Genomic DNA, 261,971 nt, shown 5'->3' on the forward strand with positions numbered 1-261,971 from the left:
TCTGATGAACATAAAGTTCTAGAAAATGTGTACTGTGCTGGAATGGTGACTCAGTCACCCTCATGTGGGGGCATAGCTCGGTGTTACACATGCCAATCTATAAGCTACCATTCACCCCAGGACCAGAAGGAGGGCGGCAGGGAAACTGTAAAATCACGGTTCTCCAGAGTCGGTCTTTGCAACCAACCTCACTTGTGGCAGTCGCTAACTCTGCCATAGTAGACGCTTATCTCAGAGTAGGTTAGTCAACAATCTGGGCCACTGAGATAGCTCGGCAGGTAAAACCACTTGCCACATAAGCCTGGCAACCTGAGTTTGACCCCAGAACCCACACCAAGGTGGCAGGAGAGAACCGATTCACACGAGTTGTCCCCTGACCTCTGCATGCACATGCATGTATAGTATGGATTCCCCTGTCATATACATGCACACAAAATAGTAAGTAAATTCTTAAAAAAATTAAATGATGTAATGAGAGTTATGGCGTAATCAACCCAAAGGGGCTGGTAAAAGGAAAAAATTAAATCCTGGGTTAGCTGATTGAAAATACATGTTTTAATTACCTTTATGTTTAAAAACAATTGACAAAACTGTTGATAGACTGTTGAAAACATTAAAGGAAATTTATTTGATCCTTTAAGTGTACAATGGCCTTTTCTGAACTAGACATTGGAACATAAAATCAGTAACTTTATTATTCCCACCAATTCATGCTTCCCTCATTCAGTATTTGGTATCTATCAGTATTTGTAAATCATACAAATACAAAAATAGTTAAGATGTATCTGTTCACCAGGAGCGCACAGAAACTGTAATACAGTTAAATAGCTAAATACCAGACCTGTTTCCTGACATGCTCAACTGTAATAAAAGTGAAGTAAAAGATCTGAAGTACTTTTCCCTGGCCTCCAGGGGCACCTGTACACAGTAGGAACACAAAGACACACACAAACACATAAAAGATGATCTTCACTTCAAAATCTAGCTAGTTAGCTGCTTTTAAAAACCAGAAGATATGACAACCCTAGACCTTGGTAACAAACATTCAGTTACCCGTCGACTGGTCCAGTGAGTCCACTGGGGCACCTGTTCTTGAGTCACCAGCCTGGTGTCACCAGCCTGAGTAGTGGACACGACTCTGCAGCACAAGACACAGAAACCCAAGATCTTCCTAACGCTAAGAAAAGCCAGACTGCCTACTAAGAAGCAGCAAATGACAGACACTTCTGCGATAGATTTTAAAGGGAACCTCTGATGTAAGCACACCTTAGTGACATTCTTGATCCAGTGCCCATCTCAAAACAGTCTTGAGAGACTTGACCAATTTGGAAACCATGTCAAGGCCGCTCTCTTAAGTCCTTGTGCTTGCTTATGAATTCCCAAGGCAGTTCCAGTCCTAGGAAGTGATTCTCAGAATTATTTTGGGACTCTTCGGAGTTCATTCATGAGCCAAAGGGCACCACTGAGCAGAGCCAGGGAGCCTGACTGGTGTGTGGCAGCCAGAGGAGTTGGAACATACATAAGCAGAGTGCTAATGCCCAAGGCCACCTGTTGTAGAAGGAGAAGAAAGGTAGAAATACTGAAAGTGACTGCACGTGACCAGACACACACCTCCACAGTCTCGTCAGAACATTAGGAAGCATGTGTCTGACCTAAGTAAACAGAAAACAGTGAAACTCAAACAGAAATGGTAGACCTCAATTCCCCTTAGTGTCCTCTAACCACTCTTTATTTTCCTTTGGGAATGTGTCTTACTCTAGGCCATGCTGGCCTGGAACGCATGGTTCTAGCAATCCTCTTCCTTGGTCTCCTGAGTGCTAGAATTATAGGCAGGAGCTACCATACCCAGCTTCTACCTGTCTTATTCCACACTGGTAGTTAGCATTACCAGTTTCTATATGCCTTACTTTCATATATATTGAGATACATATTTGAGATATGTATGTTGAGAGATACATGTTTTTTGTTTTTGTTGGAGGTAGTTTCTCTGTGTAGCCCTGGCTAGCCTAGAACTCACTATGTAGACCAGGCTAGTCTGGAACTCACCTGCCTCTGTCTTCCAAGTGCTGGAATACACAGATACATAGAGTTCTGTGTTGTTAAAAATGTTCTGTCCCTTGAGTTTCCTTAAACTGCTGTGCAGTATTCCATAGCAAAGACACCATGCATGGTTGTTTGTTTCCAATTTTAATCAGCACAATTCCAAGTTTCCTCACACTAAGTTCTTACTATATTAGGTATTTCTAAGGCATATACAACCGTCAGTTTTCTGGACCAAAGCATTATATATTATATATATCACATATATTATATTGTCTAATTGCCCTCTGAAGAAAGCTAGTATAGAGTCATGGTCTCACCAAGAATATTAAAACATCCATTTTCCTATACTTATGCTAATAACATTATCTCTTTGCCTGCTTCCCGCACATTCAAACTTGAGCTCTTCAGAGTCATAAGCACAAAATGATATCAGTTGCTCCTCTCTGATATTAAGAAGCTGTTGTGTTTAATAGCCATTTGTCGTTCTTCTTATGACAAAGTGTACTTACACCTTTTTCATGATTAATCTACCATTAACATTAACTTGGGGGATGGCATGAGATCAAGAAGGGCTCTGTACCTGTGCATATGCCAGAGCGAGCAGAGTCACTGCTGCTGTCTTGGTCCTTCGAGGAAGGGGGATTCTCCGGGACAGGAAATAGAGCACTGTAATGGCAGTGACGGACGTGATTCCCTAGGGAAAGAAGATTATCATCATGCATGCTAGGCTTTCCGCCACACTGACTCCCGTTCAACTCCTACCTCTCAGGAACCCTGAGCAACCAGGGAGACCTGTACTGGGCACAAAGAACACTGTTCCACCCCTGTTGTACCTCATTAGCATCACCCACAGTCCTCTTCTGCTTGAACTGAGGTGGTACTGTCCACCCAGGGTACCCTCTGAGTTTGTGTTTACTACTTTATACACATTTACCTTCCCTCGGGTAAGAGCCTTGCCTTTTAAATCAGACCACGTATCTTTAGCTGTAATTTTGTATCTAATTTTAAATTCCTTTTTTCAAAGGTTTATCTTACGTGCATGGGTGTTTTGCATGCATGCATTTCTGTGCACTATGTACATGCGGTGTCTGAAGCACTACCATCTCTACTCACAGAAAAGGATGTTGGAGCCTCTGGAACCAGAGTTAGTGTGAGCCCCCATGTGGGTGCTGGGAACTGAACTTGGGTCTTCTGCAAGAGCAACAAGTACTCTTAACCACTATTCTTAAAGCAGGGCTGACCTTAGCACATAAAGGGTTTAACTTTCCTGGGTTGTGAGTAGAGATGGTAGTGCTTCCAGCTGGTAAAAACAATGAAAATCTTGGTTTTAATTATACCAGGACAAGGGTCTATGGTTGGCAATAAGGTTTCTTTTCCATCCATGCCAGAGAGAATGTTTTCTGTCATATTTTTATATGTTTCAAAACAAGCCATGGGGCAGATTCAACCATACTTTATTTATGCTAAAATACTGTGTAGGGGTGGGGACTAAGACTACCTGGGAATGTCAGCCCTGGCCCATGGATTTGCGTCCTCTCTGCATCTCCTCATCTATCATCTCACACTCAGCATGCCTCCATCTGATGTCTTCCTGACTTTAGCTTAACACTCACTCTAGAAGTTCCATTTCTGCTGGACATGTTTTATGAATGCTTCAGGAGAAACTCTGGGGTCTCCTTTGATCTCTTTTTACATGTATTCCTAACAGCTAATCTTAACTCCATGTTCCTTTAAAGCTCCGCTGAGATCCTCCAGCTATCAAGGTTTTCCACTTATGTCTTGTTCCCTGTGACCATATTCTGCTTTCTCTAACAACACTGGGGTTTCCTGGGTACACCGGTTCACCACACTCAGGCTGCCAGGTCAGTCTTAGTACTGTTCTCACACTGTCAGTACCTATGGGCTTAAATAAATGGAAACGTATTAATGAAGCACCTCCGGGGCTCTTCCAAGCTGTGTGCTCAGCCAAAGACTATAGTCTGTTCTCTAGTCAACCGCATCTCGCTGAAATGACATTCAGGCGTATTCAGGATGAGGGGGTTAGTATTAACTTGCCTATCTGATTTTAAGCTAGAATTTGGGTGTAATGACAAAAATGTCAGATTATTAGACATCCGGTCAGTCCTAGAATTGCTTCCAAAGAACAAGCAGCTACTGCTGTGCTAACTGCAGCTGCCAGTGCCTCACTGGCACCCCCGAAACGTGTGTGAGGGTTCAATGCCCAGTGCCTCACTGGCACCCCCGAAACGTGTGTGAGGGTCCCGATGCCCAGTGCCTCACGTCTCACTGGCACCCCTGAAACGTGTGTGAGGGTCCCGATGCCCAGTGCCTCACTGACACCCCCAAAACGTGTGTGAGGGTCCAATGCCCAGTGCCTCACTGGCACCCCCAAAACGTGTGTGAGGGTCCAATACCCAGGGCCTCACATCTCACTGGCATTCCCAAACGTGTGTGAGGGTCCTTATGCCTCACACCTCACTGGCATTCCCATGTATATTAGGGTCCCAATGCCTCACGTCTCACTGGCACCCCCGAAACGTGTGAAGGTCCCGATGCCTCACGTCTCACTGGCACCCCCGAAACGTGTGTGAGGGTCCCGATGCCCAGTGCCTCACACCTCACTGGCACTCCCAATGTGTATTAGGGTCCCTATGCCCAGCAGTACAGACCAACACACTTACCAGAAGCCGGTGATCAAACTGTACCATGGTGGGGTTCTCAAAAACATTCTTCAGAATGGGAGAGAAGGTAAGGAGGTCCTCTGGGATCCAAGAATCTCCCATTTTGGGGAAGGAGTTGTAAACAAGCCCAGCATCCAGCCCTGCTACAAAAGCCCCTGCATGCCAAGATACACAGGACTTCTCAAAATAAAGACCAAATATTAGCTCTGAACACAGAAGTCTCCTAGCCCAGAGCTAGACAAAGGAACTATTTGGAGGATAATAGAAAAATAGGCAATTGGGCTTCTCGGGTAGAGAACATACATCACACTCTCCACAGGAACTCAGCAACACCTCGAACCCTTACCTGCTCCAATCCCAAGACTGTAGTGTGTCTCTGCTAGAGAGCAGAAGCTCTGGAGGAGATGTCTAGTCATTGGAAAAGTCCTTGTTTTGGATTCTGTGTCCTTCCTGTCCCTAACTTCTGCTGATCGAGCTTGGAACTGTACCCCTGACTTCCTCAGTCTGCCCCATGCTCTGACGTGGGAATCTTCTGCCCGTTCCTCCCCCTTCATCCTGCTTGATTTTCCGAACAGCACTGAACGTTACCGGACGTGCTTTGGTTGTACTTTTCTGTCTTTCTTCCAAGGATTCAATAAATATTGGTTGAAGGAACAAAGAAGATAGAAAAATTTTTTTACAAACTTACAAACTAAACCCTGGATGAGCACAAAAAGAAGGCAGGTGTGAATGGATGGATGATCGATCCATTATTACCAACAGAGTCAAAGAAATGTGAATCATTTTTGTAAACATGACTTACAAGATCAAAATACACATTATATAGGAAAGAAATGGAGAGCAGAGAATCAGGGGTGGGTGCTCTTGGTTTGAGTTAATGTCATTTTCATGACCAAGCAGTGCTGTCCAGTGAAGCTTTCTGTTATAATGGAAGTGTTCCATGTCTGTCTCCTACAATGCATTAGCCATAAGGTACATGTGCCTGTTGATGACTCAGTGTGGCTAGTGTAACCAAATGAAAGCTAAATGCTATTTAACCTTAAGTTCAACCATACGGGGTTCTGATTCCTGTGTTAGACTCAGCATTCCACAGTGAGAAAGGTGAAGGTGAACATATGATTTAAGGAAGAGAAGTCCAGGGCTGGAGCGATGGCTCAATGGCTGCAGCTCTTCCAGAAGACCTGAGTTCGATTCCCAGCACCCACGTTGGGTGGCTCCCAATGTAACTCCAGCTACAGAGGATTCAATGCCCTCTTCTGGCCTCTGTGTACCTGTGCACACCCATGGCATATACTCACACAGACACACACATGTACACATAAATAAAAAAAGCTCAAACTCTTAGGAGGAAAGACCTACCCTGGTCCCAGCTCCAATGAACTTGAACATCTTTGACCACTGAGGACAGGCCATCTGTCTGACCCATTCTGTGCAATGTGTAACATAATGTTTATATAACACATAACACAGCTTCTGCTACATGCCAGGCACCGTTCTAAGCATTTCTTGTACGTGACTTACAGTCATCATCTCATCATCTGTTTCACACACAGCTTGCAGTTCCCACGTGAGGCTAGTAATCGATTTGAACTTGGGCAGTATGCATTTAAGTAAATGAAATGCTCAATAGTTTTGTTCAACTGAGTGGACAGTAGGAGCCGAAAACAGAGGGTAGATGGTGGGAGTGAAGGAAAAGAGAAAGAGGCAGCAGGAATAACAGAGTGCTCAGCAGGAAGGGCCACTGCAAACTAATGGGACGAAGCCTACCTGAGAGAGCCGTGAGGAACACCAGGCCGGCTGTTCCGCCAGCAAAGCGTCTCAACCACAGGAGCTGTCGGGTTTCAGGTAACTGAAAAGGATAATCAGGGAATCTCTTTGGTAGGAACTATGGAGGCAGCGAGATCTCCAAATCCAAACGCAGACAATTTAAGGTCAGGTTGTCTCTGTCTGCTAATGACACTGTTCTAATGTAGGATAAAGACTCGGCAGATAGTGTTCTAACATAGGATAAGTACCCCAGCAGGTACTGTTCCAACATACATCAATTTCATTGTTAGACATTTATCATGTATCTTCCCAGACATCTCAATTAATTAAATTTCAATAGTTCCCAGTAGCTAGTGGCTCCTGGGCTAGAGAACGTGACACTATATCACTTAACTAGCTATCATCTCAAATTCTTTCTATAATTGGGTAGAATATAAACAAAGAAAAGGAAAAATTGATAAAAGTTATCAGTAAGCTACCACAGTTCAATTCCTTGTTTGGGTATGTGTGTGAATGTGTGGGCGTATGTTTAGGGGTTGAAAAGGAAGAATAGGTTATCAGCAAATAGCTGTAGATGCAGGCAATTTATTTTATATATTTGTCTTGGAAGTCAGAGGAAGAACAATTTTTCAGATGAGGAATATTTACTATGAAAATGCTTTTATGTGGCTTTCCTGTGAACATCTCCAGTCCTTACTGGGATCCAAGCCCTTAGCTGTAAATATCTACTAGATAATTCTGAACATCAAAATGTTCTCCATGAACAGCTTATCCAGGCCGACTCACGAATTAATAATATTTATTTGATTATCACTTTTTATTTTATTTTATTTTATTTTATTTTTATTTTTTTTTTTTTTGGTTTTTCGAGACAGGGTTTCTCTGTGTAGCTTTGCGCCTTTCCTGGGACTCACTTGGTAGTCCAGGCTGACCTCAAACTCACAGAGATCCGCCTGCCTCTGCCTCCCGAGTGCTGGGATTAAAGGCGTGCGCCACCACCGCCCGGCCCGATTATCACTTTTTAAATTAAACATTTTAAATGTTTATTCATTATTAGTGTGTATGTATGTGTGTATGCATGCTTGTGCCCTAGCACAAGTGTGGATATCAAAATAGAATTTTGTGTAATTGATTCTCCTCATCCACTTCATGTGGGTTAGAGGATTGAACTCAGGTTTCCAGGCTTGTTGAGCCATTTTACCAAGCCAACATTCACTCTTGTAAATATCAGGAAAAAAGTGAGCTGGGTGTGGTGGTGTACACCCTTAATCCTAGCACTCAGGAGGCAGAGGCAGGCAGATCTCTGTGAGTTTGAGGCCAGCCTGGGCTACTGAGCAAGTTCCAGGACAGCCAGGGCTACATAGAGAAACCCCTGTCTCAAAAAACCAAAAGTGAAAAAAGTAAAAGAGAAAAGACAGAAAGACAGAAAACAGTGTCCTAAACAAGTCTGGCAACTCAAGACTTCTATTATAAATGAAGCCGCACCCCCCCCCCCCCCCCCCCGCACCCCTCCTAAAAGAAAACAAAAGTTTTATTTTGAGTCAAAGCATAAAATATAAAAGTTGACATTTTCCTGAGGGAAAACTAGCACACAGAAAAGTACCTTTTAGACACAAATCACTATGGTTTAATAAACAGTGTTAGACTGAATGCTATGTCCCCACTTAATGACACACTGGGCTGCTGTTCACCAGCACAAGTTCAGCCACAGCTCTTGTTCAGGTCCTCCTGTCTTGTCTCCATTCAAAGCGGTTGGGTTACATCTTACATTCAGTTCACCTTGCCTTTTTCCTAAAATGTGTGTTTTCACATTCCTCATTAGACAGCGCTGACAATTCTATATTACCGAGCAATTCCACTTCGGGATATCTATATGTATATATCCCAAAGACCTGAAAGCGGCGTCTCAAAGAGCTAGCTGCGCACCCACACTCACAGATACTTTCTTTACAACAGCCAGAGAGAGCAGCAGCTGTTAGAGGGATCTGAAGTCTGACTTAGTAACTTTGCATCAGAACCAGATTCCCACTTCCCTGCCCTGTGGGCAGGCACCTGTGCAGCTGTGCTAACAGTGACATTTACCTTGTGCTGAGGGAGGAGCAGGGACAGTGAGGTCCACAGGCTGGCACAGTAAAGAACAAGTGCGGATCCCAGGTGTGCTGCCAGGCGGTACTGACTGACCCGAGGGATGTCATAGGACTCCGGCTTTTCCTCTAGTCCACTTTTCACCATGTACCAGCCCAAGAGCCCCTGGAATTCAAGCAGAGAGGGGCAAATCACACAAGGTTTGACCTGTTAGGTTCTACTGAGAAAGCACATTATCAGAAAGAACACCCTTCCTACCCGTTTCCACACCTGCCTAGTGTTCATAGCCAGTGTTCAGGAAGTGTGAACAGGAAGTATTAGTGCTTGGTCACTGTTTAGACTTATGTTTTGTTGAAGTATAGTTCAGGTATATGAAATCATACAAAAGTTTACACTCAAAACTTTATAAATACTCGATATAATTTAACATGTAAACCAGTGAAACAGAATAGTTTATTCTATGAAAACTAGATTGTATTTGGAAAAATCTTAATAAAGATTAACTGTTTAAAAATAATTACTGTAAAGACAGGTGGGTATAAGACAAACACAAAAGTGGGGGGGGGAGTCATACAAATATGTAAGATTTTGCGTGTAGATTGCTTTGCAAAAATATATTTCTACTCTAAGAAAAATGAAACTAGAAACTGTAATTTATGGAGATGAAGAAATTTAAAGTTGAACTTTAAATTCCAAATTCAGTCAAAGACTTCAGCTCTTGGGAAGGAAGGAAGAAAGGAAAGGGGAGGGTGGAAGGAGATTAAAAAAAAAAAGTGCATGTTTAAACCAGATGTGGTGGCACAGACTTGTAATTCCAGCCCTTGGGAAGTAGAGGCACCAGGATCAGCAATTTGAGGTCATACTTGGCTACATAGCAAGTTGTAGGTCATAACAAGATTTGGCTACACAAGACTGTCTCATAAATCCAAACCAACCAAACAAACAATAACAACAGAACCCCACCATTCCCCAACAAAATGCAGGTTTACGGTTAGAAAGCTCACAGGATGCATCACACTCCACGGTCCTCTGCTTTAACCAGCAAATAACCCAACTACCTCCATTCAATCTTAGCAGATAAGACACAGTCATTTCACCCACTGCCTCCCACCCCCGGAATCAGGTCAAAGGAGAGTTTCTACTATTCTTCAGGCAATTCTTCGGGGTATTTCCTTCCGCTTTCAAGATTAGCGTGGCTATTCTAATTACCTTTCATCTACAGGGACACTGGAGAACTGAGGCACGTACAGTGTGAATTCTCCAGCCTAACTTGCTTCCTGCCACAACCCTATCTGACATCTTAAACGTCTACCTTCATTTCTAATGTTTAACTATAAAATTAAACTTACACTATTCCATCTAATTTGCTTAGTTACTAAAATATAATAAAAGTTAACTTTTATAACAAATTTCTATCAAATAACTTTTATTAGTCTTTGATTCTTGACTATAGTTTGTATTGCCTCGTTAATTGCTTCTTAATTAGCTCATCTCCTTACCACTTCTGAGTTAAATTAACCACCTCGTCTCCTACTGGTCAAATGTTGATGTTTCTTTGATGCCGTGACATCATCAGGACCTTTACATTTTGACCCAAATACTTGTAGGTGTCTTCTCTAGTTCCTTTTCTTGGTTCTTAGCTTTAACTGTGAGAATCTCCCAAAGCTCTTTTCTTTAAGATAAGTCAGCTTACAGGATTTTAAATACCACTTATACTTGAACATCGGCTACATCTGTATCCCAACAACAGTTTCACCCCCAAACTGTTTCTTTTGGAGTTCTCCTCTGTAGTCACTCTACAATAGGGATCAGTCCTTCTAAGACAGCAGAAGAGTTAGAGAAATGGAAGAGAACCATGATGGGGCACGAGCTCTACTGCTAGTGCCATAGAAAATGTTCTTATTGAGTGCTCACTGACCTGAGACACCCAGCCAACTGCTTAATAGCTGTTATCTCATTTAATATCTATACTCCCTAAGCGGCCCTAGAGCTATCTCTACCTACAGGAAGGAGATCGTATATGACAAAAGCCAGGCAGCTTGCCCTACGTGGCAGAAGTGAGGTTAGAGCCAGGCCTATGGCACTAAATGCTCATTCTTACCTTCTCTCTTTCAGTGCTTCAGACCTGACTCCCTTAAATACTGCCGACTAGGCAGCTCTCTGGAGCATCTCTGGTTTCCCAATCTTGAATAAATCTTACCTGGAAACAGACTAAGCCACAGAGGGCAAGAACGCGTCCTTTCATGCCACGGCTGAGCCAACCCTTTCTCCAAAAGTAGGCAGCAGGCAGGATGTACGCAAGGCCTACAGCTCGACCCCACATTCGGTGCGAGTATTCCATGTACCAGATAAACTTGAATTCCGCCAGTGTCATGTCATGATTCAGGCTAGGTGAAATGGGAGTCAAAAATGAAGAGAGAGGAACCTCTATGGGGTTTATTTACTTATTCTGTGTGCATGGACACATAGGTGCCACAGCGTGTGTGTGTGTGGGGGGGGCGGTCAGAGACAACTTTTTGGGAATCAGTTTTCTGTTCTCTCCTTCCACCTTGTGTTTGAGGCAGGGTCTCTCTTGTATCTGCCGGCCCTTGAATTTCTGGCTAATTTTCCTGCTTCCCCCTCCCATCTCACAACAGTGCTGGGGTTATAGATGTATACCATCACATTTGGCTTGTCCCACGGGTCCCGGGGCTGAATTTAAGTCATGAAGGTAATGGGCAAGCACTTTCACTGCAAAGCCATCTCCTCAGTCCCTCCGCTCGTTTGTTTACCTATGGGATGCAGAACTATTCTGTCTTGCAGCCTCACAGACCTGCACTCTTCCTCGTCAGTAACTTTAACGTGATTCTGAACTTACAGTTTAGAGTAAGCAGCTCACTACGTTCACGTGAACCTAAGATCAAGAAATCAATCTAACCACTGTAAAGGATTTAAAGAAGCAAAAAATGCACAGGATACGTGCTAGCTAATGTTATGTACTTGACACAGGCTAGAGTCATTTGAGAGGAGGGAACCCGCTGAGACAAAGCCTCCTGAGACTGAGCTGTAGACAAGTCTATAGAGCATTTTCTTCCCTGTTTTTTTTTTTTTTTTTTGAGACAGGGTTTCTCTGTGTAGCCCTGGCTATTCTAGAACTTGCTTTGTAGACCAGACTGTCCTCAAACTCAGAGAGATCCACCTGCCTTTACCTCCCGAGTGCTGGGATTAAAGGCCTATGCCACCACTGCCCAACATACAGAGCATTTTTTTAATTAGTGATTGATAGATGAGGGCCCAGCCCATTGTGGGTGGGATCATCCCTGAGCAGGTGGTCCTGGGTTCTATAAGAAAGCAGGCTGAGGGCTGGAGAGATGGCTCAGCGGTTAAGAACACTGACTGCTCTTCCAGAGGACCTGAGTTCAATTCCCAGCAACCACATGGTGGCTCACAACCACCTGTAATAAGATCTGGTGCCCTCTTCTGGCTTGCAGGGACACATGCATGCAGAATACTGTATACATAATAAATAAAATTAAAAAAAAAAAAAAAAAAAAAAAAGCAGACTGAACAAGCCATGGGGAGCAAGCCAGTAAGCAGCACCCTTCTGTCGGAACACAATCCAAGAATGGAGTCATATGAGAATTTGGAGTGCTTGTGAGAAAACTTCAAGAAAAAAGGTAAGAGTCTTGTAACCTCAGTTTCTTCAAAGCACAGACTTGTTCTTGGAATGTGTTTTCACGATCCTCCCAGGTGTAGCAGACAGGAGTGAGTGTACTTCAGCTGTTGTTACTCCTATGCCTCTATGGAAAAGCATGTTTTTGCCGTGTGTGGCTCTCCTTGTGACTGAACACCTTTCTCATGTGATCCTTCTTAGCCCTCAGAGTATAAGTTTCCCGATGCTCTGAATGAAGTTGGCTATTGCATGAGACTTTAGTCTGCTTCATTTTTAGGCTCCATTCTCCCAGGTTCCACTGCCTTTAGGTGGTAAACATCCTCCATGGCCTCTGCATCAGCTTCTGCCTCCTGGTTCCTGCCCTCACTGCTTTTAATGATGGACTGTTATATGGAACTGTGAGTGAAATAAACCCTTTCCTCCCACGTTGCCTTTGGTCATGGCACTTCATCACAGCAATAATGACCCTAACTAAGACAGGATATTTACTTGAGGGGCTTCAGAGATGGCTCAGTGCGTAAGAATGCTCGCTGCACAAGCATGAAGTTGAGTTCAAATCCCCAGCACCCATATCAAAACCCACCCATGGTCATGTGTTCCTGTAACTCTAGTGCTGTGGGGTCAGACAGGAAAATCACTGAGACTCGCCAGCAGTGAGCTTAGCACTAGGTTCAGTGAGAAATCATGTCTCCAAGCAGGCTGCGCACAAACAAATAAAGACATTTCCCTGATTGTTTCTAACACTTACATTTTAAATTCTGGAAATTGCTGATATTTTTGGAATTCAGCTTCCCATTCTTCTCGGCTTGTGGGTGGCTTCATCTCCTTTATTAAATGCCAGTCTACCATTGAGAGGCCAGACTCTGTCAGCCTTAGGATAGAACAGTTGTAAGTGTATGATTTAGGTTATTCATAAATAGTTTACAGCAACAAGCAGATGTGAACTTAACCCTTGGGTAGGGATTCCTTTCCTCTTCCTTTTCTGTTTGCAATGTTGGAAATGGAATCCAGGTTCCTGCACAAACCAGGCCCTGCATGCCAGCTCTTATTTCTTTACACTTTTAGTTTATTCTCTCAATTCTTTTACTCAGCCCCACCCCACACCCCATTTATTGTTTGTTGATTTTTTCTTTCTTTCCTGAAACAGGGTCTCCGAGGTAGCCTCAGTTGCCTCTGAACACTTCCTAAGTGTTGAGATTACAGGCATGTGCCACATGACTGGGTCCCACTTTATTCTTTCACTAGCGTTTCTTTACAGGCAAAAACAATGTTCAGATTAAATAAATGTGTAATAAATACATAAACAACATCCTTATTACTTTGGTGCTAAGGACTGAACCCAGGGGCTTGCATACACTAAGTATTCATTGAACCATTGAATTATGTATAATACCAGCTAAAACTAACATTCTCTACATCAGGAAAAGAGACTTATTACAGAAGTACAAGTTCAAGATAACAATATTTAAATTTGCTGCAATTTCCCATAGCAGCCAATGTTTAACAACATAGTACTTTGAAACAGGAGTGCAAGGAATATGAAGATAAACACACACACTTCATTATGTTAAAAAGTCGGGGCTGGAGGGGCAGCTCATCCAATAAAGTGCTGGCCTGAACAAAGCCCCAGAGCCTACGTTTAAAAAAACAAAAAATAAACACACACTTGTAATCCCACTTATGGACAGACAGAGATAAACAGATTCTGGAAACTCCATGGTCTATTTTGCAAGTTCAAGGTCAGTGATAGGCCTTGTCTCAAAAAACAAAACAAACAAACAAACAAACACAAAATGGTGGGCAGCACCTAGGAATGAAACCAGAAGTCATCTTCTGACCTCTACATGCATACAGATGCACATGCACACACACAAACTAAAAAGTACTTTCAATAAAAAGGAATCAGGGTTCCTAATCTAAAGGCCAAGGCAAGAAATACAAAATAAGCCTGGAAAACCTATTGTAGCAGAAAGCAAAGATGCTATCGAAGGGCCTTGTCAAAGGATGCTGGGACCAATCTTAAGAGATTAAGATGGGGGAATTTAAGGAAGCTATCAACACAATCCTCACAGCAGACTAAGACATATCCAATGTTTTTAAATGTATAAACTCATAACAAAACTTTAAAACCCAAATCCTTTATTTGTAACCTTTGGAGGGTCTTGGGAACAGATTTGTCATTTTGAAAATTAGTAAATGAAGAGAATGAATCAAGTCTTGCCTTTCCTATAAAGACTGGATCCCAGATAATGAAACTGCTAATGAGGTAAAGCTTCACTTTACAGTTGAACTAATAAAAATATTACTATTTTGGAATGCTAATGAAATGAATATATGCAATTGTTGTGGAATATTAGTTCAAGATGTATTACACTCATTTATGTTGTGGAACATTTGTTTAATGATGCAAAGATGTGTTGCATTCTTTTACATTGCATTTGTTTAACTCTGTAAAGCTTTGTTACTTTGCCTACCTACAACACTTGATTGGTCTAATAAAGAGCTGAAGGCCAATAGGTAGGCAGGAGAAAGGATAGGCATGCAGCGAGAATAAATAAGAGGAGAAATCTAGGCTCAAGAGAAGAGCAAGGAGTGAGAAAAGGAGGAGAGGAGGACGCCAGGGGTCAGCCACCCAGCTACACAGCCAGCCACGGAGTAAAAAGGAAAGAAAGATATATAGAATAAAGAAAGGCGAAAACCCCAGAGGCAAAATATAGTTATAGAGAAATGAGATAATTTAAGTTAGAAAAGCTGGCTAGAAACAAGCCAAGCTAAGATCTGGCATTCATAAGTAAGACTAAGTCTCTGTACTTCTTTGGGAGCTGGGTGGAGGGCCCCCAAAGAGTAAAAAAGCCAACTATAGGCAATAGTAATCAAGACAGTTGAAGTCCGTCCGCAATAGATACAAGAATGAATGCTCCAATCACCTATGCAGTATTTTGTCCCCTCATTACCAACCTGAATCTAATAAGCAACAGGACAGACAGGGACAAAGGATATGTTAGACATCACCAGACAGTCAGACTGTGGGAAACCAAAGGACAAATGACTTGGCCTTCTTCAGTAACAACAAAACTTTGAAGACGAGGGAGGAGGGAGAGCCTAAATTCATAAAGTCTGTTTACAGATATAAAGAGAACCTAGGAGACATATGAAGCAATGGTGACACTTGAACTTACGTGTTTAATCTAAGCAAACAAACTGCAGGGGGAAAAGATAAATCTCAACACTGGAGAGGTAAACTCTACAGAAATAATGCCCAGCTATCAGGGAAGACTGAAACCTGTCCTTATGATAGGCTCCTACTAATAAAACACTACTCTGTTCTAAGATACAGGAAGCTATTAAGTTTCTCCATCTGTAAGTTGAGAGCGCTAAGCCAGATGATGCCCAAAGCCCGGTGTTCCCACCGATAACCTGGTTCACCGAGAGCAAATGACTCACCTAGTCACTCCTCCAAGAATAACTGCTCCAGCCACTGTCCCGCTGCACACCAGGAGCCACCGGCCCACTGCCTGCTCAGCCGCCTTCGAAGGAAGGGGCACTGTGCCTTTTCCGTGTTGCAAAGCCACTTCAGCCACGGTGCCATATTGCCCTGGCCTCAGAGGACGCCTGCTGCCAAAGCCGCAACCACACTGAGGAGCAAGAAAGAACAATGTAACTGGAAGAATCGGGGAAAGACTGCTACCCACACTCAGCCTCAACCCCATAAGGCCGCATTTTCACAGCTACCTCTCTGGCTGACCGTCGTCTCTCATCTGGATTCCTGGAACCCTTTCCCTAATGGGTTTCTCCTTCCAGTCTCTAAATGTGCTGTCCCCTCCCATCCACTTGCCTGATACTCCCCACTGTGGATCCGGGCTTGCATTGGTACTCCCCAAACTTTCCCGGGTCTTACAACAGGCCACTCTCACAGCACAAGGACCTCCCCTACCACGACTCTTAACACACTGTCATGTATCGTCAGGTGATCTGTCGTGTCTCACTAATCTGGGAGGTCTGCAGGTTCTGATCAATCTTGCTCTCCCTCTCTCTCTCACCTTCTACTAATAATCGTCAGATAAGAGAATGCATGTCCTCTTTGGGTTCTAACCCTACAAGTAGGATGTATGTTCAGTTTCCTACTTCCAGTTAACTGAGTAGCTTAGACAAGCAACTTAAAATAAGCCTCAATTCCCTTCTCTGTAGAATGGGGTTATACAGTAGTTCTGCTACTTGTAGCAAAAACTCATGTGCAAAAATACCGAGCTCTTTTTTTTTTTTATCATGTGCTAAATGTCTGATGTATATTAAAAAAAAATGTAATCCTCACCAACACCTTGTGAAATAGTAGTTACCCCATTCTACAGATTAGGAAACTGAAACCTAAAAGCTAAATAAATTGGCCAGTGATACACAAACAGGGGACAGTATTTCCGGGTCCGCATTCAGGGGGCTGTCTGGACACAAGGAAATGTATCATGAAATGGTAAGGAGATAACCACTGGCCGGGCGGCCCGTTGACTTCATTCTAGCCCTTTTCACCCCGGCCGGGCTTCCGTGATCGGCGCCAGCTGCAGTGGGTACCTGTGCTCTGGACGCCGCCCTAGGGACGAGGAGCCCGACACTGTGGCTCCCCGTGAAGAACCTGAGGGGCGGAAGGAGCAACCGCTGCATACTGGCAGTGCACCGCCTCCGCCAGAGTGGCCCAACAGCCGGCAGTCCTCTTCTCCCCTCCGGAAAGGGGAAGCCCTTCCGGGTCAGACGCCACGCGCGCCCCCCGCGCCGGAGGCTGGCCACTGCGCTTGCGCCCGCGACTCCGCTCCGCTGGGCCCGCGGGGCGCGGGCGCCGGGAGCGCGCCTGCCCGGGCGCTCGCGCAGCCGCGGGACTCAGTGGAAACCGAAGGCGAGCGAGGGCGGAGCGCGGGAAGCATGAGGAAAGGGGCTTCCTGCGAGCGGAAACCGGCGTGGATGCCGACGGGGAAGGCGGGTGCGGAAGGTGGCGGGGCCGGGGGTGGTGGTCGGCCGGTGGACCCCGGGGTGGGGCCGGCCTGCGGTCGAGTGTCCTCCGCTCCGCGTGGGTCCCGGGCAGTCACGCGTCCCCGGGGTCGCTCGGGCCCCCCGAGGGCGGCATCCCCGCCCACCCCGCTGTCGCTGGGGTAGAGAATACATGTGTGGCTGTGCGGGACTTGGGCTGGCTGGCGAGGCAGACAGAACTCGGCAAATTTCTTCTCTTCCTACTCAGTGAAGGTTCTCTGGTTCTCCCAAGCAGCGGCTCTCACATTGCTGTCCTCAGGACTCACGGTCCCGAAAATACTGTAACTGTTATATGTTAACGCAACTCACTTTTATGAAGGATAAATATCCCTCAACAAGATAGTGTAAGTGGCAGTGCTCTGTGTTTTGCAAATCTCTTTAATAATGGACGATAGCTGGAGTCTCCTCACACCTACACCTGCATTCCATCTGGCACGTTTAGTAGTGTCCTGAAAACTACAGTCCACTGATGAGAGGCTAAGAGGAAAAAAAAAAAAAAAAGGAAGAAAAGCCACAGACTCAAGAGTCCCCGAAGCTACCTGGAGTATCTTACTGAGAGCATTATTATTATTATTATTATTATTATTATTATTATTATTATTATTATTATTATTTTGGTCCCTACAAAAATCTTTGTTGCTCAGGCTCCTGTTGTAGCCATTCCTATCTTGTAGGAAGCTACTGATAGTCCCTCAGCATTGTCAGGCTCACTTGTGTGAGTGTTGATGTGGCTATCGGATTTGTGGAGTTAGTGCATTGTTGTTTAAGACCATAGGCCAACACTGGAATCCCAGTCTATGGGACCAATAGTCTTTTACTAATGACAATTTCACCTTCATATTAAGAGGTGACAGATTTTTGTTTCTCGAAGTAATTTTCCATCATAAAAGCAATATTGGGTAGAAAAAGTCAAACAATATAGAAAAGTAAAATTAATTACAAATTCACTGCCCATTAGTAATTCTTACAGAGATCAGTACATGAAGTATGAATTAAACATTTTTAAATTGTGTTGATCATTATTGTGTCAGTGTGGGTCCATGTGGCATAGTGAGTGTGTGGAGGTCAGAGGACAACTTTGTGATGTTAGCTCTTTGCTTCCAATTTTAAATACATTCAGGGCATGAACTCAAGTTACCCACTGAACCATTTCCTGGGCTCCAACGTTCAAATCTTTAATTAAAAATAAGTTACACATTTAACTTGCAGGAACAACCCAAAGCTGCTTATACCCTACTTTTTAGTATTAACACGTGAATTTGTAATTCAGGTTTTAGTCTATATTTGAATGACTTGTTAGCATGGTAGTTCCCGTGCTAGTTGAGAGGTGAAGATAAAGAATTTGTAAATAAAAATCTCTAACTTCATGTCAACCAATAGAGATCAGATATTATCTCAGAAGTAAGAGGTGAAGCTAGGGTTTTAATGGAAATATATAACTCAAGTTATTGGAGTTCAAAAGGAGATAAACTTTTCTACTTTGGGGGAAAAAACGTGGAAATGTGACTTGGTCCAATCCTTGGGAAAGTTTAGCATTTGAAGATGCAACTAGAAGGATTTTGTCAATTAGCTAGTATAACTATTGGCAAAGATGGAGACTGAGGAGAACTGGAGTCATAAAGAGGAAATAATAAGTAGTTTGGTAATGATAATGAATACTTAGTGGGTGTACCCTTTATGTAAATTACCTCAGTGTTCATTACTCTGAGGGCAGGAATTAAAACTTCTGTTTTATAGAAAAGTAACTTGTCTAGGGTCACACAGTGAATAAAATGGTGGGACCAGGATTTGAAATCTAATCTTTGTTTTTAAATATGTAGTCCTTGTAACTGCTAGCATTGAGAAACATTCCAAGAGTCTGAGCCAGGACATGATGATGAGATCTGTGTTTTAGGAAGATTAATTTCACATTCACTATGTACTAAAGATTGTTTCAGTTTGGTTTCTTTTACAGATGTCTGTATATCTGTTTCACAGTCTGGAGACACTGGTTTTCATTTTACCACGTGGGTGGGTCTTAGTACATCTGTTTGTTTCTCTATTGCACATTGGGATTCAGGCAGCAAAAACTGAAGTATTAGTGGAAGATTGGTAGAACTTGCTAGTTCCTTCAAGCATTTTTGTTGTTCGTATATTTTAGGAGCACCAAATGGATTTCTTATGGAAATATGTGTAGATTCAGTGGAGTCAGCTGTGAATGCAGAGAGAGGAGGTAAGGGAAACTAGATAATGAATCTCGGCTGACAACCTTTTTAAAGTGTCTGACAATGAATCCTATGGTCTAACCTCAAAAAACCCTTGCCAAGCTGGGCACTTGGGAGGCTGTGGCAGAAGGGTCACTGTGAAGTCAGTTTGGGCTATAGAGTGAGAATCCATTAAAAGAAAAAAAAAAAAGCCCTTGTCATCTCTTGGATAGTAATAGTCTTCTCAGAAACAACTAACTAGAAAACCTCCTGAAGAGCTTGGCATGGTGGCACATGCTTATAATCCCAGCTTTGGGGAGCTTGAGGCCTGGGGGTTCAAAGTTTGAGGCCAGCTGGAGCTAGATAGGGAGATCTTGCTTTAGAAAGTAAAGCAAAACATTTTTTTTTTTTTTTTGGAAAATTACTGTCTAATCCCCCCTTTCCCCAGCAGGTCACATTTTAAGTCAAGTGTCTATAATCCTGCTTGCTCATTAACATGATTATTTTATTGAACTTGACACAAATTTAAGAATTTCAAACAGTTGAGAGATATCTTTAGGGGACTGAGCATGTAGCTCGGAGGTAAAGCACTTGTGGTGTGTGCAATCCCCAGTATTGAATAAGAATTAAAATTAAAGATGGTTCTAGACTTCTTATCTTTTTACCGTAGATGCTGTTTTGTTTTGTGTTCTAAATTTGTTTTTGTGAGAAGCATAGACATTTCCATCATCTCAAGATCAGAAAAATAATTTTAACTCATTTTTTTCGGTGTTACTAGGGGTAGAACCCAGGATCTTGTGCGTGTTGGACAAGCATTCTACTAAGCTATGTCTCCAAACCTTTATTTTTATTTAAGGAACATTTTCAAACAAATGAATTGGGCGTAACATGTGAATTCCCATGTGCTGGCTAGTTTTATCATTGGGAAGAAGGAACCTCAGAATATAAACTATCCCCCCAGTTTGGCCTATGAGCACATTTTCTTGATTAATGATTGATATAGGAGGACCCACCTCACTGTGGGTAATACCACCCATGGGCTGGTGGTCCTGGGTGCTATAAGAAAACAGGTTGAGCAAGCCAGTAAACAGCACTCCTCCATGGCTTCTCTAGTTCCTGCCCTGGCTTCCCTTAATGATGGACTTACAAGGTGAAGTAAACTCTTCCCTGAGTTGCTTTTGGTCATAATGTTTCCCATCTACTCATCCCTCAATTTTGTATTAGTTACTTTTCTGTGACAGATTTCCGAACAAAAGAAACTTGCAGGAGGAAGTGTTTATTTTGGCCCACGGTTTGAGGGACACAGTCCATCATGTCACTGAAGGCATGGTGGAGAGCTTGAGGTCACTGATGACTTTGTGTCTGCAGTCAGGAAGCAGACAGAAGTGGATGCTGATGCTCAGTTGGCTTCTGTGTTCTTTTTTTGGTTGTGGGACTTCAACCCATACAACAGTGCCACCCACATTCAATGTGGATCTTTCCTCCTCAGTTAAACTTCTCTGAAAACGCCCTCAAAGATGCACTCAGAGTCTCCTGTGTGATTCCAAATCTGATCAAATTGACAATGAAAAGTGATCATTACAAATTCAACCATTTTTAAGTCACGGTCAGTCGTTTTCAGCAGATTTTTTGGTGGGGAACAATTGACATGTTTTCAGTTTTGCTGAACACATTTGATTATTGTCACTCAATCTCTTTGTGGCAATAAAAAGGAATAAAAGATTGATGGTTGCTGTAACAGATGGTTTGTTCCCCTGGTGCCCTGTGGGGATTGAACCCGGGCCTTTGTACATGCTGGGTGCTGTATTATTGAGCTACTTCCCTTATTCTAGGTTGTTTTGAGAGAGTCTTGCTATAACCCAGGGCCACCTAACACTGTGATGCTCTCGCCTAAGCCTTTCAAGTGGTATGATTGCAGACATGTACTACCATACTTTATGGTTTCCTCGTTTTTTTTTTTTTTTAAAAAAAAAAGGTTTATTTTTCTCTTTTTTCGTAGTTGATTTGTTACATGCACTATGATGTTCATCATTCAGAGCACCACAGTGTCAATTTTGCTGATTATGTAAGTGGTGCCATATGATATTCTTTTCTAATCACTTCATTTCCTGTTGAGTTGTTAACCCAGCAGTTTAAAATCCAATTCAGAATTCAGTTTTAATAAAATTGTTTCATAGGGCTGGAGAGATGGCTCATTGGTTGCACATACTGGGTGTTTTCCCAGAAGATATGGGTTCAATTCCTAGCACCTTCATGGTGGGTCACAACTGTCTTTAACTGCAATTCCAGGGAAACTGATACCCTCTTCTGGCCTCTATAGGAAGTAGGCATACACAGACATGCAGGTAAAACACCCATACTTATAAAATTAAATGAATAAGCTGGGCAAGGTTGTGCATATCTTTAAAACCAACACTCAGGAGGTGGAAGCAGGCAGATCTCTGAGTCTGAGGCCAGCCTGGTCTATGCAGCCAGTTCTAGAACAGCCAGGGCTATAGAAAGAGAGACCCTGTCTCAAAACACCAAAATTTAAGTAAAAATTTAGAAATAAAAAATAATTTTTAAAAAATGCTTTATAGGCAACATTATGTTGTATTATATTAGGAGATCATCTTGTGTTTTTGTGTGTGTGTCTATCTGTATGTCTGTCTGTTTGTGTGTGTGTGTCTGTGTAATGTTAAGATTATTTAGTGGATTCAGGTGTTACCAACCTGATCTTTTATAAGTTTTCCAGTCATTTGTTAATCTAATAATTTTAGTATATAACACACATACACACACACACCACACACACACACACACACACACACACACATGAGTTTTTTTTGTTCTTTTGATTTTGAAGGGACATAGGGTATCACTATGTAGTTGACACTGGCCTTGAACTCATGACAATCTACCTCAGCATTCCATGTGCTAGAATTACAGGTATATACCACCATGCCCTGCTTTATATTTATTTATTAACTAGTATACAACTGGAAAGAACATCTTTCTCACCATTTGGTCATGTTGAAATTTGGTTTGTATGAGAGGGGAAGGGAGAAAGGCTGGCTTCTTGGTTCACTGATTTTCAAAGTAACACATCTGTTTGCTGTCTTCCAATGAGTTGTTTCCACATTATAAAACTAGATTTAGACATAGGTGTTTTCATCTATCATAGTTATTTTATTGATGCTTTAAATATGCTATCTTTGGCTAATGGGAGCCTTGTCCATGAGACCTTTTAACATGACCCCAACAGTTTGATTGTTCTTTTGCTATCAGTATTCACTGCATCTTGAAATTTTCTTGATAGCTACTCCAAAGTAACTGTTAGGTTTTGTTTTAAAGCTTAGAGTAATGAGGAATGTTTTGAAAAGTTGATATTACTTTCTTATTGTTTGACAGTTAACATTTACTATTTTCTATCCAATAATGTCTTTATTCCCTATGCATGGCAACTCTAATACAAATTTTAAGAGAACTGGCTTAACTTGCATTAACTCTTAATTTGGCTATCAGTAATACAATGAGGGTTGTATAATACAATTGAGATTTAAAATATTTTTACTCTAATTTTATAATTTGATTTCTTTCAATTAAGTTCTCAGGTTCATTTTATGTTTAGATAAACAGTTTGCTTTGTCATAGGAACTTTTAAAAAAACGTGTGTTTTTAAAAAGGTGCTGGTCGGATTGAATTATGTGCTGGTTTACTAGAGGGAGGAATCACACCCAGCATGGGTAAGTATCTTTTTTGTCACCAAATTTCTCATACAGAGATTGGGACAACTGATTATTTAATGTTATATTAAGTATATGATGACTATGGTAGCAATTAGAATTGCTTATGGTTGTAAATAACATCATCAAAAGATTTAATTAAACATATTTTTGTCCTCAAACATCAAAAAATTGGAAGGTAAATAGTTTTTATTGTATCAACTGACAAGTGCTTTTAAGTATCTTCAGTCTTTGTAAATTGCTCTTCTTCACCCCATGATTTTCCTATGACTTACCTTCTATTATAAACACTTTTGGCCTCCACTGCATCCTGCATGGCTTGGTCCTGGAAACTTGACTCAGGCAATGAAGAAATGAGGCAAAGACACACACACACACCCACACACATACAGAGAAGCTGGGATGTAATGGATCTGCTTACTCTGATGGAGTGGCGCCAGCTATGAAACAGCCTGGGGCCTCAGCATGTTTACTGTGTACAGCAGGGCCGAGGAGTAAGCTAGTCTCAGTATGTGGTCTCTGTAGGGGAGCAGTCTTAGGTTGCAATCATCTGGGAGGAGGAAGCTGCAGTTGCTAGTTTTTACACACTGGTCAGTCATTTGTAAATGCTCATACTTGGACCAGAGGAAGGCTTTGCCCATTTCTATGAGTCTGAGGCATTAGTCTTTGTTAATAGTACACATTCACTAAGAACTTCATCCATTCTTTACACATTCACTCAAGGTTTCCTCTGTTCCCCACAGGCCTCCTTCCCTGTATATCAGCATTCTCTGATTTGTCCTGTTCACACTTTTCCTTTGGAAATAATACATAAGAATAACTATATATGACCAATGATATTTTAATAACGTCTCCAGATCTTTTAGCTCACAGTTGAACTTGAGTCTGCTTCTGTTCTTAAAGGTATTCTTCAAGTAGTAAAACAAAGTGTCCAGATTCCAGTTTTTGTGATGATTCGACCACGGGGAGGTGATTTTTTATATTCAGATCGTGAAGTTGAAGTGATGAAGGCTGACATTCGTCTTGCCAAGCTTTATGGTGCTGATGGTTTGGTATTTGGGGCATTGACTGAAGACGGACACGTTGACAAAGAGCTATGCATGTCTCTTTTGGGTAAGAGTTTATAGCTGAGGTGTAAGAGCCTCTAAAACACACACACACACACACACACACACACACACACACACTCCTGATGCAGAAAAAAAAAATCACAAAATTGATTTTTCAGCCATACCTACAGACACTTAAATTAACCCATCTTAAAAAGAAGTTGTGTGTAGCCGGGCGTGGTGGCGCACGCCTTTAATCCCAGCACTCAGGAGGCAGAGGCAGGCGGATCTTTGTGAGTTCGAGGCCAGCCTGGGCTACCAAGTGAGCTCCAGGAAAGGCGCAAAGCTACACAGAGAAACCCTGTCTCGAAAAAAAACCAAAAAAAAAAAAAAAAGAAGTTGTGTAAGTATTTGGGGTAGAGGGCATATGTGGCAAAGGCCTCTCAACATTCCTTTGTTGTTGTAGATCAGGTACTGCGTGTAGCTAGAGTTTCCCTGCCTTGCCCACAGTCTGGACAAATCTTTGTCACCCGCCAGTCCCACAGCTGCTCAGACCCTACCAAGTAAACACAGAGACTTATATTGCTTACAGACTGTATGGCCATGGCAGGCTTCTTGCTAACTGTTCTTATATCTTAAATTAATCCATTTCCACATATCTATATGCTGCCACATGGCTCGTGGCTTACTGCCATCTTCACATGCTGTTTGTCATGGCGGCGGCTGGCAGTGACTCCTTCTGCCTTCCTGTTCTTTCTTTTCTCATCTCTGTTAGTCCCGCTTATACTTCCTGCCTAGCCACTGGCCAGTGTTTTATTTATTGACCAATCAGAGTAATTTGACATACAGACCACCCCACAGCAACTGTGCTTGCAGAATTTAAATGTACATTGATTGCATTAACCAATGCACCAGAACTTGAGAAGTTATTCTAGTCAATAAAGAGGAGAGGAGGTGGAGAGGATAGACGCAAGCTACCTACATTATAAGGTCAAAGTTCTTCTTGAAGATCCGCAGAGTAGCCAAATAATCGATGTAGTGTTGTCTTTACAGTTGATGTAATTTTTGTTTGGTGCCCCTAAGGTATAGATAGCTATATTTTATGTAAGAGTCAGAGCTTAGTGGAAAGGTGGGACTTTTGACTCTATAAGACTGCCAAAGCTGCCATTTTGTTACTATTTTAGTTCACTGTCCTAGCAGAAGAGAGTATAAAGGAGAATTCTGCATATAGTCATCAGCCTCTTCATGTGTTGTATGACTTTCTTTTTATAGCTCTTTGCCGTCCTCTGCCAGTCACTTTTCACCGAGGTGAGTCATTTCTGTTTTTAATAGGTTTGTTCAATGGTGTCAGTTTTTAAATTTTACCAGCTGGCACAGCCCTTCTAATGAACACTGTTATATAGTGTTACAGTGATACTAGTTAATATCTTAGTTCTTGGGAAGAAGAGTTACAGATTTAGAGATGGTGTTCAGTGCCTATAAAACTTGAAAGCTTTGTTATGAAATTTTAAGAAGGTGGTGGTAGCATGTACTTGAGAAGAGAGTAAACATTGCCTGTAAGTGTACGTGTCCATCCAAGTAGCAATCTGAAGATTCATCGTTTATTAGATTGCCTTAGATCGTATACAGCCCTACAATGAATAAATCATCATGGTCATTGAAATGAAATGTACCTCCTGGCTTATGCCAGGCAAAACCATTCCTAGAGCTCACAGTGAGGTCAGCTTTATCAAATGTAGACTTCTTAAGAAAGAAAGTAGATGTTTGAACAAGAATCAGACATTTTTACCAAGAAGTAGATGCTAATAGTTGTAGTTCCCATGTACATTGGCTAAGTCTTATTAAGCCTTGGGAAAATGGAGAGACATGTGTCACTTGTATTCAGTAGGCACTGCCATTGCAGATGGAAAGAAAGAAACCTTTAGTCTAAACAGTGATATACTTGAGAAAGGGTGAAATGTTTTCTTCTTCTTTTTTTTTTTTTTTTTGGTTTTTTCGAGACAGGGTTTCTCTGTGTAGCTTTGCGCCTTTCCTGGAACTTCACTTTGGAGACCAGGCTGGCCTCGAACTCACAGAGATCTGCCTGCCTCTGCCTCCCAAGTGCTGGGATTAAAGGCGTGCGCCACCACCGCCCGGCTATGTTTTCTTCTTTTTAAATAGGCCCAGAGTGAATTGCCGGTATCTGTCTCCATGTACAGCAATTAAGATAAAGTATTTGTTACCCTTTGAAATGTGTGACCCTACCAGAAACAATTGTCTTATTTGATATTAGCAATGTTTGCTATAAAACGACAATAACTAAGAGAGTTAGTCTGTCAGCATCTTGATGACAGACACACCAACAAATTTTAAACATGAAAAGTATTTTTAAATTAGTGAACATTTATCTGAAAAAGTAGTTTAAATTTTGTCATTCTTAATAGTTTAAAAAAAAATAAACCAGTCACACAGAATATATTTTTAAAATTTTAAACTAAAAGATTACTTCAAATTTCTATTCCTTTCTCTTTCTCTGATAAGTCTAACAAAAATATCTTCATAATTTATAGAAACATTGGTAGTGTTCTTGGTTTCACGTTTTCCCACGTGTTAATTTAATAAGGCAGGATAAGCACTGTTGAGAAAGCGATGGCACTGAACCAGGAAAGCTTCTGTAGGACGTTAAAGGTGGAGAAGTCTGTCCCCGAGGACCCATAGTGGCTCATCACCATACATCAGAATTCTATATCGTACGATAGTGTTGAGAACCAAAGCAGAAGTAGTTTTTCTTAAGATTCCTAGGCCACTTTCCTTTCTTAGTGTTCTGAAGAGAGAAGTCCCGTCCCTTTCCTTTCCACTTAACCTCCTTTCCTCGCCTTTGCTCCCTTCCCTTGAATTTGGGGTCCTCCTGAGTGCTAGAATTATAAGCCTGGGCTTCCATGCCTGACTTGAGAAAGGAGGTATCTTAGTAGAATGGAACTGAAAGCTCATGTTGTCTGTTAAAAAACAGCCACCTTACACTATGAGTCTTGACTGTATCAGGTAAATGATTTAGTACAAACTAAATGTGAATGGGAGGCTAGGTTTCTCCTAGGACAGGTGGGTGTCATGTGTCATTTTATGCAGTGTAGTTTGTCTGAAGCCTTCGAGCACTTTTCCGGATGTGATCATTCACATGTCACATTTACAACATTGTCATATCTAAATGCTACTGTATAAATGTATTAATACTTTTTAAAAAAGATTTATTTATTTATTATGTATACAGTGTTCTGCCTACATGCCAGAAGAGGGCACTAGATCAAATTATAGATGGATGTGAGCCACCATGTGGTTGCTGGGAATTGAACTCAGGACCTCTGGAAGAGTGCTTAACTTCTGAGCCATCTCTCCAGCCCCTTATTAGTACTTTTTTAAGATAAATTTTAAGTAAGTTTATTTTAAAGAGAAACACTTATGATTACTGAAAATGACCATGGTGGTATGCAAACTTTTGTACTGGCAAACTCTGACTCTTAGAAAATAAAAAGAACCCTTAGGAATAAAAAAGAACTCTTAGAGCAGGCATGGTGGCACACACCTTTCATCCTGGAACCCTAGAGACAGAGCCAAGTGGTTCTCTATGAGTTTGAGGCCTGCCTTGCTTACATAGTGAGTACCAGGCTAATTATAGCTACATGATGAGACCCTGTCTCAAAAACAAAAGAAGAAACTCTGATTTGTAACTTTTCCTTGTTTCTGTGGTTTAAATGCTTTATCTTGACTAATTTTGAATGCCAGTCTGACTTAAAAAATCATGAATTTTTCATAATTGTCTATTGTAAGCCAGTATAAATCTAGCATACTATTATATATGATGTATATTATAATATATATACACACACAATACATTTGGAAACTATTGAATTTAGAGGATATTTCTGTTCAAAATTCAAATCAGTTTTACCTTTTTTAGCCTTTGATATGGTTTGTGATCCAATGGCAGCTCTGGAGACCCTCTTAACCCTGGGATTTGAACGCGTTTTGACCAGTGGATGTGACAGTTCAGCTCTGGAAGGACTGCCTCTGATAAAGCAGCTCATAGATGAGGTACAGGATGGCTGTGGTTCCTCTGAACATTCTGTTATTCCGCTGGTTTAGAGAAATGAGTATTACTGACTTGGTGATGATGGAAGAAAAGCAGAGCCAGTGACATGTTTATTTGATTTTTATTTATTGCATGGGTGTTTTAAATAACCAAGGAACTTTAGATCAAATTACAGACAGCAAATTTTGCCTTTTCTCTGTCGTTAGTCTTGTCTAGTTTTACACCACTGTCAACCCGTGTATGTGCAGGGAACCCCTTTAAAATTTATAGGTTAAGTATTTTCTTGCACTGACTTTTTACGTCTTGGGTAACAATCTACTACTATAATATACTATACAGAGCATAGACTTTTGGGTTAGAATCCAGTCTTAAATCTTGGTTTTTCCATGGACAAATTACCTAAGCATTCTATAGTTAGTTTGCTTTTCTGCAAAAGTGAAGTAATAAGAATATCTACCTCCCCAAATGGTTAGAAGGTTGTTAGTCGGATTTTGATGGCTTTGATGTAATACCTGACATGTATAACTTAAAGGGAAGAATGTTTTACTTTGGCTCCTTGCTTCCAAGGTTATAGTCTGGAGTCCATGACTGCTGCTTGTGAGTCTAGAACAGTTGAGAACGTAATGGTAGCAGGAGCATGTGGCGGACGCTGCTCACTCCATGGTGCACAGGAAGCAGAGAAAGTAGGAATGAGAAGGGCCAGAGCAAGATACAGTCCTCAAGGGGAGGTTCCCAGCAAACTGCCACCTCCAGGGCCTCACCTTCCACACAGTTCTACCACCTGCCAATAGTCAATCCAGATTTGTTTTTCAAACACAGCCTAATCTAATTTATTCCACTTAAAATTCATTATCAGTGAATACAACTTCATTTTACCAGGATTTATTGTATTTGGAATTCTATAACCTATTCCTTTTTTTTTTTTTTTTTTTTTTTTTTCCACATCCTGGCCACAATTTCCCCTCCTTCCTCTCTTCCCAATCACTCTCACCCCAACCGCAATCCATTCCTCCTCAGTTTCTGTTCAGGAAAGGCAGATCTCCCATGGATAACAAGAAAGCATGACGTATCAAGTTGCCATAAGACTAAGCACCTCCCATGTATTAAGGCTGGACAAGGTGATTCAGTATGATGAATAGGGTCCTAAAAGCCAGCAAAAGAGTCAGAGATGGCCCCTGCTCCCACTGTTAGGAGTTCCACAAGAAGACTAAGCTACACAACTGTAACATATATGCAGAGGGCCTAGGTCAGTCCCTTGCAGGCTCCCTGGTTATCAGTTCAGTCTCCATGACCTCCGGTGAACCCAGGTTAGCTGATTCTGTGGGTTTTCTTGTGGTGTCCTTGACCCCTCTGACTCCTACAATCCTTATCCCTCTCTTCTGCAGATTCCCTGAGCTCTACCTAACGTTTGGCTGTGGGTCTGCATCTGTTTCCATCAGTTGCTGGGTGAAGCCTCTCTGATGACAATTAGGCTAGGCACCAGTCCATGAGTATAGCAGAATATCATTAGGCGTCATTACACGGACTTTTTTTTCTCCAGTTGTGTCTGGTTCTATCCTAGGTCTCTGGGCCATCCAGCCTCTGGGTCCTGGTGCTCCGGGCAATGTCAGGGGTGGGCTTACTCTCCTGGCATGGGTTTTAGGCTAGACTGGTCATTGAGGGAGCCTCAATCTCTAGGTCACCCTTACCCCAGCACGTCCCACTGGCAGGACAGACTGTAGGTCGAAGGTTATGTGGCTGGGTTGGTTTCCCACTCCTTCCACTCACAGAATCTCTTCTATTTCCCCTTCCGAGGTAGATCAGCATGTCCCCTCTTGAACCATTCTTGTTACCTAATCTCTCTGGGTCCATGGATTAAAGCATAGTTATCTTTTAATTTTATAGATCTATGGAGTATAGCATAGTTATCCTTTAATTTTATAGATAATATCTACTTATGAGTGAGTACATTCCATATTTGTCTTTCTTTAGGTCTGGATTACCTCACTCAGGATGATTTTTTTTTCTGGTTCCAGAAAATTTGCCTGCAAATTTTATGATGTCATTGTTTTTAACAGCTGAGTAATACTCCATTGTATAAATGTACCACTTTTTTTTTTTTTTTATCTATTCCTTGGTTGAGGGACATCTAGGTTATTTCCAGGTTCTAGCTATTACAGATAAAGCTGCTAGAAACATAGTTGAACAAATGTCCTCATGGTATGGCGAGGTGATCTTTGGTTATATGCCCAAGAGTAGTATAGTTGGGTCTTGTGGTAGATTGATTTCCAGTGTTCTGAGAAACTGCCATATTGATTTCTAAAGTGCTGTACAAGTTTGCACTCCCACCGCAATGGAGGAGTGTTCCCTTTGGTCCACATCCTCTCCAACATTAGCTGTCACTTGTGTTTTTGATCTTAGCCATTCTGACAGGTGTAAGATGGAATCTCAGAGTCATTTTGATTTGCATTTCCCTGATGGCTAAGGATGTTGAACTTTGTTTCTTGGCCATTTGAGATTTTTCTGTTGAGAATTATCTGTTTAGATCTGTACCCCATTTTTAATTAAATTATTTGGTTTTTTTGATGTCTAGTTTCTTGAGTTCTTTATATAATTTGGAAATTAGCCCTCTGTCAGATGTGAGATTGATAAAGATCATTTCTCATTCTATAGGCTGCTGTTTTGTCCTATTGACAGTGTCTTTTGCCTTACAGAAGCTTTTCAATTTCATGAGGTGCAATTTATTAATTGTTGATCTTAATGTTTGCACTATTGGTGTTCTGTTCAGAAAGTTGTCTCCTGTGCTAATGTGTTTACAGCTATTTCCCACTTTTTCTTCTTTCAGGTTTAATGTGTCTGGATTTATGTTAAGCTCTTTTATCCACTTGGACTTAAGTTTTGTGCAAGGTGATAATTATGGATGTATTTGTATTTTTCTGCATGCCAACATCCAGTTATACCAGCACCCTTTGTTGAAGATGTTTTCTATTTTTCCATTGTATAATTTTGGCTTCTTTGTGGAAAATCAGGTGTCCAAAGATATATGAATTTATGACTGGGTCTTTGATTCTATTACATTTTTCCACCTGTCTGTTTTTATGCCAGTAACATGCTGTTCTTATTACTATAGCTCTGTACTAAAGCTTGAAGTCAAGGGTAGTGATACCTTGGGAGTTCTTTTATTGTATAGGATTGTTTTAGCTATTATGTTTTTTTTTTCATATGAAGTTGAGTATTGTTCTTTAAAGGTCTGTAAAGAATTATGTTGAAATTTTGATGGGGGTTGCATTGAATCTGTAGATTGCTTTTGGCAAGATGGACATTTTTATTATGTTATTCCTACCAATCCATGAGCATGGGAGATCTTTTCATCTTCAGGTATCTTCTCCAGTTTCTTTCTTCAAAGACTTAAAGTTCTTGTCATACAGGTCTTTCACTTGCTTGTTTAGAGTTAAACTAAGATATTTTATATTATTTGAGGCTATTGTGAAGGATATTGATTCCCTGATTTCTTTCTCAGACTATTTATCATTTGAATATAGGAGGGCTACTAATTTTTTGGAGTTAATCTTGAAACCAGCCACTTGACTAAAGGTGTTTATCAGTTGTAGGAGTTCCCTGGTAGAGTTTTTGGAGTTGCTTATGTATACTATCATATCATCTATGAATAATGATACTTTGATTTCTTCCTTTCCGGTATCCCCTTGATGTCCTTTAGTTGTCTTATTGCTCTAGCTAGAACTTCAAGTACTGTATTGAATAGAGAGAGAGAGAGTGGACAACCCTGTCTTGTTCCTGATTTTTGTGGAATTGCTTTGAGTTTCTCTTCATCTGATTTGATGTTGGCTATCAGCTTTTGTATATTGTTTTTATTATGTTTAGGTATGTCCCTTATATCCCTGATCTCTCTAAGACTTTTATTATGAAGGAATGTTGGATTTTGTTAAAGGCTTTTTCAGTATCTAATGAAATGATCATGTGGGGTTTTTTTTCTTTCAGTTTTTTTATATAATGGATTACATCGACAGATTTTCATATGTTGAACCATCCCTGCATTTCTGAGATGAAGCCTACTTGATCATGGTAGATAATCTTTTTGATGTATTCTTGGATTCAATTTGTCAGTATTTTATTATTTTTATTCATTAATGTTCATGAATGAAATTGGTTCATAATTCTCTTTCTTTGTTGAGTCTTTGGGTGAATTGGGTACCGGGGTGACTGTGGCCTCATAGAAAGAATTTGGCAATGTTCCTTCTGTTTCTATTTTGTAGAATAGTTCGAGGAGTATTAATATTAGCTCTTCTTTGAAAGTCTGGTAGAATTCTGTGTTAAAACCATCTGGCCTTGGGCTTTTTTTGCTTGGGAGACTTAATGACTGCTTCTACTTCCTTAGGGGTTATAACAAATTGTTACATGATCTTGATTTAATTTTGGTATGTGGTCTCTATCAAGACATTTTTTTTTTTTTAGGTTTTCCAATTTTGTGGAGTATAGGTTTTAAAGTATGACCTGATGATTCTCTGGATTTCATTAGTGTCTGTTGTTCCATTCCCCTTTTCATTTCTGATTTTGGTAATTTGGATATTCTCTCTGTGTTTTTTAGTTAGTTTGGATAAGAGTTTATCTTGTTGACTTTCTCAAAGAACCAACTCTTTGGTTTCCTTGATTCTTTGTATTGTTCTTTGTGTTTCTATTTTGTTGATTTCAGCCCTCAGTTTGATTATTTCCTGCCATCTACTCCTCCTGGGTGTGTTTGCTTCTTTCTGTTCTAAAGTTTTCAGGTATGCTGTTAAGCTGCTAGTATGTGATCTTTTCAAATTCTTTATGCAGGCAGTTAGTGCTATGAACTTCCTCTTAGCTTTCATTGTGTTCCATAAGTTTGAGTATGTTGTGCATTCATCTTCATTGAATTGTAGGAAGTCTTTAATTTCTTTCTTTATTGCTTCCTTAACCCAGTGATACTCAGTAGAGACTTGTTCAGTTTCCACGAGTTTGTAGGCTTTCTATTGTTCCTGTTGCTGAATTTCAGCTTTAATCCATGGTGGTCTGATAACATACAGAGGTTATTTCAAAATCTGAAATTTCAGATTTTGGTATCTCTGTTGAGACTTGCTTTGTGGCCAAGTCTATGATCAGTTTTGGAGGAAGTTCCATGAGGTGTTGAAAAGAAGGTATATTCTTTTGTGTTTGGGTGAAATGTTCTGTAAATATCAGTTAGGTCATTTGAATCAATAACGTCTGTTAGTTCTGTTATTTCTCTGTTTAGTTTCTGTCTGGATGACTTGTCCATTGATGAGAGTTGGATATTGATGTCTCCCACTATTTTTTTTTTTTTTTTTTTTTTTTTTTTGAGCTGAGGACTGAACCCAGGGTCTTGTGCTTGCTAGGCAAGTGCTCTACCACTGAGCTAAATCCCCAACCCGAAGTCTCCCACTATTAATGCATTGGGTTCAATGTGTGATTTAGGCTTTAGTAATGTTTCTTTTACAAATGTGGTTGCCCTTGCATTTGGGGCATAGATGTTCAGAATTGAGATATCATCTTGGTAGATTTTTTCATTTGATGAGTATGAAATGCCCTTCTCCATCTCTTTTGATTAATTTTGGTTTGAAGTCTATTTTGTTAGGTATTAGGGTAGCTATACCACCTGACTTCTTAGGTCCATTTGATTGGAAAAATCTTTTTCCAACCCTTTACTCTGAGGTAATATCTATCTGTGATGTTGAGGTGTGTTCCTTCCTTCCTCCCTCCCTCCCTCCCTCCCTCCCTCCCTCCCTCTCTCTTTCTTTCTTTCTTTTTTCTTTTTTTTGGTTTTTTGAGACAGGGTTTCTCTGTGTAGCTTTGCACTTTTCCTGGAACTCGCTTTGGAGACCAGGCTGGCCTCGAACTCACAGAGATCCACCTGCCTCTGCCTCCCGAGTGCTGGGATTAAAGGTGTGCGCCACCACTGCCCCGGTGAGGTGTATTTCTTGTATGCAGCAGAAGGATGGATCCTGTTTTTGTATCTGTTCTATAAGTTTGTGTCTTTTTAATTGGCGAATTGAGTCCATTGAGATTGAGGGTTACTAATGACCATTGATTGTTAATTCTTGTTATTTTTGTTGTTGTTGTTTTTGGTAGTGGTGGTGTGTGTTTCCCTTTGTTGTTTTTTGTTGGTGTGAGATTATTTATTGCCTGTGTTGTCATGGGTGTAGTTAACTTCCTTGAGTTGGAGTTTTCCTTCTAGTACTTTCTGTAGGGTTGGATTTGTGGATAGATATTGTTTAAATTTGACTTTGTCATGAAATACCTTGTTTTCTCTATCTGATTGAAAGTTTTGCTTGATATAGTAGTCTGGGTTGGCATCTGTGGTCTCTTAGGGTCTGCAAGATATCTGTCCAGGCCCTTCTTGATTTTAGGGTCTCTGTTGAGAAGTTGGGTGTGATTCTAATAGATCTGCCTTTATATGTTACTTTGCCTTTTCCTTTTACCACTTTTAATATTCTTTCTTTATTCTGTATGTTTAGTGTTTTGATTATAATGTGGTATAGGTATTTTCTTTTCTGATCCAATCTATGTGGTGTCCTGTAAGCTTCTTGGACCTTGACAGGCATGTCCTTCTTTAGATTGAGAAAATTTTCTTCTATGATTTTGTTAAATATATTCTCTGGGTTTTTGAGCTGGGATTCTTCTCTTCCTGTTTTTCTTAGGTTTGCTCTTTTCTTAGTGTCCCAGATTTCCTGGATGTTTTGTGTTAGGAATTTTTTAGTTTTAACATTTTCTTTGACCAATTAATCTTTTTCCTCTATTTTGTGTCTTCAACACCTGAGATTCTCTTATTTTCTATTGGTAATGCTTGCACCTACAGTTCTTGTTCCCTTACCCAGATTTTCCATTTCCAAAATTCCCTTAGTTTGTGTTTTCTTTATTGCTTCTATTTCCATTTTCAGGTCTTGAACTGTTTCCTTCACCTGTTTGTTTTTTCTTGACAATCTTTAAGGGATTTATTGATTTCTTCTTAATTTTTTTGTTTGTCTTTTCCTCAATTTTTTTTTTTCGAGACAGGGTTTCTCTGTGTAGTTTTGGTGCCTGTCCTGGATCTCACTCTGTAGCCCAGGCTGGCTTTGAACTCACAGATATCCACCTGCCTCTGCCTCTCAAGTACTGGGATTAAAGGCGTGCGACACCACCACCCGACTTTCCTCGATTTCTTTAAGGGATTGTTTTCATTTCCTCTTTAAGGACCGCTATCATCTTTATAAAGTTGTTTTTAAGGTTGTTTTCTTGTGCTTCAGCTGCATTGGATTGTTCAGGTCTTGCTGTCATAGGAGAGCTGGACTCTGGTGTGCCATGTTGCCCTTTCTGTTACTGACTGCATTCTTACACTGGTGTTTAGGCATCTGGGTTTGGGATGATTATAGGTCTAGGTGTTGATTCCTGTGTTTGTCTTTATTGGATGGGTGTTTTGTCCCGTGGTTTGTGTTTCTTCTCTTGTCTTCTGGCCTAAGTGTCTGAGGAGTCTAGTGAGTCTTGAGGTCCAGTAGGGTGTCTCCACTGGTGGTTTGGGGGCCTACAAAACCTCTGAGGTTTTGGGTGCCAGTGTTGCCTTTTCCATTCCAAGTGCCTGTGTGGCCTCTGGAGTTCTGGGTAACTGCTTGGCACCTGGGATTCCTAGTACAGCAAGACTTCTAGTACAGCACAAGTTTTCTGCTGGGGCTGGGGTCCCTGGATCCAGCCTGGCCTTCAGTAAAGCCAGTCTTCTTCCAGAGCTGTAGGCCAGAATATGGAGCCCAGGGGACGGGGTGCAGTCTGGGCTTGTTGGGTGGCCTTAAAGGGGTATTAACGGGCTGTGGGTGGTGTCTTACCTGGGGTCCCTAAATCCAACCTGGCCTCCAGTAAAGCTGAAGTTGTATGCGTGTGTGTGTGTGTGTGTGTGTGTGTGTGTGTGTGTGTGTGTGTGTGTGTGTTTGTTTTGATTTTTTGAGACAGGGTTTCTCTGTGCAGTAGTCCTATCTGTCCAGTACTGTCCTGGAACTTGTTTTTTTTTTTTGGGTTTTTAGAGACAGGGTTTCTCTGTGTAGCTTTGCGCCTTTCCTGGGACTCACTTGGTAGTAAACCAGGCTGGCCTTGAACTCACAGAGATCCACCTGCCTCTGCCTCCCAATGGCTGGGATTAAAGGTGTGCGGGAGGGGGGGCAGGCAGCAAAGCCAAAGTCTTTTTCTGAAGTTGTAGGCCAGAATATGGAGCTGCGTGTCTATCCAGATTTTTAATCCATCAGTGGATTATTCCATTCATGAAGTCAGAGTCCTCATGATACAGTTATTTCCCCCAAAGTCTGTCAGGGGGCAACCAAGCCTGTGAGGGTCATTTCACATTCAAACCATACATAAGGTTTGTCTTTCAGATAATTACTGATGCTCAATATTTTGTATTTTTAAATCACTTCTGATAATGTTAGGTAAATATATTATTCTAAGTAATCTTTTATAGAAGGCCAAAAAGCAGGATAATATTTCTCTTTAAAATATTATTTGTCTTTATTTTAGAAAGCTTTCATTTGGAAGAAACAAATAAATGTGACTTTCCCCTTTCTAAAATCATTTCAACTTCTTAGATAGTGAATGTTTTATGGGTGCTTCACCTTTACACATTTGAGACACAGATAAATCTTTGATCCAGTTAATTTTTCTAACAATTATTAATTTTGTGAAATAGCCCCCTTCCTCTCAGTCTGTATTTCATTACCTGACCGTACTATATTTTACCTTCATTGTACGTACTATCTGAAATTTATTATATAAATATTGTTTGTCTGTTATAGTCTTCTTTTCATGTTTAAGTTCCATGCAAGTAGGAACTTTCTCTTGTTCACCATGTCAAAGGGATGGAGTTTTCTCTTCCCTCTTATGTTTAGTTCCTGGGACATATAAACCAACAAAAGAATCTATGCATAACTGTATATTCTTGTGTGTATGTTAGCAAAGAAATATAACTCAACGAGATGCTTAGAATAGAGCTTACATACGATCTTAATGGGTGGGGAGGAGGGTTGAGAAGGGCAACTGTGGGAGAAAAAGGGTTTTCCAGAAGATAAATAGAATCTTAGGAGAATGGATAGGCCGTATGAGAATTTTATAATTCGTCCCTACCTTCCAAAATTATCAGAAATTAAATTGATTCTTACATTCTCAGTTAAATGAATGTATGGCTATATTTTGCTGATATTTAGTTGAGGAGCCAATATTTGAGTAGATTCCCATCTTCCCGTTCCCCTCACCATAATTTACAATTATGTTAGATTGTCTTTTCTACTAAAATTTTACTTACGTGCACCTGTTTTCATTCACTGCATACTGAAAACTCAAAATTTCTGTGATTTTCCAGTAATATTTTTCTTAAGATGATGTGATTACAAAGTATATTTTTCCACCAACTTTTTGTGTTTATAATATACATTCATAAGGCAATATAATAAAAAATCTTTCTGTAAAAAAATTATGATGCTGAACATCTTTCCTGCTCAATACCCTTTCCCTCAGAGAGAGAGAGAGAGAGAGAGAGAGAGAGAGAGAGCTGTTGAAAAATTAAACATTAGCAGTAACTTAAATTTTTTAGTATACTTATTAATCTCAGTTGAGAGAAAGATACTAAAATTTCCTTTTTCTTCCCCTTTTTCAGGCCAAAGGCAGGATTGTGGTGATGCCAGGTATGTATCTCTGTTTTTTCTCATAACACTGAAATAAAGTGTTGGAAGAGCAAATGAGTCAGAAAAACAAAGGAAAAAGTGCCAGAATATGGTACTTAGAGATAAAAATATATAGTTTGATTAAGATGTTTTAAGATTAGGTGGTCTCTGCTGAGATTTAGAAATAAAGAGCCCTCTAAGAGAAGCTGGCTCAAAGAGGAGCGATAAGGGATTTTCTCCGTGTTTGCATCTCGCCGTGTAGAGTACTGTGAACTTGAATATTCACCTTGGTGAGGCAAGGCAGTTCAGTGTTGCTGTCCTGTGATAAAGCCAAATGCTAGGCAACATGCCTGAATAAAGGGACTAGTCTGTCAGCTCAGACAGTTGTACCAACAAACTTTAGGACATAAGTCACATCTCAAAACCCAACTTCTTCATGATAAGTCAGAAGAAAGTGGGGCTAGAAGGAACATATCTCAACATAAAAAGGCTGTATATGACAAACCTACATTTGCAAAGCTCAAAGTATTTCCACTAAAATCAGTTGAGACTCAGTACTTTCAGTGAGATCACACAGCTTTTTACAGTTACCATGGGAAAGCCCAGAATTCTTCTCTAAGTCTGACTTGTCAGCCTGTGTTCTTTCTGTTTTGTCTCATTCTGTTCTGCATTTTGTGTTGTGTTGGATTGTGTTTTGTTGTTGTTGTTCATTGTTTTATTGTTTTGTTTTGTGAGACAGGGTCTTGTTATGTAGCCCAGGCTGGTCAAACTTGAGATCATCCTGCCTCAGCCTCATGTGCTGTGGTTAAAGACATTCAGCACTGTGCCTGGCTTGTCCTTTCCACTCTGAAGAGTTCAGCAGTGTGACTGTAGCACTAACAACAACCGTAACAACAAAAGCCAAGTTAATGAGTCTGAAGAAGTATATGAAAAACAGCTTAAAGTACAAAGTACATAACTAATACTATCTTAAAATAGTTGAATATATTTTCTATATCAGAATATGATACTGAATAATTTCATATTTATAATTACTGGTATCAGTTCAGAGTATGACTGTCATAAATATTTGGCTATGTAGTTTAAACTAAATGAAATTAGGCTCGTCAGTGAAATGAAACAAGCAGTTATTCTTCGGATGAACAAGCTGGAAAGAGTTTGCTTCCTCTCGTTGCCAGTACAGTCAGTACGCTCTTCAAATCCTAGGCCAGAGCAAAACGTTACAGGTTCTCTGTTGAGGAAAAGTTTCTGATGCTTTTGTAGCTTTTTCCTCGAACCTTTCTTGAACTTTCCATATATAAGTTAAGGGGAAGGCAATGATGAAGTCCTTGTCCAGAATAGTCTTTTTAAATCCAAAGTTAGTAATGCATAGCATCATGACATAAACCAATGGAGTTTCCTTTATAAGCTCTGTCCTTAAAAATTCTCCAGAGTCTGTAGCATAGGTCTTATATGTTTTCTGATCCCATTTTAGCTTAGAGACAAAAATTCTTGAATCACTGAAAATTTTTAGAATGGAGATTTTATCTAGAAGAATGATTTATCTATATTTAAATTTTATGTGATATTCTGTCCCACTTAATGTATTACTTTTTCTTTGTAACAGGAGGTGGCATAACAGATAAAAATCTGCAAAGGATCCTTGAGGGTTCAGGTGCTACAGAATTCCACTGTTCTGCTCGGTCTTCTAGAGACTCAGGAATGAAGTTTCGGTACAAATACATTCTTTATATACAGGAATTAAATATTAATGAAATTAATCTTTGCTTGCTTAAATAAGAAAACTTGCCGGGTGGCGGTGGCGCATGCCTTTAATCCCAGCACTGGGGAGGCAGAGCCAGGTGGATCTCTGTGAGTTTGAGGCCAGCCTGGGCTACCAAGTGAGTTCCAGGAAAGGTGCAAAGCTACACAGAGAAACCCTGTCTTGAAAAACAAAAAACAAACAAACAAAAAAGAAAAAAAGAAAACTTTAGTTAATGTCATTATTAAATAATGGAATGCTGTGATTAGTAAGTATTGTGATTGGTTTTTCAGTTGAAAAATATTCCTAAAATGATTGTTGTTCTTCCCGAAATAAGCAGTAACTTCAGAATATGAGTTAACCTTTATCTGGCCTTTGCTTAGTTTTGCTAGTTATAACCTTTTTTAATGGTTATGTCTAGTCTGGGTCTACTAAGAGAAAGACTTAATTTAGTGGGAATGATTTCCTAATTCAAGCACTGCTGAATATAAGCACTTAATAAATTAATTCAGCAGTAAAGGATCCAGTGAGTCAGATACTCACATGTACTCATCCTGTATGCCTTCCTTTTACAAAGTTAATAATTGGTATAAGGCAGCCTCAGTACCATTTTTATCTCTCCTGCTGTAAATAGTCTTCCTTTACCTTTGCTCTCTACTTGCAGTTGTTTTGAAATTTTATCACTGTTAAGGACTTTAAACCACTGTGTTTTTCAACATCCTAGAGGATTCCTACAACTTAATTGAATCATCTCATTTACTGGTGGGGGAGAGTTCAACATAAAAAAAGGAAGACTTTATCATGTACATTTTCAGATACAAAATCCAATTTCCTGCCTGGTAGATTTAGCTACTAGATTTTTCAAGTAATTAATCAATTAAAATTGTGAGTATAGTAGTCCAGCATCTTTGACCTTCCTTTATTCTTGAGGCATGAATTAGTCTATAAAGTGAAGGAGAGTGTATTTAACAACTGATATGATTATCTATCTGTTCTTTGTTATTTCTATTGCAGAAATTCCTCTGTTGCAATGGGAGCTTCACTTGCTCATTCAGAATATTCTCTGAAGGTAACAGATGTGACAAAAGTCAGGACTTTGAATGCTATTGCAAAGGATGTCCTCGTTTAGTTAAGGCTCCTCGGAGAGACATGGATATCAGAGTGTGCAGGCAGAATTAGGACCTTCAGTTCTCCACGTGGCCATGGAGTACGTTTCTAAGAAGAAAAAGAAATTGGACCGGCAATGCACTCATTTTCTTTGCTAGTCATTTCTGTCATCGTGGCTACATTTGGTCTGTGCTTCTTCCATGGAGAGAGGCTTAGTCAGTTTTCAGTGGAATTAACTGATAAACTGGCAAAGTTCAACTACAAGGTATGAAATCAGAGTTTGGGTTAGGATCAATTAGTACCACTTTTTTGCCTTTCATTTGTAAAATAAAAATTCTTATTCTATTGTGTTATAGTCTCCTATTCTTTCACTTAATATTTTCAGTAGCTTACTATGAAAGGAGATTGTTTGTTTTGCTTTTCTGTTTCTTTTAGTTTTTCTTTCTATCATGTACTCATTGGATTTGTTGCTCAGGGCAGGATGTAAAGGTTACAGTAAAATAGTCTAGTATAAAAATTCCCAGACTTGGACTTTTTTTCTTTCTTTTACATTCTGACATCCAAGTTGAGGCAGGGAGATGACGTGTCTTTCAATGTGAATTTTTGGATTTCTCTGGGCCTCCCAGTAGCCACAGTGAAAACGTGCTGAGAACAACGTAGGAACCAGAAATCTGCATCTCTGCTGTAGGGGTCACGGTGCTGGGTGGCACAGTGATGGCCACAGTTAAAGGCAACCAGAGCTGGAAAGAAAGTACAGCCGGCAATGGGAACTGGAGGGAAGTCACACTGGAGCCAGGTGCAGTGGTGCATGCCTGTAATTCCAACTCTAGAGAGGCTGAAGCAGGAGGATGGCTTGAATCAGGAGTTCTGGGCTGTAGTGTACTTTGCGACCATCAGGTTGCTATAGAGGGATGAACCAGTGAAGGTCAGACAGTCATATTACTTTAAAGATAACTCAGGGATCATGGTAAATTGTTCACAATAAAGGTGAGATGAAAGGTTCTGCCATTCAGGATCAGTTGCAAGGAGTTTGCAGATTTGTGATTTAGGGTTGCAGACTGTACAGGTAGAATTGCATGATTCTGGGCATTTTGTTAAATCCCCAGACCTGGAAAGCAGGATTTAAAAGTCCCTAGAGTTAGTCAGTAATCCCAGCACTTAGGAGACCAAGGTAGAGGAATTGCCATGAGTTTGAGACCAGCCCCAGCTACAAACTGAGACCTTGTCTCAAAGATCAAATAGCAGGGCTGGAGAAATCACAGCAATTTAGAGTACTAGGTGCTCTTCCAGAGGACCCAGATTTAATTCCCAGCACCCACATGATGGCTCACAGTCATCTTTCACTAGAGTTCCAAGAGATCCAAAGCCTTCCTGTGGCCTCTTTGGACACCAGGCATGCATGTGGCACACAGACTTTCATGCAGGCAAAACACCATACACATAAAATACACACAAAAAAGCAAAAACAAGTTTTAAGACTCAGTACCATATGTGCTTTCAAAGAAATATAATTTAGTGTTTTAGCCTGACCCTCTCCCATGCTTGGACTGTCTAATCCTCAGAGATAAGAATTGTTCTGTAGCCTCTGTTTTATTTAAATAATTTAACAAAGGATCTAAGAGGTGAGGTGAATTCCTTGAAATTTAATAACAAATCCAGGTTGTTTATAAGACCTGAATATTGGGCTCCTAACCTCCCAAGTCAAGTTGTCATCTTTAAGATGCTTTGGGTTTGTGGATTTTGTACAAAGGACAATACTCCTGGGCAAATCAGGTGTACAAGGGATCATATCTTATCTCACAATGTCATCAGAAGACAGCTAACTTTTTAAGCCTTAATTCCTTCATTCCTAAATATCCTAAGGAATAAATAAAGCATGGTTTCTGGCTAAATGATACATTAAAGCACCAGACACTCGTTGTTTCTTCTTTTCTGCCATGTTAGCTTTCTAGTATCGGTCTTTGATAGTTGAAAGCTCTTTTGGGAGGCGTAGAGTTTTGAAACCAGCACTTACTCTGTGTACTCCACGATATGAGTATAAAAAAGAAAATAATATAAGGTAACCCTTTCCTTGGTTTTTCTACATTTTAGTCCTGTTTTAAAATACTTTTTGCCATCAGGCAGTCTGGCACAGGCCTTTAATCCCAGCACTTGGAGGCAGAGACAGGCAGATCTCTGTGAGTTCCCAGACAGCCAGGGCTACACAGAGAGACCCTGTCTTGAAAATAAATAAATAAATAAATAAAATACTTTTTGCCTTGGTCATTATGTTTTGTCACAGCAATGGAAAAGTAACTAGTACAATAGGCTTCTAAGACAGGTCACTGGGAAATCTGTTTGTTTACAATAGTCTCAACAAATGATACTGGAAAAACTGAATATCCACATGCAAAAGGTTGGAGCTAAGGCTTTATACCATGTACAAAGACAAAAGGAGTCCTAAACCTAAATATAAGGCCAATAGCACAAACCATTCAGAAGAGAGCAGTAGTGAGTCTATGGCCATGGATTAGGCAAAGAGCACATGTGGCAAATGTAAAATAGGAACAAGTTGATCTATATCAGAATAAAAACCTTATACTCCCAAGGATAACATCGATAACAAACTAGAAGGACAGCCAGCACAGAGTGGGAGGGAATCTTGACAGTTGCGTCTGATAGTGCATAGTAGCTAGAATATATAAAAACATTAAAACTCAGTCAGGAAAACCAACCTAATTTTAAAATAGCAAATGATAAAGTTACAAATAGTTTCCATCCTTTTTAGTCACTAGGGAACTGCAAATCAAAACCACAATAAATTCCCTTTTTCTATGTACAAGGATGACTGTATTCCAAGTGCTGGCAAAGATGTGGGGCAGCTAGAACCTTCAGATTCTGATAATGGGAGTGTAAAATGGTGCAGCTATTTTTGTACAACCGTCTGGGAATCATCAGAGTGTTAAACACAGATGCAGTATGACTCAGCAATTATATACCCAAAGAACTAAAAGTATATGAGTGTCTATATAAAAACTTGATACATGAATATTCATGATAATATTATCCTTTAGAGACTAATCATTTTGCAGCTCCTAATGAAATAGGAGTTAAGGATGATCTGTGTTAATGTTGATTGGGAGATAAATTTTCTGCATGGTGCTGAAATGTTGATTTACAGATTACTAGTTATTAAAACGGGAACTTGATCTTATATTTCACTATTTGGTTATAAACCACCATAACTCATCTGTCAAACTTAAGTTACAAATAGTGGAAGACCATGGAAGGAACAACTACACAGGTTGGCAAATACCTGGATTGAACCAAGGAAGACCTTCTGAAGGATAGGATTTGAGGAGTTAGACACCTGGAAAACAACTATAACAAAGTATGTAGTGGTGGCCATTGGCCAAACAGAACTGGATTATGTATTTCATTATTTTATACAAATATGCACACTAACAAAATAAAGATGAATTGCAGATTCAGCTCGTAGGGTGATAACCATCTCATTTTAGAGTTTTTTTCAGTGTTAGCCTCGACAAACGGAAAAATGACAATAGGAATGCCACCTTGTTCCCCTTGGTTCTGGAAAGGAGGAGTGCTGAATTGGATATGAGGTTTATTTTTTTCTTTGGGGGTTTTATTTTATTTTGTTTTAGGAGATGATAGAAATGGTTCCCAAATTGATTGTGATGATGGTTATTGTATACTTCTAAATAGGCTGAAAAATAATTTTCTCATAAAGTGATTGAATTGTATATTTCAATAAAGTTGATTTTTTTAAAGAAATATGTGAGGAAGGTTTTTTTAATTACATTGGTCTAGAACATTTCATATCTAAAACACCAAAAAGTGATAGTATCTGTCTGAAATGGAGTAAGGAATAGATAATATGTGTGAATACACCAGTGAAAGCAAAATACTGTTTCTCATTCTCTTAATTTGTATCTCTCAGTAGTATGTTTTTGCTAAAACACAAAGAATATCCACTCCATCCTTCCCCTTGGAATGATTAAATTTAACCTTGGGTAATATCACAAATAGTTGAACCTAGACCCGCTTTCATCCCAGGCAAGCACTCTCATCACTGAGATGCGCACCAGTGTTCATCTGCTTTGTGTGGGTGTTGTATAGTTTTTCACATATTTATATATAACTTATTTTCTTCTTTGACAACTTCATACATGCATATAATGTATCTGGTTACTCCCCTCTCCTCATCTCCTTCCCACAGTCATTTAACCTTCACCTCTTTGTAGATCTTACTTAATCTTGTCTTGGCTTTGTCTTGTGACTCACTGAGCTTAACCAGGAATATCTATGTGGTCATAGATTTCAAACTATCCACTGGAGCCTGGTGGGCTCAACTTGTGGGTATGTGACTGAAGAAGATATTGCCTTTCCTCCAGAATCTACCCAGTTGTTCACCAGATGTATGGTCCTGTGAATACTTCCTCTATCCATGATTGACTGATGACAGCCCAGTTTTGTGAAGGCCCAATAGAATCAACTTCAGTTACTGTGAGATGATTGCAATAGCTGTGTGATGCCCAGAAGGTAGCATTTTATAGGCCTTCTTCGTATCTTCCAGATCTTACATTCTTTCTGCTTTCTCTACTGTGATGTTCCTTGAGGCTCAGAAAAGGTGGTATGAATTTCCTGCTTCAGACTGAGCTCCCAGCCATCACTTAATACCCAATGCCTTGAGCAGCCATGAGTCTGCCTCAGTGCAGTTCATTGCCAGGCATCATAGTGGTCTAAGGGTATAAACATAAAATAGAAGTCAGTTTGATGACATGTCACTTTAGCTAAATAGTAGTTAAGTTTCCTCTTAAAGCCTAAGAGCTCATCAGCTGGTTTTGTTTTGTTTTGTTTTTTTTTTTTGGGGGGGGTCTTGTTTTCTTTTGTTTTGACTGAGTTTACAGTACCAGGCATGAATTCCCTCAAATCAAAGCAGAGAAGTTAACTACTGCTCTAACAGCCGTGCCAGTTTTGTGCCTGTGGTACTTCTTGCCTGACAAGTTAGTGTAATAACTAGGGTTCACAGCTAGGTAGGATCCATTGATGCCTGTTTTTGCCCCAACAGCAGCCTACATAGCAACTTTCAAGAGTCTTGGAACTTAACAATCCCAAGTCACCTGAGTAACAGTGACTACAGGCCTACGTCACCAAATTTGGCAGGGACCATATTTAAATAACAACTGCAAATGTAATACATTCAGTAACATACAACATTTCATTTGTGTTGTAGATCTTTTGGACTTCATCTTGGGACCGCCAGCTTCCAAATAATTACACAGAGGCTATTAGTTATGAAAGCTTGGCCTTAGCATAGGCTTGTTTCTAGCTAGCTCTTACAACTTAAATTAACCAGTTTCTGTTTATCTATATTTTCCCAAATGTCTCTTTACCTCTCCTCTATTCTGTACATCTGACTTCATCAGTGTCTCTCTGGCATTTCCCAAGAGCCTAAATTCTAGACCTGAGTTTCTCTCTCCCCAAAAGTTCCACCTATTCTCTCCTGCCTAGCTATTGGCTGTTCAGCTCTTTATTAAACCAATCAGATGCCTTAGCCAGGCAAGGTAAAACATAGACATATCTTCATGCAGTGTAAACAAATATCCTGCAACACATTTGTATGAAATCTGGAATGTTTTTGTCTCTGAAGCTGCCCTTGTATAATGATTTTTTTTTTTTTGGTAACATTGTCAGCCATATAACTTCATTTCCCTTGCCTATAGGAGAGACCACATGACCCAAACCAGTCAGCCAGAATTCCTCATTTGTTTGTCTACATTTATTGGCCCAGAGATAGGAACATAGTACAAAAACAATCCTACCAAAGATCCTTTTCTGGGACTATCAAAAAAGATTCCATCACCCACCCCCACCACCAAATGCCTTGCCCTATAGAATTAGTGACTATGAGACTTATGGTCTCATAGCCATAAATGTATTGCCATCTTTACTAGCAAATGAGAAAAGCACACAGAATCAAACTGGAAGAAACAAATATTGTGAAGACATTGTTTGAGCCTCTTGACCTGTCTCTAAATCCAGATCCATTCGTCAACTTTTCTATTAGATTTAGATTTATTAGATTAAAAAAAAACATCCCAGTTTGATTTGGATCTCTGTTACTTGAAACCAAACAAAGCTTGACTAAATTACTAAGTTTCCCTCTCTTCATTGACCAATGAGAGGAGCAGAGTCAAATTTGCAGCATTTGTGGAGATGGAAGCAGAAGGAGTGAATGCTGCACAAGCGACTTGTCTTCTGTTCCGTCTGTTCGTTCTTCCTTCATTTGCATTTCTGTCATATTTTATGTAGTTTTAAAAACTGTTTTAAGTCCCTTTCTGATATGAAACTGAATAGAGTTTGTTCCTGTATTACCTCGAGTCTGTACTAGAACAAAACTTTGCTCAATCCTTTTCATGATGCATCAGTGCCTTAGAGAAGGCCATCTTCAGCCGCAGATTCAAGGATGAGCCTTTTAAAGGAGGAACTTGTATCATTCAACATGCCAGAAAAGTTGCTTCCACCTCTGGAAGCCCTTCTGAAAGCAGTCCTTTCTCTTAATATATGTTATATCTAGAGATGAGTCCTGAAGATACTGCAGTCATCTTACACCTGTTTAAGAGTAGAGCTGGGGGGCTGGAGAGATGGCTCAGCAGTTAAGAGCACTGGCAGCCCTTCCAGAGGACCTGAGTTCAATTCCCAGCAACCACATGGTGGCTCACAACCATCTGTAATGGGATCCAATGCCCTCTTCTGTCATGCAGGCATACATGCAAGTAGAACACTCATATATAAAAAATACATTTAAAAAAAAGAAGCTTAAAATCAGAGAGAGGGGTATGAAATAGAGTCACTGGAATTAATTCTGTGAACTGTAATTTCTCAGGGTTTTAGTTACTTAGTTATATAAAACAAATTATTCAAGCCACTTGGATTTAGTCATAACCTATGCAAGGGGTCCTGAATTACTGTAAAAAACAAAAACAAAAACAAAAAACAGTCAGATTCCAGTCTGGCTGCTGCTACGGGCTGGGAAAACTAAAGCTATGTAGTGTGTCAATAATTTGCAAGAGATAGCTTATCTTTGGAAATGCAGTCTTACTAGTAAGGTAAGTCTCTTGGTTGACTTGAGTTCAAAGGCCTCAAAAGTTCGATGGAGTTTGTTGAAGCCACTCTGAGTTTAAATCTTCTTCTCAGAGAATGTGTTTTATACCTGAGATTGCTCAGAAGTCATGTTTCCATGAAGATAGGACACCATAAATCATCATGTTTGCTTATTTTGTAATTCATTCTCAAGGGTCTAATCACAAGATACTGAGGAGGTAGTCCTTTTGTCTTTAGAGGCCACAGGGAAAACAGTCTCTTAAGGAAATGATAACACAGCACAGTTGTCTTTCATGTCAAAGTTACGATTTTGAGAACATTTTTTAGCCCGAATTTGTATGCCCACAGTGTACCTGCTGCTCTTTAGATGCGTCCTCCATAGTAAAAGATTTAAAAATTAAATTATAAATTTTAAGGTATTATTTAAATAAAATATAGGCCTCATTTCAAATTCCTTAAAATTACTGATTGATAGACCTTCAAAGGTGTCTTCAAACAAATAAAAGCTAACTACTAACAAAAGTACTTGCAGATTTTTTTTTTCCAGATTTTCTACATACACACAAGTATTTTATAGTCTTGGCAGGAGGCTTAAAGATATTAATCTAGCAAATTTTTTGAGCCATTTGAGCGTAATTTGGCCATTTTTATGTTGTCAATTTGCATTACTGTCTATAATAAGTCTAGTCCTCACCTATAAGAATGCATTTGATATTTAGAGATTAAACAAGTTCATACGCATATGTCAAGGTAGTGCTTTTTGCTGGGATTTAACTTTGTCTAACAAGTATTTTACTCACCAGGTCACATTGATTATGACTTGAGGAGCTAATATTCTAAAGTATTCAAATCTTATAGGCAGTATCATGCCATTTCCTTCGGTTGTCTAGTTCCCCTGAAAGCAATGGCTATTAATTTCTTGCTAAGCAGTGGCTCATGCCTGTATTCCCATATACTTTGGAAACAGGCAGGAGGGTTGCTTGGACCAGGAGTTTGAGGCTAGTCTTGGCAATATAGTGAGACCTTTTCTCAAGAAAAATCATACAATTTACTTGCACTTACAGCTAGTAAACTTACATGTTTCTCCATGATGTTATAGCTTAAAGTGCCCTCTCTGTATATAATTTATGTCAGATAAATTTTCCATCTGGCTACTTCTTATCAGTATTTGTTTTAGAAATTCCCTTTTGGAAAATGATAAACTGTGTTTTCCCATTTCCTATATCACCTTCTGTTTTTCAGAACACCGAAGAGCATCTTCCTTTCTCCTGAATATCTTTTCATGTTCATCTGTCTGCTTCTGCTGTCAAAAATATTTTATAGGATGGTGTGAAGGATCTAAAAAATTGTTGCTTTTCTATATCGATATCTTTCTGTCCAAAGAACACTGTATGGGACATTCCATTCTGTCTTGTGTGTCAAAGGTTAAAAGCTGCTTGTAATCTTAGCACTTACAGGAGGCTGAAGCTTGAAGATTGAAAGCCCAGCCAGCCTGGGTTTGCAGTAAGGCCTTACCTCAAACACACAACAGCCCCTCTCCCCAAAACCCACAATCTCTAAACAAAAGTGTACTCTTTGAATCTAGTAGGAATATGACTCTATGCCATTGATAACGTTTATAATTTTATTGTCTTAATTTTGTGTGTGTGCCAGGGTGTGCCTCTACAGATCAGAGGACAGCTGTGGAGTTGGTTCTCACCTTTCACCATTCTGTGGGCTCCAGGGAAGGAACTCGGGCTTCCAGACTCTTGTGGCCAGCATCTCTGTCCACTTGCTGGACCAACTTTTATGATTTTTAAAAGTATGAACTTAAAGACCACATAAGCTTTCGTTTATTAATTATCCTATTTGGGATGGGCTTTAAGTGTGATGAGTTCATTTATTATTTAAATACGTTCTCTGCAATTTTATCCCTTAGAAAGAATTTCACTATACTCTAGGTTTTCATAACTGAAAGGAAAATCATTTCACAGTAAAATATTAAAGTGATGTTAATTATTACTTGTATATCTTTCTTTGATCCTTGGATTTGCTTGTTGTTTTAAGTGCTGGACTTAAAACTCGAGGTCTTGCACATTGATACGTGCTCTACCACTGACCTACACCCTAGCCCTTGGTTCCTGGATATTCTAAAGCAAACAACAACAAAAATCATTGTCACTTAAGCAGTATGAGAATAGCCATATTACCTTTGATGGGAGGGATTATTTTGCTATTTCATAGTCATTTTTTGATAGTCAAAAATTTTAACTTTTATCTAGGTACAAAATTACTATGGTAAATTTTAAACTATGAAGGTAAAAATAATCTTTTTACTGTTGCCATTTTACTCTGGGTGTCTAAGTATTACACAAGAAAGAAAACCTTCCTTAAATATATCTCTAATCATTAACCAAAGTGTACAATTCTTTTAGTTATCTTAGTCATTGAACTTCTGTAAATTTTTAAAGAGTTCTTTACCAACTTATTCAATTAATAACTTATTAATCAGACTTTGCTTGCTAAGTATAAATATTATAGTACATTTTTCTCCTGAGTCATTATGATTAAACATTCCCTGTCACTTAATTATATCTGTGTGATTAGTTATAGTAGTGCATCACTAAACAGGATGAAAAATGTGGTCATAATGAAACTGCATTCTGCAGAAGTCACACAAACTAGTATAGCTCTGTCAGTGAGCTATAGAACCTTAGGAGACTACTATTGCTGTGAACATCACTGTGTTGACTGACACATCATGCTGTGAAGGTTTTCTATATGCACACACTGAGCTGTTAAAAGGCTTTTTTGGAGACACATAAGGGAAGATTTGGTGGCTTGGGTTATAGCTGGATGGTAGAGAGCTCTGGCCTAGCCTGAATAAAGTCCTAGGTTGCACCTCTACAATTAAGGAAGGAAAGAAATTAAGAAAATCCTCTTACATAAGACTAGTTTTCTGACTCCTTTATTATGTCTTACAGCCTTTGTAGTACAGACTTTAAGTATGAGTGGTAGCTCTTAAAAGGGGGAAATTCACTAAGGAAATAAAAAGCCTCACTGATAGACTAGGAGCATTCCTAAAATTTTGCATATATTGGACTTAGACCACACCTTCAAGGTCTAGGAGAGTTTGTAATTTAAAGAAAGCCTGCGCCGGGCGGTGGTGGCGCACGCCTTTAATCCCAGCACTCGGGAGGCAGAGGCAGGCGGATCTTTGTGAGTTCGAGGCCAGCCTGGGCTACCAAGTGAGTTCCAGGAGAGGCGCAAAGCTACACAGAGAAACCCTGTCTCGAAAAACCAAAAAAAAAAAAAAAAAAAACCAAAAAAAAAAAAATAAATAAAATAAAGAAAGCCTGCTGTTTGTCATTAGGTAAAAGAAATTGTCACACTATTTTTGTCTTTTGTGTAAATTTTATATTCATTGAATCATAAAAACTTACAGATTTTTTAGTTGAAACTTCTCCCCAAAGTAGATATCCTTTCTTGTGTCTCCTACCTCATTTGGGAGTGGAAGACTTGTTGGTATTTCTGCCACATAGATATGTGTAGCTGAAGTTTTCTGTGGTCCTGCCCAGCCTCACAGACCCCACAGCCACTTATAAAATAATCACTCAGAAGCTTATATTAATTAAAACTGCTCGGCCATTAGCTCAGGCTAACTACTGACCAGCTCTTACACTTAAACTCAGCTCATTTCTGTTCATCTATATGTCACCACGTGTTTTGTGGCTTTACCTGTGTGCCATTACATGCTGCTCCCTGGACAGCGGGCTGGTGTCTACCCTGACTCAGCCTTCTTCTTTCCACAATTCTCCTTGTCTGCTTATCCTGCCTATACTTCCTGCCTGGCTACTGGCCAATCAGCATTTTATTTATTAACCAATCAGAGCAACACATTCACAGAATACAGAGTGATATCCACAGCAGATATGAAACATTATTCTTTGTAACTTGTTGGATGCAGAATAATTCTCTTAAGCTTTCTGGATCCCAGATTCCTAATTGGTAAAAGAAGAATAAAAATATCTACCTTTTAGAATTGTTGAAAGAAATAAATGAAATAAAAAGGAGTGCCTAATGTAAAAATGTATTTATTGTTTAAGAAATCTCTAATGGCCAGACATGATGGTGCATACCTGTTATGTCAGCACTTAGAAGGCTGAGGCAGGGGGCCATTTCTAGCTACATAGAGAGACTGTCCAAAAATCCTAGAAAAGAACATTGTAATGGTGATGACATGTTATAGATATCCATTAAATGCAAGTTCTCTTAATGCCTGCCAGCCATTGATGAAAACAACGAAGATGGGCTGGAAAGATGACTCAGAGGGTAAAAGTGCCACACAAGCCTCATGGCCTGAGTTCGAGCCCCAGAACTCCTAAAAGTTGTCCTCTGACCTCTGCTACGTGTGTGCAGTGGCATACATATGCCCACACTCACACACACAACACACATCTCACATATGCACAGTGCACATCCCTCACAAACAATAATACTAATTACAAAAGGTTTTAAAATGATGGTGACGAGAGCTTCTAAGAGCCTCGTAGAATACCTGTTACTTCATTCTGTTAATTTCTTTGAATATGTAATTGTTCAACTAAAGATCCATGTTATCCAATCTTAAACTATTCAGAAAAGTCATGATATATTTTGTCAAATGCCTTACTGAGCTCTTGATACATGCCTGCTGGTCATTTAAATGCTCTAGAGGGTCAATGACCAGCACTAAAAAAAAAAAAAAAAAAAAAAAAAAAAAAAAAAAAAAAAAAAAAAAAAACCCTATAATAAGATATTTAAGATATCAGTGCAGAAAAGCCGTTTAATTATTTGGTGGTTTAAAACAACAGTTCACTTTTCTTCATAATTATGTGTTCTGATTGGATGATTCTTCTGGTTCTCTTTCCTGGGATTACCGCTGGGTCAGCATCTGCCTGGAAAGTCAGCTGAGAGGTGGATTGTAGATGGAGTTTCTGTCCCGCCTGGTCCTGCAGCTGTTCAGTCCCAGATAGACATACAAAGGCTTATATTAATTATAAAGTCTTTGGCCTATTGCTCAGGCTTATAACTAATTAGCTCTTACACTTAAGTTAACCCAAGTTCTTGGAAATTGCCAGTCTTGGTGCCCAGCCAGATTATGAATGACCTAATCTCTCTCAATTTGACCTGTTTTCCATGGAGTAGCTAATCTTTTAGTTAGGTCTTTGTCATAGTATAACATTTGAAGAAATGAAGAGAAAGCGAAAGAAATTAATGAGTTCTTGGGCTTGGGCTTCATAACTTACCCAGCATCCTCCCTGCCACCTTGTCCTGATCAAAGCAAACTCAGTCACTCAAAAAGTGGGAACGCAAGTTCTTCTTGCTGGAAGGGTTGTGAAAATTTCATGGCCATAATTTATCACAGCCACTCAGGCATCTCTTGACATACTCAGCTTTTTTTTATCCAAATGCCATCCTTTTCATCAGAAACCAGCACCTTCTAAAGTCTAGTAGCTATTGTTCTCACTTCAGTGGGACTGTCTCTGGATACCCACTTGGGTCCTTGTTGGATGTCACAATGTCTGTTGAGCTTAACTGCTTCTGTTGATTACCACTGTTGTTTCCTGCTCAGGACTATGGTAAATGTAGCAAAGCCCCCAGTTTAGAAAAAAATGTATTTCCATTTTTGTGTTGTATTTCACTAGGAGAAAATGAAAATGTGATATATGCTGAATATCTTCTAAAATTTTAGGCATTTTGTTTTGAAAACATTTACTATATACAAAGATGTCATTTTAATACAGAACATCCTAAATCAAGAATACCAAGACATAGCTACTGACAAGGTAAACACCATACTTTAGAGGATTGTGTAGAACTATTTTTGTTATCAATACAAGTGCAAACATAGTTCTGAAGTTAAATAGCAGAACTCATTTATAATGTCTTACTTCAATAAACAAGAATATAAGGTAGGTGTAGTGGTACTCAGGAGGCAGAGGCAGGCAGATCTCTGTGAGTTCTAGGCCAGCCTGGGCTACAGAGTGAGTTCCAGGTCAGCCAAGGCTACACAGTGAGACACTATCCCCAAAACAAAACAAAAACCAAGATATATTAAGGAATATATTAACTTGTTTTTATTATCATCAAAACAGCATGTGCTTTACATGGAGAGGGGACAATACAGAGTTGGCATAGAATTTTGGTTTTGCAAGGTAAAAAGTTCTAGAAATTGGTTAACCATGAGTCCACTTAGCACTGTTGAAGTACATACTTAGAACTGGTCATGTTGATAAATTTTGTTATGTACTTTTAAATGTTATTACACAAATAATACTTAATAATTATGGAAAAATACAAACAAATAGAAAAGAAAAATTACCTATAATCCTATCAGCTAAGATTAATATTTTATTGCCTAAATTATATGTCTTGTTTCATAATGCTTTTTGCTCTTTTATATATCTTGACCTTTTCAAATAAGTTAACTTATTTAAACCATATTTTATGTTTATTATATGTTCTTATTTGAACATTCAGAGGAATGTATATTTAACATTTCTGTGAATTCTTAACAGTTCAAACAGAAGTGAAGCTCCACGTGTAGAGATGTCTGTCCCTCTGTTGACGTTTTTTGTAAGTAACTAAACTTGTAGTAGAATATTTTAAGGGGTGTTACTTTTGTTCATATTGCATTTGTTTAACTCTGTGAAGCTGTGTTACTGTGCCTGTATAAAACACCTGATGGTCTAATAAAGAGCTGGTCAATAGCAAGGCAGGAGAAAGGATAGGCGGGATTGGCAGGCAGAGAGAATAAATAGAAGGAGAACTCTGGGAAGAGGGATTGGAGATCTAAGATCAAGGAGCCAGAGGAAGAGGATGACTCCAAGGGCCAGCCACCCAGCTACACAGCAAGCCAGGGAGCAAGAGTAAGATTTACAGAAGTTAGGAAAACAGGAAAAGCCCAGAGGCAAAAGACAGATGGGATAATATAAGATAAGGAATGCTGGCTAGAAACTAAGCCAAGCTAAGGCCAGGCATTCATTAGTAAGAATAAGCCTCCGTGTGTGATTTATTTGGGAGCTGGGTGGTGGGCCCCCCAAAAGAGCCAAAACGACAACAACATAAACCCAGGAGAAGGACAGCATGCTGGGCTCCTGACTTGCCAGCTGCACTAACACCTTTGGTTGGTTCCTTCTGTAGATGGCCCCACTCCAGGGGCTTTGGGGAACCGGTAAGCCTCCCTGTACCTGTCCATGTACCTGCCATCCCAGCCACATGTTTATCCACTGGGATGACATCAGCAGACTTTCAGCAGAGTTAACTATTAAGTGGTTAGGATGAAAGGTCAGGAGCCCTGCCTTTAATTGAGACATGAGAATGGGAAAAGCGCATTGCCCCTTAACATCTGCTTTCCTCCAGGAAAGGGTAAAGAAGAACCAACACAATCGCAGAAAAGTCGTCATTGCCGGAGTGCTCTGGAAGTCATTATGGAAGAGTACTGCAACTCTACTTTTTGGGTGAGAAATTACATTTATTCTCACGTTTCCTCTTCTCAAACTCATGGGCATCAGTATGAATCAGTAAATTTAGAAGTGTATTTGGCCTAAAGTTTAGTTTAAGAAAAAAAATCCTAATTTCTCTACATGATTGAACCATCTGGGAAAGATATTACAGTTTATTCTTAAGCTGTTCGTTTGCAGGTGATTTTCTTGAACTGTCTAGCTACAGAAGCACCTTCTATCAGAGAAATGGTGAACAATGCAGTATCTTCAGTGCTAGGAATGGAATTGTTATATTTCCATTTTTGTTTGCAGGGTAGGAGGAAAAGGAGAAGGTGCATGTCTGGGCCCTTTTGGAATGTACTGATGTTGATTGAGATGATAATTATGTGTTCTAGGGGTGCTGTCAGCTGAGGTTATAGACTATGAATTGAGGCCAGAATCATAAATTTGGGCATTATGAGCATTGAAATAACTTTTGTCTTTTTTGAGACAAGGTCTCTCTATGTGGCTCTGGCTAGCCTGGAGTGCTCTATGTAGACCAGGTTGGCCTTGAACTCACAGAGAATCCACCTGCCTCTGGAGTGCTGGGCTTAAAGGTGTGTGCCACCATCCCTGGCCCGGGATCATTTTCTAACTATTAGAAGTGCGTAGCACTGGCTTTAGAGAAGGAAGGAGCACTGGAGAAGGCCCGGCGTTTTGGAGGGGGGAGGATTAAATAAGGACAGCACATTGCAGAGCCATGGAGAGCTGGGGCTTCCAGGACAGAGCACATGGCCAAATGGCTTGGTGGCTGCAGAGTGAGATTCTAAGTGTTGTCTGCAAACCCTTAACGCCATGTTCAAATATGTTAGGTGAGTTTTCTAAATTCTAAAGTCTGGGGACCTTCCATAGTGATGAGAGGAGCAGGAATGATATTACAGACAACCCTGAATGTATAAGGAAGAACTTAAGCCGCCAGGCCTCCATGGCCAGCACATGAAGACTACCAGAAGGGAGCAAACCATCTTTTGAGAACCCCCTCTGAGAATTAGTCAACAAATCATCTTGGCAGGCTCTTTAACCTTTCCTTTAAAGCATCAGTACCAAGAGAGCTACAAAACCGTTTGAAAGAATTTATGGAAAAAGAGAAATCTACCTTCTCCTGATTCTAATACAGGGACCTCCACCCAACTCCATCCCCAAAGACTCTTTCATTTATTACATGCAGAGTATAAAACATGCTTCCTGTCCAAGAGTGCACTGTCACTCCTGCACCAAAATGTCCCAGGTCCCCTTGGCTTTGATAGAAGCCTTCTCAGCCATCATAGCCTATGTCATAGTACGACTAAATGTCCTGTCTGTCTGCCACCTGCAGCTTAGATTATCTGCCACCAGGTGACATGCTCTTACACCTGGGAAACTCTTCTCCCCTTTGCATAGAGGAATAGTCTTTCTTCTTCCTATACTTCGCTAAATATTTTAACAAGTTTTACATGGACTAGTAAGTGTAGAAATCACTTAAAACTGCATGAAGGTACATTTTTAGAGGTGGGATTGCCAGAAAAGGCCCTAAATGTTATTAAATGGTGACTTTGTATTAATGTAGCATATTATATTAAATGATGAGCACAAAAATACAGGTAGTTAAAAGGTAAAGCTTGCTGTAGACACGGAGTTGAATTCCAGTTGTTAGGAAGCATGTGGAGAACGCTGAGAGGATGGACATCTTTTTAAAACTATGAATACAGTTTTTTCCTTTCGGTCCCCCAGAATTCCTCATTACTGGACAGACCGGATGCAGACCTGCCACTTTGTTTTGAACAAACTGTCCTCGTGTGGATTCCCCTGGGCTTTCTTTGGCTCTTGGCTCCTTGGCAGCTTTTCAGTGTCTACAGATCCAGAACCAAGAGGTCATCTCTAAGTAAATTCTACCTTGCTAAGCAGGTACAATAGCTCCACTATTTTCAAACTCCATTTCCTTGGTGTTCAGGTGAGGCATTTTGAGGAGGGGGGGTAGTGTCTTTGTCCAGTCTCTGAACAGTTTGCTGGGTAATAAATACTGTTTCTAGCCGAGCCACGCTGGAGTTCCATCTATGCCTCATCCTCCATGCATTTGAGACGTGAACAATGGGTCACCCATCTTTATGCTGCTCTGATAAACCAGGGGGCTGTAGTTCAGTTGGCACCTAACATGAGATGCAGATGAACTGTATAATGTATCTTTTACACCCATCTAACAATCACTTATTTCCCAAAACTTAGATCTGACATGGGTTTTTACATTTTTCTCAAGTAGTTCCCTAGTCAGGATGACCAGGCATGGTGGGAAAAAGCGGGCTAGTATGCATGGTGACAAGTCAGGGCACAGAGTAATGGGAGGGACATAGGCTCTACAGAGATCCCGGGAGGAAGGAGAGAAGGAGATCAGCCTGCTCCAGCAGCCAACTCAGTGAGTGGCTTGTGAGGCTGTGAAGTTTCCTAGAAAATCTACCGGCTCCTTCTTTGACAGCTTCTCTTCTCTGTCTTCTGTCTGTCCTCATTTCCAAAGAGGATTTTAGGAAAGCGAATTAGACTCCCTTGTTTAGTGAACTTCTATGCCTGTGGCCTATTGGAGCCTGGGGCTTAAAGGCAAAGGAAGCTGGATTCATACTCTGTTTAAACATTCTGTTTAACTCGAATGTGCACATCTCTACAGAGAAAACACACACTCTCCTAGTCTACCCATCCGTCTTAATCCAGTCTCTGGAGACCCATTTAAAATTTGTATTCTGGTTTTGGTCCCTATTCCAAGGGTGGCAGGCATAGCTTTAACTTCTTAAAAACGTCGGAATTGGTTCCTCCTCTCATCCTAAAGTAAGAATTCACGTTTTCTGTGAAAATCTGCCTTCTGACTTCAACTTGCTTTTCTTCTCAGCCTCTCTTCTCCCCGCCTTTGGACTGTTTTGTTCTTTGACTTCCTGAGTTGGTGCTGCTCTAGCTGTTTAGTCACTAGTGTGGTGCTATCTCACCTGGCCTTAGTCAGTCTGCCTGGTGCTATCTCATTTGGACTTAGTCAGTCCCCTTGAGCAACATGAGACCTGCTGACTCCCTGGGTTGGTTTGTTTAAAGATTCACTTCAGTGAAGAGCAAACTGAATTTTAAAACAAACAGTAATAGCTGTGGAAATGCTGAGTTGGATCCAGAGGTACAGCAAAAACAAACGGGTTTGAACCAGTAAGATATGGGGATAATTACAGAAGTATAAACTAAAAACATTGCCCAACTTGTCATGAAAGGTTCCAGCAAGCAAGACCAAGATAAGAGAATGGAGTTATTCCAAGGGGGGGGGGAGGGTTTAGCTAAGTAAACAGAAAAAAAAATCTAGTAAAAATGGCTAACTCATAATAGACAGGACTTCAGGGGGATGTAATCCCTGACAGTGTCGACACTGAAATGAGATGTTCCATCTGTTCATGAAGCAGTAGACGTAGACATCCTTAGTAATCGGTAGATTTAGCTGGAGTGCCTCATCATTCATAAAGCACTGAGAAAAAGTGGATCTTGCCTTGGGAGCTGTATTAAATAAGAGTGAATAATATTCTCTTCTTTAATACCAATGAGATACATTGCTTTATAGAAAGTTGCATCTTACATACATACAAGTAATATTATATGGACTCAACAGGTTATGTTTAGGAATATAAATGTATATACAGATACATATATGCACACAATAGTAATTAATGGAAAAAGAGGCCTTGACTTTGAAGAAGAGTTGAGAACGGTATATGGGAGAGTTTAGAGGGAAGAAAGGGAAGGGAAAAACATTGTAATTAAATTATAATCTCAAAAATAGACAATAACAAAAAAGGAAGTTGAGTTTTAGAAAGTTTTAAAGTCTGTCCTTGTCTGAATTCTGACAAATCAGAGATCAGGATACAAAAATATTAGGTATTTAGTGAACCATTAAACCACCATGTGTTTTCCTTTGCAAACTGAAGTGTGTGCATGTTTCTTTGATAAGAAGGAATATGTGGTTAATGTAGGAAGTGTGGGAACTCCAGAAAAACAGCAAGAAAATGAAATATATTGATAATTATATCACTCTGATACATTCCAGATTAATGCTGTCATATATTATCATCTATCTTTTAATGTTTTTTTAAATTTATTTTTATTTTGTATACATTGGTGTTTTGCCTGCATGTATGTCTGTGTGAGGTATTGAATCCTGGGAGTTACAGACAGTTGTAAGCTGCCATGTGGGGGCTGGGAATTAAACCCAGGTCCTCTAGAAGAGCAGTCAGTATTCTTTTTTGTTCTAATTAAGAATTTTTTTTAATTTATTTTACATACCTATCACAGATACCCCTCTTCCCTCCTCCCACCCCACCAGCCTTCCCTGCTCCAACCCACCCCACTCCCCATTCCCTCCCACAGTAAGGTAAGGCCTCCCATGGGGAGTCAGCAGAATCTGATACATTCAGTAGAGGCATGTCCAAGCCCCTCCCCCTGCCTCAAGGCTCTGTGAGGTGTCCCACCATAGGTAATGGGCCCCCAAAAGCCAGTTCATGCACCAGGGATGGATCCTGATCCTACAGCCAGGGGCCCCTTAAGCAGATCAAGCTACACAACTGTGTTGCTTATGCAGAGGGCCTAGTCCAGTCCCGTGGAGGCTCCACAGCTGTTGGTCTAAAGTTCATGAGTTCCCACTAGCTTGGTTTGGTGGTCTCTGTAGGCTTCCCCATCATGATCTTGATGCCCCTTGCTCATAGCATCCCTCTTCTCTCTCTTGGAGTGGACTCCCGGAGCCAGCCTGATGTTTGGCTGTGGATCTCTGCATTTGCCTCCATCAGTTGCGGCCAGTGCTCTTAACCGCTGAGCCATCTCTCCAACCCTATTCTTTTTTTTCAAGAGGTAAAAATATACAAATCAAAAGCAAAAATTTCTTCTTCATCCTCCTACTTTGAAGTCCTGTTCTGTAGAGGCCTCAGTTATAATGATTTTGATGGTTATATCTGTATCTGCCAGTGATGTATTTACATGTATATTTTTCATCTATCAAGTAATAAACGATGTACTTCTGCCCAGGAATTGGACATGGTGCTGTGGCAGGGCCTGGGGAGAAAGAAATAACTGGCAGAGCTGCTATCTTCCCATGGGCATGCAACACACACACACACACACACATACACACACACACACACATGCTGAACACCAAGGTTCAGTTAGTCAAGTCTTCCAGCTCTGTCCTGTCCTGTTTCTTCTCACATTTCTGGTCTTTTTATTTTGGATTTTTTTTCCCAAGTATTTCTTCTACTTGTTACCTTCATACTTAAATTTAAATTCTACCTCCTGATGCACTTTTGGAAAACATTGGATGATTCGTGCTCTCAAATTTCTTAGATCCCTCATTGTCAAATGAGGCTTTTAGAAAGGCCAGCCGTAAATCTCTAAATCTTTGCATCTCTAAGGTGCTGCACATATGCTTAGGAAATTCTAGCTTCACATTTTTGTTCAGCTCTGAAGAGTTTGCTATATTTTCCCTTAGAGTCTTGTGTTACTAAGAATTCTTATTCCTGTGATCCTCGCTAGGTGCTTTTTATTCTTTGAAATCTCATGAATCTGACTTCACACATCTTTACCTGTTCAGTGAGTCTTTCACCCTAAAGACTCGCAGCTTTCTTACCGCTGAGAAATTCCTATTACTCTTTTACTTCCTTCCTTCCAACTTGGAAATTCTGTGTCTTCAGAGTTTCTTTTAGATAGATGTTGAATTCTCTGATGGATTTTCCTCCCCAATTTCTCTCTCTCTCTCTCTCTCTCTCTCTCTCTCTCTCTCTCTCTCTCTCTCTCTCTCTCTCACACACACACACACACACACACACACACACACACACACACACTCATACTTTTTTCTCTTTTCCTCTATATGCTACGAGATTTTTTCAATGATTTCTTCCAGTTGTCCTAAGAATCTTTATTTTAATATTCAGCAATTGTTAAGAAATTTTCTTAATTTCTAAATATATCTTTTCTTAAAAAGCCACCTGTTTAAAAGATAGAGTGTCTTCTCAAATCTGTCTTAGAATATTAGTTTTAAAATTCTCTGCACTTGCTGTTTTCTGTCTGACCCCAGAATCAGTTGTTCTGTTTAATGACCTTGTCCGTCTTCTTTGCTTCCATTGTTTTCCACAATTTCCTAGCATCTCCTAACTTCATTTGCATTTATATGTGAAAGTCTAAGTTAACACAGACAGCTGGGTAGACCTCTTCTTTTTGTGTGTTAACCTCCACAGCTGGCCTCTCCCTGATGGGAGGCCTGATATTGAGCTCTGAGCCCTTGACAACTGTCTGGGTCCCCTCACCAGCTCCCCTGGGGGAGAAACAGCCTAGGCTGTGCCTGTCTGCCCCATGTAGAGGATGTGAGATGAGTTTATCTGGGTACCAGGAGTCCCACTCTGTTCCAGGCCTCCCCACGACAGCACTCACGTTCTTTAGAGAGCACTCAGCTTGCTTTAGTGATTGACGTGTTCAGTGGGATCTAAGCCATGGAGTGGGCGTGTGGGAGGAAGGGAGCAGCTAGCATAACAGAACCAGTTGTGAACATGGAATGTCGGTTAAACATTTACCTTGTGTCCTGTTATCTGTCCTTTCTGGGGTAGTTTTTATCTTGAGTGTCTCCCAAAGGCCCATGTGTTAAAGGCTGAGTCATCAACGTGTGGTGTTATTGTGAGTTGGCAGAACCATTGGGGGTAATGTAAGGAGATCTGATCTTTAAAGACATGCCCTTGAAGGAGAACAGGGGTGCTGGTCCTTCCCTAGCTTTCCTCTTTGCTTCTTAGCTGTCACGATGTGATCAAACCTCTTCCACCAGGTGCTTCTATGGCACGTTCTCTGCTGCTACCAGCCCAAGTGACCACAAGCTGAAACCATGAGTTAAGATAAACTTTTCATTGTATAAGATGTTTGTCTTAGGTATTTTATTCATGGTGATGAAAAGCTGACCAACAGAGGAGACTACAAAGAATATATTTGTATCAGTTAGGGCTTTCACCACAGCATTTCTGTTTAATTAGTCATTAAGTCCAGAAACATCAACAGATGGCTGATTGTTTTTATCAGTTTTCTTGTAATCTCGGTGTATCAAACCTCTTAAGCTAGTGTATGATTGTAAGATGGCTGCAATATCTCCATGCAAACCATCAAGTCAGTATCCAGAGGCTAATGAAGGTGTCAGGCAACTTTTGTGCATCATTTAAAAAATATTACTGAGATTATAGTTCATGGGCTATAAAACTAACTAAGGTGTGAAATTTGATGGCTTTTAGAATATTTCCAAAATTATATGACCATTGTTACTGTCTAATTCCAGGATGATTCATCACTCTAAAACCAACCCTGAACCCAAGCTGTAACTCTTCACTTCCTCCTCATTCCCATCCCCCCCCCCCCCCCCCCCCCGTCCCCTGGTAACTGCTAACCTGTTTGCTGTTTATAGAATTTCTCTACTCAGGACATTTCCTGTATAAAAAATTATATAATATATAGTCTTTACTCTCTAATATTTTACTTAACAAAGTATTTTTAGGTTTATCTATGTTGCAGCATGAATTAGTATTTCACTTCTTTGTAGATTTATTTTTATTATAGTAAGTACAAGGTTGCTATTCGTTATTACTAGCTACTCTAGAACCTTTTCACCACCTCCAAGTAGAAACTCAAGCGGTTTCTTCTTGCTGGCGATCTCCTGTCTGAGCCCCTGACGACAACAAACCTACTTCTGGTCTCTAAATGTACTTGATTTGTCTATTTCCTATAGAAATGTAATTACATACCTATGTGACTTAGAATGTGTGCCCTTCTGTTGATGACTTCTTTCACACAGCATAACATTTTAAAGATGTATCCATGTTATAATGTACATCAACACATCATTCTTACGACTGAAAAATATTATATGGCTAGACCACATTTTTTAACCCATTCATCAGTTGATAGACATTTGAGTTGTTTTCACTTTTGTCTATATTAAATGATACTGTTAGGAACATTTATTTATTAGATTTTTTAGAGGACAGAGCTTTCCAATTCCTTAGGTACATACTTAGAAATAGAATTACTGAGTCATCTTTTGAGGAACTTAACAAAATTCCAAAGCACCCATACCCTTTTATGTTCCACTAGCAATGTTGGGTGTTTATGATACTAATTTTCATCAGGACTTATTACTGTCCATCTTTTTCATTTTAGTTAGATGAAGTGATGTTTTGCTTTTTATTAATTCTGTGTGGGTGAAAGAGAAAGTGAGTGTGTATGTACATGTGTATGCAAGTACAGAGGCCAGAGGAGTATGTTGGGGTCTCTGCTCTGTGACTCTTTACCTCACTCCCTTGAGACAGGGTCTCTAACTCTAGCTGGAGCTAGACTGGCAGCCAGAAGTCCCCACCAATCCTCCAGCTTCTCCCTTCCATCCCCACCATCAGGGATGGGGTTACAGGCCCACAATGTAGCCATGGGATTTAGCATCTGTCAGCTGTGGCCACACTGTAGGCTGGAAGAAAAGAGGTGTAAGGTGGATGCTGTAGGACAGGCCGAAACACCAGCATAGCGGCAGTGAGGTCAGCTCACATTCAATGCTGCCTTTTGAAGGTGCATTTTAAGCTTTAGTTTCTCTGCTATTTGTAGCCAGACTTTCCTGACAGCCTCCAGCCCCCAAATAATGATACGGGGACTTCTTATTAATTATGAAAGCTTGGCCTTTAGCTTAGTTTTGTTCCCAACTAGTTCTTTTTTTTTTTTAAGATTTGTTTATTATGTATAGTGTTCTGCCATTTATGTATGCCTGCAGGCCACCAGATCTCATTACAGATGGTTGTGAGCCACCATGTGCTTGCTGGGAATTGAACTCAGGACCTCTGGAAGAACAGCCAGTGCTCTTAACCTCTGAGCCATCTCTCCAGTCCCCAACTAGTTCTTATAACTTAAACTAACCCGCTTTTGTTAGCCTATGTTCTGCTACATGGCTTTTTTTTTTTTTCAACCTTTCCTCCATTCTGTATGTCCAACTTGGTCTGCATCTTGCTGGTGTCTTGGTGAGCCTCATCTCCTTGAGTTCCTTTTTTTCCCTGGAAGTCCCACCTATTTTCTCCTGCCTACATATTGGTCATTCAGCTCTTTATTAAAACAAACAGAAAGTGCCTTAGGCAGGGACACATCTTTCCAGTTTATCTCACAAGAGCTACTGTATCTGCCACTATTAATAGTTTGGTTTTTTTCTTCTAAAGCATACCTGACCTGCTGATGTCTTAGTTACATTTACTATTGTTTCCATAAAATAGCCTGAAAAAGTAACTTAAGGAAGAAAGAGTGTATTTTGTTTTCAAGGGTAAAATTGACCATGGCAGGGAACTCCTGGTCTCAGGAGCGTCAGGCTGCTGGTCACAGCAAATCTACAGTCACAAAGCAGAGAGTGATGATGCATGCATCTGGATCATTTGTATAAATACACATCGTATACACAGACACTTCATGGTCAAAGCTAAGGCCACAGTTCACTTTTTCCTGTATTTGTGGGCGGTGGGAGCAGAAAGGGACGTGGAAGGAGGGGGTATGAGAGTAGAAAAGGTCCTTGTTTGGAGACGGAGACACTCGTATAACTTCTCAAAACAAGCAGTAACCCCCATCGGTGCTGGGTGGGTCTTTAGGACAGTGTGAATAATGTTTTAGGAGCTCATGGACAAAAACACTGGGTGGGGCGTGAGGGCACCTGAGATGAAGTAATTGCAGTCTTTTGCAACATTAACTTCAAAGGTTTTGTGAGGCCAAGACCAAAGGACCGTGACCAAAGGCAAGAGTGTCAGAAAGGTTGCAATGTTGAAATGGGTTTTTTAAAGATGGAATCTGGTACTCACTCTGTAGCCTAGGCTGCCCTGACTCGGTCTTCCTTCCTCAGTTTCTGAGTGCTGAGATTACAGGGTCCTTCTAGGTTTGAATTCTCCTTTCATACTTAGTACATAACTTTCTGTTTCTGTGCAGCAAGTGACCTCCCAGATTAAGAGCTTAGAGAATAGGGTGCGTGCGCGCGTGCACACATAAGCATGTATGAGTGTGCGTGTGGAGGTCAGAGGTCAACCTCTAGTGGTGTTCCTTGAGCTGTCCACCTTGTTTCTTTTCTTTCAGAAACAGTCTCTCACTGGGACCTGGGGCTTACCAACTGGGCTAAGCTGGCTGTCTGAAAAGCCCCAGGATCCTCCTGTTTCTGCCTTCTCAGAGCTGAGATTACAAGTGTGTAATATCAAGCGTTTTTTTTTTTTTTGTTTTTTTTTTTTTGTTTTTTTTAGACAGGGTCTCATTATGAATTCCTGGCTGTCCTGGAACTCACTATGTAAACCAGGCTGGCCTCGAACTCACAGAGATCCGCCTGCCTCTGCCTCCTTAGTGCTGGGATTAAAGGTGTGCACCGCCATGACTGCCCATGCCCTATGCCTAGCTTTTCTTCATGACTACTGAGTATCAAACTCAGGTCCTCATGAATGGGTAGCAAGAACATTACTGACTGAGCTCTCTCCCCAGCTCTCGCTCCATTTTTCTTTGACATATATATTTGTCTTCTATTTTTTAAATAAAAAAGTATTGTATGTTGAACACATTCCTCCCAAGAATAAACATTTTTACCTTATATTTTCTATGGATCAGGAATTTATGAGCCACTTGCTTGACTCTATTTTAAGGTCCCTCATGAGGTTCTTGGCCAGAGGATCTGCTTCTAAGATGTTCATCCACTTGAGTGTTAGCAGAAGTCCTCAGTTTCTCACTGGCTGTTACAAAGCAGTCTCATTTCCTAATCAAGTGGACCTTTCCCTGGAGCACTTTGAACATCTTCATGACAGGGCGAGCAGGCTTCTTGAGAACTATTGCCCTGGGAATGCCAAGACAGAGGGAAACCAAGACAGAACAGCTGTGTGGCTTTCTGTGACTTTTACCACTTGCTTTCTTAAGACTTTTTAAAATGTGTACAAGTGTCTCTGCACACAACTGCAGGTATCTGCGGAGGCCAGATGAGGGCATCAAATCCAATGGAACTGGAGCTGCCTTTTTTAATAGTCGTGAGCCATCTGTTGTGAAGAAAGGAGTACTAACAACAATAATCATTGACACATTTAAAAAATCATCACATCATAATACTTATCATGGCTTCTTTTGTTTTAAAACATGTCCTCACTACCTAGCCCAGTCTGGCTTTGAACTCATGATCTTTCTTCCTCAACTTCCCATGTGCTGGGGTTACAGTTATTGTGGCATACTTTTAATGTGGTTCCTACTTGAATTATGTATGGGTAGTTACACTAGAAATATTTATTTAGTGTGTTATTTGAATCACTGTGTACTCTTGTCCATCACTACAAACCGTTCCATTGCATGAAGTTCCCAGAGCCTCAACAGTAACGCGTCTTGTCTCTCCTCAGGTGCTCGTCCTGTTTCTTCTCATTGTAGCAGCCATAGACCTGGCTCTTGCACTCACAGAAGATTCTGGACAAGCCACAATTCCTCCTGTTAGATATACTAATCCAATCCTCTACATATGCACATGGGTAAGATCCAGGACCACTTCCACCCTGTTTATCTTCTCTTAACCCGGAAACAGCTGAAATGTACTCTTTGGTATTGAATTAAGTCCACTTTCACCTGTCTGTTACAAGAATTTACAGAGAAATATTGCTTAATTTTAAAGGAGTGAAACAAACTTCTTCTTGTTTTGAATTCCAATCTATAGAACCTTCTCCAATTTTACTCCCACATTTCTTGCCATCTAAGGACCACAGATGAAATCACTGAGTCTAAAGCTGTATATAAGTTTGATAACAGAAACCGCTAAACCAGGTGATACACTCCTGCAATCCCAGCCGGCGGTGTGTTCCAAGCCAGCCTATCTCAAAACAGAGAGAAGGAAAAGAAAAGAAAGAAGGAAACTACTATCTCTCCGGCAGGCATATTTTATTTGGAGAGAGGAGCACATAGTATTTAAAAGAAACTATTGAATAGTTGCTATCATATTAAAAGAAGAAACTGACACAAAGCTATTTGGATTGACAAACTTTCTCAAAAACTGAGAAGCTTAGATTTTTCTGTGTTCAGTACAGCCGTGGAGTCCCCTTGCCCTGCCTTCATTCAGGAACGTGATCTGGCAGTTCTCCCCAGGAATCCTGTGATCACTGCGCAGACAGTGGTGTTCTGGAGCTGGCTAATACAGCGCTGACTGGGTTGACACCCCCCCCCCAACTCTTCATTTGGAAATCAAGTCTACCACAGCAGCACTCTTTACACCAGGACCATAGACCGTTGCTACAGATCATGGTTTCTTTCCCTCCAGAGCAGTAGTTTGCTAGCACAGTACTAGGTATAGGAACCAACATGTTTGTGTGAAATGATACAGGCAAGGCTTAGGGATTTTAAAGGAAAGTGAGTTTCTTAGACCAATATTACAGAATCAAGATATAGTCGACCAGTACCTATTCACCAGAATCTGCCTCCTCAGCCTGACTACTGCCTGTTGCCAGTTTCCTGGTGTCCTGAAAAGGTTTTCATAACTCTTAAAGTAACTGCACTGAAGTTCAGTTGTAACACTCTGCTTTCTCGCTAACTTCTCACCAGCGTGTAGAGATGAAGCACTAGAAAGAGGGTCCAATAGCATCAAGGAAGAAATGTAAATCTGACATTCATGTATCCTCTGCCTGGCTAAATTAGCCTCAGGTCCCCTCTTCCGTGTTCCCTGACACCCTCCTCCTCTATCCTTGGTGGTGACACTGCTTCAGAGTCCCGTGCACGTTTCCCTCTAGCTCCTGGTTCTGGTGATCCAGCACAGCAGGCTGTGGTGCATACAGAAGAACTCGTGGTTCCTGTCCCTGTTCTGGATTCTCTCAGTATTCTGTGGAACATTCCAATTTCAGACTCTGATACGAGCACTCCTGCAGGTAAGGAGAAAGGGAGGTGACGATAAGGAACTTCTGGGCAGCTTCTGAGTCAAAGAAAATGGCCTCAGGTAATCTGAGTTCCAGGATAGAATTGTCTCAAAGAGTTTAATCATAAGCACTGGTGCACATGGATTGTTAGACTGTGATTTAAAAAAAAAACAACTCATTTTTTTCCTCCTACCCTTAGGACAGCAAGTCTAACATGGCCTACTCCTGCCTGTTCTTCATCTCCTATGGGTTCCAGATCGTCATCCTTATCCTCTCAGCCTTTTCAGAACCAAGTGACTTATCACACGTGAGATAACTATATTCATTTCATATATTATTTAACTGGAGGATACCCGAGCATAAGTAGTTTGGAGATGTCTGAGTTTCATGGAGTTCTCATGAGCCCACAATAAGGGACAGATTGAATATCACTGATCCAAAAGTCTAATATCCAAAATTCCCCAAGTTTGAAGCTTTCAAAAAGATTTTTCAAAATGAAAAATCTTCAAAACTTGAAACACGATTGGTCCTAAATTTTAGAAAGTAGTATAGAATGTTTTCTATATATGAAGAAACAAAATGCTAAGTATGTGGAAACACCGAATTCCATGTTCATCTGGAAATGTTCCACGCAGACAGCTAACTCACATATCTATGCCAGAAAATCTGGTCTTTCAAGCCTCCAAATGCATGCTGACCAACCAACATCAGCATAACAGCTAGACTCTAAAGCCATGTCTAGAAAAGCAGTTTCTGATTTTAGAGCCCCATAGAGTTCCTATTTCCAATTGATTCACTTTTCAACGTTTTATATTTTTCAGAATCCATCATCCACGGCTTCATTTCTGAGTAGCATTACGTTTAGTTGGTTTGACAGGTAGGCAGTGCCTGGATTATGGGTTATCTGTATCTTTATATGCTCAATTCTCTGAAAGTGAAGAAAAACTCAGTTTTTTAAAAGGGCCTCCTGTGGCCTCCATTTTTCTTCTCTTAGAGAGTTTAGGTTAGTTCAGCCCCTTCGTTGGGTTGATTAGGATAAGGAGGAGAAACTGGGAGGTAATCATTTTTGGTAGCCTGAGAGTTCCATGGGAAACACAGAAGGAGACAGCAAGACAGGAAAGGGGGGAGGTGGAGGCAGGTGGTGTGGTACAGACTTGCTGGGAAAGGAAAACGCAGCAACCTGTGCTACCAGAGGGTCTAGAACAGGTATCTTTGGTCTTTGTAGTTTGTAGACCCTCTGAAAGGCTGGTGAGGTCCATAAATGTTTTATGTACATTGGACACTGACTATAAACATAGAATATTTAAAAAGCAAGTTTGTGGGGGTGGAGAGATGGCCCAACAGCTCAGATTCTTGCTATTCTTTCAGAGGACCTGGATTCAGTTCCCTGCACTCATATCAAGTGGCTCACTTACTACCTGTAACTCCGGCTCCAGCAGGATCTCATGCCTCCAGCATGTACAGGCATCTGCACACATGCACACATACTTTCATACAGATACATACACATAATTAAAATAAAAAGACACATTTGTGATATAGTAATGAATATACTTTAAAATCAATTCATTGAATTTAAACATCTAGTGATAGATCTCATAAGGATCATAATTTGAAAGTAGCGATGAGTCTAGGTTAGCCATGAAAGCATCTATGGTTTCTCTTGGAAACAAAGACACCATATTCTGCTCAGATTAGGAGAAAAGGCTGGATTTCAGCTATGAGTTGTTACAAATAAAGATGTAATTAATGTTCCACTCATGTTCTCAAGCCCTGAGTTGGAGAGTCACAATCTAGAAATACAGTATGAAGGCAGCTTGAGATTGGCTAAATTTCCTAAGGGCATCAGGGAGGTCCCTCAAGGAGATGCCAGAGTGTAGAGAGAAGGAGCGAGAGCAGGAGGAGGTGACACCTTTGACTTTTGACCCAGTAGGGCCTCTTCCCTTCTCTTTTCCATGTTCTCTCCTAACACATTCTGTTGTCTCTGTGTCCTCTCCACCCTTCTGTTAGATTAAAGGGCCAGGAGATGGAGATAGCGGAACAGTAGAGAAGTCCAAAACGTCACCCCCCTCTCTCAGATCTGCAGGCCAGGTTCTGATAGAGGCGGGCTGATACAGCACATAGGGTCTCAGCCTGTGGGTCATTCTTGTTCCAGCACTGTTCTGAAAGGTTACAAGCATCCGTTGACACTAGAAGATATCTTGGATGTGGATGAAGGGCTTCAAACAAAGTCAGTCATAAGCAAGTTTGAAGTGTTCATGACAAAGGACCTGCAGAAAGCCAAGCAGGCTCTTCAGAGGCGGCGGCAGAAGAAGTCCCAGCGGAGCCCTGATGCCACACTGCACAGTTTGGACAAGAACCAGAGTCAAAGCCAAGATGTTCTTGTCCTGGTAACTTTAACACAAGTGTCTGTGTGAATGTGCTGTATGCCTCAGGCAAGAAGCAGTGTCATTTCTGACATTTTTTCACATTTTCATACTATTCTATACTTTTCACTGCACTTTATATTAGTGATGTGCACAGTTCTCATAATGCCTGAGTGATGGATGTGTGGATGTATAATAGACTGTTGTTTCTCCTTTGGCATATATTTGAAAATTTTCACAGTATAACAATGAAAATAATAATAATAATAACAATAACATTACTAGGGCTAGGGAGATGGATGGCCCAGTGGGTAAGAGCACTTTCCACGTGAGCCTGGGGGTCTGACTTTGAAGACCTAAAACCTACATAAAAGCTGGACACAGTAGAACGTGCATCTGCAGTTCTGGGTGCCTACAGGAAATGGGGAGTGGAGACAGGAAAATATGCAGAAACTCTCAGGCCAGCCAGCCAGATTTAAGCAGCAGGGAAGGGACCCTGTCTCAAACAAGGTAAGGCCAAGGCCAAGACCAACACATGAAGGTTGTCCTGACACCCAGGTGTACACTTTGGTACACCTACAACCTGTACTCCCACACACAAACATTCTCTCTCTCTCTCTCTCTCTCTCTCTCTCTCTCTCTCTCTCTCTCTCTCTCCACACACACACACACACACACACACACACACACACACACACACACACACCACATACACACACAAAATCATTACTAGAAACTGCTCTGTTAGAAGTCAGCATTAGTAGCTAACATGTTGTCTCATTTACTCAAACATATTTACTGAGCACAGATGTGTGTCTATTTGGGGTAATGGGTACAACAAACAAGTCTGATAGAAAGCTCATCTTTAGAGAACCAGGGAAAAAAGCAATAAGACAATCAATATGCTGAGGGAAATAAATGCGATTAATAAACTAAAAACAAGCATGGCACAGTGATGACTCAGGACGCCCAGCAGGAGCATCAGGAGTTTGAGAACAGCTGGGGTAGGATGGTGAGAGGAAGGGAAGGACTGGGGGGCAGAGGAGAGGAGGAAGGAAAATGGAGTGCTGGTTCACACGTTGATGACCCTGGCTCTGATTCCCAGGACCACAGACACACTGAGAAAGAGGAAGGTGCTGTGTCGGAGTGGGAAGAGGAGGGGGGAAATGTATCATCCCCACGCACTGGAAGCTAGTCATCTGAGTTGAGGTCACCGGAGGGTCATTTTCTCCCTGAAACATGGAGGGAAGAATGATTTCTGCCTTTCCTACTTCTGTTTTAGGCTAGAAATCCTAAGCATTCCTTGGCTAGTGGGTGCATCATCCCATTCACTGTCTCAATTTTGTCACATAGCCATCTTATCCCTGTCTCTTTTCCTCTTATAAGGACACCAGCCATGCTGGATTACAGTCTAAGGACCAGTTTGCTCACACAGATCCTATTTCCAAAGAAGGGCACATTCTAAGACCCTGAGAGTGGGACTTGGTTTTACTTAGGGTTCTCTAGAGTATGAATCTCTCTCTACATATCTATCTAAATATCGTGATCCCATTGTAGCACTGAGCCTTCCTCAGGGTGAGCTTTTAAGCACAAAAACCATGTTCTGGGTTGACATACTTCAGTTAACAAGAACAGTTAGCCAGAAGTGGAACTACAAAGGCTAAAATGTACATTTTAGAGACTTTCCCAGAACTATGGACTTGGATGAATTAGGTCTTTGTTTCTGTTTTGGCAGGTGGTACTGCATGCACACTGAGTTTTAGGGACTGTATGGTATTTCCATCATAGAGACAGTTGTGCTAAGGTCTGGGGCCCTGTTACATACTGAGCTACAACTTCAGACCTTGAGTTTTTGAAATAGTCTTTTTATGGAGTTAAGGCTGGGCTTAAACTCACTGTGTAGCTCAGGCTGGCCTCAAATTAATAATCCGTAATCCTTCTACTTTAGCCTCCTGAGTATGGGGATTCCCAGTGTCTGTCTGGGCTTATCTTTGTGATGTGTTCTCTCTGGTTTGGTTGTCTGCTTTTCAACCCAAAGGCTATTATGGTATGAGTTAGGTGGGAGAGAAAGAGGCCGGAAGGTGGGCAGCAATAAGAAGGTGAAGAGAGATTTCAACTGTCCACAGAGGGCGGGGAGGGGTAGGGGGGTGGTGGTGGGGGGCTCCTAGGCCCTGCTGGAGCCTGGAGCCGTTCAGAGCATGGTCTTATGAGGCTTACACCGCACAATTTTGTGGACATGGTTGTCTTTGGTTTTGTACCTAGGAAGAAGCTAAAAAGAAGAAGAAAAAGAAGTCTGAAACCACAAAAGACTATCCCAAATCCTGGCTGATCAAGGCCCTCTTCAAAACTTTCTATGTGGTGATCTTGAAATCATTTATATTGAAATTCATCCATGATATTCTTCTGTTTCTGAATCCTCAGATACTGAAGTGAGTGCCCAGGACTTGCTGTCCTGTCTGGCTGCCCCTGCTGCCCTCCCTGCCCTGTGTCTATGTAGGCAAGAGTGGTCATTGCGTGCCCATGTTTGAAAAGCACTCCTGCGTTTCTTCCACCTTCCAGCCTTGTGTACACGAAGAACACAATGCCATTTTCAAGATAAGATGACACGTTAGCCCCGCTCTTTTCCATGTCCCTCTCCTAAGAGGAGGGCACAGACGCGTTAGACTTCTTTGTTGTTAACCTGAACTAGTATGGACTGAGCCACATTTCAGAGATGGGCAGCATGCTTCAGGAGAGTGAATAAACTCATCTCTTCATAGCCAGCACCTTTTTTAGAGGTCCAGGGTGCTCACGATGGGGGTTGAATCTGCCACTGTATGGACCAGCTAGAGAGCCCTTTGCCTTGTCTGGGTACGAGCTTGCCTTGTCTAAAAATGAATTGACTGTTGCCATGTCCTGTGACAGGACTGAAACATTACAGTAGCAGGTGTGTGTGTGTGTGTGTGTGTGTGTGTGTGTGTGTGTGTGTGTGTGTGTGTGTGTGTATGTGTGTGTGTGAGAGAGAGAGAGAGACAGAGACAGAGACAGACAGAGACAGAGACAGAGAGAGACAGAGAGACAAAGACAGAGACAGGCAGAAAGAGATTTCTCTAAAGATCTTTTTTTTTTTTTTTTTTTTCATTTTTGGCGTCTCTCTATGTAGCCCAGGCTGACTGACATTAAATTCTTGGTTCTCCCTTAGTCCCTGAGTACTGGAATTGCATATCTTAGGGTTACTATTATTTTGATGAAATGCCATGACCAAAAGCAAGTTGGGGACGAAAGAGTTTATTTGGCTTACGCTTCTACATCGTACTCCAGCAGTGAAGGAAGTTGAGGCAAGAATTCAAACAGGGCAGGGATGATGAGGCAGGAGCTGATGCAGAGGCCATCAAGGGGTGCTGCTTACTGGCTTGTTCCCCATGGCTTACTTTCCTATAGAACCCAGGACCACCAGCCCAGGGATGATACCACCCACAACTGGCTGGGCCCTTCCCTATCAATCACTAATTAAGAAAAATTCCCAGTCAGGCGTAGTGGCGCATGCCTTTAATCCCAGCACTCGGGAGGCAGAGGCAGGCGGGTGGATCTCTGTGAGTTCAAGCCAGCCTGGTCTACAGAGTGAGTTCCAGGATAGCCATGGCTGTCACACAGAGAAACCCTGTCTCAAAAAACCAAAAAATAAAAAAATAAATTCATAAGGCCCACCTACAGCCTGATCTCATGGAGGCATTTTCTTCATTAAGGTTCGCTCCTGTCGGGTGACTTTAGCTTGTGTTGGGGACAGTTTTGGTTGTTTTGTTCCCTATAGAGCAAGTGAGGCTTCGGCTGTGCGTAAGCAGGAGGAGGAGCCCGGGGACTAATGAGTGAGTGTCACCTGGTTTGGTTTTGTCCCCGCAGATTCCTCATCACCTTTGTGAGCGATCCCGACACATATGCGTGGCTTGGATATGTCTCTGCGATCCTAATGTTTGCTGTGACAGTCATCCAGTCCTTCTGCCTCCAGTATTATTTCCAGTTGTGCTTCATATTGGGAATGAGTGTACGGACAACGCTCATGGCTTCCGTATATAAGAAGGTAAGCAATTACGTCAGGGATAGCCCAAAAGGAGAAAAGAATCAAACCAAAGAAAAAAATACTTAATAAATGTGAGCATTTATTCCAAGATTGAGGAAACTTTAATAGAAATGAAAATTAATGTCAACACTTAGTTTTGATTAGTTATAAGGTTTCCTTAAATCCTTCTTTGGAAATTAAAAAATTTCCAAAATTCTGTGGAGAAGCTAGCAAGCTGCCCAGGGTCTGCCTTCAGCCCTGAAGGCTCAGACACCATTCTCCTGCCTCTGCTGACAAAATGGAGAGCCTCAGAAAATAAGATAAAGTCGGAGAAGAAGGCGCTGAGGGTCACACTCTCAGAACCATCAACATTTAATTTTTTTAATATTTTTGTTTTATTTTCTGTGCATGGGTGTTTTATCTGTATGCATGTATGTTCACCATATGTGTGTCTGGTGCCCATGGAGGCCAGAAGAGGGCATCAGATCCCCTGGAACTGGAGACATTTGTGAGCCTCCATATGGATGGTGAGAATTGAACCCACATCCTTAGGAAGAACAGCCAGTGCCCTTAACCACTGAGCCATCTGTCTCTCCAGCCCCTGACCATCAACATTTAATTCAAATACTTATTAGCATGGGTTTAAAGACCTGGTATATTTGTCCTAAATTATAATCTTAACAGTGGATTAAATTGCTGTGTGAGTCATGGCCCCATCACCCAAGAATATATTTTTCCCAGAAACTTATTTTTCTGGTTCCTCCTTCTCTTTGTGTTTGTTGTTTTGTTTTGGGGAAGCTGCTGATCTGACTGAGACCTTCTGTGTGCTACACAAATGTGCTACCACTGAGCTACATCCCCAGCCTAGCCATCCCCTTTTCTGTCTTAGCAGCTACCAAACCTTCCTCTGCCTATTTATTCACTTACCTATTTCAACTACATTCTCTCATTACTGATCAGGTTCTGCAGGTTTGGGAGATGTTCTATTTGCTTGAGATGGTTTACATTTTTAAATTACATTTATTTGTGTGCATGTGTATGTATGTGTATATGTATGTATATGTGTGTAAATGTGTGTGTAGATGTGTGTAAAGTGTGTGTGTGTGTAGACATGTGTGTATAGGCATGTGTGTAGACGTGTGTGTGTGTGTGTGTGTGTGTGTGTGTGTGTGTGTGTGCATGTGTGTATAGGCATGTGTGTAGACATGTGTGTGTGTAGGTAGGTGAAGCTGAGAGAACAATTTGCAGGGGCTGGTTCTCTCCTCCCACCATGTGGGTTCTGAGGATCAAGCCCAGGTTGACAGACGTGGCAGCAAGTGTTTTTACCTCCTCAGTCATCTCCCTGGATCTGATATCAATCAATTAAAGCAACCAGGACAGTTCTCCAGGACAGGCTCTCTACCTTTTTAAAAATTCTAATTTGTGGCAAGTTGACACTAAAACCAACCACTATATTGCATCTCACACTGTAGTTCAGGATGGCTTAGAACTTAGTATGTAGCCCAGTCTGGCTATTAGCTTTCCAGCAATCCTCCTGCCTCAGTCTCCTGAGGACTGAGATTACAGGTGTAAGCTACTCTAGCCAGTTTTGTAAGGCATAGTAAGGGGCAGAGGTGTGAGTATCAGTCACCTGATCTCCCTACATGAAGGCAGAAAGTCTGTATTGTGAGATTCAGGCATGTAGAACTTGCCTGTGAACAGCAGAGAAAGCACGTTACTTCACATGTGTGACCTCTGCAGCTTTCCTCTCTATTCTGCTTGCACTCTGTAAGACTGTGGCTGAATATAAGTTAGCTATATCAAAAGCAAAAGGGGGCTGGTGAGGTGACTCAGCAGGTAAAGATGCCTGCCACCAAGCTGATGACTGAGGGACCCTTCCATTACACACACACACAATAAATAAATAAAACATAATAAAAATGTTAAGTCTACAAGGCAACAATCTAGAATGCTGACTTAACCCTTCTCTTCTTCCATCTTTAGTTTCCTCATTTTCTCCCATTCTCCAGGATTGAATTGTCCATGATACAATAGTGAAATGGGTAAATGTAGACCTTGTCCTCACAGTTTTCATCTGATAAATAAATAGAAAAATAAAATAACTATGATTCTTTATAATTAAGGGAAAGAAAGAGTTAACTACAGAATGGTATAGGGTACACAAAAGAGGTAACGCTTGTAAATTTGGGAGTCTGGGTAGTCATTTCAAAAGTTGCATTTAAGTTGATACCAAGGGATAGATGGGAATTTTCTGGGCAAAGCAGTGTATAGGTGGGTGGGATTTAATGAAAATGAAAATGAGAGGCACAAGTGGTCAAAAATGAGCTAACACTGTTGGGCTAAGGTTTGGTCCCATAGAGCAGTTATGTCCATATGGAGCCCGTTCTGTTGTTTTCTCATTTCCTGAGGTCCTCTTCTGCTCCCCACTGTCTTTTGTTTTATCTGCTGACCCCCAATCCTAATCTTTATCATTAGGCACTGAGCCTGTCTAACTTGGCCAGGAGGCAGTACACCATTGGAGAAACCGTGAACTTGATGTCTGTGGATTCCCAGAAGCTAATGGATGTGACCAACTACATGCACTTGGTGTGGTCAAGTGTTTTACAGATCACCTTATCCATCTTCTTCCTGTGGAGAGAGTTGGGACCTTCAGTCTTAGCAGGTGTTGGGGTAATGGTTCTCCTAATCCCAGTGAATGCGCTGCTGGCTACCAAGAACAGGAAGATTCAGGTAAAGGGATGGTCACCTGTGTGCATGCGCCTCTTTAACATCTAAACTCTGCCTATGCTACTAATTCTTAGAGGGAATTTGGGGAGGGAAAAGCTTACGGGAGACTTTCTACCACCCGAAATGTACTTAGCTTTTTCTAACTTCCCTTTTGGCCTCCGACCACCCAGAATATAATTTTCCCCCGGCTCTGCTGAGCTTCCTTCAGAAGTGATTTTTAAAACCTTGTTCTCCATCATAGCAAAATAAAGCAACCACACTAGCCATCACGTGGGTAACCCCAACTTTCGGCTTTTGTCCTGACAGTCACTCTGCCATTACCAGGTGGTACCTCCAAGCAGAGAGTCGTGCCAGGAATCGCGGATTCATTTAGTAGCAAATATTGTCTTAAAACTCTATTGCATGTCTTGCCAAGAGCACAGCAAGAAGTCAGACAAGGACCCTCCTCTCATGATACTGTGTTCTGCTTCCAGGGTAGAAACAGACAAAAATAATCAACCCCTGCTGAGAACTACACAGAGAACTGAGTGGAAAGTGGTAGTGGGTGGGTCGATGTTTTCAATAGGAGGTCAGAGGAGTCCTCTGAGGTGCCATCTAAAGCCGAACTCGGAGTGACACGTCCTGACAATGAAGGCGTGAGCCTGGGGAAGAGCAGGGGAGAACAACCCGAGGATAGAACACAGTCAGGCAAAGGCTGAAGGGAGGCAGGTAGGACAAGTCTGGCAGCTTCCAGGATTAGAAAGAGGACAGGGACAGAAGGAACAGAACGGGAAACAGGAAGCGTTGGAGAGAAATCAATGACGTCACTGGGCACCTCAAGTTCTGATAAAATGGCAGCCACTTCTTCCCCTAGGGCCTGCCATTAGCAGCAAACCTGGGCCTTCTCTCATTGTTTTTTGCCTTTCTTTTTCTTGGCAGGTCCAAAATATGAAGTATAAAGACAGGCGGTTAAAAACCATGAATGAGATTCTCAATGGAATTAAGGTAAAAAAGAAAAAAAGCCAAGCAGAGGAAACCCTCTGGGTGCAGAGACAGAGCAAGGGACTGACTCAGCTGCTGAGTGTCACATGACTGCTGATTCCTTTACCCACAAGGTTCTGTTTCCTCTTCTATCCCTGCCCCTTCCAGATACTCTTGAACCTTGATTTCTATTTATTTACCCTAAATGATTTGCCTTTACATTTTACTGTAGAAATACTTTAAAATAAATTTTTTATCTACCAATTTTATAAATAACAAAATTTGATCACACACACACACACACACACACACACACACACACACACACACCATCCCCTCACTTATCCCCTACTACTCCCTCTGAACCTTTTCTTCTTCTAGACACACACCCCTCTAATTTCCTCTTATTAAAAAATATATAACCCACTGAGTTTAGCTAGGATTATTTATATGTATGTGAGTGTAGAGTTATTTACTCAACGATGGAAATTTACCACAGGAAGAAAAATGATTCCCCTCCCCCAGGAGCCATTAACTACCTATAGCTCCTCCCCTACCGGTGGTGAGATGTTGCTGGGCTCAGTCGTAGATCATGACAGCTGTGTGAGTTCCTGAGCATGAGCACAGCATCGGCGTCAGTGTTTTACGGCACCCTTCCCATCCTCTGGCTCTGCCGCTGTTCTGGCCCATCTTCGTGATGTTCCCTGGGCCTTGGGGTTGAGGGGCAGGGATTGGAACCACTGTTTAGGGCTGAGCAGCACTCAGTGGTCACTTTTTCTTAGCTCTCTGCAGTAACTGCTGCCTCCTGCAAAGAGAAGCTTCACTGGCCAAGGCTGCGACAGTGCCAGTGTGTGGGTGTGAATGCAGTACTAAGAAGGGGTAGACATGTCCATTAGAAACAGCGGTAGTCAGTTCCCTGAGGCATGGCCTCCACGGCCACTGGTTTTTTGTTTTTGTTTTGTTTGTTTTAAGAAAATATTTATTTTTATTTCTCTCTCCTTCCCTCTGTTCCTCCCTCTCTCTCCCTCTGTGTGGGTGTCTGTGTCTTGTCTGTATGTGTGTGTGTGTGTGTGGGGGGGGTGTCTGTCTGTTTGTGTGCATGTGATTGCAGGTGCCCATGGAGTCCAGTGGTGTCAGACCCATTGAAACTCTTCCAGTTTCTTCAAGATCAGACATTCTATCACCTCCTTGATCCATTCTGTTAGTGAAACCTTCCACAGAGCTTCTTTCTACCTGTTTTTTTTTTTTTATTGCCTGAATGGAAACAATACTCTACAAAAGTGGGATGACTAGTTCACCTTGATTTGCTCAGAAATTTCCCAGCTTTAATATGGGAAGTTCTGTGTCTTAGCAAATTTATTTAGAAAGGCAAGCTAGGACAGTTTGTCAAAAAAAAAAAAAATTAAGTGAAGTATGTGTGTGAAATGCTTTACATATAGCATGTTGTCAATAAACACAAGCTACCTCTCTATAATGCAGATTTCTAGATTTACCCAAAATTTTGGTAACTTACCCTAAAATTAGGGTAGACCATATGTACTTGGTGCCCTTTCAGGCAACAATGTGAATTTTGCTGTTCTCTGACCCATTAGATCCTGAAGTATTTTGCCTGGGAACCTTCATTCAGAGACCAAGTCCATGGCCTTCGGAAGAAAGAACTCAAGAATTTGCTATTATTCGGCCAGTTTCAGACTATGATGGTATTCTTCTTGCAATTAACGCCAATCCTGGTGAGTAGAAGAGGCGTATGGACTGAGGTCACATTCTGAAAGGGAAGTCTATTCCTAATAGATTCCAAGCACCTATCGAGTTGATCCCTAGATTCGGGGAATTTATTCCCCTTTCTCAAACTCCTATATCCCTCCAACCCCAACTCCAGTTCTGCCCTTTATGTACTGCTGGGTGATCTGGTAGCCACTAGCGCGGTTTCAGAACATTCGTTATGAATATGGTCTCCAAGAATGACTTCCATGGAAGGACTTGTCTTCATGGGGAAGCAATGTGGGTGTGGTCAAAGAGACAGAAGGCCCACGCTCTGACCTCAGCAAACCATTAATTGACTGTCACCTTGGAAGAGATAGCTCTTTCTCTAATAGGATCAGTTTTCTTATGGGTAGTCTGAAGAGATTGAGATAATCCCTAACATTCCTTCAACTCTTATACACAGTGTTCTGAAACAGCACAAAGGTGTTTGGACCATTTCAGTAGTGAATTTCTCCCGGCCTTACTCTTCCTAGGTGTCTGTGGTTACCTTTTCTGTTTATGTCCTGGTGGACAGCAACAACGTCTTGAATGCAGAGAAGGCTTTCACCTCCATCACGCTCTTCAATGTCCTGCGCTTTCCTCTCACCATGCTCCCCATGGTGATCTCTGCAATGCTCCAGGTAAGGAAGGGCTTCACTGCCACCTGCTCACTTGCATTGTAGTGCAGATTACTAGCCTGCTGTATCTCATGTCCACCCTCTGGTAATTGGTAAACTGAAAGTTCGGCTGGTTTCTGGAGACCAGTGCATTGATCTTAGTAAAATCACCAGCTCTCTGAGCCCCAGTTTATTTGGCTCTCTTATTAAAATGTGGATAGTCATACTAACCTCATCCACTTTACAGGGAGACAGTCTTACAAAGGCATTCAGTGAGACTGTTATGATTATGCCTGGCCAGAGCCATTTTCCCAGACTAGCTTCTCTCTTGTTTTCCTACAGCTCTTGAGGTATTGACATAGTATTAGGTAAATATGGCATCAAAGAAAAGACCCTGTCTTTGCATGAACCTATGTAGTAATAAGTTTGGGAGCCTCACGCTAACTTCAGTAAACCTGGGCCGGAGGCAATGTTTTATGCTCTGAAAACTGGACATAGTCACTGAGAACATAGTCACCATGGACTAGACCTCAGGAGGAAGTCCAGAGGGCAGATGGCAGACTGATGACAGTCCCAGAGTGTTGGGGTGTGGAGCCAACCTGCATTCACTTGAGAGGTAGCCGGGTTCAGACACCCCTGGCCATAAGAAGGACTGAGTGCGAAGAGAAGGCCTTCTGTGTTAGAGGGAATAAAGAAGCCAGTGAGGAAACAGCACTCTCGTTTTAGATATAGTTTATTGCATCCACAGCAAAAGTAAAGGTGCTCACTCCCTTCGGCTCCTTGTCACACAACGTTAACACCCAGCCAAAGGGGACTGACGGTGTTGCGGCATGGGCAGTGGGACGTTCTGTTTCTGGGGTGCTGATCCGTGAAGCAGCTGGATCCACAGTTGAGGTTTCATATCTCCTCAGAGGCTGGCTATCTGTGAGAACCAATCTCATGACAGCTCTCCTAGAAGACAGGAAGGACAATGAAAAACACCCAAGTGGGTGCTCCTTGAAAACCTCCCAAGTCCTTATGTTCTAGCAGTTTCAGAGTGTTCTGCCAGAACTTAGACCAGCTGAAGTTTAATCTTTGGCCAGTTCCTCTCTAGAGGACACTGTAGTAGACCAGCTATAACATTGGATGGATGATTCATCACGGCATAGACTCAAGCAAATAGGGGCAAGACTGGGCCCTGTTACCAGAAGTAGGTAGAAGTTAGTGTTCTGTCCTAGAAGAAGGTGGTAGTTTCTGGAAATAAGAGCAAAGTTTGGAGAAAAATAGTCATATAGTTGAAAGCTGAGTCTATGAAGCTGAAATACTATCTTTATATACTTCTGTCTCATGTGGGATGGCTGGCAGGGCTGAGGTGTGGTGGCATGGCTGGCAGGGCTGAGGTGTGGTGGCATGGCTGGCAGGGCTGAGGTGTGGTGGGATGGCTGGCAGGGCTGAGGTGTGGTGGGATGGCTGGCAGGGCTGAGGTGTGGTGGGATGGCTGGCAGGGCTGAGGTGTGGTGGGATGGCTGGCAGGGCTGAGGTGTGGTGGGATGGCTGGCAGGGCTGAGGTGTGGTGGGATGGCTGGCAGGGCTGAGGTGTGGTGGGATGGCTGGCAGGGCTGAGGTGTGGTGGCATGGCTGGCAGGGCTGAGGTGTGGTGGCATGGCTGGCAGGGCTGAGGTGTGGTGGCATGGCTGGCAGGGCTGAGGTGTGGTGGGATGGCTGGCAGGGCTGAGGTGTGGTGGGATGGCTGGCAGGGCTGAGGTGTGGTGGGATGGCTGGCAGGGCTGAGGTGTGGTGGGATGGCTGGCAGGGCTGAGGTGTGGTTGAGTTTACAGTAGTGGTCAGGAGGTTCCAACTGTAGCAAAGTCGTGGCTAATAACAACGTCAGAATCACTTTCCTGCTTGTGTTTTGTTAGTGAATTCTTTTACTTCCCCTTAGTTTTATTTCCATAAGGCCAACTCTTTTTCTTAATGATGTTATTATTTATTCTTTGAGAATTTCATTCAGTAGATTTTGAGTACATCCTTTTCCTTTCCTCAACTCCTTCCTGATTCTCGCCCATCTCCTTACCTACCCAACTTCATATTCTTCAAATTTCTGTTTAAAACAAAAACAAAACAAACAAAAAGCCAAAACAAAGCAAAACAATGTGGGGCAGTGGTTCCACAAGCTTTAGTCCCAGCACTTAGGAGGCAGAGGCAGGCAGATCTCTGAGTTCAAGGCCAGCCTGATCTACACAGTGAGTTCCAGGACTGCCGGGACTACACAGAGAAACTCTATCTTAAAAAACCAAACCAAACCAAATGAACCAACAAAACAACAAACAAACAAAAACTCTGGAGTCCAATTTGTGTGGGCTGTGTTACTGAGTGTTTTATTCTTAGAATCTCTTGTGTCTGTCCTTCTTCTCTAGGCCAGTGTTTCTGTGGACCGGTTAGAGAAGTACTTGGGAGGGGATGACTTGGACACGTCTGCCATTCATCATGTCCACAATTCTGGTAAACAAATTTTGAAATTATTTCCATAAATTATTCATAGTGCTGACACCAGACTACTTATAGGCAGGAGCTTAACCACAGCAACTACTGAAAAGGAAGAGCTAAGGAATCCATCTTAAATTAATTAGGCTTGCAGGGTGGTGGTGGCTCACACCTTTAATCCCAGCCCTTGGGAGGCAGAGCCAGGCAGATCTCTGTGAGTTCTTTGAGGCCAGCCTGGTTTACAGAGCGAGATCCAGGACAGGAACCAAAACTACACAAAGAAACACTGTCTCAAAACAAAAAAATTGATTAGGCTTGTATAACAAGCAATACAAACTATGTTCTCACCTAAAGAAAAGTACTTAGCCAGATTTCAAAGGAAAACACAGTTAGCTATTCTGAGATAAGCAGGGACTCCTGCAAGTGACCCGGAAAACAGAAGTCGGGCTGGAGTAGGGATTGGGAAGGTAGCTTGGGGGTGAAAGAACTCTTGGGTTCTGAATCGGAAGCATCCATAGCCAGACGGAACAGCAGATCTGGAGTCCAAAATGGGGAGGGCTTAGATAAGAAAGTAGAACTCACACAGAGGACTAGGTAACAGAGGGCCAAGGGTGTATGTGTGGAGTAAGGGTGCCAGGGCATCTGGAGGTCCAAGGAATCGGAGATCAGGTTTGGGTCCCAATAGGCAGGCCACTTCCAATCTCATCCTGGGAACTTTCCTTGCCTCCTGCTGGTGTAAGCTCAGCACCTAACCGAGGTGGTCTGGGCTGATAGAAGAGACAGAGACACTGAGGGAAGGCTGACTGGCCTGCCACGTGAGGACCTCCATGTAACTAAAAGAGGGCTTTTTCTCCACCTCTCAACAGATAAAGCTGTGCAGTTCTCAGACGCCTCTTTTACTTGGGACCGGGATTTGGACGCCACAATCCGGGAGTGAGTGTGTTCCCTTCCTTTTTTCTAGCTTTCTTAGGACCCTCCTGCCCTGCCTCATTGTCAGAAGATCCTGTGCAGAGGCACACCAGAAAAGACTTTATGTTGTATTCACTTGGATGCTGGGTTGGAATATGCCCTGCAGGGATGAGCCTTTTCCCATGGTCATATTTTCCATCTTCTTTCATGCTGCGATTCTGTGTCCCTTTAGCTGAGAATCCATGAAGATATTTGTTCCCCCCAGATAATAGTGGAGAAAGTGCAGGTCCTGAACTTTTAGAGTCTAGCTTTTCTCCCCAGACTAGATGATGGAAACTATTGCTATAGATTTCAGAGCTGCGTATGGCAGTACACACTGGCAGTCTTAGCCCCCTGGAGGTTCAAGCAAGAGGATCATGAGTTTGAGACCAGTCTGGGCCATCCGGTGAGACTCTGTCTCAGGAAAAAAAAGAGGTACTGTAGACTACTCCTGACCATCTAGTGCACTGTCGCATGTACAGTGCCTGTTAAGGCCGCCCCATTATGGACTCCAGATCCTCTGTTCACGCTGGCTATGAATGTCTTCAGCTCATTCAGAACCTGTGTGTTCTTTCACCCCAAACAAAGAACTCCATGACCCCTCATCCTTCTCTCCTATCCTATAGCCTTGAAATGCACTCTGAGGTCGGCACCAGGATTAGTCAGAGCAGAGGCCATCACTCTAAACCTCCCAGCCAGAGGCTTTCCTTTGTAGAGAGGAAACTGGACATGTTCACTGATGTAGTCCAGAGCAGATTTGGAAAGACAATGTGGAAGGTTCCTGATGTCCCAAGTGCTTTAGGAACTCAGTCAAACCGGTACAAAGATTTCCTGGGATTCTAGCCCAGTGTAGACCTCTCTCCATCCAGAGAAGTCAGGCCTTCAAGGTTAGGTTAGGGTTAGGTAAGAGAATTTGCTGTCAGCGAGTATCACTCATAGAATAAAGAAATCTGAGAAACATTAAGTAACAAGTTTAATTTAGAAGCAAAATCCAACTCAGTCCAGAGGAAGTGACCTTTCAGAATCACCCAACCTATCAGTGTCAGAGTTGAGACCTGAACCAAATCAGGTGTCTAGGCTCCTGAGAGGGTGGTGTTGTTCAACCTTTGGTCCTAAGAGAACCCCCTCCCCCTCCCCAGGAGAACTTTTACTGTTTCAAACGCACCTTTGACACTGGCTGGTTGGATGAGTTTGATAACTAGAATTCATTCTTCAGTATCTTAGAACTTAACAATAATAATGAAGTACTCTGGGGTCTTATATATCCACGGCAAAATTTCTAGTCTTGAGGCGGAAATGACCTAAAAACAGATTTCATGTAGAAGTCAGAGAAGTGACTTAAGCTACTACGCCCACCCACCCATTTCCTTCAGAAACATTTCTCTCTTTCAGTGTGAACCTGGATATAAAGCCAGGCCAACTGGTGGCCGTGGTGGGCACTGTAGGCTCTGGGAAATCCTCTTTGATAGCAGCCATGCTGGGAGAAATGGAAAATGTCCACGGGCACATCACTATCCAGGTGAGTGGAAATGTAGTGGAGAAGACTTCTGACCCCAACATGGGCCTTAGTGCTCTTTCCTCATTTGGGACAGTACACTAGTACACGAGGTCCTGGAGACATCTGGTGTAATCATGGACTATGGACTCTCTGCCTCTCCCATCTTATACAATCAGACTCTGGGTGTAGAACCTGAGAATCTGAAGTTTTAATGAGCTGTCCATGTGACTCCTATATGTTCACCAAATTATTGAAACTGTTGACTAAAGATGTCTTCCTTAACAGTATAGGCATTTCTGCTGTAAATTTCTGTGTGTGTCTGAACCCCCCCCCATCTGCAAAATTGTACAATAAAAGTAAAAGGACCTAGGAAAAGGTTTTAATAGGTTACTAAAAGCTTGACTTTGTAGGACTGGAGAGATGGCTCAGCAGTTAAGAGCCCTGGCTGCTCTTGCAGGGGACTGGGTTTGACTCCCAGAACCCACAGGGTGGCTCTCAACTGTAGCGAATTTCTAAACAGTCTTATTAAATAAGAAACACAGAGCCAAACACAGAGGTACAAGCTGTAGAGATCAGAGCAATAGCTGCCAACTAACCTTAGCTCACCACGTCACCGTAGCTTCCCAAGAGAGCTTCTTCCTGTCTAACCTGTGTCTTTATTGCCTTCCTGTTCTGCCTTCTCATTGGCTCTAAGCCCAGCCACATCACTTCCTCATCACTGCCTGTCTATATAGACCTCTGGGTCTCTGTGGTTGGTACTGGGATTAAAGGCGTGTATCACCACGCTTGGCTGTGTCCTTGAACACACACACACACTGCCTGCCATGTGATCGGATTAAGGGCATGTGCCACCACCGCCTGACTTCTGTTTATGGCTCACTATGACCTCTGATCTCCAGGCAAACTTTTTTATTAACATACAAATAAAATATCACATTTCAGCACAAATAAAATATCACCACACACAACTATCTGTAACTCCAGTTCAAGGGGATCCAATACTCTCTTCTGGCTCTCTGGACATAAGACATACATGTGGTATACATACACACATGCAGGCAAAACACTTAAACACATAAAATAAAAATAAAATAAATCTTTAAACAACAACAAACTTAACCAGAGTACCAACAATGAACAATAATCAAATCAGTAGTGGCTATAAAATCAATACTGGCATTTGTACCTAACATCATGATTAGTCTTGCGCCCTCACCATCCTCTGTCCCAAGAAATGGGAACTAAAGCTTATACAGACTAGGCAGATCCTCTACCCTGCATATTCCTGCTGTCTCTCTGCTTCAATCCTCAACCCCCACTCTGTGTGTGTGTGTGTGTGTGTGTGTGTGTGTGTGTGTGTGTGTGTGTGTGTGTACTTGTGCCACAGTGTGCATGTCACGGTCAGAGATGACCTCAGATGTCTTTGTTGTTGTTTACTATGTACACCAGTTTAGCCGACCTACACATTTCCAGAAGGGCTTCTACTGCCTCTGCTTCCCAGTTCCCCTTAGGAGCACTGATGTCACAGACACACACTACTGTGTCCAGCTTTACTTGGGTTCCTGGGATTAACCATCTCCACCATCCCCTTTTCTTGCTTTTTACTTTGAAATAGGTTGTAGCCTGTCTCAGTGTGCAGCCAAAGCAGGCCTTGCCTTTGTGATCTACTGCCTCAGCTCCTAAATAGCTTGTATTACAGGCTTGTGTCACAATGCCCAGCTCACCTCTTTCTGTGAGAGCTAGATATCTTTAAATATATTCCCTCAAATACAATATTAATTAAGTATGGTTTGTTAGTTTATCTGTTTGAAAACAGAGGAAAGTGATTTCATGGCGTTTTCATCAACTCTCTGAACTTCTCAGGGTTAAATTTACAGGAAATTATAAGCAATTTTCAATCATTAAACCAGCCTATATGGACCACAAAGAACTTTTCAGCCTCTTCTAAGGCTTTCTTTTTAATTATGAGAAAGTTTGTGCCTGATGGCTTTACATTAACCTGTTTGGAAACATTGAAGAAACATTTCTTCTTCTACAGTACGCTGAGATTACTCCCTTATTTATCAGTCTCCAATGAGTCAATATATATTTTTCAAAAACCATGATCCATATGTAGTAGAGACAACTTCAGATGTGACTGTCTCCTAATTCCTTTTGGGAGACGTTTTATTGCTGACTCACAGCTCAGTCTCTGTCCCTTTGGTGTGTTAACTTCAGCCACAGGGGTTTTCCTTCCTAAGGTGGCATCTATGCCATTTGAAAGTGTTAACATTGTATTAGTTCTAATCAAGTCATTGGATTGAACTAAACCCTCTTCCTAGCAGCATGTACATTCCTTCTGATTTTCAGAACCAAGGGACGAAAACGATGCTATAAAAAGGTATACAGGGAAGAAGATGGTTGAATGGTAGAACACTGGGTCTTACTCTCGGGTCAGCACATTAGTAAATACCAGATGCTTAGGGAGCCGGTTGTACAGCTCTTCAAAACTAAGTTCTGCTTGTTCCTTGCCACTCATGGCCCCATCCCCCGTCCCTGTAAGCGTGACTGTCACATGGTTTGATCCTGTCCCGTTTAGGGCACCACGGCCTATGTCCCTCAGCAGTCCTGGATTCAGAATGGGACCATCAAAGACAACATCCTTTTTGGATCAGAATTCAATGAGAAGAAGTACCAGCAAGTTCTTGAAGCTTGTGCTCTCCTCCCAGACTTGGAAATATTGCCTGGAGGAGACATGGCTGAGATTGGAGAGAAGGTACTGGGGACAAGGCACCTTGAAGGGTGCAGAAATAATTGAGAAAAACAGTGGGGATGGTAGTGAAAAAGTATGTGGACAGATCACGTTAGTCACAAACACGTATGTACAGCTGCACACTTCATATCAATCATTCCAGGTTTTGTTTGGTTTTTTGAGTCATGGTCTAACTGTGTAGCCTTGACTGACCTGGAGCTTGCTATGTACTTCAGGCTAGCCTCAAACTCACAGTGATCCACCTGTCTCTGCTACCCAGGTTCTAGGATTAAAGGCCTACGCCACCAGAACCAGCCTCCAACTTTTTAAACTTTGTACCTGAAAGCAAATACAAGAATTTATAATCTGAATCAAAGGTAATAAGGCAAAGGAACCAAGAAGTTAAGTTTATTATAATGGCCCAGAGTTAACTCATACCAGTAAATATCTTTAATAAGGCCGGGCGGTGGTGGCGCACGCCTTTAATCCCAGCACTCGGGAGGCAGAGGCAGGTGGATCTTTGTGAGTTCGAGGCCAGCCTGGTCTAGAGAGCGAGATCCAGGAAAGGCACAAAGCTACACAGAGAAACCCTGTCTCGAAAAATCAGAAAAAAAAAAAAAAAAAAAACTATACTAAATCATTTAGGCCGGGCGGTGGTGGCGCACGCCTTTAATCCCAGCACTCGGGAGGCAGAGCCAGGCGGATCTCTGTGAGTTCGAGGCCAGCCTGGGCTACCAAGTGAGCTCCAGGAAAGGCGCAAAGCTACACAGAGAAACCCTGTCTCGAAAAAACCAAAAAAAAAAAAAAAAAAAAAAATATCTTTAATAAAAATTCATTTTACCCAGCGTGGTGCCACACACCCTTAATCCCAGCACTTGGGAGGCAGAAGCTGGCAAATCTCTGAGTTTGGGGCCAGCCTGGTCTACAGAGTGAGTTTCAGACAGCCGGGGTTATACAGAGAAATCATATTTCAAAAACAACAACAAAAACAACCTATTAAAGAAAAAGAAAAAGTTGATTTGAATAAATATATTATATCCATTGAATAGATATGCCATAATTTATTTAGAAAATTTTGATTGCTACATGTTTAAAATATTTTAATCCTTTCTCCAGTTTTAAAAATGAGCGTAACAGTCTTCTGGGGGCAAGAATCTTGAGACACTAGGAGATGAGTGAAAAAAACAGCTCTAGAGTTATTTTTTCCTTTAAGTCAGAATCCATTGATTGAGCAACTAATAAGGGACAGAAACTCTGCCCTGGTGTTAGCTCTACTTTCTCACAGAGTGCAAAGTGTCAGAAGTATTAAATAAGTAGACTGCATGGTAAAAAATGGTAAGTTGGGCATGACTAGTTATTTTGGGCTAAAGTTATTTGTTTGAATAGAAATTACTTATTTATATAAAGAAACATAGCTTTTGAAAGCCCTTAATACCTTATTGAGGCAAATGTCTCTCTTTTCCCCTCCTTATCAGACTGTGCAAAGGGGGACTAGGGCATGTTGCTTAATGGAAATTGTTTTCTTCTTCAGGGTATAAATCTCAGTGGTGGTCAGAAGCAGCGAGTCAGCCTGGCCAGAGCTACCTATCAAAACTCAGACATCTATATTCTGGACGACCCCCTGTCGGCTGTGGATGCTCACGTGGGGAAACACATTTTCAATAAGGTCGTGGGCCCCAATGGCCTGTTGCGTGGCAAGGTGAGAGGTTAATCAATGATGAAGGCAAAGGCCGGGGGTGGGGGAGCTGGAGGCCTGGGGGTGTTACCATACACATCTCTCAGAACAGTATTGTCCTAAAGAAGACTTCATTTATCATCTTCCTGTCAGACTGGTCTCATTAAAGTATGTCTCTTGAAGGCTCCTATTATGAAGTCATGACCTATCCTAAAATTGGCTAATATGAGGCTTACTCTGTTGTTCTGATATTGAGTCTCTTAGTCTAATTGGGGAAAAATTTAGGCTCGTAGATATATATATGTATATTCTATGGGCAGTTTGTTGAAAAAGCAAAGAAGTGCTTTATTGGTAGAATTATTAAGGCCACTCCACTTAGTTAAAAGGAAGATTTATTTAGTGGGCAACTTACAAATGAAGGGATAGGTAGGTCACGGGGTCTGGGGAAGGTGTATCGCAGTCCAGTGGGGTTCTCTGGAGCTCTGCTCGGTCCACCTTCACCATTCAGCGTCCCGGCACAGAGAGAACACACAGAGAGAGCGCTGGCCCATCCAGCTCTCAGGTCTCCAGGCACCTCCCCTGGCCCCGCCTTGTAGGCGTGACAGTTGCCAGAGTCTCAATGGGGGTTGGAACTTCCAGATCCAAGCTGGAATGGCTACCCACTACAGTGCTGAGAGTCTTTCATCTTTCAGGCAACAGGAAGTGGCCTAGGACACTGGGCATGGCTTGAGCATATATGAGGCCTCAAAGCCTGCCTTTATAATGACACACTTCAACAAGAACACATAGCCGGGAGGTGGTGGCGCACGCCTTTAATCCCAGCACTCAGGAGGCAGAGCCAGGCGGATCTCTGTGAGTTCGAGGCCAGCCTGGACTACTAAGTGAGTCCCAGGAAAGGCACAAAGCTACACAGAGAAACCCTGTCTCGAAAAAAAAAAAAAAAAAAAAAAGAACACACCTACTCCAACAAAGCCACACCTCCCAATAGTGCCACTCCCTTTGGGGGCCATTTTCTTTTAAACCACCACAGTAATCAATATAGGAATACAGGGTGTGTCAAGTCTCTACTGCCAGGGATGCCTGCGTAAAAATAATGTTTCTTGTCCTATAGTATCCCTAACTTACTGAAAGATCTGGGCAGTTCTTTTTTATACAGTTGATTAGCTGGTAAGTGAAAGTCTAGTAAGTGAAAAGAGACCATTAGCCAGTTCTCTTTCTGTAAGGACAGGCACTGGTCCTAGGGATTCTCTTAGCTCAGTGTTGTTATTCAGGAACATGGAGGAGAGCATGTGTCAGGCAAACCTCACCGACACTATAGGAAAATAACTGAGAGTGGATCCATGACTCCAGGAGTCTCCTCGTTTCACGTGTAGGGTAATGTTTAAAGATGAAATGCTGGGAAGAGAACATGGAGTAAAAGGAGCCAGGTAGTAGGCACTGCACTCGGAAGCAACGCCCCAGCATGAATTGACGTCTGCTCGTCTCTTTACAAAGCCATCCAGGGAAGATGGTGGGCATGGACTCGTCTAAATAATTTACTATTATTTTTACAGACTCGAATCTTGGTTACTCATAGCATTCACTTCCTTCCCCAAGTGGATGAGATTGTAGTTCTGGGGAACGGCACCATCTTAGAGAAAGGATCCTATCAGGATCTGCTGAGCAAGAAAGGAGTGTTTGCTAAGAATCTGAAAACATTCATGAAGCATTCAGGGCCAGAAGGAGAGGCCACAGGTATGTGAGCAAGGTTGGAACAGGATGGAACTTGGGGTCCTCGATGGAACCAGTGTCTAGACCCTGAACTATTTAGTATCCAGTGAAGTACCTTAGGAGCATTGTTGGAGCCCACTAGGTTTCCTGGTGGTTGTACTCGGCAGGTCTGGATAAAGAGGTTGATTGGACCACGAGCCTGAGTATCAGGTGTTGATAAGGGTCTACACTTGGCTGTCACTAGCTAGAGGGAGGTCCTTTGCCCCTCTTCTTGGCATTGTTATAAACAGACCTTTGGAATAAAGTTCTGGGCTGGGGGATAAACATTTTCAGAGGTTTAGTCCGTTATCATCATGGTGGGACCTGGTGGTGTGTGGGCAGACAGGTGTCACAGGAGCTGAGTCTTACATCTTGACCTTCAGGCAACAGGAAGTGGTCTGTCTCACTGGGTGTAGCTTGAGCATAGGAGACCTTAAAGCCCACCCCACAGTGACACACTTCCTCCAACAAGGCCATGCCTACTCCAACAAGGCCACGCCTCCCATTAGTGCCAGTCCCTTTGGGGGCCATTTTCTTTTAAGCCACTACAACCCCCGTTGCTTTCTTTCAAATTCCTGGCCTCTTTTTAACTCTTGTTACACATATATATATATTCCTAAATACATAAATAAAGCCTGTCTGCTCTGTATAATATACATGTATGTCTATAATCTCAGGTCTGACCACTTAGTATTAGCTGATTGAATGGGGAGCTGTGGAAGACTGTTTCTCCTGTTCTCAGCAGTGCCTATCATTCTTTGTCTAGAGTTGAGGACCAACATCCACTGGTGGTGGTGGTGTGCAGGTATTGTGTAGGCAGCCATGTTCAAGAGACTTCAGGGGTGTTTAGAGAAAGAGCTTGCAATCTTTCTACTCCCTCTTCTGCAATAATCCTTGAGCCTTAGTTTCAGGAGTTGTGTTACAGATGTGTCAGTTGGAATGGGCACCACACAATCTTTTTTGTTCTCTACATTTTGATCGGTTGTGGTTTTCTCTAATGGTCTCTATCTATTACAAAGAAAAGTTTCTATGATAAGGGATAAGAACTATATTTATCTGTGGGTATAAAGATAAATATTTAGAATGCAGTTAGAGATTATGCTGGTTTAATAAAATTATGGTTGTAGGTTCTCCTGAAAGATCCATGACTTCACTAGCCCCAGGTGGATAGGTTTCCAGTACCCTCTTCTAGTTCCCTCTTATTGAATGGGCCTTAAGGCCAGTAAGAGAGTTGTTGGTGACCGCCAAAGGTATACAAGCCACTGCTGCACCCTTAGGGTTATCATGCTGTGCTGATCATTGGTATGTTTCATAGTCATCATAGCTGGGTAGGACTATTGATTGCTTCCCTCCCTCGGAAGCTCCCACGATGCCTTCTGCTATCATGAAAGCCAGTCTTCGGGCAATTATCCTGGGATGGGGCTTTAGGGAGAATGCTAAACCCACTTTGTCTCCTTAAGTGGCTGCTTGGCTACTAGTTTTCTTATCTATCATGATTCCTATGATTGGTTTAGGAGCTATATCAGGAGAGAGAGAGTTGGAAATGGAGCACATTAAAATACTGCAAGGTTTTCAATTACCAAGATTCAGTCATTTAAAAAAAAAAAGAGTTTTGAATCATAATTGTTGCCAACCTCTGGTTGATTTCAGAGTCTTGAAAAGAGTTGTGTTTGGCAACTCCTCCCCACCCCCACCCCCGCCCTCGCCCCCGCCCTCGCCCCCGCCCCTAGCATTCTCATCATCAGAGAGGAGCAGATTTCTGGAGATCTTTGCGTCACTATTTCCACTGATGCCCATGCTGTATTTTTTATCTTATTTCATTTCACTTTCAAGTCTTTTGTAAGTCTTTCAGTTAATAAAAGTATGTTGAATTACTTGAATTTTAAGATTAGCGTTTATATTTATAATTCATATTACTCTCTTTAGTTGATTCTGTGGATGGTGACTGCTGTTTATTCCTGTATCTCTAGAGGGTTTTTTTCTCCTAAGGAACTTAGAAAGCTCGGGAGGTTTCCTTCTCCTTTAGACCATTCTCTTCCAGTGGGTTATTAACCCATCCCTTTTTTAGCCTAGCATTCTCAATGAGAATATGTACTAATAACTGGTACTTATGGGGTTAAATATTCTAACCTGTGAATACATCTGAGCTCCCTTGATCAACAAGATACAGGAGGGCTTTTCTCTCCTTCTTCATAGTGTTAGGAGTCCTGTGTTATTCCCTAACGTCTAACATGTCTCCTTAGTCAATGATGACAGTGAGGAAGATGATGATGAGTGTGGGCTGATGCCAACTATGGAGGAAGTCCCTGAGGATGCAGCTTCCTTGACCATGAAAAGAGAAAACAGCCTTCGCCGAACACTGAGCCGCAGGTAGCCCGTGTATTCTGTTGGCAACTCTTACGGCTTCTTTAGTCCTATTTGGTCTTTCTTTTTCTGTGTGGACCTTTCCCGAGAGAATCTGTCTCATGAACACTCTCAGCTCTTTGTGGTTGGGGTGGGGGAAGGGCTATGGCTGTGGCAGGTCACGAGGTGCACTTTGATGCCTGCAGAGTGATCGTGACACCTGCTGCAAGTCCATGTCTACATGCTCAGGGTGTTTTGTCTTCTCTACCTCAGCTCCAGGTCCAGTGGCAGGCACAGGAAGTCCCTCAAAAACTCCTTGAAAATTAAGAATGTGAATGCCTTGAAGGGGAAGGAAGAACTAGTAAAAGGACAAAAACTAATTAAGAAGGAATTTATGGAAACCGGGAAGGTAAACACCACACAGAAAGCTCTGCTTGAAGCAAAAGAGGGCTTGGAACTAAAGCACGCATCTACTGGGGCAGCGTGTTCCGTTCCTTTGCAAATCTCCAGATTCATTATTTAAATGAGAACAGAGCAAAGGCTTTCTAGATATCATGTCTCAGGGTGGGAGAGATGGCTTAGCAGTCAAGAGCACTGGCTGTTCTTCCAAAGGTCCTGAGTTCAGTTCCAAGCACCCATGTGGCAGCTCACAATCTGATGCCCCCTTCTGGTGTGCCAGCATACATCCAGAGAAAGCACCTGTATACATAAAGAATAAATCTTCAGAAGGAAGGGAGGGAGGGAGGAAGAAATAGAGAGAGAGAGAGAGAGAGAGAGAGAGAGAGAGAGAGAGAGAGAGAAAAGCCATCTCTGTGAAGGATGAATGTCTGATTCTACTCTGACGTGTGGAGAACAATGAAACTGCTTTGAAGGGCAGTTGTAGGCACTAGGAGGCACTAATATATCAAACCCAAGCACACAACTCAAATTAACGAAACTTAAAACCACAAATCCCAAGGTCAATAAATTCTGGCCTTTCTCGTCTGTTTTATGTATTTTGTTTATCACATTTAAATGCTTATTAATAACCTGGTGACTGTTTACCTTGTGTCATACTTAGCATTGACATATTCTGGCCAAGTGCAGAAAGGGTGATCACAGACTATTAAATTTTGCCACCCACTTTTCCAGAAGATACCACTTCTTGACTGAGTTAGCCAAAACACCATAACCAAAAGCAACTTGTCGGGGAAAGAGTTCATTTTACCTTGCACTCCCAGGTAATAGTCCGTCACTGAGGGAAGTCAGGGCAGGAACTCAAGCAGAAGCCATGGAGGAAGTTTGCTGACTGACTTGTGCTTCATGGCTTGCTCAGTCTGCTTTCTTATAGCACTCAACACTATCAGCCCAGTGGTAGCACCACCCACAATGACCTGAGCCCTCCTACATCAATGGTCAACCAAAAAAGATACACAACAAGCTTTCTGCAGGCCAGTCTGGTAGCGGCATTTTCTCAATTGAGGTCCCCTTTCCAGAATGATTCTAGCTTTGTGTCAAGTTAAAAAAGGGGGGGGGGGGAGCTGGAGAGATGGCTCAGAGGTTAAGAGCACTGACTGCTCTTCCAGAGGTCCTGAGTTCAATTCCCAACAACGGCATGGTGGCTCACAACCATCTGTAATGAGATCTGGCGCCCTCTTCTGTGTACATAATAAATAAATAAATCTTAAAAAAAAAAAAACCTAGCCAGCAGAGTCCTCCTTATGGTTAGTTTTCTATCATTTCTTACCCAAAGACCTGAGGAGTATTGTTGATGCGGTCTTTGCAGGTAAAGTTCTCCGTCTACTTGAAATATCTACAATCAGTAGGATGGTGTTCAATAGCCTTCATCATCTTTTCCTATGGATTAAATTCTGTTGCTTTTATTGGATCTAATCTCTGGCTGAGTGCTTGGACCAGTGACTCTAAAAACTTCAATGGCACCAACTACCCAGCTTCTCAGAGAGACATGAGAATTGGAGTCTTTGGAGCTCTGGGATTGGCACAAGGTATGTCTGTCTGATGGCTAGGATAGACATCTTTATGGCCCTTGTACATTTCCTACAACTGAGAAGAGAATTTGCTATTGTCTCCTAGGCACGTAACTTCAAGAGTCTGTAACACGGTACTGACAATACTGGTTCTATTTCTAGGTATCTTCGTGCTCTTTGCCACTCTCTGGAGTGTGTATGCTTGCAACCATTCATCAAAAACTTTGCATAAGCAACTGTTAACCAACATCCTTCGAGCACCCATGAGTTTTTTTGACACGACTCCCACAGGCCGGATTGTGAACAGGTTTGCTGGTGTAAGTATCTCAACACACCGGGTGCTTAGATACTGAGGGTCTTTCTGATTTTGATAAGAGAGAGTCCTCACCCAACCCAACTCTGCAGTTTGGGCTCTTTGTCTACTTAGCATGCAAATATTTCTGGGGTACCTCCTGTGAGGTCTCAAGAATCCTAGAGGTGAACATCTCTGGCCTTTCAGGAGCTCACCATCTAGTGTGTTGTTGTTGTTGTTGTTTGAGACAGGGTTTCTCTGTGTAGTCCTGGCTGTCCTGGATCTCGCTCTGTAGACCAAGCTAGCCTCGAACTCACAGAGATCCTCCTGTCTCTGCCTCCTGAGTGCTGGGATTAAAGGTGTGTGCCCTCACTGCCTGGCAGCTCACCATCTAGTGAAGGAGAAAATCAAAGAAAAGAAGGATCATGATGTGGTTAAAAAGAGCAATAGCATGTACGGAGATGTTCTGGGGGTACAAAGGAATGACAGAAACAGAGTACTAATTCAACCTGGATGGCCAGGATGGGAAATGTCAGAAAAGGTGAGACTTGAGTTAAATCACTGAAGTAAGAGAAATGGGATGGTAGTGGGGGAGGGGTGGGCAGTAGAAGCAGGATGAGGAGGATTACTCTACCAAAAAGCATAAGTAAAAACATATTCACTGCCCTTAACAGTTAATAACAGGAACTGCAGGAAAAATCTTTCCTTAACCTGTCTCCATTCCTACAACTTCTGCCTGTGATGCTTTGAGAAGCACTGAGATAGGTCTGAATTTTGGACTGGGACATCTGTGTGGTAAAAGGTCTTCAAACATTGTTTCCATCTGCCTAGGCTCTGGGACCATGTGCATTCGGTCATTCATTTCCTACCATCAGTTGAGTACTTTCAGTGAGCCTAGTACCATTAGATGGGAAGATGGTTCCTTCCATGGGCTAGACCTCACTCACTGGTTCTTTTAAATGCATCAGAAATGGAAGTTCTGGGAATAGAGGCAGAAGTCAGGCAATTCTGAGTGATTCTGAGTTCTGTCAGCACGGCTTTCAGCTCTCTGCGTATGGAGGAAAAACCGCATTTTATAAGCTATACAAATAGCTCTGGGTTATTGTTTGATCTTGCATCAGATATATACAGGGTGCATCATCGCCTACAGTGAGGATCTGGGGACAGCACAATTGCTTTGAAAGTAGACAGGTAGCTGTTCCCATTTCTCCTCTTCCCAAAGGGTAGAAATAAGAACCTGTCATTGGAGACACAGGCTGTCTGCTAGTTAGTTGAAAGTATAGAATGCATACTTTTAGATTCAGATATTTCTCAGAAGAATTTTATAACCGTTGTAGTCTTTCTAATGTCATTATATGTATGGTCCATCTTCTGGGAAAGGACACAGAGGTCTTCTTGGGAGTTAGTTGGGCTACAATCAGACTTGCTGACTGCTTCTACATGGAAGATAAAACTCATAATCATATTGTAAATTTTGTTGGAGAGGTGGCTCATGCCTGAGGAAGTTTGGTGTAGGGTCTTCTAGAAATGTGACTGAGTCCTTAAGACAAGAGAGAGTAGATGAGGGGGAAAAAGGGTGTGCTAGGTAGGGATCAAAAGTGATCTTCACAGAACTGACAGCTAGTGAGCATTTGGTTTTCCTGCCAGCCCTGGGTGTAGTTCACATCTGCATGTTGACGTAACTTGGGAGAGGTAGATTAGACTCAGAAATCATGCTCAATTCAGAACTCTGCTGGGAGGCATCCTTGGTCAGATTTGGGGAATTTCTGAAATAATTTGGACTTGTCTTAGTGCTCACATATTACTAACATATAGAATTAACATAATCCTCCAGGAAGGTTGGGTGGGCAAGGGCAACCCAAGATATGAGCTAGGCTTTCTGAGTGTGTTCCAAACCATCTACCCATCTGTTAATTTTCCCAGTTTATTTCACATGACATAAGACAGTGTGGCAGTTAAACTCATCTTTCACCTTGAGTTCCTTGGTTGGGACAATGACAAGGCAGGAGACACATCCAGTCCCTTTTTCCTCTCCCCTTGAAACAACTTCCCAGTACATGATGGTTCCTTAAGTAACAGTGGAGGCAAAGCTTGGGGGCCAGGGTTTAAGTAACTGTATTCAAGGCCTGTTAATGTGCTGGACTCTCTCCTGGGTGCTTACTAGAACCACAGCTGTAACCAGTTGATTTGGTTGTGGGGCTTTCTCTGAATAGCTCTAGTAGTTTACAATGCATGGTTTAATGAAGATGAAGGAGAAGAGTGAAAATCCACCAAATCTACCGAAAAAGCTGAAGATTATTGCCACGTGTATTTGGAAGAACTGGAAAGATAAGGAATTCACAGAAGTGTGATTAATTATTGGGCTGATCAGTATAATCTGTGGATGGCTTGAGGAGGTTAAATAACAAAGGCCTGAATAACAACACCACCAAAGTCACACATTCCAGGCTGGAAGCAGGAAGAGGAGCCATGTCTTAGGAATCCATCGGCTCACCTTCTCTCCTTCTATCACCAGGACATTTCTACTGTGGATGACTTACTCCCCCAGACTCTGCGGAGCTGGGTTATGTGCTTTTTTGGCATAATTAGCACTCTGGTGATGATCTGCATGCCCACTCCAATCTTTGCTGTTATCATCATTCCTCTTGGCATTATTTATGTGTCTGTTCAGGTAAGTCTGCATATGGTTAAGTCTCCCTTCCTCTCTGCTTTTGAGATCTCTGAGACTCTTCTTTCGGGTTCACTCTTGGTCGCTCTTCTCCGACATCCTTGCTATGCCCAGGAAAGCACAGGGACTATCCAAAGTTCAATTGTCAGTATCAGTTGGTGTGTGGGTCACAGCATATGTCACCCTATACTGCACTCCAGAGAGCATGAGTAGAAGACGTGTTTGGATTCAAGACCACTTTGAGGGGTAGGAATATAGCTCAGTGGCAGAGCACTTGCCTAGCACTGAGAAGGAGGAGGGAAGGAGAAAGTGAGGGAGGGGGGATGGGTTCAGGAGAGGGAGAAGAGGGAGAGGGAGAGGGAGGGAGAGAGAGAAGGAGGGAGGGAGGGAGAGAGAGAGAGAGAGAGAGAGAGAGAGAGAGAGAGAGAGAGAGAGAGAGAGAGAGAGAGATTACTCTGTAAATTTTCACAGTTCCATTAGGTCCCCTGTCTTAGGGTTGTATTGCTATGATAAACCATGACCAAAACAACTTGGAGAGGAAAGAGTTTATTTCAGCTTACACTTCTCAGGTCACATCCATCACACTGAGGGAAGTCAGGACAGGAAATAAAACAAATGGGGCAGGAACCTGGAGGAGGGGACTGAAGCAGCCCTCCTGGCTTCTCCTCGGGGCCTGCTCCCCCGGGCCTGCTCCCCGAGGCCTGCTCCCCGAGGCCTGCTCCCCGGGGCCTGCTCCCCGGGGCCTGCTCCCCGGGGCCTGCTCCCCGGGGCCTGCTCCCCGGGGCCTGCTCCCCGGGGCCTGCTCCCCGAGGCCCGCTCCCCGAGGCCCGCTCCCCGGGGCTTGCTCCCCGAGGCCCGCTCCCCGAGGCTTGCTCCCCGAGGCCTGCTCCCCGGGGCCTGCTCCCCGAGGCTTGCTCCCCGAGGCCCGCTCCCCGAGGCTTGCTCCCCGAGGCTTGCTCCCCGAGGCCTGCTCCCCGGGGCTTGCTCCCCGAGGCCTGCTCCCCGAGGCCTGCTCCCCGAGGCCTGCTCCCCAGGCCTGCTCCCCGAGGCCTGCTCCCCGGGGCCTGCTCCCCGGGGCTTGCTCCCCGAGGCTTGCTCCCCGAGGCTTGCTCCCCGAGGCTTGCTCCCCGGGGCCTGCTCCCCGGGGCTTGCTCCCCGAGGCTTGCTCCCCGAGGCCTGCTCCCCGAGGCTTGTTCCTCCTGGCTTGCTCCTCGGGGCTTGCTTGTTCCCCGAGGCTTGCTCCCCGAGGCTTGCTCCCCGAGGCTTGCTCCCCGAGGCTTGCTCCCCGAGGCTTGCTCCTCGAGGCTTGCTCAGCTGCTTTCTTAGACTGTCCAGGACCACCTGCCTAGGAGTGGTGCCAGCCACAGTAGGTAGGGCCCTTCTACATCAATCATAAATCAGGAAAATGCCCTGCTGACTTGCCCACAGGATAATCTTATGGAGACATTTTCACAATTAAGATTCCCTCTTCCCAGATATGTTCGGGTTTGTGTCAAGTTGACAAAAACCAACCAGCAGCCCACAAGAAAAAACAACCCCACACAACAAACCAAACAACACCATACCCGCACAGGGGTTAGGTCATTTCCAGAGGATGTGTGGGGCTGCTGCTGCTTTTGTCTTTGAAAGGGATAACTCCCTGGGGATGCCCCTGTGCAGGGGTTGGATCTCTTCACTTTAGGGCATTTCTAGTTTCATTGACAAGTCTGTGAGTGTTTTAAGTTCAAACTCAACAGTTTTCCCAGAAGATTGGAATAAGTAGAAGGCTCCTCATGCCCACAATAAAAATTGATGAGAAAAAGGAAGCTATAAAGAGAATGCTTTCCCACAAGTTGCCTTTATTCTTTAAAATAAAATCATTTTATTTGGTGTGTGTGTGTGTGTGTGTGTGTGTGTGTAAGGGTGATAAATGGTGCTGGTGGTGGCACTAGTTACTGGTGGAAAAGTCACGAGCCATGGCCACGACTACCTAGTTACAGAGAGCTTTATTGGGAGGAAGGCGGGGGAGAGGAGAGAGGCGAGCCAGGCCTGGAAAGAGAGAAAGATGATGGGGGGAGGGGAGAGGGGAGCGGAGCAGAGAGAGCAGAGGGAGTGTGGGGGCTGCATCTGGCTTTTAAGGCGTAGATTGTGTGACCACACCGCGCACACGTAGTCAGCAGCGCCCACTGATGACGTAAGATGCAAGACCCGAGCTGCGCATGTGCAGTCATGTGGCTGGAGTGAGGGCAGAATTCTAAGAGTGTGTCCAAGTGCACAAGCACATGTGTGGAAGTCAGATGGCAGCCGGGAGGAGTCAGTTTTCTTCTTCCTTTTATGTGAGTTCTGGGGGTCAAACTCTGGTTGTCAAGTTTGCATGAGAAGAGCCTTTACCTGCTCAGCCTCTCGCCAGCCCCCAGTTGCCTTTGTGATAGCCCTAGAGGAACTCTGCAGTATGGTTGTATGGCCTTGTACCTGTGGTAAAAGAGAACCTCTTGTGCCTGGGTAGAGTTCTGCAGGTACACTTCCATGTCTACAGCAGCCTTTTAACTCTTCATAACAAATCAACAAGTAAGGCGGGGTTATGTGAAGAAACTCGGAGACATAGTATTTTGCACTGATTCTCAAATGCTCTGCTTTTCCTTACACTTCAGCAAGTTCTTGCAGCTTCCATTAGCACCATGAACCTGTTCACCATGCCTGTCATCGTGATTTACCTACATTCTCTTACAGCCAGTCCAGTTCTTACACCCTCAGCATTCTGCATACCTTCAGGACTATCTTTACCAGCACACCATGGAGGCACAGTTTTGGTCAATCTCCATTTTAATTCAAACTTCAGCACTCTCTACTATTTTTAAGAGTTCTATTTATCTTTTTTTATGTGGATGCATGTTTTACCTGAATTGTATGCATGTGCACCAGCTGCATGTCTGGTGCCCACAGAACTGGAGTTACAGATGGTTATGAAACACCATGTGGGTGCTAGGAACCGAACCTGGGACCTCTGCAAAAAAGACAAGTTTTCTTAACTACTGAGCCATCTCTTCCCTACATTATATACTCATTGGGTCCCAGCATCTTTTACAAAATCATCTTGGTGGCCATTTCTCTAGCCAGTACCGAAACTTCCATGTGGGTAACATATGATGGTCTAAGGAGAGAGACGGGCCTGACTGCCAAGCTCCTCCTGAGGGTTAGAAACTCAAATCGTCTCTCTCCGTTCCCCACCACTGTAGTCTTCTTACTGTTCTCTTCCTTCCACCTCATCATTCTTCTAGCCAGACACAGTGTTCCGGGCCTCTGTCCTGTTTGGATGTGAGCCATAGACATCAAGTAGCAAATGTTGGGTCATGGACAGGAAAAAAAAAAAAAAAAGAAGTACAGTATATGCTTGATGGCCTTGTGACCAGCTGACTCTTGGTTTTTGTGTTCAGATGTTTTATGTGGCTACTTCCCGCCAGCTGAGACGGCTGGATTCTGTCACCAGATCCCCAATCTACTCTCACTTCAGTGAGACAGTTTCAGGCTTGCCTGTTATCCGTGCCTTTGAGCACCAACAGCGATTTCTAACATGCAGTGAGGGGCGGATTGATACCAACCAGAAATGTGTCTTTTCCTGGATTACCTCCAACAGGTGAGGCCTCCCTTAAGTATTTACGCAAAGTTATGTTTCAGGGTTCTGCGTGTTTGACATTTGGCATGGGAGGGCAGGCATAGCCAGTGGTATAAAAGTCATTCTGAACACACGCACGCGCACACACACACACACACACACACACACTGGACACACACACACACACACACACACACACACACACACACACACGCCTGCCATGCTGTGTAAGCAGAAAGAAGAGAGTATGGTCTTTGGAGTTGGAGACAGGTTCTCCATCCCAAGTTTCCGTTGACCAAGCTTGGCCTCTGTAAGAAAAAGATCAATGTTTTTCTTTTTCAATGGTTAGAATACAATGTGTCTTACAGTTATGGTGAAAGTTATGTGACATTTGTGAATATTTGGAAACTCAAGTAGCATACATATGCTAGGTAAATTGAACAGTATCTGTTTGGTTTCCTGAGACTTGAGATGAGATTCTCCATAGGCATGGTGTTCTTTTTAGGGTGACAGAAGAAGCAGAGGTTGGAGTGAGGAGAGTTAGGAATTTTTAAATAAAAACATAGATGACAAGAAATGAAAAGGTCACCTGAGTAATGTAGGTGGAACTTTCCCATACTGGGAGCCACTTCCAAATTACCACACAGAGGCTTATATTAATAGTAAATGCTTGGCTGATAGCTCAGGCTTATTACTAGCTAACTCTTACACTTAACCCATATTTCTATTTATGCTTTGCCATATGGCTTGTGGCTTGTTACCTCATTTTTTACACATCGTGCTTGCTCAGCAGCTGACTGGCATCTTTCAAGACTCCCCTGACTCCACCCCTCTTCTCCCCATCATTCTCAGTTTGGCTCTCCCGTCTAACTTTATCATGTTCATATTGGCCAGTCAGCTTATTTGTTAAACCAACCACAGTGGCATATCTTCACATAGTGTAAAGGAATATTCCACAGCAGAGTAGACTAGGAATCAGTAGACCATGGCAAGCAGTTAGGTATGTCATTAAAAGAGAAAGATTTGGGGGATCGGAAATTCCTCAGTGGCTTTCAGAATACCTTGAGATGTTAAGGGCAGGCTAGTGGTGATCAGTAATTTGGAACACTGGTTTAAATTCTTAGAGACTTTCCAAGAAGGAAAGGCTTATGAGTAAAACCATTGGGTTCTTACTGTAATATCTGCTAGAATTATTGATACAAATTTAATTAAACATATTTTACTTGAGAAAGTTAACTTTTTTCTAAAGATTTATTTATTATTATGTATACAGTGTTCTGCCTGTATGTATGCCTGCACACCAGAAGAGGGCACCTGATCTCATTATGGATGGTTGTGAGCCATGTGGGTGCTGGGAAATGAACTCACAATTCAATTCTGGAAGAGCAGCCAGTGCTCTTAACTGCTGAGTCATCTCTCCAGCCCGAGAAAGCTGACTTTTATGAATGATGTTAAACTATGTATTCCTTGTTCCCCCACACAGCCCAGTTCATCTCCCTGTAACCGATTCACACCTAACTGGTTTCTACTCCCAGTTTTTCTCCACTGCAGCAATATTACGACAGTGCAGTGGTGCAGGGTCTCAGCTCTCCGGGTGGATTCACACGCCAGTGCTTCCTTATGGTTTCAGAAGAAATCACCAGTCATTTAAAATGCAGCTGCTTGCCAGTCTGCTGGCACATGACTTTAACCCCAGGAGAGGCAAGCAGATCTCTTAGAGGCCAGCCTGGTCTATACAGCAAGCTCCAGGCCAGCCAAAGGCTGCATAGTGAGACCCTGTCTCAAAGAAATGTAAACACAATTCATATGTGGTCCTTGTATCAAAATCTCCTCCAAAATGCCTAAGAATGTTTGAGATTAATTTGTATGTTATATTTTCAGCACTTACCCTATGTAATTTTTATAACTTGGGACTTTGGGAAATACTGCATTGTAGGATTCCTTTAGTTTAGAAAACTCTTCTAGAACCTTTAAAATGCTACTCATTTCCCTCAAAAAAATCAATTTAATGAGTTATTAAGAATTTAAGTATTTCTGGGCTGGAGGGATGGCTCAGAGGTTAAGAGCACTGGCTGCTCTTCCAGAGGTCCTGAGTTCAATTCCCAGCAACCATATGGTGGCTCACAACCCTCTGTAATGAGATCTGGTGCCCTCTTCTGGCCTGCAGACATACATGCAGACAGAACACTGTATACATAATAAATAAATAAATCTTAAAAAAAAAAAAAAAAGAATTTAAGTATTTCTAAATCAAATTGAGGTAGCTCCTAAGAGCACAGTGTACCAGTTCAAGCCCTCTAAGAATATTTTACAGGCTCCCAAGTCCCTTGTTCAGATGAGGGAGTAGAGACTAATGACATCTCTCTTTCTGGTCCTGTTGCCCTGCAGATGGCTTGCAGTTCGTCTGGAGCTGGTTGGAAACTTGATTGTCTTCTGTTCAGCCTTGCTTCTGGTTATTTATAAAAATTCCTTAACTGGGGACACTGTGGGCTTCGTTCTGTCCAATGCCCTCAATGTGAGTCTGAAGACTTGGCTAAGTCAATTAATCTTTTGTTGTTTTGTTTTGCTTTAAGATGGGGTTTCTCTGTGTAGCCCTGGCTGACTTGGAAATCACTCTGTAGACCTGGCTGGCCTTGAACTGAGAGATCCACCTGCCTCTGAGTACTGGACTAAAAGTTTGAGCCACCACCGCCCAGCGAGTCAATTAATTTTAAACTGAGTCTGAAGTGTACTAAGGAGCCCATGTCCAATCCAAAAGGACTAGGAAGACTGAGTTCAAACCCTGGCTCCACATCTTTGCACACAAATACAATCCTTATCTCATTTAAGTAGGCACCAGTGCCATCTGGCAAAATGGGCATAACTCTTACTGTTCTTATGACTTAAAAAGACAATTTTTATGTGTTTCTACTTAATGGTTTCTTATATTTTGCCTTCTTCATTGGTTCTAGTCAACAGAGATTATATATTTCTTCTCCAGAATGTAGGGGTAGTCAGAAAATCCTTCGGACAACCACCTTCTGAGTTTGCTCTTCTTACCTCACAGAACAAGTAAAACAAATTATAGTAAGGAATGTGACAAAAACATAAAATGAATCTCACTGCAGCACCCCAGCACAACTGGGGGATACATGCTGACGTCATTATTTCCCAGCATCCTAGGCAGTACAAGCACCACAGTAGCTGTTCAGGACACTTGGTCATCTCACTGTGCAGCTTTTCCGACTACTGTGCCAGAGGTTTGCATGGCCATCGTGTGCTTTATTAGAATTGATGAGGTTCATGATAGGGCACCCCAAAAGAGTGTCGTTCTCCAGAGTCACTTGGTTCCTTGTGCCATTTCCCTTTATCTTCCAGGACAGTCAAGGCAGAGTCAGGACACACTGGAGGGAACTAAAATTCAATAGTCAAACATCGGCAGGTACATGTGGTTCGCCTTCCTCTCTCTGACTTCCACTCACTCTACAAAACTCCTGTGCAGATGTGCAAACTCCTGATTCCTTTCCTGAAGGAAGCTCCCACCTAAGTAATCCTTGAACTGTACTGGCCTGCGCCGTGACAGATCTTTGTTAGTGGTCAGATACATTGGTGTGGTAGCAGGGAGACATGCAGAGTTTGTTTGCACAGAGGAGGATAAGGGTCCATATGGCTGTCCCACCTTGATGGCTAAGAGTGAGTGAGATCAGGGAGGGAAGGCAGCCTTTTTGAAATTCTGTAAATGCCCTGAGTCTCTTCTCAGGGTATCCACCACTTGTAGAGTCCCACATACAACAAGTCACAAATAGCATTAGGTTTGCAGGCGGGAGACCTGAGCTCTGGTTCCACTTCGCCAGAGCCAGCCTCTTCAACCTGAGCTTTGCCCTGAACTATTCAAAGTCCATGTTGCCCTTCATGTGAGCACCACACAGTTAAGCACCCAATTGTTACCCATTTAGCCAGTGCACTGGTCTTATTTCTTGGCTAAGAAAGTAAGATTTAAATAAGAATTATCTTTTTATACTACCAGTCCTGAATCGAAAGTAACCTTGTGCTACAACTAATTAATTGAGCTGATTTCTGAGCCTGAGGTTTTTGGGTTTTTTTTGTGTGTGTGTGTGTGTGTGTGTGTGTGTTATAATTTTCTTTTCTTCTATAGATCACACAAACCCTGAACTGGCTGGTAAGAATGACGTCAGAAGCAGAAACCAACATTGTGGCTGTTGAGCGAATAAATGAATACATACATGTGGAAAATGAGGTGAGAATTTGTGAAACTTAGGAGGAGGTCCATGAAATCCTTTTGAGAGGACATCTTCGTTTTTAAAAACTATCTTGAGTAGGTTAATCATGTCGTACCCCCCCCCCCCCCGCTTTTTTTAAGATTATTTACTATGTATACAATGTTCTGCCTGCATGTATACCTGCATGCCAGAAGAGGGCATCAGACGTCGTTACAGATGGTTGTGAGCCACCATGTAGTTGCTAGGAATTGAACTCAGGACCTCTGGAAGAGCAGCCAGTGCTCTTGACCTCTGAGCCATCTCTCCAGCCCCATCATGTCTAAGTCTCCCTTGCTCTAACTCAAAGGACTTAATTTCCTCAAGCTTCAGACTAGGAGATGGTTTAATAAATGGTGGTGTCATTCTGGAAATCCACAGAGCCGCCTTGTAGGATAGCATTTCTTTATTGAATAAAGTTAGAAACCCTCTGGAAGAGAAAAGCCCAGCTCACTCAGTCAAGGGCCTGCTACCCTGCTGTCAGGGGAGTGTTGGCTGAGTTACTACCACACCCTCACTCCTCATCCTTTTGCCTTGCTAGGCACCCTGGGTGACAGATAAGAGACCTCCAGCAGACTGGCCCAGCAAAGGTGAGATCCAGTTTAACAACTATCAAGTCCGATATCGGCCTGAGCTGGATCTGGTCCTGAGAGGGATCACTTGCCACATCAAGAGCACCGAGAAGGTGGGTGATAAAGACTTCTGGAGACAGTTCTGGCGGAGAGGCACGGAAGGGGGACACAAGGTCTCCATCATCTGGGTGCAGAGAGAGGATTAGGACACTTACTGTCAAGGTCTCCATCATCTGGGTGCAGAGAGAGGATTAGGACACTTACTGTATCTGGGAACGTGTAAGGAATACAGCCAGAGGGCTGGATCCTGCCTCCCTGCTAGCCCACCCTGTGAGGAGATCCTGTGTGTGAAGAACTCAGGGAAGAGATGGGGAGCGTCAGGCTGGGGGGCGGGGGGGGGGGGGGGGATCTGTTGAGAATCATAGTGTCCCTAGGAAGGAAATGACCTTGTATTTCTTCTGGTCTGTGAAGTGGAGCGCCCTCCTGTGGAGGTCTTGTCCTCCGAGGTTTGGGGTCTGAGCTAGGAAATCAATCCGCCAGTCAACCAGTCTAGGCAGTCGAGGACCAGGTTCCTCATCGGTGACAAGCTTTTCCTTCTTTCCGCTAAAAAGCCAAACAAACCAACCGAGTTCTCCCTTCAGCAGCACACACACTAAACGTGGAGCAGCACAGAGGAGATTAGCATGGCCCCTGAGCAGGGAGGACACAAAAACCTGTGATGTATTCCATGGTTTTGAACTACAGGCCGCTAAGGAAGGCTGAGAATGGGAGAAGTGGTCGTCCCCAGGGAAGACCACACCAAAGGGTCCTCCAGTACCAAATGGTCAGCTCGGAAAATACACACATGAGTGACATTATACAGACAGGGCAGGTTATATTCGGGAATATATGTGTGTCTCTGTGTGTATATATATGTATGTGTGTGTATATATATATATTCATATGCATAGGTATATTTATATACATATGCATGTAACAATTAATGAAAAAGGCAGTGGATTTGAGAAAGAGCAGGAAATGGTATATGGGAGGGTTTGGACGGAAGAAAGAAAAGGAGAAATGATGTAATTACATAATATTTCAAAAAACAAAAGAAGTAATAAAATGTAAATCAGTACATTTTTATTTATGTATGTTATGAGTGTGCATGCCCATGCCCATATGTAAAGAGCAGCGGATAACTTGCTCCATCATGCGGGTCCAGGGATTGACCTCAGGTCATCTAACTTAGCAGCAAATGCCTTTACCTACCGAGTCACCCCAAAGGTCCCTTTCCCTCTACTTTTTAAGCTAAAAATTTTTTTAAAGGAATAAATGTGTAATTGCCAAGATGAATTGTAATAACAGCTGAGAGGTCCCGTCTATTTCTACCAGTCATGTTTTCAGCCCACAGCCACTGAGGAGGGAGCGGGAGAGCCACTGTTTTCTGAAATCTAGGAAGGTTTTTTCTCTCAACCAAACTAAAATGTTTGATATAAGTTTTTTTTTTTAATCACCTGTGACTATCACCTTGTGACTATACAGGCTAATTTTTTTCCTCCAAGAGTTGCATGTGAACTAGATGTAAATGAACTCTATTCACAGATCGGTGTGGTGGGCAGGACCGGAGCTGGAAAGTCGTCCCTCACAAACTGCCTCTTCAGAATCTTGGAGTCTGCAGGTGGCCAGGTCATCATTGATGGAGTGGATATTGCTTCTATCGGACTGCACGATCTTCGAGGAAAACTGACCATCATCCCCCAGGTTAGCCCAGAACTTACTCCGGCACACACGGTAGAGAAGCACTGACGTGAATTAACAACACAACCCGGCAGTCCTATTAGTCACTTTTCTTGTCATTGTACCTGACAAGAAGCGACTTACAGGAGGAAGGGTGATTTGGGCACGGTTTGAGAAGGGGCGTGGTCCGTCGTGGTGGGCAGGATGGCAGCGTGAGTGGACCCTGGTACACTGCGTCGGCACTCACCAGGTAGAGATGAGTGCTGGCGCTCCGCTGTGCCTTCCCTTTCTCCTCAGTTTAAGACCCCAGCTCGTGGAATAGTGCGGCTGGTGTTTAAGGTGTCTTCCCGTCTCAGTTTACCCCGTCTAGATACTCCCTTGCAAACATGCCCAGGGGTCCGTCTCCTAGATGGTTCTAGACCCTGTCAAGTTGACTATCAAGACCCACCTTCGCACGGGGATTCCAGACTAGTTCCCTAGGACACTGCTTTTAGAAGAGCTCTGGAATTTGCGCGTAACGTGTGGCTGCTGGGATTGACCAGTAGGTGGCAGCAACGCCACAGCAGTCAAATAGAGCAGATGATTATTTGGCGCTTCCAGAGCCCATCATGGTTTGCTGAGACCTTTGTAATTAGTGGTAGCAATTTTGCTGCTGAAGCTTGAAGCCATTAAGCTTTATATTCCCCATTTGATGTGACTAAAAGATAGAGGAGGGAATTTGCTGCAGCTTTCTGCCAGCAAGCGGAACATTTATTGTATCAGCAAGAAAGACCTCCCTTTGGCTTGCTCTATGGACCCTGCCAAAGTAAGGATTGCCTTGGAGGCCTCTCCACTCTCAGGAGGTGTAGAACCATTGCTCCTCTCTGCACTGTGGCCGAGGGTCTGTGGAGGATAGGCTTGTCTGAGGTTGACCGATGTGCGTCATCAGATGCCCCCTTCGGTCACATGCCCTCTTCGATAACTCTCTCTCTCTCTCACTCCATCGAGACAGGGTCTTTCATGGAACCTGGATGTTTTGGAGTTTTTAGTTGTTGTCTTTATTTTTATGTTATGTGTTATGACTATTTTGCCTGCGTGTATGTAAGTGTGCTGCTCACAGAGGCCAGAAGAGGGCGCCAGATCCTCTGGACAGTTAAGGGCAGTTGTGAGCTGCTGTGTGGGCACTGGGAACTCCACACAGGTCCTCTGCAAGGGAGCAAGTGTTTTAACCACAGCCACCTCTCCAGTCTCTGGAGATGAGTGTTTTTGGCTAGGCCAGTGGTCAGTAACTCCAGATATCCTCTAGTCTCTGTTCCTCTCTCCCTCCAGCACATAGGCTCAGGATGCCACACTCAGCTTTTTTTTTTTTTTTTTTTTTTTAAGATTTATTTAATGTATATGAGCGCTCTATTGACTTCAGGCCAGAAGAAGAGGGCATCAGATCCCATTATAGATGGTTGTTAGCCACCATGTGGTTGCTGGGATTTGAACTCGGGACCTCTGGAAGAGCAGCCAATGCTCTTTTTTTGTTTTTGTTTTTTTCAAGACAGGGTTTCTCTGTGTAGTTTTGGTGCCTGTCCTGGATCCTGTTCTGTAGACCAGGCTGGCCTCGAACTCACAGAGATCTGCCTGGCTCTGCCTCTGAGTGCTGGGATTAAAGGCGTGCACCACTGCTGCCCAGCCCAGTCAATACTCTTAACTGCTGAGCCATCTCTCCAGCCCCCACACTCAACTTTCTATTGGATGCTGGAGATACAAACCCAAGTCCTCATGCTTGAGCATGAGACCTCTCTTCGGCCCCCATGTTTCCTTGGTTCGGTACATTCTCTTCTTTGTCCTCTTCAAAATGTAAGATCTTCTCGGACAACTACACCGTCTCTTCTTCTGTCTTCCTAGTCTATCTCTAAGCCAAGAGTTCTTGTTTCAGGAAGGGATATTCTCCTCATCTCCTAAAGAGATACGGCAGCAAATCCGGAGGTCTACAGGAAGGTCCCAGAAGGGACCAGAGCAGGTGCAAACCAAGGATTCCTGTTACCCCTGTGCTTAGTTCCCTCGATGCAGATAGTCCAGGGCTCCGGGGTTTCCGAGGAGTTCAGTCGTGAACAGGCCTCCTGCCTAGAGTTCATCTCAGAGCACTTCTAGCCACAAAGGATGACTGAGTCCTTTGCTGACGTCAGCGCTGACAGCTCCCCGTTCTTTGACTTGTAGGACCCCATCCTGTTCTCTGGGAGTCTGAGGATGAATCTAGACCCTTTCAACAAATACTCAGATGAGGAGATTTGGAAGGCCCTGGAATTGGCTCATCTCAAATCCTTTGTAGAAGGCCTACAACTTGGGTTGTACCATGAAGTGACAGAGGGTGGTGACAATCTGAGGTAATGTCTTGTAACCTGCTTCTTCCACAGGCAGTGAGAGGATGTGAGGGAACTGTTCTTCGTGTTCCTATATTAGCTATGGTCTGGCATTATGGGATTTACACTGTATAGGTCTAATTCCTAATGTGTAAAACTATGACAAAACAGCTGTAAAAGTGCTTAGAAACACTTGAAAGCCTTTGTTATTAAATGTGCCCTTCATGTGGCATTATATCACGTGAGCTTACAAGTGCCAGTATTGTGGAGAATCATCACACAGTCTCAACAGCAATAGCCAGCTCCCTGGTCCAGCCAGAGTCTGGTCTATCTGTTATGAAGCATAGACTGGACACAGGGCCGTGAAGCTCCCCACAGGCTACGAAAGGCATTCCAGTTTGAGAACCACCAATATAAAGGGTGCGTGGATGAGATTTACTGATGGAAAAGCCCTTGAGCATTGTGGAAACACCTGGAACTGATACAATGACTCGGAGTTTATACTTCTTACCTTAAAATACATTTTTAATATCCTGACACCACTTCTGGTCCATTAGTGTGGGTTCTGGCATTCTCCCTCTGAGCATTTGGGGTTTCCCTTCCCATCCTGAATGTCAGCCCTTAGACAAAGCCTGCTGCTTGTGGACAGTTTTAGCTCTGACCCAGGTTCCTCAGGACTGGAAGGCAGGACACAGACCAGTAGCAGGTAAACACGGGAAGGGAAACTCAGTAGCTCAAACAATGGGCTGGATGCTCTGGATGAACCTAGGAGCTGCATATGAACACGGAGCCCCAGGCCCTATGCCTACTAATCGGAACCTACATTTTAGCAACGTTCCCACGTGGCTTGTGTACATGCCACATTGTGAGAAGCCTGCTTAGAGCCCCAGTTCCTAACTAGACTAAGGAAGTCACCCAGGGAACTTAAGTCCTGGTGTCCAGACTGTCCCTCAGTTTGAACCCAGGACTAAGGTGACTTCACCCACGGGGATACTTACATGGTTTGGTAGTGAATGTCATCCACCTTGCTTTCCCTTGGCAACAGACACAGGAGCCAGCGAGGCTCAAATTGCTGTTTAGCCTGATGTAAAAGACCATTCAAATCTGCAGTCAGTTCGTACATATTAACACCTACTGTGTGCCAGGCACGGGGACACAGAGGCAAACAACACAGACACAGCCCTGGGCCTCCGAGCACAGGAAACAACGGGGAGTAAATGGCCGTGCTGTCAACATTGCAGAGGGCCAGTGAGACATTGTGACAGGATGTGACGGTGACTTCCCTTCCCTTGTCTGTGCGGACTGACTTCCCTGGTGTTTTTAGTGCTTTGATTCAGACCTGTGTTGCAGACGGGTTTAGGGAACTGAACTGACGTAGATTAGGAGGGAGCAAACAGCTTCACTACCTGTGGTGACCGACCTTCGGGAGAGGCGCACAAGAGAGCAGGTGAGGCTGGAGCGATCCTGTGACTGTAAAGCAGAGCTGACCTAGGCAGAAGTCTGCTGCCAGCTAAGTTAATAATTCTGCCGTGTGCCTGAGCTTACATTACAAATACTGGAAGTTCGTCTTGGGTGACTTCTCATCTCCTGCAGAAATTTTCTTACAGAGAATTACAGAACATTAGTCTAGCTACCCCCTGTTTAATACAATCCCTAATGACCACAGCAGGGAAGAGTAATTAGCAGATTCCCAAATTTTTCCTTCACATCATTTCCCAAAGCTCCTTTATGTAAGTAAGAGGTCCAGCTTTCATTATCGGCTTTTACCAAATTAAAGCGATTTGCATTTTACAAGTATATTTGAATTCCACATACACTGCATCTCACACCAAGACACCAGGCTCATTAGATGGCTTTGTCTCTAATCAAGGCAGAAAGCCTTGAACAAATAATTAGCCTTGAAACTAGAATTACACATTAAAATAATGAATGCATTTGCTAAGGCCACAGACAAATGCACGGGGGCATCCTTCTGCAAAGCCACCCTGTGTCACAGCGTCAGGCCGCACACTGCTGTAGTAAACTCGGGGGCATTCACGTTGGGTTGCAATTGTCGCTGTCTCAATGGCCAAATACAAAGCACTGTTTCTGGGCCAATGTTTTTAAAATTTGCTTCAGCATGAACATTATCTGGAGTGTTTATTAAAAATGTACAACTCTAGGCCCTTCTCCAATCCATGTAAAGTGAGACTCAGAAACAAACTTTTTATCAAGATTCTCTGATAAGTTTTCTAACTGAGGAAGCTTGAAAAACATTGGCTCTAACAGTGACCAGTGGTAGGTTTAGAAAACCTGATCTGGGTCATGAAACTGAGTCCTAGCCACAGGTTTCCCCCAGTTGTCTGGGCTTACGTGTGACTTCTTCCGTTGGCTGCAGCATAGGACAGAGGCAGCTCCTATGCCTGGGCAGGGCTGTGCTGCGAAAATCCAAAATCCTGGTCCTGGATGAGGCCACAGCTGCGGTGGATTTAGGGACAGACAACCTTATTCAGACGACCATCCGCAACGAGTTCTCTGACTGCACGGTCATCACCATTGCCCACAGGCTGCACACCATCATGGACAGTGACAAGTGAGTGTGTGTGTGTGTGTGTGTGTGTGTGTGTGTGTGTGTGTGTGTGTGTGTGTGGTGGTGGGGGGTGGACATCACCATTGCCCACAGGCTGCACACCATCGTGAACAGTGACAAGTGTGTGTGTGTGGGGGGGTGTGCACATCACCATTGACCATTGCAGACAGGCTGCACACCATCGTGGATAGTAACAATTTAGTGTGGGGACAGAGCCTAGTCCAGGGCAACAGTTACAGTGTCAGCTGGAAGCCCAGAGGCACTTCACAGCAGGGGTCTTAACAGTGTTGTTCGGAGCCCTGAGGCCTTGCAGTTTTAATACATTCAGCCAAAACTGTACTTCACGCTAATAGGAGCGAACGGGGGTCAGGATAAAATAGTGAACTCTATTGACGGAGTGTGCGAAGATCACATGTGGCAGATGTGGGCACAGGCCGTCCTAACCACTAAACACCACAGCCTCAGCCGTTCCTGCTCAGGCACTTGTAACTGTTTGGAGAGGAAGGAGCCCCTTTAACCCAGCACCTTCAACAGCACGCACTTTGCAGCACACACACACACACACACACACACACACACACACGCACACGCACACGCACGCGCACGCGCACGCACACGCACACGCACACGTTCTGCTCCATGGCTCCATGAGCCCCTTCCATCCAGGCTTAGACATGGAGTCATCTAGCCCATGCTCCCTGCCGAAGTTGACTGCACTCGGTCCTGGCTGTCCTTACAGACGGTGAGCTCTGAGACACCACCCTCTAAAGCTTGTCCTTCTCCTGTTCCAGGATAATGGTCCTCGACAACGGGAAGATTGCGGAGTACGGCAGTCCGGAAGACCTGCTGTCCAACACGGGTCTCTTTTATTCCATGGCCAAGGAAGCTGGCATTGAGAATGTGAACAACACAGAGCTCTAGCAGCTGGTTCCACAGCTGGAGAACTATGAGGAGCCTCCTTATTTACTTGTGGATTTTGTGACTATGTCATGGGCACAAAGATACATATTTTGTTGCAGTTGCTCAGGTTGGCCTCAAACTCTTAGGCTCAAGCAATCTCTGGTCTCAGCCTCCCATGTAAAAATATACATTTAAAAGAGTATCATAAATGGATACTTAAATAATATTGTCAGGCACCTTAGAAAATCCTCAGCTGGGCTGGGGAGATGGCTCAGAGTGTTGCCTTGAAAACATGAGGACCAGAGTTTGAGCCCCAGATTCATTTTTTTTTCAAGTGGGCATGGTGGCACATGGTTATATTGCTAGTGCTGGAGAGCCAGAGATAGGCAGATCTTGGGGCTCAGTGGCCAGCCAGCATCGCCTGCTTGGAAAATTCCAGGTCAGGAAGAGACCCTGTCTCAAAAAACCCAGGTAGACAGCGCCAAAGGAACACACTTGAGGTTGAACTCTGGTCTCAACACACACATTTCCTACATATACAAACATGTGCATACACATCTTAAAAAGAAGACCCCTCATTGCTCTGCCTTGCTTAGAATTTCTTGCTACCCCCATTCCCAGAAACAACCGTTATCCTAAATTTCATAATTTGTTTGCCTGTTGTTTTAACTTTTACCACTTTGTATGTTAAGAAATGTATGCTGTCTATTCCGATGTAAATGGTCTCATACTGCATGTATCATATGGTTATACCTCTGTTCAACAATACATTGCAATTTGTCTGCATTGATGCACATGCGAGGCGCCTTCACTTCCACTGCTCTTCGGCAGGACAGCATGGTGTAGTGACTACATCATACTTAATCTGCTTACGTATTGGTGAGTGGTAGGCTTAGGTCCAGGGTTTCTCCTTTTCTATTATTCACATTAGTGCTATGAACATCCTGGAATGCTGTGCGTGTTTCTCTAAAGCCTAGTTTGGAAATGGGGGTTGTGCAATGTTTACATGTCCATCCTGAGCAGTTCCAGTTTAAACAGTGAGTACTACTAAGACTTCATTTTGGGGTCACTGTGTATGTCCCTGGCTTCTGTGGAGGGGCAATATCTCTGTGTTTCTTGGAGGGGCATTCAGATTTATTATATAGTTTTTAAAGTGTTGTAGCTCATTATTTCAATATCTGGATTCTTTCTCATCTGTTGTTTTTAATGTTTATTTTTACTTATTGATTTTTCGTTTTTAAAAGATTTATTTATTTTATTGTATCATATGAATGTTTGCCTGCATGCATGTAGGTGGACCATGTGCATCAGAAGCTGGAAGAGGGCTCCAGAGCCCCCGGAGTCACAGACAGCTGTGAGCCACCATGTGGGTGCTGGACTCGAACCTAAGTCCTCTGCAAGAACAGCAAATGTTCTTGACTATAGCTTCTCTCCGGCTCCCCCTGCTCCCATGTACTGGTTTTTTTTTTTTACATTTTTGATGTCTTATTTTTTGTATGTCTTCTGAATTTTTGCTGTGAACTTCTTATCTCCCTTATGATTTGATCTGGGGATATTCTTTGAGGTTGGAGTTAAACCCAAATTCTTCCTAAGAAAAATGTTGCAGACTTCTGCCAGCCACCTGGGATGTCCCCCAGATCTCTTGGGACTAAATTCTCCACCGAGAGTCCAAACCAAGCAATTCAGGCAGCTTCAGATCGTAGTCATATAGAAGCCCTGGTGTGTGGTTTACACGTCTCCAGGAGAGTCCCCGCTTCAAGGATAAGGTGGAGATGGGCATGGGCTTCTGCTGCTGCTGCTGCTGGGGGCATCTGGATTCTATGTGGCCGGCTCAAGAGCAGTTGTTCCAAGACTCAGGTTTATCAGAGGAGTCTGTATGGGTTTACCTTGGCTTTATCTTAGCGGACACCTGTGTTAGCAACAGAAGTAGACTTAAGCTTTCTTTTTGGAAGTCTGCCTGCCTTTGTCTCAGCCTCCAGATGCCTTTTTGTGTTACCTTGGAGGAGCATTGTATTCTTCGAACTGAGGATGTAATTATGAAGACTTTAATTTATCCAGCACATCACTGTTTAGTCAGGTTCTCAGAGGAAGGGTATAAAGCTAAAGTAGCCTCCGTCTCCTGGCTCTGGCAGTTACCAATTGCATCTTTTATCCAAATCATAGCTCTCCCCTACCCTCTAAAAGCAGCTCTGATTAGCTAACACTGTACAGGTTTCCGGCACATGAATGGCGATCAGCAAAGTTGTGGAGCTGTCAATAGCTCGGGTCCGTTATAAACAGTTCATAATTAGCAGCTAGCTTTCAAAGCTAACTTTTGAAATGTTAACAGCTTACTCAAAACGTAGCTCCTGTAGCTGCAAATTAGTATATATGAATCAAAGACTCTATCAACTGATCAACTGTACCCATTGTCTTATGTACCCCAGAAAGAGCATTCCTAGTTAAATTTGATGTGCCTTGCATGAGATACATCCCTTTTTTTTTTTTCAGCAGAGGAATGGCACTTGAGGGTTGGTTAATATAGTGCTGTACCTCTAAAGCTCCGTCAGAGCTAAGTTGTATCTCTGCTATCACATTTGCTCCTTTGTGCCCCGCGCCCCACCCCCTCCACAACCAGATGTTGCTCCCTTACTCCGGTATCATACAACCATTACCTCCATCTTCTCTCTTCCTCTGCTCAATTTCGTTTTCACCACCAGATGATCATCTCATTGATTTTTCATCTCATTGCTGGAATTTTAAGAAATAGAACTTTCTTATTCTGTAATTTAAAAAAAAAAAAACCTATTTTCTTCCCAAGGACAGTCTAAACAAATACAGTTCTCTAGTTTGCTTCTTCTTCTTTTTTTTTTTTTTAAAGATTTATTTATTTATTATGTATACAGTGTTCTGCTTGCATATATCCCTTCAGGCCAGAAGAGGGTGCCAGATCTCACTACAGGTGGTTGTGAGCCACCTTGTGGTTGCTGGGAATTGAACTCATGACTTCTAGAAGAACAGCCAGTGCTCTTAACCTCTGAGCCATCTCTCCAGCCCCTCTAGTTTGCTTCTTTAAACAAGTTTACAGGCACACAGCATTTGGAGAAGCAAAGGGAACTTTGGAAACCAGAGGAACAGTTTATACCTGCTGAGAGCTAACTGCCCAAACCAAGACATGCACCAGAATAAAGCACTGCAGATGGAGGAGGAGAGTCCTACTAAGGTCCCCATTTACTTCCCAAACAGCCCAAGCTGAACCTTGCATTCTTATCACCAGAGACTTAGACTAACAACCTGTTCTATTTATTTAGCATCTAGTAAATGTCTGGCATTTTAAAGCAATTTAATATAAATAAAACTATTTTATTTAAATAAATATTTGATTCTGTTGTGTCATCAGTTAATATTCCTCTGCAAGTTTTATTTCAGCAAATTTATTTCTGGAACAGTTTTAGATAAGTACCAAGGACAAGAAATCCCTCCAAAACGCCACCATTATCTCCAGGGATCTTTTGGCCGCTTCCTGTGTCCTTGGGGGTTGTTCTGTGTGCTGGGAATCACTGTGTTTCCAAATGAAGAAGCCTGGGCCATTAGTAAGCTATTGTCTTTCACTTTCAAATCTGTCCTTCCTGATTTTGCTGTGTACAGTTGAGGCTGGGACTTACAACTCCTGGTTTTGTATTGCATCCTAGCGCTATGAGTTTCCACCATCAGGAGCTGCTGGGGAGTGGCCTGGGGAAGATAGTCTTGTCCCTGTCTGCTCTGAAAATGACATAAGAAAAAGACTATACAATTTTTTTTTTCAGAAAATCAAATGTAAGAATTATTCCATTTTCTTTTTTTAACATAAATTTTTATTGATTCTTTAGGGATTTCACATCATGCACCCTGACCCCACTCACCTCCCAGTTCCTCTGTTTCCACCATTCACACTTGTAGCATCCCCCAAAAGGAAAATTAAAAAAAACACACACACACACACACAAAAAAAAAAACTAACTAAAAAACAACCAGAAATCCACTTCATCCTCCATCTTCCCCGCCTCGTGGCTGTGGGAGCTGTGGTGTGTCACCCAGGATACCTTCTGTTCAAACAGCTTTATTTGCAAATGTTCATTGTGTAATGAGTTGTTGGTCTGGCTCAAGGCCGCTGGCTTCTGGTACACTGTCAATCCTGGACCCTCATCAGAACTCCTCTCAGATAACCTGCTGTTGCCGAGTCACAGAGATGCTGTGGCTGTGGTTCCACAGGATCAGGCCCTTCACAAGTAGGTCATCGAGGGGGTAGATGTTAGGGAGGGCCAGCTCAGAGCTCTGGATGTGTGCATGGGTGGTAACTGAGTTGGTCAGTCCAGGCCGCTGAGGCCACAACCCTCGGGCGAGGGGTGGAGACAGCTCTTCCATGGTGAAGGTGTAAGTGTTACAGCTCTGAAGGGAAAGGTGTCCTGGTAGTCAGAAGCCAAGCTTGGAAGGGAAAGGTTGGGGGTTGGAAGGGGCGGTGTTATCATTAAACTACTTCCTGTTGAATGGGGACATCGAGGTTCTTGGGGCAATCCTGATCTTCATTGTCAGGATGTAATCAGGTGCTGCAGGTCTCTGGCTCCTTAGCTAGGGGCTGGTAATCCTGTAATCATAGCTGCTTAAACGTCTGGTTAGAGCCGGGCAGTGGTGGTGCACGCCTTTAATCCTAGCACTAGGGAGGCAGAGGCAGGCGGATCTCTATGAGTCCGAGGCCAGCCTGGGCTACCAAGTGAGTCCCAGGAAAGGCACAAAGCTACACAGAGAAACGCTGTCTCGAAAGAAAAAAGTCTGGTTAGAAATCCTTTGGGTCTGTTGTTGAGGAAATCTAGACAGGAAGTTTATGAGGCAGGGGACAATTAGTAGGACTAGGAAAAAGAAGAGAAGAGGGGATAAGAAGGGTGGCATCCAGTTCCAGATCTGACTGTCAGTGATCCACTGGCCAGAGGTGTCAAGCTGTTTCTGTTTTTGAAGATCCATCTGGAGTTGTTGGATCTTGTCTTTCACTACACCTGACTGGTTGACATAGAACAACATTCCTCCCCGAGGAAGAGACAAGGACCACCTCTCTCTGCTGTTAGCGGGTCTAATCCTCTCCGATTTTGTAGTGCTACAGTGACCAGCAAGTCTATTTGACCCTGAAGGGTAAGCTTAGTTTAGCCTCGCATTGGAAATCCTGGAGGCATTTCGAGGCAAGCTGATGGTAAATAGGTCGAGAGGCAGTCAGTCCTGCTGTTCCAGTGTTCCCTGGCCAGGGCTGCTGCAGAGGGTATGACCGAATTGCTTGTTTGTCATGTCGTGCCGCTATGAGCCTAGTGATGGGAACTGGCAAGGGTTCTTCACGAGGTACCACGCCTAATTTAGGAAAAAGGAACACCAGAGTGCAAGTCCCAGACCACCTAGCAGGTAGGCAGCCATAAACTTGAGCGCCACAGAGAATTGAGGCATTGTGAGTGTTTGGACATAGGGGCTGGGTGGTAGTACTAATGGTTGTGGAATTATTGCAGTCTGTGGAGTCCAGGGTGTCCACAAGGTATGCTCCTGAGGCATTAAAGCAGTCTGTGATAGTGAAGAGAGATATGAGAGAGCTAAGGGGTGGCAGTGAATTTTGGCTCAGCGCAATTAACAAGCAGTGAGGTGAGAGAATCTAATAAGACAATGGCTGAGGCCACAAATGGTGGTTGTGAGTTTGACCCCGGAGGGACACACAACCAGTACTCTCCAAAGTGGTCAGGCAGGGCGTTATTCAATGGCTGACACACAGGGGTTAAGGTCTGAAACAAGAGATGGTATGATGGGTGTGATACCTCAGTAAAACCCCCCACTCTCTCCCCTACAGACAAAGAGAAGCTTAAACCAGGATTCCTAAGTGTAAATAAGAGCTTAGACCCCTTTTCCCCAGGTGGCTGTATCTGCTACAGGGACTTTGGAAAACACAGTCAGGATATTCGACCAAAAGACTAAAAAGGGAGGCGGGTTAAAATAAATTATATGGTCTGTGCCTTTAAGAACTAGCCTCCCTGCTGTGAGTGAGAGATTTGGAAGAGCCTCCCTGGAGGCTTGTAAACTTAGAAAACACCTTACTTTTGCATTCTATACCTAAAGTCTCCAGTGGCGGCTTTGGGGACTCGACCTAGGCACAACAAGACCCTCACTCTATTGTCTCAAAAAGGGGGCCTTAGACAAATATAGATAGACCCAGGCCAGTTTCAAGTCCCCAGAAATGATGGCGCCAGCCCCAGGAACTCAAAAGAACAGAGTCAGGATGTCTGATGGTAACCAATTAACCACGAGATGCCCCTCTCCAGAGATAACATGACCTGACCCCGGAGATGAATTGTAAAACTCCTGACAGGGCAAACAGATAAGCTAGAATAAGATAAAGTCCAGGCCCGGGAAAAACTGGACCAATCAAGGATGGACCCATACTAACCCCCTCCCTTCTAAGAAATTTTATGGGTTTTGCCTATAAAAACTAACTTCCCCAAGAAAGAGTAACTCTTCTCTGCCTCACTTGAGATGAGTTCCCTGTCATGACTTGTAACAGATAAACCTTGCTTTTGCATTCTGGTATGCTCGTCCTTGGTGGTCTCTCTGGGGGTTACGATCTGGGCACAACAACAGGGAAGTGGGATCAACATCACCAAAAAGGGGTGATATTGGGGATGTAAGAGCCCTCAAGGAACTTTGGACCACTTCTTCTACTGTGTCCATACCTGGGGTCAAGAGTGGGATGTACCACCCTTTGTATTTTGAGTGTGCCTGATAGGCAGCTGTGATAAATGCTATAGTAAAACCTACCAATGACCCCTGTCTCCCATCTGGGGTGCTGTGGGTCCTTAATTAGGATATAAAAGATTCCCCATTCTTCATAAAAGGCAGCATGCCATCCTGAATATGTGTTATGTCTCCTACACGACCAATAAGGACAGCCTCCATAAGTTTCTGGCCAGCACCAACAACAATCTCTAGTTTGATCATAGAGAAAGCATAGGGACCGTTGTTTTAGAAATGGATTTTGGTGTTGTGAGTCAGTTGAGGAATTGAGATGGGTTTCCCCAGCCCGGGTCACAGCTCTGCTCTGCTCTGGTGAACCTTGTTCCAATTCTGATCTGCTACGGGAGTTCCCCACAGAAATGTAACAGTTCCGTGAGGGCTGTTATAGTTCTGCTTTGAAAGTCGTTACATCTCTGCTCTACTCTGTCCTTACAACAAACCTCACTCCAGATTTATTGGGAGGGATGAATCTAGGAGAGTGACTGCCTCTGCCAGGGTGGAAAAGGGGCAGCCCCAAACCGGTCAGGTACAGGGCTTATATAGGATGCCTTAGGGGGTGAGGGTTTCCAAAGTGGAGATTTTCAGGGTGGGGTTTGGTAGGACCTCAATTTGTGAGTTTGGGACAAGCTCAGAGATTGGTTGGATTTCATGCTCAAGGATTGGTTAGTTTCGTACTCATGAACTGGTTGGTTTTCATGCTCTGGGATTAGCTGGATTTCAATTCTTGAGTTGGTTAGGGGCAGGGTGTATTTCACTGGCTCTGGTCTCAGGGCCGGGATATTCTTTCACTGGCCCTTTTTACCTCCCCCCCCCCAAAAAAAACCCGGTGGGGCCTGCTCTCCTGAGAGGGGAGAGCTCTCCCCTTAGTGCCTGGGTCACTGGGGCTAGCTCTCCTGTGTAGGGTGGGACAGCTCTCCGAGGGCCAGCCCAAGGGCTTAGCCAGCTCAGCACGGCCCTTAGATTTCAGCATGTATCATTTACATGGGTCCCTGTAGCAATACGGGCCACAGACTCCAACAGAGACCCTCGCTGCAGCTTGTACATCACTATGGCCCTGGTGGCAGCACAGGCCACTAAGGTTGGCCTGGCCCCAGCAGCGACACAGCCTTGGACACCAACATGACCATAGGTGGCAGCCCAACCTCTGGATGTATGGCTTTTGGTGGCAACATGGGCCATGGACATCAACACAGCCCCTGGCTTTGGCAGTATCACAAACTTAGACACGGCCTTTTACAGCGGCCCAGGCCTAGACGTCACCATGGCTCTGGGTGGCAGTGCAGGCCACTCTGATCTGTATCACCCCAGTGGCAGCATGACCCTCAGACATCACCATGGCCTCAGGGGTCAGCCCAGACTCCGGACACCTGCACGGCCTTTGGTGGTAACAGGAATCATGAACATCAACACAGACCCTGACTGCAGCAGGGCCAGGGACCCAGACATGGCCCTTGGCAGCAACCTGGGTCCTGACATCACCATGGGCCCGGGTGGCAACCATGCCACCCACATCAGTTCCTGCCTTCGCCTTTTTGGATCAGCCTCTCTCCACAACACATGTACCATTCCCCGTCTCTCTCTCATTTCACTACCATATCTTTGCTCATCATGATGGTGCCCGCCCGCCCGACACTGCAAGGTACCAGGCAAGCCTCTGGTTGTCTTCTATCCACCCAAGCCAAGCAGCACCAGGTGGGCCGGTGGGTGTCCTCCACCTGCTCCCCACTGTGGGCCCCTGGTTGTCTGATTTATTCCATTTTCATACCCTTTCTTTTTACTTCCTATGTAAGTAATTGTTATGCTATAGAGTTTAGTTCTTACAGAGAAAAAAGAACCACTTAGAGAAGAGGTAGGAAAGGTGAGGTAAAAGAACGTACACGAGGCAGTATCTCATTAAAATAAGCATAAAAATAGACCTTTAGAAAGAAAATAAAAATTACTTTAGGCTCATTTGAACCTTTACTTTTTAGAAAACAGCCTGATGTGTGTGTGCAGTTTTTTTCCCCAGACAGGGTCTTTACATAGCCCTAGCTGTCCTAGAACTCACTATGCAGACCAAGAAGCTGGCCTTGAACTCACAGAGATCCTCCTGCCTTTGCCTCCCAAGTGCTGGGATAAAAGGAGTGTGCACCACCACTCCCTGCCTATTCAACTTTATTTTTCTTTTAAAATTTTATTTACTTACATTTTATGTATGAGTGCTCTGTATATATACCTGAAGGCCAGAAGAGGGCACCAGCTCTCATTACGGATGGTTGTGAGCCACCATGTGGTTGCTGGGAATTGAACTCAGGACCTCTGCAAGACCAGCCAGTGCTCTCTTCAGCTCCCTCAACTTTTTTTTTTTTTCCTGTAAAGTATCTGGCTTTATTTATTTATTTATTCATTCATTCATTCATTCATTGTACAGGTATGAGTGTTATGCGTGTACATATGTATGTGTACCAAATGTGTCCTGTGGTGTGCTCTGGTCCAAAGGGGGCATCAGATCCCCTAGAATTGGAGTTACCAGTCGTGAGCCACCACAGGGTGCTGGGAACTGAACCTGGATCCTCTGCAAGAGCATCAAGTGCCTTTCACTGCTGAGCCATTTCCTAGCCCCTCCTTCATCAACTCCTAACAATCAAGGCTTTGTTTCCTGTAGTGGTGGTTGGCTGGATGGAGCTCACCTTAAATCCAGATGATTTTATGCCTGATACACAGCACCATGTATTCAGATTCGTCTCCCCTGTTCCCTGGCTTCCCTCTGTTGGAGCAGCCATCTTTAGGACATGTACTTTCTGCTCAGGGAAGAAATGCACACTGTTCTCTGGGAAACTCCACGTTGGCTGGCATCCGTGAAGGGATTGCTGAGTCTTCCAAAGGATTAGCTCTGACCACAGGTTCTTTCCTGGCTTGGCACTAACACTGTTGCCTGCCTGCTGCCTTTGTTCATGCTCATCTGCAGGTAATTTACGGTCTGGTTCCTTAGGACCTGATCCCCACAGTATCTCCCTAACATGTTCACTAATTTTGTTTTGTTTTGTTTTGTTTTGTTTTGTTTTGTTTTGAGACGGGTTTCTCTGTGTAGCTTTGCGCCTGCCTTTCCTGGAACTCTGTAGACCAGGCTGGCCTCGAACTCACAGAGATCCACCTGCCTCTGCCTCCCGAGTGCTGGGATTAAAGTAATTCTCAATTGTAAACAAATTACAGCTGGTCTATTTTTTCTTTTCCTTCATAAAATGTCACCAGAATCTTTCTTGTTTTAGTAGGAGTGGGGATATAACTCAAGGGTCTACTTTGGCTTGCTTCTGTAGTTTTATTTTTGTTTTTGTTTTTGTTTTTTGAGCACAGCTCTGTTCCTTTATTTTTGTATTACCCATGCTTGCTTTCATGAGGCAATTCAGAGTTGTCAGAACAGCATTTGTGGTCTTCATTCCCTAAAATATGTACTCTCTAGATCTTTGTAGAAAAGGTTTTCGGGCTTATTTCCATCATCAAAATGGTGATTTGCCTCAAAAAATATTCTTATGATAGAGATGTTCACAATCAAACCTATTGAACCTGACAATAGGTCACATTCCATTAAAAAAAAAAAAAGGATTTTGCCATTGTAATTAGGGGTTTGGGGGTGGAGGAGTAGATCCTGGGTTATTCAGGTGTGCCCAGTGAAATCAGAGCATCTTTATAGGAGAGCCTCGTGGCTGGGGGTGTGGCTCAGTAGTGGAGCCTTTGCCGGGCATGTGTGAGGCCTGAGTTACACAAAAGGAGGCAGGAATTCAGAACAAAAAGAAGGGGATATGAGAGGATGCTGAGAGACTCATGAAGACACTACAGCTTTGGCTTTGAAGTGAGAGGAAGAGGAGACAAGCTGAGGAACAAAGGCAGAAAAGGTCACCCTCCCTTGGGGACCACAAAGAACGAGTCCTTGATTTGAAGTTCTGATGCGTTTTAAGACACAGAATTCATGGTGATTTGTTATGTCAGCAAGTGGTGAAACACCTGCCTCCACCTTAGGTGGAAAAACCATCTTAGAGTAAAGACAAACTAGACTCGTTCCTGTTTACGATTAAATCTGTGTCTCAAGGATTGAGCTGTGCCCACCTCTAACCGTAACTACAAATGGTTCTGTACCTCCTGTTCCAGCAAACAGCAGCCAGGTCTTTGTTTCCAAAAGTTGTTAGGACCATCTTGCAAACCTACCCTTGTTTCAAAAGGTTATTATAACCACCTGTTGTGGGATAATCTTTTTGTACACTGTAAAGATGTGTCTCTGTCTAAGGCACCGTCTGATTGGTTTAATAAAAAGCTGAATGGTCAATAGCTAGGCAGGAGAGAATAGGCAGGACTTCTAGGGAGAGAGAGGAACTAGAGATGAATCTGGGCACTCAGAGAGATGCCAGTGAGACACAGAGGAAGTTGAATGTACAGAATGAAGAGGTAAAAAGACAAGAGGTAGAACATAGGTTAATAAAAACAGGTTAATTCAAGCCGGGCGGTGGTGGCGCACGCCTTTAATCCCAGCACTCGGGAGGCAGAGACAGGAGGATCTCTGTGAGTTCGAGGCCAGCCTGGTCTACCAAGTGAGTTCCAGGAAAGGCGCAAAGCTACACAGAGAAACCCTGTCTCGAAAAAAAAAAAAAACAAGTTAATTCAGTTATAAGAGCTGGTGGGACGAGCCTAAGCTAAAGGCCGAGCTTTCATAATTAATAATAAGTTTCCGTGTCATTATTTGGGGGTTGGCGCTCCAAGTAAGTCCGACAAGAAAGACTCACTACAACCACCAGTTGTCATGACTACCGTCTTATGTCCGGCTTCTGTAACCTATTTGCCTGCCAACCCCTTCATTTGGAAACCCTACACCTGAGCTGTGTTTGTGCCGTCCATACACTCATGAGGTGGGGACCATCCATTGGGGTGTGATCAACCTACCCAGAGCCACAACCTTCAGGAACAGACCCCCTCTCCCAGGAGTCACTGTCCACAGCTCCTCGATCAGCGGTGGGGGCTTGTGAAAGGCTTCCCACTCCACGCCAGGATGTTGACTGCCTTGGTCTTCTCACGAAGGCATTTTCCCTGGCATGTCTAGGAGTTTAACTCCAGCCTTCCCTGATCTCTGGCTCTTAACAATCTTCCTGTTCCCACTTCTTTGATGGTCTCTGAATCTCTGGGAGGGGGATGTGATGTGACATATGTCCCGTTTGTGACTGAGCACTCCACTGAGAGTCATTCTCTGCACTGGACCAGTGGTGAGTTTCTTTGTTAACCACCGTCCACTGTACAAAGAACCTTCTCTGGTGAGGTCTGAAGCTGCACTCATCACAGGTAGAAATATCAATTTAGAGGGCAGCTTGACACTTCCTGCACTTAGCAAAATAAGAGGAGTAAGTTCATCTGTGGGGCCTGTGAGCTGGTTTGTAGCCAGATTTCCAGCTTGTTCTCACAGTACTGGAAGATGCTGTGCTGGCTGCTGTCCGAATAGCCTTACCCAACTATGAACAAGATTTCTTTTATGGTGAGAACACTTGAAACACTCATGAGCAAATGAAGGAAGGAAAGAATAAATTCAGAACTTGAATAAGGAATTAACCTCCTAAGATGAAAAATTCAATAACAGCTCCTTGATCAGAGGTGGGCAAAACTCAGCAAAGACATAGAAATTCAGAGAAAACAGAAATCCTAGAAATGAAAAACTCTAATCACTTAAAAACTCATTGGAGAGTGATGTGATCCTCTGGCCTCTGCCTCTCAAGTGCTGGGGTTAAAGGTGTGTACCACATGCCAGACATCTTATACTGTATTTTTAAAAACCAACTCAAAGCCGGGTGTTAGAGCATGCATACATTTGTGACCCCAACACCCAGGTGAGGCAAAAGGATCTCATTTAAAACCTGCCTGGGCTACATAATAAGTTCATCCCACTGCACCCCCAAAAGAGAGAAAGAAAAAAGCCTCAAAGTAGATTAAAGACCCAAACCTACGACCAGAAACTGTAGAGCAGTGCTTCTCAAAGTTCCTAATGCTTCGACCCCTTAACACATTCCTCATGCTGTGGTGACCCCCAACCATATTTCATTGCTACTTCATAACTATAATTTGTTAGTATTGTGAATTATAATATAAATATCTGATTCCCAAAGGGGTCACGGCCCACAGGTTGAGAAACACTGCTGTGGAAGTATTGGGGGGGGGAACATAAACCAGGGTCCCCCATGACTCAGTTGGGCAAGGATGAGAAAAAAGGTTCAGATTCAAGATGAAGAAAACACTTATGGCCAATAGAAATACTTTTATTTATAAAATAGCTACTTAAATATAAACATCTCTAAGTAAAAACACTTCATAAGAGGCCCCGACCAGTGGAGCAGAAGCTGTGGCTGGGGTGTCCACAGGCATGTCCTGATTCACCAGGATTTTAAGGCCGAATGGAGGAGCAGCGGCTGGAAGGGTGGTCCCGGCGGGCTCCCTATCTGGGGAAACCTGGAGTTTGAGAGCCGCGCCGAGACAAGTCTCAGGGGCCATTTCTTCACGCGAGGTCTGGCGAAGGCCTCCCAGCCCTGGGTGTGAGGTCTCATTAGGCACTTCAGCATCTGTTTGGCTTTGAATACTGTGAAGTATGGCAGCTGGTGGTGAGAAAGAAAAATTCTATTTCCAAGTCTGAGACAAGCTGCGTCTGTGGCCGCTGGTCCTACCTCCTTCAAATAAGCCACGACTGTCATTGTGAGCGTGTGTGGGGGGCACAGATGGCAGCAAAGTGCTCAGTGGGAGAGAAAGGCATCGGCTTCCCCCAGGCTCGGCTGGCTGGAGATTACTACAGAATGAATACTTTCCGGGGCCAGCTGGAGTGCTGACCCGGGAGTCCTGGAAAGTGTCAGTTACTGCGTACAGGGAGAAAGGTTAGGAACTGTCACACAGAGACCACATAAGGTTGATGAGTATCAGGGAGAGGCAGATGACCATGTCTGACAGGGAAAGAGAACCTTCCAGATGCAAGGTCAAAAGAAAAGGAGGACCGTAAACGCCTAACAGAAGAGCAGTGAAAACAATAAGGTTAGCATGTTAGGAACGAGGTGTCAGGAGCATGTCAGAGAGAGAAGGCGTGCCGGGCACTGGAGGTGTCTCAGACGTTTTGATGCACCAGGCTTTGACCTTGACAAAACCTTTACCTCACATGGAGGCATGATGGCGGAGCTTGCTCCTCTTCCTCGCCGCTGACTGCTCAGTGGACCACGGAGGATGCAACAACCAGGCCACAAGCTTCCTGCAGAAAACACTGCTTTTCTGATCGGAGACTTCTCGCTTCCCAAAGCCGCCGCCAGCACCCGGGCCGCTTCCTGTGGTCAGTGAATCATTGGCAAGCCCTGGGGTCCACTTCAAACTCTAGGGAGCATCAAGGTGTCCAACCCGATTGAGAACAAAGCTTATCTTGCACTCCACGACGTTATGGTAAGCAGTGTGGTGGGGCCTGTGCTCAGGAACGGGGGCCTGGAGCCCACCAGAACCTTTCAGCGGACTGAAAGTGAGCCAGGGAGGGTGGGGTAACCTGGGCTCAGGTGTACTCAGTTTTTCGGATATAATTGGAAGGGACATAGCCCTTCTTCCCGTTAACTTCAGCCAACCACCACTCTGTATTGCCTGTGACATCTTTAAACTCAAGGATCCTGAGTCTCTGATTGGCTGACACGCTCAGTTCATTTGGGTTTCGTGCCTTGAAGGTGTAGACGGCAAAATAGACCTATGTGAGGGAGAGAGAGGATTAGGAACCTGCCTGCAGTATGCTGTGAGGCCAACAGTCTGTACTGTGTCCACCGACCACCCATGGGCCTCAAAGTGGAACTTCTTTCTTTTTTTGGTTTTTCATGACAGGGTTTCTCTGTGTAGCCCTGGCTGTCCTGGAACACTCTCTGTAGAGCAGGCTGGCCCCAAACTCAGAGATCCACCTGCTTTTGCCTCCCAAGTGCTAGGATTAAAGACAGGCGCCACCACTGCCCGGCTGAAAGCTGACTTTAATTAATCTAATCCGATTTAGAGTTTAAAGAGCTACATATGATTGGGTAGTCCATAATGAACAGGCAGAGGTAGGGGGAGTGCCCCCATCAGCAGGCCAGCCTAGGATACATGGTGAGACCCTGTCTCAAAACCAACCCCCTCCCCAGCCCTCTACCCCCCACCCCACAATGCAGACTTTTCACTGTTTCAGAACAGCCTTAAAGGACAGCAGGAACCTTTGGTCAATATGGAAGATGGATGAGCTGGGAGGGAACCTTTCTATCCCCAATTCTGTACTCCTCCTAGAAATTCTCGATTAAGATAGCTCAGAGTAGCCGGGCGGTGGTGGCGCACGCCTTTAATCCCAGCACTCGGGAGGCAGAGCCAGGCGGATCTCTGTGAGTTCGAGGCCAGCCTGGGCTACCAAGTGAGTTCCAGGAAAAGGCGCAAAGCTACACAGAGAAACCCTGTCTCGAAAAACCAAAAAAAAAAAAAAAAAAAAAAAAAAAAAGATAGCTCAGAGCACAGGGTTAGCCTGCTTCAAACCCTGGGCTCCATTCCCAGAACAGGAAAGAAAAACAAAACCCCGCACTAAACTAAAGTAATTATACGTGATTAATCTCAAAGCAAGAAAGGTCAATCTGTAAGTGCTGTAAAGAGGACACAGGGCACAGCATGGGGGTGTGGGATGCTCCTCGGTGATGGGAGAAGCCGCAAGGCCCCAGGGACCAGATACACACCCCAGGGCCATAGTTTCAGGACAGACAGGCTCAGGAGTTGATGAGGCTAGAAAGGAGTTCCCTATCAGTAAGTCAGAAAATGCTGGAATACTTGCCCTAGGCTATTGGTAGAAAGAATTGCCCGCCATACAAAATCAAGCAGGCGCCACACTTGGCTGTGGCATGAAAGCGGAACTGGGAGATGGGAACTGGCTTTTGGAATCCAGACTCCAGCCTCAGCAACACAGCACAGGCCACATCTCATGAGACTAACTCGGAAACCCACTGCTGTGTGAGCCTCGGCCACAAAGGTGCAGCCTCCAATCAATGTGGGGGACCAAAGTCTGTGACGGAAAGCCAATGCCTGGCTCTCAAGGCAGGAGCAGGCCATCCCAAAACAGGAAAAGCTGAACCAGCACTGACTTTCATTTCTAAATTCTAGAAATAGCTGGGTGGACAAAAAAAAAAAGCCTGATTGGGTGGGTTAAGCAGCAGCCGGGTACGCACTGGAAGAATGCACAGGCTTGAAGAGCGAAAGCAGATTTCATCGTGGCATCTTTTAATGCCCAGTGACACAGCAGAAGGGCCCTGGGGATGGCTGGAAGCGTCTGTGGAAGCTGCAGGAGAGGGGGCTGCTCCCGAGGACAGCAGGGTTCTGGGGCATGGGACAGGCTCGAGTTCCAGCCCGGCCTGGCCCTCTCCTGTACTCACTCCCTCCACATCTGCCCATGCTGCGGAGCCACCGGGGGCGGGGTGTGCGTACCTGGTTGCCTTCCGTCTCGCTGCCTCCAAGCCCTCTGTTTCTGTCTTCTGGAGTCGGATAGGCTCTTGTACTTCCTTTTATGGAGTCATTACCTTGTTCATGTCGCCCTGGTACAGAGTAACCGGCCACCTCTGGAAGCCTGGCGCTTCGCTGGCAGCCCCTCGGGGTGGAAGCAGGTTGGCTTATGTCTCTGGCGCCATCTGCAGAGTCCCCTGGCCTAAGCTGGCAGGTAGAGTCTGGGTCTGAAGAGCACCTGGAAGGTCCGGTTTCAGGACTCGTGGTGTTCAAGGCCACACTGGGAGTTCCAGGGTCACATTCCTTGAGTGAGGACGCGTCCTGGGGCTGCTTCTGGGGAAGCCCTGAGGTGAAGGACACAGCCATGCTGTTGGAGTTGAAGGTCAAGGTGCTGTTGCTGTTCTGCCGCTGCACCCGTGGGGAGGAGCTGCCGAGCTCCGACTCCGTGGAAGAGTGGCTGCCCACGGAGGCGTCGGAGTGGCTGCGCCGAGGATTGTAGGGCTTCAGGAAGGAGCTGTACACGAAGCCTTTGGTGACTGCAGAGGAAAGAACGGCAGTTAGACCTACAGCAGGGGAGGGGCGAGGGCAGGGAACAAGGACTCCGTAGAGTATAGTATAAAAGCTAAGTCAGTGGGGTTGGACTGATGCCGCTCTTCCAGGGGACCTGGGTTCGATGCCCAGCACCCACATGCCAGTCACAACCCTCCGTAACTCCAGGAGGTCCAACACCACCTTCTGGCCTCCGCAGGCACCAGGCACATATGTGGTGCACAGATATGCACAGCCAAATTGCCATACTCATAATAAATTAAAAAAAGACAGCTAGATCAAGGAAGACAAAACCAAATGCTTAGTGACGCAACAGCTTGCAACAGCCGACCCCAGAAAATGCCCCACACCCGCAGCTACCTGCCAGGTCATCCTTACGGCTGCACAACACTAAAGTGACAAGGATGTCTGTGGATAATTGATAGGACAGTGAAAAGAACAAAACAAACCACATTTGCTTAAAAATAACTAATGACCAAAATTCAGTGGCTCACACTTGTGACCTCAGCACTCAGGAGACTGAAGCTGAAGGATTACTGCAAGTTCAAGGCCAGCCTTGTCACAAAGTGAGAACTTGCCTCAAAATAACAAGGCCAAAAACAAAGAGGAAACAAAAGCATCCCATTTGGCAATGGGCACAGAAGACAATGTATCAGGGATGCCCAGACCACAGAAGAGGAGACTTGGGTAAGCTCAGGTTCAATACACCGTGTCTGGCAAAGGCAGATTCAAGGCTGTCCTGGTACTGAGCCCCTCAGAAAGGCCATCTGCACCCGTGCCCTCCATACAGGAACCATCTTAGAGTCATGGAATGCTGTGCACTGCTGAGTACTCTAACACAGGATGCTGACCCTCGGGTCAAGTTCACAGCCCTGTCCAGTGTGGGCACGTCAACAAATCGCCTATGATGACGACAGAGGGTTCTGGGCCACACATTTCAAACACAGAAACATCACTCGTCATAAGAAAGAGAAATCTGAGGAGCCCAGACTCGGCACGTAACTCCATGAGCGAGGAACATCTCCCTCATGGGTTCTTTTTAATTAAATGCTGGTATTTTAGTCTTATCACATTTTCCTTGTTTCTGTCCCAGGACTCTGCTCACAGAGGAATTTTGGCTTTCTAGAATAGAGGGACGATTCTGGGTCCCCACACGGCAGGCTGTCTTTGGACACAGCATGAGGGACGTCAGCAGCATGAGGTACGCCATCCGGCTTTTTACATGGATCTGAACTTTAAACCCCAGACCTGTAAAGTACTTCATCAACCTCCCCGGCCCACAAGATGCTTTTAAAGAAACCCCTAAAGTGCTAAAAATTGGCCTATGCCCCCAAATCCTATCTAGAATACTTAGGCCAGGGGCTTTGGGACTCATAATTTTTTGGTTTGAGGAATGTCAAATATTTATCTATTTCATAACCCTCCACAGCAAAATAGACAACGATTCCGCTTGGGAAAGGTAAGTTACAGCTACAAACCCTTCCTGCTGCTCTGTCCGGCTTGACAAGAGGACTCTGAAAGGGCCCTGTTTTCTAAACTTGCTGGATTTGGGAATTGTGGCAAAAAGGATTATACCAAAGTCCATAATCTTCCTCCAAAAAGAGAAAGAAAGCGTGAGGTGTTTGATTTCAAATCCCTCTCTAAACGGCCCTGAAGTAGGAACGTTATTACAGGGGACACGAACAAGTCACAGACAGGCTTTTAATTCATTCACAGTTTGCAGACGCGGAGGGCAGCTGCCTTGGTGACTTGGAAAAACATGGCAACAGTTTTAGGATAAATAGATAACAGAATCGTCTCTGAAAGTTGTCCGGACAAAAGCAATCTGACGCAGGCGGCTTCACTGTCAACCTGGGCACCACACACTCTAGAAATCAGGACAATTCTAAGTTTACCCTGCCCCGCCCCCCCCCCACACACACACCTTAACCGAAGGCTCACATTCCTTTTTCCTCATTCAGAGTCACGTTTACCACAGCCTGGAATCCTCACCTCCATTGTCGATGAGCCAGCGGTTCTGACTGCCCATGGGGTCTTTCTTTTTTATCACACCCACCAGGTCGCCTTCCAAAAGGGAGACATCCAAGTCCTGAGTAGCATTGAAGTTCCGTTCCACCTGGAAGAGCTTTTCAGGTGGGTACCTGGCCAGCAGGGAGGCCCGCAGCTCTTCTGACTGCAGCATGTAGCTCGGCTGAGGAACAGGACCAACAAAAACCCCACTGTCACGCTTAGCCCAGGACCGTAAGAACCCACTGTCCCCCAGCTCAGGACCAGTAAGAACCCTGCTGTCCCCCAGCCCAGGATCATAAGAACCCTGCTGTCCCCCAGCACAGGATCATAAGAACCCTGCTGTCCCCCAGCCCAGGATCATAAGAACCCACTGTCCCCCAGCACAGGATCATAAGAACCCACTGTCCCCCAGCACAGGACCATAAGACCCCCCACAGTCACCTTAGCAGTCATATGTAATCTCAGCCTGCCATCTCAGAAGTGAGGCACAACCCTCAGGCACCCAATTACCTACAAAAGACCCTTTCATAACCGAGTCAGGCTGTGTTAGGTAAAAACCGTGGTCCTTTAGGCAATGTTTTGATGTCTCTGAAGCCATGAGGCAAGCTAACACTCTTATTTTATGAAAATAAAAAATAAGATTAAAATGCTAAACAATCTAATACTGGGGCCGGGGGAGGGCAGCAGCCCAGTAGCAGAGCACATTCTTAGCATGCACAAGGCCCTGGGTTCAATTGCTAGCAGCAAAATAAAATGAAATTTAAAATTCAAAAAAATAAATAAAATCCAAATACCAAGTATATCACTAGATCTTACATATTGTTGGATAAACCTAAATAGTGAGAATTAAATTAAAGGTAGAGGCTGGAGGGATAATTCAGAGGGCAAGGGAGCTCACTGCTCTTGTAGAAGACCTAGCATCCACGGCAGATGCTAGGCTCACAGCTGCTGAAACTGCAGCCCAGGGAATCCTGTGCCTTCTTCTGGACTCTACAGGCACCAACATACATAAACACGTAATCTAAAATAAAAAATCCTAAAAATGAAAACCTAGCGGGCGGTGGTGGCGCACACCTTTAATCCCAGCACTCAGGAGGCAGAGGCAGGCAGATCTCTGTGAGTTCGAGGCTAGCCTGGGCTACAGAGTGAGTTCCAGGACAGGCTCCAAAGCTACACAGAAAAACCCTGTCTCAAAAAACCAAAAAAAAAAAAAAAAGAAAAAGAAAAAGAAAAAGAAAACCTAAAGGTAAAAATAAATCCAGTTCTCCCTGTATTATAACTGACTGTGGGATTCTATGGAGCAAATATCTAAAGAAGGAAGATCATGGGTCGGTCCTTCTGGCTAGGAGCCCACATGATCTGGTGTATCTTTTTGTTTTTCAAGACAGGGTTTTTCTGTGTAGTTGTGGTACCTTTCCTGGATCTCGCTCCATAGACCAGGCTGGCCTCGAACTCACAGAGATCCGCCTGGCTCTGCCACCTGAGTGTTGGGATTAAAGGCGTGCACCCCTGCCGCCCAGCTGATCTGGTATATCTTACCGCTAATTTTAAAATATGAAAAAACTATGTTAAGAAACAAAACACCACAATTACTACTCCAGGTGAAAAAGTCATTAATAGTGTGGTTGTGCTAACTTCCCTAATACATGACCCGACACAGGCCTGAATGACTCTCTAGCTCATTTCCCTTAATTAACCCACCATGTATTAATGCTTTACTAAGACCCAAGAATGATTTCAGAAGGCAACTTGAAATTCACATCAAGACTCCAGCTGGTCCCAGTCGGGTACCAGAGCCACATCAGTGATGCTCAGGAAACAGAGCCTGTGATGGAGCAGGCCTGAAACAGGCCCGATAACCTCTTACTCTGCATTTATTATGAAAAGTCAAAACTCCCACTAAGCTGTCCATATGCAGAAGCACACCAGACTCTTCCATGTTAATAACGTCTATCTGCACAGTGCTTATGTGCTGGGCAACCCCACACATTAACTCATTTAAATCTGGTATCAACTACCATCTGGGTCAGAGATGATGAAGTGGCATGCTTAGATGCAGGGTGTGTACCTATCGGTCCTGGGAGCCACATCAGGTACCTACTCACCATGCCAAGGAGGGACTTCCGGGACGACTGGCGGTCTGTGGTTTTCCTCTCAAAGGGCTTCCTGGGAGCGGGGAGGGACTCGGGGAAGAAGGTGAAGACCTGAAGCTGCTGTAGGACGCGGCTGTGCTCCTCATGGAAGATGGTGATCAAGTTGCCTTCTCGGTCAGTGGCTCTCAGTAGCTGCAGACCATAGGGAGTCCAAACAGGAAGAGAGAACAGATGAAAGGTCCCTGGGCCTGGCAGTCTTCAGAGCCAACTACTCACTACAGTCAGCTGTACTTGGCTGTGTTAGGTACCAAAACGGCAGCTGATGCAAGAGACAAGGAGCTTGGTCACTGCCTGCGAGCCAACCCATCTAGAAATGGCTCAAGATGGAAAGAGATGATTGAACAACCTCAGGCTTCAAGACACCGAGAACAGACCAAGAGTCTCTGGTAGGCAGGACCTAACGACTCGACCAAGAATCTAGAAAGCACCAGCTGTACTGCAGTACTGTGCACAGCTGACTGGGCGCCAGCAGCGGGGAGGACTCACCGCCAGCAGCGGGGAGGACTCACCGACAACAGAGGGGAGGACTCACCGACAGCAGCGGGGAGGACTCACCGCCAGCAGCGGGGAGGACTCACCACCAGCAGCGGAGAGGACTCACCGACAACAGAGGGGAGGACTCACCGCCAGCAGCCGGGAGGACTCACCGCCAGCAGCGGGGAGGACTCACCGACAACAGAGGGGAGGACTCACCGACAGCAGCGGGGAGGACTCACCGACAGCAGCGGGGAGGACTCACCGACAGCAGGGGCTGCAGCTGCTCCAGGGCCCGCTGCACGAAGTCACAGTGGGCTTCGGCGTAGCCGTGGATGCAGTTGGTGAAGAGGGCCTGGGCGTACTGCTGGAACTTGGGCAGCTCGTCCAGCAGCTGGGCGTTCAGGGCCTCGTAGTTGTTGCGGGCCGACTGCAGCTCCTCCAGAGTCTTCTTGTCCTTCAGCTTCTCCGCCCGCTCAGTGCAGTTGTAGAAGTCCAGCAGCTTGTCGAAGCGCTTCTGCACCAGCTTGTGGGGCCCCGTGAACATGCTCAACAACTGGTTTAAGGGATTGATGACGAGCCGCTCGGTCCTCTCCTTCTGTGGGCACAAAGGCATGTCGCTGGTCGGTACCTCATTTTGTCTCCAAAGCACTTTACAGTTGATCTGATCATGTTTTTTTTTTTGTTTTTGTTTTTTTTTTGAGACAGGGTTTCTCTGTGAAACAGTCCTGGAACTCACAGACCCGCCTGGCTCTGCCTCCCGAGTGCTGGGATTAAAGGCGTGCGCCACCCCCGCCCAGCGATTTGGCCATGTCTTCTACCCTCTTTGCTCTAGGTCCCAAGGTACCCTGTGCGGACCCACAGCCGTGCCCTACTGTGCTTCACCTGGCAATTCTCACAACCGGACCCTTGCCAGCCAGGCTCCCCCCGTTAGCTTCTTCACTGATGAATAGTGAAGTATGCCTCAGTATGATGTGTGATTGGTCTGTGTGGCTACCCCATGGCATGCACTGGTCTACACAGCTTGATTTTTAACTGCAGATGAGTCCTGAAGTCTGTGATTACACCCTCTCACTTATTTTGAAGTCATCTCTGCATGGTAATGCCCACTTTACTTTTCAGAGGGTTTTTCTTATTCCTTCTAGAAAGAGACAATGAGGGTATGCCGTTAAACACATAAACATGTATGTAAGCACTCAGCAGTGTGTTATTTGCATGTGTGCAGGAGCGTGTGTGTGCAGATGTCAGAGGACACCCTTGGTGTCATGCTCAGGGGCCGTTTACCTAATTTCTGAGAAGGGGTCTCTTGCTGTCCTGAATATACCAGTAAGCTTGGCTGGCCGGCAGTGAGCCACCTGTCCCTGCCTCCCCAGTGCTGAGATGACAAGCATGTGCCACCACACCTGCTTTCTCTCTTTTAACAAGAACACTGGAGCTACAACTGAGGTCCTCAGGCCAGGCATGGTGGTGGCACGTGCCTTTGGGAGGAAGAGGCAGGAGGATCTCTGCGGGTTTGAAGCCAGCCTGATCTACAGAGCGAGATCCAGGACAGCCAAGGCTCCACAGAGAAACCCTGTCTTGAAAGACCAAAAACAACAAAAACCACAACAAAAGTGCCTGGGTCCTCAGCTCTTTGCCAGCTGGGCCGCCCCAGCCCAGTAGCACGTTACTAAAGGGATTTTCTGCCGCCGCCCCTGGAAGTTTCCCAGTGTGCACACCGCCCGCTTCAGCCCTACTCGGCCTGCAGAGAGTCCAACAAACCCTAACCCCGCACGGTCTACTGGCCATCAAATGACTGCTCTCCTCTTTGGAAGTTCCCCAGCAATCTGCCTGCGGAACTTTCTCTAAAAAGCCACTTACTGTATGAAAACCTACTTGATGATATTTTAACTGCAAAAGGAATACTTAGGAATAACTTGTTTTGAGATCAGAATGCTCAGTGACTATGCCAGACTGAATTTCCTAGCTTCTCTCCATAGTTTACCCTCGGAAAGGAAGAACCTAAGTTATGGGGAAACCCCAGAACACTCACAGGTCCTCCTACCGTCCCTCCACTGGTCACACTCTATCTTAAACTCAGATGTGACACACCAAAGCGTGTGACTCTGGCCTCTGTGGAAGGGACTTCTGTGGGAGCTGCCTTTTGAGGGACCCTAGGAAGGGAGGCAAGCCTTGAAAGGGGCTGGACAGTCACTTACAAAATGTGTGAAGAGCTGGTCACTGATGTGGCGATGCACCTTCTCGAACTGTTCCAGGTCGTGGTGGCCCCTCTCCATGCACAGATCCCACATGCTCATGGCGGCCACCACTTTCACACATGCAGACTCCTGGAGCCGTGGGAAAGACACGAGTGAAAATACGAAGAACTTTCTGGTCTTCAACAGTCACCCTGAGCAGCAGCTTGTCCCGCAACCTCCCCTCTCTCCTGTAATATTTTCACTTTGAAATAAGCATGATGTTTGGGGCACAGAGACAGGAGCTGCGGTTAACGAAAAACTGGTGAATTTATCAGTTTAGCGTTTTTCTATACCCCAGTAGGAGAAAGTTATTTTTTTGTTATTGTTTAAGGTTTAAAAAAAAAGCAGGCCAGTGATGCCGCACACCTTTAATCCTGGGGGTTGGGAGACAGGTGGATCTCTGAGTTTGAGGCTAGCCTGGTCTACAGAGAGAGTTCCAGGGTAGCCAGGGCTACACAGAGAAACCCTGCCTTTAAAATAACAAAGACAAACAAAGATTTAAAAAAAATGTACATGTATGTGCACGTGGGCCCCTGTGGAGCCCGGAGGAGGACATTATCCCCGGAAGCAGGAGTCACAGATGGTGAGCTGCCCATCCATCCGATGTGGGTGCTGGGAATCAAACTTAAGTTCTTCAGAATGGACCCGAAAGAGCTTTTCTCTCTTTGATTAGGGAGTCTTCACGAATGTGTGTGGCATTCCTGAGCGGGAGCCACGCTAATCTTGTCTGTATTGTCCTGATTTTAAGTATATGGGCTGTCAGACCAAGTACCCAAGAGGTTCTTAATTCACCGTAAGTCAACTTGGAACCAGAGGATTCCTGCAGGATTAATGAGCAGTCCCCTCCCTGCTCAAGTCTTGGCTCACACTGTCCCTTCCCGAGGTCTGCTGCTTCAACCTCCCTCTTGACAGCCTGTCGCTCCCTGCCTCCCCCCCCCCCCCCACAACTCTGGCTCCGCTGACGGCTTCCACTCTCCTCAGAATCTTCCCATCACTACTGCAGCCTGTCAGATGATGTGGTCCTCTAAGCCTTGTTCGTGTCTCCTTGTCCACGCCCACTGAGATGTGAGCTCCAAGAAGATCTGTTGTGTTTGCTGGCTCAATTATCATGTGCTGACGAAGTGAACCCCACGGGAGAGGGCCCTGACCCACCATGACTATTTCTGAGTCCTCAGCTAGACTGTCTACTTGGCACAGTGACTGACGTTTTAAGTTTGGGGAATGCCTACTGTATTGATATTAATGCAGATGAAATCCAAATACTTAAAATCTCCATGAGTACATTTCAAAGATCAACAAAAATCCCCTTAGTAAAAACCATCTTAAAATCTTAAAATCATATACATATGGGGAGTCTTATATTTAAAAAAGCCTATACTTTGTCAGTAGGATAAACTGAAAAGAATCCCCAACTCTTCTCTAGAGAACTAATGCCAACAGTGATGGTTTTCTTATTTTCTCTTAAAGAAATAGCTGTTCGCAGGGTGTGGGGGTGCAAATCTGCAATCCCAGCATTCAAGAGTTAGAAGTGGGAGGAGCAGGAGTTCATGGTTATCCTTGGCTACATAGTGAGTCTGAGGCCAGCCTGGACTACCTAAGATTTACAAGCAAAACTCTCGTGAAGCCCCACGTGCGATGAACACAGGAAGTGCTTGGCCAGCAAGCCTCCACACACGAGCTGCCGGCTCTCTAGCGGTCTACGGCTGCTGGGAAGGACCTTTCAGCAGTGACAGAAGTGTCCCATGCATGTCTCCTAACCTGCACTGCCGGTCAGAGCCACACCCACCCATCAGTCAAAAGACTGTGAGTTAGATAGGCCCCGCCTTATCCCCTTTGCCACTTTTTACTGGAAAAAAAAATTGAGACAGGCTTGTGCTGCGGCTCATCTGGCGTCAAACCCACAGCAATCCCTCTGTCTTAGCCTCCTGAGACTGGGAGAACACATCACGCTCACCTTACCCTTTGTTCTTTTTTATTAAACATTTTTTTTCAAATCAAGAAATCTCTTTGAAAGGAAACAATACTCACTTATGGCGAGAATACAGCAGACACCCTACAGTGCCTACACACAGCGTTCTAATCAAGAGAATTCCAAGAAAAACAGCAAGGACCCAGGCCCACCTGACCGCCTGGTGCCTTTAGCTCCTCCTGTTCCCTAGGGTTCTTGGGGTCCCGACAGCTCCACTTTACAAGGTGAAAGTTAAGATGGCTGATCATGGTGCTCACACCTGAAATCCCAATACTCAGAAGAGGGAAGAAGAATCAAAAGTTCAAAGCCAGGGCTGGAGAGATGGCCCAGGGGCTCAGAGCACTTGCTGCCCTTCCAGAGGACTGAGTTCAGTTCCTAGCCCTGTGTGTGGCGGCTCACAACCGCCTCTAACTCCATCTCCAGAGGATCTGGCATCCTTGGCAGGCACCCGCATGTATGTGTGCACATACCCCCACACAGGCACACAAATAACAAGTCTTCAAAAAATGTCTAATTCCATCTTACAATACATAGACACAGCCAGTCTGAGGCCAGCCTGGGCTACATGAAACAGCCCCAAACTCAGAAGGGCGGCTCCATAGCTCTCCGACCTTTGTTCTGCCCACCTTTCGTTATCCCAGCCCCCAACCACGGCAGACACTCCCTGGGAACCCACCAGCCAAGCCTGCCAAAGCAGCAGGTAGACGAGCTTCAGATCTTCTCTCTCCCTTCTCCAAATCCAATCCCCCTGTCTCATCCCCAGCTCTGTTGCAGACTACCTGCTGTGGCCTTTCTACAACACCCCACCACACCCCCCTTCACAGGAGATTAAGTAGATCCTGGTGGAACACTCTACTGTCCTTCTCGCCTGTGGACCCCTCACTGCTACTCCCCTCCTAGTCCATCCACAATCCAAAGTATCAGCTCTCAATACCTAGGAACACACTGAACCCAGAACCCCCAGGGGTCACACCCAGCAGGATCCCAGAAACATTTCTTACCAGGCAACATCCTCCTAAGAACCAGAGAGGGCAACAGAAACCAAGGAACAAAACACCTACCCAACAAAGACAAGACCAGATATCAGCCTCTAGAATTACAATCATCCCAAATCCGGATGCCTAGATCCCAGCCCACACTATATGCAATAAAACTTTCAATCACAAGATGGAGAAAGAAAGGCACTCCAAGACAAAACTCAATATAAGCAGTCAATATCTACAAATACAGAAAGTGCTAGAAGGAAAACTTCAACTGGAAGAGGTTAACCACAACCAAGAAAACACAGGGAATAAGTAATCTCAGGCCAGCAAATCAAAATGGGTTGGGGGGAACACACCACAAGAATAAAATAACAGGAGTCAACAAACACTGCCATTTACAGCTCTCAACATCGATGATCTCAACTCCCCAATAAAAAGACACAGACTAACAGAATGGATTCGAAAACAGGGTCTACCCTTCTACTGCAGCCCAGAAATACACCTCAACATCAAAACAGACATCACCTCAGGGTAAACGGATGGAAAAAGATCCAAGGAAATGGGCCTAAGAAGCAAGCTGGTGTAGCCATTTTAATATCTGACAAAACAGACTTCAAACCAAAACTAATCAGAAGAGATAGGGAAGGACACTAGATTCTCATCACAGGAAAAACCCAAGAGGGCATTGCAATTCTTAACATCTATGCACTAAACACAAGGGCACCCACGTTAATAAAGGGAACACTACTACAGCTTAAATCACATGTTGACCCTCACACACTGATAGTGGGAGCTTCAACACCCCACTCTCACCAGGGGACAGGTCATCCAGACAGAACTAAACAGAGAAATACTGCAGCTAACCGATGTCATAAACCAAATGACCTAACAGACATTTACAGGACATTTCAACTAAAAATAAAAGAATATACCTTTTTTGCTGTGGGATGGTCTGTATATCAAATGTTGCTCTGATTGGTCAATAAATAAAACACTGAATGGCCAGTGGCCAGGCAGGAAGTAGGTGGGACAAGGAGAGAAGAGAATTCTGGAAAGCAGAAGGCTGAGGCAGAGAGACACTGCCAGCCGCAGCCATGACCAGCAGCATGTGAAGACGCCGGTAAGCCACCAGCCACGTGGCAAGGTATAGATTTATGGAAATGGATTAATTTAAGATATAAGAACAGTTAGCAAGAAGCCTGCCACAGCCATACAGTTTGTAAGCAATATAAGTCTCTGTGTTTACTTGGTTGGGTCTGAGCGGCTGTGGGACTAGCGGGTGACAAAGATTTGTCCTGACTGTGGGCAAGGCAGGAAAACTCTAGCTACACTTTTTCTCATCAGCTCATGGAATTTTCTCCAAATTGACCACATAATCAGATACAAAGCAAGTCTCAACATCCACTAGAAAATTGAAAAAAAAAAAAAAACACCAAAAATCCTGCATCCTATCTGACCATGGATTAAAGCTGGATTTTAACAACTACAGAAACAGAAAGCCCACAAACTCCTGGAAACTGAACAACTCTCTACTGAATGAAAAATGAAAACATAACATCTGCAAACTTATGGGACACATGAAAGAGGTGCTAAGAGGCAAGTTCATAGCACTAAGTGCTCACATAAAGAAATTGGAGAATTCTCATGCTAGTAACATAGCACATGGGAAAGATCTAGAACAAAAAGAAGTCACACCCAAAACGAGCAGGCAGCAAGAAACAATCAAACTCAAGGCTGAAATCAATAAAACAGAATCAAACAAATAAACAAAAAACAGTGCAAAGAATAAATGAAACCAACAAAGAGTTGGTTCTTTGAGAAAATCAATAAGATTGACAAACTCGTATCGAAATTAGCTAGAAGGCAGAGACTATCCAAATTAACAAAAGTAGAAATGAAAAGGGGGATATAACAGACACCAAGGAAATCCAAAAACTCCTAAGAACAGACATTAAAACCCTGTACTCTACTGAATTGGAAAATCTAAAAGAAATGGATAATTTTCTTGATAGATACCACTTACCATAGTTAAATCAAGATCAGATAAACAATTTAAACAGACTTATAAGCCCTAATGAAAAAGAAGCAATCTCCTAACCAAAAAAAAGCCCAGGGCCAGATGGTTTTAATGCAGCATTCTACCAGACTTTCAAAAAAGAGTTAATGCCAGGACTTCTCAAATTATTCAACAAACTAGAAACAGAAGGAACACTGCCCAATTCATTTTATGAGGCCACAGTTACCCTGATACCTAAACCTCATTCATAGAGACCTAATAAGGAAATAAAATTACAGATCAGTTTCCCTCATGAACATAAACACAAAAATTCTCATTAAGATACTTTTAAATTAGCCGGGCGGTGGTGGCGCACGCCTTTAATCCCAGCACTCGGGAGGCAGAGCCAGGCGGATCTCTCTGAGTTCGAGGCCAGCCTGGACTACCAAGTGAGTCCCAGGAAAGGCGCAAAGCTACACAGAGAAACCCTGTCTCGAAAAACCAAAAAAAAAAAAAAAAAAAAAAAAAGATACTTTTAAATTGAATCTAAGAACATGTCAAAAAGATCATTCACCATGATCAAGTAGGTTTCATCCAGAGATGCAAGGATGGGTCAGCATATGTAAATCAGTAAATGTAATCCACCATATCAACAAACTGAAAGGCAAAACCCACATGATCATCTCATTAGATGCAGAAAAGGCCTTTGACAAAATCCAACACCCCTTTATGATAAAAGTCCTGGGGAGATTAGGGATACATGGGACATACCTCAACATAATAAAGACAGTTTATAGCAAGCCCACAGCCAACATCAACTTAAATGGAGAGAAACTCATAGCAATTCTGCTAAAATAGGAACAAGACAAGGCTGCCCACTCTCTCCACACCCATTCAATATGGTACCTGAGTCTCAGCCAGAGCAGTAAGACAACTGAAGGAGATCAAGGGGATACACATTAGAAAGAAGACAAAGTATCGTTATATGAAGATGATATGATAATATACGTAGGTGAGCCCAAAAATTCCACCAGGAAACTCCTACAACTGATAAACATTTTCTGCAAAGTAGCAGGATATAAAATTAACTTGTGAAAATCAGTAGTCTTATACACAAATGACAAATGGGCTGAGAAAGCAATCAGGGAAACAACACCCTTCACAACAGTCTTAAAAAATATAAAATAGCATAACTCTAACCAAACAAGTGAAAGACTTGTATGACTAAAATCTTTAAGACACTGAAGAAAGAAACTGAAGAAGATATTAGCAGATGGAAAGATCTCATGGACCAGTAGAATTAATATAGTAAAAATGGCCATCCTGGGGCTGGAACTGGTTAAGAACACTGGCTGCTCTTCAGAGGACTCAGGCTTAATTCCATGGCTGCTCACCACTGCCAGTAACTCAAGCTCCAGGATATCGGACATCTTCACACAGACATGCATACAAGCAAAATACCAATGCACATAAAAATAAAAATAAAAAAATCATTTTTAAAAAAAGGCCATCTTGATCAAAAACACCAATGACAGTCAATGTTGGAGAGGATGTGGAGCAAAGGGAACACTCCTCCACTGTTGGTGGGAATGTAAACTTGTATAACCACTGTGGAAATCAGTATGGCGGTGTCTCAGAAAATTAGGAATCGAACTACCTCAAGACCCAGTCATCCCACTCTTGGGCATCTACCCAAGGAATGCTGATTCATACCATAAAGATACATGCTCAGCTATGTTTATAGCAGCACTATTTGTAATAGCCAGAACCTGGAAACAACCTAGATGCCCGTCAACGGAGGAATGGATGAAAAAAATGTGGTACATATACACAATGGAGTACTACTCAGCAGAGAAAAACAATGAAAACATGAAATTTGCAGGCAAATGGATGGAACTAGAAAAAAATCATCCTGAGTGAGGTAACCCAAACCCAGAAAGACAGTCATGGTATGTACTCACTCATAAGTGGATTCTAGATATAAAAAAAACAACAATCAGACCACAACCCATAGAACCATGGAGGCTATATATATAGCATGGAGGTCCCTAGGATGACTGTGGCTTATAATAAATTTCGGTTTTACTCAATTATTGAAAAAAAATAGCCAAATGAATGGAAACACATGAACTATGAACCAAAGGCTGAGGGGCCCCCAGCTGGATCAGGCCCTCTGAATAGGTGAGACAGTTGATTGGCTTGATCAGTTTGGGAGGCAACTAGGCAGTGGGACCAAGTCCTGGGCTCATTGCATGAGTTAGCTGTTTGAAACCTGGGACTTATGCAGGGAGGGGACTGGACCTGCCTGGACTGAGTCTACCAGGTTGATCGCAGTCCTCAGGGGAGGCTTTGCCCTGGAGGAGGTGGGAATGGGGCGTGAGCTGGGGGAAAGGGGAGGGGGTGGAAGGGGGGAGAACAGGGGAACCCATGGCTGATATGTAGAACTAATTGGTATTGTAAAATAAAATAAAAGGAAAAAAAAAAAAAAGGCCACCTTTACCATTCTACAGATTCAATGCAATCCCCATCAAAATTCTAACACAATTCTTCACAGATCTTGAAATGACAATTTTCAGATATAATAAACCTGAATAATCAAAGAACTACTGGAGGTATCACCGTTTCAGATTTTGAGTCACACTACAGAGCTATAGTAATAAAAACCACGGTACTGACACAAAAACAGACACAATGATCACTGGAATTGAACTGAAGACTCAGACATAAATCCACACACCTATGAACACCTGATTTTTTGATAAAGCCAGAAATACACACTGGAAAAAAGAAAGCGTCTTCAACAAGTGGTGCTGGTCTAATTGGATATATACTTATAGAAGAATGCAAATAGATCCATGTCTATCACCGTGCACAAAACTCAAGTCCAAGTGGATCAAAGACCTCAACATATGACCAGACACACTGAACCGGATAGAAAGGAAAGTGGGAAACAGCCCTGGCACAGGACAAGACTTTCTGAACTGAACACCATTAGCACAGGCACCAAGATCAACAATCAATCAATGGGACCTCAGGAAACTGAGAAGCTTCTGCACAGCAAAGGACACATCATTTGAAAAGTGGCAGCCTACAGGATGGGAAAAGATTTCTTTAGCTCCACATCTGTTAGAGAGCTAATACCCAAAATATATAAAGAACTCAAAAAAACTGGACATCAAGAAAACAACCCAATGTTAAAATGGGCTGCAGATCTACACAGAGCATTCTCAAAAGAGGAAACTCAAATGGCCAAGGAACATACAAAGAAATGTTCAACATTCTTAGTCATCAGGAAAATACAATTCAAAACTACTTTGAGATTCTATCTTACACTAGTCAGAATGGCTAAGATCAATAACACAAGTGACAGCTCACACTGGTGAAGATATGGAGCAAGGGGAACGCTCCTCCACTTGCTGGTGGGAGTGCAAACTCATACAGCCATTATAGAAATCAGTGTGGCAGTTCATCAGAAAGATGGGAATCAATCCAGCTACACCACTCTTGGGCCTACACACAAAGGATGCTTCATCCTACTACAGAGACATTTGCTCACTCATGTTCATTGCTTCTCTATTCATAACAGCCAGAAACTGGAAATAACCTAGATGTCTACCAATGGATGAATGCATAAAAAGTGTGGTACATTTACAAAATGGAATATTACTCTGCCATTAAAAAAATGAAAAATAAATCTTTAAAAAAAAAAAAAAGGGCAGGGGGGCTGGAGAGATGGCTCAGAGGTTAAGAACACTGGCTGTTCTTCGAGAGGTCCTGAGTTCAATTCCCAGCACCCATATGGTGGTTCACAACCATCTGTAATGAGATCTGGCTCCCTCTTCTGGCCTGCAGGGATACATGCAAACAGAACACTGTATACATAATAAATAAATAAATCTTAAAAAAAAAAAAGGGCTGGAGAGATGGCTCAGAGGTTTGGCTGTTCTTCCAGAGGTCCCGAGTTCAATTCCTGGCACCCGCATGGTGGCTCACAACCATCTGTAATGAGATCTAGCACCCTCTTCTGGTGTGCAGGGACACATGCAGACAGAATATTGTATACATAATAAATAAATCTTTAAAAAAAATGAAATTATGGAATTCACAGGTAAATGGATGGAACTAGAAAAAAATCATCCTGAGTGAGTTAACCTAGACCCAGAAAGAAAAATATGGTATGCATTCGCTAATATGTGGATGTTAGCTATTAAGTTAGATAAGAAAGCTAGATGGTAGAACCACAGAGGTTAGGTGTAGAGTAAGGGACTGAGGGGGAGAAAGGAAGGGGAAAAAGAATAGTTATGGATAGACTGTGGCGGTGGGGAGGGTTGAGGGGGAGGACAGAGACAGGGGATGGACTGGAACAGGAAGATCAAACAAGAAAGGGGAGGGAAGATGGGGATGAGGGAGGGACAGTTAAGGGCCATTTGGGGGGTCATAGAGAGACCCAATACAGTAGAAGCTTCCTAAATTATGTACATATAATGAAGGCAATCTGAATAAAATCGCCAAATAACAGGGAAACAGCATTGACTAGATTATCTTTCATCACCAAATGAAGCTTCGGTACTGGGAGTGGGTTACATCTAACCAAGTTGTTGGAAAGGGGTCCTATGAGAACCCCCAAACAACCCAGGCTGTTGCAAAGGCTCTCCACAATCTGATGGTCAAGACCTTAGTGCTGAAAAGAACACCCATGCAACTCACTGAACGTGGAGAAGCCAAGCTGGAGCCTGCCTAGAGCCTTCATGCCTGGGGCTCGTGTTCTTGGTCCTGGAAAGGCACTCTGCATGCTACCAAAGGAGACACGTACGCACCGTCCCAGCTACAGACCCTTCGATCTACAGTGCCCCCTGAAAGATACCCTGGTGCAACGGTGGCACAAAGCTTGTGGGAGTCACCAACCACCCTCTGATCTGATCGAAGGCCCGCCCACTCCATGAGATGGAGCCCATACCCGACGCTGCCTGGGTGGCCAAGAACATGACACTAGGTAGCCCAGGGACCTAGGGGAAAACCAAATACTACTGTTCTACTAAAGGAACCTAGCAATAAAATGACTCCTGATGACACTCTGCTATCCTCATGGATCAGGGCCTTGCTCAGGCATCATCAGAGAAGCTTCCTCCTGCAGCATGGGAACAAATGGAGACCCACAGCCAGACACTATGCAGAGAGTGAGAGACCTTGGAACACTCTGCCCTAACCCAGATGTCACCATCAAATCCCACCCCCACCCCCGCTCCCCCTTAGGGCTCAGGGAAAGCTGAGGAAGAGAACTTGGAAAGAGCGTAAGAGCCAGAGGGGACAAAGGGCCAGCAAGGAAACGACACCTTCTCACACAGCAGGACTGACCCTTGTGAACTCAGAGACTGAGGCAGCAGGCCAAGGGCCTGCGTGGGTCAGTACAGAGGGGCCCTAGAGAAGGGAACCCATGTCCCCAGCCCTAGCCCAGAAGGTATCCCCAGTTGATGACCCCCGCCCCCACACACAAATGAAAAGTTGGTTTTCTCCAAGGGAGTCTCAGCAGGGAAGCAAACTACTCTTAGGGTAGAGCGCATGCCCAGCAGTAGATGACCAGGAGCAAACAAGCAAAGTGGCATGTTTGGGATTCCTAGTCTTAGAATGTCATGTCAGGGCTTTCTTTTCTTTCTTTCTTTTTTTAAATCTATTTTAATTTCTATTTTTACATTTATTTATTTATTTTTTTTAAGTCCTACAGATTTTGTGTTTTTATGGGATTCCTGGACATGGAAACAAATATTTCTGTTTCTTGAGCCTTTTGTTTTGTCCTGTTCCGATTTGTCTGCTTTTGTTTTCTCTTACTACATTTTATTATTATCCCTAGGTGACTGTTTTCTAATGGGAGACAGAAAGAGGGCGGATCCAGGTGGGCGGGAAGGAGGGGAGGAACTGGGAGAAGCAGAGAGTGTGGAAACCATAATCAGACTACATTGTATGGAGAAAGAAACTATTTTCAATAAAAGAAAAGAATATACAGTGCTTATCTTCCAAAGGTGGACAAGCGGTCATTTCAGTCCAGAGTGCTTTCATTAAACAGCGTGCTGTGAACAGGTCAGAGGAGGAACAGTGACCCGAACTGACACTCACCCGGATATGCTGGAGGTAGAGGGACAGGTCTCGGATAAAAGATTTAATCAGTCTCTCCTGCATCCGGAAGTTCTTTTCTGTCTCTTCAAATACTTCATCTTTCAGCTGTTCAAAAGGAGTGCTTTTAGAGATTTGGATTTTCTCTCAATAAGCCTGATTGGCAAAAACATCTTAGAAACATCTTTTACCAAAACAATGTAAATTTGCTCTTTCCTTAATCTCATCAAACTGAGTTTGGATGCCTGCCTCTATACTGTGAAATCTGAAACAGACGTGGACCTGCCTACTTCCAAACTGACACACTGACACTCTCTTCTCTCTCTCTCTCTCTCTCTCTCTCTCTCTCTCTCTCTCTCTCTCTCTCTCTCTCTCTCTCTCTCTCTATCTCACACACACATCTCTCTCTCTCACACACACACACCTCTCTCTCTCTCTCTCTCACACACACACACACACACACACACACACAGCCCCTCCCCTGCTCTCCATGAAGGCTCAGATGAACTCAGGTTCAGAAGCATGCTTTCACCCGAACTCCTGTTTAAGTACGATGGTGTTCAGAAAGAAAATTCGAGACGTGGAGAGTGAGTCTCTTCTGCCGTGTATTCTCCGCTCCCGTTACCATCTGTGTGTGACCACAGGATGAAGCCTGGAGACTTCCAGGTCTGCAACTGTCAAGCTGTGGTTCAAATTGCTCAATCTCTTACTTTCCCATTTCCCTCCTCACAACAGAAGGCATCCATCTAGATGATCTCTTAATCCCTTTTAGCTTGTACGCCTGCACTGTGGATCAGGTTCTCCAAATAGTTCAGAAGCGTCTTAGAGGCATGAAGACCACAATAACTATTACAGGTTGGCCCAGCTGGCCTCCTAATTTGCCTCTGTGCACATACATTATAAGCAGCTTGGTGGCTGCGGGGCCTATCTCCACTAACTGGCAAAACCAGAAGAGGCACCAAGTACGGTCCTGTGCCAACCCACGCCAGCTGTCCCCAGGACCCTGCAGCGCTGTCAGACATGCTGGGCCTGCAAGCATGGGTCTCACCTGAGGAGCGAAGCCAGTGAGGTGTTTCAGGTGGCTGCTGACCCGGTTGGACTTCTTGATGATGGAGTGGATGTTCAGCTTGGAGATCTTCTCCATGAGGCTGTCTTCGTCCCCTTTGCGGTACTTAAGCACTAGGGTGCAAGCCAAGGCCACTGGTCAACAAAAGCCCCCTCTCGGCCTGAACTCAGCGGGTCCACCAGCCCAGAAACACTGAGGTTTTTAGTGAACATAAAATGAAATTAACCCAAACAGGAACGAGGGCTTGTCTTCGATAACTTCAAACTGAACAGACAAAATTCTAGTGAAAAACCAGTCTGGACAGAGGCGTGGCTCCCCAGGCAGAGAGAGCGACTGGCAGCCAGGGACGTCTGTGAGTGCAATGCCCAGGTCTGTCACTAATCAAGGCTCAGCTTTAGAAAAGCCATCTTACCTCTTCGAGCATAATATTTTTGAGCCATCTAAGGTTAGTGTATGATGGTCGCATACACAAATGAGATATTGATAGACAACCATTTCACACAGAAAAGCCACTGTGTCATACTTTAGGCATATTCGCAGACAGAAGTCTGGGGATTACAGTCGATGTGGGGCGGAAGGGACACCCTATCACCGTCGAAGAGGACACTGTATCAGGAGGCTGAAGCCAAGGGAAGGCTCCAACAGCAGAGGGCTCCGGACGCCACAGCAGGCGAAGGCAGGGGCTGGGGTTTCCATGTGGATTACTCCGGCACAGTGCACAAAAGAGCCGGGAGAAGCCGAAAATTCTCCACGACGACGACCTCTGAACCCTGACTCAGTGCAATCACCGCACTGCGCCTGTTGAGGATTCCGTCAGGACTGTGACAGAGAACAGGAGCTCAGCTCCTTCTGTGGGGGAGCGAGTGGGCAGGGCTGGGAGGGGAGCGGAAGGCGCTATCAGAAAGCAGGTCCCTGGGCACAGGTGGTAATAAAAAGGGTCGGGGGAGGGCGTGGTCAGGGGTTTTTAAGACAAAAAGCCTGAATTTAGCAGGCAGCAGCAACACTGGAATTAGATGAGTCAGCAAATAACCTAAGCAGGTGTTGAAAAGGCCTGCTTTAGAGGACCTGACGGGACAGTGTGTGACGAAGACCCCTCATGTCACCACTGTCTAGTCCAGTGGCTCTCACCCTTCCTAATGCTGAGACCCTTTAATACAGTTCCTCATGTGGTGGTGACCCCAACCATAAAATTATTTCATTTCGACTCCATAACTACAATGTTGCATCTGTTATGAGTCACAATGTAAATATCTGATATGCAGGATATCTAATATGCGATACCCCAGGGGCCGTGACCCACAGGTTGAGAATCACTTGTTTCGTCCGTCTACACACCTCCTGCAGAGGCATCCTCTGTCCCACCACTTCCTGCTCAATCATCCCATTTCCAGCTGTCCAGAGTGGAGGTTTGTTATCATCAGCCTGTGTTTCTCAGACCACAGCTGCCCCCAACTCCATCCCCGTTTCCTCCTCCCGGCCCCACCACACCCAGTGCCCACCTTCTCTAACTCTCGGGAAGTAATTCTTTGGAGAACAGCCCGCTCAGAGGAGGGCCTGGCAGCCGGGATGGCCTCTTTACAGTAACTGTGCCTTTCTTACCTAGATCCTTCCGCCGCTTGTATTCGTTAATGTTAACGTTGATTTCCTTCACGGCCAGCACTGCGCTGGTTAAGGGCACTTTATCGGGGTGGGACTCTGGGGTAGAATTCAGCAACTCCATCAGCAGCAGCGGGTAACGCATTATTCGCTGCACGGGCTTGATGAGGAAGGAGCCCAGGTTGATGTAATTGGTGCATCCCCTGTAAAGGAAAGCAGAAAAGGACTCCAGCCAGCTGCCAATGCCACGGTGTTTCTGGATGTCATCTGCTCTCCCTACAGACAGTTTGGCCTTTGACTCTGCCTTCTGTTTTCACTTATACAACGAATACAACCCGTACCGCAGAGTGATGGCTGTACTCTGAGAGACGCGACGTGAAGTGACGATGTTGTACTAATTCTACAAAATGTACACCCAGCGAGACAGCCAGGGTGCCCCCAGGGGATGTGAGCTTCAGGAACCACTGCCACCATACAGGTGGCTAACTGCTGACTGGAAAGTTGCCATATGGTGCGTGGCAACATTTACTGGGTACCTGATAACTATTAAGCACTATTATAGGTGCTTAACAGCAACCAAAAGATAGCCTTGCTGTGGTGGAAGAAAATAAGCACTAAGCAAATTAATAAAGTAGTATTTGGTGTATGTGCTATGAAAAAACATGGCAAAGTAGGTCTAGATTTCTGTCTATAAAGAAACGAAAGCAGCCTTCTAGGGGCTTGAAGACTCCCCTGAATAAATGGTGTGTGTATTAGGCACCAAGCGAGGGGACTTACCATTCGTTGTACAGGCTCCTACAGGACGGAAGCAGGAGGGAAAAAGAGTGTATTAGAGATGGCACTGATCTTCTCACAACAACCTACTCAGCAGACAAAAGCCCGCGGGATAGAAGAACACCATGGATGCCAGCGGTGGGTATCCCTGTCTAGACAGACAGCCGCCAGCTTCCTGGCTGTTTTGTGTCTCAAACTTCCGGCTCAGTTTGAGACACATGCAATTCCTCCCTCCCTTCCTTCCTCCCCTCAGACAGGTCTCACTATGTAGCCTGGGCTGGCCTGAAAGTCACTGTGCAGACCATGTTGGTCTTGAACTCACTGTCATCGTGCCTCAGCCTCCCAGAACTGAAACTAGAGGCACATGTCACCACCCCTGGCTTGCTAACCAAGCCATTACAACCGGGAAGTCACTTAAGATTTCCATGGCATCATGGGAAGGAGCAAGACACAGTACAGGACACAGGATGACGAGCCACTTATGTGTAATGTAAGGTCGGCAGGCAGACATGATAAGCACGGGGAACATCTAACAGGCGGGAACGAGAGCAAGGGCAGAGGTGGGCCCATCACATCGCCTACTTAAGATCTGCCAAGGAGTCCTGCAGATGCTTCTGGATCTTCTCGTCCTTCTCGTAGATTTCTAGCAACGAGATGGCTTCATCATGGTTCTGGCAGTAAACCCTGTACGTTCCCTCAAGTTCATCCCGGTGATCAAGAAACACAGGTCCTTTGGAGCACACACAAACACACACTAACTTAGTCAGGACGACTCGTGGTATCCTAAATCCAAAGCATATCTACAAATGCATGGTCATTCAAGTTCACCTGCTACAAGAAACAATAAGATAATCTGTCAAGCTCATAGATACTCTTGTAATAGAGTAAACTGGAAATCATTTAAGCCACAACTGAGAGAACTATGCTACCCATGTGTTTATTTTTTAGAACATGTATTTACACATTCTGCCTTAAGACAGCTTTCAGTCCTCTTCATGAAGACAGAGAACAGCATCCACAAACACTCCCCAAGTGGTCACGTGACCAGGCCACATGACCCTCTTGCTCTATACTCTCCAGGAACATCTGCACAAGGATGAAGAAATCCCTCTACAGCAGTGGTTTCTAACCTCATGTACAACATAAAAGCGTAAGGGTACATATACAATTTACTACACTACTTGAAATATCTGTGATTAAAAAGCCTCAACCTGTAATATGATGTGTTTTTCTTGTTCTTTGAAGTTTAAAATCTATTTATTTGTTTGTTTGTTTATTTATTTATTTTTAAGACAAGGTTTCTCTGTGTAACAGTCCTGGCTGTCCTGGAACTCCCTCTGTAGACCAGGCTGGCCTCCAACTCACAGAGTTCTGCCTGCTTCTGCCTGCTGTGGGATGTTCTGTATGTCCTGTGGGAGCCTGTTCTTGGGTTCCTTGTGGCTTTACCCAGCAGGTCTGCATAGAGGATGATTAGGACCACGAGCCTGAGTGCAGATGTCTGAGATGGTCTGCACTTGGTTGTGCTGGGGGATGGTCTGTTTGGCAAATTGCTCTGATTGGTCAATAAATAAAACCTGATTGGCCCTGGCTAGGCAGGAAGTATAGGCGGGACTAACAGAAAGGAGAAATAAAAGAACAGGAAGGCAGAAGGAGTCACTGCCAGCCGCCTGCCAGTCCAAGCAGCATGTGAAAATGCCGATAAGCCACGAGCCACATGGCAAGGTATAGATTTGTGGAAATGGATTAATTTAAGCTATGAGAACAGTTAGCAAGAAGCCTGCCACGGCCATACAGTTTATAAGCAATAGAAGTCTCTGTGTTTACTTGGTTGGGTCTGAGCTGCTGTGGGACTGGCGGGTGATAAAGATTTGTCCTGACTGTGGGCAAGGCAGGAAAACTCTAGCTACATCTGCCTCCCAAGTGCTGGGATTAAAAGAATGTGACACCATCGCCCAGCTTAATTTTTTCTTTTTAATTTGTGTTTTCCCTGCATGTATGTATGTGCACCATGTATGTGCCTGGTGCCCATGGATGCCAGAAGAGGGAATCAGATCCCTGACACTGGAGTTACAGACAGTTGTGAGTCACGATGTGGGTGCTGGGAACCAAACCCAGATCCTCTGTCTACAGAAGCGAGTGCTCGCTACCTGAGCCGTCACTCCAGCCCCTCACACATGCTTCACTATAGATGACAGGATGCAGCAATGAGCTCGGCCATCTCCACATGTCCACTCTATGATAGAGGTAAGCAACTAAAACCAACATTTACATCTGGCCGAGGGGGGACTGAAACTCATGGTAAATGAAACAGTCTAAGGCGAAATGAACAGATGTGCCAGTTAGTGACAAAAATCACAGGTGACTGCTTTCCCTATGGTCACACTGCAAGTGAATTTTAAAGTTCAGCCAGAAATCAGTAAAGGTAAATAAAGAGGTAATGTTTCTTTTCTCTCCAAATTCACAGACTCTCGGCAGTCTATTCATAGGCCACGTGGTCCACAGCCAGTTAGCACAGCACTGACCCCGAAGTACATTTCTACACAATGATTTATTTTATTTTATTTATGTGTGTGGGCATGTCCTGGTGCTCACAGAAGACAGAAGAGGGAGGGCATCAGGTCCCTGGAGCTGGAGTGCATGCAGTTGAGAGCCACCCGGGAGGAACGCTAGGAGCTGACAGCTAGTGATCCTGACTGAAGCCATCTCTCCCGCCCACAGGCTTTCCAGAGCAGCCGCCTCAACTCTGCATTAAAAGAAGCCTTCCTCTTTCCTTCATTCCTTCTGTGTGATTTGTTAATGGCTCACGATGTTTTAATTTACCTCTCTCAGCCTCAAAGACTCCCCCCCCCCTCGGAGGCTCGATCTCTTCCCACTCACTCCCTGCTGAAGACATGGGCCTGAGGTCGGCCTGAGGATGGCTCTGAGGTTGTCTGGCTCGGAGTGGCCCTGCTCGATGTCATGCTCCTGGCTCCCTCCCACGTCACTGCCACCTTCCTAATGTCTGCAGACCCTCTTCCTAACTGAGGCTGAACCTCACACCTGGGTCTCAGCCTTTCTGTCTCTGAGGCCGAACTACTTTCCCATAAATGCCTTCAGCATATCGAAGGCCGACACCTAACTTCGAGGCTGATTTTTGGTGAGAATGGAAGAAAGAACTAAAAATAAACACAACACCGTATGACGGTAGGGCTGTGGCTGCTCTAATTCCTCACTTTGTTCTTTTCTACCATGCATACCCTAAGAGACAGTGTAGCTCTTAGACTAAGCGTAGCTCAGAGGTCCACTCAAACACCCTGTGCGGCCAACACCTGCCACTTAAGAGAATGACATCCTGATCTGGAAAGTTCTAGGAGATAAAATTACCTCAGCCTAGAAGCAACTCTTACAAACTGTACAGCAAATCTCCCCCTTGTAAGAACTCCTTAAACGCCCCAATTCATGAAGGGAACACCCCACTGTCCTTGCCTGATGCAGCCAGGAAGGGGAGAATCTGCTCCACACTCTGAGATGCTACTTGTGTGGGGACCCTCTTGATCAGGTGGTCATCTGCGCCCTGACTGTATCTGCCCATGTCACCACATGCTTCCCCTATCCATCTTCTAAGAGTGCTACCCCTCAAGCCCCAAACACCAGCTGCTACCTAAGACACACCTTTGGTTATGGAATATTCCTTTACACTGTGTGAAGATGTATCATTGTGACTGGTTTAATAAAGAGCTGAATGGCCAATAGCTAGACAGGAAGAGGTTAGGTGGGACTTCTGGGAACAGAGAGGACTGGGGAGGAAGAAAGGTGGGGTCACCAGCTGGACACAGAGGAAGCAGGACATGCAAGGGGAGAGTTAAAAGTCATGAGCCATGTAGCAGCACACAGATGAACAGAAGTGGATTAAGTTATAAGAGCTAGCTAGAAACAAGCCTAAGCGAAGGCCAAGCTTTCATAATTAAAGAAGTCTCCGTGTTGTTATTTGAGCCGGCTGCTGGGACAGAGACTCTCACAACCTTTGGCATCAATAGGAGCAGAGCGGAAAGTCACTCTGGTGAAGTCAGGACCACCCGAGGGCCCAAACATAACACATGACGGAACAAAGAGGGAGAATAATAAGTGGTTAATCCTCTTTAGATGTCAGCTAAATGTCTCATTTTCCCTCTAATTTAAATAAATCACTTGCACGGCAAGATCTTAGACCCCAGCCTTCACGCCTTATTACTGAATCCAGGCTGGTTCACCAGGACGCCAACCTATGTTCCCTTGTCACCTCCCTAACAGCCAGGTCCCAGCTTTCTAACTGCTCAGCAGCAGCAGCAGCACTAATCTAGCATGCGATTACTGTACTGAGTGACAGCTTAACTGTGAGTCTGGAGGACCAAGACCCGAGTTTAGTTATGAGCCATGTCACCCCGGCAAACTCCCTTCCATTGTCTCTTCCCCATGTAAATAAGGTTAGAGCGTCTGCCCCTCACAGGAGGAAACCCCTGAGATCCGGCCAGGCTGTACATGCTCTGGCTTCACCTCACGGCCTGTGCCCTGCCTTCAGGAAGGCAGGCCCTGACTCTGCTTTGATGTCAGCCATAGGGAGTCAGGCAAGTGCGGCGTTAGGACCCCACTCTCTTTCTAGAAGTCAGTCTAGGCACAGGCATGGCAACTACCACCAGACAACGACAAGGAGAAACCAGATGGAGTTCTGGAAAAGGTCTGCAAACGTAAAATGGCACTCTTATCTGTTTGAAACAGGGTCTTGCTATGTAGCTCTGGCTGGCCTGGAACTCACTGTGTAGACCAGGCTGGCCCGAAACCTGCGTCAAGCCTCCTGCCTCTGCTTCTAAGTGCTAGGGCTGTGGGCATGCACCCCATGCCCAGCCAAAACGACACTCTTAAATGACACAGGGGCCCCTTCGCTAGATGGTGCTGAGTTGAACGGGGCAGCTGCTTGTTTACGTTTCTATTAAAATAGCAATATTACAGTGTCCCCCTCTCGTGACTTCCCAACAGAGTATGGCATAAGGGATGGAGGGACCCTTCTCAGAGCCTCCTGTCCCAGGTTTGCTCTCACTCTTGACTCCCTCTGGTGACTCTGAACTCATCCATTATGAGAAGAGTCCACTGAGAACAGTTGGCCAGGCCAACAGCCCAGCTTCAACCCCAGGAGAACCCTAAGCTAGAGCCCCTGTCGCAGACCCTTCCAAGTCCCTACCCCAGAACCTAGAGATGTATGTTTACTGAGTAAAGTCGCTAAGTGCCCACTTACATGGGACAATAGGTAATGATGGATAAGTTCCCTTGGCTATAAGAATCAGATGAATGTTCTTTGAATATTTTTTATAATTATCCACAAAAAGATCTAAAAATTTGAGACAGAGTCTCATGTAGCCCAGGGTGGCCTCCAACTTGCTATGTAGCTGAGGATGACCTTGAACTTCTGATCTTCCCGTTACTACCACCTGTGCTTACAGGTGTGCGTGACATTCTAACAGCAAACACACCGTAAATCACCACTGGGAGACATAACACAGAACTGAGATAAACGCTTCTAAAAATAAATACTGAATGTGATCCCCTAAGTTGATCTCATATTCCTCCAGCTGGAAAACCATCATATCAATGACACCCAAAATTTCTATGGTTAATACACTAACCACATCAAGACGGACTAAAGTAAGAGAGAAAGAAGGGCCTATTCACCTCTGCACTGCGGAAAACGTCATCCCCTTGGTACACCACCTGGCCACAGAAGGGCCCCCTCTCCCACCACCCGTGACCGAGACAACTGCATGAGCTCATACCTACAGCATCGCCAATTTCCAAGGCCGCCAACAACTGCTTTGAGACTTTAATCACCGTCTGCATATTTCCAAAAAGTCCCTCGAAATCAACGTTGGGTACCTGAGCAAGAGAAACAGCATCAAGATGCTTGCAGAGGAAGTGAAGGAAACATCACTCACATTAGGAGTACCGCTCCAAGGTCATCCACCTCACTCACTCCCACCTCAGCTCTCTAACAGGCATCCACCGTCATCTTCGCCATCATCCTTTGTCCCTAACTAAGGTGTGGTCTAGCTCCAGAGTGTCCCCCTGAGGCTCATGTGTTAAAAGCCTGAGGTTACCAGGAAGTGGGTCTTTCAGCAGGTGAGGACTACCTGGAGGAAGTGAGGTCACTGAGGAGAGAGCTGAGGCCCCGCCCCTTCTCACTCTGCTTCCTGGGTGCAGGAGGGAGCTTGTTCTACTGCATAATCCCTGCCCTGATAGGTACGCTGCTTTGCCACAGGCTCAAAAGCAACAGCAGCAACCAACCGCAGGCTAAAACCTGAAACTGTGCCATGGCAAGTCAGTCCTCCCACATGCTGATTCTTTATTCCTTCACCACTGAGCCACTCAGTCTGCAACTGTGGCGTTCAGCAGCCGGCAAAGCCTTGCTCCAATCCCAGCGCTGCAGGCCTAAAGGACCACAATGTCAGGCCAACACCCAAACCCACCTGTGCCTGCTGCAGCGGCACCATGACCCGCTCAAGGCACATCTCCAGGTCCCGGATGTAGTCTTTCTCCGTCTGCACAAGTTCAGCCACCACCTTGGCTCTCTTCTCCAGCATCCTCTGCTCTGGCTTCTCAGGGGACACAGACCCAGAGGGGGCCGCCAGGGATGAAGACTGGGAAGAGAGGAGCGTCATGTCTGGAAGGAAAAGGAGGACCCATTAGCATCTGTGTGAGAGGAGGACTCTCCAGCACTTGGAACCAGGAAGCAGCATTCCTGGAGGGCCACCAGGAGATCTGAGCAAACATCCACTGTAAACATGTAAACACTGATGGGGAGCTCAGCAAACTATCTCTGCGGGGGACTCCAACAGTGCAGGATCCTTTTCACTTTGGTCCCCAAAGAAGCTTGATCACAATAAGGGGACAATTCGCTAGCTACTGGTTCTCTGTGAAGTGGAAAGGACTGCCAGCCTTATCAAGAACTAATTTTATTTAATCAGATATAAAACTGCTTCGTAACCACGCTGGGAAAAGGAGGACATTGATACTAACTTGGGTTAATCAGCTGGTAAACTCACTTGCTGCCAAGCCAGAGGTCCCGAGTTCATTCCCTGGGACCCACATGGTCCAAGGGCTCAGAGACCTGACTCCCTCAGGTTGTCCTCAGACCTCTCCATGTTGCTTTGATGGCACATTCATACCACATACATGCACACACAAAGCAGATTAATAAAGTGATGAAATGTTTTAAACATTATGAAAAAAATTACAGGCAGAAAGTTAATTTTTTTTTTAAAAAAAAAAAAGAATATTAAGAGGAACACATAGCAATGGCAGATTGAACAGAGAAAGGACTCGCCTACCTGAGAAGTGAGAACTACTGAGGATTTACCTCAGCATATTGTTAGGTATGTAAAGATCTGCCTCCCTAGCCAAACTGTAATCAAGACTCACAGTGGATTGGTTACTTCATACTGGTCCTAATAGACAGATGTAAAATACTATAGACATTAAGTTCCTTAATCAAATTTCATTTTTAAACATCCTGCCAGGTGTGGTGACATACGCCATTAATCCCAACACTCTGAGACAAAGGCAGGGGGATCTCTGGGAATTTAAAGCCAGCCTGTCCAGTCGGCGAGTTCCAGCCCACCCAGGTCTCTCCACAGGGAGACCTTTTCTGAAGGAAAATAATCCTTGTCGTGACCCCGACAATTCCTGTTACTTGGGTGCACAGGGTGAGACTCATGGAGAAACGGGGAAGCATTTGCTCATTGAAACAAACTGAAGTAAAAATAAACAACTGAAGAAATACAACAGCGAGACAATCTCCAGCCGAATTTCCTTTAAACTCTAAGACCTATTTAAAAATTACAGATTTGCAAAGTAAATACAGTATGGAGTGTGAGCGCAATTCAAAGCAACAAAAAGCATCCACACTACTGGTCTTTCAGCAGACTTGATTCTTCAAAACTCTTTTCTGCTGCCCCTAATCCTAAGGAGTTAGGAATGCCAGTGTTTACAGGCAGGGGCGGGAGACATCTTGCTCCGCAAAGCAAGGAACAAGGGGAAGGTGGAGGGGGAGACGCTAACAAAGACAGGGAGCCAGGAGAGGGCAACGGCCCAACCAGGCATTTCATACCAAAAGTAAGTCAGCAGCACACAACACATTATCATCCACTGAATCAAGCAAGAACGGGGAGGCCACAGCCCCAACACACATGAGGGCAAGAGGAGAAAGCTCTCTCTCTCTTGGAAGATATCAAATTGTAAGAACCAGAAAAATGACAGAGACAAAAAACAAAACAAACAAAACAAAACAAAGCATCATTTTCTGATGTGGTGGTGCAGGCCGCTAACACCAGCCTGCAATACATGGAGAATTCCAGGCCAGCAGGGCTACAGAGTGAGGCCCTGTCTCAAAAACAAACACAAAAAAATCAAATCAGTAGATAATGATGGTGATGATGGTGATATTGAGATGATCAGAATATTTGCATAGTTTTAAAATAATTATTAAACATTACATGTTAATTACAAAAATGTAAAAAAAAAAAAAAAAAGTAGTGAATACACAGTAAAGACATCCTGACCTTCAAAATCAAGGTCACCAGTAAGAGGCAAGCAAATGTCACAGGCTTCTAAATACGCCTGGAAACACCATCCACTCTTTTTGCAGTATTCTAGTCACAAATGTTGGTTTTGAAATAAATCAGGGGGAAACAGCAAACTCAAATTGAGGCTTTATAGTCTTCAAAATGTCACTGTCCTGGAAAGTCAAAATTGGGGAAGAGTTCTCCAGCACAACTGGCTGGCCCTCCTGTGCTGGCTCCAAGCACACCGCCAGGGCATCTGCCGGGACTGGAGAGCAGCTTCAAGTACAGGAATGATTCAAATTCCCGCAGAAGTGAACCCTTTCAGGTCACACAAGAAATACCCATACTCACTAGGCTGGTGGTTCACCTGCACGAGACCCCAAGGTCTCTCCCCTACACAGGAAACACACACGGAAGCCATCTAGGTAGGGGACTAGGCATGCAATAAACTCTCAGGTGACTGAGAAGGAAGAGAAAACCAGAAAGAATGAAAGAAGAGCACGCACAGGGAGTTCCTGGAACCATGGTAATTTTCTATCAGCTGAACATTATCCAAAACACAGTTTAAAACTACAGCTAACATCTCTCCCGAACTTTCTTTTTGGCACCGTGAGTGGCGACATTTCAAGCGTCCTTCTCATTGCATCACGGTGCTAAGTATCATTCGGAAATCAGTTGCACCGTACATACAGCTCGTTTACTGCTGCGCTGGGATGGAATCCTGGCCTGGTATGGGTTAGAGAAAATGCTTCTTCAACCCTAACCTTGGAAGAAAACCTTTCTCATGGAATTGTTTGCTTTAAGTTCCCCTTGTGGCCATACTTGGTGGTACTTGTCTATAATGCCACTTCGGAGGAGGCAGAAGGATCCTGAGGTTCAAGGTCATCCACAACTACATTGTGAGTTCTCAGCTAGAGTAAGCCACATGAGACCCTATCTTGAAAAACAGATAAACAAAAATAACAACATAAACCTGCAATTTCAACTCATAGATTTCTGTTTTATTGTTTTTTGTTTGTTTGTTTGTTTGTTTGTTTTTGAGACAGGGTTTCTCTGTACAGCCTTAGCTGTCCTGGAACTCGCTCTATAGACGAGGCTGGCCTCGAACTCACAGAGATCCATTTGCCTCTGCCTCCACCGCTTGGCTTCAAAGTGATTCCCAAATATCTTAGATCTTGTAGTGGCCAACTGACAAGAGAGACTCATTAACACAAGACTATAAAACTCCAAAAAAGGGAGACATTTACTAATTGCAACCACACTCCAGCTAATTTACAGATTCTATCCCGGAACTCACTGAGTATGCCAAAGCTTTAAAGCACACGACAGTCATTATTCCTACCTAACAGAACCAAACTCTAAGATTCAGGAGGCTGACCGACTTGTCAAAGGCTCTGTGGCAAGCAGCAGCTCTGTAGGCACAGCCTCAAAAGATTAAGTCCAGACCCGAGCATTTAGTCCAGTGCTGCTGGACCTTCAAGTGGAGAAGGCCACGCTGCTTCCCCGGACACGGTCTTCTGGGGACCAAAGATCCGTTAGTGACAGTGCCTGGAAGGACAACGCACCAGGCACGCTTTTACTCAACCGGAAGGCAGCCACCCGTGCCAAGAGATTAGGGTTTTATTTATATTAAAAGTGAGAAAAATGTATCCTAACCATTTTTTTCAAACTTCAATAAATGGTTATGACACATTTTCCCCCAAACTTCCAGAGTGTATGTGTGGTTTTTTTTTTTTTTTTTTTTTTTGCAGACAGGCTCTTGTCTAGTCAAAACAAAACAACAACAAAAATACCAAACCTGTTGTTTAATACGATAAAAGAAAGGCCCTATGTGGGGTACTGTTTGCAAGTCTGCAGTTTCCTGGGTACCACTCTGGGAATCTGACTCAGCAGATCTAGGTGGGACCCAGGAATCTGCATTTTAACAAATCCTTGGTGTTTCTGAAGTCGTTAGTGACCTTTCTGCTGTACCGACCACTCTCCAGACAAAAATGGCTGGTCTGAAATCACTCCAAATGTAAAACTGATTCCCTTAACCTACATATCTGCTTTAAAAAAAAAAAAAAAGTTTGATTTGCTATTTTATAGGGTTGGAAGTGTCGCTGGGGAGTTGAGCTTGGGGTTAGGACTGAGAGGTCCAGAAGTTGATCGTCAGCACCACAAAATGAACAAGCAAAACTTTTAGTATTTGGAAAGCCAAGTGAGAAAAGACTTCACCTTCAACTAGTGGTGACAGGCTTTGAATCTTACCCTGGGAGCCCTACAAAAGTTCACCTCTGGGCAAATTCCTCATCTGTAAAACGAGAAGAACACCTGTTTTGCTGAGTCCTTGAGGGAATTAAACATGATAACTCAACAAAAGGTAGTCCTTTTCCCACGGTGGGTGAGCCAGTGCCCTGAGCAGCAGACAAGAGTGGGGTCCACAAGTTAGAAAAATGCCCGGTGCATTGGTTCAAATACCCTGCTTTCCCAAAAGAACAAAATCTGGAGATGAGCAATCCCACCGAGGAAGCTGAGGCATCAGTTTACCAATAACCAGTGCAGGCCAGCGGGCGCTTTCTTCTCATAGGTATTAAGGACCTGGGGCTGATTGCACGGAATTTGTTGATTTAAAGCAAAACAAAACAAAGTATTTGTACGGTTTGGAGCCGTGGTCGCTCCACTTTCTGTCGCCCTCGGAACCAAGGCCAGTTCTCTGCAGGTCAGAGCGTTACCCCAGATTCACTTCCACCAGAGGGTGGACCAGAGCTTCCTCCAACTCTCACAAAGTCAGACGCAAAGCCAGGCCCTGTCCGCTTGCCTAGTGAGAGATCGGCTGTGCGCGGGAGGGAAAGCCCAGCGTCCCGCCCCGTCCCACGCCACGCTCTCTGCACCCGCGGCTCCCATTATACCTGCAGCCCCGAAGTCCCGCGCTGGTGTGCGAGCATCAGCAGAGGAGCTGAACCTTCCCAGCGCCTAGGAAGCGCCTCGGCCCCTTAGGGCCCGCCGAGGAGGGTCTGCCCATCCCCCGGCTTTACGAATTTCCCTCTGAATCACCAAAAGCACGCAGCCACCGCCGCGGGGCTGGCCGTAAAGGATGGAGCCGGACTTTATCCCTGCTGGACCAAGCACCAGCGCCTGCGCACAACCCTTTCCTTGCCGGTTGCTTTCGCTCTCAGTCCTAAACCCCTCAAAATTCCACCTCAGGACACTATTAGCTCTTGTCTTTTCAGCCACAAGCTAAACTTCGTTTGGGGAGGCTGTCCCTATCCCAGAGTGATGTGGGCAGATGCCCGGGCGATGCCCTCACTTTGCCCTGGTCAGCCCTATTGTAGGTTCTACCCTCAGAAGACAGAGAGGTTTCAGGGTAGCAGGTTCAGTAGTCAGAATCCAGAACCAGGAGAGAGTGGCATCTGGAGCCCATTCACAAACTGCAAACATTTACACTTCAAAGGAATCTAGGGAGAAGAAACCTTCAAAGTGTCCTTCTGTAAATAAATGGAGAGAAAGAAAAAGAGGGATAAACGAAAGGAAAACTTGGAAACATTGCCATATATTTCTAAACAGGTATACAATGTAAGCAGGTAGAGAAAGTTCTGGAAGAGGAACACACTAATTTCATTGAGTCAGCCTCAGGGAAGCTGAGATCAAAGGGGATTTTAATCCAATCGTACTTTTGAAATTTTGCCGAGTGCTGGGAATGGAGCCCAGGGCCTCGTGCACTAGCTGAGCACTCCACCTCCGAGACCCACTTCCAGCTCCAAGTCGGGATTTTCTGGTGTCACAAAAGAGCATAATGAATTTTAAGAAAGACAAAAACCAATACGCGACATCCCAATCCCAAGACTCTCTTTGCAGGTGAAACTGTAAGCATGAGAGAGAGAGAGAGAGAGAGAGAGAGAGAGAGAGAGAGAGAGAGAGAGAGAGAGAGAGAGAGAGAGAGAGAGACTGACTCTACCTTTGGTGTGCCCTTCCCACCGCTGAAAAGCACCGCCTCCAGAAGCTCGGGTTAGCTTTTGTTGCTTCCCTCCACCGTCAGAAGGCGGCCTTTGAGTTTTTAATGTTTTTAAACAATATTTATGTGGCACTTAGGATATGCGGCAAACATTGCTGCAGATGCTTGCCTCTTCCTACAACCCCGCTGTCACCCCTGTTTTACTAATGACATCAATAAATGGTTGACTAGACATTCTAGTCTCGAGGTCAGCTGGCTGTCTTGGTTCTACTGTTGGGCTTTTCCTGCCAATTGGGACCTGGACGCCACTTTTGGATTTTGGTAGCCATCCGGTGGCTAATGATGAAAGAGGACAGTTTTAAAGTACAGTTCTACAGGGTCTTTGCAGCCCCAGGTCAGCCATCCTAACTGCATAGTGGCGCACTTGGTACAAAGGCTGTATTCAAACAACTGTCTACTAAACCCACTGAGTAGAAAGCAAATTATAAAGCCATCAGATAAAATCTGGCTCTTATCACACACAGCGAATACTCAGCGGCATTCCAGAGATTAGGGCTGAAATGATGCAGGAGAAACTTTCATTTTAAAAATGAAAAGACCAACAAAGGCATGGACAGCAGATAAAATTTCCAAATTTTCTACAGTTCTTACTTTAAAAAGACTTTTTATTTGTGTATTTATAGAAGTATGAGGAATTGAACCCAGGACCTCGAACTCTACCTCTGAATGAAACAATCCCCAAAAGAGACCTTTTAAATTAAAGGTTCACTTTTAGGAATTTATTGTGTAAATAATTGGACAAATGTTCATACATCAGAGATTTAAGCAGTCAAGAGCACTTGCTGCTCTTGCACAGGACACAGGTTCCATTCCCAGCATTCACAGGGTGCCTGACAACCCTCTGTAACTCCAGTTCCAGAGGACTCTGACGCCCTCTTCTGGCCTCTGTGGGCACTGCATGCATGTGATACAGAGACATACTTTTTTTTTTTTTTACTAAATAAAAAACATAAAGCTTAAAATTAAGCTTAGAAATCATCTAAACAGAAACAACCAAACGTTCCTTCAAAGTAGGCTGTGTAAATAAATAATGACATGTCCATATAACAGAAACTATTATGGCCATTAAGATTTATGTAGGGGGCTGGAAAGAGAGCTCAGAGGTTAAAAGCACTTGCTGCTCTTCCAGAGGTCCTGAGTTCAATTCCCAGCAACCATATGTGACTCACAACCATCTATAATGAGATCTGATGCCTTCTTCTGGCCTGCAGGTGTATATGCAGAGCATTCATATACATAAAATATAAATAAAGTTTTTACAAGATTTATGCAGGGATGGGATGTGACTCAGTTGGCAGAATGCTGGCTGGGCACACACAACAGCCTTGATTTGATCACCAGCATGTCATAAAAAGTCATGGTGGTATAGTCAGGCTTTTTTTGGACTGCCAGCTTCCAAATAATGACATGGAGACTTCTTATTAATTATGAAAGCTTGGCCTTAGCTTAGGCTTGTTCCCAAGTAGCTCTTAAAACGGAAATTAACCCATTTATATTAATCTACGTTCTGCCAAGTGTTACCTCTCCTCAGCACTGGCCGTCTGACTTCCCCTGTGTCTGGCTGGTGAATTCCCCTCGCCTCAGATTCCTCCCAGAGTTCCTTTCTCTGTCCGGAAGTCCTGCCTCTCCTCTCCTGCCTAGCTATTGACCATTCAGCTCCTCATTAACCCAATTAGAAGGTGCCTTAGGCAGGTGCAGAAGGACAGAGACACATCTTCACACGATGTGCTCAAATATCCCACAACATGGTGGTGAGATGTAGATTCCAACACTCGGTAGGCAGAGGATAGAGAATCAGTTCAGTTATCCTCAGCTACACAGCGAATCTGAAGCTAGCCTGGGATACATGAGACTTTGTTGCAGAAAAAAAAAGGGGGGTGGGGATATAGATGTATAGTTACCTATGTACTAATATGCAATGATATTTAATGTGTGTTATTGAAAACAATCAGTATACAAAACAGTTTATGAAAGAACTGTGGTTTTGTTTAAAAGGGAAGGTTTTGGGTTTTTTTTTTTTTAATTTTGTTGATTCTTATTTATCTGTATTTGTGTGTCTCGGGTGGTCTGCAGGTTCACTGTGTGCATGCAGCTATACAGAGACCAGAAGAGGGCGTCAGAACCTTGGAATCTGGTCACAGGAGGCTGTAAACCACACAGTGTGGGTGCTGGGAACCAAACCCGGGTCCTTCGTGCTCTTAACCACTGAGCCATCCCACCAGCCCCTGGAAAGGCACTTTAAATACACATATTTGGAAAGCGTTGAAGGTGTAGAAATTGTGACTTTTTGATGTATATGTAATATTAATAACACACACACACACACACACACACACACACACACACACACACACACACACGGTAGAGTGGGGGAATGGATATTTGCTGTAACACAGCATATTCACCTTTCAGTGAATTCACCTTGTAAATCTATCTCAAGCTCCTCACTTAACCACCTGAGGTCTCCTTCCTGACCTAATAATCTCTTTAAACTAATGATGAAAACAGGCAATAAAACACTGCTGAAATGACACCTTGTAAGACAGAAAAGACAGCAGGAAGCCATGGCAGCCATCTGGCTTCCTTGACTGCTGTGTAGATGGAGTTAGTCTGTACAGCAAGACCCCAGAGGAGGCAGTCTCTGAATCTGCTCATCCTCACCCCCGATCCACCGGGAGGAGTCATAAATCCTGGTTTTCTGTATTCCCATGCCCCTGGCCCCCGCCCACCTACCCAGCCCCTGTTCTTTCTGTCTAGCACCCACTTCACATCTGTCTGGAGGCAGTCTGTCCTTTCTCCGTGAAACCCTCACCCTGGGCTCTTGCCTTCTTCAGGGATCATGGGAAATTTGCAGATCGCCGAGCTTCAGTGCTGAATCCATTGCATCTCAGGCCCCTAAATCCCAGCAGCATCAGAACAAACTTCCCGGTGACCTTTGCTCAGGGACTGCCTGCTCAGGCCTTTAGCTGGGAGACAATTCCTGCTGGGACAGAGTCTTAGAAGAGCTAGAGGCCACTCCCCTCCCCGCCTTGTTCTCCAGGCCCCTTCTCCAGGCTCCTCTCCAGAACCCAGTGCCTAATCCTAAAGGCTGCAATTTATTACACCAAAGCATGCACAGGGCAACCGAGACACCATTTCTGAACGTGCACCAAATAAACATAAACCCCGGCAAAGGGGTCATCGGAGGCTTTGGACTCAGCTGTTGTCTTTTTCCAGTCTTTAGGTAGAAGTAAAATAATAAGGCAGGCAGACAATTAACTTGAAATATATTATCACTGCTTAATAAGAGGATTTCGAGGGCGGAGAGATGGCTCCATTAAGAGAAAGGGCACACACTGCTCTTCTAGAGAACTCGAATTTAGTTCCCAGCACGCACTTCTGGTAGCTCACAGCTCCCTGAAACTCTAGCTCCAAGGGGTCAGACACACTCTTGACCTCTGCTGGTACTGTGGTCATGAGCAGAAGCCCACACACATACGCACATAATTTTAAAAGTATAAACAAGCCAGGCAGTGGTGACACACACCTTTACTCCCAGCACTAGGGAGGCAGAGGCGGATCTCTATGAGTTTGAGGCCAGCCTGGTCTACAGAGTCAGTTCCAGGACAGCCAGGGCTACACAGAGGAAACCCTGTCTTGAAAAACCAATACACACACACACACAGACACACACACACACAATCTTTTTTTAAAGAGAATTTTTGTGTTAGCCAATAAAACTTTTTTCATTTTATTATTTTCGTCTTTGTTCTTTGTGTGACCAAGCCTCATGTAGCCTAGGCTGGCCTTGACTTTACTAAGTTGCTGAGGTTAGCTTTGAACTCCTTATCCTCTTGCTGTTACCTCCCAAGTGCTGGGATTACAGGCCTGTGGCGCCATGCTAAACAAAACTCTTCATGAAAAGTCTTGTTATGGAGCCCATCCTGGCCTGGAACCCAGAACATCCTTTCCACCTCAGCCTGGGAAGTGCTGAGATTACAGGCCTGTGCCGCTCTTAGCAAACTTTGCTGGGGGTCACGCCTGGCTTCTGGCTGTTTTCTATACCACCTGGTGAACCCATACTTCCTTCCATTTCTATTAGGTGACTTACTTTCTAGTCTTTCCACTTGGTCTCATAAATGTCTACCCCATGGCAGGGCTATCCAGGCAGAGGGATCTTAAAGCCGCTAGTCACATCACATCCGCAATCAGGCAACAGAGACGATGGATGCGTTTTACATTCCGACATGGTCTGGAGACTCTGCGAGCAAGCGGTGGAAAGTGATGGCTAAAAAGGGGTGTGTGTAGGCTAGCTCAGTGGCTAGCGCAGTGGGTTAAAAAAAAGCATTTGTAACAGGAGCCTGAAACCTGCGTTTGCACCCCAGGCTCCACAAAGAGGTGGCGGGAGAGAACCAACCCCACAGGTTTTCTCTGACCTCCACCTGCCACCCCAGTAATAAGCTAAAAATTATAAAGATTATTAACCTTCAAAGAGGAGTGATACATTTGAGTGTTGAGTTGACAAGGGGTGGGGCTGCGAGGGTTATTAGTGTTAATCATCGACTTCACTGAACATAGTGTGTTAGGAGACTAGGCCCCTGGGCATCTCAGTTATATTCACTGATGTGGGGAGACCCATCTGAACTGTGGTTAGGACTATTCTCTGGGCTGGGGATTCTACAGTACATAAAATGGAGGAAGTGAGCTGAGCACTAGCATGCACACATCTCCCTCCCCTTCTGACTGAGGATGCAATGTGACCGTCTACTTCTAATGCTCCGCTGCCTCGATTTCCCTGTGCTGACAGCTCGGTGCCTTGAACTGTGAGTGAAATAAACCTTTCCTTCCTGAATTGGTTTTCTCAGCTCATTTTATTGAGTCACAGGAAAAGGAGCTCACACTCTGTAACCTCCGCCATGCCGTAGCCGTTCTGTGCCCCACCGACTACCACGGGTGGGTCTCTCAGGCCACTGCTTCCCGGCCTCTGCTGTGTGGCCTGTGTTCTCCCCGTTTGCAGCCCCGCTGACTTCCTAGTTCTTCCCTCTCTTCTAAGTTTGCTTATGCAGAATGAATCCTGGGTCTTCTGGCTTCTGCTCTGCTAATGTAGCAAAAGTGTGGTTCTGGGCAACGAGGCCACAATCCCCTTCTGGCCTAGTCGTGTCTAATTGCCTGGGACGTCTGTCAGTTTGTCTGTGCACTCCTCACTCATCAATTAAGTAGTCTGAATTTAAGTGCTTTTCAAACTTTTTAAAAATGTGGCCACATTTTACTCAGTATGTGTATGTATACATTTACAAAGTGTGCATGTGTGTATATATGTATGTATGTATACTCACACATACATAAGACATGATTTTTGACTATACTAGATGGGTTGGTGGGGTGTTTTGTTTGTTTTTTTTGGTTTTTCCAGATAGAGTTTCTCTGTGTAGCCTTGACTGTCGTGGATCTCGCTCTGCAGACCAGGCTGGCCTCGAACTCACAGAGATCGACCTGCCTCTGCCTCCCAAGTGCTGGGATTAAAGGCATGCGCCACCACCGCCCGGCAAGGCACTTGTTCTTGCAAAGAATTTGATTCCCGGCAGCCACACGGAGGCTCTCCACCTCCTCACACACCGGGCATAAGTTTGGTGCACAGATGCACATGCGTGCAAAAAAAAAATCCATACACACAAAATAATAAGTAAATCTAAAAAAATTTTTAAGCTGGATGTGATGGCGCACAACTTTGATCACAAGGCAGAGATAGCCAGGACTGTTACACAGAGAAACCCTGGGGCAGGGAGGTAGCCAGGGCTAGTGGCATGAATTTAATCCTAGTACTCAGGAGGTAGAGGCAGATCTGTCAGTTCAAGGAGCCAGCCTCGGCTACATAGCAAGTTCCAGGCCAGCCAGAGCCACATAAAAAGATCCTGGAGAGAGAGAGAGAGAGAGAGAGAGAGAGAGAGAGAGAGAGAGAGAGAGAGAGAGAGAGAGAGAGAGATCCTACAATTATTATTTTTCAGAAATGCCATTTGCAACCCACTAAATAAATACACTTTAAGACCCAATCATGGCCAGGCAGTGGTAGAGCACATCTTTAATCCCAGCACTTGGGAGGCAGAGGCAGGCAGATCTCTGTGAGTTTGAGGCCAGCCTGGTCTACAAAGTGAGTTCCAGGACAGCCAAAGCTACACAGAGAAACCCTGTCTCTAAAAACAAACAAACAAACAAAGACCCAATCAGGAGGGCTGGAGAGATGGCTCAGTGGTTAAGAAAACTTGGTGCTCTGGCAAAGGACCTGGGTTTGGTTCCCAGCACCGACATGGTGGCTTCTAACCATCTGTAACTCCAGACCCAGGAGTTCTGACAGCCATGGATCTGACCTTCTGACCTTCATGGGCACCAGGTGTGCACACGGTTCACAGATACACGTGCAGACAAAACACTCACACACATAAAGTAATAAGATAAATCAATTCTTTAAAAAGACCCAATTACTATTTATTAAAAACATTAGACTTGTTGGCATGAAAGGTTCCTTCTAGAATTAATATAAAAAGATTCTGCCGTGTGAACTTTCTGGCCTGGAACCCTGAACATTAGCTCTCACCCGAATTCTGCTTTCAGATTTTTCTCTGTTAAGAATTCTTCATCTTAAGAGGTGGAGAGGTGGCTCAGTGGTTAAGAGCACTGACTGATGTTCCAGAGGACTCAGGTTCAATTCCCAGGCCATCTGGTGTCTGATCATGCCAGGATTTAAAAAAAAAAAGAAAAAGAGCCAGGCGGTGGTGGTACCTGCCTTTAATCCCCAGAGGCAGAGCCAGGCAGATCTCGGTGAGTTCAAGGACAGCCTGGTCTACAGAGTGAGTTCCAGGACAAGCTCCAAAACTACACAGAGAAACCCTGTCTCAAAAAAAAAAAAAAAAAAAAAAAAAAAAAAAAAAAAAAAAAAAACAAAAAAACAACTTCGTCTCCAGATCCCAATATCACTTTCATTCAACACAGGTGACATGAGATTCGGGACAAGGTCCCTTCCTGTCATAACCACTTACATTCTTAGCAAGTGTAAAACTTTAATGACAGCCGGTGGCTGATGTCGTGCTGACCTCCCTACTGATAACTAATTAACAACTGCAGACATGGTATTAAAAGGATAATTATATGTAGGCTTTATGAAACAATCAAAGGCAGCAGAAACTGAAGGGGACGTGACTCACAACAAGAAAACGCAATTAGACCACGTTTGTATTGACCCATTCTCCCCCGAGGCAGTTTCCAGCCTTTTGACAAGTAAGGGAATAAAGTAGCAGAAGAGAGCCAGCCAGTTGCCAGCCAGGACTGAGGAGGCAAGTTCAAGTCTCGGGCCAGGAAAGGGCTAGATATGAGTGAGGAAGTCCTGCAGGGGAGCCATCGAGGGGAAGGCCACAATGTATGGAGAAATCCCCTCAAGTCCCTGAACAGACTGTGCACATCAGTCATGGGACTCCAAGGAAACCACGAGAAAACAAGAGCAAGTGAGCTGGAGAGCCCTGAGTAGTCAGCAACTGAGGGGCTGGAAAACACTCCCGTTAGAGCCCAGGGCAGGTTCACTCAGCATCTCCAGTGTTCACAGAAACCTGACACTTTAGGAGTGCAGGCCTCTTAGGTCCGTGGACCACACCCTAGGGCTAAGGTCCAAAACTATTAACAGACTTGTCCCAACTGCCCAAGATAGACAGGGGTACTTGGAGAAGGATCTGGTGAGGTGGGTGAAAGGAGGGAGGGAAGAGAGCTGGGGAAAGGCTTGGCTTCCGGCCTGGGAAGAGGCTGGGTGCAGCCATAGGGCAACTGATTCTCTGATGGACGGAAGGATTTAAGGATGGATGATGGATGGGTGGGTGGGTGGATGGACGGATGGATGGATGGATGGGTGGGTGGGTGGGTGGATGGATGGATGGGGGTGGGTGGGTGGGTGGGTGGGTGAGTGGATGGATGGGTGGGTAGGTGGGTGGATGGGTGGGTGAATGGGTAGGTGGGTGGATGGGGATGGATGGATGGATGGATGGATGGATGGATGGATGGATGGATGGATGGATGGAGGGGGTGGATGTGTGGAAGGAGGGATGGAGGGGTAGGAGGGATGGGGCAGGGGAAGTGAGAAAAAGATGGGATGTTTCACCATTAAAGCTGAAGTGTTTACAAATGTCCAACAGCAGCCATAACTATAAAGTCTGTACCTCAGGGAACCATGGAGTGACAGTCTAGTGGGCAATTTGTAAAGGGAAAGAGAGTTAGGTGGAAAACACACACACACACACACACACACACACACACACACACACACACACACACAGTAGTGTATGAGTACTCACTCTATTTACTCCAAACACATGAGCAATATCTTTTAAAAACATTTTTTAAAATGTGTGTGCATGTTTTGCTTGCATGTACATATATGTGTACCATGTGTGTGCCTGGTGCCCACCCACAAAGGCCAGAAGTGGGTGTCAGATACTCTGGAAATGGAGTTACAGAAGGCTGTGAGCCACCATGTGAGTGCTGGGTACTAAAACTGAGTCTTCGGCAAGAGCAGCAAAGAGCTCTTAACCATTTAACCAGCCCCATGGGTAAAATCTTGACTTAGCCAATAGGGAATCTAAAGTCCAGAGAGGTTAAATAATTTGCCTAAAATGGCACAGTTGGTAGACACCAGAGCTGAGATTTGAACCCAGGGCACACCCACTCTAACACTTTCTTCCTTCACAGTGAGTGCTGTTGCTGGGCAACACACAGTAAAGGTCACAGCTACCATCGCAATGGAAGCTCAGTGATTTCTGGTGAGGATGAGATTTGATGACTGGTCAGGGGGGATCAGGAGCATAAGAATGCCACGAGGAACCCTCACTGTCCGGATACAAACACAGACAGCTGTGAAAACGCAAATGATAAGGTGGAACCAAGCTGGTTTCAGAGAGGTCACAGGGCACATTACAACACCCCAAACAGAATAAACACCCTTGATGACAGTTAGGAGCTTCCAACAATAAGGAAGTGCAGGCTGGAAGCAAAGTTCACCAGGAAGAGGGGTGGGGGAGGGAAGAGGAGCCATATCCAAACCCACACAAGGAATCACAATCAGACTTCTCTGAGCTGAAAGGAATTTAGATGTCACCTAATCCCAATCATTTCAGAGAGATAAATGAATCCACAGCAAGAAAAGAAGAAAGATTAGCTGCTAAATTCCTCAGCCTCCCAGCCGAAGCCGGGTTTGATCTCATTTTTTTCTTGGAGAGTGCAGGTACATGGAGCCAGCTTTGTCCAGGGACTTGGAAATGTTGAGTTATATCAGGCCAGTGCCAGAGGAGCATGGGATAAGACCCCGGCACGTCTGGGGTTGCAATGAGAATTTATCTCTTCTGTCTCTGATGGCCCCAGTACGAACCTAAGCAGGCAGCCATTCTGTGGAAGGCCTCAGTGAAGAAGCTTCCTCCTAGAGGGAGGGTGTGAGGGGGTCTTCCAGATCATTCACTGTCTCCGGTTCCAACCCTTATCCTCTAGCCTTCACCCGGACTCCCATCCCCCACAACTGGCCAGAACAACAGAGGCTGTTTAGCCTGAGGAGAACACAAATTATAACAAGATCATCAAAGCACTGAAGTCAAAGCAAGAAGAGCGACATTCCCATTTTGCAGATCCCCGAGGGAAGGCTGTGGGGACGAAATGATTTACACCTCACCTAGCAGGTGCAAAGCCCAGGGACAAACTGGAAACAGCTCTGGACTCCACAGGAGTTCCGGGGCCCCATCTGCCAGTTAGACAAGAAAAGAACAGCAGCAGCCCAAGCCAACTCTCCCGCTAAAGTCTGGAGAAGAATGTCACACTAACAATTGGGCTGTCCCCACAAGAACGAAAACATTAGCGTAAGGACGGAAAGAGGTTTGCATCTGAGGGCAGCAGACAGTCAGAGTGGAAGACAACTCCCGGGAGTGAGAGGCTTGTCTTGTTTGAGGGTCGGTCACAGCACATCATTTGTGACACTACTTGTACCTTTCCTCTGCAAAATACCCCCCCCCCCAACCATTGTGTCTCCAAATCAAGTGTCCTGTGCAAACACACTTGATAAGAACTTAAGGGGTCAGGGTTCAGAACACACATCAGCACATCTCATGACGATATTGCCATCCATGCCGCCTGTTTTCAGGATGCATTTTTAACCTGCCGCGAGGCTGGCTGGAGTCCTACCTTGGGGCTTCTTCCGTCTCTGCACGAACTCGGAGCGTCTCAGGGTGCTGGGAGCCGTGCGTCGGAAGCAGCTATTCCTTCTCCAGGTCTCTGAACCAGTTAACGTTCTCACCTCCCCTAAGTGCCAAGTGCTTTCTAACGCAGGGTCCCCAGGAATCCCAAAGTGATGCTCTTCTTGCTGCTGCAGACCTTCAGAGCTGGCTCCTCTGGCACGAGATGCCCCCATTCCCAGTCTGTCCATGTCATCAGACTGCAAATCCTCCCCTCCATACAGAGCATCCACTTGTCTGTAATCATGAGACTCGGAGTTTAGAGAGAAACTATCATAGCTTTTATTTTCTGTATCAAAATTAGCTAGATCCATGGGATAAGTCTTTGTTTTGGGGTAGATTTTATTACTTTGGCAAACCCTCCTGTCTTCTTCATAGTATTGAACAAATTCCTCACCTTCGTTGATCCCATTCAAATCTGGAGGCTCCCTAGACTCACCGTTGGTATGAGGCCCAGGAACATGATGTGCAGTGCCGTGATCTCTATAATCCAAGCTAATTCCTTTACAATCCTCAAGACTATAATTGTAATTCCCCAGGCCCCGGCACCAGTTGTGAGGTTGATGTAAATTCCCCAGAGAGTCACCCATGTCCCTGTAGCCATTCCTGTGTGTGGCTTTTTGCAGGTCCTCAGGATTATAAGTCAGATCCTTATGATCTACACAGCCATTCACCACCCTACATCCTCCAGCTTCCAGGATCCCAGCCCGGCGTCCCAGAAGCAAATACTCCTCTGTCCCAGGCCTGAGATTCGCAGGGTCTATGTCCTCTGGGAAGGGACTATTCCTTCCTCTTCCATTTGTTTCCCCGGAGTCCATACAGTTTGGTTCACTCTGTTCAAAATCCCAGTACCCACAATCTCTTTTCCTGTAGGGCCGATTCCGCCCCTTGGCCCAGCGTGTGGAGTCCGAGTCATCTTCTGCCCGGAGCCCAGCCGCCTCGGCAAGGCTCCTTTTCCGCAGGCTCCTGCAGTCTTCATACTCCCACCCGGAGCCCCAAGGCCCTTTCTGCTCCGCTCCTGTCTCCTTCCCAATCTCATGAGCTTCACTCATGTTCAATACGAGCACCGGTTTTACTTCTCGGGGCCATGGGCCTGGGTCGGGCTGGAACGCGGACAGGTGTGGTCTAGCCTAAGGCTGTATCTGTCCTTAAAATGTCTCCCAGAGCACTGGAGTCTTCCTGTTGCTGTGGCTGGAGTGCAGGGCTATGTGGAGTCATTTCAACTTCAGGATCCAATCAGTGAGCTACTCTACCTTCTCCTCAGAGGCCAGGAGATAATTAGTAACTAGAATCCTTGTGATTGGTGTTGGCAGCCTCGTCGGTGTTCCCCAGAGCTGGTCAGACTGGCTTGGCCGCTTTGTGTACTGAAGGTACAGGCATTCTGATGCCCTCAAGGTCTTGTAGAAAAAAAAAAGTCTTTGTGAAAGAGAAAGAACCCTTCAAAGCCTAGGCGAGGGTCTCAGTCAGCCTGCAGACTCACTGTCAAGAAGCCACGGGAATGAGAATAAATGCTGGCACAGGCAGCCGCCAAGGTTTCTAAGCCGGGGACCTCTGAAGCTCTTCTCCGAGAAGCACAGCTCCCCTGCCCTGAGTGTTTGGCTCCTGTGAGATTCCAGTGACCAGTGCAGTGCACACTCAACTCGACCCCCACCCCCACCCACTGCACCCACCCCCACCCTCCGCCACTCAAGCTCTGGCTGCCTCCACACCAGCCATCCCCCTGAAGGAAGAATAGGGATTCCTATTACTCCCTCTGTCATAGCAACCAAGGGTGTGAAATGTCTTGTCTAGACAACAGTCATGTTCCCTTTTCTTAGATACTCTTACCAGAAAACATCAAGACCATCCATTTTCTAAAACTATTTCCATCCAATTTATGCACTATATTTATAACTAGAGAATGCAGCTAGAAATCATAAAGGCTGGTGTGAAAGTGCCTACGGGAATTCAGTAAGCTGCAGATAGACAGACAGATTGATCGATCCACCCATCGGTCGATCTTGTACATAAGCATTGAGGAAGAGGAGATAAATGAGGGATGCTCACATGGACACCACAACTCCACACACTATAAAGTCACGTGACAAGCGCTACGTAAAAAACAACAATTGGCAATGGCAAAGTCAAGTGTTGGGAGACGTTTCCCACGGTTCTCAATCACACAGGCCTCAATCGGATCACTGATGCCTGCTCAGCCATTCGATGAACAGGGATAATCACTTCAACTTTTATCTAACTCGTAGTTTTGGAGTGGTGTAAAGAACGGAAAGATCGGAGTGATATGCCCTGTCTACAATTCAGTGTTTATCCTACTACTTATAAATTGTATCTTCTCTCCAGGACTCAGCTGGCCCGTCTATAAGATGAGGCAGGTGGCCTTGGTGACTTCTCTGAGTCTTCCAGCCCTAACAAAACTTGGTTCTATTTTTCCCTCACAACTTCATAGATAGGTTCTCAAAAACAGTGTTTCTTTCTTCGGAGGTCTGTGGTTTATTCTCAAGCACGCTAGCACAGAGCGGTATGTCCAACGCTCTCTTTGCTCTTGTTATTTCTGTCTGAGACAGGTCTGTGTGGCCCTGGCTGACCTGGAACTCACTATGTAGACCAGGCTGGCCTTGAACTCACAGAGAGGCCTATCACCACCTCCTGAGATTAAAGGCGTGCACTATCATCCCTGCCTCCTCTCTGCAGCTTTTATTTTGAGAAAGGGCTCACTAAGTTGCTCAGCCTGGTCTTGAACTCACCCTGTAGCCTAGGCAGACTGAATTTGTGAGCCTTCTTGAGTAAGCTGGGTTTTCAGGCCTGTGCCACCATGCTTGGATTTTGTCCACTTTTTTGGGGATCCTCTTTACCTTGTCAAAATTTCTGATATTCCCCTGAGACTCAGCCCATGTGTTCTGTTCTCATGAATCTTTCGATCAGCAGCAGCAGTGACAGTCCCAACCATTCTGGCTTCAGTGTATGTGTGTGTGTGTGTGCGTGCTATGATTGGTGCCAGAAGTCAAGAAAGATGTCCTGTTTAATCTTCATTATCCTTCAAAGGAAGAACGCAATTATTGTTTTTACTACAGATAAAGAAATAATCCAGTTGAGTGGTGAGGAATGCATTTAATTCCAGCACTTGGCAAGAAGATTGGGAGTTCAAGGTCATCCTCAGTTTGAGCTCCAGAGAGCCTGAGAGTTAGAATAACATCTAGGATCACATACACCGCTACATGAACCCGATCTGCTTGACTTCATGGCAGCAGACAAAGTGGACTATGTTAAAACATAGTCCCGTCTTAACCCGGCCATTCTACCACGTTACCACGCTACCCGGGTGTAATTTAGAGGTACACGTCTCCAGAGGCAGGGATGCACCCACACCTATCTACCATTCTTCCCTCACCGAGCTCCCCTCACCGGGTGTCTCCTCTCTCCCCAGGACACCAACATCCAGATCCCCTCAGGAGTACTGACCACGTTTGCAGTCCATAAAGACTGCGGTTTGCTCGCTGAACAAACAGGCAATGATATCTGGAAGGCGGATTTATGCAAAAGAGCAGCAAAATCTATAGAGAACTCGCCAGATAATGAAGCTGCTATTTATTTTTCCTTCTTTGTTTTTGAGACAGGATCTCATGTAGACTAGGCTAGTCTGAAACTCACAGAGACCCACCTGCCTCTGCCTCCTGAGTCCTGGGATTAAAGGTGTGGGCCACTATGCCTAGCTATTTTCTTTCTTTTTTCTTAAAGATTTACTTTATCTTTTAAATTCTGTGCATTCGTGTGTGTGTGTGTGTGTGTGTGTGTGTGTATGTGTGTGTGTATGTGTGTGTGTGTATGTGTGTGTGTGTACATGAGTGCTGGTGCCCATGGTTTTGAGCCTCCATGTGGGTGCTAAAAATGGAACCTGGATCCTCTGCTAGAGCAATCCATGTTCTTAATGCTAAGACATCTCTTTAGCCCTGGGTGTTATTTTCTTATGTGTGAATAGAGGAAGTTAATGGTCTCTGTTTTTAAGTCTAAAATTTGATGATCTTGCTTATTTATAATCCAACTGAAAACAAAGATTAATTTTTTGTGTTCAGGAAGGCAAAGGCCTTTAATTACAGCACTCAAGAGTTTGTTACAGCCTGGTCTACATAGCAAATCCAGGCCAGCCTGGTCTACACAGCAAATTCCAGGCCAGCCAGGACTCACCAGTGAGGTGAGACTCAGTCTCAAAAACAAAACCAAACAACAACAAAAAGATTAATCATCCTAGCTGAGTACTGTGCTACAAACCTATAATAATCTCAGGAAGTGGTGGAGGGGGAGGGCCCTCAAATTTGAGACCAACTAGGTTTAAAAACTGGGGAGGGGCGGTGAGCTAGCTCAGCAGGTAAAAAAGGCATTTGCCAAACCTGTTACCCAAGTTCAACTCCAGCAGGGATGAAGGAGAGAACTGATTCCTGAAAGTTGTCCTCTGACTGCACCCACATGCTGGGGACACATACAGAAACGTAATTTAAAATTTTCAGAAAACAGGGGGAGAGGGCTCATGAGCTAGCTCAGGTGGTAAAGGTGCTTGCCTCCGAGCCTGATAGGCTGGCTTCGGTCTCCCCAACCCACAGGCAGGAAGAGAAAACATCTTCTCCAAGTTGTCCTGTCCTTTGACCTCTACAAGCAGACACACACACACACACACACACACACACACACACACACACACACACACACACACACACACACAGAGGGAGAGAGGGGAGGGAGGAAACTGTTTCGGGAAAACAAAGTTCTCTAGCAACTGCGTATCTTTGATAAAGCAAGTATGATAAGAAGCGCACCTGGTGAGCGGCCCAGAGAGACAGAGAGAAAAGTAAATGCTAGGTCAGAAGACTCTATGGATAAATGATCAGAGGAAGATACTGCGGGAGGGGGGGGAGTGAACTGCTGTTTGCGGTTTGTGCTGGGGTTTAACTCAGGGCTCCCCACTCCCCGCTCTACCACTGAGTGGTCTACACTCCCAGCCCTGTTTGTCACTCTTTATTTCTGAGACAGGGTCTTGCTAAGTTGTGTAGGCTGGCACTGAACTCACTCTGCCAGGAGCTCCTGATGCTACCGCTTCACACCCGTGTCACTGAGGCCAGCAATTCCCCTTTTCTCTGTTTGTGTTTAAATTCATCCTGCTCCCAAAGCCTTAAAGTCACAGTTACAAACTAGTGGTGCACCCCTCTAATCCCAGCACTCAGGAGGCGGAGGCAGGCGGATTTCTGTGAGTTCAAGGCCAGCCTGGGCTACGGAATGAGTTCCCGGAAAGGCTCCAAAACACCCCCCCCCAAAAAAAAAGACAGTTTACAGAGGATGTAAAGAACCGGGGCTTTTGCTGCCCTAGCGACGCAGGGCAGACTTCCAGACTGATGGGCTGCTACAGAAACCGAGCAGGGAAGAGGAGCACGCGGATTTCTCAGCTGGAACTGCTGCCCACGCACAAGCCTGAGACGGACACCCACGCGCGATCTTCTGCTCCCCCATCCATTTTATGAGATGGGGTCTCAATAGGTATCCCTAGCTGACCTGGGACCCTCTGTAGACTAGGTTAGCCCAGAACTCAGAGTTGAAGGTGTGATCCGCCATGCCTGGCTTCCCAGCAGCTGTGACTGGGTAACTCTCTCCTTTTGAAACTTGCTTTACTCGGCTTTCCTTCTTCCCTAGTCCTTCCCCCGTGCTGGCCCACACCCTGGTGTCCCACACTGGGAGATCGCTGATGATGCTGAGTTCGGGGTCACATTCTTCTCTAACCCAGTTAGCTAGTGCACAGTTAAGAGTCAAGAAAGATGGAGGAAGGAGTCAGAGACAGCCAGGAAAGTGCTTGCCAGGCGAGCAGGAGAACCAAGTTCGACCCCCCCAGAACACACATCAAAAGCTGGGTGCTACGGTGTGTGTGCCTCTAAAACTGGCGCAGGGGAGGTGGAGGCAGGTGACCACCTGCCAGTCTAGCCTAATTAGAAAGGTCCAGGCCAGTGAGAGATGCTGTCTTGAAAAACAAGACAGAGATCCTGAGGCACAGCACCTAAGATTGACCTTTGGCCTTCACATATACGCTCCTGCATGCACTGACCTGCACTCACAGAAACAGGCACACACACAGACAGGCACGCACACAGACACGCACACACACAGACAGGCACTCACACAGACAGGCACACACATAGACATGCACACACAGACGTGAACTCACACAGACATGCACACACAGGCGTGCACTCACAGACACAGGCGCGCGCGCACACACACAGACACAAGTTTCTCCTCTTGTTCAGCACAGCGCCTCTAGGCTAAGGCTGAGAAGGAAACCTGAACAGCAGATCCAACTGTGTGGCTGACTTTAGCCCCTGGCTGCCTGGAGTCGGGATCTGGGAACAAAGGGGCAGAGAGGTACCAGGATCAAATGGGGTCTCCAGTGGAGGCAGAAAGGTACCGGGATCAAATGGGGTCTCCAGTGGAGGCAGACTCTCAGTTCTGGGGAAGACACTGCTGACCGGGAACAGGAAGGACAGAGACCAAGGGAAGCCAGCCAGTAAGCAGTGTTCCTCATGGTTTCCACTTCAGTTCCTGCCTCGGCTTCCCTGGATAATGGATTGTGACCTGTGAGCTAAAATAAACTCTCACTTCCCACGCTGCTTTTGGTCATGGTGTTTATCACAGACACTCCTCCCTCACCACCCAGCTCAGCCTGAAGCCTCTTTACCATCTCAACCAGTCCTGGCTGCTGCTCAGACTCGGGAGTCATCCCTCCTCTTCTCATTCTTCAGCCTCTCACACTCAGAGCAAGTCTCACTGGCTCAGATCCAAAATATCCCAGCCAAGCTGTCTCCCCCGTCTGCACCTCCCAGGTCCAGCTTGCTGGCACTTCTTCTCTGGATCATGGCAGTGACCTCATAACTGGTCTCTGCGTCTAGTGTCTCTGACTCTAAGTCAAATCATATTATCCTGTGTCCAAAACACGGTGGCTTCCCTTACTCTGGATGAACCGCCAAACCCGCCCCTACTTGAGCCAAAATGGCCTTCCTGCTGTTTCCTCGGTTTCATCCCTCCTCTTCAAAAACAGCCTTGCTGGCTCCCTGCCTGGCATCAACTATCACCTCCAGGACACCTCTGCTTGCTTCTTTCCTCAGGATCCCTTTCCTCTAAAATGCTACTTATATAAGTAAGTAGCAATAACTGTCACTGCTGTCCTTCAGACGCCACCTTGAACATACAGGAACCCAGGGGTTGAATAAAGGTTCTCCTGTCTTCTAGGGCCTGTGACGTCGAATAAATGGTAAAGGAGAGAGCGGAGCGATGGCATGACCAGGGTCTCACTCCAGCTCAAGCTCCTTTGCCACGTCCTGCAAAGCCTCCGTAAACCCTGACGCGCTGGGTCTATTGCCGTTTCCCACCCTGTGCCTGGCCCTGAGCACGAGGAAATCAACGTTTGCAAAGTCACCCCACAAACTGCAAAGAACCGTGACTCACAGATCAATCGTAACTAAGTAAACAATTCTAAGCGACGACATTAAACCATCAGCCCTAAAAGGAAAAACTAGTCACTGTTCGGCGTTAACAGACTATTCACGGGTTCAGACTGTGCTAGAGGCTTTGTACCAGGATAAAATCCAGCTGAATTAACTGAGGTAATCTGCACTAAGCCAACACCCTGAAGCCGACGTCACAGGGTTAAGGAAACTTGCTTTTTCCGTGTGTGCTGACAAACTGGAAAAGGAAAAAGAGTATCATTGTCTTACATTCACTTCTTGGGGTGTTGGGGTGAGTCTAGGATTGAACGGACGGCCTTGTACGGCCTCAGCACACATTCTTCCCCTGAACTAACCTGGCTCTACACAAACTTTCATTATCTCAAAAAAAAAAAAGATCACAAATTGGTTTGACTTTCTTTGTTTTATTCTCTTTTTTTATTTTTATTTATTTATTTTTTTTTGAGGCAGCCCTGGCTAGCCTGGAACTCACTCTGTAGACCAGGCTGGCCTCAAACTCAAGAGATCTGCCTGCCTCTGCCTCAGAGTGCTGGGATTCTCTCGGGATCTCACAATGTAACCTTGGCTGGCTTGGAACTCACTGAGATCCCATTGCCTCTGCCTCCCAAATGTTGAGATTACTCATGTGTGCCCCCACAACTGGCCTAGGCTGGTCTATTTTACCCATTCTACTAACTGGAGAAAGAACTCTTATACCAGAGACATTTCAAGGAGTTTTCAGAATGTGAATTTCTTCTGGAGAGAAAAAGACTGTATTTAATATTTGGTCATCTGTCTAGAATATCATAGACGGCTTTGGTGTAATATACTATTGTCCCCTATCAGCCGTCTCCCACTGGTTAATCTATTGGTTTTCTTCAGTGGATCTTAGATCCCACCCAATGTTTTGTTGAAAATGTTACTTTCCTTAAAAACATATTGTGATCTCATGTGTAAGTCATCATTAAACATTACTCTGAGAACTGGGTGTGGTAGCACACAGCCTGCTCTCCTAGCACACAGGGAGGCTAAGGCAGGAGAATCAAAGCTCAAGGTCAGGGGAGCTGGTTCACTGGATAAGACGGCTTGCTACACAAACTCAAGGACCTGAGTTTGAGTCTTCCACACCTGTGGTGGTATTGTGTTCCCCAAAATATTGTGTACTCTAATAAATTTATCTGGGGTCAGAGAACAGACAGCCACTAAATACAAAGGCTAGAAAATGGTGGCACTCACACCTTTAATCCTAGCATTCCAGAGATAGAAATCCCTCTGGATCTCTGTGAGTTCAAGGCCACATTGGAAATAGCCAAGCATGGTGACACACACCTTTAATCCCAGAAAGCCAGCCTTTAATCCCAGGGAGTGGTGGTAGAAAGCAGAAAGATATATAAGGCGTGAGGACCAGAAACTAGAAACATTTGGCTGGTTAAGCATTTGGCTGGTTAAGCTTTCAGGCTTTGGAGCAACACAGTTCAGCTGAGATTCATTGGGATGAGGACACAGAAGCTTCCAGTCTGAGGAAACAGGACCAGCTGAGGAATTGGCAGGTGAGATAGCTGTGGCTTGTTCTGTCTCTCTGATCTACCAGCATGGACCCCAATAACTCGCCTCGGGTTTGATTTTATTAATAAGAACTTTTAAGATTCCTGCTATATAACCACATTAAATAAACAAATGAACTTGCAATAGTTCCCTGGGCCTGTAATCCCAGCACAGCATGTTTGTGTATAATATGACCGGGGCTTGGTGGTGGTGGACAGACAGAGGCAGGAAGATTGCTGGGGCCTGCTGGCCAGCTGGCCTAGCCAAACAACAGTGAGCTCCAGAGGCAGTGAGAAACCCTGTCTCAAGGGAATAAAGAAGAAAGTAGCAGAGCCCTGACATCCTCCTGTAATCTTGACAGGCATGTGCTCGGGCACCACATGTGCATACACACACACACACACACACACACAAACACACATATATACAAACACAAACACATCACACACACACAAACACAAACACATATAACACAAACACACACCACACACACACAAACACACACATATAACACAAACACACACACACACACACACAAACACACATATATACAAACACAAACACATCACACACACACAAACACAAACACATAACACAAACACACACCACACACACAAACACACACATATACAAACACAAACACACCACACACACACACACACACACACACACACCCCTTCGAAGCCAGCCTAGGTGATACAGTGAGACTCTATCTCAAATAAAAACTGAGTGTCTTTTGTTGTCCTCTTTCCTGACGTGACGTTACAGACTAGAATGACAAGCCAGAAGCCAGCTTTGCAATGCATGGGAGGCTGACTCATTGTAGAGAGGGTGAACGTGGGGTTCTGGCGCTGACCCACACCGAGAGTAACTCTGTAGGTGTGATTCAAAGGCTGCAGGATGGAAAGTGTGATTAACTAGAGGCCAGTGTGAGCAGGCTCCCTAGAGTTTCAAACATGCACACGTGAGTGATACCATGAGTGTGCCTTTCTTTCTGATCAATGTGAGCCCCTGCTTGGCTCCTACTGAATGCCAGCATTTGATGAATGAGGAATGTGTGCACATGGAGATTATGCGTCAAAGTCAGGTATGTGAGCCTCACCTTGAGTCGGAAAAGGACTATGACACACCACAGGCTCTCCCGGGGCAGACTCAGTAGCTCTGACTGGGGCTTCTAATGTAGTAAGTTCTAAGAAACTCCAAGGACCAAATGTGTCTGCTGCATAGACAGCCAACACATTCAAAGGCACGGTGCTTTAGATATGGCCCCTGACTTGCTGATCTCCACCCATTCAACTGGAAATTCCATAGCCAAACAGCACATCTAGAACGTTCATCACTCTATACCCTGCTCTTCGTATAATGCTAAAAATAAAGACGTTTTCTAGATGACATTGGCTTGACCTGAGCCCATACCAAATGACATGGCCCTTCCCTGACACGTGACCATCTATACATACCTTCTAGTGCTCTACCTTAACTCAATATAATAATTTGAAATTAAAACTCCCAATTCTCAGTCAGAGCCAAACATTGGTTACCTAACCTATGTATTTCCTATAATGAAGTCTAAGTTATTTGGGCCCTTTCACAGAAATAAAAGCTAAAAAATTAGAAGAAATATATATCAAAAACATCTTAAAAACTATCAAAATGATGAGATAATAATATAAAATTATAGGTCATCAAATGCAACTCAGATAGGAGAGGCACTCAGCAGTCCGCTCTTGGAGAAACCCTGAATTCAGTTCCTAGCACCCACTTCAGGGGGCTCACAAGTGCCTGAATCTCTAGCTTCAGGGGGTCTCAGACACATGCACATAGTTAAAAATAAAAATAAAATCTAAAACACAAACGAAACAAAAACAAAGGAAAACTAGAATCATAAAAATATGTGTAACGGTATTTGCCAATCTCCCCAACCTTAAGCCTGAACTCTGCCAAAGACCCGAAGAAAAGGGTCAGAAATACACACACAATAAATAAACGAATACAATAAAAAAAAAAAGGCCTAAGAAAATCAGGCGAGACACCTAGACAATGAGAGAAAAGACTAGAAATCTCCTGTGAGCATAAAGTCCCACAAGGAGTCCACCAACATCACCATAAAACAAAAGTGGGAACACTGCTCCACCGAGGGGGAGACCGTGCTGACACCTCCAACCCTGGACACGTGGTCAGGACAGTAAGACGTGGGCCGGACCCAAGCTTGGTTCAGAGCGGCTGTTGTGAAGTGTGAGTTTGTGAGAACGTATGCTCGTTACAGCAACTCACACTTAAGATCAAACACATCAGTAAGCTTAATTACACTCTATGATTTATACCAACTTAGTAACTGGTATACAACCACCTGTAACTCCAGCTCCAGAGGATCGAAGCCTCCTGTGACCTCCAAGAACACCCATACCCATGGCATACATTCATTTTCTCTCCCCCCCCCCTCTCTCTCTCTCTCTCTCACACACACACACACACACACACACACACACACACACACACACACACACGAAGTACACATAAATAGAAATAAAAATACATCTTAAAAAAAATAGTTCCGGCAGGTGGTGGTGGTGGCGGTGGCGGCGGCGGTGGCGGTGGTGGGCATGCCTTAAATCTCAGCACTTGGGAAGCAGAGGCAGGCGGATCTCTGTGAGTTTGAAGCCAGCCTGATCTGTGATCTCTGCTCTGTACCACCATTCTTCTGCTATTTTCCTCTTTGTTTCCTGAGACAGGGCCTTGTTATGTAGCCAAGATAAGCTTTGAACTTGTGACAATTCCCCTGCCTCAGCCTCATGAGTACTCAGGTTATAGGCAAGCACCACCAAGCCAGCTCCACTTTATATATCATTTCTCCTGTGAGTCTGATGAATAAGAACTCCCCAGAGAGAGCTGGGGAGATGGCTCAAAGAGCTTGCTGCACAGCATAGGACCCAAGTTCAATCCCCAGCACCCATGTATAAAGCCAGGTGTGGTGATATAGTGTGTAGCCTAATAAACTTGCCTGAGGATCAGAGGACAGAGCCAACCACTTGCTACAGTACAAACACAATGTTTATATGATATCCAAACCTTAAGTCTATGTCAAATGGCAGCCTTGAATGCATGGGACAGAGTTGAGGAACCAGGAAAGAAAACTGAGTCATTTACAAAGGTTATTCAGGGCCCAAAAGAATCTTTCACAGATTTTTTTTTTTTTTTTTTTTTTTTTTTTTTTTTTTTTTTACAAAGACTGGCTTCAGCAGTAAAGAGAATGGTCCCGGATTCAGAAACTAGTCAGATAATAATTGAATCTTTGGCTTTTGAGAACTCGAATGCAGCATGCAAGAGAATAATCAGGCCGTTAAAGGCAAGATCTGCACCCTTGGAAGATTGCATTAGAGACACGGTTAATGTTGAGTCTCATGACCAAGATGATATGTGGGTAGGAGAAGCAATTTCAAAGGTTTGAGGAATGTTAGATGTTTTGGATGAGGAAAGCAAGGACATTTAAAAAGGGACTGTAAACAAGTCATTCCTAGAAACAATGTTTCTTCAAAAAACAATGGCAACAGAATGCCCCTTCCTTCTGGAGTATGCAGAAGGTGTGGTAAGGGAAAACACTGGACCAATGAATGTAGATCAACAAGGGACAGGCAAAGTAATCCTTTGCCTTGGGCTTCGGGAAACTCCCAGAGGGGCCTCAGGCAGGCCCCCACAGCAAATTTAGTTCAAACCTTTCCTGCAGTCAAAGAGGAAACCCCTACTTAGAGCTAATAGCAAGCCATAGCAGAGCCGGGGGTTGGTGGCACACACCTTTAATCCCAGGTCTTGGGAGGCAGAGCTAGGCGGATCTCTGTGTGTTCAAGGATACAGCCAGCATGGAGACACACGCCTTTAATCTCAATACCAACCATAGAGACCTGGAGGTCTGTACAGATGGGCAGTGACGAGGAGGTCATGTGGTTGGGTTTACAACCAATGAGAAGGCAGAACAGAAAGTCTATATAAAGACAAACACACAGGAAGTAGGTCTCTTTGCTGAAGAGGCTAGCTGCAGCAGTGACGGGTAAGGCTCTTAGCTCTGACCTCTTGGACTTTCATCCCTGCATTGACTCTGTGTTTCTTATTTAATAGGATGGTTGGTTACATCTACAGCCACTAGACTAGACACAGAGGTCAGGCAGTGGTGGTACACACCTTTTATCCCAGCACTTGAGATCTCATGCCTTTGCTTGGAAAGCACACACATCTTTAATCCCAGGAAGTAGTATGGCAGGGCAGAGGAAGGTATATAAGGCATGAGGAAACAGGAACTCACTCTCTTTAGACTGAGGATTTCGTAGAGGTAAGATCCAGTGGCTGGCTGTTCTGCTTCTCTGATCTTTTAGCTTTCACCCTGATATCTAGCTTTCAGTTTTTTATTATAAGACCATCTAAGATTCAAACAACAGCCAGGTGTCGTGGTACATGCCTATAATCTCAGCACTGGGGAAGTAGAAACAGGCGGGGCTCACTGGCCGGCCAGCCTAGCCTAACCGGCAAGCTCTAGGCCAGTGCTTCTCAACCTATCGGCTGCAACCCTGGAGGATATTTCCATTACTATTCATAAGAGTAGCAACATTACAGTTATGAAACAGCAACGAAATAATGTTATGGTTGGGGGTCACCACAACATGAGGAACTGTATTAAAGGTCACAGCATCAGGGAGGTTGAGAGCCACTACTCTAGGCCAATGAGAGACCTTGTCTCAAAAAAACAACTGAGGAACAATACCCAAGGTTGACCTCTGACCTACACACATGTACACATATATGCATGCATACCTACACATATACCGGTACATGCCTGCACGCGCGCACGCACGCGCGCGCACGCACGCGCGCGCGCGCACACACACACACACACACACACACATCTCCAGAGACTAGCCACAGAATATGCATTTCTGCATGCACAAAGTGGGAAGTTAAAAGCTGTAGTAGTGAAAACACCAGCTTAAACCTCAGCTCTCCGCAAGTTCCCTAACAGCTGGGTCTTAGTCCCTCCCTCTATAGAGTGGCCATCTGAATGATCCCTGTATGTACTTCCAGGACAGCCGTGAAGACGCTGTAAACGAATGGTAATAACAAATGCTAACAAGTAAGAAATACGGGATATTGCTGCTGAAATACGGCTCCTGATTCCCAAGATACAAGTTCTAGTTTTCTCAGGAGACGTCTTGGGCCGGGAAACTTCAGTTTAGAAAGTCTCTTAGGAACTTCCTATCTGCAAAGCAGCGTGGATGCCACAGCAGCAGAGGGGGTACTGTGTCAAAAATACACACCTCTCTGAGGCTGGGCTTCTCTACTGGAGCAGTAAAGAAGTCAGAGAATCCAGTGGTCGGAGATAGAGCACGGCAGAGCAATCTAATTAGGTGACGGAATGGGGGACTGGGTAACAGACTGTAAATGTTTCTCAATAGCGAGGCCCTCACTGAGCCTCAGCACAGGAGTCAGGGTCACGCGGCTTCCTTCACTTACCTCTCAGCTGCTGGAGCTCCAGGGTCAGACTCTGGATGGTGCTCTCGTAGAACTTGAGATTCCCCAGAGTCTCCGCCCTCAGCAAGTCACCGTGCCTTTCCCCTAACATCAAGCTCAGCTCTTCCTGAGCCCTGGTGTACATGTCCAAGTCGTGTTCCACATCCTGAATCCTCGCCAGCACAGAGGGGCATGGAGAGGTCTGGGCTGGGCTCTGCTCCACGTGCTCGGGGCACTCCTTCTCTGGGGCCTCCCAACTGGGGTGGGCACCGGGGGTGGGCTTGGGGGAAGCTGTGTTCACCCTCGGCTGTGTGGAAGGAGGCAGGGGAGCAGGGCGGGAGGGCCGCACAGCCAAAGGGGGTGTAGGTTTTGGGCTCTGGTCAAGCAGCAAGTGGGGAGAAACGAGTGTTGGGGTACAGGGTCTGGGCGGCGGCGGCCTCAGGGCCTTTCTCCTCTCGGGGAGATCCTGTGAGGACAGTAACTTTGAGGAGCCTCTGACAATATCCTTCTCAGAGTTAAAGTCCATGATTGAAAAGCGGCGTGCAATTTTATCCTGCTCTGTGCTGGGCCCCGACAGGCTCTTCTCAAATTCCATCAGCTGTTGGGTCAACTTGGAATCCAGGTCGATGCTGTCCCCCTGTGACGCTGTGGCTACCTCTGTGGTGGGCCCCTTGTCTGGTGGCCCAGGCCTCCTCTCTGGTCTCCCTGGTGCAGAGTAGAGGCTGGAGGCGTTTTCTGCAGATGTTTGGTGCCTCTGAGAATAGCTGGTCATAACCGGATGGCAAAAGTAGCTAGGTCTGGCTATCCTTGAGGCCGAGAGGGAGGAGGCCCTGTGAAGTGGGGGTGCTGGCTTCCCGAGGGACCTGCACTGGGCATATGTCCTCTTGGGAGGCAGGCTGGAGTAGTCTCTAGTCCAGGCTTCTAGAGGGACAAACTCAGCGGATGGGGCTAAGCTTTGGTGGCTCCCTCTTGCTGTTGAGGAACACTGACTTTTTTGCACTTTGGGGTGACCAGGTACCCAAGGCTGGGAAGAAATACCATTGACTATCTCTGAGGGGTCAGGTGTGGAAGAGTCTTTAACAAGAGGCCTTTCAGGATCCACACCTGGGGAGCTTCCAAAGGCTTCTTCACTTTGACCAGAGTCCTCGCTTACAGCACACTCAGGGACCCCACGATCTAGGGGGACCTGGGGTTGTTCAGACAGACTCCAGTCACACCTTTCTGCTTCACACGTCTCTGGTTCAAGTCTTGCTTCCTCCACCACTGAGTTCCCCAACCCGTCCACAGAACTTTCAGAGTTCTTAGGGAGACTGTCTTCCTGGGGCAGACCCACGGTTTCTTCTGTCCTGGGGCTAGGACATAACTTCACGAAGCGATGGGGAAAGATACCTGTCCTGCCCTTCAAACGTCCTTCCAGCCAGCCATCCTCCAAGGTCCCCAGAATTTGGATTTTATCCCCTACGTCAAAATCCAACTCATTCGGCTCCAGGGCTTGGAATCTGTAGAGGGCCAGTCCATAGGTCCCGGACGGGTGGTCAGCCTCGTCAGCCCCACTTTCTACTTCTCCTGTGGAGACGTCTACTTCGCCGTTAGCAACACAGTCATCTCCACTTCCAGAATTTACCGACTCATCCACAACCCTCAGGGGCCCCAAAAGCTCTACAAAGCCTTCTGGGAAAATGCCTCTCCGACCCTCCAATTCTCCTTCGAACCAGCCTGGCTCGGGAACTCCGATAATGGTGATCACATCTCCTTCCCTGAAGTCCAGTTCCTCATCCAACTGGGCAGACAGCCCCATGAGGGCCCGTGCTTGTCCCATGGAGTATTCTGGAATCTGAAGCGAGGCACTTTGTGAGTGCCACTGCCGGCTTTGGGAGGAGAGGCAGAGCTCACGAACGCAAGAAGACGGGAAGAAGCCCCGGGCCCCCCAGCAGCTTCGGCCCTGCAGCCATCCTGCAGTTGGGGTGCCATCAAGAATCACCAGGTCTCCTGAAGAAAGAAGCGAAAGTCAGAACCTGGCCAGAACCAGAGAATAACACTACGGCCTACAGCGCCATCGCCTCTTTGCCGTTGTTGAGACAGGGCTGCCCTGCGTCGCCCAGGCTGTCACCACAGTTCTGCCTCAGTCTCCTGAGTGCTGGGCTTACATGTCTATCCACCGAGAGTCTCTCCTCCTGCCACATGGGGCCTGCAGACAGAGCTCAGGCTGTTGGCTTTGGCAGTAAGCACCTTCACTGCCGGGCCGTCTTGCTGGCCCTATAAGAAGATTTAAAAATCCCAGGGACCTGCTCTTCTGTTGTTGCAAATAACCAGTATTTCAGGTAGCCGTCACAAAATATACACCCCAAAATTGTGTCTGTCCGAGGGTTTAGATTCACCACAGTTCTAAAAACACATTCCATAGTTCTATAATCAACTGCTTTATAACAAACGCTTGATTATGTAACTATGGACATTCATTTTGTGGATTACTAATTTTCATCTTACTCTGAGCTTTCCCTCTGGTCAGTGCATGGGCCAACTCTCCTGAGCAGAGCTGCCTGAGGGAGGCAGACCCTGCCTGAGGGAGGCAGACACTGCCTGAGGGAGGCAGACCCTGCCTGAGGGAGGCAGACACTGCCTGAGGGAGGCAGACACTGCCTGAGGGAGGCAGACCCTGCCTGAGGGAGGCAGACACTGCCTGAGGGAGGCAGACCCTGTCTGAGGGAGGCAGACCCTGCCTGAGGGGGGCAGACCCTGCCTGAGGGAGGCAGACCCTGCCTGAGGGAGGCAGACCCTGCCTGAGGGAGGCAGACCCTGGCAAACAGTCAGGAGGGGCAGCAGTGCACGGTTCCCAGTCATACGCACCGGGGAGAGGCTAGCTGTTATGTTCTTGACTTTTATGCGCTCCTGGGCAATTAAAGGAGATTGCTTTTATTTTATATGTATTGGTGTTTGCATCTGTGCACCAGGTGCATGCAGTGCCTGAGAAAGACAGGAGAGGGCACCTGATCCCTTGGAACTAGAATTATAGGTGGTTGGGAGTCACTACGTAGACGCTGAGAACAGAACCTGGCTCCTCTGCAAGAGAAGTCAGTACTTCCCTGCCCCACCCCAAGGGTTTCTCTTCATAGTTTTGGTGTCTATCCTGGAACTTACTCTGTAGACCAGGCTGGCCTCGAACTCACAGAGATCCTTCTGGCTCTGCCTCCCGAGTGCTGGCCACCACCGCCGGGCATCAGTCAGTACTCTTAACTTCTCAGCCATCTCTCAGCCTCATTCCTGATTTTTAAAAAGATTGTGTGCCCTACCTTCCCAAGTGTGTGTAAGTGAATTGGTGATGGGCACACTTCTGTTTTGTATCTTAAGAGTCTGAGATGTTGCCTTTTGTGTAGTGAACGCTAAGCAGCCATTTGTTAATAATGATTATTCTTTATTTAGCCATAGCTCCCAAATTCATCATAGTCTCCTGCATCTAAAATTGGCTCCCATTGCTAACTTCCTCGTTCCCTTTAATTTCTTCTTTCAAAACATTTCTCCCATGTATTAATTCTCTTTGCTAATACCCTAGCCTAGTTTAATTCCCCATCTTTCCTTTTAAATTTTACCCAAACATTATTTCTTCTAGCCCATCGAATGATTGTAAATGTGCCAATTGTACAGCATCCTTTTGCTTAAACTTTAGTCACGAGGCATGACGGTCTACTGCTCACCACTTTCTCCTAATAACCTCTCTTTGTTTTCTGAGATACAGTCTCACTCCAGAGCGCAGGCTGGCCTGAAACTTGTTCCAATCCTCCTGCCTCAGACTCCCACGTACTGGGAACAATCCTGATCTTACTGAGTGAATTCAATAAAACATATTTGTTCTGTACTCACTCTGGAGCGCCTCTTTACCTAGACAGCAGCAGGCTGTTCTGTTTCCGCCCTGTTTGAGCTGTGCTCGGGTTTATCCAGTCACCTCTCTGTTCTCCATCCATCCATCATGATCTCACCTATGATGTGAGACCCTGGGAAATCTCACACAAAAGGATTTTTGCTTTGTTTGCTTTTGAGACAGGGTCTCACGATGGATCCCAGGCTGGCTTCAAACTTGCAACCCTCCTGCCTCAGCTTTCGAAGTGCTTGGATTAAGAGCACATGCCACCACATCCTGCTGAACTCCGAATCTTTATTACTGCTACTCTCTCTCCATCTGAAACCTTAGCAGGCCTCCTTAAAATCTTAGGAGCTCACAGCTGCTTGGCCATCTGTGGCCTACCGAAGCACCCCACTTATCCCTTCAGTCCTGGCATTTGTATGTCGGCACAGTGCACAGCATATAATATAACATTTTAGACTTAGTGGTAGACACCCTGTATATTTCCTGATTTCATTTTATTGTGCTTAGAGTTTTATTTGGAAATGCCTAAAAATGGTGTCTTGCTCCCATATTCCTGTAGTCCTTAATTTTGCACTGGCCAAAGCTTTGGGTCCTGAGAATTACAAGTTACCGCCCTCCCCCAGTGGCCCTGAGGCCTGCCATCCAGGCCTCCGTGGGAAGTCACTGGTGACATGACTGCTCAGACACAATGGGTCTCTTGGTGAATAGGAAAATCAAAGCATGTCCTAACTCCCACTCCGCTGGCTTTGAAATGCCTGGCTCACTTCAAGCTGCAGAATGACAGTGCGCTCTGTCTGGCCAGATCTCCATGAACTTGGACAATGGGGCTTGTTTTCCTGTCTATTCCAACAGTGGTTTTGATGAGCTTTGTTTCCGGGCAGACTGTAGCTCTGCTGGTTATCCACAGTTATAAAGGAGGGTTCTCAAAACAAAACAAGATGACGCCCCTCTCCCATCAACACACACAATTTAGATGGCACTTTACTTTAGTTCAACATCCCCACCTTATGTTTTTGATTTTGTCCTTTGTTTTTCCCCCTCACTTGGTGATTACCTTTATTTTAAGGCCTAACTTCCCTGGGGTGGGTTTGTGGTGGTGGTGGTGGTTTCTCTGGTTTCTGTTTTCAAAAATCTCTTGTTTTAATTAGTCAGGCAAGCTATTTCCCTGGAGTCTGGGTAATTCTTTAGGAATGGAGGATACCCAGTCATTCTAGACTTCAAAAACACCAATATAAAGAATTCCTGGAATGGTAGGACCAGGTTTGGGAACAGGAAAGTAGAAACTGCAGTGACCCTTGGGGTCAAATGTGACTGCTCCCAACCATCCTGCTTGTTTCTTTGGTTGGAATTTTTCTCTGAACAGGAAGTGGACTGGAAGTGAGATTACAGGAAGGAATGTAGGTCTGGTTAGACTCTGATACACGCTGCCTGACTCCACAGGCCCAGCTCCTTCCTTACCTCCACTCATGGTGCTAACTGCCCAGGGGACTGTGTGCCTTGTGCAGACCACATATATCCTTTAATTTATAATTAGAGCTTATCCTAACACTTCATCTCACGGCATTAAAATCTAAGATGCTTGTGCTTTGACTGATAAAGATCAGTCAGAAACCTATTTATAAATTATCATTTTGAGAGGAGGTTGCCTAGAAATGTGAGGTGTAGACAGCCATAAGCATTCTGTGTTGTGTGAGGAAATGACCTCCTGATCTTCTTGTCTTTCCCTTGACACATTCTTTTCCTTTTCTTCCTTCCTCTCTTTCCCTTTTTTTCCCCTTCACTTTTCGTGTTCTATTCTTTATTTTTTGGACAGCTGGTGACTCTAGCCACTCACTCATACTGACTCTTCCAGAAGACAGTTTTGTTTCTGAAGCAAAACACAAAGCACAGTCCAAAATAACTGAGTGGCTTCAGGAAGTGGGGAGGGTGACACCTGCTGGCAGAATCAGTGATGACTCCAGGTAGACTGTCTGGGGAAACATCCCATACACAGCAACTTCACAGAAGGAAGGCAGGCCTCAGGAGCCACAGAGCATGTCCCTCTGCCTAGTTTACAACCTCATTGGTCCTAACAGCTACCCTGAGGTAGGTGTTGTCATCTCCAGCCTGTACATAAGGCTAGCAATGTGCTAGCCCAACATCACAGCTACTATGTGGCAAAGATGGATTTAAATCTAGGACCATTAGAATTCCTATCCTCTAAGCCATATTGCCTAATTTTAACATACTAGTCATAACACAAATTACTCACACATACACACACATACAATTTTTCTCTTTGGATGACTTTATGTGTTTTTCTTTGTATGGGTGTATTGTTTGCATGGATGTGTGTGCAATCCTGAAGAAGCCAGAAGTCAGAACTTCTAGAACTGGAGTTACAGATGGTTGTGAGCCTCTACATGGGTGCTGAGAATTGAACCTGGGTCCCCTGGAAAAGCAGAGTGCTCCTGACCACTGAGCCATCTCTCCAGCTGCTCTTATTAATCTTAATGCTACTTCTTAAGTGTAATTTAATAACAACTAAACAGGCAGGGTGGCAAGGCACAAAAGGGCTCTCATGTAGCCGAGGCTGGCAGTGTGGCGGAAGAGGACTAAATTCCAGGCTCTTCTGCCTCTACATCCTGAATGCTGGGATTACTGGCATGTACAACTACAGAGGTGGATGCATCGTAAGACTGGACCCAAGGCTTTGAGCATACTAGCCAAGTACTCTACCAACTGGACTATACTCTTAGCACCCCAATACTCCTGGAAGTCTCCGGTCTCCTTCTGGTTTGTTTATTCACCACTCAAGTTTTGTGTGCACAGAAGAGAAGCCACCCCACTGCTGTGCTGGCTACTCTTACATCAACTTGTCACAAGCTAGAGTCACCCAAAGGAGGGAACCTCAGTGGGGAAAATCCTCCATGAGATCCTGCTGTAAACCAAACAGCGGTGGTGCGCCTTTAATCCCAGCACTCAGAGGCAGAGGCAGGAGGATCTCTCTGAGTTCAAAGCCAACCTGATCTACAGAGTGAGTTCCAGGACAGCCAGGGCTACACAAAGAAACCCTGTCTCAAAACAAACAAACAAACAAACAAACAAACAAACAAACAAACAAACAAGATCTGGTTGTAGGGCATTTTCTTAAGTAGCGATTGATGGAATTTGTTTCCCAGCACCCACAAGGCAGCACACAACATCTACAACTCCAGTTCCAGGGGATCCAGTGCCCTCTTCAGGCTTCTGTGGGCACCAGGCCTACGTGTGGTACACAGACATAGACACAGGCAAAACCACCCACACGCAAGCTTTTTTATTTTTTAATGAAGATCTACAGATTCAAGGCTGGAGAAATAGCTTAGTAGTTAAGAGGACTGTTTGTGCAGAGAACCAGAGTTCAGTTCCCAGTATCCACACAGAGTGACTCACAACCACCTGTAACCTCCGTGCCCAGGCACTGATGCCCTCCTCACAGGCACCTGTACACATGTGCGCAGACACGCACACATCAGTGAAGACAAAGACCTGCTGACTGGAGCCCAGCCTGACCCTGGCTCACTCACTCTTGCTCAGGTGACTCATGGCTACATGGCTAACAGGTCAGTGCCGGGGTCTTCCCGAGAACCTCGGGGGGGGGGGGGGGGGGCAGGGGGGGACTGAGTGCCTTAGGCGGATTTAATTTCAGAGCCAGCTCAGAACACATCAGATGAGTCTTCTCAGTGCTGGCTTCAGCAGAAAATCTTGTTTTTTAAAAATGCTTTGAAGCCTAAGACTTGACCATATAACCTACAGTGTTGAAGCAAAATTAATTCTAGCAGCGATTCCCTCAAATTCTTCATAACACTACATACACACTATTTATTTCCACACAACACTCCTTCTATCTGCTGTTTTCAGCAGGAGCCAAGACTAGGAAAGAAAAGGCCCATGCTAAAGCTGGAGATGTGATTCAGTGGCAGAGTGCTTGTCTCGCCGTCCAGTGTGCTCACGGCCTGGGTGTCAACCTCCATCACTGAAACAAACAAATAATCAGGCCATGCCGCTCACATCCTGTGCATGTCTCACAGAAACACCAACAGGTTCTTGTCCTTTTTCCGACCTACCTGGGGAGGCCTGCCCCGAACTCCAGACCGCCTTGGGATAGTGTGAGGGAGGACCAAGATCCTGCCGGAGTCTTAGGTCTAGTTTCCACTGTCTTCCCAACCCTGATTAGCAAGAAGGCTCCAGACCAGAGGGAGAGGCAAAGACTGAGAACAGGCGAACATGCACGAAACTCCAAGACAGGTCTTGAGGATGAACATCAAAAAACCCAATATTGTTTTCCTCTCATTGACCAGGGGCTAGAGAAGTTTGCTAGCTCTCGATTCCCTACCGTGTGTGTGCGTGTGCGTGTGCGTGTGCGTGTGCGTGTGCATGTGCGTGTGTGTGTGTGTGTGTAAGAATGCCTGTGCCTTCAGTATCATACTAAAAGGACAGTTACAATGCAAACAACAGAGCTTATAAGTAAGTTCTATTCTGATACGCTGACTGGGACATCACAAAGCTGGGTGGGGTCACAAGCCTCAGGCTGCAGCCCTGCTGGTCTCTGTGTTTGTGTAGAACGGCGTAGACTTCACCAAGCGGACGTGGAAATGGTTTCCTGTCCATCTCTGGAAGTCCATGCCTTTAGAGTACAATGGTGAGAAATACTTGAATCATCCCGGGGATGCAGCTGGCACCATCTGTTCCAACTGTTTCTTTTGCTCTACCCAATGGAGGCACAGCAATGGGACAGGCTTGCATCTATCTCTTCTTCATCAAAATCACCGGTTCCCTATTGTTCTTTAGTAAGTAGCAATGTTTTCAGCAAAATCATACAAGGTAGTATTTCTGAGGAAGAGATTAACACTGTCTAAAGTGTCTGCAGCTTAGGGTAGTGAACAAATAACACTGGACTGAGGATGTCCTGAGGCCATACCTCTTACCTGGAGTGAATTGCCTTTGAACTACACTGTTATGTATAATGTGCAGCTGCTAATACTCCCACTGCTGAAGATCCCTAAGAATACTTTTGTAGGGGCTGAAGAGATGGCGGCTCAGCAGCTAAGGACATAGACTAAGGCAGAGCACAGGAGTCTGGTTGCCAGCACACAGCAGGCAGCTCACAACCGCCTGTAACTCCAGCACCAGAGGATTCACATCCCCTTCTCACCCCCCAGATACCTGCACTCATGCGTACATATTCGTATCCCCCCACACACATAATTTAAAATAAAAACAGATTGGCATGGTGGCTCACGCCTTTAATCGCAGCACTCAGGAGGCAGAAGCAAGTAGATCTCTGTGAGTTTGAGGCCAGCCTGGTCTACATATGAAGTTCCATGCCAGCCAGGGAGATATATAAAGACCCTGTCTCAAAAAATAAAAGTAAATCTACAACAACAAAAGAATACCTTTCTGAGGAAATCCCATGAAAATTACCGCGCACTATAACATAAGGCCTTCCTCTCACAGGCGTTACGTCATTGTGGCGGCTGCAGAGACGGGCTAACCAGTGTAAACGTCTCTGAAAGACCCTGCTCTCAAGACTGCAGCTCTCTGATGCTCTTACCCCGATGGAGAGAAAGACTGTTCAGCTCCCGAGATGAGAATTCGCAGGTGCAAACAAACAAATTCTCTCCTTCTTTCAGACTGGGGATTGTCACAATCTCCACAAAACTGCTGGGAAACTGTCCTGAAAAACAGAAGCACACATTAAATACTGAGTGTTCTCTTAAGATTATTTTTTTTCCTCTGTCTGTGTACAAGGACAACTCTTTTTCTCAGTACAGTTGCAAATTCGGAATTGAAAATTGACCTCATGCTAATAATTAGAGAATTTACTACAGATAAAGTGCACAGTTCAGAGCTAAATGTATGTATAGGGCAGAGAACACAACTCAAAAGCATTTATTGGGCCAGTGAGATGGTTGAGTGGGTAATGACATGTGCAGCCATGCCTGGTGACCTGAGTTAGATTCCCAGGTCCCCACGGTGTAAGGAGAGAAATGAATCCTGCAAGCTGTCCTGTGCTTTCCAAATGTCCACTTGCATGTACACACACACACACACACACAACCTCAATAAGCATTAACCACTGGCACTCTAACAGGTTCACTGAAGAGGGAGATGTGAGTTGGGTGGTCTTGATCTTCAAAGATCTGAAAGTTCACCTGGACAAAGAGGAAAATGGAATCCTGAAACCCACACACACGCCATGGAGGTTCAGAGGAGGAACAGAGTTTTTTATGAAATAACAGTTCAGTCTGAAGATGGGTAGAGTTTTATAGGTGGTGTAGGAAGGCAGGGCCTGCCAGCTGGAGGAACAAAGAACAAGAGATGTTTCCTGAATCTGCCCACACATCCCCAGACCCACCACTGTGGCATGAGCCATCATCACCTGCCTCCTGGGTAACAATAAATCTCCTGCAACTCACCCTATGGACCAGGCTGGCCTGGAACTGACAGAGATCACCTGCCTCTGCCTCCCGAGTGCTGGGATTAAAGGCGTGCGCCACCAGTGCCTGGCCTATCGTTCTTTTTTTTTTTTTTTTAATTATTGCTTTATTTTATGTGTATGTGTGTTTTGTCTGTACACCATGTGCAGGTCCGAAGAGGGCACTGGCTCCTCTGAAACTGGAGTTAGACTGTTGTGAGTTGCCATGTAGATGCTGGGACTCGAACCCAGGTCCTCTAGAAGAAAGACAGTACTCTATTTTTTTAAAGATTTATTTATTTATTTATTTATTTATTTATTTATTATATATACACTATTCTATCTGCATGTATGCCTGCACACCAGAAGAGGGCGCCAGATATCATTGGGTGGTTGTGAGCCACCATGTGGTTGCTGGGAATTGAACTCAGGACCTCTGGAAGAGTAGTCAGTGCTCTTAACCACTGAGCCATCTCTCCAGCCCCCAAGACAGTACTCTTAACCACTCAGCTATCTCTCCAGTCCCCCCGTCCCATCTTCTTAAGCTAACAGCAGCAGTATTTCGAAGACAGAGGTCTGATGATGTTGAAAGCCACAGTGTCTGGCCCCCTCAACTTCTGACCTTGCACGCCTTTGTCCTCTGGACCCCAACCACTTGGTGTCCTACTGATGCTTCCTCGGTACCACCGCTGTGTTCATGGCCATGTCAGGGCCACAGCAAGCAAGTCTCTCTGCCTTGCTAACACATACTCGTCAGTTTGATCTGAACAGAAGCATCACTTCTACTAGAAATAATAATCTGCATATCTCCCCAAAGTTGGTTAGTGTTCACAGTACCTATTCTCAGAACTACATCCCATACTCCAACCCAGGTGCACACAGACATGAAAATTAAAGACTAAATGAGTATAACTGCTTGATGTGTGGTGAAAAGGGCAGTTAATGGAAGAAATCCACGTTAATATGAATCTCAGAAATAGAAGAAAGATAGCCGGAAGTACAAACATGGGAGACTGGAGCATCCAAGGTAGAAGGTAGCTTTAATTAATTTTTGCCCATGCAGATCCATGAAGGACCGAGTGGGATAAGTGAGGCTCCCCTGAAGAGAATGGGAGACGGAACAGGAGCTGTAAAAGGCAGAAAGCCAGAGGGGTGAGGTGGGGTGTACTTACATCCCACTCAGCTGCGGCCAGCCCGCCTGCAAAGAGCAACGACAAAGACCAAGAGTTCTGAAGAGAGGAACGATGCACAGTTTGCGGAGGGGAGCAAGAGTACTGGACATGAAAGACAGAGCATTGGGGCGGGAAGAGAAAGAGAGACAGAAACGAGGCTGGGGCAGCAGGTGTCTGCCCATCCAGCCTCCACAAGGAGTCGATACGGAGAGAACCTCTCCCCACGGCCAGAGGCACGTGTGAGCGCAGAACGCAGACATGGGGGAAGTGAAAGGATCACTTGGGCTTCGCATCTGACCTTTATCTTTAATGAGCAAGGAAGAGAGGAGGGGTACCTCTTACCTGTAACGTCCTCCTTCTTTCCTAGAAGCCAGAATTCATCCACCACGGCCAACACCTCAATAACATCTCCCACAAACAGCGGCAGTTCCTCTGAGACACTGGGGCAGAAATCAAAGATGGCTCGGACCACAGAGCCGGCCTCCATGTTTCACAACCTGCAAAGCCCAGGGCATGAGAAAACAAAGCTATTTAAGACATACTGTAAACCTGGTTCTTAAAAACCTAAACTTAAAATATGAAGATAATGTAAATGCAATATAAAATATATAAAATATAAAAATATAAAGTTATTTCTTTAAAAATAATAATTTCCTCATGGATCTTCTTTAGCTTCTCAGTGTAAGCCTAGAATCGGAAACAAACAACAATAACAACAAAAACCTAACAACTAGCCCAAACTGTAGAGATGAAAGAATCAAGTTGGGGAAGACAGGTTTCTGACGTGCCAGAAGAGGGAGGTAAGGATATTATTATTTTACCATGACTAGGCAATATAGTTCTAGGCAATATAGTACTTTTAAAATACAGTATTTAAAATCCAAAGACTTGAAATTACACACAGCATTTCATCCATTTCCTACGACAATCATAAGACAAGGATGACGACAATCTGCAAGTTTAGATAATCTAATTTGTCCAAGTATACACACAGCAGGGTCAGGACCCACACACCAAGATTTAAAACCCACAGAGAAAGGAAGTCTATGAAAAGAATGAGAAGGGCCGGAGATGGTGTCTCTGGGGGATATTTAGTACCAGCAGATGAGGCATTTCTTTCTGGTTTAAAGATGCCGGCGGCCCAGCCTGCACTGTTGAGGGTCTGTACCACAATGCATGATGGGTGTGTTACTCTAGTGTGTAGGGCTGGCGAGCTAAGGATCTGTCTGTGCACTAGAAAATAAGGGCATGAAGGGCATGTGTGTGTTCACTTAGGAATGCCCAGCCATGACTGGACCCACATTCTCCACATGCCTTCTCAGGGGCTGCACAGGGCGAAGCTCAAGCTCTCCACGCTGGCCAGGGTCCCATGTTTCTTTATTCTTCTCCAAGACTCATTCAGTATTGTTGAAGGTGGAGATTTTTTTTCATCTCACACATGACTAACTTCATCAAAAAGCACCAAGACAGGCCAGTGAAGTGGCTCAGCTAATAACGGTGATTGTCTCCAAGCCTGGCAACCTGAGTTTGATTCCCAGGACCTATGGCAGGGGAGAGAAGCAGGGGCTGGAGGGATAGCGCAGCAGTTAAGAGAGCTTACTGCTCTTCTAGGGAAATGAGTTGGATTCCCAGGATCCATGTCAGGTGACTCACAACTGCCTATAATTCTAGCTCATGTGACTCCTAAGCCCTCTTCTGGCCTCTGGGCGTGCGCGCGCGCGCGCGCGCGCGCGCGCGCACACACACACACACACACACACACACACACACACACACACACAGATAGAGCATGCAAGAGATAGTAAATAAGTGTATATAAATATTTATTTATCCATTCATTTATGCATTACAGTACTCTGTAATAAATTTGTATACAATGTTCTGCCTGCATGTGTCCCTGCAGGCCAGAAGAGGGCACAAGATCTCATTACAGATGGTTGTAAGCTACCATGTAGTTGCTGGGAATTGAACTCAGGACCTCTGGAAGAGCAGCCAGTGATCTTAACCTTTGAGCCATCTCTCCAGCCCCCAGTATATAAATATTTAAAGAGAACTGAATGTCTAATGGGAAGAAAATGATAAGATAGCTATAATTGTAGTCTATGACTTTCACTGGTGTGAAAAAAAATGTAGGAAGCATCTAATAAATAGTTCAGCATATTGTCATTTTAACCATGCTCCATAATTAAATATTACGCATTTGATTTGGACTGTCAGGTCAAAGCAGCTTATTCTTGCACTACTGGGATTTTTTTTTTTTTCAATAATGAGATGACAGGGGCCACAGCAAAAACAGAGAAGTGGTCGCTGCTCACTCCTCACCCTCCTCACCGCAGGCTTTCTGCTTTCGGTTTCCTTTCACGGTGCTTTGCACAGAACCCAGGGCCTCATGCATGCTGGACAAGCGTTCTACTACTGAGCATCTCCTAAACACATCTTATCAGTTGTGCCTGGTGGTGCACGCCTTCAATTCCAGCACTCAAGGGGCAGGGAGTCAAGTAGCTCTCTGTGAGTAGGAGGCCAGACTGGTCTACATAATGAGCTCCCGGTAAGCCAGGGCTACATAGTGAGAACCTAAAACAGACAGACAGACAAAAACCAAATCTAACATTTATATAAATAGACTCTGAAGAGATAGCGCAGTGTGCATGTAAAACACTAGGCTTCTTCAGTGACAAGGAGCGAAGTTCAATAATGCGAGAAATCCATGGAGTCTGCTTTAAGGGCAAAGGAATTTATTAGGGAAGAAAAACTCACGAGACAGAACAGAGGAATTGTCTCGGGATCCTGGAAGGGTGAGGCACAGTCCCACACTGTTCTTCCGCCTGAGATCATCCCCGCTTCCAAGTCCCATGAAGGAGAGAAGAGAGCACCACTTATGTGCATCCCAGGTTTTAAGGGTCCCGAGCGGCCCCAGGGGCATGTACTTCAAGGTCATAGGCAGGTGTAACAGTTACCTGCTACCTTCCTAGGGGCGGTGCTTCAAGTCATAGCTAGAACAGCCACCCACTACAGTTCAAATCCCAGTTTACTGTTCTTCAGCTTATTCACCCTGCACACACCACGTAAACTCTCAGGTCTTCCGTTTCCATGACCTGAGAAACGAAGATATTAGTACTTTCACAGTTACCATCATGAGGATGACTATAATGATAAAGATCAATGACCAGCATTTACACAGTGCTTCCTCATTCCACACACTTCACTGTATACCAACCACGTCAGTGAGTCCTCACAATGACCTGCCCGTTTATTAGTAGTTCCCATTGGGCAGATAAGGACACAGGTTCAAAGATGGTCAATTCTAAGGTCACATAGTAAGTGTAGGGTAAAAGGGCCAGGCAAGGAAACCCACCCTGGCCCTGAAACCAGAGCCAACTCTGCCCCGACCAACTGAACATAAAACCAACCAATCCCTGAGCAAGAAAACCAACCAATTCCTGAGCAGGAAACCAACCAACCCCTGGGCACAAAATCTAGCACCCTGACCCTGAACCCAGTGCCAGTGAAAGAAACACTTTAGCCCCGAAACCAGAACCAAAGAAACACACTTTGGCCCTCAAACCAGAACCAGTAAAAGAATTACGCCCTGGCCCTGAAACTAGAGCCAAAAGGCTAAAAAGGGCCAGGGAAAGAAACCAGAGCCAACTCTGCCCCTAACCAACCAATCCCTGAGCACAAAATCTAGCCAATTTGAGCAAGGGAATGAAAATCTGACCAATTCCCTTCTTGAAAACCTTCTCCCTGGAAAAACCCCGCCCCTAAGCAGCCCTACATAAACCCCTCCGCCTGTTCGGGTATCAGCTGTCCTTCTCCACCCTGGCAGAGGCAGCCACTCTCCTGGATTCCTCCTTCCCAAAAAATCTCTTTCTTAACAGAGTTTTGAGTAAAGATTTTCTTTCGTGGGTGAGGAGCAGAGTCTCTGCTGGGAAGCTTAAGAGGGGGCAGAGCAGAGCTCTGCTGTAAGCTCTCGGAGAGAGAAGCAGGATTGCCACATCCTATGGATAGACCATCCTCTACTGCCCCCCAGCTTCAGGTATAGCCTGACTTCCTGACAGGTCAGGATACCTTTCTCCTCACAGCTTCAGGTAGAGCCTGACTTCCTGACAGGTCAGGATACCTTTCTCCTCACAGCTGTGGGTATCCAGAATATCTCCCTTCATAGCTTCAGGTGTAATCTGACTTCCTGACAAGTCAGGATACCTTTCCCTCTGGAGCTGTAACACTTACAATAAGTCAGAGACAGAATGGGCATCCAAATCCATCTGCCACCAAAGCCTTACCCAGCATGCTGTGTGGATGTGCTGAGGACATGACTGATATAAACATCAGTGCCTATTATAAATCACTCCCATAATTAACCACAAGTTCAAATCCGTGTCACTGATCACCAGAGAATGCACTGTCTTCTGGTAGATAAACACGTCAGTGTTTCCTATTTCAACAGGGTTAATTTAATTTTGACCACGTTTAAAAATAAGCATATACCCACAAAACCCAGAACTCAAACGGCTGAGACAGGAGAACTTTGAGACTTAGATCACCCTGGGCTAATGTAGTCAGATCTTATATGAAAAAAAGCAAAACAAGACACATCTTGTGCCTTTTTGATGTCTCCCAAAGAAGACACCGAATGTACATGGTTCACTCAGACTGCCGGAAGCAAGGTCATTACTTCAGCCGTACAGCACTGTGCTGCATTTAACCACGGCCACAGTCTTAGACAGTCACAGGTCCCCAGGCCTTCCTCCTCTGGTGCTAGCCAGCTTCTGCTTTCAACCTCGTCAGCTTCATTTTTTTTTTTTTTTTTTTTACAGATTTATCTATTTTTATTTTATACATACGGGTGTTTTGTCTATATGTATGTCCCTACACCACACGTCTGCCTGGTGCCTACCAGAAGAGGGTGTCAGATCCCCTGGAACTAGAGTTACAGCTGTGAGCTGACATGGAGGTGCTGGGAATTGAGCCTGGGTCCTCTGGAAGAGAAGCCAGTGCTCTTACCACTGAATTATCTTTTCAGCTGCATCACCCTCCAATCAGCTTTTCCACCCTTTTTTAATTTTATCTTTTTCAAGACAGAGTCTTACTGCATAGCCCTGGCTGGAACCTGCTGTGTAGACAAGGCTGGCCTTGACCTTATAGAGATCCAACAGCTTCTGCCTCCCAAATGTTGGGACTAAAGGTATGCACCACCATACCCAATTCAACCCACTTTCTAGTTTGCTGTTTACAGTCCAGAGCACCAACATTACTAAAAGTTCCCACATAGTTAAAGTAGCCAAACTCCAGACGGCAGGCTGACACTCCCACAGAGGTGAAGGACACATGTTGGCACTGGAGGTTTTCCACAGTTTTCATGTGCTCTGAGGCCCCTTTCTTATTTTCTGGCAGTCTTCCAGGCACCTGAAGTTACCAGATGTCAGATTTCTGCAGAAGGGTAGTGTCTGAGAAATTTTTAAAACAGAAAACCAAGCATAATATTTGACAACTCTCTCAGCCATCTATGTTATTAAAACAAGTCCTCAGGGTTGGATCAAGATGGACATAATTTTCCGGTACATTTTCTCAGAGTTCTCACTGTCTGACTAAAAGTACGGCTTGTTCTCTGGAGTGTTAAGAAGCAGCCTCGGGCCCACTTGCACTTTAGACCTGGGAGTTGAAAGAGTTAAACATTCCTCTTGGCCTCTTTTCACACTACCGGAACATGACTCACACGCAGAGGAGAATCTGGTTCAATAAAGTCTTTCACTAACTGACCTCCTACTCTGCTGGAGTGAGTGTGTAATCCCAAGAAACACACACCCTAGAAGGGCACAGAAGTCACAGCCTCCGTGATTCATGTGTGCAACCCGAAGGTGGGGCTTGACGCCCCCCACTTTACGTAGGTGATAGACTTTTCCGGAGTTGTCCATGCCCTGTGCATACTCTGAGAAGCACCTATTGTTACCCACACGGGGGTCATTTTAGAAGCCCCACTTCTAAATGGGTATGCTTCAAAACTTAATCATCAGTGGTTTCTGTAAGCTGTTCTAGCTCCAGATGGAAGTTTTCCGAAGAAACTACAAGGCAGATGGGCAGAGGGAAAGCTGGGGAAGTTATTGTCCACTACAGCATGGTGTCAGGGACATTGAAAAGATGCAGAACTCCACCCCTTCCTACCAGGGAATACCTGTTTGCTCCTCTGAAGAGGTGCTCTACATTGCAAATACAAATATCCTTGGAAAGATGATTCTCCAACCCTTTGGAAGGTAAACTCTGTGAAGGAAGCTGTTCTGTCTCTTTGTCTACAGTTTCAATCTCCAGTTTGTCTAGGTTGGACTGGGGGAGCGGCGTGAGCCCTCCAGGTCAAGTGTGGGGCACCCAGGCTCCTTGGAACAGTCCAAAGGACACTAAGAACAGCCACCGTCTGAGTGCCCACCATGCCACATGTGCCAGGCTGATCCAGGAGCCTGCGCCATCCGCTGCACCATGGGCAGCAAGGCTCAAAGCCCAGCACCACACCTTAGTGATTCACCCAAACTTGACAGCTAGCAAACAGCTAACCCAGAGCCAGAGTTCAAGCCTGGGGGCTGCTAAGTTCATGGTTTGGTTTTTTACTAAAAACGTTGCTTTTCTTAAACCACAGCAGTCTGTTCTTCAAAACCCAACAGACCATCACTTTCCTCTTGTGTCTTCAACATGTTGTTAGGAAAACTGTCAAGCACTGAGGTAGAAAGAATTTTACAATCACCGCCACAGTTTTACTATAACATCTGAGCACAGTGGCCTTATCCTATACTCTCTGGCTCCTTGTCCATCTAGCCAAACAGGCAAACAAATTCAGTTCCCAGGCAGGCAAGATAAAACTGTGGCTCCAGTGGGCAGAGCAGTCATTGGACAGCCTTTTGACACAATTCTAGAAACAGTGCTCCTCCCCTCCCCCACCATGGCGGGGCTGGCAGTGGCGTGGAGCCTGCTCCTCCCTGTTGTAGATAGCAGTCTAACCCCTAACCCAGAGCAGCTTCCCTGGGGAGAAGAACGTTGACCTCTCTAATAACCTAAGCACTAGCCTCAGAAGGAAATAGCCTTATCCATCTAGGGGGAGGGTATGTCTTAAGTCTGCAGTGATTGTATGTGTATGTGTGTGACCGAGTGTCCATGTGTGTGTCTGTGTGTCCATGTGTGTGTTCATCCATGTGTGTGTGTCAGTGCATGTGGGCGTGTGTGCATGTACGGAGACAAGAGGTCAAAGTGAGGTGTCCTACTTTTTAGTGTTTTTTTGCATATTATTTACTTGAGTGTGTGTGTATGTATGTGTGGTATGTGTGAGTGCATGTCACAGAGCACACTGGGAGTCAGAGGACAGCTTGCAGAAATCACTTCTCTCCTTTCATCACATGGGTTCTAGGGGTCAAACTCAGGTCATCAGGCCTGGTGATGATGCACACCCTTATCCACTGAGCCATCTTGGGGACCCTCTCACCTTATCTCTTGAGACGAAGTTTCTCACTGAACCCAGAGCTTGCTGATTCAGCTGGACCAGCTGGCCAGCAAACCTGCTCCACCCTCTGCCCAAGTGCTGAGGTTACAGGTGCACACTGCCACCCTGGTTTTCTACGTGGTTGGTGAGGATCTGAACTCAGCTTAGTTTAGCCCCTCCCACGGCTGTCCCTTTCCAAACAGGCTCTAAGGATGCTAATCTTGGTGATTCAAAATACAGTGCACTGCAGTCATTATGAATTCAAGGAAGGCTGTGAACCATGGTCCCCTCCTGAAGGGGCATGAATACTGGCACATTAATGACCACCACAGTCAGGCAAGAAGCTCTTTTACTTATGTCTTTATACTTGCCTGGGGCTGGAGAAATGGCTCAGCAGTTGAAACCGCCTGCTGCTCCTACAATGGACCAAAGCTGGAATCCAGCACCCCGTCAGGGTCAGGTGGTTTATAGCTCCCAGTAATTCCAGATCCAGGGGATCCAACATGCTCTTCTGGCCTCTATAGACACAAGAATGTATGCATGTATACATACATACATATACGTACACACAAGTACATTTGGGCCAAGTGTGGTGGCACACACCTTTAAACCCAGCACTCAGTGAGGTAAAGGCAGGCAGATGTCTGTGAGTTCGAGGTCAGCCTGGTCTATATAACGAGTTCCGGGACAGCCAGAGCTACATAGAAGAGACCCTGTCTCAGACACAAACAAAACAGGACCCTTGTTTGGCCACATGTAATTGTTTTAAACTTTGTCCCACCTTGCTCACGGTGCTTAGTCCCATCCAACCCGAAGAGTCCAGCTGGGGCAGGGGTGTGGCTCAGCAAAGGAGTGTCGGGCCCTGGGTTGGATGCTCCTGCCTAGACTCATTTCCTGCCTTGTTTACATGCCATTCCCTTTATTCATAACAGGTTACACCTCGCCACATATTTAAATACACACTTCCCATCACTGTTTCCTCCAAATGGTGCCCATCTCTCCTCCATAAGACCACCTCCATCTTCTATATTTCCATTCCCACAGACTTTTTGTATGTCATCTTGAAGACTGGGCACATAAAGCATTTTTAAGTCTTTATTTTATATGTGTGGGTGTTTTTGCTTGCATGTATATTTATCACCAAATGCATTTCTGGTGTCTGCAGAGCCCAGAAGAAAGTGAGTTTCCTGGAACTGGAGTTACAAATGGTTGTGAGTTGCCATGTGGGTGCTGGGAAGTGAGCCCGGGTCTGGAAGAGCAGCCAGTGCTCTCAACCACTGAGCCATGTCTCTAGCCCTGGACATGTGAAACTTAAAGCTATAAAAATAATGAAAATATTCAGAAATAAGATTTACAACATGTCATGCAATCCACGTGACCATCAGAAGATGGATAAATGAAATGTGCTACACACATACAATTATTCCGTCTTCTTAAAAAGGGGAAAAAATAGTAACACATACCACAGCATGGATGAAACTTACATTTGATGTACATTTGATGATGTACATTTGATGAAGATATTATACTAAGTGAAATAAGCCAGGCCCAGGGACAAACACTGAAGGATTCTACTTAGATGAAGTACTCAGAGCAGCCAGAGCCACAGACACAGGAAAAGTGGCAGTGTCCAGGGCCAGGAGACGGAGGGAATGGCCAGAGAGCTGGTGCTAAGTGGGCAGAGCTGTTCAGTTTGGGGAAATGGGCAAGTTCCAGGGGTGGACGACAGTGAATTAGTGACGCAGAACTGTATACTTAACAGCTTCAAAATGGGAAAGTTTATGTTATATTCATTTACCACAATAAAAAAAAATCAACGTTTAACATCTACGAAATATGACAGAATATAAAAGAAAGCCTGGGAGACTCTGATTATTTTTAATAAACAACATATCCACAAGCCTGGACATACTGTTAAAAATCTGAGATCATGAGTTGTAAACTTTTACCCCAATAGATACTGATATCAACCAGCTTAATGAGTAATTTCCAACATGCCCTCTGGGGTAAAGGTCTGAACTTGGTACACACAGTGGATACAGAACTTCCAGGTCTGTCCTCCAGCCTGCTCTATGCCCCAAGGCAATCTCAAGCTCCAAATCCAGGTGCTTGCCTCTGGATTCCTGCTAGTTCAACCACTGGGTTAGCAGGGATCTAAAGGCAGAGGCAGAAGCTGGGGTTCCCTCCCTGCTGGGCTGAGGTGGTGATGTTACCCCATCAAAGGCTATAGCCAGGAGGCTTTCTCCAAACAGCACTCTTGCCCAGTCAAGTAACTAATCCATGCCCCTGCCCTGGAACTAAAGTATTAGCCTTGGTGTAAAGTATAGTCCTTTACTATTTTCCCTAAGCCCAGTCCATTCTAAGCTGAACTCCTCAAATTCTCAGTAAGCTGCTCTGGAACAATCTTTTTGTATACTGTAAATATATATTGCTCTCACTGGTTAATAAAGAGCTGATTGGCCTATGGCAAGGCAGGATTTTCAGGGTAGAGAGAATGCTGGGAGGAAGAATGATGGAGTCTTGGGAGTCTTGAGGAGATGAAGATGAAGTGGGAGATGAACATGCTGTACTGAGATAAGGTACTGAGCCACATGGTAGAACATAGATAAAATATGGGTTAATTTAAGATGTAAAAGCTAGTTAGTAACAAGCCTAAGCTATCGACCGAGCATTTATAATTAATAATAAGTCTCTGTGTGGTTATTTGGGAACAACTGGAGGGACAGAGGTGACCAGCAGTTTCCACTTACAGTAAGCTCTCTGCTTCTGCTGGGCCCCAGGGTGATACAGGCCCAAAAGATTCCTAGAGCTCTATGCATTGGAAACAAACAACAACAACAACAACAAAATAAACAAAAAAAACCCCGGAAACTGAGAATATAGGAAAATATGAGATAGTTTCACAATTCTATCACTGTAAATCAAGTGAGAGACACTGAGGACATCAATTTTGAAGGTTTAGAAACACATTAGGGAGCTGGAGAGATGGCTCAGCAGCTAATGTTTGGGTGGGAGCTCCACCTCAACCCCTGGCACTCTGGCATCCCTATACCCAAAGAGTCTAGAATGTTTGGGTGGAAGACCCACCTCAACTCCCCTCCCCCATCTCTTTCCCCCAATCCTGCCTCTTCAAAGCCCGCCAAACACTGCTCTTCCCCTAGAGATGCTCAAGACCACTCCCATACAGTATATAAGCTGCATCCCAGAAAACAGACATGTGGTTTTCCGGTCTTTCGACCCCATGGGGGGTGGGGGGGGTGGGGGACAGAGAATCACCCAGGAATGCTTTACCCATTAAACCAGGGCTTTTTCTAATTTGGTCTGATTTGGATTGCTATGTCAGCAGAGAGGCTTATCGATGCAAAAACTTATCAGTTAAAAGCATCTGCTGCTCTTGCAGAAGACCCAGGTTTGGTTCGTAGAAGTCACATGGTGGTTCACAGCTGCCTGTCACTCCAGTTCCAGGAGATCCAATGCCCTCTTTTGGCTTCCATAGGTGACACACATGCACGTGGTTCATATATATACAAGCCGACAAAACACACAAAATTAAAGAAAACTTTAAAACATATTGTGCCTGGGCCCTTCCTCACTCGCCACTCAAAACTTAGCCAGTATATTCTCTCCGAAAGCATGAAGACACTGTCTACATCCAGAACAAACTCTCTGAAGAGGTCTCCCTGACTGAAAGGCAGCAGCCTGTTGTTCCTCCTCCCTGTCTGGGGATGCTTTGTGGAGATCTTGAGATTTCCCAAGTTTTATAACTGAATTCTCCAGAAAACATGACCTCCAAGGAATCCATTTTAAAGATGCCGGTGCCCACAGTGAGAAGTGTTCAGCTTCACAAGCAACAGCCTGCTTCTCTTTCTGACAACACAGACAAATGCAGTTTCTCCTCGGTGCGGAAGGGTCGGAGGTGTCAGAACATGAAGTCTAAGGCAGCTTCAGGAAGGAAGGAAGTGAGAGACTAGGAAATCGGCTTTTCCTCCACTGCTCTGTGTCCCTGCCAGCTGACTTTGGACCGGAGGTCAGCAGTTGCTGCCAGGCGATTCCTCAAGGAAAGTACCAAAGGATGAACAGGAAGCGTAAGCGTTACAAACTGTGGGGAGCCCTCGGGCAGGGGAGAGAGCGTCATAGGGCTTCCCCTCCTCACCACCCCCATCCAGTAGACTCTGGCTCTACAGCCTACAGAACGCTGGAACAAAGCAACCACACTCTGGCTTGGAGGGGATGACTAAGGAAACTAAGGAGAAAAATAAAGGAGTTTGCAGCAACAACCTGTCTTAACCTTTCACCTGCAACGGCTGTCACAGCTCAAACTTGTCCTGAGGAGGAAGGCAGCATTCTCAGCTCATGGGATGGGGTATGTGACACAGCTCCCGCCAATCATGGAAGGTGCCTTTTGATTTGAAGTGAACACCATGCAGAAAGACCCCAAGGTCCTATAAACTGTCCCAGCAGCAGTTGGAACTAAGGCTTCCACCTCACACCATGGAGCTAACACTCCCTCTCTTTCTGGGTTTAATCTCCCCCCCCCCTCTCTTTTTTCCAGTTTAATCTCGAAAGAAAGAAAGAAAGAGAGAGAGAGAGAGAGAGAGAGAGAGAGAGAGAGAGAGAGAGAGAGAGAGAGAGAGAATTGCCCATGCACCTTTACAGCGATTTTCTCTTTTGAACAAAACTGTGTTTACAGAGGCAGGCCCCAAGATTAATGTTTTGAGACCTACAACATTTTAAGGCATTTATGAGAGAATTTTTTTTTCAAAAGACTTAACCTAGGAGTTCCTTAAAGTATGCTCTCAGACTGACATTTCTTAAATCATGCATGAATCTCATTTATGAGTGGAAATTTAAAAACCGCTGACTCGTAACTAGATAAATGGGACATGTCTGAGCTGGGCAGCTTAACGACATAAAATCAACAGCCCCGCCGCAGTACAGATGGAGCACGCACAGAATCTATACGATAGTAATTGCACAAGCCGAGATTAAGGTGAAACTATAACGTGAAACTTCAGGGTGCGACCTCAGATAACAGCGCAGGAAACAAGTGAAAACAGGCATCCTGGAGACGTTTTTCAGGAGAGGTTCGGGGAATTTCTTCCCACAGTGCTCCAAGCAAGGAGGCGCCTGCTACAGAGATCTGGGGCACGGCATTGTGTTTCTTTTCTTATCTACTGGTTGAAGTAGGAGCTGGCCTTTCAGCCTCCGAAGATTTAAACAGACACAGGAATTCCTTTACCCTCCAGTCCATGTTAGCCTGCAAAGCATTCTTGATGCTTTGGGAGAAATCATCGAGAAAGGAATTAAGGAAACTGAAGATTCGGAGAGAAAGAACGTGGAGACAACTACTGTCCGGCTGGAGTTAAAAATATCAGCAACTATTCCCAGGGCCATTTTAAGAAGCACAATATCCAAGCACGTGGAAAACAGGCTTGTAGCTTTTCACAAACAACAAAAATGACCAGGGGCCTCTTACAGAAGCTAGAGTCACCACACTAGGCAGAAGCCAGGAGTCTTCTGTAGTTCCTTTTCAAGGTGAATAAGGGAATTCGCCAAGATGCAACATGCCCAGTGAGTGGTTTAGATGGTCAAACAAGGACGTGATGTCCTAACAGATACCAGGCCTTCTCCCTAAACACAGGGACCACACCTTATCAGGCAGTGCATGGGAAATTGAAGGAGTAGAGCTGTGGTATTTCAGTCTTGGCTTACATTCATTTATTACAATTTTGATTTAAGTTTTAGTTATTAGTAATAACTGAATAAAATACACCAGGAGTTAACAATATTCAATATGATTTGGTAAAGGGGTGCCACTCCCCATAAGAGTTAAGGAAGGAGAAACGGTTATAATTACTACAAGCTAAATTTTAGTAAGAAAAGGACGAATACACACCCTCTGATAGAGAACTGCAGAGCGCATGCAGGGCGGCATCTAATGGACGCATTGCATGTGGAGTTGGCCATGCACACAGTAATAAGGCCTGGAGGATGAGCAGCAAAGTGTATCCCTGACTGCAAAACAATAAAGACGGGACAGGCATGGTGGCCTGTGCCTCATGAGTTCAAAGACAGCCTGGTCTACATAATGAGTTCCAGACCAGCTAAGGTTACATAGTGAGATCCTGTCTCAACCCACCCAACCCACCCCCACCAAAACAAACAAATAAACAAACAAACAAACAAATAAAAAGGAAGACAAATCTAATCCTCCTGGGGATGAGGGAATTCAAAAGTAGGAGGGGTCGGGGTCATGTCACATACATGGAAGTTTGAAAGTGAGTAACAATATGCAAGAAGTGATGAATCTGTGGGTAGCATGATTTTTTTAAATATTTTTTAGACCTTTACTTTTATTTCATGTGTTTGGGTGTCTAGCCTGCATGTAAGTCTGTGCATCACATGCATGCAGTGCCTGCAGAGGCCAGAAGAGGGTGTTAGAGCCCTTGGGACTGGAGTTACAGACTTGTGAACCACCAAGGTGGTGCTGGGAATAGAACCCAGATCGTCTAGGAGAGAAGGGCAGACAGTGCTCTTTACTGCTGAGCCATCTTTCCAGCTACTACATGATTTTAATAGCAGATGGGATAAGATCGAGCTGGAAAGATTTATATCACAGACGGCCATGATGTAGAACAAAAACTGTGCTTTAATTATGGTACAGATACTAATGTTAATGTCTGGCAGTTGGCCTAAGCTGGAAAGCTAATTGACTTACAAATAGCAAAACCATATAATCACTGGCCAACTAATTAACTATGTCCTAGAGCAGTGCTTCTCGACCTTCCTAATGCTGCGACCCTTTAATACAGATTCCTCGTGTTATGGGGACCCCAACCATAAAACTATTTTTGTTGCTACTTCATAACTGTAAGTTTGGTATTGTTAGGAATCATAATGTAAATATGATTTTTGGATGGTCTTAGGTGACTCCTGTGGAAGGGTCATGACCCCCAGGTTGAGAACCACTGACCTATCAACTCCACAGTCCCGTGTTGGGCCAGCTAGCACTAAGATTCTTGTTCAGACATGGGGGTCAGAATTCATTGTTTTGTTCTGTCTGGTTCTCCACACCATTTTGTTTTGCTTTTACAACAATAAGTAAAGGGGCTGGAGAAATGCTCCGAGGTTAATGCACCAGCTGCTCTTGCAGAGGACCGGGGTTCAGCTCCCAGCACCCACATGGCAGCTCCTAACAGTCCTTAACTCAGTTCCAAGGAGTCCACCACCCTTTTCTGACCTCCAACGGTACAGGCACACATGCAATACACGTACATGCATGAAAGCAAAGCTCTCATACACATAAAATAAAAACAATAAATAAATCTTTCAAATAGTTGAAACTTAGCACACGTTTTTCTGTGTCCTTTGAGATGAGCACATGCCCCTCCTTCATTCTGGGACCGTGGTAGTTACATTTTCAAATGTTAAACATTTTTAACCCTCGGGTTGGATGCTAGCCCTTTTTAAACTGAAGGTTCTGAGCTGCACCTATCAGTTAGAGGTTTCTACACTGTGCTCCCGAGGAGTGATGATGCGTAACCCATCTCTCCCCCTTTCCCCTCAACACTGGGATCAACCCTTGTCTATGCGAGACCAGCACCCCCACCAAGCTACACCCGCAGGCTGCGGCCTCTTCTCTTGCAAAGGACCGCGTCAGACTTAACATGTGGAGCCTGCCTAGCCTCATAAAATGAACTGGGAACTGTAGCTCTCTCCTCTTTTCCCTTCCTCCCCTCTGCAGGCCCTCTCCCTCCCCTCTGGCCCCTCCCTTCCCCTCTCCCCTCTGACCCCTCCCTTCCCGCCTCTGCAGGTCCTCTCCTCTCTCCCCCTCCCCCTTCCCCCCCCCCCCCCCCCCCCCCCCCCGGCAAATACTAGTCCAGTTTCTGTACAGCTCTGTCCCCTCTGGACATTTCAGTTCTCCTGAACTCATACTGTAGGAGGCTTAGTGTCATCCTTCAGCGAGAGTCATGCCATTTTCAAATAGATACTATCTGTTAAGGCATATGGAACCATTATGCACAGACTACAGGGCCAGGCCAGCTGGATATGTGTCCCAGCTCCATCCCTCACTAGAATTTCAGGATTTGAAACAAACCACTAGGTTTCTGTGTCCTAACTTTTCCCATGAACGACCAGTTTACTGGAAGGGGGCCCGCAGCTGTAGTGATTGAAATGAATTAATAGATGTGAAGCACCCAGGCCAGCACCTCATATAGATGCGATTATCTGCACAGAAGAGTCAGTTCTGGGACGATAGTCTCAAAATCTTCTTTTCTTTTTAAATACAGGGTCTTACCACGTAGCACTTGCAATACAGACCAGGCTGGCCTCCAACTCCACCTGCTTCTGCCTCCTTAGTGCTGGGACTCGAGGCATGAGCCACCATACCTGGCCCTCAAACTCTTTTTCATAGCACTGAGGTGTTACAAGGTTTTCAAATGAAGAGGCCTGGCTTCTCTTGCAAAGGACCTGGGTTCAAGTACCAGCACCCATATGGCAGGCAGCTCACAACCGTTTTAACTGGAGTCCCATGGGATCCAACATCTTCTTTTGGCTTTCTTGGGTACTGCACCCACATAAAGTAAAAAGTAAAGGAAAAAAAGACAAATCTAAAAAATAAAATTAGAGATCCTAAGGAAGAGGAATGGGGGAATGAGCTAATAAGTTCCCCTGGGGAATGAAAATGTTCTGGAATTAGTGATGACGGGGTTGGGAACACACTGAGAGCGACTGATTCATATACTTACTGGGATGTTTTTTATGATATATGATTATTTTAATTTAAAAAAATTAATGTCTCTTCTATTTCAGAAATCTCAGTTTACTCAAAATGTCAAGGCTTACATGAATGCTCTGCCTTGAAAACCGGCCGACACTTACACAGCTTAATCAGTCCCCATCTCTGAAGCTTTTCTGGAACTTCCTATTTCAGTAAGTATTTTATTCATGCAACTTCTACCTGCTCTCGGGTGGAAACAGGGGCAGCAAGGTGTCTGGGTACTTGTACGCTCACTGGGTGGGAAAACATCAAAAAGTAAAGGCACTCGACTGGTAACCTGAGTTCAATCCCTGGAACCCACACAGTGGGAGAGAACTGACTCCTGCAAGTTTTCTTCTGACCTCTACACATGCGCTATAGCAAAACACACACACACACACACACACACACACACACACACACACACACACACACTCCCACTCACACGTAAATAAGTATTTTAAAAAGAACAAGTATGTGTGTGTGTGTGTGTTACTGAGTACTGATGTGCTGATGTGCCCAGAGCCTTATGTGCTGTGGAATAACCCCTCTGTACACTGTAAATATGTATTACTCTCATTGGTTAATAAAGAAGCTGGTTGGCCTCTAGTAAGGCAGGATAAAGTTAGGCAGGACAATCAAACTGAGGACACTGGGATGAAAAAGGAGGAGTCAGAGAAGACGCCAGGAGACACAGTGGGAACAGGACATGCTGAAGGACAGGTAAAGCCACGAGCCACGTGACAGAATGTAGATTAATCTAAATTGGTTAATTTAAGTTGTAAGAGCTAGTTAGTAATAAACCTTAGCTATTGGCCGAGCATTTAGAACTCATATTGAGCCTCTGGTCAGTTACCCGGGACCAGGCAGTTGGGACACTCTGCCTACACTTATGTATTCTATGCACATGCTCCACCCACAAAATAACGATCAACTTTAAAACGGTAAATCATATTTACTACTAGGTTGAATTAATAACTATATAAATAACAGGATCTGACCCTTAAGTGAGAGAGCATGAGTTTCAATTTCCTCCTCCTTCTTTTTCGTGTGTGTGTGTGTGTGTGTGTGTGTGTGTGTGTGTTAGACAAGTCTTTTGTATCCCAGGCTGGCTTTGAACTCACTAATAGAGCTACAGATGGCCTTGAACACCTGATCTACTTGCCTCTACCTCCTAAGTGCTGAAATTATTGGCATGTATCTGCCAATATCTGCCATGATTTGTCACAGCACCTGGTATATGTGGTGTGAGCCAAACCAGGGCTCCACTTGTGCCTGGCAGATTCTCAGCTAACTGAGCCCCAGCCCGAGCCCTAGCTTCAATTTCGGACTCCACCTGTCTAACTCTGTGACCTGGGGAAGGTCAACTGGAAATGCCCCCCGAATCTTAGTTTCTTCATGTATAAATTAATAGTCATCTACTTCAAGGATTAAACCTGAAATGCCGCTAAACATCTGGAACACCTCCTGACACAAGGCAGGCACTCAGAAAAGCTGACTGTGATGATGACGCCGTGGAGGGCGGGGAGGTGGACCATCGTCATCCCGAATGGCTGCAGCACAAACACAGCCCAGGCAGCATGTCTGGGCAGAGCTAACTTCTCCACACTGCAACTGTGTTCTGCAGAAGAGGTGGAATGTGACGCTGTGGTTACTGGTCGTGGGGAGAGAGCGGCGGACATCCCTTTCCACTCAGCTGTACATGAGCTGTGGACTCATAACACACCTACACGGGTTGGGCAGTCACAAAGGAGATCTCTACACGTGGGTACAAGAAAACCTTTGCCAAATGCCTTCTGGGGAGAAAAGGAGGATAGGAAATTAATTTATTTGCTTTTATTAAAAAAATAAAATATTGGCTCTGCCATTAAATGACTAAACATAGCCGTCTGGCTCTACCTGTCTTTTCTGAGGACCTACTACAATGGACTCCTGCAAGCTGCCCGCAGATCTCATCTCCCTCTGTCTTATTTCCCACTCTGTGGCTAGGAGAAAGCAACCCTGCACTTCTCCGTGCCTGGACCTCTTCCACCACCTGCAGTAAAACTCCTCCGCAGGGCAGACACACCTGCTACAATCTCATCCCCACCACAGGCTTAGCTGCATTTCCTGCCCCGGTCCTTCTAACCATGCACCCCACTGTCTCGCCAAATCAAACACCACGCCAGCAGTTCTCTGCAAGGCACAGGTACCTGTGCACGCTTGTCCTCTGCCCAAGTGGAGACACCACAGACAGATAACCGAAACACAGCAAAGCGGCCGTCTTCACTGCAGACCACAGTGTAAGGCAGCATCACGGATCGCATCACCAGCCTGCAATCGCAGGCGGCTTTCACCTCCGGTACCTTTTGTATACACTGTTGCTTCCCTTGCTTAGGCATGGATAATGAGTATTTGTTAATTTTTGGATTTTGATTTGAGATTTTTTTTTTTTTTTTTTTAGAAAGGGTTTCACAGTGTACCCCATGCTAGCCAGGAACGCACTGTGTAGCCCATACTGGCCTCAAACTTGTGGCAATCCTCCTGCATCAGTCTCCCAAGTCTTATGATTGCAAGCATGTGCCACCATGCCTCCCTGAAGTGCCACAAGAGGAAACAACAGTAGGGCAGCAGGCCATCCCTGGTTAACACCTGACTTGCAAATGTTAATTTTAATTTAAGCATTTCAAGTCATAATAAGAGACAACTGACCCGGCTTGAATTTCCTCTATGGAATATAGGAGTAAACTTTGAGCATATTGGTCAAATTCACTTATAAGCTTTTCAGTGATTTACTGTTAATTAATGCTTTAATCAAAGCAAACCTATTACTAACATAACCAGCCTCCTTGGAGCTATAATCAGTTTACTGAAAGTCTTTCTCTCTGTCTTGGTTTATTAATTATTTGGCTTTAAAACTAGATGAAAATACTGACCCTGAGATATTTTCTTCTTAGAACCTTTGAATCAGTGACAAATCAAACATAGCAAACTTCAACAGCATTCATCTGTGTTACTTAACACTGGTTTGCTCTCCTACAGAACCATCAGGTCATGGACAAATGCAACAAACCCCCCAAAAAGAAAGAAAATGAACCTGGATTTCTTCATGTCCACAGTGATCCAGACACTGGATTACTCAACCTAGACACTGGCAGGAAGAACCTGGGGCACTGACAGCTGTGGGTTCAGAATCTTCTGTCCTAGCGCCATGAACCCCCGACACCCCCGACACCCCCACTCCCAATCACCCCCACTCCACCCCCGCCACCAGCTCCAGGACCACTGCAGGCACCTGCAGAGTCTGGTTCCAAAGCAAACTCAGTCTCCCCGACCTGGCCCCTCTAGGGGTCCTCAATGTTTCCAATAAGAGATATCAACACCGTTAGAGGACAACATCCCAAAGAGGTTCTGCCACTGAGCTCTGGGAATCCTTAAAGCAACACACAGTCCCTAAAGAAGCAAGCGAGAGCCCCCCCCCCTATCTCTCCACCCACCCCCAGGGCTAGGTAACATGGAAACTGCCTTGCCCGACAGTCACAACGTGTTTAAATGGAAATGGTTGGCTGTAGATGACGTCACTCCCTGACACCCTGGAACACTCTAGAAGACTCCTCAGAAATGACCTCAGGGTGAAAGCAAACTATATGGGCCAGTGATTTCTATTTATAGTGACTGAGCAATTTGGAACCTTCTGCAATGGTCATCAGACGAAAGGGATGAGTTGTAAGCTAACACACTATAAAAACAAGAGTGAAATTGTGCCAACCAAGCTCTTTAAAAAAAATCCATACTGTAGAAAATCTTAGGACAAATGATCAGTTTCTTCAACAAATAGATTATAAGCAAAATATTTACATTTAAACTTAGAATAAATAAATTAAAGACTGTTTAAGAAATGGATGAACTGAAAAAATTTTTGGATTTTTTTTTAAATGAATTATTTAAAAAAGTAATGGGGCTAGGGAAATGGCTCAGTTAGGCTGCACAAGACTGATAATGCCCAGAACCCACACAAAAGCTGGACTTAGCAATATCCACAGCTGCATCCCAGCATGTCCCATCAGGAGGTAGCAGCAGCACACACAGCTGCATCCCAGCATGTCCCATCAGGAGGTAGCAGCAGCACACACAGCTGCATCCCAGCATGTCCCATCAGGATATAAGCCTCTGTGTGGTAATTTGGGAAGCAGCTGCTGGGCATTTGGGAGTTGCTGGTGGGACAGAAATCTCTACTTGCAAAAAAAAAAAAAAAAAAAAAATGGTGTGCCTGTAATCCTAGCACCTGGGAAGCTGAGACAGGACCACCATGAGTTTGAGGCTAGCCCTTGTTGGCCTTGGTGTAATCCTAGCATTTGGGAAGCTGAGACAGGACCACCATGAGTTTGAGGCTAGCCCTTGTTGGCCTTGGTAAACTACAGCAAACAGCAGGGTCTCTGCAGATAAACTAATCTAAGCCTTGTGGGCAGAGTTCTGTTATTGTCAGCAATAGAACTTTACAGAAGGTTCCTTACCAATATACACCGAGCTTCTCTACAGGAAACAGAGGCCTAAAGCACTCTCTTCCACATCATCATTCTGAAGATTAAATGAGCTGGGCATTTATGGAACTGGCTAACAAGCCCACTGATGGCACATTAAATTATATTATCATGTCATATTATATTGGAGATAAGGTCTCCCCACATAAACCAGGCTAGCCTTGAACTTGCAATCCTCCTTACCAGTGTATGCCACCATCAGTTCTAGCTTCCTTTCATTTGAATTTGGACAGCTAATGAAACTCAGTAAACGGGACAGGTGACATACTAATAACTAGAATAAGACACTGCTACATTTACTGTTGCTTGGGAGAAAGTGAAGCCACAGAAAGAAATGAGTGTACCGGAGCAGATTTGGACGAGACCAGGGCAGCAGCGCTTGGGACCTGACCGAGACTGTAGCCGGAGTGCTGAGCACTGACTGGGTAGGGGTCATACCCGCCCTGGCCTCGGGACAGCAGACAGAGTCCTTGCAGAAGCTGTCTGCTAATATCCCACACGGTGCTGTGAATGTGAGTTCTGGCCTATGAGGCATAACAGCCCAGAGTGAGATCCAGAACAATACTTATTGTTAGAAACAACAGAAAAGGCAAAAAAAAAAAAAAAAAAAAAAAAAAAAAGTGTCTACTTTACTAGGGACGGGAGGAGAGAACAAACTAGAAAGGGAGGTCATGGGGTGTGAGGCTGGGGAGTGAAGGACAGCTCGGCACATCCATTGCAACTTTTTCTGCTGACAGGGCAGGCTCATTTTTGCTAAAAGAATCAAGTCAGGAGAACAATGCCCAGTGTGCACGCGGCCCAGGACCCATGGCTGGAACGTCAGCACCAGCCATTCTCTCCTGGTCCCTCTCCCATCATGGCTGTCAGCATCACAAATCCTTACTCTGCTTTCAGGAAAAGGCAGCAGGCCCTCCCCGCCCCCAGGGGAGGCTGGCACAATGGCAGTGCCTCTCTGGGTGGATGGTATGCTTGGCTCTGCTCACACTGTCAAGGAGCCATGGGATTCCACCACCTCACCCCACCCTCACCTTAGAAGGAGGCTGAGAACTGTCTTTTTTCATCCCCTACCACTGTGTGTTTCCTGTGTCTAGGTCACAAGATAGATGCATTTGTAGGGGCAAAGTGATGGAGGTAACTTGGCAGAAAAAAAAATCTTGTTCTCTCTCTCTCTCTCTCTCTCTCTCTCTCTCTCTCTCTCTCTCTCTCTCTCTCTCTCTCTCTCTCTTGCTCTCTAGCTCTCGGGAGGAGATCAGCTGCATTCTAGAAAGAAGCAAGAGTTAATGCAAACTGGAAGCAAACATTCCCGCAAATCAGGATCAAGGGATGGGCACGAGGAGGAAGTACATTTGTGTGGAATTGAACTTGCTGATGACAGGAATGTTAACTTAGGAATTTGCTCACTTCCTGCTATAGTCATGTGTCTGTATAGGACAGACCACAAGACAAACAGAGATTAGGGGACAAAATGAGGGTATGGGGGGGTCTATTTTAGAGTCAAAAGAAAACAAAAAGCCAGGTGCCGTGATACTGCATACCTGTAATTCCAGCACTTGAGAGGCTGAGGCAGGAGGGTCCTTGCTAGTTCCAGGCCAGTCTGGTCTATACAGCAAGTCCAGGCCAGAGGCCAAGAGTACACACTGAGATCTTGTCTTAAGGGAAAACACCACCAACAACAAAAAAGACTTTATTCCATTTATTTTGTGAAAGGGGAAAGTGTGATCTTAAGAGAGGAAGAACCAGGGTCTGAACAGACGCTAAAGGGTCAAATCATCAAACAGTACCTCCTGCTCCCGGGTTTGGGCCCCTCTCTGTTGGGATCTAGACCACGGATGCTCCGTGTTCAACTATGACGCTGAGCGTGGAGCACAGTGCATGGTGGGTGGCTCCTTTGGGCTCAGGCAGGTCCACGGGACCAGTAGATTTCTCCCCACACCTAACGCTATCAGAGGCTGTTACCCTCCTTGATCCTTCCCAGAGGACCAAGATGAGATCAAGGTGAGCTCAGCTTAACCCTGGAAAGGAGGAAGGCTCTGAAACCCTGGTTTTACATGCATCCCTTTCTCCACAATAAGATGGGAGAGAAATAACCCGTCAACAGGTTGGCACCAAAGTCAGGATTATAGGTGTGCTTTTCTATATTTTACAGACTTTCTGTATTGAATACAGACAGGTTTTTTTTTTTGTTGTTGTTGTTGTTTTTGTAATGGGGGAGGGGAATACCGATCTAAAGTGTGAGAGAGAAACAATGGTAACTAATTGCCCAGCAATTCACCAACCAGCATAACTGTCCCTGGAGAGCCACCTACATCTCTACCTGCTAAATAACCGCAGTTTTTCTTAAAATATCCTCAAGATTTACGCCTGGAGTAGAAACTGACCCAGAGTTAGGAAACTTGCTTTTCATGTCTTTGTTGATGATCACACTGACGGCTACAGTTTTAATGCTGAATGTGACTCTTTCTCCTTCACTCGGCTATTTAAACTTTGACTCTCAACAGCAGAAGGAAGAATGTGCCCTCCTTGTGAAACAAGCTTATGTTAGACTCCTGAGATCTCACCACACATTAATGGATGCCGAGTGCAGACATATGAAGGCCTCTAATTGATGTTCTGTCATAACAACTCGCCGTAAGGCTTAGGATTTGGGCTTGCAGCCGGAGTGAAGCCATCTTATTTCCTGAGGAAAAATCCGGCAAAGTTTTCCATAAGGTTATCCAGCCATCCATGATAGAAAAGCTCAATAAATTACAGGCAGGAGGAAACACCTGCCCCTGATAAAGGTGCACAGACAAACCCACAGGCCTCTGTCCCAGCACTGGGAGGCAGGGGCAGGTGGATCTCTGTGAGTTTGAGGCCAGCCTGGTCCACACAGAGTTCCAGACCAGCCAAGGCTACATAGTGAGACCCCATCTAAAACAAAACCAAATCTACAAAATATTAAACAAACGAACAAATACTGCTCAAAATGGGGAAAATCTGGACTCATTCTTTTCAGCTTGTCAAGGATGCATCTGGCGGGACATTTTGACGCAGTCCTGGAGGCCCTGGCCAAGGCTACAAGAAAAGAACAAGAAATAAGGTACAAGGATGGGAAAGAAGCCGCGAACCCACCACTGTTTTAAGGATGTGATTAACTCCTTGGGGGGAAAGCGAGAAGAAAAACTAAACGACACAGTGAAGCAAGGCTGTTACACACGGGTCTGTCTAGAACAACCAGGAACCTTGAGAGCCTAGAGAAGCAGATTCCACGACATCAGCCTACTTCTGCTAAGAGCCAGCGTTGATTATTACTATTATTACTACTAATAGTTCTGGAATGTTGTTGATAGACCTGGTCAAGCTGCCACTGCACTTTTGCTGAGGGGTTCCCTGCAGAGGCTTCATGGCATTTGAAGGCACATCGTTCATTGATCAGGACTGCACCAGGCCTGATTATGACTGTATTCACAGCATTAATACACAGTTTGCACCAATTCAAATACATTTCAACCCTAGTTTGGATGAAATCCTTTCAATTTCTTTTCACAAAAGATTGATAATGCATAGTGTATGGGACACTAAAAAGATTTTCAAGAAAGTACAGAATTGTCTACAGCAGCATCATTCTAAATGTGCCTCAACTTCTCTGATTGGGGAAGCTAAGCAGGGTTGGGATTGGTTAGTACTTGGATGGGTGCTGTTGGTTTAAAAAAAGAAAGAACTGAGAAATACCAATTTCCTAATTTGTATATTTTGTAGTACCACAAAGTAGGCCAAGGTTCAGTATTAAGAAAAAATAGATATTGCTCCTAATAAAAATGTTCACAAGTTTTCCTACAGAAATACATTCATAAGGCTTAGCACTCAGTTTCAGAACAAGAGAGAGCCAGAATTTAATATCTGGCTCAGAAGATGAGAGAAAAAGCCAGGCTAAGCATCTTAAAGTACCGACGACTGTCTAGAAAACAATGAGAAGAAATATGATTCGCCATAGATCAAAACATGACGTGTCAAGAACCCCCTTCTAGGGTTTCCTGAAGGAATTTAAGGTCTATAATAAAAGGGGCTGAGGACAGCTCAGTGGTAGAGTACTCACCAAGCATGTGCAAGGCCTTGAGTTTGACCTGGGGCTTGGGGGATAAAGGACTTAAAAAATGAAGTGACGAGTGCCTAGAGGTAAAAATTGATGGAGACTGCGCCCGTCTCAAAAGGATCAGGGAAACACAAGACACGCACAGAGGACGTAACAGAGCACCAATGGTCAGATGCTAACATCTGGTTATTCCAGGGAGAAAGCATACAGGAGCTCTTTGTACTATTCTTAGAACTCTTCTGTTAGTTTTAAATTATTTCCAAGCTCTAATAAACTGCTAGAAAATAAGGTGAGTAAGTGGAAAGACATGTTACTGGCTTTCAGGTAGAACATGTTACCATTAAAAAGATGTCAAGTCTACTCAAAATAATTTACAAATTTAATATAATCCTAATAAAAATCTCTCAAAATATAATTTCTGAGTAACTTAATGAATTTACTCCAAATTTTATAAGGAAAGTAACCTTTGGTCCAGGAACAGTTACATAAACTTTAAAATGGATGAGTCGCTGTGCTGGTCATCACAAGATGACTACGACGTCGCTTTAATAAAAAAGTAGAGCAACAAAACCTGGAGCAAGAGCTACAAACTAGTGGACAAAACACACGTGGAACTATAGATCAGTGGACAAAACACACGTGGAACTACAGACCCGTGGACAAAACACACGTGGAACTACAGAGCAGTGGACAAAACACACGTGGAACTACAGAGCAGTGGGATAGGCATGGAGTTATAGAACAGTGTGCCATGGAAACCACAGAGAAAGGGAGAGTGCCAAGGCTCAATTAAGAAAAGTATTCGGCCGGGCAGTGGTGGCGCACGCCTTTAATCCCAGCACTCGGGAGGCAGGGCCAGGTGGATCTCTGTGAGTTCGAGGCCAGCCTGGACTACCAAGTGAGTTCCAGGAAAAGGCGCAAAGCTACATAGAGAAACCCTGTCTCAAAAAAAAAAAAAAAAAAAAAAAAAAAAAAAAAAAGAAAAGAAAAGTATGGAATTTTGTTCTGCTGCTCCCCCCCTCCCCCTCCCTCCCTCTCTCCCTCTCTCCCTTTCCCCTTCCCTGTCTGGCCCTGTGAGATGTTATTAGAAATCTTGGCTCATCGAATAGAGGAAAACAGGACAGGGCTGGATGCAATGTCTATAAGAATTAAAGTCACAGAAGTAACCCAGAGATGGAGGTTTTAAATATTTAATCCCCCCCCACCCGTGTGTGTGTGTGTGTGTGTGTGTGTGTGTGTGTGTGTGTGGTTTGTGCATGTCAGGGCACTGCCTGCGGAGGTCAGAAAAGGCATCAGATCCTCTGGTGCTTAGGGCCTGACATGCTTGGGTCCCCTGGGAGAACAGCAAGTGCTCTTAACGGCTGAGCCATCTCTCCAGGCCAGGATCGAGTTTTTTCAAACAAAATTTGAGATGCATAAACCTAGGTTAAATAACTTATTTGACAGCATAAAATTAAGGATTTATCTTGACCAAAGAAAAACAAACGAAAATAGAATAGACCAGACGAGAAGATAGCCTCAAAGTATGGACATGCCAAGGAGAATCTCCACTACGATCACTTCTGTACATCAGTGACACCACAGACAACACCGACAGAATGACACAGAAAGAGCTCGCATTTGCAGGAAGCTGTGTGTCTAAGAGATGCTCAAAATGACTAGTAATACGAAGATGCAAACTAAGATAACAAGCAGTCACTTCACAAACAGGATGAGCAAAAGGCACACAGGCCGAATGCTGGCGGAACAAGAGGAGGAGATACTTCCGGCAGGACAGAGATGGGGACACTATGAGTCTGGGGCCTTTTTAGCTTTGGAGCCTGTCCTGGATCTCACTCTGTAGACCGGGCTGGCCTTGAACTCACAGAGATCCGCCTGCCTCTGCCTCCCGAGTGCTGGGACTAAAGGCGTGTGCCACCACCACCCGGTGAGTCTGGGGTCTTTAATGACATCTCAATCCATGAAAGCTCATACACAAGAGTGTCCTTCTAAGTCCGCATCCCACAGAAAGGTGACGTGGCTTCATACGCAGACATGTAGAAGGTGATCACTGCTGTAATTTTTGAGACAAGGTTTAACTACATAGCTCTGGCCAGCCTGAAACTCTCTACATAGACCAGGCTGGCCTTGAACTCATAGATCTACCTCTCTCTGCCACCCCATCACTGGGATTAAAGGCAGGTGTGTGCCACCATGCCCAGCTCTGCTTTTCATTCTTGTGGTCTGACTGAAAAGACCTGACCCAGTCTCTCTGGATTTGGGGTGATTCAGCTCCCTGTGGGTGTGTGGGTTGAGAACCTCCTCCTGAACGCTCTTCTTGCCTCCCTGAAGAAGTATCCCACATGACCCGAAATCTTAAAATTCTTGAGCTAGAGGGGACCCAATTATTCTGCAGAAGAGGAAATGAAAGCCCAGACAAGATTTCTGATTTAGGGCCACACAACTAATATAAAAAGGAAGGCCTCCAATTCCGCCCTTGTCTCCCACATTCCTCCCCCCACCCCCCAACACACCCCTGCCCAGCATCTACTCTCATCCTGTAGGTGGTTGTTTGAGGCAGCAGGTAACTGTTACACCTGCCTATGACCTTGAGGTACATGCCCCTGGGGCGTGGCTGCTGGGGGACCCTTAAGGCCTGGGATGCCCGTACAGGTTCTCTTCTTCGATACCTTGTGGATTTGGAGGCTGGGTCAGACCAGGGCGGAGATTGCCAGAGAACAGCACTGGACCACACCTCACCCTTCCAAGATCCTGGGACAAATTCCTTCATTCTGTCTTATGAGTTAACCCCCAAATAAATTCCTTTGCTCATTAAATAGACTCCATGGATTAATCCCATTATCAATCTTTTTCCAACAACAAGAGGAAACCCCTGTAAAGGTTTCCCCCATACTCAAAGAGTCGATGCTGGATTTTTACAATGGTCTATACTGAGACTCCCTTTCTCACTCCACCCCCTCTTCATCTGCCATCTCCCCACATCCGCCCTGCCTGGCCTCTGTGACCCTGCCAGCCTCCCACCTACCCAGCAGTCTCCTGCTCCAGGGTTAGGCTGGGACTTGCTCCACCTCTGCCTCCCACTCTCTCAGTCAAGTCAGAGATCAGGAGACCTCTCAGTAGAGGCCTTCTCCCATCATTCTGTAGGAAAAGTACCCCCCCCACACACACACACCCTTTCCTATCTACACTGCTTAGAATTTTCCGTGTATCCTGAGGACCGGATCCGCTGTGCTTGCTTACACCCCTGTCCCTCAGGGTCCCACTGAAGTACGTATTTCACCAGGCCTTTGCCCAGTGTGCTCACGCTTCTCCCTGATTCCTATGGTAATGCCTGGCTCACAAAGTGCTCAAAAAATATTTGCTGAACGAATGAATGAACGAATGAATGAATGAATGAATGAGCCACTCAGATTCAGAACACAACCCTCAGACTCCAACTCTTCGCACAACACCTTATTGTACTGTCAGTTCCCAGCCCCCACGTATCTTCACAGCGGAAAAGGCTTGTAAATCCAGAGATGAAATAACGCATTTTAGCTACTCTGCCTACTTGTTTCCTTGGGGCTGCTTTTTTTTTTTTTTTTTTTTTTTTTTGAGGACAAGGTCTCACTGTGCAGCCTTGGCTGGCCTGAAACTCACTATGTAGAGGGTAGCCTTGAACTCACAGACACCCACTTGAAGATTAAAGTCATGAGCCACCACCACACACCACATCAGGCAGCATGGTTTTCTTTTTAACACCAAGGATTAACCACCTAAAGAAAAGTTAGCACTCGGTGTACACAACTGCTCTTTCGTGGGGGTTGGCGGGGGGTGGGAGGTGGGGGTGTAGGGGGGGAGAGAGGGGGTGTAGGGGGCGTGTGCTGGCTATGGCCGGGACTTTTCATCTCCCTGCTCTTCAGGCGAGAGGCTACTTCATAATGAACTCCCAACATCAAGACCCACTTAGCCGGTCTTGAAATTATTTTATTCAGATGCTTTCATAGCTGGGTCTAATAAGAAACTATTCCATATTCACTGGTGTGGAACTTTTGAGAACTATTCTGAATGAATTTTAAGAACACTTTAACAACAACAAAAAGTGCTTGAGAATTTCACAGATGACTCTGTGATGGTGACAAGCTACAGGTGAGACGTCCCCTGACTTGTATTCGGTCCCAAAGGACAGAATAATAAACCTGGGAAAGTAGGCCAAGCTTTGCATCTGCCAACAGGGAGCAGGCCTCCACTTGTACTCACTGAATCATTTTTTAAAATCCACCCCCAAATTTAAGACTAAGAGATCTGCCTCTTAAAATATTACTTTGCATTTATTTTAGTCCAGTCCAGATCAAAGTGACCCAGAGGGACGGGAACGGTGATGAATTTGAAGCACTGGAACGCACCATGCAGAAAGGGTTTCCTTCTAAGGCAGAGGAAGCGCTCTGCTCTGGAGACATCCCGTATAATAATCTGCACACGTGGAGAGTAAACACCGGAACGTTCTCTGCTCGGCCCTCTGGCAGGAGCGGAGCTGTCTACGCTAACGACGAACAGCTCCTTTTTTAGATCTTAAATGGTATCTTGGGATCCAGGACTTCTCCTGTCCTGAAGGAGAGGACGTAAGCTCAACAGGCACTCTGGGAGAGGCCCTGCCCCATGGGTGAAGAGGATGTGACGAGGGTCTCTGCGGGCAAAGGGGTGCTCGGGAGAACAGGGCCAGAAACGAGGAGGTGAGTGGGAAGAAAGGTTGGGAGGCCCGACTTTGAGGGTTAAAAGACAAATAACTCATACGTATTCGGACAGCATCTATAAAGATTACTGTCAGCCAAAAACATACACAGTGTGAATGTGGCACAGAAGTTATCAGTTTGAGTCAGAATGTTCTTGGCTTGTTGGAAAACTCACCTGTGACATGTCCCCCATTCCCACGCCAGACTTAGAAGTTCTGCACCACACACCAAGCACTCGGTTCTAGACACTAACGCAGAAGTGTGAGTAATGTGAGAAAAAAAAAAAAAAACAGGTTTCACTTATTTTAGCTCAATACTCAAAATGTGAGTGGAGAGGTGGGAATAATAATAGAATTGAAGATCTGCTGTACAATATGTAGAATTAATTTTCCCCTCTCAAAGCTGTATTTGTTGTCACCAGGAATGGGTGTTTCAAGTCAATGCACAAATTAAGGGCTTTAGCCATGGAAGAGCGAGCACCTGAGAGATCACGTCACTCAGGAGTTGAGAGGAAGGAGTCCTGACCGATACACTAACGTGCACATTATAGCGTGACTCTGCTTTTGCTTCCACCGTTTTATAAACGCAGCACTAACTGAGAAACTAGGTCTGGGTGTTGCAAACTGGGATTAAGCAGCTCTACCAGCATCGTGTAGCTCGACTAAGGTAAGTGGAGTCTAAACTATGCTCCAACCCGAGTACCAGTGTCATACTAGCTCGTCACATACCACACCATTACTAATTGGGAAGTTTCACGAGGCGCTCCGATGACTGTAAAAGAATTACTGTAAGCCAGACCTAAAGGCAAGTTAGAGACTACGAGAATGAAGAAACATTTACCATCCATTACTCTACCTACGACGGTGCTTTTCGAGTTGGTTTTTATATTCAGTGTTCCAAACGCTCTTCGCGGTTCTTAACACACATCAGATGCCGGCCTGTGTGGTCATCCCAATAGCCCTTTTTTCCAGTGACAGATAGCACACCCTCCTTTGACACAGGGATGCCTTAGTGCAGGCGTCCTGGGTACCGAAACACCCCACTCAACCAAAGCTGCCTCTCCAGCTACACCGTCCCATAGGCTTGCTCGGGAAACCATGCCCGCCTTGCTGTCACGGAATCCCGGCCTCGCATGCCCACCGGGAACAGCAGCGACAAGGGACAGGACTGGGGCTGAGTGCTTCGGCTCGAGCCTAGAGGCAGGGCGGCGCAGTGACAGCGTCTCGGCCGGACACCTCGTCCCCGCGTCCGCGCCCGGGGACGGCCTCCAGGGCTGCGGGAGCCCCCGGCACCCCGCGGCCGTGCGTGAGGACAGCGAGGGCCCGTGGCGCCCCAGCCTCGCGCCCCGCTGAGCGCAACGCGACCCGGAGCCGCGCAGCAAGCCCGGCAAGGGACCGTCCCCGCCACCCCGCCACCCCGCCACCCCGCCAGCGCGCGGCCCAGCACCGACCTGCTCTCGACGCCCGGCGTTCCCTCCGCGCACGGCCGCTGGTGGCCCGGGCCGGCCGCGGTCACCTCCCCTCGGCGGCGGCGGCGGCGGCGGCGGGCGGGACGATCCGGGTGACTCCGCGCCGCCCCGCCTCCCTCCGCGCCGCTTCCGCCCCGCGGCTCCGGGCTCCGCTTCCCGCGCTCGCGCCCCCTGGCGGCCGCCCCGCCCGCCGCCCCGCCACGTCAGGGCTCCCCGCTCTCCCAGGGCCTCTCCGGGAAACTGAGGCACCGGCCGTGCGTTGCTCGGGCTAGGATCCACCCGTACCCCACCCCCGCCCCGCGCACCCGCGTCAGCGCCAACCTAGAAAACTCAAATTCTCCGCTGCGCGATGAATTTACTCCTCGGTGGAGGCTGGCCTCGAACCTTTGATCATCCTCCACTCCCCAAGTGCGGGATTGCGGGCCATGCGCCACCAGGTCTCTCCCCTCTCCCCATCTTTTTTTTCCCCCTCCTCCAGAGAAAAGTCTCGCAGAACAATTTTGAGAATTTAAAAGCAAGGAATCACAGAATACAGGAAGCAGACACCTCAGTTTTTCAGAGACCCCGCAGGATTTCTGCTTCTTAAAGATCGCAAGTGCTTGGAGGTGCTGCTGAGATTGCAGGGCTTCACCATCAAGGGAGCTGCCTAGCAGATTTGAGGAATGCAGGCATCTTCTATCACTACGCACACATAGCAAAGATAAGCCTTTATTTCAAAATTGTCATTAGCTATATTGTTCCTCGACTCCTCTACTCTTATAAGATCATAGTAAACTAGACATAGCTTGAAGTGTATGTATCCTTTGGGTCATTTTTTAAGAGTGCATGTCATCGGCAGTAGGTACATTCACGTTGCTATGCAACCATCATCCTGTCCATCACCAGGACCTTTTAATCTTCCCAAACTGAAGCTGCTCTCATCATGGAGGGACTCCCCACTCCCTAGCCCCGACAGCCCCTCTTCTCCTGTGTCCTTAAGAATTCCTCCACTCTGGACGCGTTCATAAGCGGAATCCAACATACTTGTCCATTTGGTGTCTGGCTTATTTCAGATAGAGTAGCACCCTAAATTTCATCTGTGTTGTACTACGTGTCAGAATGTCCTTCCTTTCTGCTGCTGAATGTATCCCGTCGTCTATACAGACTACATTCTATTGATGCGTTTGTCCTTCAGTGGGCAATTCAGCGGAGTTTCCCTTCTGGCTATTGTGAATGACCAAAAGTGCACACATATCTACTGGAGTCATTTCGTCCAGTTCTTTGGGGCATGTATCTAGAAGTGAGACTGCTGGGTCACCTATATTATTCTCCTCCTTTGCCGTTTGAATACTGAGGGAAGAAGTTTTTGTAGTAAAACATAAATATTCCAGATTTTTGTCTTTAAAAAAATGTAGCGAATGCTTTAGTCGCCTGTGGAACAAGGGGCTCCCCTCCCCTTTTCAAGTAACAGAACATCTATTACCTAGAGAGATAGTAACAGTTATTCTTTTTCTTTTTTGGGGGGGGAACAGGGTCTCTCTCTCTCTCTCTATTTTGTGTCTCTGGCTGTCTTAGAACTTACTATGTAGCCCAGGCTGGCTTCAGACTCCCAGAGATCCACCTGCCTCTGCCTCTGCCCAGTGCTGGGGTTAAAGGTACACCACCGTGCCTGGCTGATAATAGTTGCTATCATTAACTAACCACAGTTTTGTTTCCTGTGTATATAGTTTTCTAATGTGGTTTAGAGCCAAGTATTCCTTATGAAAACCAGATGAACTAAAAGCAAAGACTTCATTTTAAAATAAAAAACACTGGGATGTCTTAACTCAGCTCTATCTAGACTTTTCTCTTTTTTAACATTTGTTTATTTATTTACTGGGGTAGGGGACACTTGAGGCAGGGGTCTCATGAGGAGGTCAGAGGACAACTTCTGGGAGTCAACCTCTTCTGCCATGTGGCTATCGGGTTGGACAGCAAGTGTCTTTTCCTCTGAGCTATCTCTCCAGTCCCTAATCTAAACATTTTCCTTTCACCTAAGAGTCCGTACCTGAATAGCCAGGCTGTTGACTCTCAGAGACTGGTTCTTTGGTTTGTGCACTAAAGTTGAGACTAATTGCCTGAGAGCGTCACCAAGATCATAACACTTCTGAGGCAGGCAAGTGTAGGAACGGTTTACTGCCCTGAGATTCCCATTTAGTTTGGGGCTCCATATCACCTCTTGTAATAATACACACCCGCTTCCATCTCTCAAGGATAGTGTACATTTCCAGACCTGGAACCGGTAACAATCAAATAGTTTCTGTTCAAGTATATTCCCAATATAGCCACATATAAAGAAGAAAAAAGTGGGGGAGCTGATCTGGCCTGAACTGATTTTGTATGAATTACCAGTAAGGCAAAGCGATGCCCTCCCTTTTAGAGAGAATCTCCTATTTACTAACTTGTGTCTATGCATAATTGGGTGTGTGTATGATTAAAATCAGATGAGTCCAGGAACAGAGAGGCAGGCACAGTAAGAAAAAATGAGTGTATGACCTAATCTATCAGTCAAAATAGAGAACCACCCAAAATAACCCTCCGGTGACCAGCCCCTCCTTCCTTTAGGCCATGTGGAGAGCTCAGCTGCTGCCTGGGGCCCTTGAGTACTGTCTGTCCTGGGACCACTGAGAATCTTGGCAGTGTATCCTCTCTAGTCTCTACTCTGAATAAAGTTATCTTGCTTCTTTTGCAAGTCTGTGAGCCCTTGTTTTCAGTCCTTTGGATAAGAGCCTGAGAACGCGGCACGGTTCTCAGAAATACCCAGTGCACGGTAAGTGTGCCTCTCATCAAGGGACACACACTGTACTCTTGACACAGAACGGAGCTGTGCTGACATTTGGGATTCAGCCTGCCCAAGAGACAACATGCTGTCTGCCATCGTGGAAGTCATACTCCACAATGATGTGACAGGAAATAAGTTATTTTCTAGATCAGCATGGAGTGGAAAAAAACAAGCCAGGGGACACAGATTAATGGTGAAGAATTAACCCCTGATGCCCTGGGCACCCGTGACATGGAAGAATTAACTTCTCTCAGCTACAACGGGGCTGATAAGAGTTGCTACAACAGGCCTTGAAGCAATGAAAAAGCAGTTACTCAACAGGTTTCTTTTTCCTATTTGGTGGCTCAGAGGAGGAATCTAGCTAAAACAAAGGGAGAGGGTTCTTTGACTCTAAGGTGGTGGGGAAGTAAGTCTCTCTTCGAATGTGATACTCTCTGAGACCAAAATGAGGAGGAAGACTCAGCCTTGCAAAGAGCTAAGGCAGTGCCTTTCAGGTAGAAGAAACTGCAGAGCTCTGAAGCCAAGAGCAACTTGGCACATTTCAGAGCCACAAGAGGATCTGGTGTGAGTAAGCAAGTAGAGAATCGTGAGATGGGACTAGAAGACACACAGAGGCCAGCAAGGTGCCTCAGTGGGTAGAGGTGCTTGCTGAGGGCCTGAGTTTGCTCCCAGAAAGTTGCCCTCTGACCTTTACATATGCACACGAACACTAAGTAAGCAAATAGCGATAGGAAGTAAACAGGAGTGAGGGTCATCCTGAGTCTAGCAGGCCACGGCAGACTGAGTTTTATCCTCAGTATCCTCAGTTGAGATGACTGGAATAAAACTGAGCAGAAGAGATCTATGTGGGGCCAGAATATAGCTCAGTTGTAGAGGGCTTGCCCAGCATGCATGAGGCCTTGGATTCAAGACCCAGCACCACACACTGGCCGAGGTGGTGCACACCTATAATCTGAGCACTTGGGAGGTGGAGGCAGGAGGATCAGAAGTTCAAGATCACCTTTGGCTACATAATGAGTTCAAAGCCAGCCCAGGGTACACCAGACCCTCCTGAAAAGTAGGGGATAGATAGAGGGAGTTGTGGTCCTGCTGCCTTGTAAGATGGAAAGTTAGAATGCAACATTAAAATTTACAGAGACTGGAGAGACTGCTCAGCTGGTAAGAGCGCTCGCTGCTCTTCCAGAGGACCCAGGTTTTATTCCCAGCACCACATGGCAGCTCACAATCATCTGTAACTCCAGTTCCAGAGGATCAGCTATGTCCTTCTGGCCCCTGCTCAAACAAGGCATGTACATGGAGCACAGACAGACATACGTACAGGCCAAACACCCATGCACATAAAAGAAAAATAAATAAATCTCAAAAGAATTATAAAGATATGCTTCCTTCCACTGCCAGTAATTTTCAATAAACCAAAACACAGAATTCTTGTCGGCTTTGGTGACTCTTACCTGTCAGGACAGTCTGAGTCTGAATTTTCACTGTCCTCACAGGAAACATTGCAAAAGAGCAGCTGGTCAAAGGCCTGGCCCCGCAGCTGAGCCTTTTCCTGAATGCACCATGTGGCAACCATAAGCTGATTAGAGTAGCAGGCTGCTGAAGAAGCCTCTCCCAGGATAGCAGGCAGACACTAATCCTGGAACAACCAGGGGCCCGGCTGTGGGCGAGAAGCTGCTCTCCCTCCTGATCCTAAGGAAAAGGTGGTCCAGAAGCCACGAAGGAAGAGGCATCGTGTGGAGGTTTTTGCGAACTATCCATAAAAAGGGGGTTAGAACAAGGAGGGGGGGTCCCAAGACAGAGACAGTGGAAGACGAGTCCTCGGAGAGGATGGGAAGGGAAGGGAAGGGAAGGCAGTGCTCCCTAGAGGGCGGAGGAGTCTAGGAAGATTTTGACGAAGCCACGTCTGTGTGGAGGACCCGTGCAAGGTCAGGGCCAGCTCCCAGCAGTGGTTCTCAGCCTGTGGGGCGTGACCCCATCGGCAAACCTCTATCTCGAAAGACATTTGCACTATGATTCATGACAGTAGCAAAGTTACAGCTATGAAGTGCGGTGATACTTCATCTGTGCTCTAACAAATAAAGCTTGCCTGAAAATCAGAAGGAGGAGCTAGCCACTAGTTAACCATAGAGATCTGGACGTCTGTACAGACAGACAGACAGGAAGCGATAGAGCTGGGCAGAGAGAGGAGCTCACTCTCTTTCAGAGGAGGATCTCGTAGGGCTAAGAACTAGTGGCTTGCTGCTCTGTCTCTTGGATCTTTTAGCTTTTACCCCAGTATCTGGCTCTGGATTTTTTACTAATAAGACCGTTTAGCAATTCATGTTACAATGAAGTCACACACAACGAGAACGATTTTATGGCTGGGGGTCACCACAATGTGAGGACCTGTACTGAAGGGTCCCAGCGTTGGGAAGGCTGAGAAACATCTGCTGCCAAGGAACATAACAGTCTCCACTCTGGAACCCAGAGTGATGCCAGTTCCTCTCTTGTTCTTAGAAAAGTTCCCTGCAAGGAAGCTTTTAAGTTGTAAAGAACAAAACCAGGGCTGGAGACATGGCTCAGAGGTTAAGAGCACTGGCTGCTCTTCAGACGTCCTGAGTTCAATTCCCAGCAACCACATGGTGGCTCACAACAATAATGAGATCTGGTGCCTTCTTCTAGCCTGCAGGCAGAACATTGTATACATAATAAATAAATAATTTTTTTAAAAAAAGAACAAAACAAAAGCTGCACCCCGTTTCTCTTTAGGGCTTCCTGGTGCTGTGCAGAAGGTCTGCTACCCGTGGGAGCTTCACCTTGCCTTCATATTTCATCACAGTCAGAAATAAAAACCAAGCCAGGCGTGGTGGCACATACATATAATCCCAGCACTCGAAAGGTAGAGGCAGGTAGATCTCTGTGAGTCTGAGTCCAGCCTGGTCAAAATGCAGGGTCCCAGACAGCCTCAGCTACGTAGTGAGAAAACAAAGCAAGTCAAAAAACAAAACAGCAAACAAATGAATACCCTTGAACACACATACCCACCACAACATACCAAGCCCACCTGAACATATAAATGCTGAACTCAAGTAATATTTTTAATGTTTTTTCATTTTATTTTTATGTGTATGGGTGTTTTGCCTGATTGTCTCTCTGGGTACCAAATATGTGCCCAATGCCTGTGGAAACCAACAGAGGGCATCAGATCCCCTGAAATGGGAGTTACACAGTTGTGAACTGCCATGTGAGTGCTAGGAATCCAACCCAGGTCCTCTGAGAAGGCAGTCAGTGCTCTTAATCACTAAGCTATCTCTCCAGTCCCAGAAGTAATACTTCTTTAAAAAAAAATCCATTTTATGTACCTGCCAAAGATATATCACTTTCTAAAGAAGCATCTGACAATGTAGAAGCTAAAATATAGTTTTCTCTTTATTTTATGTGTATGAGTGTGTCGTCCGCATGTATGTCTGAGCATTACTTGTGTGCCTGGTTCTAATGAGACAGGAGAGGATGTTAAATCCCTTAGGATTGGAGTTACAGATGGTTGAGAGCTGCCATGTAGCTACTGGAGATTGAACTCAAGTCCTCTGAAGAGCAGCCAGTGCTCTTAATTGCTGAACCATTTCTCCAGCTCCTGAAGACAATTTTATAGAAAATGTTTATTATAACTTGGCCTTCTATAAAGACCAGAGCATATATTTATACCTTTAGTTTTTCTTCTTTATCAGTGAGAAAAAAAATATTTCTTAAAAAAAAAAAAAACAGAACCAGGATTCTTCATTTGAGTAGAATAGAATTAATTTTTTTGTAAAAAAAAAAAAAATCTTAAGGGTTATTTTTGTGTGTGTATGAATATTTGCCTGCCTGTGTGCATCACAGTGCTTCTGTGGAAGTCAGAGAACAACTTCCAAGAGTCAGTTCTCTCCTTCCACCATGTGGATTCCAAGAATGGAGCTCTGGTTATTAAACTGGGCAGGAGCATCCATACCCACAGAGCTGTCTTGCTGGCTCCTAGAAGTAATTTTTAGAAATACAATGTAGCTGAGCATGGTGACTCATCATGGTAACCTTAGCACTTGGAAGACTGAGGCAAGAGGGTCTGGAGTTCAAGATTAACTTAGGCTACCTAGTGAGAGACTGTCTCAAGACAACAACAATAACAACAAAACCCCACAAAAATCCTTATAGGTCCTGTTTTCTTGTCTTGGTTGTTCACATTAATGGAGCAAGATAATAAAGTTTTCTTTTTCTCTCCAAATAACATTGGTTGTTCTCGGCACATGTCATGATGACCCATAGAGGTGGTCACTGTTATCCTTAGCATATAATGAGGAGCTGAGCCTTCATGTGGTTGGTTCATTTCATCTTCCCTATATTTTCCACAACTTAACCATTCTTACACTGTTTGTATCAGAAAACCATTATATATATGAGACAAGACGTCATGCATCCCAGGCTGGCCTTGAACTCACTATGTTCCTAAAGATGCCCTTGAAAATTTGGTCCTCTTTCTTCCATCTCCTGAGCACTCAGGTTGTATGGATGTCAGGATCGAAGTCCTGCATGCTAGGCAAGCACTCTACCATTGAGCTACACCCCAGCTCAATAATTGCTGACATGTGGCATGCCACCTTTCTGCTTGTTAAGTGTTTATTTAAATTCACTCACTTTTTTTTTTAGAAGGGAAAATTCGTATGGACACCCCTAAGTGCAAAACCAGGCTGTAATCACAGGAAGTTATCATCAGAATAAATACAAAGAAACAAGGTTGATATGAAACTCTAGTTCTAAGAGTGGGGGCTACTCTTCCATGTGTTAAACAAATGAATAATGAATAAGCACAAAGCTATCCAGTGTTAGAGGTGAGGCTGCCTTGAGAAGCCATTCCCTATTGCGTAAAACTGGCATTTTCAGACGGTGCCTTGCCCTGGGAGGTTCCAGCATAGAAGTAGCATTGACTCATTTTGGGAAAGGAGGATGGACCAGCCATGCAGCATAGACTAAAAAATGACTTATTCCCCAAAATCAGAAAGTGTGCCACCCTGTAAATTTATCGGGTTGTATCAGGGAAAACAGGCCCAAGAACTTAGCAGCCACACCATCCCAAGAAAGATTGTGACTCCCTCACTTGGACCTCATAAAGAGGGGGATACCAAGCCACCTTGGTGACAGAGATGGCGGAGCGCTGGTCATCTGGTGTGTGCCAAAAACCTACCAGGAGAGAACGCCCAGCTATCTCGGGGCATTAACTAGGCTCCATCCTTGCAGTGGAAGCTATACTAACTGCTTTGTGCCTATCCTCAAGTTCATCAGTCTGGACCGGCCATCCATCTGTCTGTCCATTCCTTCATCTGGACCTCGTCCTGCCCTTTTGCCTCTACAGGTCAGACTCAACTTAGCAGCTTTGCTCTGACCTGTGGCCACTGCGCATCCCTGGCATCCCTGGCTTCTTCACGGTAGTGCCCATCAATACAGACTCTACTTCCATGTACCTCAGCTCCTCGCTGTACAGGACTTCAGAAACCTCCTGAACTCTGCTGTGGCCTCTTGACCCTTTGCATCCATTCTGCAACCTACACATATGCAGATGGATATAGATGTATTTACTCAGTGAAGTATATTGTGTCATCTGGGAGTTAATATTAATAATTAAAATTGGAGTAAAAGAACTCGTGTTATTGTTTAATGATAACCAATGTTCAATGCTAACACACACACACACACACACACACAGCCTCTTCCAGGAGTGGCAGATAACCACAAATTGACCAATAAGAGTCATTATTATAGTTTCTTAATTTGTGTTATTGGAAGTCACACCCAGGTAAGTATGTGTGTGACCCAAGTGTCAGATCTAGCCTGCTTCTAGGCTGGGAGAAGGCGAGCTTGTAGAACTGTTAGTACCTTCCCCCCTCATGCGAGAACCCGAGGAAGAAGCTTTCAGCAAAGACAACGATACTAAAAAGTGGAGACAGATTTTAGACTGCAGACTGGGCACCTGATCCAACTCTTTATGAAGTCTTCATGCATTCATTTTTAGTTACCAAAAATGCTAATGCTAAGCAGAAATGAAACATTTACTGTAGCATCATGAGAAAAAAGGATGTATTATACTTTTAAAGATTATATTTTGTTTATTTATCTATTTATTTTTCATTTGAGATAGGCTGGCTGAAACTCCATATCTAAATGACCAGGCTGGCTTCAAACTCACAGAGATCCCCCTGTCTCTCAGTTGCTGCGATGAAAGGCATGTGCCACCATGTCCAGCTGAACATTTTGTTTCTATTTATGTGTCTGTATGGTGTGTGTGTGTGTGTGTGTGTGTGTGTGTGTGTGTGTGTGTGTGTGTGTGTGTTCCCTGGAGCTGGAGTTACAGGTGGGTGTGAACTCCCCATGTGAGTGCTGGGAAGTGAACCCATGTCCTCTGGAAGTACACAGCAAGATCTCTTAACTGCTGAGCCATCTCTCCAGCCCTGGCTCATGACTTTTAATGCTAAGATTATAGATTTCCTAATGTGGGACATGAAAGCAATTATGAGTTCATGAAAGTGGAGGATAGCAGGTATATGTTTTCTAATTGACCTTACTAGAAAATTAGTAAACTACTCCAAAATAGTTAGTGGATCCTTTAACTTGCCACTAAAATTTTTTATTGGTCTGTAAAATAATAAAGTAATTTTATTGGCTGACTATAAACTACAGTGTGTATAAACATTTAAGTATTTTGGAAAAGGGGTAGAATTGTCCTGTAATTTCTTAGCTTGTTTTTGCTTGATCTGATTTCAGAAAGGATTTTAAGGCGGCTCATCAACTCCTTTGATCTTGTGCTCAGCATGGTGTCTCCAGGCCCAAGGCCTGGCTGGGACAGTCTATGGGAAGTCAGAGAGGCCTCTTTCCTCCCCGTGAGGAGAACATGGAGCCAAGAACGGGTTTTATTTGTCTGTTCCCAGGACTGTGTAGAAGGCCAGCAGGGTGTGAGCAGAAACAAGCAACGGCCCACCCTGAAGCTGCTCACTGCTTTCCAAGCCGGGGCTGCTGGTGTCCTGGGCCGCAGCAGACGTGCATCCCAGCAGGGAGAACTTAGCCAGTGTGTCAGGGAAGGGAAAGTGGGGAAAGACCCAGGAAGGGAAGGGGTGTGGTGAGGATCCTTATGTGGAGGAGAGATGACAGGTGACAGGGAAGCCTTTCTAAACGGTGGAACTTAACTTTTGGGAGGAGGGAGAGGACACGGACTTGCTTAGGCATCTGTCCATCAACGTTCCTCAGGTTTAAGAGTCTGAATGAAACCAGTGTTTCAGCCACCCTGAAGTCGGACCCCAGGAGAGAGAGAGGCCCTGCATGCATGCAGGCTGTGTATGTAGAGGCTGTGTGCATACAGGCTGTGTGCGTGCAGGCTTTATGTGTGTGCATGCAGGCTGTGTGCATGCAGGCTTTATGTGTGCATGCAGGCTCTGTGTGTGTGTGTGTGTGTGTGTGTGTGTGTGTGTGTGTGTGTGTGTGCATGCAGGCTGTGTGCATGCAGGCTTTATGTGTGTGCATGCAGGCTGTGTGCATGAAGGCTTTGTGTGTGCATGCAGGCTGTGTGTGTGTGTGTGTGTGTGTGTGTGCGCATGCAGGCTGTGTGCATGCAGGCTCTGTGTGTGTGTGTGTGTGTGTGTGTGCATGCAGGCTGTGTGTGTGCAGGCTCTGTGTGTGTGTGTGTGCATGCAGGCTGTGTGTGTGCAGGCTGTGTGTGTGTGTGTGTGCATGCAGGCTGTGTGTGTGCAGGCTGTGTGTGTGTGTGTGTGTGTGTGTGTGTGTGTGTGTGTGTGCATGCAGGCTATGTGCATGCAGGCTGTGTGTGTGTGTGTGTGTGTGTGTGTGTGTGTGTGTGTATGCAGACTGTGAGACTGTGTGCGTGCAGGCTGTGTGTGTGTGTGCAGGCTGTGTGTATGTAGGCTGTGTGCATGCAGGCTATGTGCCAGGAGCATGGTAGGACAGATGGTGGTACTGCACGAGGAAGATGATCCTTTCCGCACAGGGACTTCAGCTTCTCCTGGTCTGGTGCCAGATTTGCCCAGAGCCAAGCTGCCCCGTTTGTAGCACCTTGTTCTCGGGATGGTCGGGCTCATTGGTGTCTTCTGTTGCCGTGGAAAAAGGGAGTTTTACCAGCTCACTCCCGGCCAGACTCTGTGGTTTGGATGCTAGGCTGTCCCATGCTGAATTAGATCCCCAGCAATGTTGATATGGTAGGTGGGGAGACTTGAGAGCACATACCCTTCACACACCAGACACACGCATGTGTACACACGTGTACTTTAGGTCCAGGAGACGCAGCAGCTAGAGACAGACAGGCTGATCCCTGCTACAGGATCCTTGGCCTTATGACTCCATCGGCCTGGGGTGCTTACTGCTCTGTTCTTGGAAACCTTCTTGTTCTCCTTCTGCCCAGTGTCACCTGCTCAGATAAGTCTTCCTTCATCATTGGGCCTCTACACTTTCCTTTTCATTTCTGGGCTTCTCATTTCAGATACAAATCCTTTTTATGTTTTTAATGTAGTAAATTGTTTTAGTCTTTGTCTCCCCCTCCAAATTTATCCAACTCCAAAAAGGTAAAAACCATATCTGTCTGGTTTGTCCACTATCTCCCCGCCATCCAAACAGGGTCTGGCTTACGTGTGAGGCACAAATATCTACCAGATGAGCAGGTATACAAGCAGGTCTATTTCTGTCTACTGTTTATTTATTATTTGTATGTGTATGGGTGTTTGGGGACATGTGTATGTCTGAACACCACGTGCATGCAGTGGCCAGGGAGACCAGAAGAGGGCATTAGATCATCTGGAGCTAGAGTGACAGATGGTTGTGAGCCACCACGTGGGTGCTGGGCACCAAACCCAGGCCCCAGGGAAGAGCAACAAGTGATCTTCAACCTCAGAATCATCTCTCCATCCTTCCCCCACACTCCTGACATCAAATATGTTGTTGTTTTTTCCACACTAACAACCAGTTCTTCAGCCCTATAGACACTAACTGGGTCCCCAATAATTTGATTCTGTTACAACACTAACTGCTTGCTTGGGGCTGAACTTGGATCCTCTGGAAGAGCAGTGAGCTCTTTTACCCAGTGAGCCATCTCTCTAGCTGTTCTTGGACTGATTGAAAGTGGGGAGGGGAGTGAGCACACACATTCACTGCTCTCCGCTTCTTGGCTATCAATTTGAGTGGCTGTCTCAATCCCTGGCTGCTGGGACTTGAGCTGTGAGTCAGAATCACCACCTTCTCCCCTAAGTTGCTTGAGTGAAAGATTTTTGTGTTTGTTTTGCTTTTTCTTTAATTACAGCAAGAGGAACAGAAAATAAGACACTCTTCTCTTGTCCTACCCTGGAGCAAAAGGTCAAAGGGCACGCTGAAGGGACTGGAAAGATGGCCCAGCAGGTAAGAGCACGTACCTGTAGCCAGAGTTCAGTTCCCAGCACCCACAGCAGGTGGCTCACAACCACCTAACTTCACCTCTGAGGACAGGATGCCTTTAGCTTCCATGGACACTATTGTACACACACACACACACACACACACACACACACACACACACACACTGTCTAATGTAAAATCCTTTCAACTCTCAGGTAAAACCTTTAAGACGTATTAACAAGCCAGGCAAGGTGGCATATGGCTTTAGTCCCAGCACCTGAAAGGCAGAGGCAGGAGGATTTCTGTAGGTAGTTTCTCTGTGTCCCAGTAGCCACTTCCCAAATAACCACTCAGAGACTTATTAATTATAGATGCTCAGCCAATAGCTCATGTTTATTACTAACTAGCTCTTACAACTTAAATCAACAGATTTCTATCCATCTACATTCTGCCACGTGGCTCATGGCTTATTACCTTATTTTCTATATGTCCTGTTCCTCAGCAGCTGGCTGGCATCTCCTCTCACTCTACCCTTCTTCATCCCAGCATTCTCAGTTTGATTGTCCCGCCTAACCTTATCCTATGTTGCTATAGGCCAATCAGTTTCTTTATTAACCAATGGGAGTAATACATATTCACAGTGTACAAAAGGATTATTCCACAGCACCTAAGGCTCTGGGCACATCAGCACATCAGTACTCAGTAGCACACACACACACACACACACACACACACACACACACACACACACACAATTTTTTTTCCGAGACAGAGTTTCTCTTTGTAACTGCCCTGGCTGTCCTGGAACTCACTCTGTAGATCAGGCTGGCCTCAAACTCACAGAGATCCACCTGCCTCTGCCTCCCAGGTACTGGGATGAAAAGGATACACCACCATGCCTGGCTAAAACCAATTATCTTGCTCTCAGAGGTAAGAACTGTGTTTGGCATCAACACACCCATCACTCAAAGTTGTATGTTTTATAAACCTGAGGCCAGGAGATCAAGGCCAGGTGCATATTTATCAGGTCCTGAGATCACAGGCTGGATTAATATCCTGGATGTAACAGGAGTGAGTTCACACCTCAGTACCAGGATCTTAGAGATGAGAACTGATTTTCAAGGTCGTTGGGTCATTCAGTTTCCCTGCTCCACTTGGTCTTATAGATCTCGTAGGAAGAAGTCAGATGCTGCAGCGTTTAGTGAGTTTGACACTTTGGAGAAAAGAGACAAGCTCCCGTTGGAAGCCATGCGACACTGTCCATACCCTTGAAGTATTCCACACCCGCTGACAGGCAGTTTGGTGCAAACATGGGAACCACTGGCAGCAAGCACAACAGGTGTTCAGAGGCTGAAGTCTCTGTTAACAGAGATAACCTCTGGGTAAAGTCCACTGAACTGGTCTCTTTAAACCTGCCATACAGGGCCCTTGGGATGGCTCAGAGGGTAAAGGCAGCTTGCCAACAAGCCTGATGACCTGAGTTCAAGTCCCGGGACCCACATGGTGGGAACAGTGAATCTCCAGCAAGTTGTCCTCTGATCCCACATGCATGCCATAGTATGTGCCGAACAATAATGAAATACTTTCTTATGTGGGTGCCATGGGCCCTGACCCCCGACTGGGAGTGGCTGCGGCCTTGCTTGCTTAACCTTGATCAGAATTCCTCCCTATTCGGATTCCCTGCCGGTATCCACCCTTCTGAATGCTTGAGGGAAGTTCCTTGTTGTGTATCCTGCATTTTGGGCGTTAACTACTTAGACGCTAACATTGAGTCTGGAATGTAGACCATTGACAGCGAACTTCTGCCCTCCGGGGGTTCCTCCATTTGTGCTGTAAGCCTGTACGTATTTAAGGTTTCTCCCCTCTTTCAATAAACGGCATTCGACATCCAATCGTATGAATGACTCGCTGTCTCTTGTCTCTATTTTTTAATCCGCAGCCCTTCGCTCGGACATGGTGAACGGTAATCGGTAACGCGGGCGTTACCGCTACAAATGGAGGTCCCACCGAGATCCGAGAAAGAAGGACCTAGCTGACGGACACTCTTGGAAGGCCGGCCGGCATTTTACAGGTGAGAGTGGATTGAAATGGGTGCAGGTAGCTCACAGTCAGTTAATTGGACTGTTGAAGCAGGAAGGCACCAAAGTTAAGTAAGGGCAAGACAGCTAAAGATTTTAAATGAAAAAGGAAATCTTCCCAATAGAGAAGAGGGAAGGAAAGGAAATTTCCCGTTAAAAATGGGGGGAAAATTTTAATCAAGAAAAAAGGATTTTCCCGGTAAAAAGGGAAAAAATTTTTGAAACTAGGCCTAAAGATTTGGGTCTTGTAGAGAAAGGATGAAGGAAAGAGAAGCCTCGTCCCAGTGGTAATGGAGGATGTAAAGATTTTTTCCAGTTGTAGAGTTTTCAGGATAGCTGAAACTCTGAGCTCTCTCTGCCAGTGCAGAGCCGCAGCATCTGAATTACAAAGAATCGGCAGGTAGGCCTCTGCTGCTGGCTGAACAGCAAGCGAGCCCAGGGGTTAGAAGTTTTGCTGTCTGTTTGCTTAATTTTGGTTCAAAAGTTTTTTATTTTTCCCTCAGAGTGGGAATGATTCAATATTTAGGATCCCTTTGTGGGAAATGTTTTTCTGTTTTTCCCTTATGGTGGGAATAACTCGTTATTAGGTAGTCCCTTCATGGGAGTAGGAAATTTAAACATGAGCTTGTGTGCGGGACGCGCCCAGCGGCTGTGGCGGACAAAGGCTTACAGGAGACAGCCCAAAGCAGCGGGCGGACAGGTATACGCCCGGTGGGAGGCAGAGCCGTCGTGATGGAGTGCGGCCCAGGCAGGCGCTAGCAATAGAGCCCGAACAGTGGGCAGAGCAAAGCTAAGCTGCAGCCTCAGCTCTCGCCAAGTGAGCAGAGGCCGGGAAGGGACTAACACTAAAAGTTTAACCGGGCCTAACTTCTGGTGAAAAATGGTTTCGGTCAGGACATTGAATGCTATGTCAATGCTGTTTAAATAAAGGATGTTCTGTTCTTTTGATTGTCTTGATAAGTGTTTGGATGAATGTTTGGATTTTCATGGTAGATAAACTAGAGGAACAAAATTCATAATTTTGAACTATATATTAGGTGTGCTCTTGTCTGTTGATCATTACTAAAAATTTGGCTCTGCAATTTAAGTTGCTTTCTAGAAATTCTTGGTTTAATTCTATAAAAAATATAACACCTGAAATAGATTGGGTTATTAGCTTATTAAATAATGTTGCTAAGATAAACCCATAAATAATAATTTCTTCCTGATAAAGAGGTTACAAAGTTAATTTTCCAGTAAATAAAATACGGGTAAATTGTTTGGTCCACATTGTTAATAATTGACTATTTGTGCTAATGTGTTATTTGGGATCTATAAAAAAGAATCCTCTTTTTAAGATTTTATAAAAATACTAAAGAGTATTACCTAAAGTTTACCTTTTCAAATCCTATAGAGATTGTATTTAATGCTTTTATAATTGACATATGTAATAAGGACCATGAAAACAAAAGCGGGTGATAGAATTGCTCAATTATTATTGCTTTCATATTTTAAATTCAAAATGGTTCCGATATATAGAACTAGAGGCTTTGAAAATACAGGAAAAAAAAAAAAGGTGTTTTGACAAACAGTTATCAATGATAAACAGCCTAAATTAAAAATAAAATTATATGGGATTAAAATTAAAAGATTATTGGATTCTGGTGCTAGATATATCTATAATTTCACAAGAATCCTGAGATCCCAATTGGCCCCTTAAAAATTCTACCTCTAACCTACAAGGTATCAGCACAGCTCAGACGCCATTGCAGAGCAGGCTACTTTTAAATTGGAAGGATGAGGAAGGTCATGCAGGAACTTTTCAACCATTTGTGCTATCTGACACTCCAGTGAACTTGTGGGGACGGGATGTGTTTAATGGTATGAGAACAGTGCTTACTACACAGCCTGTACAACAGATGCTAAAGAGTCAGGGCTACTGCCCGGGCAAAGGCTTAGGGAAAATGTTGCAAGGAGACCCGCTCCCTGCGGCAGACAAAAACTGTGTCACTAGGGGTCCTGGCGATACTAGAGGATTAAGATCTTTTCTATAGAGGTCACTGCACAGCAGCCTTCGATTATGCAACCGATAAAAATCACTTGAAAAAGTGATGACCCTGTATGGGTGGAGCAATGGCCCCTTGCTAAGGAAAAATTGGAGGCTGCGTATGCATTGGTTAAGGAGCAGTTAGATGCTGGACATATCATTCCTTCCACTTCACCTTGGAACTCACCTATATTTGTTATTAAAAAGAAATCAGGAAAATGGAGGCTGTTACAGGATCTTAGAGCTGTAAATAAAACCATGCTTCTCATGGGAACAACACAGCCTGGCCTGCCTGCCCCTGTGGCAATTCCTAAGCATTGGCACTTAATTGTGGTTGACTTGAGGGATTGTTTCTTCACCATTCCTTTGCATCCCGAGGACAGTCCTCGCTTTGCTTTCAGTGTTCCTTCAGAAAATCTTAAAGAACCTTATCAGAGATATCAGTGGGTGGTATTGCCTCAAGGAATGGCCAATAGCCCTACTATATGTCAAATTTATGTGTCTTTGGCCCTAGCTCCAGTTCAAAAAGCTTTTCCAGGTGTTTATATAATTCACTATATGGATGATATATTAATGGCTGCTAAAGATAAAAAACTTGTTTTTGATGCTTTTTCTTATTTACAAGAGGTTCTTAGCTTGGCTAATTTACAGATAGCCCCAGAAAAGGTACAGGTATCTTTTCCCTATCATTATTTAGGTCATAAATTGTTACGCACGGGCATATGCCCACAAAAGATTACTCTGCGTATGGATCAGCTACGCACACTTAATGATTTCCAAACCTTTCTGGGAGATATTCAATGGCTTCGGTCCACTTTAAAAATTCCAACAGGTCAGCTTCGCCCCTTGTATGATGTCTTAAAGGGCGACCCTGACCCTTCATCTCCCCGTAAATTAACAGCTGAAGGATGTGTAGCCCTACAACGTGTGCAAGAGGCCCTGGAACAGGCTCATGTACAATATATAGATCTTAATTCTCCCTTATTGTATTTGTGTAAAGAATCATTGTCTTCATGCTTTTGCTTACATGGGAGTGCCAAAATGCATAAAGACTGATAATGGTCCCGCCTACAGTAGTACGGGATTTTCAAAATTCTGCCAAGATTTTTCTATTGTTAATAAGACTGGTATTCCTTATAATCCTCAAGGGCAGGCTATAGTAGAACGCTGCCATCGTACCTTAAAAACTTATATTGCTAAAGTAAAAAGGGGGGAGTTAGGGGCTCATCTCTCCTTTCCACAGTCTATTCTTTCCCTTGTTTTATATATTTTAAATTTTTTATCGGTGAATTCTGCTGGAGTATCTGCTGCAGATAAGCACTGGAGGGCTCCTGTTGCAAATCATCCTCTGGTGCGATGGAAAGATCTTTCTACTGGCACTTGGAGGGGACCCGATCCGGTGTTGGTGTGGGCCCGGGGATCTGTTTGTGTCTTTCCACAGGACAATGAAGTTCCTCTCTGGGTTCCTGAACGCTGTGTGCGCCCTGTGGCTGCTGCTGAATCCCAACATGGCAGAGACCTATTGGGCCTTCGTAAAAAACTCTCTCTTTCTTATGCCAATGGGGATTGAGAGCCCAATATGGCCAGCCTTGGCAAACATTCTAAGCCTAGGAACTGTAGCCATGTGGTTGGATTCCTCAGAAGGTAATGTATGGTAACTTTTTTCAAAAAACATTGAGAATGTACCACACCTTGGAGATTAAGGATAACTCTGAAGGTCAATGAACTTCAGTTGTAAACAGTAGCATACCAGCTAAGCCTTTTTCGAATTTTGCAACCCCCCTCAAGCTGGTGTAGTACCTACTTTTCAGGAATGGCTCTGTGTAACATTTATTTGCCTCCTGAAATTCATCTAGCCTTTTTGAAGATACCTCAAAATTTGTGAGCCTGAATGTGGCCATTATTGAGGCCATTAGTTCTGCTCCTTGTTTGCTGTTTTTGTTTTCTGTTTTCTTTATGTTTCTCAGTTGTTCTCTTGCAGACCTGCCAGCCTAAGTAGTGCTGGGATCAAGAAAAATAGGCCTTGGTGGTTCGTGTTCCTGGAGCCGTGTCCATGCCAGTGGACCATGGCAGCTAGACACAGATGATGCTCACACGCTCCAGAAGAGACTCTGACATCGCTGTTGCCATTGTTGCTGTTTTAGCAGTGGTGGTCACTGCTGCTATTGTTTCTGGGATTGCTATTTCATAATTGGTTACTACAGCTAGCACAATGGAGACCCTGGCAGCAAAAGTAGCTACCACAGTTAGTTAATCTTTCTTCTTATTGGGCATGACAAATTTAATTCCACTTTTATACATTATAATTGGCTTTGTAAGTTGTAAAAAATTATTAAAACTCAAGTTCCATTTGCTTATGGGATACCACCTTACAAGGACTCCTATTTATAGTAAGGCTCGTTTTAGAAGGGAGTGGTTCAATTGCCTTTAGCCTCCTGGCTATGGGTGGGTTCGGACTTCTGTTGGTCTTTTCTGTGTCACACAGATTGCAAGCCCAGTGCCACTTTGAGATCTTTGGCAGCAGTCACTCTACAGCTCACATGGTTGAGTCTGTATGATAATGAGTATTCAGAGACGGGTAATGCTTGGGCGGCTGCCACCAACCTAAGACAGAGCACTTGTGTGGCCTGGGCAAGTGTCTCTATGACGGGTAAGGTGGTCTGCTGGTCCCACGCAACCTAAGTCAGAAGCTCATTTAATAAAAAGGGGGGAACTGTGGGCGCCATGGGCCCTGACCCCCGACTGGGAGTGGCTGCGGCCTTGCTTGCTTGACCTTGATCAGAATTCCTCCCTATTCGGATTCCCTGCCGGTATCCACCCTTCTGAATGCTTAAGGGAAGTTCCTTGTGTCCTCCCTATTCGGATTCCCTGCCCGTATCCACCCTTCTGAATGCTTGAGGGAAGTTCCTTGTTGTGTATCCTGCATTTTGGGCGTTAACTACTTAGACGCTAACATTGAGTCTGGAATGTAGACCATTGACAGCGAACTTCTGCCCTCCGGGGGTTCCTCCATTTGTGCTGTAAGCCTGTACGTATTTAAGGTTTCTCCCCTCTTTCAATAAATGGCATTCGACATCCAATCGTACGAATGACTCGCTGTCTCTTGTCTCTATTTTTTAATCCGCAGCCCTTCGCTCGGACATGGTGAACGGTAATCGGTAACGCGGGCGTTACCACTACATTCTTAGATGTTGTATATTTTGTTTTCTGTGATTTGGGGCTGTGGTAGTGGCACCGGGATGTTACCCTGCCGGAAAAGTGGGTGTCCATCTACTTCAAGTAGGAAGAGGAGTCACTTCACTTCATCAAAGAACTTTCAGTTTAGGAGGGAAAGTTCTAGCAAGTGAGGTTAATAACTGTTTTAGAGGCATGATGGCCTCAGCACAGCCTGTCAGGAACTGCCCACTTCTCCGCCCCAACAACTCATCAGTACCACCCCTCAAAGCCCCAATGCTTGTGCTGATGTGCTGGGTAGCATTTGACCAGCCTGAAGAGTGACAGTCTTCAGAGGAAGGATGGGCAGGGGTTGCTTCCTCTCCTCACTGTTTGATGAGAAACTCACCTTTAGTATCCACAAACTCTGGGTGAGGCAGATAATATTTCTGTTTTGGGGTTTGGTTTTGTTGTTGTTTTGATGAATAATTATGACTCAGAGAGGTAAGATTTTTTCCCCCAATGTAATATTTTTATTAATTATTTGGCAATTTCTTATAATACACCATGGTCACACTCACTTTCCATTCCTCCTAGATCCATCTTCCCACCCTTGTGTGCCACCCCACCCCTGCCCAGTAAATTAAAAGTAAAAGAAAAATACATAAAGTCCAATTTGTGTTGCCCATATACTCAATGGAGTACGGTCAAACTCCCAGTGACCAACCCCTTAAAGATAACTGAGTCCTCCCCCACCCTACCCCCATAAGAAGCCACCAACTATGAAGTATAGTAGAATATTATTTTAAGATGTGTTACTGTTGTTTATGTTCCATTTGCTTAACTCTGTGAAGCTGTGTAACTGTGCCTGTCTAAAACACCTGATGGTCTAATAAAGAACTGGCCATTAGCAAGGAAGGAGAAAGGACAGGCAGGGCTGGCAGGCAGAGAGAATATATAGAGGAAGAAATCTGGGAGAAAAGGATCAAGAATAAGCCAGAGAAAGGGAGGACATCAGAGACCAGCCACCCGGCTACACAATCAGCAAGCCATGGCATAAGAGTAAGACTTATGAAAGTAAGAGAAGGGGAAAAGCCCAGAGGCAAAAGGTAGATGGGATAATTTAAGATAAGGAAAGCTGGCTAGAAACTAAGCCAAGCTAAATAAAGCTGGGCATTCATAAGTAATAATAAGCCTCTGTGAATAAGTTTATTTGGGAGCTAGTTGGCAGGCCCCCCAAAAGACCAAAAACCCCTAACAACATTATGGCGCCCAACATGGGGCATGAGCCTATGACCCAGAGATTAAGTTTCATGTTCTGCCAACTGAGCTAGCCAGGCATTTTCTGATGGCAAAGGGTTACCTTGTCTGTTCTTTGTTGAGCTACATTCATCAGTCCAATGTCATCTTTTGTCACACCTTCTGCACACTCAAAATGCTAGAGCCTTCTGTTTTAATTATTTCTATAATAAACATTATTTCTTGGAGCAATTTGCCTATACCCCCTTTTCAAATGACCTTGTCTACCACAATTAAAACACCTAACATTTTGATTTTTCTTCATATTTTAGAAAGCAGTACTCCTATCCAAGTATCATCATTATAAGTATGGGGGCCAATATCAATTATATATCTCATCCATTCTTCTATGGGTGCTGATCTTGCCCTTGAAGGCCTAATCACCCTTTTACATTTCACATTAGCATTTTCAAAAGCCAAAGATTATATTAAAATTTGTCTAGTGTTTGGATCAGATACCATTCTATTTACAGTTGATGATCTGCGCAAGAAATCAATGAAAGCTTCTTTTGGGCCTTGTATAATTTTAGTAAATGATTCAGGCCTCTTTCCTGATTTGTCAACCCTGTCCCAAGCATTCAAAGCTGCTATATGACATAGAACCAGGGTGTTATCATCCAACATGCACTGTCTTTGCAAATCAGCATACTGATCCTCACCAAGAATTTGGTCTTGGGAAATATCATGACCTCTAGCCCTACCTTGTTGTTTCAGGTCCCTGGCTTCCTCTTTCCACCAAGTTCTCCATTGTAATAGAGGACCAGCTTCTAATACTGCTGAAGCTAAATCCTTCCAGTCTTGTGGAATAATTCTATTCTTAGTTGTCCATGAATTTAACATCTGTCTTACGAAGGGTGAATGCACACTATTGCTTCCTTAACTCTCTTTAAGTTTAACATATCTACAGGATTCTAATTAATTTCTGCATAGCCTTGGGTATGCATATTATCTGGTGGTGATTGTTGAACAGTAACTAGATATATTAAAGTTGGTGTTCTAATAATCTTAGGCTGTTCCTCTCCAGTTTCACAATGCAATGGAGTGGCAAATTCTGCTCTAAATTCCTCTGTGTCTGAACATTTTTGTTTTTTTCATTTAGTATATCTTTCTAAGGCCTGCATTCTACTAAACAGCTTGTTATATTAAGCACAAAAAACTACCAAGGCTATTATTGGTAAGATATTAATTACCATACTGATAACAAGTTTATTAGTATTATATCAATGTAAGTTAAATCATCAGTCTTCCCATGTTCTGCTTCTAACTTCAAGCCTTCTGAGGTAGCAGTATAGAGAGCCCTAGCACCCTGCATGGTTGTGTTTCCCATTTTTAACACAGAAAAAAAAATTCTTTTCAATGTTATTTAATTCTCTCCTACTCTCCTAAAGGATTTCCCAAGTCTCTTATCAATTCTGTTCATTTCTCTGGGCAAGCAGCAGCCCATTGCTAGCATGCAGAAGTTCAAACAGCAGATGTAGCAGAGCCGTCTGGCAGAGAGCCCCAGAGGGCAAATGCAGCAAAGCCAGCTGGAGTAACCCCTTTTTCTGTGTGGTTCTACCATCCACTGGTGCTCCAATTGTTGTCCTTTTTAAAAACGGTTGCTGCCTTTTAAGCCACAGCTGTCTGAATCAGCAACTGCAACTCCATTGATACCACCAGTGGTTAGGCCGCAAGGGCTGTAGCTGGAGGGAAATCTGTTCCCTCCGGCTCCAACTCTTGCAAAGCTATGAAGGGAACTTAACTAAACCTCTCTCCCTCTAAAGAACTCAAGATTCAAAAGTTAATGTGGAATTCTGCTCTTCAGAGAGGCTGAATAGCAAGTAGCTCACCTCTTCTCCTTGCTCACATCCTCCAAAAAGCTCCTTTTCACCTATCTCCTCCCTACCACTTCCTGTCAGCCAGCTGCTGACACAGCCTCCTGACCACAGGTGAATTTTATTTAATCAAACACATCTTTGAATCATTAAACAAACATTCCTCTTGTACATTATAATATACTTCCCAGGGTGCCCAGGAGAGATGCTACCAATGGCGAGGGAGTAATTTTTGGGAAAAGAATCTAAGTACACCAAGCTCTTTGTCCATCTACTTTATTCCTCTGGGATAAAATCCTATCTGCGTAGCTTCAGTTCCGTCCTGACATTCAGTTCCTCTGTCCCTTCTTTTACCGACCCCTTACAGCTCTAGTAATAACTAAGCCCTTATGCCTTCAACCTCATCTTCATCTCCTGTTCCTTTGTCCTTAGCTCCTTCCCAGCTGCTTACTCCTGGCTTTCAGAAAACTCTGCAAGAGATCTGCTTTACCCTCTGTTCAACCTCTGTTTTCCTCTCTTCTCCCTGGCCACGCGGTTCTCTCTCTGCTGTTCCTGCCTCACCCTTCATTCTTCCTCTCCTCTCTCTGGCCATGAGGTTCTGTGTCTCTGGAATTCTGCTCCAGTCCTTATTGCAGCTGGTTATGCAAAAAGCCCTATTGTTCTCAGTCCATTTTTCTGGAATGCCACTAGGCTTGAAGGCAAGGGATGGTATGAGCTTCATTTGCACAAGAAGCAAAACTATGCATCTACAGCCTGCTTGTCTCCTAGGCTCAGTGGGGGAGTTAGTTACCTAGAAGTTCAGCAGGTCTGAGGAGCTGAACTGTTTGCCAAATGGTCTGGGAATATTTGGGCATGCAAGAATTTCATAGCAGAAGACAGCTGAAATACTAAAAACTGGATAGCACCAAATAGTCCATGATAAATGGCTTGCCTTTTGACAGACCCTTGGCTGGTCAAAGTATAGCTTTAATATACAGCTGGATCTCTATAATATATTCTTGTGGTCCACAAGACATTCCAGAGCATAAACAAAAGCAACACACCTTGAAATAATAATCTACAACAGTGAAGAGCTATACTTCAACATCTTTGTCACAATTTTTAAGAACTCTCTTCAATAGCTTCCTGTCTAGAGTGTTTCTTTTTTTTGGGGGGGGGGGTTGTCACAGAGGCCCCTCATTCAGTGTCTTTCATTCTCAGTTAGAAATCTGCACTCATCGATATCACTGTACAAGAAGCATCCTTGTCCATAGCGCTCTGTGGCAGCATGGAATACTGACTGACCTCCCATGGTCTCTGGCAGCAACGTGGACTGCAGATCGACTTTTCTTTGGGCAGCCAACTCACAAAATATGACATGGAGACTTATTATTTATGAAAGCCCTGTCTTAGCTTAGGCTTATAACTCATAACTTAAACTAATCCATTTATATTAATCTATGTTTTGCCTCATGGCCTTTTAACCTCTTCCATCTTTCACCTCGTTTCCTCTCCATGTCCTCAGGCTGGCATCTCTCCTGCGCCTAGATTCATCTCTTCTTCCCTCTCTGCCCAGAAGTGCTGCCTAATCTCTTCCTGCCTAGCTTTTGGCCATTCAGCTCTTTATTAAACTAAGCAGAAGGTGCCTTGGCAAAGACACAGCTTCACAGTATACAAACAAATCTTCACACTGTGGACCATGGACCTCAACATGGTTTCCAGTAGCAGCACAGATCACAAACGCCAACAAGGTCTCCTGTGGCAGCCCTGATCATGGATATCAGCATGGTTTCTGTCCCAGCACTGATTGTGGTGATATTGTGTTCCCCAAAATATTGTGCACCCTAATAAACTTATCTGGGGTCAGAGAACAGAACAGCCACTAGATATAGTGTGGAACCAAAATAAGACCAAAATGTTCTCACCCCAAAACTAAAGGCCTAAGACTGCTCCTTTTAGCTACAGGCCATAAGTTACTGGAACAGGCCAGAAGTTACTGAGACCAGTCAGTTCAGATTCCAGAAACCAGGAAGTGTAAAAGTACAGAGCCACAAGATAGTCACGAGGTAATGCCTGCCAGACTATGGAATGTCCTCTCCCTGGTTTCCAGGGTAACTGATCACAGAAATGCCTCCACCTGAGGGCAGCCAATGAGAAATGGTGGCAGGCAACCACTCCCTTAGAAGTAATTTCTAGAAGTCCCTAGAAGCGAGCCAATCAGAATTGTACCCCTACTAGCACCCCTAAATGATGTAACCTTGTGACTTTTCCCTTTAAAAACTGAGCTTGCAGACAGGTGGGCGCTTCCTCCAGCCTCCACTGCGTTGGATGTATTGGACGAAGTCCCTGCCTAGGCTTGTATTGCTTTTGGATATCCAGAATTAAACCTTGCTTTTGCATTCCGGCATGCTCGTCTCTGGTGGTCTCTCTGGGGGTCACGATCTGGGCACAACATTTGGGGGCTCGTCCGGGATCCCCAGAGACCCCCCGCCGGGACACCTAAGAGCTCCGGAGGTCCATCTGCACCGATCGGTAAGAGCGCTCAATTTTCTTGTCTTTGTTTTCCTGTTACTTTCATTCTCTTATCCGAAGCCGGCGGTTGAATCTGAAAGGCTCACCTTGGCGGACGCGCCTGTAAGGTGACGCTGGAGGAGTTGGAAGACGTTCCAACCCCTCATCAGGACGCGGGGGTCCTTACAGGTCCCCCCCGTCATAGGACGCCCGAGAGGGGTCCGTCTGTTAGGACGCCCGAGAGGGGTCCGTCTGTTTGGATCCGTCTGGGGATCGGGAGATGCCCGTGAGGGGTCCGTCTGTTTGGATCCATCTGGGGATCGGGAGACTCTGTTGAATTGTCCCTGTCCCATCTGTAGGTCTTTGGCATTATCGAGGCTCCCTCTCCGGACTCTCGTCTGCCTGGACCATCTGTAGGGCCCTTGTTCTTCCTTTTTGTCTGCCTATCTTGTTTGTCAGTGTTATTTGTTATTACCTTCATAAATGTATAAATGTGTGAGAACTGTGGCCACATGTGTGAGTGTTTTATGCCTGAGTTTGTGTGTGCATTGGGACTTGTGAGCCGGATTGCCAGCCGAAGGGATGGAGACCCCTTCGGTGGTTGAACTGGCACAGACTAACCTAACATTGCTTCCTTGCTCTCTCTGACCAGAGCACAGGCAGCAGGCAGCAGAAAGCTTGCAATGAGTGCAGGCAGCGGCTGCACAGGTGCTACTTCGGGGACCCAGGGTGCTGCTGAGAGGGCTAGGCGGCCCATGAGCATCACGGGGCCTAGATGCAGTGGGTTCGGGGCCCCAGCTCGCTCAAAAAGCTGTGGAGTGGGAACTAGGCATGGCTTTGTGCTAGAGCGGGCCGTGAGCACTGTGGGGCCCAGATACGGCCAGCAGGTTCTGGCTGGGCTCCTGTGTGGCAATGTGGGGGCTGGTGGAACTGCCCCTCCAGGGTCACAGAGGAGTGTCCTACAGGTCTGTGGGCCCAGCCAGGGCGTGGAGTCATCTTTTGTCTCCATGGTGCATGCTTTCCCCCGCTTTCCCCGTCCTCCTCCTCCATGCTGTTGGGTGGGGCTCCCAAAACCTGCCCTGGGGCTAAAACCTGATCAAGGTCTGGCTCCAAGAATGGAATGTCACCAACAGTTTCTTGTCTGCGGTACAGTGCTGATGCAAATTGAGAGTTATTCTTGTTATGGTATATGCATGTATTTCTGTTCTTGTTTAAAATACTGTAACTTTACAATATATTCTAGAGTACTGAGGGAAATCACAAGAAAGACTTTGGTAAGAGTTTCTGTTTTAAAGGAAAAGAAAAAGTGGAATTTGTCTGGAGTAAATGTCTGAGGGATGAAAGGAACGGACTGAGGGTATATGGAAGTTGTAGAAGGACAGAGGGGATGTGATGCAAACTGTTTGTTATGGTTTCTTATACCTGCAAATACTGAATTTGAAAGTTAATTCTTACTGGTTTTCATTTTAAAAATGGCTAATGATTCTGCAAACTGCTTAAGTGTGTATGTATACAGGTATGTGACTTGAAAATGTAAGCAAGCTTTAACTGTATGTATGTATGTGTGTAACTTGGATCCAACTGTGTGTATGTGTACAAGTAATTATTGTTTAGAAAAACAAGCTTTAAACAGCAACCACGTGGCTCCCTCCATCTTGGCTGGTGACCTCATGGGCAGCCATGTGGCTGGTAGCCATCTTTTACTAAGGTTATAAAGATCTACTCGGGTTAACACCTAATACTTATGTCTTTACCAAGTGTTCAACAGCAAGTTTCTAGAGAATTTAAATAGATGGCAACATATGTTTAATAATTAAGGTATTTGATTAATATTAAAGCTGCACATCAATGCTTTTATACACAGGAATATACCTTGCTCTGGCAGCCAAACTTTGCAACATAAAGGAATCATAGGAAACAGCTGAGGTTTGCAAATGTATGGCAGGACTAGAGTTCCAAAAAGAGTCTAGTTGCAGTGGTAGAAGACATTTGAGAGATCTCAGTCTTTTAAGAACAGTTTTTATAGTTAAAAACCAATGGCTTAAAAAAAAATGTTTCTTCTTACCCAAGGTACGTTCAGGCTTAAGAATGTTGTATAATGATATTTTGTTTTGGTTTCTTTACTGAACCTGTATTTGATGCTAGAAGAGCTTCAACTTAAAAGCATTGTTTTTAGGCTACTTTTGTAGATTGTTAGAGAACATAAATAATCAGTCATAAGTAATCAAGTTTTTTAATTGTAGTCAGGGTAAGTAAGTACTGATGTAAGTTTACTCATTTACTCAGTCTCTTGCATATGTTTTTAGGGCTGAGCTTGAAACAAGTAATTAGAAACAAAGTTTGTCTATTCAGATATACCTGGACAGCCCTCATACTTCAGAGATCTGCAGAATGTGGCATTTAAATGTTGATCTAAAAGCTTACTATATCAGACAGGCTTCCAGATCCTAGCAGTGACCCAAGGTCTCCAAAGAAGATTACATACGAGGCACCACAACGTCTCTGCCTGAAATATGACAACGCTGACCACAGGGCAAGATGCCCCAATGCAATGCCTGCCGCCAGGACCCAGCCCAGACTGTGGACAAGCAGTAGGACACTGGAATTGATTGCACCCTTTTGCGTGATCAAGGTCAGTCTTCCATGTCCCGATTCCACAGGAAAAATACTCTGCCTTATGGACCTGATGGCAGAAGAAGATTGATGCTGTTCTGACTGGTGCCTCCAACATATGGAGACCTGGGTAGGGATTGATCCCTGTAATTATAGAATTGGAAGCTTCTTGGTCTGCCCTCAGATATAGTTTATCCTTCTCAGATCTCTGACAGTACTGATGGCCAGGCTAGCTCTAACTTTGTCAGCATGGCAGCATCAACCAGATCCTCATGCAAGGCTATAGCTTTCTTGTTAGCTCACTTTTAGGAAAATGTTCTAAGATATAAAAGTTTAAGTAAGTCATAAAGGTTCAGATATGAGTCCAAAATGAGATAAGTTTCAGATTACTCTCCTGTTCTATGGTTCAGAGCTTAACATTTAGAAGCCCTGATGAGCTGGTAGAGCAATGACTACTTACTATTCAGTCACAAGCTCAACATTTTGGATGTCTAAATGTAAACCTAAAAGTGCTTCTCATCAGGTCAAAAATCTCTGTCCAATTTATACCTGGCTTTCTGAACAGAAGGAAAATGCACAAGCTTTTAACCCAAATCTGTAGTTCTTGTTGGGACTCAAAGGTATGAATCCACTTCTGCTGTTTTATAAGATACCCATTATCTGCTTTGTCTACAATATGGATTTCAGTACAGATTGGTAATACTAATGTATCTAAAACTTTTATGTCATTTTGTAAGTAGGCCTCAAAGAATCAAAAGAGCCATAAAAACCTAGACCCATTTCACAGAGGTTGAAAGGACCCCAGATAAGTATTCCTAAAGATGGTATTTTTCCTCTCTTCTGGTCTTGGGACTACTGATTTTCCCATTACTAAGGGTATGGACCTAAGAGTTCCAAATAAGTTCATAAATTTTAACTTCTGTTCCTAGTTTAAATTTGTCTCAACAGATTTCTACTCAGCTGGCAGTCACCTCCAGGTTTCAGTCACTGACTCCACTGCTCCAGACGACTGTGTGCTCCAGATGACTGTGAGCTCCAGACTTGCTAAAAGCTGACGTGGACCAGCCCAGCTAACATGGTTCTTCCCTGTCTGTCCCTATGGGGTCAGGCAGCTACATGCTTCTGACAAATGCCCCCTTGCCCAGTCTTTGACTAGCTTTTCAGCCTTTTGGGGCCCCCTGATATCAGCACCCCAATGCCAGCTCGAAGCAGTTCCAGAAGAGAATACTTCATCCATATTCCCTGTTCAGAAAAGGCTGAAATGCTGGGTCAAAAGAAAACTCCCTGGCATAGAGACAAGATGGCTAACTATACATGGCCATTATTAGAGAGGGATACTTAGGAGCTAACTGTCCAAAACCCATGATTGGGTTCCATTAGGCACATGAGAAGGGGGAAATGTGGAACCAAAAT

At 44.8% G+C, this 261,971-nt stretch overlaps 4 protein-coding genes and 1 non-coding gene across 10 annotated transcripts; 3 read left to right on the forward strand and 2 right to left on the reverse strand.

The window, feature by feature from the left end:
• Positions 1-599: 599 nt before the first annotated feature.
• Positions 600-16,984, reverse strand: Cox15 (cytochrome c oxidase assembly factor COX15). Its single transcript, XM_042263923.2, has 9 exons — positions 16,795-16,984; positions 15,673-15,863; positions 12,977-13,099; positions 10,777-10,963; positions 8,574-8,741; positions 6,492-6,573; positions 4,725-4,879; positions 2,624-2,737; positions 600-1,548 (listed from the first exon to the last, which is right to left on the reverse strand). Exons 1-9 carry the CDS (start codon positions 16,882-16,884, stop codon positions 1,417-1,419), a joined length of 1,242 nt encoding a protein of 413 aa, XP_042119857.2. The 5' UTR covers positions 16,885-16,984; the 3' UTR covers positions 600-1,416.
• A 37-nt stretch (positions 16,985-17,021) lies between these two features.
• Cutc (cutC copper transporter) lies at positions 17,022-41,112 on the forward strand. 3 transcript variants are annotated; one of them, XM_042263928.2, is made up of 9 exons: positions 17,022-17,197; positions 19,385-19,456; positions 23,093-23,152; positions 24,056-24,265; positions 25,474-25,509; positions 28,136-28,269; positions 37,908-37,935; positions 39,521-39,626; positions 40,670-41,112. In XM_042263928.2, the coding sequence occupies exons 1-9, from the start codon at positions 17,140-17,142 to the stop codon at positions 40,782-40,784; spliced, it is 819 nt and encodes a 272-aa protein (XP_042119862.1). In that variant the 5' UTR covers positions 17,022-17,139; the 3' UTR covers positions 40,785-41,112. The 3 variants fall into 3 exon arrangements, with proteins under 3 accessions (XP_042119862.1, XP_042119865.1, XP_076419253.1); XM_042263931.2 differs by having other exon boundaries at positions 17,025-17,197; positions 28,166-28,269; XM_076563138.1 differs by lacking the exon at positions 17,022-17,197 and adding an exon at positions 17,452-17,588.
• Positions 41,113-54,670: 13,558 nt separating this feature from the next.
• Abcc2 (ATP binding cassette subfamily C member 2) lies at positions 54,671-115,762 on the forward strand. 2 transcript variants are annotated; one of them, XM_042263944.2, is made up of 33 exons: positions 54,671-54,759; positions 55,253-55,350; positions 57,085-57,258; positions 66,762-66,887; positions 68,133-68,267; positions 68,455-68,562; positions 69,077-69,132; positions 70,411-70,645; positions 72,884-73,050; positions 74,501-74,678; positions 77,133-77,387; positions 78,303-78,368; positions 79,937-80,074; positions 80,582-80,728; positions 83,101-83,185; positions 84,034-84,100; positions 85,508-85,634; positions 88,192-88,368; positions 89,876-90,043; positions 91,573-91,753; positions 94,012-94,138; positions 94,385-94,520; positions 95,877-96,096; positions 96,241-96,395; positions 98,886-99,041; positions 102,452-102,651; positions 105,019-105,145; positions 106,766-106,867; positions 107,428-107,571; positions 109,043-109,201; positions 111,365-111,531; positions 113,885-114,079; positions 114,868-115,762. In XM_042263944.2, the coding sequence occupies exons 2-33, from the start codon at positions 55,321-55,323 to the stop codon at positions 114,995-114,997; spliced, it is 4,638 nt and encodes a 1,545-aa protein (XP_042119878.2). In that variant the 5' UTR covers positions 54,671-54,759; positions 55,253-55,320; the 3' UTR covers positions 114,998-115,762. The 2 variants fall into 2 exon arrangements, with proteins under 2 accessions (XP_042119878.2, XP_076419255.1); XM_076563140.1 differs by lacking the exon at positions 54,671-54,759 and adding an exon at positions 54,988-55,064.
• LOC121826961 (U6 spliceosomal RNA) lies at positions 108,087-108,193 on the forward strand. The gene has a single exon (XR_006069116.1). It is a non-coding gene; the product is annotated as a U6 spliceosomal RNA (small nuclear RNA).
• A 12,236-nt stretch (positions 115,763-127,998) lies between the features above and the next one.
• Positions 127,999-233,014, reverse strand: Dnmbp (dynamin binding protein). Of its 3 annotated transcripts, XM_076563141.1 has the most exons (17): positions 232,893-233,014; positions 202,258-202,412; positions 199,880-200,002; positions 190,446-192,431; positions 159,604-159,797; positions 158,914-159,013; positions 153,713-153,860; positions 153,134-153,151; positions 152,360-152,559; positions 150,743-150,873; positions 149,698-149,802; positions 138,600-138,728; positions 136,667-136,999; positions 135,880-136,059; positions 133,757-133,955; positions 131,201-131,751; positions 127,999-129,464 (listed from the first exon to the last, which is right to left on the reverse strand). In XM_076563141.1, exons 2-17 carry the CDS (start codon positions 202,400-202,402, stop codon positions 129,279-129,281), a joined length of 4,728 nt encoding a protein of 1,575 aa, XP_076419256.1. In that variant the 5' UTR covers positions 202,403-202,412; positions 232,893-233,014; the 3' UTR covers positions 127,999-129,278. The 3 variants fall into 3 exon arrangements, with proteins under 3 accessions (XP_076419256.1, XP_006992081.4, XP_015841113.3); XM_006992019.4 differs by lacking the exons at positions 190,446-192,431; positions 199,880-200,002; positions 202,258-202,412; positions 232,893-233,014 and adding an exon at positions 175,874-177,117; XM_015985627.3 differs by lacking the exons at positions 190,446-192,431; positions 199,880-200,002; positions 202,258-202,412; positions 232,893-233,014 and adding an exon at positions 164,589-164,723.
• Positions 233,015-261,971: the final 28,957 nt, after the last annotated feature.

This window comes from Peromyscus maniculatus, chromosome 1, assembly GCF_049852395.1.
Source record: "Peromyscus maniculatus bairdii isolate BWxNUB_F1_BW_parent chromosome 1, HU_Pman_BW_mat_3.1, whole genome shotgun sequence".
Lineage (NCBI taxonomy): Eukaryota > Metazoa > Chordata > Mammalia > Rodentia > Cricetidae > Peromyscus > Peromyscus maniculatus.

Coding starts and splice junctions, on each gene's coding strand:
- Cox15 (XM_042263923.2), bottom strand. CDS start 16,884: ATGCAGCGGTTGCTCCTTCCGCCCCTCAGGTTCTTCACGGGGAGCCAC. Junction 10,964..12,976: donor CAATTTCCAGAATTTAAAAT/GTAAGTGTTAGA, acceptor CATTTCACCTAG/CCTGAATCATGACATGACAC. Junction 8,742..10,776: donor GTGGCTTAGTCTGTTTCCAG/GTAAGATTTATT, acceptor CTTGAATTCCAG/GGGCTCTTGGGCTGGTACAT.
- Cutc (XM_042263928.2), top strand. CDS start 17,140: ATGAGGAAAGGGGCTTCCTGCGAGCGGAAACCGGCGTGGATGCCGACG. Junction 23,153..24,055: donor AGGAATCACACCCAGCATGG/GTAAGTATCTTT, acceptor CTGTTCTTAAAG/GTATTCTTCAAGTAGTAAAA. Junction 39,627..40,669: donor GACTCAGGAATGAAGTTTCG/GTACAAATACAT, acceptor TTTCTATTGCAG/AAATTCCTCTGTTGCAATGG.
- Abcc2 (XM_076563140.1), top strand. CDS start 55,034: ATGGCCCCACTCCAGGGGCTTTGGGGAACCG. Junction 94,139..94,384: donor CGCCGAACACTGAGCCGCAG/GTAGCCCGTGTA, acceptor TCTCTACCTCAG/CTCCAGGTCCAGTGGCAGGC. Junction 109,202..111,364: donor AACTGACCATCATCCCCCAG/GTTAGCCCAGAA, acceptor TTTGACTTGTAG/GACCCCATCCTGTTCTCTGG.
- Dnmbp (XM_076563141.1), bottom strand. CDS start 202,402: ATGGAGGCCGGCTCTGTGGTCCGAGCCATCTTTGATTTCTGCCCCAGT. Junction 153,861..158,913: donor GGAAATTGGCGATGCTGTAG/GTATGAGCTCAT, acceptor TGTGCTCCAAAG/GACCTGTGTTTCTTGATCAC. Junction 150,874..152,359: donor CAAGCGGCGGAAGGATCTAG/GTAAGAAAGGCA, acceptor CTTGCACCCTAG/TGCTTAAGTACCGCAAAGGG.